The sequence below is a fragment of the Melanerpes formicivorus genome, unplaced genomic scaffold (genome assembly GCF_026170545.1).
Source record: "Melanerpes formicivorus ecotype bairdi unplaced genomic scaffold, bMelFor1.0.p_v2 SCAF_24, whole genome shotgun sequence".
Classification (NCBI taxonomy): domain Eukaryota; kingdom Metazoa; phylum Chordata; class Aves; order Piciformes; family Picidae; genus Melanerpes; species Melanerpes formicivorus.
Window position 1 is genome coordinate 8953041 of NW_027142376.1, and position 280748 is coordinate 9233788.

At 46.6% G+C, this 280748-nt stretch overlaps 11 protein-coding genes, 1 long non-coding RNA gene and 1 other non-coding gene across 24 annotated transcripts in view; 7 read left to right on the top strand and 6 right to left on the bottom strand.

Moving 5' to 3' along the window:
- Positions 1-10411: 10411 nt before the first annotated feature.
- On the top strand, positions 10412-96290 carry LARS2 (leucyl-tRNA synthetase 2, mitochondrial). Of its 5 annotated transcripts, none has more exons than XR_010989055.1 (23): positions 10418-10497; positions 13281-13371; positions 13595-13845; positions 15672-15800; positions 25467-25558; positions 27793-27853; positions 35778-35867; positions 37091-37234; positions 42563-42670; positions 44116-44275; positions 45112-45216; positions 47653-47768; positions 49048-49331; positions 53160-53258; positions 55516-55653; positions 60752-60855; positions 61996-62178; positions 64128-64297; positions 65301-65378; positions 66851-66962; positions 74025-74152; positions 78168-78503; positions 96273-96290. XR_010989055.1 is itself a non-coding variant. In XM_068152824.1 (22 exons), exons 3-22 carry the CDS (start codon positions 13612-13614, stop codon positions 78345-78347), a joined length of 2715 nt encoding a protein of 904 aa, XP_068008925.1. In that variant the 5' UTR covers positions 10418-10497; positions 13281-13371; positions 13595-13611; the 3' UTR covers positions 78348-78669. The 5 variants fall into 5 exon arrangements, 3 of the variants coding, with proteins under 3 accessions (XP_068008928.1, XP_068008925.1, XP_068008927.1); XR_010989054.1 differs by lacking the exon at positions 96273-96290 and adding an exon at positions 79830-80531; XM_068152824.1 differs by lacking the exon at positions 96273-96290 and having other exon boundaries at positions 78168-78669.
- Positions 86995-122312, top strand: LIMD1 (LIM domain containing 1). Its single transcript, XM_068152828.1, has 8 exons — positions 86995-88187; positions 99129-99230; positions 110124-110191; positions 111718-111780; positions 113979-114109; positions 115100-115151; positions 115784-115852; positions 116719-122312. The coding sequence occupies exons 1-8, from the start codon at positions 87089-87091 to the stop codon at positions 116854-116856; spliced, it is 1722 nt and encodes a 573-aa protein (XP_068008929.1). The 5' UTR covers positions 86995-87088; the 3' UTR covers positions 116857-122312.
- Positions 122313-123209: 897 nt separating this feature from the next.
- TRNAR-ACG (transfer RNA arginine (anticodon ACG)) lies at positions 123210-123282 on the bottom strand. The gene has a single exon. It is a non-coding gene; the product is annotated as a tRNA-Arg (tRNA).
- Positions 123283-123635: 353 nt separating this feature from the next.
- SACM1L (SAC1 like phosphatidylinositide phosphatase) lies at positions 123636-150961 on the top strand. Of its 2 annotated transcripts, none has more exons than XM_068152829.1 (20): positions 123636-123780; positions 130478-130575; positions 132132-132206; positions 133541-133668; positions 134630-134779; positions 135797-135856; positions 137964-137997; positions 141175-141276; positions 142007-142092; positions 142259-142345; positions 142787-142855; positions 142961-143040; positions 145202-145300; positions 145630-145768; positions 146737-146806; positions 146895-146967; positions 147530-147623; positions 147706-147798; positions 148478-148535; positions 148935-150961. In XM_068152829.1, the coding sequence occupies exons 1-20, from the start codon at positions 123719-123721 to the stop codon at positions 149072-149074; spliced, it is 1797 nt and encodes a 598-aa protein (XP_068008930.1). In that variant the 5' UTR covers positions 123636-123718; the 3' UTR covers positions 149075-150961. The 2 variants fall into 2 exon arrangements, with proteins under 2 accessions (XP_068008930.1, XP_068008931.1); XM_068152830.1 differs by having other exon boundaries at positions 148938-150961.
- A 782-nt stretch (positions 150962-151743) lies between these two features.
- Positions 151744-158306, top strand: SNRPD1 (small nuclear ribonucleoprotein D1 polypeptide). The gene is made up of 4 exons (XM_068152838.1): positions 151744-151937; positions 152535-152611; positions 156221-156412; positions 158126-158306. Exons 1-4 carry the CDS (start codon positions 151924-151926, stop codon positions 158200-158202), a joined length of 360 nt encoding a protein of 119 aa, XP_068008939.1. The 5' UTR covers positions 151744-151923; the 3' UTR covers positions 158203-158306.
- An 88-nt stretch (positions 158307-158394) lies between these two features.
- SLC6A20 (solute carrier family 6 member 20) lies at positions 158395-178279 on the bottom strand. Of its 4 annotated transcripts, none has more exons than XM_068152835.1 (11): positions 178061-178279; positions 169182-169322; positions 168115-168206; positions 167345-167572; positions 165841-165951; positions 165260-165501; positions 163032-163194; positions 162084-162288; positions 161113-161272; positions 160408-160573; positions 158395-159596 (listed from the first exon to the last, which is right to left on the bottom strand). In XM_068152835.1, the coding sequence occupies exons 2-11, from the start codon at positions 169294-169296 to the stop codon at positions 159447-159449; spliced, it is 1632 nt and encodes a 543-aa protein (XP_068008936.1). In that variant the 5' UTR covers positions 169297-169322; positions 178061-178279; the 3' UTR covers positions 158395-159446. The 4 variants fall into 4 exon arrangements, with proteins under 4 accessions (XP_068008936.1, XP_068008934.1, XP_068008932.1 ...); XM_068152833.1 differs by lacking the exon at positions 178061-178279 and adding an exon at positions 174849-174939; XM_068152831.1 differs by lacking the exon at positions 178061-178279 and adding an exon at positions 173731-174762.
- Positions 178280-179490: 1211 nt separating this feature from the next.
- On the bottom strand, positions 179491-191790 carry LZTFL1 (leucine zipper transcription factor like 1). Of its 2 annotated transcripts, XM_068152837.1 has the most exons (10): positions 191724-191790; positions 189795-189919; positions 188665-188859; positions 187190-187250; positions 186332-186400; positions 185042-185107; positions 184843-184920; positions 182004-182177; positions 181103-181206; positions 179491-180356 (listed from the first exon to the last, which is right to left on the bottom strand). In XM_068152837.1, exons 1-10 carry the CDS (start codon positions 191724-191726, stop codon positions 180338-180340), a joined length of 894 nt encoding a protein of 297 aa, XP_068008938.1. In that variant the 5' UTR covers positions 191727-191790; the 3' UTR covers positions 179491-180337. The 2 variants fall into 2 exon arrangements, with proteins under 2 accessions (XP_068008938.1, XP_068008937.1); XM_068152836.1 differs by lacking the exon at positions 191724-191790 and having other exon boundaries at positions 182004-182162.
- Positions 191791-193356: 1566 nt separating this feature from the next.
- On the bottom strand, positions 193357-224912 carry FYCO1 (FYVE and coiled-coil domain autophagy adaptor 1). 3 transcript variants are annotated; one of them, XM_068152839.1, is made up of 18 exons: positions 224806-224912; positions 216721-216905; positions 215182-215288; positions 213997-214122; positions 211523-211629; positions 210604-210747; positions 209768-209861; positions 206153-208783; positions 205046-205138; positions 203831-203949; positions 202091-202258; positions 201518-201667; positions 200288-200493; positions 199813-199957; positions 198613-198708; positions 198165-198375; positions 197175-197284; positions 193357-196820 (listed from the first exon to the last, which is right to left on the bottom strand). In XM_068152839.1, exons 2-18 carry the CDS (start codon positions 216773-216775, stop codon positions 196745-196747), a joined length of 4638 nt encoding a protein of 1545 aa, XP_068008940.1. In that variant the 5' UTR covers positions 216776-216905; positions 224806-224912; the 3' UTR covers positions 193357-196744. The 3 variants fall into 3 exon arrangements, with proteins under 3 accessions (XP_068008940.1, XP_068008941.1, XP_068008942.1); XM_068152840.1 differs by lacking the exon at positions 224806-224912 and adding an exon at positions 224074-224160; XM_068152841.1 differs by lacking the exon at positions 224806-224912 and adding an exon at positions 222291-222347.
- A 3885-nt stretch (positions 224913-228797) lies between these two features.
- XCR1 (X-C motif chemokine receptor 1) lies at positions 228798-231527 on the bottom strand. The gene has a single exon (XM_068152965.1). The coding sequence runs from the start codon at positions 231438-231440 to the stop codon at positions 230505-230507; it is 936 nt and encodes a 311-aa protein (XP_068009066.1). The 5' UTR covers positions 231441-231527; the 3' UTR covers positions 228798-230504.
- A 21373-nt stretch (positions 231528-252900) lies between these two features.
- On the top strand, positions 252901-255513 carry LOC137448431 (C-C chemokine receptor type 8-like). Its single transcript, XM_068152966.1, has 2 exons — positions 252901-253092; positions 254452-255513. The coding sequence occupies exon 2, from the start codon at positions 254461-254463 to the stop codon at positions 255511-255513; it is 1053 nt and encodes a 350-aa protein (XP_068009067.1). The 5' UTR covers positions 252901-253092; positions 254452-254460.
- Positions 255514-257104: 1591 nt separating this feature from the next.
- The window catches only part of LOC137448365 (uncharacterized), a 26022-nt gene continuing 2378 nt past the window's right edge, over positions 257105-280748 (bottom strand). Inside the window, exons 2-3 of the long non-coding RNA XR_010989056.1 lie at positions 260924-260997; positions 257105-257261 (exon numbers count right to left, since the gene is read on the bottom strand). This is a non-coding gene — a long non-coding RNA (uncharacterized lncRNA). The remainder of the gene's footprint in view (positions 257262-260923; positions 260998-280748) is intronic.
- On the top strand, positions 263416-270821 carry LOC137448362 (C-C chemokine receptor type 2-like). Its single transcript, XM_068152842.1, has 3 exons — positions 263416-263503; positions 267503-267661; positions 268142-270821. Exon 3 carries the CDS (start codon positions 268153-268155, stop codon positions 269212-269214), a length of 1062 nt encoding a protein of 353 aa, XP_068008943.1. The 5' UTR covers positions 263416-263503; positions 267503-267661; positions 268142-268152; the 3' UTR covers positions 269215-270821.
- On the top strand, positions 276438-280518 carry LOC137448363 (C-C chemokine receptor type 5-like). Its single transcript, XM_068152844.1, has 2 exons — positions 276438-276522; positions 278673-280518. The coding sequence occupies exon 2, from the start codon at positions 278684-278686 to the stop codon at positions 279743-279745; it is 1062 nt and encodes a 353-aa protein (XP_068008945.1). The 5' UTR covers positions 276438-276522; positions 278673-278683; the 3' UTR covers positions 279746-280518.

Genomic DNA, 280748 nt, shown 5'->3' on the forward strand with positions numbered 1-280748 from the left:
GCCATTTTTTTCTGGGTTGCTATTTTTAATCTGGATACTCCCACATGTGTGTTTGGTGGATTAGAGGCACATGAGAAATAGAAGGCAGCTGACACAGGCAGGTAATAGAGCCTGGAGGTGGTGGAGGTTGAACCAGCACTGGCCTAGAGCGGGTTTGGTGCCACCTTCCTACTGAGGACAGCAAAAAGCTGAGCACCCCTGAGTCCTGCTTACTTCTGTAGGAGCTGGAAGTGCTTGGCACTGCTTGCTTGCATTTACAGCCCTGTGCTGACAATCACAAAGAAAAGCACAAGTGCCAGCATGGTTACAGCTGGAGCTGGATGTTGGAGGCTTGAGGTCTGCTACTTATCTCCTCTGCATAAACCTGATAAATCCTCTCCCATGTGGTTCCATATTCATTGGTGGGAAAATGATTACTATTGCTTCCTTTGGTTTGCCTCACTCACCTAGTTATGAAGTCCAGGGAAGAAACCATTGTTGCTTGTTTATAGCTACAGAAGATAAAGAGGAGCCTCAGGGGAGATCTTATTACTCTCTACAACCACCTGAAAGGAGGTTGTAGACAGGTGGGGGTTGGTCACTTCTCCCAGGCAACTAGCAGCAGAACGAGAGGACACAGTCTCAAGCTGCACCAGGGGAAGTTTAGGCTTGAGGTGAGGAGAAAGTTCTTCACAGAAAGAGTTAATGGCCATTGGAATGTGCTGCCCAGGGAGGTGGTGAGTCACTATCCCTGGAGGTGTTCAAGAGGGGATTGGATGTGGCACTTGAAGCCATGATTTAGTTAGTCCTGAGGTGTTGGGTGATAGGTTGGACTTGATGATCTCTGAGGTCTTTTCCAACCTTATTGATTCTATGATTCTAAATCATGGGGGAGGCTCTTCTGCTGTAAGGTGGCATGTAGTGCACCTTTTTTAATCACCAACATCAGAAGGAGAGAAACGTTTGGTTTAGCTGCAGCAGCTCGGTGAGGAGCTGTAGGAAACAATGGGACAGAAAAGCTGCCAGTTTGGGAACAAGCAAAACTGTCATTATATGCCTGTCTGGTGAGAATCCAGAATTCCAGAAGAGACTGGCTGGTGTTTGCATTTGTGTGCTAGTTCCTACCGACTGTAATCCCAAAGATAAAGCATAAAGGAAAGCCTGTCATGTCTGAGAATCTTTTCTTTCCCCATTGCTGTATGTACAGTGCTTTCCAGTGAATTGCCTCGGATGAGATCTAACACTACTCCTAGTAACTGCTTTACAAAGTCCAGACTGCTTTTTGCAAACACCTCTCTGGTGAAGGCATTCTTCTGTTCCCCTGGACTCAAGGAAAGCTTTGAAGTTTAGAGTAGTTCACTTTCTTCTTATGTGGAGTCTCAACTCTTTAGCTGTAGGTCACTGGATATGAAGAACCTCTTAAAATGAGATAAAAGGCAATCAGGTATTTGAAACCCCAAAGTGAAAGAACTAAAGTGAGCCTGTAGGGCTCTGCCAGGATTGGAGCAAGCATCCATGTTTCTGAGGCATGGTACAGTGCTTCCCCTTCTCAGCATCTAAACAGAGGGCTTTATGCAAGAAACCCCCTTCACTTCTTTCTCCATATCTTTGTGATCAAGAAAATCCTGGACTCTTGCTTAATTGCTCCAGGTCAGGAAAATCTGATGCTGTTCCCAAGAAGGGAAATAGAAAAGGAAATCTGTAGTGATGAAGAAGTAACAGGAATTTCCTGACTAATGGTTCCCTAAGTCATTTTTAACTATGTAATATCCAGGAGGCCAGAACAAGTTACACTCTCATTTACACTCAGCTCAGCAAGCAGGTCATTAGCCAGGCAGCTAATTGTCTACTAACCTCTGACATCATGCACCTTTGGCCTCCTGACTTCTGGGAAAAGAACAAGCACGAAGAGCACACACTGCATGGGGGCTTCTCACGCCAGCATCTTACAAAAGCAGCTACAATTATAAACCCCAGAACAACATGCCAGGCAAAGGCTTCTCTTTATTTCCTACACAGGAATTTCATCTCTAAGAACCACACTTGCCTGCAGCCCCTAAACAGCAATCTACAGCACCCAAACAGAGGCTGGCTCCAATTGTGGAACCCTTGGAGGCATGAAGGCAGGAATGGATTGCTTTATTTCATTAGAAAACCAAGGCTTGTCTACTTTCCATGGGGATATAAAGCATTCAGCTTGCGGCTGGTACAAGATACTGAGCCATAGCTCTGCCCCAGAACCTGATCTAGTTGAGGATTTCAGAGGAGGTTGGACTAGATGGCCTTTGGAAGTCCCTTCCAACCCAGTCTATGATTCTATGAATGGGCTTCTGCACATGCACTGCAGACCATTTTAGAGTTTCTGTCAGCAATTTAATTACTTTTCTTCTCTCTCTAAAGGCATGAGGAAGGTTTCCTATACACCTTTTTACCCACCTAATACTCTCTTATTCCTTCCAGGTTTGAGGCAGGTTGTTGGTATGTAAATTTCTAAGCGGTCTTCTTCAGTTTTTGCTGAAGCTCAGCTCAGATGGATAGAGAGACAGCTACTAACCTTAGGCATAAAATGGGCACAGTGTCCTGGCACAAGAAAACAGACTGTTTATCCTTTGCAGCACAACTTGTTTTATCACCCCAACAGCAAGGAGTTGCCACAGCTCAGCTGTAACAAAATGCTGACAGGGAGCAGTGTTGAGCCACCATCTATGAGCACCATTCCCGGGTTGAGATCATTCCAGAGCGAACAAGTGATTCGCTTGTGTATATGAAGCATGAGTGGAGGTAAACCCTTGCTGGAATTGCACATCCTGTTCTGCTTTTTGAGGCAGGAAGGCAGAGAACATCCTCTCCTGCCCATCTCCAGCAAGTTGTCTCAATGGGAGTAAGGAGTGCTGAGTGAGCTTATCCGGTACAGCTGGGGTGCCTGCAAGCTGTGCAGGCAGTTTTGCTGGAACTGCGGAGGAGAACCTTCCCTCTGTCAAAACAGAAGCTTTTTGTTAAAGCATAGTGAGTTGGCAAGGGGGAGCAGAAAGGGACTTACCAGAAACTCCAGCTCTGTGTTACATCTCCGAGTCCTTCAGGCTTCCTGCCGTACTGAAGGCTGTGTCTACCTTACATTGTGATCCCAACAGAGCTGCCAGGGAGAAAGACTCTCATTTTAAATGTTGCTTCAGAAGGTAAGGTAGAGTCTTTGCAGGGAAATAGGGACATGGGTGATCAGCTGCAGTATTTCAAGAGGCCACTTGCATTCCCAAACCTACTCCAGACCCTGAACCCCCAGAGATCATGCTGCATCATCTTTTCTGTGAATGGGTTTGATTTTGTCCTGAAGGGGTTATTGGTGGGGGGAGCTGTTGGCACTCTTCTGAAAGGCTGATAGAGGACCACTCTGATGCAATAGTGAGAACCTGCTCTTGCTTTGCAATCTAAATGTAATACAGTTACATGTGGGGTTTATTTTTTTCCTTCTCTGTTCCTGATATTAGACTAGCCCATACATTCTTGGAAAGAAAGCCTTTTGGTTTCAGACTAAGCAGCACTTTCTGTCACCTCTCCTGTGGTGTGCTTTGTAATACCTCTGTGCTTTATGATACCCCTGCACTTGTTGCAGATTATCTCACCTATCTCAGAGCAATGTGGCAGCAGTTGTGTTGCAGGTGTGCATTCATCCCTGCCTTCTACAATGAAATACTGAAGTGGAAATGCCTTGTCTGGTGTGTGCTGTGAGCATGCACACCTCCTTCATGGCTTCATCCCATGGTTGATTCATAGTCACCCTGCCATCATTGATGACACCCAAAGTTCTCTCCACCTGAGTCATCCCTCATTGCCCTTGGAGAAGAAATTCCTCATTGATCCTGAAGTGCACAGCCTGAGACTCTCTTCTAATCAAATGCTTCTTCCCATTCATCTACCTGGCAGAGGCAGAATGATTTTAATATATGATATCTTTTCCCATGCTAGCAATGCCCCTTCAGCTTGAGATTTCAAGAGTTCTGGCTTCATATGCTGACAAACTCGATGAAGACACTGCCAGCACTGGTCCTTATATTGACCCTTGAGGAACTCACAGTAACTTGCTTCTCAACTCTTTCTTCTGCCCTTTCCCCTCAGTCAGTTGTCCCCCACCTTTCATGTCCTCTGTTAACCTCCACCTTATTGTGTTTCATAAATATTTTCCCATTTAGGAGTGCATCAAGTGCTTTGCTAAGGCCCAAGTGAGATTTACCACATTTTCTGGTTTGTAATCCATTATTTTTAGGAAGAAATTCTTCACCATGAGGGTGGTGAGACACTGGAACAGATTGCCCAGGGAGGTGGTAGAAGCCCCATGCATAGAAGTTTTAAGGCCAGGCTGGATGTGGCTCTGAGCAACCTGATCTAGTGTGAGGTGTCCCTGCCCATGGCATGGGGGTTGGAACTAGATGATCTTTGAGGTCCCTTCCAACCTTAACAATTCTATGATTCTATGATCTCATTCAAGGGAAGCTATCAGATTATTCTGGCACTGTGTTCCCTTGGTAAACCCAGGCTCCCTTCATCTTGCTTTCTGTTTAACTGGAAAGAATAATTTAATCATTGTTGCTCCTTTGGTAATTGCACTGTGAGTAGAAATATAGGAAAAAAAAGGAAACAGACGACATTTGTTTCCATCTGGGACATATCTGTATGTATATGCCATCACAAAGTTTAATTGTGCTCTAGTTGTTGAATAATTGCAATGATAAAGTTTGGCCATTGGTGTAAAAAGCTGTTTTAATTGTCACAGTGAACAGAAAGTGTCCATTCACCACCTGTTTTAACTATGAGGGCCTGGTTCTTCTTGAAAGGAACACCACTGCACAACAAGGGCTTTAATTAACAGCTGTCTGTCCTGTTAGGCTTTCTTGTCTGACATGGTAGCACACATTGCTTTAACACAAAAATTGTGCTGTGAGAGAAGGTGGAGGAAGAGGGGCACAGGACCGCTCAGAGGAGTGTCATTGCCCCTGGTCATCTTTGTGTTTGTCTTACAGCAGGTGAGACAGCCTGTAAGACTGAGACAGCCTGTAAGACTGACACAACCTGTAAGACTGACACAACTTGTAAGAATGTGAGAACCTGTAAGGCTGAGACAGCCTGAAAGACTAAGACAACCTGTAAGACTGTGACAGCCTGTAAGGCTGAGACAACCTCCAAGGCTGAGACAACCTCCCACACTACAAACATGGCCACAGGGCACAGCAGACAGGAAAACCTGACCTCCTGCTGCTGGGTGAGGAAAGCATCTCTGAGAGGTTAGCAGACTTGGGTGAGACCACAGGAAAAAAGAGTCAGTATCAGGTTTTGGAGGAAAGCTTTGGTGTGCTTTGGGCTGTCCTCTTCACACCACGGGACAGTTATTCATTGCCATTTTGAGGCCTTACTGCTAACAAGGCATCTCAGTTGCTTTAAAACGGTCATGCCAAAAAATTACCACTTAGTAGATAGGCAACTCACTGCTGCCCTTGCTGTAAGTGAGCCAGGGTACAAGCCAAACAACAGTGTACATCTGCACTGGTTTTGATCTTCATGGATTATCATGCTAAGGAAAATAACTTTGCTCTTCTTCTCCCCATGCTTCTGATTGGTCTCAGTTTTTCTCACCTAATTTTAATTTCTGTTCACAGATAATCTTGCACCTGGTTTAGCGTCATCTGGTATTAGCTGCCTTCTTTGCTATCAGAATCTAGATGGCACAATAAGCTGCAAGAAAATCAATGGGGAAGTGACACAAATGAAGAGTTCATTATATTCTCGGAGTAAGTTCCCAGTAGTATCTTTACAGAAGTCATCTTCTACATGGCCTGAAGTAAAATACAATTCAAACCTGTGTGAGATGTACTTGAGCTGGTTTTGTTAGCATCTAATCAAAATCATATCAGCAAGGCCCCTCAGAAGAAAATAAGGAGTAAAAGAAATCTATATTCCTTTGGGCTTAGTTTTTCTCCAGTTTAATTTTTTGCAAATGGGTTGGCAAGTGGCACCTACAGCCAAGACTTGGCACAATACTGAGCCTCCACCCATTCATAAACCCCTCCAGCAGGTCTGCAGTACCTCAAGCTACGTCTGACTTCAACCAAGCCCAGCATGGATCTTTGAACATGAACATATGGTGAACAGAAAAGTGCTGGAGGCTTCACACAAACCCAAACCTAAGTGCTGCTGAGGTATGGCAGGTCTGAATTTGTGCATAGCATCCATCTAACTTCCCTGGGAGTGTTTGTGATCAGTTTAGTATTAATCTAAACCGATTATCCTCAGCTTCAAGCAAATGAAATACATAAGTAGATTGTTAGGACGAGAAAGCAATATTTTAGTGAAATGAACAGATTAAAAAGCTAAGACAAAGGTCTGACTACTCAAATCAGCTGTAATCTTGATGGCAGGCCTTGGGAAATATAGGTCAATATGTTTCATGTTGGATGCTTCAACAGTACAGGGACTGAAAGGTATTTGTAAAAATCATAATTCTAAATCTGAGGTGGTGATTGGACTTTCAAAATGTTTTCAAGGCAATTCTTTCCTACTTTTGCTTTTTCCTCTCACTCTGTGCTCTACCATAATGTTCCCAGTTGAGCTTGAGTGCACTACATACATAAAGTAAAGAGGTTCTCTCTGTCCTGCAAGCTAGGACAGAGAGCTCTTTGCCCTCTTTGGAAAGTGGGCACCTCTCAGGTTCCTGAGCTGATTCCAACAGGGATCACAGATGAGCGCTGTGAGCTGCAAGGCTCACCATTCAAATGAAAATTAAATCCAGCAAGGGCTCATCTGGGCTGGATGCACAGCTTGCTCATCAGTCTCTCCCTGCAGTGCACAGAGAGTGAGCAGGGACACAAGCTTTCAGATGGCTCCATGAGAATCAGGAAACTGAAGGGGGTCAGGAGCAGTGTGAGGGAAATCATCCTTAGAGGTGAAAAAACCACCTCAGCTCATCGTGAGCTTTTGTCCTGGGGAAGAGTCTTAGCCGGGCCCTGTGTTGCCCTCTCCCAGCACTAGAAAATGCTCTGTCCTCCACCAGCTCAGGAGCTTGCATAGCAGCTCAGAGAGAGGGTTGCAATGAGGTCTGTCAGACTAAAGCCACCAGTGATTGCTGAAAGGGAGATCAATGGGAAAGCAAACGGAAATGATGTACACAGTCCTGATGAACCTGTGCTGGTTTATAAGCAGGGCAAGCATCAGAGCTGCTCTCAGTTTTTTTCTGTGGTGAAAAGGTTACAATTTAAGCATACTTGACAGGTACACACAACCAAGCAGACAGCTTATTCTCAGTAAATACTTTTCAGTCATATAAGAAGCCCCTAACTCTAGAGCAGAAAAAGCTTCACTTTACTGTAGGCATTACACTGCCTAAAGGAGATGTGTTAGTTTATATTCTGCTGGAAGCACAACACTGAAGAAAAAGGTTTAAAAATTAAAAGAATCAACAGTTGCCAGCAGCAAAAGGGCACAATACACAGGAAAAAAAATAAAGAGAAGTATTTCTTGTTCCTCGGAGGCTACTGCAAACCACTTGCAGTAATTAAAAACAACTCTGAGCTGCACAATGTTGACAAAAGGAGAAGATGCTGTTTTGCAGCCAGACACAGAACTAATTATGCTGCTATAGACAGTTTTTATTGACTTCTGCTGCTTTTTTTTTTCTCATTAGTCAAAAAGATATCACAAAACAACTATTGGCTTTCTTTCACAAACTGCCCCTTTAAAAAAAATTACAGGAGGAAAATAAAATTATTGACAACAAAATGCTACTGAAACCTAGCCCTAAAATATATGGTTTCTGGTATATGGTTTCTGGTATGAAGCATAACTATACAGTATATAGTATTGCCATCCAGAGGGATCTGGACAGGCTGGAGAGGTGGGCACAAGCCAACCTCATGAAGTTCAATAAGAGCAAGTGCAGGGTCCTGCATCTGGGTCGAGGCAATCCCAGGCACAAATACAGGCTGGGCAGTGACGGGCTGGAAAGCAGCCCTGAGGAGAGAGACTTGGGGGTGCTGGTGGACAAAAAGCTCAACATGAGCTCTCAGTGTGCACTTGCAGCCCGCAAAGCCAATCAGATCCTGGGCTGCATCAGGAGAAGTGTAGCCAGCAGGTCGAGGGAGGTGATCCTCCCCCTCTACTCAGCCCTGGTGAGACCCCACCTGGAGTACTGTGTCCAGTTCTGGAGCCCCAATTACAAGAGGGATGTGGAGGTGCTGGAACGTGTCCAGAGAAGGGCCACGAGGATGATCAGAGGGCTGGAACACCTCTCCTATGGGGACAGACTGAAGGAGTTGGGGCTGTTCAGTCTGCAGAAGAGAAGGCTCTGAGGTGACCTCATTGTGGCCTTCCAGTATCTGAAGGGGGCCTACAGGAAGGCTGGGGAAGGACTTCTCAGGATCTCAGGGAGTGATAGGACTTCTGTGTTGATAGGTTGGACTCGATGATCCTCGAGGTCCTTTCCAACCAAAGTGATACTGTGATACTGTGACTAGGGGGAATGGAATGAAGCTGGAGGTGGGGAGATTCAGGCTAGATATGAGGAGGAGGTTCTTCACACTGAGAGTGGTGAAACCCTGGAATGTGTTGTCCAGGGAGGTGGTCGAGGCCCCGTCCCTGGGGGTGTTTAAGAGCAGGCTGGATGAGGCTCTGTCCAGCCTGATCTAGTGTGGGGTGTCCCTGCCCATGGCAGGGGGGTTGGAACTGGATGATCCTTGTGGTCCCTTCCAACCCTGAATGAAACTATATCTGTATATGCTGTAGAGGCAAGCAAAATTAACCAAACATTATGCCACTTACACAGAGATTCAATCCCACTTCTTTTTATTTTCTGTTGATCTCCTAAATCTTCATCTTAAATACCTGAAATGCGAAGATAAAGTGACAAATCCAGCCTCACATTGCCCAGTACAAGATCCTTCTGACCCCTAGGACTACTCTTTGGTATTTGTCAGGTGACTACCTCACTTTTATCCTTTGTGCTCCTCCTCAAACATCTACTGAAATGTTTAGACTGAGAGGCTGAGGGCATCTTGGCTGCCATTCCCAAAGCACAGACTGCAAATGCGGTAAGCCCTTGTATCATGTAAATACAGCAGATGTACTCTGTCTGAGGTGGGGTGCTGCTTGGGCTTCTGAAGTGCCTGGCTGTCCCTAAAGCTGGAATGGATGGCTGACCTGAGAGTTGTGGTGAATGGAGTTAGATCCAAAAGTGGTGTTCCCCAGGAATCCTGAGGCCTGTGCTTTTTAGTATCTTTATCAATGATCTGGGTGAGGGAATTGAGTGCACCCTCAGCAAGTTTACAGTGGACACCGCGCTGGGTGAGGGTGTTGATCTGCTGGAGGCTAGAGAGGCTCTGTGGAGGCATCTGGGCAGGTTGGATTGATGGGCCAAGGCCAGCTGTATGAGGTTTAACAGGGCCAACAGCCGGCTCATGCACTTGTGCCACAACGATCCCATGCAACGCTACAGGCTTGGGCAGAGCGGCTGGAGAGCTGCCTGGCAGAAAGGCTGGAGAGCTGCCTGGGAGTGTTGGTTGACACCCAACTGAAGATGAGCCAGCAGAGTGTTCAGGTGGCCAAAAAGGCCAACAGCATCCTGGCCTTCTTGAATGATGTGGGCAGCAGGAGCAGGGGGGTGATCATGCCCCTGTACTGGGCCCCGGTGAGCCTGCGGCTTGAGCGCTGCTCAGTTTTGTACACCTCACCACAAGGACACCGTGGTGCTGGAGCGTGTCCAGAGAAGAGCAGTGGAGCTGGGTCTAGAGCACAAGGCTTCTGAGGAGCAGCTGAGGGAACGGGGGTTGGTTGGCCTGGAGAAAAGGAGGCTGAGTGGTGCCTTTATAGTGCTTTACAGCTCCCTGAAAGGAGGTTCCAGCAAAGCGGAGGTTGGTCTCTTCTCCCAAGTAACAAGAGATAGGAAAGAGGAAATAGGCTCTAGTTGTGCCAAGGGAGGTTTAAGTTGGCCAATGGGAAATATTTCTCCACCAAAAGGGTTGTGAAGCCCTGGAACAGGCTGCCCGGGGGTGTGGTGGAGACACTCTGGAGGGATTTCAAAGCTGTGTGGATGTGGTGCTGGCGGCCATGGGTTAGTGGGGATCTGGCAGTGCTGGGTTAACAGTTGGATTCGGTGACCTTAAAGGTCTTCTCCAACCGAAATTATTCTCTGATGCTCTCATTATCACGGTAAAACATCTACGAGGTTAGTAATTGCCTATCGCTGTTGAAATTAAGCTTTTGGCCTAGATGCTGCAGGTCAACTTTTCAAGGCATGACACGCCAGGACGCTTCCCGCAGGTTGCCGGGCTCGCAGACAGCCCGCTCGGGCACTGTCCGCGCCGCCTCGGCAGCCTCCGCGGGAACCCTGCCTCAAGTCCCCGCCCCGGGGGGCGGTTCAGGGCCGCCCCATGCGCGGTGCCCGCCGCCCGTACCCAAAACGAGAGCAAGATGGCGGCGCCCAGGGAGGCGAGCGGGAGCTGAGGGCTGTGGGGCGCAGCGGCCGCCTCCCGCGCGCAGGTAACGGCTCCCCAGCGGCGGGCTCGTGGCGGGGCTGCCCTCCTTCAGGCCTCCCCTCCTGTCAGGCCCGCGCTTCTAGCCGCCGCCTGGCTCTGTTCCTGTGCCCGCTCGCCCGGCCTTTGCCTCCGGTGCCCGCTGCCCTGCGCGCTCCGCTTGCTCCGCTGGTCTCGCTTCCTCCGCCCAGCCTGTCCCACCCCCGCAGTGGCTCCGTACCCTGCAGCGTCCCTTTCAGCAGGGGCCTGAGCCTCTCGCCCCGCCGTGGCTGCTGTCCGCTCTCACTTTCCTGTTTCCGCAACAGTCGGCCGCCCACACACAGCTTTAGCTCAAAAACTGAGGGGGGAAATGTGAGGAGATGGTTGGGTTTGTAATTCAGATTTGGGTCGCAGGGAAGAGAAAGGAGCTTGACTCTGCCTGCCTCACTTGCAGGATGGGTGAAACGTGCTGGCTCTTACCGAGGGATTTTCAGCACCTCAATTTAGTTAAGATCTCCTCTTCTGTATGCTTCTTGTTTATTATTATTAACCTTTCTTCTTATACTTCCAAAGCCTTTTCTGTTCCATCACTGCAGCCCTTTCCTCCCTTCTTGGGACTCTTTGCCTGAGTTGGAGAGTTTTGGCTTATAACCTGGTCCATCAAAGACCCACACAGCACTGGACCGGTCTGCCTTCACCTGGGATGGGGCATCCTGCTTGTCCTAGTCCCATGCACACAAGCCTGGGACGGCAAAACCACCTCGTGCTGTGTCTTTTGCATGTAGCTCTCCTCTGTGCTACATGTCCTTGCATGATCCAACACTTGATTTGCTGGTCTTCACATCTCTGGCTCACAAGTCTCTGCTGCAAGAAGGACGTTGAGGTGCTGGAGTGTGTCCAGTAAGAGCAGCGGAGCTGGTGAAGGGTCTAGAGCACAAGGCTTGAGGAGCGGCTGAGGGAACTGGGGTTGTTTAGCTTGGAGAAAAGGAAACTCAAGGTAGCCCTTGTCATTCTCTTCAAACACCTGAAAGAAGATTGTAGCAAAGTGGGGGTTGGTCTCTTCTCCCAAGTAACAAGCACTGGGACAAAAGGAAATAGCCTCAAGTTCTGCCAAGGGAGGTTTAGGTTGGACATTAGGAAAAATTTCTTCACAGAAAGGGTTGTCAAGGCCTGGAGGGATTTAAAAGCTGTGTAGTTGTGGTACTGAGGGACATGGTTTAGTGGTGCACCTGGCAGTGCTGGTTTAATGGTTGGAGTTGATTTTAAAGGTCTCTTTCAACCAGTGCAATTTCATGATTCTCTGTTGTGCATGAGAGGATCTGAGACCAGGAAAGAGACCACAGATCTCCTTCTCAACCTGGAAGCCCTGATGCTTTGCACCCCAGTCTGTAGCCCCTGTCCCACTCAGATCCATCCACTGCACTGACCCCTCCTCTGCTCTGACCCCTCCTCGTGTGAGCAGGCCTGAGGTCAGCCAAATATGCCCTGGCAGGTGTGACATCAAGAGGTGGGTTTCTCTTGACCTGCACACAGTTCTGGGGTCTTTCCTGTCTCCCTTCAGTGGAGGATTCACATGTGTGTAACTGTTGTGACTTAAAATGCATAGTTTGTAAATGCACAGTGCCAAAAGTGGCCTGCCATAAGGAGGGACTCTTTCTGTTGTAAAATAAAGTGAAGTAACACAAATAAAAAGTAATAAGGAAAGAATTAATAAAAACAAGCAAAGCGGTGAGGTACTGAAAGGTGCTTGCTAACTTGAGGAGGAGAAACTAGATGTCTCCCAAGTAATTCATGCACCTGCACTGGGAATCCTTAATTCTGTCCTGGGCTTGTTATTATTACAAATGAGAAAGATTTTAGGGATTGGCAACAAAAGGTTCAAAGCACCAGCATGGTGTATGTAATTGAAAAAGGGGTTCAAAGAGGCTGCTTGGTAGGGAAGAGAGGAAAAGGTACAATTTTATAGATATATGGGGCAGGCAGTGAGGGCTTGTGTACACAGAGGTGGGGAAGGTATTTTCCAGCCTTAATGATTCTCTGAATGTGGGGGAAGTATAACTCTCTCTAGTTTCCTGGGGACCTCATTTAGGTGGTATAGCAATGATTTCTGCTGACAATGCTGCTATCCCATGGGAAACATAAAGCAAGTCAGTTGTTATACAGAGTTTCTATACACGGACATTTTACTGATGCAGCTCTGCTGGACAAATGCTGATCTGCCTGAAACAGCTGGTATAGCACGATAGTCAAGGGCACAGGCCAGAGGTTGAACAAAACCCTACACAGAGGATGGGAAACAGTGATGTAAATTAGAAAAGGATTTAGTTGGAGGTGAAGATGAGGAAGGAATCTGAGACTAGGGTTAGTTTTGTTAATGTCCTGTTTCCTACTCTGGGAAGTAAATATCAGTAAATAACTTAGTGGGTCCAATCCCAAATGTGTGGGCTCTTTGCTTTTTCTCCAACCTGAGTTGTTCTATTTTAGCATTCTAAAGCACTTGAGGACACCTTTTACCTGGGTTATCAGTTGAGTAAGAACTCAACTACTTTACTTGCTTGCCTTGATAAATTACATCTTGTCTGAACAGTGTAAGTTTCTCTTGTAGTTCTTGCAGGAAACTATACAAAGGAGGAAGCCCTAAGCAAAATATTCAATTTAGAATGTCTAGTTGAAATCTCCTAATTATAGTCATCCTCCCCCATTTCTTCTCAGTGATGACAAATACAGTCATTTTACAGGGTACTTTCATCCAACTTCCTCCTCTCCATATTTCATTCTCAATTTTTCTAACACACTGTTATCCATCTTCAGGCAGCTGAGCATCTTCACTTGGCTGATCCTGCTCTCATGCAAGCCTGAATGCAAGAATTGTGTCTTAGAGGGAAGAAATCCAACACAACAGGTTTGTTCCATGCTGGGGTCACAGTTAGTCCTCTTAGCTAAAAATACAAATGCTTTTGTAATTCAGACACATGGGAATGAAATGCAAGTATCATGGAAATCAGCCAAATCATCAGGGTAAAATAGGCTTCACAGTTACCAGATTTTTGTCTAATTGTAATAACCACTGAATATAGACTGCAGTTCCTCTCATAAAGACTGAAATCCCTGTTTTGTCTTTTCAGACACCATAACTTGAAGAATGCAGTGGGTTTGGCAGAGAGCTGGCACTTGTGCCTCATGTTTGGAGCGACAGCTGAAGGGCTTGCTGGGCTTGATGAAATGGCAGAGAAGGCTGGATCCTGCTTGTGTCAGAACTATTTACAGTGAGACGGGGAAATGGGAGAAAAGCTATGGGTTGGAGACAAGAAAAAGAGTTGAAAGCTGGTGGCTGCCAAGAATCAAGGATCAGTTCTGCAGAATTTCAGAAAGTGATGTAAGCATTGCGAGAAATTTGGAAATTGCATGTTCAAGTTGTTGCTTTCTCAGAAGGAAATGAGTTGAAACTTAGTGCAGTTGTCTTATAATGATGAGACCTGAATTACATCTTGGGGAAAATGCTCTGTCTGGTAGAAGAACAGCTGATGAAAAGGGTGGTGTCTTGGTTTTGACTGGGATGGAGGTCATTTTCTTCCTAGTAGCTGGTGCAGTGCGCTGGGCAGCAAAAAACTACCAAGAAAAATAATCTCAACACTGTAAGAGCAAAGTACAAACCTGCAAATTTAAGAAGTGTTTAAGCAATCCTTTCTTTGTATATTAGACCACATTTAGCAATTAGTTATTTAAAATATTCAAAAACCATCTTCCCATCTCATAACTTTTGTAAACAGACTTCTCAAGATCTTGTTCCCAAGAAGCTATGACAAATCCGTTACGCTATGCACTGTGACTCCTTAAAGTATATGTTAAGGGAAGGTGGGGTTTAAGTGTCTTAGGAGTAATGAGTGACTTGCAGGACAAAAAAAATCCAGTTTCCCTATGCAATAAAAGCTCTTGCAAACAGCCATGATCTTAGTCTCTGACTCTTTTTCCCTTTGCAGTTATGCTCAGTCACATAGGTGTAAAAGCATTTTTACACCTCTTTGTTCTTTTTTTCTGAATGTAGCCCCTCCCCAACACAAAACTGATTCTGTCAGAGAGGAAAGGGGCTGGCTCTTGGAGGAAGAAAACAGATGAAAGTGGACTGCATGCATATGTGTAGCAGGGCAAGCATTCTGTTAGGCTTGTGTCTTTGAAGCCTCACAATGCATGTATTCCTGGGTGTCATAGATAGGTGTAACTCAGACATATGCTAAGTTCTAAATGGTGGTTGTAATGATATATTGTTTTTCTTTGTACAGTTGAAGTGGATTTAATAACATCTGGTCTTAAGAGGCAGATAGTGTATAGTGCTGCAATGAAGTATTCCTACTGTTTATAGCTTTGCTGTTATTGGACAAAAGTAACACAGAAGTAATATTTGATAAGTATGAATAGAGTTTTGTTCAGCATAGTAGAAGTTGCCCATATTGTTTTAATCTATTATTAACCAATGACTTATTAATCATGTGTCAGTGGCCAGTTCAACAGTACTGAAGATGTATTAGGAATAATTTATGTGACAGAATGTTTGATTTCTTTGTAACTTCTGTCAGTTTACTCAAACCTAACTAAATGAATTTTTGACTTTACATTGCTTGCAAGATGTCTTTGGATCTGAGCATACCTAGTGGAACTGCACGGTTTCCCTTTGGTGGATGTTCATACGACTGCAAACAACTGAGTTAGGCACTCAGTGAGTTACTGCAGTTCACCTGACAAAAAAGCAGCTGGTCAAGACTGAGTTCCATGTTTGCTGTAAATACAAAGTATTTAAAACATTTCTTTAAATTGCCAAGAGGGTAATTCAGTCTGCCTTGTTTTCATTTTTGGGAGGGACAGATTAGGAGTGCAGAGATAGTCAGTCACAGATGCTATGGCAGGGAATGGTGATTTGTTATGTTAATGTATATTTTTTTGAGTTAAAGTTGATTAAAAGCATAATTTTTCAAGCTCCATGTAAATATCAATTGATGAGATGGCAGCAAAGTCTGATAAAAAAAAATCTCCATTTACAGACCCCAAAAATTTGCTTCAGTGAACTTTGTTGGTGCTCATTTGGATCAGTTCCAGCAGAGCCTTGTTTCTCCTCTTGGTACCACATATTTTATAGTGTGCAGGTGTATTTATTTGAGTGGAATAATAACTCACATAGTGACATATCTCTAAACATTTTTTTTCTAGAAATCAAGACCAAAATTTTATGTGCTTTCTATGTTCCCCTATCCTTCTGGAAAGCTTCACATGGGCCATGTTCGTGTCTACACCATCAGTGATGCAGTAGCTCGGTTCCAGAAGATGAGAGGAATGCAGGTAAGAGCAGCAGTAGGATTGTGTAGGGGTTTTGTGTTTTAATACCATGTTTGGTCAGGAAATTAGTGTTTTCTACAATATTACCTTGGAATATATGCTACAGATCATAGAATCAACCAGGTTGGAAAAGACCTGAGATCATCAAGTCCAACCTGTTACCTAATACCTAACAGCTCATGGCAACTCATGGCTCCAAGTGCCACATCCAATCTTTTTTTGAGCACCTCCAGGGATGGTGACTCCATTACCTCCCTGGGCAGCACATTCCCCAGGCCAATTACTCTTTCTGTTGCTGGTTGCCTGGGAGAAGTGACCTACCCCCACCTGGCTACAACCTCCTTTCAGGTAGTTGTAGAGAGCAATAACGTCTCCCCTGAGCCTCTTCTCCATGCTAAACACCCTCAGCTCCTGCAGCCTCTCCTCACAGGGCTGTGCTCCAGACCCATCCCCAGCCTCATTGCCATTCTCTGGACACTTTCAAGTGTTTCAATGTCCTTAAATTGAGGAGCCCATGCATAGATAATGATCTGTGGAGGCTGGAACATCAAAATCTGAAACTTCTTTAAAACAGATGGTATTCAGAACTCACTTTTGGTAACAGATGGGTAGAAGCTATCTCAATTGATATAGCTGGTGCTGTTTCAGCTACCTGAATCCATTGATCATCCTGCTCCTGTGAGAGAAGACTGAAGACCCTACAGCAATCTGGGTGGGACCACAGAGGGGGAAGAGGTGCATCTGGCAAGAGAAAATTTGGACATCACATTCAGGAGAGGAAAAATGTTTAGAATCTGGGAAACAATAGGAAGAAGGAGAACAGAAAGGCAGTACCCATTTTTTTTGAGTAAGAAACAAGGAAATAAATAGCCATAGGCAAAAATCTACAGAAGACTCAGAAAGGAATTCTCTTCAATGTATGAGAGAGAAGGAGCAGCTCAAGAACTAGGAGTCAGAACCCCAAAAGAGCACAAAGGAAGTGGAGAGATAAATTTTCATTGCTGGATATGGTACCAAGTGCCATTTCCTTGCTACAAGTGCTGTAGAAGTGTAGTATTTCCTGGAGTTAGCACTATCCATCAGGCTCTTAGAGGTATTGCCACTGAATTATGCAGTGTGCTGCCTTTCCAAATACTGTATATTTTATGCCAGTGATGAACATTCTGTGCGCTGAATATGTGCTGCAGCTTCACAGGAATGCATTCTCACGCTTTTAAAATTAAAAAGACCTAACTGCCTTACACTTCAAATGAGACAATCCCCTGTAAGGTCTGTTGTAGCACTCATCTTCCCCAACTCCCCTGACTGACCAGAACTTAACCTCACTTTAAAATTTGAGTTAATGAGGGAATTTCACTTCTTGCTTGGCGTTAAGAACACTGGAGATGTCGTTTCAGGACTTAGCTCATGTCTCACCAGTAACAGGGAAGATACCCACTAAATTCCTGTTCAGCAAGATGAAAACTTGCTTCCTCTTGTGTCAGCTGAAATCAAGTGAAAATCGTTGTCTACATCCAGTTGGGTGCTGTAGGTGTTAACTTCTGAATACAAGGGAAGTAAACACCATCAAGAGCAACCTTGGCAGAAAACGAATCACAGAACGTTAGGGGCTGGAAGGGACCTCCAGAGATCATCCTGCCAGAGCAGGATCATCCAGGGCAGGCTGCACAGAAGGTGATGTTATTGCAGTGAAACACAAGAACCACTGGGGAGGCCAATTTTTATTTCCACAATGGCCTTTTTTCCCCCTTCTTCCCTGCCCCAAAATAGCTGTGAAAATCTTGTAAAGCTTTGAAATCTTGCATTTCAGAGTGTTTTTACATTTCATGAGCAAATCACTTTGAGGGATATTAGAATGCCTGTAGAACATGCTGAATTTCTATAAAGATGTATCTTCTGTTGTGTTAACCACTTTGAACATCTATTTATGACTCAAGATGGGCGGCCAAAGAATTTAAACTTCATGTATGATTAAGGGACGTTAAAGATCTCTCAGGTGGTTTTCTGAGGATGTCATTCTTAGAGCTGTTGTATTAGTGATACACATTAACCTGCTAGAACTTTCATTTACCTTAAAAAAACTTTGATTAGCCCTGCTAATTTATCCATCACTTAGAAGGAAAATCCTTACCATTGATTTTTCTCTTCACGATTCATTTCTCAGCCTCTGGATGTACAATCTGTTCAAAGATTTCTTTATTGGGATGGTTGTAGGCTGTTACATGGTTTGATATTCCCAAGAAAGATATTTCTTTTCCCCTGTATTGAGGGAATTTTCCAAATTCTTCAGTACATAAAGGATCCTTTAGAAACAACAGAAAAATGTTAGCAGGCATAATTTTTAACTTATTCAATTGATTTAGGCTTTATTTTTCTTTCTGGAAATTCAGCTCCAGTAGCTTGTGTTTGAAAGTTCAGGAACTGTTAATTTTTCCTGAGTCAAAAGGATAGGTGGAAATGAATTCATTGCAGGCAATTTCAGAGTAAAAGTTTTACTTAGTGATGTTGTTTAAACTTTGTTTATACAAAATAAAAGAAGAATCATTAAAAATCCTCATAGGAACTGTAGCTCTGCATATGGAGATAGAGCTGGCCCTGGTCAGCAGGTCAGAAAGCTGCTGGAAGCAGCATAGAGAAGTTGAAAGTGTTTCTAAGGCAGTGAGGAATGATGGGCTGTAATCATAGCAAAAACAATAGTACAGTTTTGGGCTCCCCAGTTCAGGAGAGACAGGGGTCTGCTGGAGAGAGTCCAAGAGAGAGCTATGAGGATGAATGGGAGACTTGAGCATCTCTGTTATAAAGAGAGACTGAGAGACCTGGGGCTATTTGGTCTGGAGAGGAGAAGGCTGCGAGGGTATCTGATCATTGTCTATAAATATCTGAGGGGAGGGTGTCAAGATGAAGAGGCCAGGCTCTTTTTGATGGTGCTGTGTAGGACAAGGGACAACAAGTACAAGCTGGAGCACAGGAGGTTCCACCTCAACACAAGGAGACACTTCTGTATGATGAGGGTACTGGAGCCCTGGAACAGGCTGCTCAGAGAGGTGGTGGAGTTGTCTTCTCTGGAGACTTTCAGAACGCTTCTGTGTGACTTGCCCTAGGTGATCCTGCTTTGGCAATGGGGGTTGGACTGGATGATCTCTGGAGGTCCCTTCCAGTGCCTGACATTCTGTGATATGTTTCTTAGAGAATGGCTTAATGAGAAAACAGTAAATGAGCTTCCTATTGATTTAATCCGAACAGGCAGGAATTGGTTTGTTTGTTACACTTCAGATAGGATAAGCTCGAATGCTTTTCCAAAGGGGTTAGAGCTCCTTTAGTGAATTGGAGCCCTTCTTTGGAATACATTTGTGTAATTTCTTCATTTTGGAAGTAGTTGGACATCTTAAGTGGGGAAGTGTAAAATCATCTAGATGCCGGCTTACTGCTTTTCTAAAATGGAATGTTAGGTGGGTTTTCTTCTGGCTGGGAAAGATCTGATTTGTTTTCAATTAAAATGTTCTTCACTAGCATTTGAAGTGGGGAAAGAAATATTTGTTGCTCTTTGGTTTCATTTTTTTTTGTTCTTTTTTTCTCTTACTTTGGAGAGCATAAAGCTGTGGATTATACTGCTCCCTAACAGCGCTGAAGCCACGCAAAGGATAGATTGCTTTGCTTGAATGCACTGGGCTAAGCTCTTCCCAAAATGTCTTGAGGATAACATTTGTCTTGAAGTGGAATTAAACCAATTTTGTGTGTGGAGAGTTCTAGTCACAGATCTTATTGCAACCACATTTCTTTAAAAATGCTGTGAAAAAGTAATTTCTGTGTTTTGAATTTCAAATCTCTGCCTGTTAACAAACCAATCCAGAACTATAATGTGCAGGTTCTGGTTGTGTTTCCTCTGTGCATGTTGTGAATTCAGATGCAGTAGTTTACAAACTTGAAAGGTTTCCTCTTCATTATTTGAGGTGATAGAGACATTCATGGTGACTTTCACCGTGGCAGGCTCCCTGTCTGCTGCTGCTGCTGCTTGGGGAACAAGTATTTCCCATTGCTTTATCATGCTATCATTATCATGGCTTTGATAAATTCCAAAGTGGGTAATTTGTGCCTCTCAGAGGACTGAGAATAATTCCCTTAGCAATCAGTAAATAGGGAGTGATGTGCTTCAATAGTTCCTGTGATACCTTTTTAATACAATTTTGAATTGAGAGTGATCCCCCCAGCAAGGCTGTCACCTGTGAGCTGGGCAGAAATGGGAGTGAGCATTGCACAGTTCAGGGTGAAATTGCTGGGCACTAGGGTTAGGTTTCTTAATTTATGCCCCGGTAGATGGGGTTGGAGTCTCTTCAGTGATACCTCCACAACAGCCCCAAATGACTTCACATTTTTTGTTTAGTCAGAACTCTTTTTTGTGTAATTGAATGTATTTTCATTCATTGTTTTCTCTTTTAGTAGTTAATAATCTTGAAGCTGCAAAAGTCAGTGGTATCAAAGAAAGGCAAGTTTAATGAAAGCTTTATCATTAATTCATCCATAGGATGAACTATTTCCATACAGTTCCATTTTCTAATCACTGGTAGCTGCTACTCTCCACCATTTTTTGGTGCGGGAGGCTGTTGTGACCTTTTGTCAGGTGATTTTCTGTATTGTAAACCAAGTGAAAGTGTTACAGATGCACTCTGAGGATTCAATCTTAACTAAATCCAGATTCCCAGCAGCAAGCACTGAAGGTGTTAATGAACTCACTGTTGCATTCTGGAAGAGAAGATGAGATAGTATTTTAAATGCAATTATGTTAGACAAGGATGTGTGTGACTGAGGAGATGAGAGACAACTGTATTTTCTGAATGTTTGTAGCAGTGTCTGTGGACATAGGAAAAAAAATGTTACATTTTATATCTTGTGAGAACCAGAATTAAATGAGAGCATTTTATAAGCAGAGTTCTGTTTTGATAGAAATCTGTGTGGGCTGATTAGTTTTTAATTTGGAACTGCTTTAGCAGAATGCTAATAAGCAGCATTCTGTTGCAGAGAGGCACTCAAATTGTTGCAAGAATCACAGAACCACAAAGGTTGGAAGAGACCTCAAAGATCATCAAGTCCAACCTGTCCACACTAGTCAAAGATTCATTATTTCAATCTCTTTCCAGATGTGCCTTGTCTGCCTGGGCTGCTTTTTGTTTGTTAGCTGCTGTGTAATGGTGTTTATTACTTAGGGACCTCAACAGGCTGAACAGATGGGCAGAATCCAACGGCATGAGATTTAACACATCCAAGTGCTGGGTTCTGCACATTGGCCACAACAGCCCCATGCAGTGCTACAGGCTGGGGTCAGAGTGGCTGGAGAGCAGCCAGGTAGAGAGGGACCTGGGGGTACTGGTCGATGGCAGGCTGAACATGAGCCTGCAGTGTGCCCAGGCAGCCAAGAGGGCCAATGGCATCCTGGCCTGCATGAGGAACAGTGTGGCCAGCAGGAGCAGGGAGGTCATTCTGCCCCTGTATACTGCACTGGTTAGGCCACACCTCGAGTACTGTGTCCAGTTCTGGGCCCCTCAGTTTAGGAAGGAGGTTGACTTGCTGGAACGAGTCCAGAGAAGGGCAATGGAGTTGGTGAGGGGTTTGGAACACAAGCCCTATGAGGAGAGACTGAGGGAGCTGGGGTTGCTTAGCCTGGAGAGGAGGAGGCTCAGGGGAGACCTTATTGCTGTGTACAGCTACCTGCAGGGAGGTTGTAGCCAGGTGGGGGTTGGTCTCTTCTCCCAGGCAGCCAGCACCAGAACAAGAGGACACAGTCTCAGGCTGCACCAGGGGAGGATTAGGTTGGATGTTAGGAAGAAGTTCTATACAGAGAGAGTGATTGCCCATTGGAATGGGCTGCCTGGGGAGGTGGTGGAGTCACCATCATTGGAGATGTTCAGGAGGAGACTTGATGGGGTGCTTGGTGCCATGGTTTAGTTGTTTAGGTGGGTTGGATTGGTTGATGGGTTGGACACGATGATCTTGAAGGTCTCTTCCAACCTGGTTTATTCTATGTATTCTATGTACTTAGTACACTGAGAAGACAATCTAGGAAGATGACAGAAAATTGCTGCTGAGGGCAGGGGTGTTTCCTGGTGGCTGGAACCTGTGGCCAGGGATCCCCTACTTTGTCATTCCTTTTTTTGTTGTTAGTTCACGTGCAGTATGTTGGGGGCTGTACTTAGAGGCAGGGATGTAGACTGTGCTGTAGTGATGTAAGTCAGTGAGCCCTCTTCATTGTAATTTTTTATTAGCTTCTCTATCATGCCTTCTCTGAACTAAATATGCTTATTTACTGGCATTTTGGAAGCTGATTCTCATGCCTCTCTTAAAATTTAGAATGCATCAATCTGGATGTAAGAAAGAAGTCAGCTCTCAGGTGGTAGTTTTGAGACCTACTGAGCACATCAGAAGATCAAACAAGTTCTTTGTTTCCTTACAAACATTAAGGAAAATTCACTGAGTTGTCTGTCCTAGTTATGTTGACAAAGGCACAGAACTGAGTGTTAGGAGATGGTTGTCAGTTCTGTGTGCTTGCTGATCTCACCTGCTAATGTTGGTGTTAGAGCAGTGAATGGATGAAGATCCTCTGAGAGGAAGAGCTGAGATCAGGAATGGCTAAATGGAGTTACTGTGTCTAACTGTACTTTGTCCCACAGTCACCTTGACGACAGGGTTGTGACCATGCTGTGAAGTGATTCTTAAAGAGATGCTTTGAGGTGGTGTGAAGTCAGTACCTGACAAGATATGTTCATGATTTGTTTTTCTTTCCCTTTGTGGTTTAGAGAAAATGCTGCCTGTACAGAGAAGTGATGCTGGAAACAGGTTCACGCTAGTGAGCAGAACTGATCCCTCACTTGTGTATAGTTTAGAGACTGCTGTCAGGAGCAATCAAGTCAGCATTCAAGAGAGAGGGTGACTTACTTTCTTCTTCTCATTTGTAATGCTGGAGTGAACAGCTGTGTTTTCTGCTAGTCAGAGCCTATGACCAAACCATCCAGGAGCTACAAGAAATACCCTGTGGTCCTTCAGAATTGCTTTCTGTCTATTTTTTCTTTATTTTGAGCAGTCTTAACTGTTTCTTTATTCTTTGTGACAGCTTCTGACATGTTACTTGCAGATTTTCTTCTTCACTTCCCTGTCTCTTGAGGTTCTTGGATGCTTTTCAGAACTCTGTTAATCTCAGCCTTGTATTTTCTGCTGGCTAGGTAGAGTTCAAATGTAATGCCAAGTGCTGCGTGGAGACTGTGACATTTTAACTGTAGATAGGTAACATAAATTTTAGCCAGGAGCAGCTGACCTCTTGTTTGGACAAATGCATTTCACAAACCTTTCAAATCCATTCACAGCAGGGAAGGAAAAGAGACAATAAACTTGGAACAATTTTCTAAACCCCTGTGTGTTACATGCATCTCTATAGCAACTACCTAAACAGATCTCTCCTGGAGATTCATTTGAGGATATTTTTAATGTCTCTCAAATTTCAGGTTTCTGTGTGAAGCTGGAATCAGTGCACTTTTGCAGCCCTTTAACTTTATGCTATTGGCTGTTAAAGGGAGCTGTTGTTGAAGGTGCTGAGTGAATGCACTGGTGGTGTTTGTAATAGACATATTGGAATTGGGAAGATCTTTGTGAGCAGATCACTGCTGCTGGCACAGAGATAAAATGTCTGCACTCCAGCTGGCTGGAGCATCAGTCAGCCCTTTTGGGGAGCCTCTAGCCAGTAGTGAAGCTGTGGTCCCTGCTTATGAGTGTAAGAAAGAACCTCATGCCGTGCCTTGCCAGCCAGGAGATCTTCAGAAGCCAAATCAAAGGTAGCTTTTCTCATGTCACTTAAAGTGCATCAGTTTTTAAGGAAAGAAAGCATTTGGGGGGATGCAAATGTAGGGAATTTGTCTAAGCAAAGAGTGGTTAAGTAAGAAAAGATTTCTATTATGCATCTGGTTAGTTTCCTCATTTCATCTAATCCTCAGAGACAGATCAGCAGCAATAGTAATGGTCAAAAAGAGCCCAGCTGCAGAAATGAACATTTTAGTGTGCCCTTAAACAATCCTGTTGATATTTGTGCTTTGTCAAATGTATCTTTAGTTTTTAATCTTTTATACCAATCGTTTGCATTGCTGGTGAGGAGAGGGAGAGGAGGGACAAGTGCTTTAGGTTCCAAGTAAGATTCTCTATGTAGCACTTAAAATGTGGAGAAGCAGAAAGCTGGGGCTCATATTTTCTGACACTGTGAGAGAAGGAGTAATAAATTGTCTGCTAATGGTCTGTGTGATAATTTGAAATACAGAGTAGCATTCCAGCTTCTACTGGCTTGGTACAGCAGGAATGTGCTGTGTGTGGACTGTGGCTTGAGTCCCATTTAATCACAGGTTCAGTATCTTTGGTTCCAGCAGGATACCGATGTACAGCAGGTATAGTTGTAGCTCCTGATTGGAAAGGAGAATGCTGAGGAGTGGGATTTATGAAATCCTGTTGCTCTCATACTGAGCTGGTGCTTAGGGCACTTTTGTAAACATGCCTAGAGAGTATTTCTTACGAAAGAATCCATTGAAATCAGAGGATTGGAAGGCTGTGGCAAAGAAGAATAGAGATAATTCAAAGGCATAACAAGAGTAGCTGTTAGGTTCTGAACCAAACAATTTTTTTCATGTGGCGATAGCTTGGGAGATTAGCATTGCTGTGCTTGCTTTCTAATGCTGCTTATTCATTTACATGCTACTTTGTGTTGGATATATTTTAAGGGATAAAAATGTCGATTTCTTACAATCTTTAAAATGTGACTCAGTCATGTTTTGCTCCTGTTAAACTGGTGTGATTTCAACAATCGAGTTTAGAGCACATTTGTAGGTGTAAGAAACAGGATTGGTTTTAGCAAGGTATCAAATACGTACATGGGTTTAATGACAGCATCTTAAGTGCTGGCCTCCCTCTCCCTGATTTAACAGGTTTTTGGAGTATTTACTGTGTCACTAGCTTATTTTTCTAAAGACTCTGCATGTTACTAGGAGAGGCAGATATCTATCTCAAGAGAAATAATCTATTATGTGTTGTGGCAAACATTTCTTTCCACCTTTATTTATTTGTGATCACGGAATACAATTTGTCAGTCTGTAATGGATATTTACCAAAAATCTTGTAGTAAAATCTGACAAAAGAATTTTCCTCATTCTCTTCATTTTACCTGTTGGGAGTGAAGTTTGATGTAGGGTATTCCTCTGTTTCTTACACCAAAAGAAAAAAAAACAAAAGTAGGCTAAGCATCAAGGCCAATGGTAAACCCACTGATTCAGTTAGTGTTGCTTGTTAGCTTCTTCTTTAGAATGACCATCTGAGTCTGATTAGCAGTGGCATCAACTACTCATGTTGACCACCACAGTAATTGACAAAGGATTGAATTTTTCCCGTATCAACATGGTACTGAAATAGTCATGAAGATTTAGAACATAATACTTTCAGCTCTCTCTGTCATAGCAAGTATTCTTCATCTTTCCAAACAAATCTGGCCATAGCTGGCACATTGTGAAGACAAAGCAAGTTCTGAAATGCAAAACACTGTTTATTGCTTGGATGCAGAACACTATTCATTATTTGGAGGCCCTCTGTGTGTTGCTGATGCCATGCCAGAAGCTGACATGAGACTGTGTTTTTCCTTTTGGCTGACAGGTGATAAATCCAATGGGATGGGATGCATTTGGTTTACCAGCAGAAAATGCTGCAATTGAACATGGGCTTCATCCTGCAAGCTGGACACAAAGGTAGCTTTAAATGAATGTAATATATTTTCACTGTGAATCCCTGTACTGTGGCCCCCATAAACCTATCAAACAGAGCAAAATTGGTGTAAAGATAGAAGAGAGATGGTACAGGAAGAAGCAGAGTTGGTCGCCAGTGTTTGATGGATTGTGAACTCAGTTTTGAAAAGTAAATGTAATAGGATGAGTTTCAAGGTTTTATTCTCAATGATTTGTACATTGTATAAAGGGAGAGTATTGAAAGATTGACATTTCCCAAATACCTAAATCAGTGAGTAAGAAATAAATCAGGATTTTACTATGATGAGTTAAATCTTAGTACAGAATACACAGTTGGAAATGATGAGCTCAGGGATAGATTTATGAGCACGTCTTGGTACCATGCACAAGAGGAAGAAGAGAATTTCTTCATCTGAGGCTGAGACTTGGAAAGTACAAAGCAGCCATTATTGCTGCTGATTTCTATGAAAAGGTTGGGCTTTAGGCCACAGAATTGGGTGTTATGTTCCCATTAATACTCTTGAAAATGAGTAGAAAGTTAAGTTAGTAAACACTATTTTCTGTAAATGACTCTGAAACCGATCTTCAGTGGAGCTGTTATTTGTGCTCTGGATGCAGTGAGCTGGCTGTGGTGTCTTTTTGGGCTTTGATCTATTTCCTTCTTTGATAATCCTGTTTCTTTTAAGTGTTTGTTCTGTTCTGTTTGAGTTGTTTTTTTAATGCTTTTGGCCCCATGTTAAGACACTTGATACTTTTCCAACTTCCATATGCTCACTGATTTCACATAGGGAGAATGCGTGAATGCACCGCACAAATTCTGTGCTACTTCTGCTCATTTTCTACATTTGCTTCACGTGTGGTCTAGGTAAGAAATACACATGAGAACCTGTTACCATCAAGAAGCAAAAACCTGCTTTTATTCTTTTGACAGACTCTGAAAAATCACTGTTCACGGAGTGTTGTGGGCAATCAATTTTCTTGTATCATGGTCAGCAAATGGATGGTTTCTGTCTTCCTTCAATAAGCCTGCTGAAGCTCAGCTGTAAACCAGATCTGGTTTAACATATCTGTAAGATCTGAGTGCTGCCTTTTTACCTCCATTATCTTGATGGAACCTTCACCAGCCATACAATTACCTTGATCCTTTCCTACATGGCAAATAAGGCAGAGAGGTATTAAAATAACAGTATTATAAAACCAGAGAAAAGTTAGCACAGTGTTATTAGAACTGATTATAATGACATCCAAATAGGAACACTGATTGCATGCTGGAGTTTTTTGATTATGCTAAGGACAGTTCATTGAGGGTTCATGATAGGGACAGTTTAAATTCTGATCCCTGAAGTAATTGCTGTCTGTCTGCTGTTTTCTGCACTACCCCTATCCTGAATGTTTCTCCTGGTTGCAGCAGCAGGGATAACTAAACTGGATGGTGTGATAGCAACCTGATGTATGTCAGTCATCCCTGGTGCAGAGCCAGCTGCCTCTGTAATATGGGGTACACCATAACACTTTCAGTTTCCAGTTCTTAAGGGCAAAGAACTACATGTTGGAACATCCTGGTTTTCTGAAGAGGTGCTTTAAAATGAACTCAAACTGACTGTTGCTTCTGCATATGGAGGCTGTTGTGTTGTGTTCCTTTGTGTGAGCTCAGGGGGTTTTGCAGCCACAGTACTGGTTTGATCAGCCTGCTGATCACAGGGAAGCAAGGAAACTGTTAGGGAATTTTTGGAGAACTCTTTGTAGGGCATGGCTTTAGTTGGACAAACTGATTCCACTCATCCTACAGCCACACCATCTTCAAAGCAAAATCCAGCCAGGACAACATTGCCAGGATAGAGCAGGATCAGGCCAATGCTGGAAGTGCATCCTCCTGCATCGTGAAGATTCCAGAGGGCACCTTTGGCTCTGCTGCAGTTAAGATAATAAAACTGATGAGAAGTGATGCTTCAGGAATGTTTCCCTCAAAGTGCAGTGCCGTATTTGCTTTGCAGTTATGATCAAATCAAGAGAAGAAAAATTGTTGTGGAGTGTACACAGCCATTGAAATTGAACCAGAATACGTGAGGGACTTGTGCAATTATTGTTTCAGATGAGTTTGAGTGTTGGTGAAATAATAGTGTTGAGAATTAATTGGTGCTTTGGATTTCTTAGAGCTTTATAACCACCTGATTTTAAATCCAGTCGCATGATAGAAATATTTGACATTAATGATTTCTTTGTTTCTCATTTTGCAGTAATATTCAACACATGAGGGAACAGTTTGATGCGCTGGGGCTGTCTTTTACGTGGGACAGGGTAAGATTTTCTTTTTTTAAGGGCTGCTGTTTTATTGTGTGATGGAATACTGAAAAACATGGAATGTCATTTTAGTTATGACAATAGAGAAGTCTTTGAAAGAGACCAGTTGAGGCTGTTAAATTGTAAAAGTGACCTGCTTTCAGATTTGTCTCTCTTTTGAGATGTTTAGAGGGTAGATGGGCCCTGCAGAGGGACCTAGACTGACTGGACAGATGGGCAGAATCCAATGGGATGGCATTTAACAAGTCCAAGTGCCAGGTGCTGCATTTTGGCTACGGCAATCCCATGCAGAGCTACAGCCTGGGGTCGAAGTGGCTGGAGAGCTCCCAAACAGAGAGGGACCTGGGGGTACTGATTGACAGCCGCCTAAACATAAGCCAGCAGTGTGCCCAGGTGGCCAAGAAGGCCAATGGCATCCTGGCCTGCATTAGGAATAGTGTGGCCAGCAGGAGCAGGGAAGTCATTGTGCCCCTGTACTCTGCATTGGTTAGGCTGCACCTTGAGTCCTGTGTCCAGTTCTGGGCCCCTCAGTTTATGAAGGACATTGAGACACTTGAACATGTCCAGAGAAGGGCAACAAGGCTGGGGAGAGGCCTTGAGCACAGCCCTATGAGGAGAGGCTGAGGGAGCTGGGATTGTTTAGCCTGGAGAGGAGGAGGCTCAGGGGTGACCTCATTGCCCTCTACAACTACCTGAAAGGTGGTTGTAGCCAGGAAGGGGTTGGTCTCTTCTCCCAGGCAACCAGCACCAGAACAAGGGGACACAGTCTCAAGCTGCGCCAGGGGAAGTTTAGACTCGAGGTGAGGAAAAGTTCTTCACCGAGCGAGTCATTCGTCATTGGAATGTGCTGCCCAGGGAGTTGGTGGAGTCACCATCCCTGGAGATGTTCAAGAGGGGATTGGACGTGGCACTTGGTGCCATGGTCTAGTCTTGAGGTCTGTGGCGACAGGTTGGAGTTGATGATCTTTGAGGTCTCTTCCAACCTTAGTGATACTGTGATACAGTGATCTGATCATCTCAGGGGTTAAGAGAATCTTTCTTTTCTTTAAAGTGATTCCAGTTTTGCATTTGGATTTTTCTCACTGATTTTTTTCATCTCTTTTGAAGTAGCAATTTACTGTGTTAGAAGTTAGACAGTAGTCTGAGTAGATATTTCTGAAACCTTCCTTCTGGGTAAGGTCTTGAGCAGTGCTTTCTTCAATGTATTTGGTTTTGGGGTATACTGATGTATTTAAAGCTATGTGGTAGTGAGAGAAATTTAGTTCTCCTCCCCCCCCCAACCCACAGCTAACTCAGTCGGAGAAGCCAAATGGAGAAGAGCTGTATTTCCAAGCAGAATGGGATGCAATGGATACACAATATACAGTATTTACAGTATATACAAAAATATACAGGAAAGAACGTAACAGAGAAAACTCCCCCCCCTCGGTAGAGGAGGGCTCCCCCCAAAACCCCCTTCTCCCCCTTCCTCCTTTTTTCCCCAAAAAGGTTAGAGAGAAAAGCAATTATTAAGGGGGAATTCTGTCAGTTCAAAGCATATGTTAAGGGAAGAAAATAATTAGTTTCTTATCTTGTTAGTTGAAGGTCAGCTCCAGCAAGAAAGACAGCAGCTGTCCAGACCGAGACTGAAACAGACTCGGACTGAAACTAAAACTCCTAAAGTTACATTCCCACTGATCTACCAATGAAATTCATTTAGAATTATCTTTGTTTTCCTTTTTGCACCAAAACATTCAGCTAGAGTGTTTCAGTAGCTGTCCTTTCTTAAAGGCACAGCCTAAAACTGTCACAAGCTAGTAGATTGCAAAGGTGCTTTGGCTATGTTCTGCTGCACTGAAGTGTAAGCCTGTATTTTCATAGGTGTTCATACCATGGAATCATAGACTCATAGGATGGTTTGGGTTAGAAGGGACCTCCAAAGGTCATCCACTGCAACCTCTTGCAGTCAGCTGGGACAACCTCCCCTAGATGAGGCTGCGCAGAGCCTTGTCCAGTCTGACCTCAAATATTTCCAGGGATGAGGTCTTAACCACTGCTGTGGGCAGCCTGTTTCAGTGCTGCACCACCCTCATGGTGCAGAAATTGTTCCTAATGTCCAATCTGAATCTCCTCTTCTCTCATTTCAAACCATGGCCCCTCGTCCTGTCACTGCAGGCCTTTGCAAACAGTCCCTCTGCAGCCCTCTTGTACCCCCTCCAGGTATTGGCCGCCTCTAATAGGTCTGCCTGGAGCCTTCTCACCTCCAGTTAGAACACCCCCAGCTCCCTCAGCCTGTGCTTGTAGCAGAGGTGCTTCTGCCCCTTGATCATTTGCATGGCCTCCTCTGGACCCCCTCCATCAGGTCCATGTCCTTCCTGTGTTGAGGGCTCCAGAGCTGGATGCAACACTGCAGGTGAGGCCTCACCAGAGCAGAGTAAAATGGCAGAATGCTTGAGAATCAGGTGTTCACATTAAAAACCTCACCAAACACAGCCAGACATAAGCTAATGGCATTTTCAAGATAAAAACTAAATTACTTTTTGAATTGTAAGGTTATTGCATTTACCAGTGAATCAAAGTCAGCCAGGACCTTTACCTTCTCAGCAATAACTGTTGCTTATCACCTTAATATGATTCTGAATAGTGTGTTGGGGATACTAATCTTCCATTTTTATAGATGTCTTGTAGATCAGAAAATAAAGGAGTAGTTTTCTGGCAGTCTGAGACCTGCCATATGTTTTCTTTAATCTTGAAGGTGAGGTTGTTTATTTGTGTGTCTCAGATCTAATGAAACATATTTTGTCTGCTCATACATAAGGCAATGTTTTTCGCCATGAGCTTTTGTTGTAAGATATTCCTTTTCTTGGTGGCCAAAAAGCTGTTCCAAAACTAAAAGTTCCGTTGTGCAAGGTTTCCTGTACCCCCAGGCTTGGCAATTATTTTTTAGCTTTAAATGTGTTGGCATCTTGGAGATTGTCTGCGTAGTGCAGCCATGCTCCAAGCAGTGAAATCATACCAGTGGGCTGTGTCCTGGAACACACAAGAGCTGAATGTTGCAGATTGCTTTTCAAGTAAATTGAGACAGCTTCCCTCTGTTTCTGCATTCTTGTTTAACCCTTCTGTTCTGAAGGAGAGGTGGGCAACTGGTAGTGGTGAAAACCATGGCAGGAAGTGTGAGTTCACAGGGAAGTCTTTTGTCATCTCTGTGCCTGTTCTCTGAGGCTTGCTTTCACTTGTCTCGTAGAAGGTTCAGAAGTCTCTGAATACTTGTGGAAAGGGCTCTGACACTCTGCATCTAAGTCCATGTTGAATAGTCATTCAATTGGAGTACTTCAGGATGCTCTTGGAGCATGTAGTTTGTAGTTTTGAAAGGTAACATTTTAAAAGAGCTGAAAAGTGGCCCTCAAGGCACAATTAATTTTGGAGTTTTCATTCCTTATGATTTAGCATTTATTTTGCCATATTAACTGGTCTAAGAGTGACCTGAATTAACCATTAGATTTCTGCATTAACATTGCAGAGAATGCAGGAGGCCTGAGATATATCTGTATTACATCATCTCCAAGGGCACAGGTACTTGAGCTAGCCGTGGAAGAACCACTTGTAGCAGCCATAGCAGAATGTGTATCCAGGCTGAAGAATCAGACTGCTTATAAAAATCATGTCTGGAATTCAAGAAAGCCCTGTCCAAGAACGCTAAGACTCAGTGTAGTTTTATTGCTTGGCACAATTAGTATGAGCAAATCACAGTGCACTGAGATACTATAAATGGCCTTTTACCCATCTGGGGGTTTCCATTGTTCTCTCTGTCTTACAAATCAAAATGTATAAGTGTTTTTATGTTGTAGCAGTCAGAGAAATTACTCAACCAATAAGGCACCCCAAATAAGGTGTTATTAAAAGCTAATTAGATGAATTCAGAAAGCCAGGTTACAAAGACACTTGGAAATTAATCTCCTAAATAGCAAATGTAAGCAAACTAAAAATGTAATTAAATGCATAAAATAGCTCTGTAAGTACCTTGCTTTAGAGTAGTTTTGAATGCTAATAGTGATCTGATGTTTTTTTCCCCTGAAAAAAACCCCAGTTATTTTAAGTGCCTTCAGTAATGACTGTTCTACTTTCAAATCACTTGGAATATGGTGTGATTCTGGGGAGAGGTTTTTATTTTTAAAAGAAGAGAACATTTCTATTCTGAACATTTACATTGCTCAGATCCAGAGTTAAAAAGCTGCAGTTTGAATGTGCAAGAAAGGTCTCCGAGATACGTTAAATACACCTGGTAAAATAAAACCCACCATTGTGGCTATGTTTGGGTTTTCAGATAGCAATGATTTGGTCATTGCTGGCAGTCAGATTTCTCCAGACTAAGTGCCTGCCACTTCTCTCACACATGATTTTCAGGGGAATTGGGCAGTATAATTTTCAAGGATCCCTCTCATAAGCACAAGGGATGAAGAGTGTGAATGATTTTTGCTTTCTGTTGCCCAGCAGTGCTTGTCAGTCTGAGTGTGTGTTCCCAGTAAGCCATCACTTCTCTGCTGTGCAATCAGTCTGTAACTGTCTTCTGGAAGGCAACTTGTTCTGCCAGCATCTTTCAAGCCTTTTCACTTCATCCTTTCCAAGTGACATCAGGTTTTTCTGCATAAGAGTGATGTTCCCTTCTGCTCTGTACATTAAAAAAGAGGAAATCTTCGGGAGATTTTCTTTGAGCAGACATTTTTCTGTCTGGTTCTGAAGTTGGCATTCTCGTGTACTGCCTGCACATGCATAAAACTGTCACAGTAGATAGAGCATTACCTGTTAAATTTTCTTTCTGTCCACATAGCACTGATAATCAGTTACCCTACTTGTAACTAACTATAAAAGGAAACCATTGATACCAGGCTGCTTTTTGCAGGAAAGATATTTATGCTGTAAACCACAGGCACTGCATGACATTTGTATTTGTAGCTCACAAAGCCTGACACAGAGGGCCTTTGAAATACAAATACTCCAGCAAGGTTAGAAATGTACCTTGGGCTAGCTCTAAACCTCTGAAAATCAAATAATTGTGCTTCCAGAAAGGGTTTTACCTGCACTTAGCACAGAAATAAGCAAACAGTAAAGACTGTTTAATTTTCCCAAAGAGATCTGGAAAAAGATCTGTTCAGACTTTAATCACTTTTTACTGTCAGGAGCAATGTGTCTGTCTTCAGGCTAGCATAAGACTGTGCTAAAAAGATGATCAGTAATAAACCAGGAAATGACTTCTCTCTAGTTTAGTTGTGTTATTACAAAAATTAAACACTCCTTAGCAGCCTCTAGCTATTACTTTTGTTTAAAAAGAAGTAGCCATGAAAGCAGCTTGAGGATGTAACCACCTTCTTAAAAACCAACCAAACCCCAGGTTTATGGCAGAGCTTCATCACGCTGGTTTGCAAACTCCTCTCTGTATTTCTGAGTCAAGTTAGTTCTGTTAATGCACTGCAAATCTTTGTTATGCTCAGAAAGTATAACTAGAAATGTTACTGTTCACCTTCATTTCAGCATGAGAGCAGCCTGATGGAAACCTTTCAGCAGATGTGACTTACTTGAGCAGTAACTACAGTGCATGGACAGTCATTTTCACTGTATGTCTCAATGTGCAAAATGATAGGAAAAACCCAAAAGCTCATCTGGAGATTGCCAAGAGGTTCCTGGCTTGTTGTCAGCAGCTCCTTTCCCTTGGAAGTGATGTCATTTCTCTTCTTCATTAACTTAAATGTTACTTCAGACCTCCATGGTGACAAAGTGAAGATCTTGAGTGCTCAGCTCAGTGACCACCCAGCAGTTTGTTTCAGTGATACAATCTACTGCATGTCCTCCTAAAAAAATGAATGTTGATTCACAGCTTGTGAGAGAGCAGATACCTGGGATTCCTTTCCCAGGAGCCAGCTCGTGTCTTGCTGCTCAAGCCTGTGCAGCTTGTGTTCCACCTTGTTAGTCAGTTTGGATTGAGAAATGGCATCTCTCTGTGTTTCAGTTAACAGACATCTGCCATTCAGCACCAGGAGGATGAATCTCCGTCCATTTCATAGAATCATAGAATTGTTTTGGTTGGAAGGGACCTCAAGGATCATCTAATTCCAACCTCCTTGCCGTGGGCAGTGACACCTCACACTAGATCAGGGTGCTCATGGCCACATCCAGGCTGGCCCTAAAAACCTCCAGGGATGAGGCTTTCACCATCTCCCTATGCAACCTGTTCCAGTGTCTCACCACCATCATGGTGAAGAACTTCTTCCTAACATCCAATCTGAATCTACCCATTTCTAGTTTTGTTCCATTCCCCTAGTCCTATCATTTCCTGACACCCTAAAAAGTCCCTCCCCAGCTTTCTTCTAGGCCCCCTTAAGATAGTGGAAGACTACAATAAGGTCTCCTCGAAGCCTTCTCTTCTTCAGACTGAATAGCCCCAACTTGGCTATTTTTGTTTGACAAATTCTCTTCTTTGCCTTCCCCATTTGTCTGTTGCTCACATTATCTTGTTTTCTGCCATAAAGAACTCTCTTCTTCTGTGTGTCTGGTACTCCAGCAATGAAACTTGGCTTCCTGTAGTGGTGTCATGTTGGCAGAAGAATGGATGACACTGTGGAGAAGCAGGGAGGCAGGGAAAAAAAGGATTAAATGGATAATGTTTAGTTGGAGAGATGGAAATTAGACTTTTATCAAGTGGTGTTTGAGTGCAAAGAGCAGGGATTTAATCAAGCAGCTGTTTTTCGTGACTGAGTCTTCACATGCTGTGCTGAAAACTTGCCATTAAATATCTCTTTCTGATCTTCAAAGCTTCGTACGCACACTTTTGAAGCACCTCCATTCAAAGGTCACATTAATTGCTCAAACAACTTCAGCACTGGGATCTAAAGTTCAAAGCAGTGTTTCAGCACTGGAATGTAAAGCTGTAGAAGAAAAAGTTTTACTGCTCAAGTGTTTCAGGTGGCATTGGAGTTGCAGGAGATCTTGCTGAAGTCACATGTGGTGGGAAGCTCAGAGGGGAGGAAAGCCTGTTTAGGAAAGACATTTTCCATTTGGAGCTGTTTCAGGTAGTTGATAACTGTTTGCAAATGAAATACATTTCACCTGAGGCTTTTTTTTCCAATGTCAGCCTTGTGACTCCAAAATCAGGAGACATTCTGTTGATTTGAAGTTGGGCCTAGGAGTCATCTTCACTAAGTACAAATGCAATCAGACTGCAAGTCTGGAGGAATGTTTCTTCTGTAAACAAGTGTAAATTAAACAGGAAACTCATGAGGAGGGAAATGTTACCTGTTTCTTGTTACATATCTATGATGTAATGACAACTTAAATACCCATCTACTTGTTTTCACTTAGGCCAAACTCTGAAATAGAGGAGTGCAAGTATTTCTGTCTCCATTGCACCTGTGAGACCATTGTGTTAGTGTAGAGGAAACTGGGAGGCCCTAATCTTGTAAGCCTTTGGTCCTCTTTCCATAAGAATATGCTTATCTGAAGTGCAGTTAGGGGTTTTTAAGAGCAAATATTTAAAATCTGGACCTCTGTAAGCAGTTGATAAGCAGACTGTGTTTTAATTCTTAGAGTTCACTAAAACCTTGGAAGATGCTTTAGAGTTCTTTAAAAGCTGCCAATTGTTACTTTCTGGTCTTTTAACTCCCATTCCTGCTCCTGATAGTCTTTAACTGGTTTTATCTGTCTTGATTTCCCTCTTAACAGTCTCCTTCCTCTGGGAGTTCTTTTATGACTACTTTTTATTGTCCTTGCACCCAGAGTGTTCCTAACTTGAGCTGCCTTGCCTTTGCAAATGGTTGCTTATTTGTTCTTTGATTGTGAGATCTCCATTGCAAGTCTTTCAGTTCGAAGTTGAGTCTTCCCCCATACTCTGTCCCATCTGCCCCACAGATCTGCAGCCTTGGCTCCTCAATATTTTCTTTTGTTTCTGCAGGAAATAACCACTTGCTTACCAGAATACTACAAATGGACACAATACCTCTTTCTTAAGCTGTTTGAAGCTGGGATAGTGTATCAAAAAGAGGTAGGTGTCAACATACCCCCTTTGGCCTTCAGTCCTTTGCAGGTGCACCAAGTCAAGTCAAGGCACATTTCTGGATCTGCCACTCATGGTCATTAAGTGGATTTTTCTCAACTGGTTTTAAATCACTTCAAAAAAAGAATAATTTTTTTTTTAATAGAATTCAACATGCAACTAAATTTTATATGTAACTAACATGAATGGGTATTGTAGGAAGTCAAATCACAGCTGTTCATTGTCAGGGCATGATTAGAATATAGCTACTCTTAGTTTGTTCCACAGCTTTAAGATGGAATTTTCTGGATATTAACTTCCCTTTCATGGAATCATGAGATAATGTGATCATTGTGAGGCTCTTCAGCAGTGAGGTTATTTGACAAGCATTCCTGTGATCCTGTCTCAGAACTAACAGGGTTGGTGGGTTTATATGCCCAGACATCCAGTTCCTGCACCCTGTTTGTGATCTCAGAAATCAAAGATGCTGTTTTTCAAGTTAAGGTCTAGCATTTAATACTGCATTTGGGATGACCTTTAGGGTCTTTTTCTGGTCTGAGTCCTTTATCATAAATAATCAGCTAAATTGTTCAGTTCTGGAGGGGGGTGTGAATTTGCTTTTTGCTCCCTCTCCAATATGTTATGAGTGGTATTTCAGTTAGCCCTCAAAAAACAAGGTTTGTTGAGTGGAACAGCAGCATTGCTTTTGCTTTAAATTTTCTTTGATGTATTTGTATTGCTAAGGAAAGATCCCAAAAGTAATCAAGACCACTGACAGAAGTCATGTGCAGAAAATACCAAGGCTTTCACTTGAAATATAGTTGACCATTATAATACTTCATTGTGATTCTGCTCTCTGAAGTTGAAGATCTGCAGTTACTAACCTCCTCAATCTGACTCCATGCTTTTGAGTTAGGGGTGGGTAGCTTTTAAGCACCTGAAGCTGTAGTTTGCAGTCCAGTCAGCTGGAACCTATACCTGTTTCATAGCCAAGTGTCAGCCTCCCCCAGCAGTGTGAGCAATCAGGGCAAATGCTGCCATCTGCATTTGTGGGGGTTTTGAGTTGTGAGAAGACGAAGGCTGAGACCACCTTGCAGATTCAGATGGGTGGTGTAACTGTAGAAGACTCAGAGGCCCAAGGAGTGTTTCTGGGTAGTTCCTTTGGCATCTGAAAAGAATCTGGTTTTGAAATAGCTGCTGACTATTTTTAATTCCTGTTACTCTTTTTTTAGGCCTTGGTTAACTGGGATCCAGTGGATCAGACTGTTCTAGCTAATGAGCAGGTGGATGATAATGGTTGCTCCTGGCGTTCAGGAGCAAAAGTGGAACAGAAATACCTCAAACAGTGGTTTATCAAAACTACTGCTTATGCAAAGGTATGAAAATGCAGGGTTGGGAAACAGAAAAGAGGTGACTTTCTAGCCAGAAATATTCATCAAGCTGAATGTGCCCTTTTGTGTTTGCATGGGTTTGTACTATATAATTATATTATAATCCTCATGATCGTTCCCTCCATGTGTATAGAAAAATTACTATCCCTGAAGTCTTCACGTCTTTTAGAATTCTAAGGGGCATGAGATTAAGATTTGAAGAAATCAAATTAGAGGTGAATGTATGAATTCTCCTTTCCCATGTTGTCATCACATATTTTCCATCAAGTGCTTTTTTTGTTTTAGTTTTTTATTTGGAGTGTACAACTGTGCAGTCTTTTGACCTGGAAACCTGTTCTCCTAGCCAAGCTGTTGGGCCTGGTGTAAGCAGTGGAGCACCTGGCATTCATTTCTACCTGTGCCTGATCCAAAGTTCTTTATGATTAAGTGCTCTTTATTGAAGTTTCTTCTGGATCTTCTCTTTTCCTTTACTTCCTACTCTGCTCTGTTTGATTATTTGTAATGTAAGCAATGTTTCAAGTTATTTAAACACCGTTTATTGCTGTGAGCTCAGATTTTGATTGTGGCGGGACAGCACAGCTTCCACACTCCAGAACTCTTCCACCAAATTCTTGTATTTGTGCTCTCTGAGATTAAAATATTGACTTCCTTTTGCAGCTGGGTGAAGTTTTCATTCCATCCAAGGCTTCTGTGTACTGAGACTTCAAATACAGATAGTGGAAGTTATGCCCAAGAAAATTAATCTCTGACCCTTTTCCTGACCCTCAAATTTAAGGGACCAAATTTCCACCATTACCCATGGAGGGGAAATCCAGGTCTCACTCAAGATCCATTCACAATAAAGAGAAAAACTGTAGACAAGCTGCTTTTGTTCCTTATTCAGAGATGCTTGTGTTCCGATTGTGCTGCCTGTTCCGGCAGTAAGGAGGCAGAATTTGCTGGAGTTGAAGGAAGAATGGAATATGTCTTCCCAGGCACAAAATGATCACAGCATCTTGAGCTCTTGTCACCAGATTAGTGATGACCTTTCTGGCATTTCAGGCTCTGCCCTCAACTTGCTGTTTCTGTCAGTTAGAGGCTGGAGCTTCACTGGAGTTTCCACCTTTGCCCTTACATCTTTGGTTTGTTGTCTTTAGCAAATAATAGCTGGAGTTTTTGGGCTGTATCTATGCTTGCAGCAAATCACTGCTTACTTACCTCCCTCTAAGAGGGAAAGGAGTCAGTGTTTCATTCCTACACGCATCATGCCTCAGATTTCTGTTGTTTCCAGAGGAATCATCTTCCGTGGAGTAGCTTTGATTTCTTTGTTGGTGGTGCTCTGGCTCACAGTCTTTTCTTGACACACAAAGTGCAGACAAGGCAGTGCTGGCTCACACAACAGTTTACCATCGGCAGTGACTTTTTTTTTTCCCCCAAAGGGCAAAACTCTTGCCTCTCTTTTAAAGGCTTTACAGAAAGCATTTTGGTTGTGTAAAGGGATGAAGTAACCATGACCCATTTTTTAACCTGTGAAGTGCACAGAAAATGGTCTAGCAGCTGGTATGGGCTTTTAAAGAGCATGGTAATTGTGATTTTTTCTTTGGTCAGGTTTCTGTGATAAAAATATAATGCCTTAACTGATGACATTATTATTCAAATTGTTGTCTGTGCATTTAAGATGTTTAAGCTAAAATACTTAGTTGCCATGGTTACCCAGCTGAATCTGTAGGCAGATGCATTGGAAAAATCTATCTGTAAATGTTAGCAGTTTCTGTGGGTACCTGGAAATTGCTATTATGGCTTTTTTATGCACACTTAACTCACTGCTCAAATCGGAGTCCATAAGGTTAGTCTTTGCGTAGTATCTGTCCCTAAGTTAATTCTATACACTATTTCAAAAACATTTTACTTCTGAAAATTCACACAAATAACTAGAAAGTAATCTCTCTCTCTTTTTTTTTTTTTTTTTTTGAACAAAATAAAGCAGAAGCAACTTTGAAACTTCAAGTTTGGTTTTAAATCCATCTCCCTCTCTTGTGGATCACTAAGATAGTATGTATTTTACTGAAATCCTGAGGGATACAAGATTCTGCCACTCCAGTTTACAGTTGCCATGCAGATCAGCACTACTCTTTATTATTATTTTTTTTATTACTACTATTCAGACATTTGGAGAGAAATCATTCTGATATTTGCTGGAGTGCAGGCACTTAGGTGTTCAGCGTGGCGCTTTGTGAAGGGTATACAACAAGGAACTATCCACCAGGGCATCTGATGGCCCCTTTGCTCTGAATAGCTTTGGAATTATTTCATGTAATTGTGTTTTGCTTGATGTTTTGGGTTTCCTATCATGAGGTAATGCCTTGTTGCTGAGGAGAACAGAAATAGAATCATAGAATCAGCCAGGTTGGAAAAGACCTCAGAGATCATCAAGTCCAACCTATGACCTAATATTGAATACCTTCTGACAACTAAACCATGGCTCCAAGTGCCACATCCAAGCCTTTTTTGAACACCTCCAGGAACAGGGACTCCACCACCACCAAAGTCTGATCCCATCCTCCTGACACCCATCACTGAAGTATTGATCAGCATTAATCATAGAATCAGTCAGGGTTGGAAGCAACCACAAGGATCATCTAGTTCCAACCCCCCTGCCATGGGCAAGGACACCTCACACTAGATCAGGCTGGCCAGAACCTCATCCAGCCTGGTCTTAAACACCTCCAGGGATGGGGGCTCAACCACCTCCCTGGGCTACCCATTCCAGGGTTTCACCACTCTCATGGTGAAGAACTTCCTCACATCCAGTCTGAATCTCCCCACCTCCAGCTTCATTCCTAACCTAGCTCTTCAGTTTTTCTGTGTCAGTTTTCTCACTTCCCACACTTGGGGTCTAGCTCTGTTGTCTTCTTCCAACAGAATGGGCCCAGTAAACCTCACCTTGAAACTTGAGCCAGGCTGAGAGATTTTTCCTGAGCAAGGGCCCAAGAGCAGAGTCTTCACACCTTACTTAGCACTTTATTGATAAATAACAACCCTAGTTTTGTCAGCTTGACAGGACAGAAAATTGCTTGTGGATATCCAGACCAGGCTGATCTTTTCACCTTAAACTTAGCATCTCATTTGATGCTACAGCAATACAAATTCAAGTTGCTGTTGGTTTAAGGTTAATTAAACCCATGAATCCTTAGTGCTTCTAAAAATGGTAACAAATGTTTTAAAGAGCTTTTGTCTTTATGGAATCAAATCCTTATTTATCCCAAAGATAGACTTCATTGTATTGGAAAGGGAAGCTCTTCTCTTTGGTAATTGCTGCAACAAGAGCAGCTCTGGAAAGCAAATCTGGGGAAGAACATTTTACTTTTTGCTTTTGAGGAATCATTTCTTTGCCTCAATTCTGCCAAATGAAACCAGAGGTGTTTGACCATAAATTACAGGGTAAAGAAAGGGGAAAGCTGCTGGCAGTTCAGACATTTCCGAGTAAGAGTTTGAAGTATACACAGCATCTATGTTATTGCTCCTTTTTAATGTAAGTTTTTCAGTACCCTTCACACATGGGAAATAAGTCAGGAGTGACCTATGATAGTGCTGGCAGCAACTACTGAAGGTAAAAAAAAACAGAGCAAAAGAGATGAAATCCCAGCAAGAGCTGTGCTGCATGATCACAGTTGGAACTGTGCAACGGAGTGCAAAATAAAACAGTGGGCCTCCTAACTTTAATTTCCTGCACTTTAATATATTAAGTGTTATGAAATGATTTCATGTGATCTTTAGTTTATATTTGATTACTCTTTGGGGGGCTTGATGAAATAAAGTGAAGAATTTAATTCTAATCCGAACAGATCTTGACTATTTCTTTGACTCTGCTGCTTTTGAAGTGCGTTTTAATTTCGTGGAAGGCAGTTTTATTTTGCTAAGGAATGATTGTGAAATGAAACCTTTTGTTCAAGTCTTGTCACATTGCAAATGTGTCAAACTTCATTAAAAAGAGTAAACATTTGGCTTTGTAGCTTAGAGTTAGGGTTTTCACTTTTCTCATTCACTGTCATGGGGGAACTGAGATACTCCAAATTTGAAATCAGTGGTGGCAGGTATTGATGATGCTAAAAATTTTCATTCCTGAAGCCAAAGATTGAAATTTTTAGGTGCTCAGCAGAATCTTTCCTCTTTGAACTACAAGCAGGGAGACTTTTGGTGTTGAGATGCTCTGGGGGAATTATAAAGTGCTTCTGTTCTTTGATTTTCTGGACCTTTCTTGTCTGAAGATTGCTAAACTGAAGTTGTGTTTCTCCGTGAATCTTCAACAGGCTACAACTGGTTATGGGAGCTGAGTTTTCCACTTTCAAATGTTTTATTTCTGGTTTCAGGCTTGGTCGTTGTTGTCTGTGATGAATTTTCAGCCAACTCATCTTGATTTTCGTGACTCTCGCTGTCTGAGCTGGTTACTTTCAGCTTCTACCTGTGCTAGAATTCTTTAGGTGTTCTGAAAGAGGAAATCAGCCCCGTGAAACTGTAGTCTAGCCTGAATCTTTAATGTCTCCAACACTTTGACTTAGGTCAAACTTTTCTAAAGGTGTAAGAGCCTTGAAGTATTTCTCATTCCTGAACACAGCTTTTGATCTCTTAGCTTTTTCCTTGGGCTGTTTCTCTTCAGAGAGGACTGCCAGGATGTATTTATGCTTTACCTTGACTTGAGCTTAATTAAGATGAGAGTAATGCCTCCTATAATTAGATGCTTGCATTTGAAATTTTCTTGCCATTTCCTGAGCCAAGAAAAATGGAAGTAGAAAGAGTCTGCTTCCTAATGTTTCCAAGTTTCTCACTATTAAGTCATCATCAGGAATTTGAAAATAGGATTTATTTAATCATCTTCTGCCTCTCTGCTAACTGCATTGGAATGCTGCTGCTGCTCTTTGTCCCTTCAGAATCCAAAACTGTTCTACTTCACACCAGCAACACTTCTCTTACATAGTTCTGCAGCTGTCTTCAGCTCATTAGCTCACTTGGACTTCTCACAAGTTACATCCATTGGGAATGTTTTCTGTATTTGTTTTCATCTAAGGGTTTTGTTCTGCGTTTAAGGTTTAGTCCACTCAAAAGGAAGAGCCTCTGTGAGCAATAACTGGGTCTCTGGTGGGGATAACATAGTTTTGGCTTGCACCATGCTAGTTCTGTTCTTGAAGAGATGCATTTAAGGGGGTAGCAGTATAAACAAACCTCTTCCTCATTTTTTTTCCAGCACCTTACTTACTTTTCTGTTAGTTATTAAACCTGTGGGCTTTGTATGCTTACAAAAGCTCAAGGTGCCAATTCTTTCTTCTGTTGCACCAGGCTATGTCTGATGCTTTGTCTGATCTCCCCGAGTGGTATGGTATAAAGGAAATGCAAGCAAATTGGATAGGTGACTGCACTGGCTGCTACCTTGACTTCTTGCTGAAGGTAAGTCAGAAATGTTAGTGCTGTGGTCTTGGCTGCCTAACCATAACCTCTGAAATGCTTGATGGCAATGGATTTTCTAATCTAAAAAGCTTGAAATCTACTAAAAGAGATTACAGCCACCTGTGGGCTGAGGAGATATTCCCTGCTGTCCTCTTTAGGAAAGGTTTTATCTGTTCAAGGGCAGCATCATGTGGAAATGGGCTCTGTGTGTTTATAGTAACATGCATGCCAGCTAAGAACCCTTCCTGAAAGCCAGGACATTAGGGGAGCAGTGCTGACAGCAGAGCAGCTGGCATCCAGCTGGGCTTTTGCTCCTTTGCACAGCAGCACCTTGTCAGATCCAGGCTGACCTCTGGCAAGTCATTTTACTTAGATTGTCCACTATTTAATTTACTAAATACAGTAACTAAGATAACAACAGATAGGTAGTGGTGGAGCTGCAGAGAAGTCTAGATAGAAAGAAGGGAGAGGAAGGAAAAAGAAACCTTAAGGAAATTGTAGCTGTCTATAGAAGGACCTCAGATTTTTCCTTGTTTCTGCAGATGCAAAAGGCTTCTTGAGTATGATAATGGCAGAGGAGATTCTCAGAGCCCCTGATGGAATTCCAGCCCTTGTGCTTCAAAGCTTTGTTCTACTTACTTGTTCTGTTCCAACATTTTACACGTCACATTCTAAATGCTAAGTTTTGGGGAATTTTGAATTAGGACTGTGCAACTTTCTTAATCTCTCTGAATTGCACCCTGCTAGAAGGGGCAGTTTAGTATTTGTTTCCATCATTTTTTTTCTGCAGATGTTGTAGAAAAATCTCCTTCTAATAGCCCCACATACTCCACAGTTAATTGACCTAAAATATGAAGCCTGTTGATAGTGCTGGGTTGTAATTCTTAAACAGTTTTCCATGCTCATATTTTATACCCATACTCATATGCTGTGCCTTTTGGTGTTCCTGCACATAAGCTGAAGGATTGGCTTTGTCAGACAAGTGTGGGGGGAGGCTTGGTGGCTGAAAAACTGGTTCTGAAATCTGAAGAGAGTTTAAGACTTTCTCATTGCTGATTCTTGGAAACTATGCATGCATTTAAAAAGTGAATAGAAGGATTCCAGGTTACTTCATGAAGGGTGGAATCTAGTTCACTGTAGTATGAGTCTATAGATGTAGTGCAATATGCTGTGTCATTTTAGAATTGCTTTTTTATAGATAGATTTGGGTAGACTGAGGCAAGACTGTAAAGCAACATTCTCAAGGTCTTAAAAGCAAATTTTGTCTAAAAGCAAATTTTGTCAAGATTTGATTGTGCAGACTCCCTATAATGGGAATGCATCTGGCTTTGATATTCAGAGCTGTGTATTTCTGTAGGGTGAGTGATGTGGATTTGCTGCATGGAAAGGAAGGGAAGTTTAAGCTCGCTGCACTTGCAAAGCCATTTTTTTCTGCTCTTTTCCAGGTTAATGGTAAAGTAGTAGGAGAGAAGCTTGCTGCTTACACCTCTACGCCTGAAGCCATTTATGGAGCTTCCCATTTATGTATCTCACAGACTCACAGACTGCTGCATGGCAGCAGCAGTCTGAAGGAAGTCTTCCAGAGGGATTTGATCCCTGGGAAAGGTAATATTTTTCTCTTACTGCATTTTGTTGTAGAAAAAGAAGATTATTCTAAAGAATGATCTTCAGAGAATGTGTGTCCAGCTGAGCAGGAGCTGTCCCTGTTGAGAGGAATGTTTGTTCATTCAGAACCAGTCTCCCAGTTTTGAGAGCATGAGATGAAGGCTGGACCCTTTTGGTGTTCATGATCCCACTAGAGCACGCTGCAAGCATTCTTTCACTTGGTCAGTATCATGTCATCTCTGTATAGCTCTCATCATAACAATGTGAGCAAAGGAGCACAAGAAAAGTGGCTTCATAAACTGCCACTTAATTTAGATTCCAGTATAAAATCTGCATTAATTGCTAGATGGAAGAGAGAAGTTATTTTTAAAAGCAGACTGTCCTACTCGCTCAGCTTCCTGTTCAGCAGGATCTTTAGTCCATTGCTTTTAAAGAGTGAAACAATGCCTTTTATACTGTTTTTAAGCAGGGGAGGAAAACTCTGCAGCGAGAGTGAGGAATTTTCTCTAGAATAAGGACATCTCAGCTGAACTATGAAAAGCAAATTGTAATCATAAATAAACAGTGACAGCATTTGTGTTGAGAAGAGTGACGAGGTATAGCAGCCTTACCCTAAGACAGTTTCCTTTATTTCTGACCTACTGAAGATTAGGATCTGTCTGAGCTCTTTAGAAATGTGATTAGGCTTTTAATTTTCATTTTCTTTTTTTCTTTTTAAACAAAACCAGGATTTCCATTTCCTGTATGTTTAAGGTAAAGTGAGCTGTAACAGTCAGTAGCATTAGCATATCTCCCATCATATTTAACTTCCTGGGGTCATTACCTTTGTTTTTCAGACTCACTCACATCTGTGACAGCTGTGAATTTGCTTACAGAGCAGGAGATTCCTGTAGTCATCTCACCAAACACCAGTTTTGAGAATTACCTTGATACTAAAATAGGTAGGTGACATTTAATGGCTAAGTGGAGTAGTTAAGTGTTCACTCACTGTGGTGGAGCGGGCGGTGCTGCTGTGGCTAGTCTCTAAACAACAGGGACCTCTTCTGAACTCTGTTCTTCATTCCTGTTTTTCTTAGTGAATAAGGATGGGAAAAGTAGCTGCATGGAACCTGTGTGGGGAAAGAGATTTCCAGAATTGAGAATTTTAATGGCAGTATTATAAAATCAGTACATTTACTGAGCTACATTTGAGGATCTTCAGATCTTAAAAGGATTGATTACCTACAGTGTGTGTCTGCTTGGCTCTCTCTCACCGTTACTAACACAGAACATTGTTGGATGTAAATATTTTGCAAGTTTTTTTGTGTGTTATGTTTACATGCCTTATGCAAATCCTCATAGAGCAATGTTTCAGGCAGTAAGTGTACAATAAATGTAAAATAATAATATAAAATAGATGTAAAAACCTAATGTGAGTTAGTTCTCTTTTCTTTCCCCTTCCCATGCCTTCCATACCCCTTAACTCCTTTTTGTTGCTTCCCTGTTGGTTATTCTTTCCTGCTCTGGAGCTGCTACTTCTTTCTACACCGCTGGCAGGATTGACTGCTCCTGTGTAACAACTGGACTGAATAGAACCAGTTTACCATGCAAAAACATCTCAAATAACCCTCACAAGGCTGATGGAAATAATCCACCTCCTTCAGAACGTGCCTATATCTTACACTTGAGAAATTACTCTGAGTTTGAGAACCAGAACCTTTCCTCGTGTAAGAGAAGCCAAATAATTGAGATCTAATCTTATTTTTCATGAAAAGCTTCCAGCTTGCTCTCTGGCACATACCTTGGCCTTCTGTCTGCTGGAAACAGCCCAGCTCTTCCAAGCAAGTGCTGGATGCCAGCTGTTAAGAGTTGTGAATTGATAGAATCATCTTTTCAAAAGGAGGAAGACCAAAAAGGGGGGCTGGTTTTTTCCCCCTCTGCAGAGCATATTATGAAGCCACCTGTTGCAGGCTGCAGGGCTTTGCCAAAGGAAGATACAGACATTATTCTATAGCAGGGCCTTGAAATGGCAAGAGCATCCATCTGCTGGAAAGATGAAATAGCCATTCTCTGTTCTGCTAACTAAGGAGTTCTTTGTCACAGGGAAATTCTGCTTGGTTTGCTTTTAGTTATCTGCTCCCAGACTTCTAGATATTGATGGAGTTCATGTAGAGCAGGCATTTCATTGCCTGAACACAGGCAATGTTGAACCAGTTTGGAGTGGAGTAGTTTGTGTGTGAGTAACTCTGATTTGTTCAGTAATATTGTGTAGTTTTCACAATCTTAATGTTGGCAGTGGCTTGTTGGGATAAGTTTCTATGCCTTTTAAAGATGACAGCAGTTGTACAAGATTGATCAAAATATTAAACAAATCCTCACTGAAAGGAAAAAAAATGCAGAAAGTCATGTTTCTGTGTGGAAATAGCAACAGGTGAGAAGAGTTAAGAAATGGCTTCACTCACCCTGAAAGGGAGAGGCCCAAGTAGAACTGAGGTGTGTGGCTGACCAAAATAATTGGGTGCAAAGGGAAAGAACTGTAACTGACTGGAACAGCAGTGGGAAGTGCTTTGGGAGTTGTGTTTGGAACAGAAAATTGCTGTTATTTGCGTTGTTTCCCTGAGTTCATAAATCATGTCTGCCATAATAAGTTAAAGACTTAGTAATGTTAGAGGCTGCTGTGTTGTGGTACATTTTAATAAACCTCTGAAATTAGGAGGAGATTAAATTTACCACTGAAACAAGAGGGCTTTGGGATTTGTTTCTCATGTTAGTAAATAGAATTAAAAGTGGTATTATTTAAAAATACTATATTGACTAGTTTATTATCTAAACTTTGTAGCTTTATTTTTGTGCTTAGTCAGAAGCCTCACATTTTCAGATGGATAGAATTAGAATAGGATAGGATTAGGATAGGATTAGGATAGGATAGGATTAGGATAAGATAGGATAGGATAGGATAGGATAGGATAGGATAGGATAGGATAGGATAGGATAGGATAGGATAGGATAGGATAGGATAGGATAGGATAGGATAGAATTAACCAGGCTGGAAAAGACCTTTGAGATCATCAAGTCCAACCTATCACCCAACACCATCTAATCAACTAACCCACAGCCCATTCCAATGACCAATCACTTTTCTGAGGTGGGACATTGCTGAACGCTTGGATTGCAGAGAAATTAAGGAAATGCATTTGCAATTACTGCTGCTTGCATTTCCCTGCTTAAGGAAGATAACATGAAAACATTTTTACTGTTCTTAGCTTTTTAAACTCCTTTGAGCAAACATAAGTCATTGTGAAGTGGGTGTCACAGAAATACAATCTTTATCCTCAAACTGCTGATTGATGTGCATGTTAGCCAATCCTAGGACTGACTGACTTGTTCTGCCTTTGCAGCAATTCCCAGTACTAGTGCAGCAGATGCTGCAGTAGCCAAGGATCTGGGCATTTCTTTCACTGAAGTTATTGAGACGCTGCCAGACGGTTTGGAGAAAGTAATTAATTCTGCAGAGGTGGGTAGAGAGGAATGGAGTTCTTCCCAACTGACAATGCAAACTAAATCTGTTTTCTCAGGAGTGCCAGATACTCTGCACAATTAAAGGGAGTTTCTTTGAGTTTTTAATTTTTAAGGATGGAGCCAGTGCTTATAGCACTGAATTTCTAGGAATAATTTAATGATTAAATATGTTGGCTCCTTCATAGCAATAAAATTTGTACAGTGTTGCTCTGAGTTTCATAATGGGAACTGAATAATTCAAACCCTGTTAAAGGTTTGTTATTATTTCACCATCTCAATAGGTTTTAAAGGGAAATATTAACATACCAGTCGTTTTTCCATGGATTCACTGAAATATGGTGTAAGCCTTTATGGTAACACATCTACCTGAAGTGACAAATCTGATCCTTAAATGATGTTCATAAGAAGGACATTGAGCTGTTGGAATGAGTCCAGAGGAGGGGAGTGCCACAAAAAATGATCCAAGGGCTGAAGCACCTCTGCTATGAGAATTGGCTGAGAGCTGCGGTTGTTCAGCCTGGAGAAGACGCCAGGGGGACCTTCTAGCTGCCTTCCATTACCTGAATAGATCCTACAGGAAAGCTGCAGAGGGACTTTTCCTAAGGGTGTCTAGAGACAGGACAAGGGGGAATGGTTTGAAGGCGAAGGAGAGCAGGCTTAGGATGGATCTGAGGAAGAAGTTCTTCAGTAGGAGGGTGGAATTGGCTGCCCAGGGAGGTTGTGGCTGCCTTCTCCCTGCAGGATGTTGAAGGCCAGGTTGGATGAAGCCTTGAGCAGCTGAGTGATGTCCCTGCCCATGGCAGGGGGGTTAGAGTAGATGATCTCTGAGGTCACTTCCAACCTTGGCTATTTTATGGTATATGTGCCTTTACACAGCTTGAAAAAGTGTGTTTGCTAGTGGACACAAAGCTTATACTCTGCTACATATCAGTTAAGGCCTAAGTGGTTAAGATCTATGTGAAAGCAAGAGGAGAAAAACCTGTAGTGAACAGGTGAGAGATAGCATCTTCACCATAAGCATTTCCTCAGTCTGTACCTCGTGTTGGTGATATTCAGTCTATAGCAGCTGAGTCTGCAAGACTCTGTCTCAGCCTTGTTTTATTGAGACGGTTGAGCAAGAGGGTTTAAATGTGAATAGTCTCTTGGCCAGGAGGAAGGGGCAAAGTAAATTAATACTTGAACTCTCAGAAATTGCATTTGTGATTGTTTTTTTGTCCTTGTATTTTCAGTGACAGCAAGTACAAATTTTTCTTCTTTTTCTGTTTTTTAATCAGATCACAGGCATGACTCGGCAGGAGGCTTTCAAGGCTGTTACTCAGCAGGCCAAAAATAAAAGCCTAGGTGGAGACCTAACAAGTGACAAATTAAGAGACTGGTTAATCTCTCGCCAGCGCTACTGGGGAACTCCTATCCCTGTCATTCACTGCCAGACCTGTGGCATTGTCCCTGTGCCTTATGAAGACTTACCTGTGGTGCTGCCCAGTGTAACCACCTTCACAGGCAAGGGAGCCTCACCTTTAGAAACAGCTCCAGAATGGGTGAACTGTTCCTGCCCCAGGTAAGTCAGGGCTGCATTTACTGCAAACTGGAAGGGATCCCTTTGTACCTGCACCTATGCCTGTGAGTGGTGACAACTGAACCTTCTCAGCAGGGTACTACTCCAGAGTGATGTTTACTCTGACCCAGCATAGATTTTGGTTTTTTTTACCCTTGTATATGTTGTAAAACTTTTTTGCAACACAGACCTCCACTGCTCTTTCTTCATAAATGAGCTGAAGCAAAGCTCACTGTTTTTAAGTTGGTGAAAATCAAAAGGGAAGGACAGAATGGTTTTGACCCTGCCCCATATTTGTTAGCAGTATTTCTCACCTAATTTGTGAGAGAAATTGGAATTATCTTTCCCCAGCAGAGTTTGTATGATCAGTGAATTATGTCCATTTGCTAAGAAACTAACATCATGTTCATTTTCTTAGCTGTAGTTCAACAGTAAAGTGTTTCCTCAGCTATATAAATGTTTATCATGAAGAATCACACTTGCTGTATTGTAGATGCCAGCATGTCTTTCAGAGGGAAGGAGACAGTCTTGGATGCTGCAGTCTTTATTCTTTGTAGTCCATCTGTTTAGGAAATTAAGCAGCCTAATGCAAGTAGTGAGAGGTGTTATGAAAATCAGTTGTGTAAATTTGAGGGCTGCTTAGGTCCTCTGTGCTCTGGAGTCTGTACACAGGTTCTGCAGAAGGATCTGGCAGCAGGTGAGCTAACCTGGGGAAGATGTTCATCAGCAGTGCAATGCAATAACATCTAAATCTATTTTAACATTTGAAGGGTAGAGTATCAGTGTGGATTTAATTTCTAGTTAAGTGGCTCACACACAGCAGTTCTGTGGTTCTCTGGGAATGTGTGTTTTGACCTTTATGGGTAATAGATATTTTATGTAAAAGACACTTTTAGCTCCGTGTTTCTGCACAGAAAATCTCAGATATGCCTCTTTAAATTACAGATGGGAGTGTTTTTCAAAGCCTGACTCTTGCAGTGAAGCCTCACTAAACAAGACCCCCTGAAATGCCTTGGTCTACAATTCCTAATTTCAGCTGAAAATTGTTCTTGATTTGACTCCAAGTCACTGTTTGCACTCTTGGATTCCTTCTGACCTTTATTAAAAATGATTTTGTTGTTTACCAGGCAACAATGTACTTTTGATGTATAGAAAATCCCTGCTGATTCTGGATAGTTAATTGTGGCTGCCCAACTTAGATGTTAATCAAGGGCATTATTTCAGTGAAAACTAAAGGTGTACAGGGTTAGTTTCTTAGCCTAAAGTGTGGTAGTTTGCTGAAATCAACCTTTTTTTAATTCTCACCTTTATTTGACTTCCAAATTCTCACCTATTTGACAGCTATCTTCAGTATTACTCATCCCCATGTCTGCTACCATGTTAAATCCTTTGAGACACTCCTTTTGAGTATGCACAGTTGTCCTTGGTTTGCCTTGTTCGGAGGATTTATCATCATCCCTTCCTTTATTCCTCTCCAGTAAGAGAATTTTTTTTTAGTTGCATTTAATACCTAGGATTAATGAAGAAAGCAAGATGGAAAGATAGCACAGTCTGCATTTGAGTGGAGATAATGTTAGTTAACAATCATAAATGGGAGGAGATGCCCAAGTTACTTACTGGTATACTTACTTACTTACTTACTAGTAAGTAAGTATACTTACTTACTTACTAGTGGGTCGAGGCAATCCCAGGCACAAATCCAGGCTGGGCAGTAACTGGCTGGAAAGCAGCCCTGAGGAGAGAGACTTGGGGGTGCTGGTGGACAAGAAGCTCAACATGAGCTCTCAGTGTGCACTTGCAGCCCGCAAAGCCAATCAGATCCTGGGCTGCATCAGGAGAAGTGTGGCCAGCAGGTCGAGGGAGGTGATCCTCCCCCTCTACTCAGCCCTGGTGAGACCCCACCTGGAGTACTGCCTCCAGTTCTGGAGCCCCTATTACAAGAGGGATGTGGAGGTGCTGGAACATGTCCAGAGAAGGTCCAGGAGGATGATCAGAGGGCTGGAGCCCCTCTCCTATGAGGACAGACTGAAGGAGTTGGGGCTGTTCAGTCTGGAGAAGAGAAGGCTCCGAGGTGACCTAATTGTGGCCTTCCAGTATCTGAAGGGGGCCTACAGGAAGGCTGGGGAAGGACTTCTCAGGATCTCAGGTAGTGATAGGACTAGGGGGAATGGAATGAAGCTGGAGGTGGGGAGATTCAGGCTAGATGTGAGGAGGAGGTTCTTCACCATGAGAGTGGTGAAACCCTGGAATGGGTTGTCCAGGGAGGTGGTTGAGGCCCCGTCCCTGGAGGTGTTTAAGAGCAGGCTGGATGAGGCTCTGGGCAGCCTGATGTAGTGTGGGGTGTCCCTGCCCATGGCAGGGGGGTTGGAACTAGATGATCCTTGTGGTCCCTTCCAACCCTGAATGATACTATACAAGTCCAGGTAATTGTTTGAGTTGTCGGAAGATCATCTAATGAGGTTACAGCATTGTGCCTGTGATCACAATATTGACAGAAATGGTACAGATGGTGAAAGATGCCTGTGAGCTGAGTCCCTCTGCAGTGCAGGCAACATCAGAGGCATGAAGCAGATATAACTGTGGTCCGATGGCTGTAAAGTAATCTTGCTTTGGCCAGAAAAGCAATTCTGTGTCAAAGCAATGCTGTATTGTTTTACATTGGCCATGTCTCTGCTTGTAGGTACAATTTACTGAAAGGTTTATTCCACATTAGAAAGCAGTTAGAAGTAATGTTTCTCTACTACATTACTTAAATTGAAAGGAAAACTTGGTGGTAGAGCAGGACCTGGAGCAGAGACAGTGAAGGGAAGTGTTAAGTGGGGATGCTCTGGGAGACTTGCCTCAGCAAGCCAAGCTGAAGTGGCAGGCAGGCAGGCAAGCAAGCAGGTACATGTCACAGCTCAGTCACTGAGCTTGATCAGACTGGAAAGATGCAGTTGGAAAATACTAACTAGCCAGTCCCCATTTATTATGTATATTTATTACACACATACTTACTCCTGCAGCTACATACAGTCACAGGTTGCACAGGTTTGGAATGTGTAGCCAGTGGTGGTCACATACATATATGTGGTACACTGCTTAGTGGCATTAGAATCATCCCATTGCTTCAACAGGAAGAGTTTAAAAGAGGAATCATTGGTAACAAATGGAACTTTATTAAATGGGATTATTGGCTCCTACAAACAATTTATCTCAGCAGCAAGCAACCTGAACTTCTAACATTTGTTTTAAAACTCTTGCGCTGGGCTGCCAGTGTAACTTCAAGCAAAAATTGATTTGCCATAGTCACCAGTGAAAATTGTGCTGCAAGGTCTACAGGAGATTTGCTGCATCTCAGTGAAAGCTGAAATTCAGTTACATGTTTTTAGAGATGACAAATGGGATCTGTGAAGACCTTTTTGTACAGACCATCAGTGAGAGGCACTCACCTTCTGCTGAATGCTTAGAAAACCATTTGTCTGCTGTACCTGATGAGTGTGCTTGGTTCAGAGCCATCAGCTTCATGGCAGAGTACCTTTGTCTGTGCTTTGTTTCTTTTGCAGTGGCAATCCTGAAATCATTCCAGCATTCCAAGGGCAGTCTGGTGTGGGGCTGTCTTCCACAATCACTGGGTGTCACAGCTCTTCAGGCTTCTTTTAGCTTTACATTTTGGTCAGTTGGGAAGGAGAGGGAAGGCGAGTCAGGCCTGTCAGTGCTGAACATGTCACTCTTTTTAGGCTAAGTTTTCAGTCTAAAATAGTCTTCCTGAGCACTCTGTTGTACATGGTTGGTTTTTTCCCAGGCTTTTCACTTACCTCAGAAGAGCTTTTCTCTTTCTGTCTCACACAGGTGTAAGGCAGCAGCACGGCGAGAAGTGGATACCATGGATACCTTCGTTGATTCTGCTTGGTACTACCTGAGGTACACAGACCCTAACAACACGGACAGGTGAGAGCTGTCAACTGGGCAGCCTACTCTAGGAGAAGCTGCTGTAGGAGGGTGTAGGACTAGATTATGTCCTGAGGTCCCTTCCAGCCCTCACCATTCTGTGATCAAGGAGAAGTATGCTTCACAAAGGGGAGAAGGGAAGGGTGAGGCTAGACACTCTGGTCCTACTAGCTTCTAAATGCTGTTGCAGAAGGTGTGCTGCTCTTATTTTGTCCCTGCCCTCCAGCCTGATCATAGTGCAGGGTAGACTAGGGACTCCTCTAAAAATACGGCATTTGGTTGATTCCATGCCAGGACCTCTACAAGAACAGATGTGTAGACACAGCTGTGTAGGCATAGGAGCTACAGGGAAAGGAGCAGAAGTTGGCATGAAAGGGCATTATGGGGCAGGGCACAATGGAAATGTTCAGCTGAGGAGCAGTTAAAGGTGGTCCTTGGTGGAGGGTGCCATCAGGAATTACAGCCATGACTCTTAAGTTTCATGGAGTGCACCCTCCCTGGCCACACACTGAGCTCCATATGTGGCAGGCAGTTCTGTTCCACTGCTAAGTCCAGTGAAACTTCCAGCTGCCAAGAACAGCTTCCTTTCTCTCCTTTGGAGTTCTGGTAACTCTTGGTACCTGCACATGCACAAGCCTGAAGTGGTGTGACAGCAAGCTCTTGCTGTCTGCACTTTGTAGCCATAGTTAGTGAATGGAGGTTTTCCATGTGCTGTGTGCTCATGGCTGCAGTGTGGAGAGTGTGGGAAGAAGACAGGTGTGGTTATTGAGTTGTTTTTCTACTTTGTAGGCTGCCTGTAGCAGTGCTGCTGCTAGCAGTGGCACAGCTCTGCTCTGTAGTCTGAGCAGGATGGAAGGAGTTGCATTTTGGAGATGGACATACCACATGCAGGGCTGTTTGGGGATTGATTTGTTTGTTGTCCAGAGCACTGTCTGGCTATGTAATACAGCCTGAGGGATTTGGGAGAACTGGGACAGTTTGGTTTGGTTTGGGTTTTTGTACATATTGGCAGCACTAATTCAGTTCACTAATTCAGTGAAACTGAATTAAAATCTTCTGTGAAAGCTTTCATTTTATGCTAATTTTAATTATTTTGTAGTGACAGTGTGAATTTATTACTCATATTAAGTCAGGCAGATTGCTTCCTCTTTAGTGGCTGTTTGACATGCATGGGCTTTTCCTGAAGTTGAAGAAACAGTCAGATGTAACAGCCAGCTGTTGAAGCAGCAGCTTAGTGTAGCTAAATCTGTTTTATATTGAGTTAAGAACATTTCTGTTTTTTCTGCACTAGCTTGTTACCTGCATTTTGTTTGTTTATTTGGGGTTTTAGCTAAGCTGTGGATACACAAACCCTTTGCTTTGATAAGCCATATTTCACAGGTCTGGGATTTGAAAGATTTATTGTGATTGTGGAGCCTTATGAACAAGGTAATTTTGATTTGTTCCACTAAAGATGTGAGTCCCAGATCCACAATTTGTTGGGCTCATCTGTGAGGAACTGAGAGCAGCTCTTACAGAAAGTACAGATGGAATGATCAGGCTGACAAACCAAGCAAATTTGTGGGGATGGGGCTGTAAAGCATCCATTAAAGAAGAACATCTGTGCAAGAGATGTTTGGCAGTCAGGAGCCCATTACAGGAGACATAACAATATTTAATGAAGCAGTCAGCAATGCTAGGAGACCACAGAGGTGACCTCCAGTGACACAGTAAATATGCTGTAAATGACAAATGTACTGTAAGTGCAGAGCATCCTTCAGCTGCAGTGCAGCGAGCCATCTGACTCTTCAGAATGTTTTGCAGCCTTAAACAGCTTCAGTGCAAACCTCCCATAAAACGAAATCAACTGATTTTGAGTGGAGGTGGCTTTTGTGTTTCACTCTAATGTATCTGTATGTAAAACTTGGTAAATACTAAAAAATTTAAAGGCTAGCCACAGGGTGTTTATAAAAAAATCATTTAAAGCCCAAGCAGGCGTTTTCATCACTTTCTGTGTGATATCCTAGTTGCTTGCCTAAAATAGAGAAAAATATTTGTGTGGATCTGCCTCTCAGTGGAAATTAAATTCCTGTCTCTAACAAGCATGTCACTTCTTACAGATGAACAAGATCTGATAGCAAAAAAAGAAAGAAAGAAGTTTTATTACACGTGCATTGCTCTTGCGAAACAGGGGCAGCCAGTTAGGTTTGATGAGCTGCTTTAGTAGAGCTGATCTTTCTTTTCCAGGTTGTATTTTCTCTGTAATTGTGTCTTTCAGGCCCTTCAGCAGTGATTTAGCAGACTACTGGCTGCCTGTGGATCTGTACATCGGGGGCAAGGAGCATGCTGTTATGCACCTGTTCTATGCCAGGTTCTTCAGCCATTTCTGCCACCATCTAAAGATGACAAAACACAAGTAAGCCTCTCACAGTTCTGTAAAAGGACTTCACAGTTCACCTGACCAGCAAGAGTGTTAGTGGACACTGGTATGATGATGGCCATTACACTGCCTAAGCCTGATTTTTCCACCCTTCTGCTTGTCAGTCTTGGCCCACGACTTGGTTTCTCAGGCAGCCAAATTTTCTCTGTGCATGGTGCTGTTATTAGAATAGAATAGAATAGAATAGACCAGGTTGGAAGAGACCTTCAAGATCATTGCGTCCAACCCATCAACCAATCCAACCCACCTAAACAACTAACCCATGGCACCAAGCACCCCATCAAGTCTCCTCCTGAAAACCTCCAATGATGGTGACTCCACCACCTCCCCAGGCAGCCCATTCCAATGGGCAATCACTCTCTCTGTATAGAACTTCTTCCTAACATCCAACCTAAACCTCTCCTGGTGCAGCCTGAGACTGTGTCCTCTTTTTCTGGTGCTGGCTGCCTGCGAGAAGAGACCAACCTCCGCCTGTCTACAGCCTCCCTTCAGGTAGTCGTAGAGAGTAATAAGGTCACCCCTGAGTCTCCTCTTCTCCAGGCTAAGCAATCCCAGCTCCCTCAGCCTTTCCTCATAAGGCTTGTGTTCCAAACCCCTCACCAACTTCATTGCCCTTCTCTGGCTTCAAATGCTCCTGTAGGCTTTGAGCCTGCAAAAGCCTGTGTACACTCCTAACTTCAGGTGTTCTGAGTAGTACTGTTATTTCAGACCAGGGAACTTCTTGCCAGCAACACCATTCACATCAGTCAACTATGCATATATAGAAAACTGAACACTGCTAGAATTCACTGCAGTGCTAACCAAGAGCAGTATATGTATCTGATGGCCATTTCTTTATCATTATTGTGGTATAAATACTCTTAGCTACTCTGCTGATACTGATATATATATATACACATACATATATATATCACACTATCACCAAGGTTGGAAGAGACCTCAAAGATCATCAAATCCAACCTGCCACCACAGACCTCATGACTAGACCATGGCACCAAGAGCCATGTCCAGTCCCCTCTTGAACCCCTCCAGGGACAGTGACTCCACCACCTCCCTGGGCAGCACATTCCAATGATGAATGATTCTTTCAGTGAAGAACTTTCTCCTCACCTCAAGCCTAAACCTCCCCTGGCACAGCTTGAGACTGTGTCCCCTTATTCTGGTGCTGGTTGCCTGGGAGAAGAGACCAACCCCTTCCTGACTACAACCACCTTTCAGGTAGTTGTAGAGGGCAATGAGGTCACCCCTGAGCCTCCTTTTCTCCAGGCTAAACAATCCCAGCTCCCTCAGCCTCTCCTCACAGGGCTTGTGCTCAAGGCCTCTCCCCAGCCTTGTTGCCCTTCTCTGGATATGTTCAAGGGTCTCAATGTCCTTCTTAAACTGAGGGGCCCAGAACTGGACACTGTACTCAAGGTGTGGCCTAACCAATGCAGAGCACAGGGGTGCAATGACTTCCCTGCTCCTGCTGGCCACACTATCCCCTGGTTTGGGTAGGGGAAGTTTGAGGCAAGAAGGTGAGTCAGGTGAGTCGTCTGATGTTTTATTCTTTGGTCTCTCAGTTAGGTTCTCAGCTCAACATTCCCATTTCCACTGAAATTCTGCCCTTCTGTATCCTAAAATGCCATCACAGCAATGCTGGGAGGATACAAGTGTCAGAGCAGTAAAATCATGTCCTGTGCTCTGTCCTCTTCTATCAGCAGCAATGTTTGAATAGCTGGAGTCACAATGAGTGATTCCGTGAGAAGAACTGGTCAGGAATTTGTCATGTGACAACCTGTACACATTCATTCTTTACTAGTGGCCTCTCTAAAAGCTTGGTGTAAAAGAGGAACCTACACATAGTTCACACTGAACTGCTTGCTCAGCCTTCTGTTAGGACTGCTCAAGGGCTGGTCTGAGAGGTCTAGAAAGAGTGATTAGAAATTACAAGCTTATTGTTAGGAAGCTTATGCTCATGTTGTTGAGGTGCTCAGTTCTGAGGGAAAACACCAAACTGGTAAACACTGCCCTCTCCTGCCTTTGCAGTCTTCCCCTAGCAGCTCAGGTCTTGCTCACTGATGGAATTAGGAAAATTCTCAGTTAAGGAGCTGCTGCCATTTAAAGGGTTATCTAATGTCCTGACAAATTTTTATGACTCCCCCATTAGTCTGTAGTAATTTTTCATTTGGATAGCTTTCTTCATGGAAATTTTATTGTTTGGCTTCTACCTTCTGATTTGCCAATCCACTGAAACATTTCCTGATAGTCTTTAATTGTGTACTAAGGTAATAATGAGGTTGGAAATAAAAATTCCATGGTTTAGATTTTCCAAACAGTCTCTTCAAATCTGATGGTCATGAACATCAGAGAAATATTACAGGAGTCACAGATAAAATAGGCAATGACAGACATCACATGTGTTTTCAATAGAAAATGTATGGAGGCATCTGGAAGGTGTCAATGTAGTTGAGATAGCCCCTGAAGATGAGGCATGACCTTCTTTTGAATGCATTGCACTGGAGGTGGTGGGAAACGTTGCTCATTTCCTCAGTGATGCCAAGACAGAATAGATGGCACCCTCTGGGCATTGGTACTTGTGGTGCTAACAGATGAAGCCCAAATTGATGTCACTTTGTTTTAGCAATCTGGGCTGTGAAGTGCATCCGTTCCAGAATTAATTCAGCAGCCAGTCAGCCCTCCAGCTGTGACCACTGCTGGCAGAGGGACCAGCAGCCTCCTCAGCTGCTGCAGCTCAACCTGGCACGGCGAGCGTGCGCTGATGGCCTGGCTTACACCTGCTCGGCGCTGTGACAGCAAGCGCCAGTGGCACAGGACCTGGCTGTACTCCGCTTTCAGGAAGCAGTTCTGTCTGATGAAGAATTGGAAGTGGAATCTAGCACAACCTCCCTGAGGAATTCCAAATCAGTAGAAAAGGTTCTTGTTGTCAGCAGGTTTGCTGTAATGGCAGGTGTGCTGAGTAAGAAGGCACTGTTTTCATGTGGCTGCTTTACGGAGTAAAAGCAGCTCTGCATGTGGCAGGTTGGCCTGCGAAGGAAGGCTGTTAGAGCTTTTCTGTGTTCACCAGAGACTTGGTCACTGCTGTTGATTTGAAGGAAAGGCACTCAGCTAGTGACTTTTATCTCTTGAATGTTCAGTATAATTTGATCTTTTTCTGCCCCAAATGATCAGTTTCTGCATCTTTAGTCTCTCCTACTCTGGTGTTGCTTCACTAGCACCTGAACTCAGCTGGCCATGACTGGACCAAGGTCTTCACTCTAGGGCACAGCATGGGGTGCTCTTAGCCTTTCTAAAGGTTCAGGATGGAAATACAGGCAGGCAGCTCCCTTGCTATGGCTGTCCCTTCTTTTGAGGGCACTATTTATCACTGTTGCAAGCTCCATAGAGTCCTTCCAGGCAGGCCATAAAGTCCTGCTTCTCACCTTGCACAGAGCAAAGCAAGGAGCATGAAGATGTGGCACCGGGAATGAGTTTCTGATCTGCCAGTCATGCTTACTCCCCTCCATTCATTGCGTGTTCCTCTCTAGAGAAAACGGGCACAAAGCGCAGGCAGGTGGAGGAGTATCACGTTCTAGAAGACTGCAACTTCGTGGTTTTGTTGATGGGAACTAAAGTGTAACTCTGCATGCTGGCCGTGAGATGGAGCCTCCGCCACGCTCAACGTGCACTCCAGCAGCCGTGCAGTGCTGGCCTCAAGCTTGCTCCTTTTGAGCACGTCTCCCGCCAAAGCCGCCTGGGCTTCTCCCCATACATGGCGATGTGTTTTGTACTGCAGCTTTGTGGCCTCTGTCAGCATAAACAACAACAGGAAATGCTCCTTCCTGCTTTCAGCTCTTCGTAACTTGGCAAATGATCTGAACTAACTCTTTGTCATTAAAAAGAAGTGTGCCTTGAAAAATCACTTTCCAGTCCAGAGCCCTCTGCTTCGGATCTTCTGGAGACCTCATCAATTTTATTTTAGGTAGCAGCAAGTGTAGCTGTGTCAATAACAGAGTGAAGTGCTGAATGAGAAGGTGGAGAATAATTTTGGTTTGTCCTTGGTATAATGCCTTCTGTTTGTACAAAGTACTTCTCCTGAACAGTTAGCTCCTGAAGCATCTTTCCACCAGTTGTTGATTACAGGATTAAAAGGAATTTTTTCCTGATTTCATCTTCTAATTTACTTGGGTAACTTGAGAGAATTCTTTGACATTTTAGCCAATACTGCCTCCTACTTTTAAAGCACTTTTTCTTGTTCATGCTGTCTAAATTTTACTTCAGTTCTCATCTTCTTAAGCTCCTTTATTTCTAAATGGGTTTTCAGGCTCCCTAGGCTGTGTGCACCTCCTCAGTCTGGCTCAGTACCTTCTCCCTAGCCCCTGTTGACTGCACTCCTGCCCTTAGCTTTGATGCTTCTAAGGCTTTTTTTCAACCTTGGCATACACAAGTTTGATGAGAGTTTACTTTTCCTGGTGCAAATTTTGATACAAACATAAAGTTGTAATGTTCAAGCTAAAAAAATGGATCCACTGCTGTGCAAACTTCCATTTTTCTAGTGTACCTCTGGCTTACAGCTAGGTCTTCATGGGTAGTTTTACAAAGGGCCAAGGCATCCAAGTGCTTCTGTTTGAGAAACTGTCTTCTCCCTTTATGGAAAGAACTGTGCAGTGAGAGTTTGTTCAGAATGCCCTCAGGGAGAAGCTACAGGTAAATATTTGTGAGACAGTGATGCCAGGTACTTGAATGCTTTAACACATGAGGATTCAGCTTGGAGTTAGTGAAATTGCAGTGCTGGCCAGGAAACTTTGGTGTATTGTGCATATGTTAATCTGAAAAGTGATGTTAGAATATCTCAGTACTGAATTAGGATGCAAGAATGTGTGCAGAATGCAAATAAAGCCTTGTTCTTGCCAGCCAGCCACCGTGAATAAGTGCAGAGTGCTCCTTCTAAGGTGACAGCCATTTTTGTGTAGTCAACTTGGAAATTCTTGTTGCATTACATAGTTGTTCCTGATTGGCTTAACACCTGAGGCTTATCAGAAACTGTGCTTTTGACAGCTCTTTTCAACACACAAATCCTTTTTCCTTCCATCCTTAGGGAGCCTTTCCACAAGCTCCTGGTTCAAGGTCTTATCAAGAACCAGACGTTCAGACTACCAACAACAGGCCAGTGTGTGAAGAGAGAAGAGGTTGATCTCACTGGTAAGAGAGCCTGCATGGTGCATCCAGAAAATCAGGGACTGCTTTGGTGGTCAAGTTTTAGTGCTGGGGAAATTTGGAATTAAAAGTGAATCCTTGTAATATTTCAACTGGAGAGCAACTCCTGTGAGGTTTGGATTCCTATGCGCTGCTAAGCTCACAGAGACCCTACTAACCCAGCAGCTTTTAATAGTAGCATCCAAACACAGAAACCATGCTGTGGTGTTATTTTAGCTCCAGGAGAGTCCAAAAGATCAGAAAGCAGTTTTGTTAAGACAGTGCTCAGCAGCTTGCTGACTGGAGTTTGTAGTCCCAGCAAACAGCCAACCTACAAAAACATTGTGGCAAAGCTAACACAGATGTTGGTGTACTTAGCAGGAACAAGTGCTGTTTCTCCATTTTTTTGCAGTGACTTCACTGCATAAACTGGAGCAGCAAGTCCTGAGTTGGGGACCTATAACAAGAGTGCTTTGGTAATGTTTGCCTCTCTTAAGCACTCCTCTCACAAAACCTTGTTTTCACTGTTCTTCTGGCATGCAAACTCCCTAAGTCAGTTACAAAAGAAACAAACAATAACCCCCCTTCTTATGCTTACCTGTGTCTGCTCTTCTATTTTCTTCCAGAAAATCTAGGGCTTTTCTGCAGCAGGTCGTTTTGCTGGGTTGCACCTTTATCAGTGTGAATGCCCCTTTCCAGCTCCACATTCATGCAACAGAAGGCACATTCCTGCCAGAAACCCTATAAATCTGGTGTTTGTAGAAGTCAAGTGCAGGTCAAAATTGTGCCAAATCAGTACACCCCTCTGGGAGGTTTTCAAGGCCACAGTTGTAACAGTGCTTCAATGTTTGGGGGTGTCAGGGTGGCACATGGGCCAAGCACCTGCTACAGAATGAGGCTTGCTGACAGGATACAGTGAAAGCATTGGGCTATTACCTGTGTTCAAACACTTAACTGGGTAAAACTAGGGAGGGAAGGGGATGTTTACAGTGGGTGATTTTACAATGGGTGATTTTTTGTTGTTGTTTGGAAACCAAATAAAACCACTGGAAATTGTTATTTCATATGCTTAGGCAGCAAAATGAATTGCTGCTACAAATGAGCCAAATCGGTTGTAATATTTTGTGTTACATCTTAATATTTTAGGAACTGAGCCAGTTCACCTGAAAACTGGTGAGAAGCTCCAAGTGGCTTGGGAAAAAATGAGCAAATCTAAGTACAATGGAATAGATCCTCAAGAGTTTGTGAAAGAGTGTGGCATCGACACCCTGCGTCTCTACGTGCTGTTTGCTGCTCCCCCAGAGCAAGATATTCTGTGGGATACTAAAAGTAAGGCAGATTTTTTTTTCCTGATGTTTGCTTGGGTTTTCTCCCTGTGTTTTATGTTTAAAACACAAAATACAGTTCTTGATGACCATGTTTTTGGCACAATTGAATCAAAAAAAGTATAATGAGCAAGTTTTGATTCTTCTGAAAGACAAAGCTGTCACTGAGAGGCAGGCTTGCAAGGTTGGCACAAGCAGCTTACCTCCTAGGAGCTAAAAGCATGCATGAAAAGTGGCTCTAAGTGCAAACTTGGACCTCATTCTCCTATGATGAGTGAAAAAGATTATTTTAGGATTATTTCAAGCTGCTTTTCGAATCCTATCAGATTACTATTCAGTGTGTTGTTACTGCCATTTATTTACATATGTATGCAGTGGCTTTTATAAGCAGGACTATCAAGTGCTCCTTGGCAGAATCTCATCAGAAGATAATCAGAGTTCCCAGAAGCTGATATTTGTATACACATGACATTTTTATGAGCTTGTTTCTTGAATAAATGAAGATTTGCCCTCCTCTGCACTTGTTTACTGCCATCATACAATTTGTCACATTGACAGGTCTTTATTTCTTTCATCTGCTGTGGTTCATCCATTTTAAACTAGCCTTATGCATACATTTAAATCTCACCCTCCTGTTGCATAAGGCTTTAATAAAACACCCCTTGCCTGGTTGAAAAGGACTACTTCATTATTTTTTAGCTTCTTGATACTTAGTTCAGCCTGCAGTAAGCATTATTTTAGCTGGTGTCTGTTGCCCTTTACACTCCTATGTGGCCATCTATGTATTATTGCACTATTCATAGTATCATAGTATCATTCAGAGTTGGAAGGGACCACAAGGATCATCTAGTTCCAACCCCCCTGCCATGGGCAGGGACACCCCACACTAGATCAGCCTGGCCAGAGTCTCATCCAGCCTGGTCTTAAACACCCCCAGGGACGGGGCCTCGACCACCTCCCTGGACAACCCATTCCAGGGTTTCACCACTCTCATGGGGAAGAACCTCCTCCTCACATCTAGCCTGAATCTCCCCACCTCCAGCTTCATTCCATTCCCCCTAGTCCTATCACTACCTGAGATCCTGAGAAGTCCTTCCCCAGCCTTCCTGTAGGCCCCCTTCAGATACTGGAAGGCCACAATTAGGTCACCTCGGAGCCTTCTCTTCTGCAGACTGAACAGCCCCAACTCCTTCAGTCTGTCCTCATAGGAGAGGTGCTCCAGCCCTCTGATCATCCTTGTGGCCCTTCTCTGGACACGTTCCAGCACCTCCACATTCCTCTTGTAATAGGGGCTCCAGAACTGGACACAGTACTCCAGGTGGGGTCTCACCAGGGCTGAGTAGAGGGGGAAGATCACCTCCCTCGACCTGCTGGCCACACTTCTCCTGATGCAGCCCAGGATCTGATTGGCTTTGCGGGCTGCAAGTGCACACTGAGAGCTCATGTTGAGCTTTGTGTCCACCAGCACCCCCAAGTCTCTCTCCTCAGGGCTGCTTTCCAGCCAGTCACTGCCCAGCCTGTATTTGTGCCTGGGATTGCCTTGACCCAGATGCAGGACCCTGCACTTGCTCTTCTTGAACTTCATGAGGTTGGCTTGTGCCCACCTCTCCGGCCTGTCAAGGTCCCTCTGGATGGCCTCCCTTCCCTCCAGCGTGTCTGCTGCACCACACAGCTTGGTATCATCAGCAAACTTGCTGACGGTACACTCAATGCCGCTGTACTGGGAGGAGTGGGTTCTAGGACTTTTCCTCAGTTGGCTTTCTGGCACCATCTCATGACAACAGCACAGATCTCTTAAAAAAACCCCAGCTACTTGAAATCAGCTTTTCTGCTGTATCTTTCTGTTTTGGAAAGGAAATAAATTAATGTGAGAATCTTGGGTCCAAAACCCTTCCTGCTTCTCTTCATTCATTGTAACTGAAATTTGTTTTTGCAATCTGTCATTCCTCTCAGCTGATGCTATGCCAGGTGTTCAGAGATGGCAGGTACGCATCTGGGCACTTGTAACCAAACTGATTGAAGCAAGGACTTCAGGAACCGTGCCCAATCCTGAGCTGCTGAAAAAGAAAGAGAAGGCTGAAGCCAGAAAGATCTGGGAGCAGAAGAATCTGGTGATTTCTGAGGTGAAAAGAAACACTTAGTTTCTAAATGACTGAATAAGTTGCTGCTGATGCTAAAACCATATGCCTGACTTACTGAAACAACAGTTTTTCCCCCTGATGAGTAGCTCATAATTTTGAAGTGACTTATTCTCTGTATAAGTAATTTTATTTACCTACAAATTCTGTGGTACAGAACTTCTCTGCAAAGTATTCAGGTTCAGATAGGCAGAATTTCTGTGCTCTGTGCCTCTTGTAAAGGAGGAAAAGCTACAGCATTGAAATGCTATCAATTTGTGGTTGGAGTAACTGCTTCCAGCAGCAACTCTAGAGGTGACTTATGCAGGTTAACCCTAACCAAGGCTTTGGATGTTTGTTTCACGCCTCATTATCATGCTTGCTGTTCCCTGTAGTTGCTGGTGAAAATTTATTAACTTATCCTAATCCCCAAATTACTGAAATGATTGTTCATCTGCTCCTGTGTGTTGTCACAATGGGATTGATGACAATTCAATTATCCAAGGCTCAGAAGGAGGCAGAAATACTTGCAAAATAAACTCATGCTATTTTTCCACAGGTACTAGCTTTTGCTGGTTTAGCCTCTGTGCTGAGGGAACTTCCAGGTCTTTTACCAGACTTCAGAATGATGATCCTGCAAGCTATGGATAAGCATTCAGCAGCACAACTGCATTTACAAGAGTGAAGGCCTCTTTTCAGGGCAAAGGGAAGATATTTTGTTAAAGGAAATGGGGAATAATTGCTAATAAGCAGTTCTCATTGGTACTGATAGAAGCTTTCAAAAGCCTGGAGCAGAGTGGAAGCCAGTCAGCTGAATTTCCACCTTTTATTTTTCCCTATGTTTATGTTTATATAATGTGTTTGCATGGCAAAGTCCTGTTCATGGAAGAGATAAGATGGGCATATTTCACAAATGGAAACTGGTTAGCAAGAGTTCTTTTGAATTCAAACATCCCAAATACCGCATGCTTGAGAGTTTGCAGTGACAGCCCTTCTCTTCTCACACAAGGTGACAGAGTACTTCACAAAGGATCATTTGTTCAATGCCGCCATTTCCCGCCTGATGAGCCTCACTAACATGCTCCAGGTAAGTATCCAGCAGCAATGAAGTCTTTTTCTCTCTGATCCCACTCCTGTAACTCTTTTTAATACTTCAGCTGTAGGCCCAACTTCTCATAAGTCATTTACTGTCATAAACATTGCTTCTAGGTTAAGCAATGGTTGAACTAATCAGGTCAGAAGCAGCACTTTCTAGTGTCTCCATAACCCTGAAAAATGTGAGTTCATGGAAGGAGCTGGATCCCATCAGAGCCACCAGATTCTGATGGCTGTGTCTGCATCCTGTCATTTCCAAAGGGTACATTTTGTTCAGCTCTGTTCTGTGTTCTCCTGTGGTTTACACCAAATTGCATAGGTAGGTAGGTGGAGTAGTACAGTACAGAATTACAAAATACTGGGACTTGGGTTATTCTGTGCAAGGAACAAACATAAACTCACATTCCTCAGAGCTTTCACCACTGGATTCTCTGCTAGCATTACAGTTTGCAAATTCCCCTTTGAAAACCAGATGTGAAAAAAGCCTTTTTTATTTAGATGCTGTTCAAATGTAATGAACTGTTGGCATTATTTTATTACTGCTCCTAGATCTGGTTCAGGCCTACAACGGTAACCTGGTGTAACCAGACAGTCAATAAACATTTGGATTTTTTTATTTCTTTACTGAAATGCCATTTAATACTTTATGGCTCCCAAGGAGTTTGTTGGCAAAGTCAAGGAACTTGACAAAAGGTGAAATAAGGCCTGCATCAGCACTGTACTGAGATAACTTAAGTCTGGGTTCTGTGTGGTGCTGGGAAGGCCAAAGACAGTTCTTTATCTCCACATCAGTGATTCACCTGCATTTGGGGCTGGTGGGTGGGGGTGAGCCAATGTTAAAAATGGACAAAAGTCAGTGTCCCAGAGCCAGCCAGGTGTTTGAGCACTGGCTTTCTCAAATAAACCCACCAAGGCAGTATCTGTCAAGAATCAAGTTTCCATATCGCATGCTGACACTTCCTCCTTTGCTCCTGTTGGAAAGGGGGAGGTGGGTGAAGATAAAATTTAGAAAAGGAGTAGTAGTTACTAAAACTTACTCAGATACAGTCTGGACTGACTTTGTTATATCTTAGGAAGAAGTTCTTCAGTAGGAGGCTGCCCAGGGAGGTGGTGGCTGCCTCCTCCTTGGGGGTGTTCAAGACGAGGCTGGATGCGGCCTTGAGCAGCTGAGTCTAGTTGGGAGGTGTCCCTGGCCATGGTGGGGAGGTTGGAGTAGGTGATCTCTGAGGTCCCTTCCAACCTGAGCCACTCTAGGACTCTCTGATTCTATTTCAGGGCTGCCAGCTGTCATTGTAATTCTCCAGACCTTTTCATAGGTTCTCAATTTATTGTGATTACAGTGTCCTAAGAATAGGTATTGATTTGGGGGTTATTACTGCATTTTCTTCTTAAATTAAGCTACTTCCCTTCCACCTCAGAATATTAACAATTTGTTTGCTTTCCCTTCTGTCTATTTTTGCTTAGCAAGCTCCACGGCCTCTTATTTTCCACAGCAGAGAATTTGAAGATAGTTTGGCTTCGCTCTGCATTATGGTTGCACCTATGGCTCCACATGTTGCATCAGAGATGTGGAAAGGTATTTACAGAAAAACCTTTTTATTGATATTCCAGGAATGAAGGCCAAAAGGCTGAGAAGCTCTCTTTAGCACACAGGGCATGTTATCCCCAAATTCTGCATCTATGTTGTCACCTTCTGGTGTGATTCCTGCACAAAGTTGGAGCTTGGGGTGTTCCCAGATCTCTCTGCTTTTAGTTTCTTTCCCCTTGCATGCAAAGATGGATTTCATGAGACTAGGCAGAGAAAGGGAGAAGGAGGAAAAATCCAAGACTAGACTTGCATGAGGAATTCCTCGGTCAGTTGCTATGGGCTGCGTGCTACATGGATGGCAGTATCAAGAGCTGAACATGAAGACAGAAGCTGCTGTTTTCCAAACTGCCATTGGGCTACAAATATAATTTTAAAGGAATTCAGGCAAAGGGAACCATCAACCAGGGTATACAGCGAGCCCTATGCTAAAGAAATGCTCCATAAAAATCCTCCTCTTAGAATTCTCCAGAGACCAAGGGTTGTTATGCTGCAAATTAACCTCTCGTGGGGAGTGGTAGATGGGAAATCTTTAAGGTCTGCTTCTGTTGTAAAACCTTGAGGTCTGAATTCCAAGTGGACTAAGTTGCATTAAAGCTTGTGAAATAAGGGCTGGATGTGCCAGAGTTCAGCAGTTGCTTTTAAGGTTTCCTGGGAGAAGTCCCAAGCCATCTGTGGGAAGATAGGAACATATTCTGCACTAAGAGCTGCCACAAATGGCTGTGTGGTTTGGACTTTACAGTAACTTTTGGATGTTGTTGTCATAATTTTCTATTCAACAGGCATCCTAAAACTTTGTGCATTCAAAGTGTTTCCAGAGCAGAGCTACTAACTTGCTTAGATTTCAGAGTTGTGTGTGGTCTTGCCAAGGAAAGGCTGCTCTTGGTCAAAGCAATAGCACAGTTCCAGAGGCTCTGGAAACAGCAGGATCTGTTGGGGAGGGCTGGGGTTTTCTGTGGCTTCATCCCCAGTGTTTTTAAGATGTCTCAATCCAAGCTTAGTTGTTTAGAACAAAGAGTGCCATCAGACATGATCCATCTGCAGAGAGCTGCTTCTGGTCAATGTTCCCTTACAGCACAAAGTACCATCTCATTCAAATGATGCTTATACAGAAGCAATTGCCATGACTTTGTTTTCCACACTGGGAGAGATGTGGAAAGAAGAGGTGCAGGCTGATTGCTTCAACATACAGTGCCTTGTGAACCTGGAATTTGAGTACCTGTTAGGGAATGTGGGATCAAGAAATATGTTTGATAAGATGACAAAGAGCACTAGAATGGCTTAGTTAACCTCACTTGTCAGATATAAAGCTTAATCCTGGAACGTTTTGAATGTCAGAGGAGGAAGTCTTTCCCTACTTGTGAAATCCCTAGGGAACGAAAATGATAAACATTTTCTGGATCCCTTTTTGATGGGAAAGGAACCCTATAAAAATCAGGAGTACACTGTCCCCAAGTTCATGTTCTAAACTGCACTCTGGCTCCACCAAGCCTTGTTGCAATTTCTTAAACCTTGCCTTGTATAGGTAATAGTGCTTGTTTACCTTACATCATTGCAGTATAAAACTGAGCTTGCTAAACACTCTGCTTAGTTTTATTTGTGCTTTAGTTACCTACACACACTCAGAGTCTCTCTTCTGTGCCTTGATTTTGCTCTAAATGTATGGATAGTTCTGCTTCCTCTTGTGAACTAGTTAGGAAAAGGACTTTGTATATTATGAACTCCTATAAATAGCACCTTTAGCAGTGGACCCCCCATCTGCTGTTGTGAGGCAAATAACAATTCATAACTGAAATACAGACATTTGGTTGTAAAATAACTTGTACACAGCTTTTACATTTTGTTTGCTTTAGTGATTCAATCAAGGAATATTTTCCTTCCTACAGAGGAAAATGAAAGGAAAACTTGGAAACCCTGTGGTTACCAGGGAGCAGATAATTTTGCAGTGAGTGGGAATGCTGGTGGGAGCAGTGACTTGAAGAAAAATCATTTTACTTTCTTACTGGTGTTTCTCATTAGGAAGTGTTTACTTCATCATGAGATACTCTTAATACTGCTTCTTCTACAGCCTTGATGTTGACCCTTGGCATTGCACTTCACAGGATGAGCTATACTTTTACTGTTGCGTTGCAATCTCTCCTTTTATGCTTTTCTGATCACTGATGATGGTCAGGAAAGAGAAACATTAGGAAGAAATTAGAGCAGGATTTAAATGTGAAATAATGGCAGGCTGCAATCGGACCCCGAGTTACTGTGGTCTGTGATACCAAGTTAATTCTGTCAAAGACAATGAATCCACAAAACTCTACAACTTTCTGACCTGGAATGGGGCTTAGTGGAGGTACTAAAATAACTTTTGAGAACTGGAAGCTCTTCTGCAGGTGCAAAGAGTATTTTTCTGTGTAAATGACAGATGGTTTGGAAATTGGAAAAAGCTAATAAAATCAACCAACCTTTTGGACTTTTCTAGTTTGGGAATAAGAAGCTGGGCAAAAGAGAGGATCTGATGTCCAAAAATACCTGAAACTGTTAGCTTTACTCAGTAATTACACAAAATATTCTCCTTTTCTACAAAGCAAACATTGAACTGCACATCATACATTTATAAGCACCTAACAAATTTTCTTCAGTACTTGCCTTCTGAATGCATTTGTATTTAAATAGCCCAAAAATGCCTTTTTTGGCATTGTAGTTGATTTCCATTTCCATCTAAAAGCTCTTTGACACAGATCACAGTGAAAGGTAAAAAACAAATTGCAGATCAATGTAGAAGAGCTTGTAAAGATTAAAACTTGGCTAAGTGTAGAAGTATCATTGTACATTAGAGATTGGAAGGGAATTCAATAGAATAGAATAGAATAGACCAGGTTGGAAGACACCTTCGAGATCATTGTGTCCAACCTCTCATCCAACACCACCTAATCAACTAAACCATGCAACCAAGCACCCTATCAAGTCTCCTCCTGAACACCTCCAGTGCTGGTGACTCCACCACCTCCCCAGGCAGCCCATTCCAATGGGCAATCACTCTCTCTGTGTAGAATTTCTTCCTAACCTCCAGCCTAAACCTCCCCTGGTGCAGCGTGAGACTGTGTCCTCTTGTTCTGGTACTGGCTGCCTGGGAGAAGAGACCAACCTCTGCCTGTCTACAACCTCCCTTCAGGTAGCTGTAGAGAGCAATAAGTTCTCCCCTGAGCCTCCTCTTCTCCAGGCTAAGCAATCCCAGCTCCCTCAGTCTCTCCTCATAGGGCTTGTGTTCCAAACCCCTCACCAACTCCATTGTCCTTCTCTGGACTCGTTCCAGCAAGTCAACCTCCTTCCTAAACTGAGGGGCCCAGAACTGGACACAGGACTCGAGGTGTGGCCTAACCAGTGCAGTGTACAGGGGCAGAATGACCTCCCTGCTCCTGCTGGCCACACTGTTCCTCATGCAGGCCAGGATGCCATTGGCCCTCTTTGCTGCCTGGGCACACTGCAGGCTCATGTTCAGCCTACCATCGACCAGTACCCCCAGGTCCCTCTCTGCTGGGCCACTCTCCAGCCACTCTGACCCCAGCCTGTAGCACTGCATGGGGTTGTTGTGGCCAATGTGCAGAACCCAGCACTTGGATGTGTTAAATCTCATGCCCTTGGACTCTGCCCATCTGTCCAGCCTGTCGAGGTCCCTCTGCAGAGCCTCTCTACCCTCCAGCAGATCAACTTCTGCCCCCAGCTTGGTGCTGACCACAGATTTACTGATGATGGATGCAATGCCCTCATCCAGATCATCAATAAAGAGATCATCAAGTCCAACCCCCCTGCCAAAGCAGGATCACTTAGGGTAGTCTGCACAGGAATGCATCCAGCTGGGTTTTGAAAGTCTCCAGAGAAGGAGACTGTAGATATCCTCCTGCTTGGCAAAAAAAAAAGTTCCTTCCAGCTGGATTTAAGTGCAAGTGAGGCCATATTGATTAGCACAGGAAAATGACAAAGCTTATTTTAGAGCAGTAATTAAAGATACTTTGACATTTTAAGTAATTAGGAGCAATTTAAGCGACTGATTGTACCAACACTCTCTTGCTTTGCAAGTCTGGGAACAGAGTTCATTTGCAATTTTTTAGCCTTTTAGTCCACTCTTGGCTTCTTTGTTGATGAACTTCACAAGCTCAGAACTGCAGTTTGATATCCCAAAGGTACTTCTGCTGTGCTGTGGAACTAAAATGTCGTACATTAAGTATAACTAATGAAAGTAAAATGCATTTAGATATAATTAGGCAGATTGAAGGTACATCAGGTTTTGGTTTTCTGCAGCTGAAGAGCTGTTCTGTCATGGGGTTTAGTTTCTATGTGACCATTTTGTTTTCATGCAGCAGCTAGGAGTGAAGGGTTTGGTCTCTCTGAGCCGACTTAAGAGCGAACATTGGCACTGGCAGTAAATATTTGCAGTCTTGAGTGGAGGAAAAGCTGTGTGAGAAGTGCCTCACCTTTCAGCAGCCAAACAACAGTAACCTGGTGCTGTGAGATCTTGTTTGTTAAGAGAAGGAAGAGTTTTCAGTCTTTTGGTGTGCCAGCCTAAGGGTCCTGATCGTGCAGGGAATGTGCTGGTTTGTCGCTTAATCCCACGAGAGGAGGCTGTAGCCCCTCAGTGTGGGAAGAGTTCATCCGGCTGCTGTCTTGGCAGTTTATGAACACTAACAGGATGAGGAAATCTGTTTCCTTCCTGAAACCTTGTATCTGAGGAATATACAGACACCACTTGAGACATTTGGGGGGTTTAGTTTGTTTGTAGTATTTCAGTATTTCACTGTCCAGACAAGGATGTGAAACTGCCTATTGTGAGTTCTTACATTTTCACTGGAGATGGCACATGAAAGATGCATACTGCTGACAAACACATCTTAAGATGCATTGAAATAAAAGAATAAATATTGGACTTTGTAGCATTGCAGTTCTCTCAGCAACATTTTACTTGATGGTGCAGTAGCTCTTCTGAAAGAATTTTTTTGTTGGACTTTGGTCCCTGCCCAAGAAGGCTTCTGTAAAGAATGGAGCTGGGCAGGAGTTAATTGATGTTGCAGAGTTTAGCTGCAAATGTGAATATAAAACCACACACTGTTTGTTATCACAATGAAAGCCTGACATGGCCAGTTTTTAACCCTCAAACTGCTTTTGTGAAGTGTCCCAGAATTGGCTGGGAAGGCTGAAGGAGGGTTCTGCCTGGGTCCTAACAAGTGGAGCATCACCACTCTGGATCATGGCAGTGAAGTTTCTGGTCTTGCATGTGTTGCATTCTGAAAACACAACCCAAATCATTATGTTTTCCATGTTCTACAGCTCACAAGATGTGAAAGAAGGCAGGAAGCCAAACAGGCAACATAATGAAAACCTTCATTTTGGTTTCCTGTCAAACTCTGCTTTCTGAAACTCATGCTGTTGACTTTTGCACTTCTTGTTTTAGTGTGGATGAGCTCACAGCTTATTTGGTAGCAAGAAAATGAACCAAAAGGTTGACATTTTGCTTCATCACACTTTATCTGCTTTAGAATATGTTCCTTTTATTAGAGATCTTGTTAAGACTGAGCGCTTCCATGGGCATTAAAAAGCACCCCTGGTTCTGCTTTTGTAGTAGAAGCTCTTGACCTGTATCAGAAAGTGGGGTTTGGATAGTTTCAGGAATCCTCTTCAGTGGGAAAATGAGTGGCCAATATGTGTGCTTCTGCCACAAGGCATCTAATCCCTTGGGAAGAAATGAGCTCATCTGGAGGTTCAGACGCCAAAAAGGGAAGAATCTAGCAGCTGTGGTCTTTGAAGCCAGTGTGATAATGAATCACCAGGGCAAAGATTTATTTTTTCCCCCTCCTTGAGTTCCTATCTTTTGCTCTTCTAGTTTCTGAGCTACTGTTGCACGAGACCAAAAATCCACCAACAGATCCATTAAAGTGGGTTTTTATTTCCCTGAGGAGATTTTTATTCATGGGAAATGTGCACACTCTTGCTTGCCCTTAGAGACTGGGCCACCCTGCTGCCCCTTGCCATTAGAGATTGGGCCACCCCGCTGCCCCTTTCTGAATCATTCAGCAAGGCTGGGGGCCATTTACCAACATGCTTTGTCTGCAGAAGTGCTGGCAAAGATGTGGTGACATTTTCTGGAGGAAGCTGCATTCCCTTCTATCCCTCTTGGCCATTAGTAAGTCAGTTCACATGTGCATTATGCATGGGCTGGGTTTGCTCCTGTGCTTGCCACCAGGCTGTGTTTTGAGCAGCTTCAGCTACCTCCATCTCAACGGTCCATGGCTTTTCTTTATGCTCTTGCTGGAGCTTCCCTAAACCAGCTGAGATGCCACATATATTTTGCAGTTCTTAATGAATCATGTGCTTGTAAAAAGTTTCATTCTATTCTTACTCATATACAGAGAATGGTTTTAATTTAAACACCCCCTGGATTGTTGAGAATCACAGGAGCAGTCACCAGTATTGATCATATTTGACAGCTGCTTCAGTGAAATCTTTATTTACTCTACAGTTAGAGTGAAGAGCAACATAAATCCCACTCATGCAACATCAGAATGAATTGCCTCCTATTTTCCTATTACTTAAATCAGGAATGCATTGTCTTGGGGAGAGCAATAAAAGGAGATAGCTGACAGCCATGGTAAGACTTTCGAAAGTAAAATCAAAGGGGAAAGCGGTTTGCTTAGTAAGAAGGGAAGGCAAGATGTACCACGTGTTCTTATGTGAGAAAAGAGAGACCTCACAAAATAGGAGAAAACCTTGCAAGTAGCTTGACTTGCAGATTTAGAAACTACCCAGCAAGTTACAAAGGGCAGAATAATAGCCCATAATTATGCAGCATTTTGGTTATTAGTAACATTTTAGCCAAAGTGGTGGCTTTAGTGAATCCCCCCCCCAGTGTTATGACTGACTTCCAGAAGCAGAGGTCAACTTGTGTTGCAGCATTCCAATTTAAGGTTTTTGTAAATCAACTTTATTCTGATGTTATTTATCAAACAAACTGCACAGCTCAAATGTTCTGGTTACAGCCCAATTGAATGTTTCACTGGTTTCATGTTCCAGGCTTGGCAGACATGCAGAATAAACTTTGTACTCATTATCAGTGGGATGCTGATGTGCTGCATCAGTCCTGGCCCAAAGTAGACCCAGAGTACCTTCAACCATCAGATGTTGTGGAGATGTCTGTTCTGGTAAGAGCCTTCTCATGGATTTATAGTGGTGGCCAGCTGATATGTTACGAGCTCAGGGGCTGACAACATTTCTGCTTTTGGGGGAGAGTCCATTCCCTTCTTAGGTGGCTTAGTGGAAAGTCAGAATTTGCAGTTATCCTTGTGCTGAGTAATTAACATGGTTTCCTAAAAGACAAAAAAATGCAGCAGGTCTGCAAGGGAGACAACCTAAATGAAAGCTCAGAAGGTTTCTACAGGCTCACTCCTCAAGTTTGTCCAGGTCCCTCTGGGTAGCAGCCTGCTCTTCCACTGGCTGACTCGTGGTCAGTATGCCTTCAAGGTGTTCATTCTCAGGTATTACGATGATCTGTCGTGCGCTGCTTGCATACTGGTCGGACTCCTGCCTTTCCCACTGGTCACCAAAGAATAACCTCCAGTACAATATGCAGTCATTCTAAACTGAAATGTTTTAAATTCAATTAAATGCTTCAACTTAATCACTTTTTGTGGTTTTGGCTGATGAACAAGATGGAACCTCCAGGAGAGGTGTCATTTGGTGGTGTAAAACTACTTAGTCCGTGTGTGTAAGAGAAGCAGAAACAATGCATTTTCTCTGTATTGTATTCTGTTGGCTCCTTCGGGTACAGGGAGCAAGACTATTTTTGTTCAGCTGGGCTTTCTGAAGATGGAAGAGATTGGCTGGGTTTAGAGGAAGTCATGTTGCTGTAGATTTCCTTAATCAAAGTATCTTTGCAAATGATTTCCTCTCTTGCCAGATCTTTCAGTCAGTCCTCTGGCCCAGAATGAGAAATGCTGCTAACCCACTGTTTTTTTTCTCCTGTTTAAGACACATCCTTAGCAGAGGCCCCAGAGGGTGTATTTTTAGAGGAAATTTTCAATTGGCTTTTTTCCCCAAACCAAAGAGAGGAACTCAAGTGCCAGCTGGGGTTAATAGCAGACTTGGCCTAATACTCACCGTGGGTTTGTTGCTTTTCTTTCTTTCTTGAAGTGATAAACATCTATTTATAGCAGTTAAAAGGCCCATAGAAATCTTCACTGAGGTATAATCACTTTGCTCAAGCTTAAAATAAACCTTCCCCTTCAAGCACAGCTAGCAAACATCTGAAATTTCAGCCTCCAGCTTATGAGGAAGCCATGAATAAGAAACTGTAATTTTAGAAACTCCTTTGGAACTGTGGTTGAAGCAAACCTGTTATTAAGGAGAACTTTACCATAAAAACTTCAGCCATGCAAGGGAAACTCAGAACTCAATTTCAAGACTATACAACTCCACGTGGAAACACCAAACCGTTTCATACATCCACAGAATGGTTTGGGTTGGAAGGGACCTTAGAGATCATCTTATTCCAACCCCCCTGCCAAGACCCGGGACACCTCCCACTAGACCAGGCTGCTCAAGGTCTCATCCAACCTGGCCTTGAACACCTCCAGGGAGGGTGGGGCATCCCTGACCTCCCTGGGCAACATGTTCCAATGTCTCACCATCCTCACTGTCAAGAATTTCTTCCTAATCTCCAGTCTAAATCTGCCCTCCTCAAGCTTTCAATTCATTGCCCCTCGTCCTATCACTATGAGCCCTTGTAAAAATTCCTTCCCAGCTTTCTTGTAGGCCCCTTCAGGTACTGGAAGGCCACTATGAGGTCTCCCTGTAGTCTTCTTTTCTCCAAGCTGAACAGCTCATTTCACTGATATTTTTCTGCTGATGTTAAAATTTCCTTCTGAGGAAAAAACCAACCAACCAACCAACAAACAAACAAGCCCAAACCACACCCACACAAATAATTGTGCTTTAAACAACCATTCTGCAAATTATGTTTGTTTCTTTTCCTGGTTCCTTTTGTCAAAGCCACAGCCTTGTGTCTTTAAGAAGAGAAAAAGCAAGCCCTGTGTTCTCAGCTCTATATTGATGGAAGAACATGATGTATGCAAACATCTTCCTTCCTTCTGAGAAAGCAAGTGACTGGGAGAGCAGAGACAAGTTCCTTCTTCAGACTGGGAATAGTTCTTAAAAGTAGTTCTGAGGAGTATGTCTGGCTTTCTGCTGCCAGAGTAGGGCAACATGGAAATATGGAGGAGCAGGGAGAAATCACCATGTGAATATTTTCAAGTCCTGTGGACACTGCAGGGTTTTGTCTATCTGTAAAAATCAATTGCCCTCATGAAACCCACTCAACACAGAGTGGAACTGGTTTGTTGCAAAGGGGCTGTGTCTGTTCACAAGGCTGCACAGTCCTGCAGAGTCCCCAGGCCACAGTCCTGTTCTTCTGTAGACATCCCATTGCCTCAGGCTGCCAGGGCTTTGCCTGCTGAGACATTATGAGTTTATTTCTCTTGACACAGAATGCTTCATTATTTCCTGTCTCTGTTGGAGTTGTGTCTGTCTATGCTTAACCCAAAGCAGCAGAGGCAACCAGCTCCCTGCATCCTGGGCTGGTAACAGTCCAGACTGCTTTACAGGGCAGGCGTTCTGCATACATGTGGTACCTGTTACTGTCAATGGTATTGCAAAGTTGAATCTTCTTCATCATAACAGAAATCTGCCCTGAATGTAGTGAGTATTTGATTCTCTGAACACCATTTGAAAGAGCATTCCTCACATTTTCTAGGTGGTGCAGAACTGTTGGCTGCTGTGCTCTCAGAAATGTTGGGTTTATAAAACGAATAACATTTCTTTTTCTTGCCTTGGCATATGAGGAAGGCCTGAAAGTGCACAGATACTTACTCTCCTCCTTAATTCTCAGAAGGATTATGCATCAGTGGTAAAAGCTGAACTAAAAATGCCTCTCTGCAGCAGCCAGGAGCTTATTTTTCATTCTTTTCTGATTTCAATTTAATCCTTCGTAACTTCTCTAGTTCCCTCTAGATCCAAAATAGTCCGAAATGTCAAATGTTAAGGAACAACAACAAAAAAAGGAACAGCTTCCTTCCTCATCAGGAGAAAGGACCCAAGCCTCATCCATTTCTCCTCTTGCAGTTTGCTGTGGTTTTTCAGAGAAACAGGGCTGCTGCACCCAAGGGTCTTGTGCTGGCACCTTTGCCTGGAGCTGCTGAGAATTCTGCTGGTCTAGTGAGATCCAGAGAGAAAGACTGAGGTGTGGCAGAAGCTCTGTAGTCTCTGCCCATGACCTGCTCTTACTGAATGGCAGAAAGGATTTACAGGAGCATTTTGTAAATTAAGGTGATTTCTTCTTAAGGCCTCACTGAGCTTTATTTTTGTGAGTTCTGTCCCTCTGATGAAAAACTAGTATGGAAGTGTGGTGAGTTGAATTTTCCCCCCCAGCATTAACTTGGCCAGACCAACTCAGTTACAAGCAAATGAATCTGTATTTACAAGCATTAGCTATACTCTACAAAGGAATGCAATGAATATGTACCAAATATAGAGTATTTACAATATTATATAGATATTTATAATTAGCAAACTACACGAACCACCACCCCCCCCGCTCTAGATATTTCTCCAGTGAATTTGTTTACAATAATCTTTTGTTTTCCTTTTTACACCCAAGAGTGATTTAGTTATATTTTTCTACTTTTCTGCTTGAAATCTGTAACTAAATTTTAAAGGCATAGCCTAAAACCACCACAGGAAGGTCCTCTGATTGTAGTAAATCTTGCATTTGAATCTCTGTCACGAGTCACTTAGCTGTAAAGAACCCAAACTGCAGCCTAGGAGAGTGCACAAGCCAGGATTCCCACCTGCCAGACCATGATGTTCACTCCATCACATTGCATACTCACATGCTGCTTGCTTCTTCAAAACTAATACTTCCTGTAGCCACTTCTTCAATTTTCCTTCAGTACCCTGAGGCAAGAGTTTCATGCTCCTGTTTTATGGTAGATGGGCAGGAGGTATGGAGAATGTTATCCTCTACTTAGGAAGTTTAGTGTTGGAGAAAAGAGAGCTAGCTTCACTTCCCCCCCCTCCTTGTGTAACAATGGTTTGGATTCAGGAAATTAAATTACATAAATCAGTCTGGTAACTGCTGTTTGTTCTTATTTTCATCTCTCTCAGATTAATAACAAAGCTTGTGGCAAGGTTCCTGTGCCTCAGCAAGCAGCTCGCAACTGTGACGAAGTCCACGAGCTTGTTCTGCAGAGTGAGCTTGGAGCCAAGCACCTCCAGGGCCGCATCATCAAAAAGGCCTTTCTGTCACCACGCACTGCCCTCATTAACTTCTTGGTGCAGGAATAGCAAAGCCTCTGCTGGGCTCTGGAAGGGAGTTGGAACCTTTCAAGATGAAACCAAGTCAAAAATGCCAGATATGGCTATTTAAATCTGATGTTATTAAATCAAGTTGCTGCTACATCATCGTTTTGACCCGGAGAAATGTACTGAATTAAAGTTTCGGTAAGGTGCTGTTTGTCCCTGGGAGAATGAGAAGGAAGAGCTAAATGATTGGAGCAGAATGTAAACGATGTAGTGGGGGATTCAGTGTCAGCTTTGGGAATATATCCTCTTGGAAAGCTGGCTTGGCTAAATGCAGAGGCATAAATATGCTTCCAGGAGTAAACAACTGTCCTGAGTCTGTGCTACACTAGATGTTAGGTGCCAGCTGTGTTCCCTGTGCCTTGTGTTTGGGTACCCTACCATTAACTAATATCTTCAGGTGTAAGAGAATGTTGCTGCAAAGTGTTGATGTAAAAAACTTCCTTAGCACTGGCCTTGGGCGGAGCAGGTAGCCAGAATGAGATGGTTTCACAGTATCACAGTATAACTAAGGTTAGAAGAGACCTCCAGGATCATCGAGTCCAACCTATAAACACAGACCCCATGACTAGACCATGGCACCAAGTGCCACGTCCAATCCCCTCTTGAACACCTCCAGGGATGGTGACTCAACCACTTCCCTGGGCAGCACATTCCAATTGGGAATGACTCGCTTGGTGAAGAATTTTCTCCTCACCTCAAGTCTAAACCTCCCCTGGAGCAGCTTGAGACTGTGTCCCCTTGTTCTGGTGCTGGTTGCCTGGGAGAAGAGACCAACCCCTTCCTGGCTACAACCACCTTTCAGGTAGTTGTAGAGGGCAATGAGGTCACCCCTGAGCCTCCTCTTCTCCAGGCTAAACAATCCCAGCTCCATTTCACAGATTTCAGAGCCCAGCTAAGGAAAAGATCAGATTATTCAGCCAAGCCCTGCCTTAGCCAGGATCCTCCTTCCTTGATGGCATATTTGTGTTGGCTCATACATGAAAGGCTCAACTTCAGCAGAACAGAGTTGGAAGTACTTCCTACAGGTGAGCTATCTTGGAGTCTTTCATGGGCCTCAAGGAAGGGGTGAGTTGGCTGCTAGAAACGCAGCAGTGGGGAAGGCAGGCAGTGTGATTTTAGTAGAACTTGAAATGTGTTTCTTTTTCAAATGAGTGGTTCACTGAGTGGAAATAGACATCATGTTTCTAGAAATCAGTCAGACTGATCAAACACAAAGCCATTCTAATTTCAACCAGTTTATTTGTACATCCACATGGAAATGTTTATTGTTTTTAGCAAATGCTTGAAACAAGGTTTCCAAAGGGACAGTTCCAGGGCTCGTTGTGTAAGGCTGTCTTGTCTATAACAGACAGTAAGCTAAGCAGCCCAATAAGGCAGCCTCTTAGGGACCATTTTGACAGTTGTGAAGTCAGCAATAACAACCAGCTTGGTGAACACAAAGGTAAGTCTCTGTTAATCCTCCAGCCCAGCAGCCATCCAGGCTATAAAACCACCTAAAATCTCCGACAGAAGACTAAATAAGTTCAGCAGATCCTAAGCAACTCAGCTCAAGACATTTCATGTTGCAGTGTGAGCACCAGCTAAGCAATCCTGGCATTCCTTTGAGAGGTTATGCATTTTTGGTACCAGAGATCCAGCTATCAACACAAATGCCAGGCTCAGCCAGCAGATTTGGTTCTGCACATCTCCACTTCTGCAACAAAACTCTTCTGATTTCTGCTTCCTCCTGGACCACACTTGTGCACATTTTCTCCCCAGCAGTCCTTTGACACAAGAATGACTAAGAAATGGAATATTTACAGTGAAGATACGCTCTGTGCAGTTTTAAGAGTCCAGAAATCTCAGCCACAAAGGAATGCATTGAGAGATTCAAACACAGGCCTTTAGTTGGAGTTAAAATAATTTGAATTCCAGTGTCTGCCTGACATATATGTTGTTATAAATTCATGAAACTCCCATTCAGCAGCCCCTAGCAGGACTGTGAAAGAGGTCCTTTAAAGTCACATCTGTAGCACAGCACAGTTCTGTGCTTCTATGTTTTTGGTCTGTATAAAAGCTCAACACACCCTGTGAAACCATTTCAGCAGAGTTGTTTTTCTGTGGGGGAAAGGTGATCTGTTTGGTGTAAATATAAAAGCTTTTAAAAATGACAGGAGAGAAGAAAGATGTTGGAGGCCTGGCTGCCCCATGCTGCCTTCCAACAGATGCTGCAGGCAGTGCAGAATTGGGAGCAGGCAGTGCAGAGCTGGGAGCAGGCAGTGCAGAGCTGGGAGCAGCCCAGGGTTTCTTGCTGTCAGTGCCACTAGGTGTTTGCTGGAGGAACCCAGCTGTAGGCATCACTTGGTGGTTCAGGCTGTACAGGGGAGAAATGCCTGAATTTTCTCTGCTTTAGCAATACTTAATGCAGCTTCCAGAGAGGGCAGTTGCTTTCTGTGTATTTACCAGGCAGGAAGTGCATAGGCTGGTTTTGCTGGATGCTTTTCCCTCTGCTTCGTTCCTTCGGTGCCCTCCTATTAGGATCTAAGCTGATTTTGTGCCAAAAGACTGTGCTGTAAGAGAAGTGTTGAACGTGAAGCAGATCTATTGCCAGAGCCCAAGTGGTGGGTACACTTCTTAGCCCACTGATTTCTATCAGTCCAGGTAATTTGTGCTTTTGACTCAAAAAAATGTTCCTGAGCTACAGCTGTTTGGGGTTTTGATGGCAGTGGGGTTTATGTCTTGAAGCAGAAGCACAAAGCTGATTGCAGTAGATCAGAGCAGTTTTTAGCATGTCCAAAGCATAGCAGGAGGAGAACAGGAGCATAATGTGTGTGCAGGAGGGGCCAGGATCAGCACTCTCATCTGCAGCCCAGATGACAGAAGAGATCTTGCCTGCCATGCAGAGGAAAGGTGGGATTTTTTTCCCTTTCCTGCTAAAGTGACTTTCCGGTACCACAAAGCATTTGCCGATCCCTGCCCCTGCCTGTTCCAGGAGCCTGGGTCACACACAACCTCCCTGTCTTGTGCTTATCTCGCTCAAGCAAAGCCTTGGATTGGGCAAGTTCAGGTCTGGATTTAGCCCTGGAGAGTTGCAAACTACCATCACCTTCCATACAATGTGAGCTGTAGTTTATGTGTGGTGAGAGCCTGAGCAAGCCTCCCATTGTTTCTGAGGTGTTGGTGTTTCTGGGTGGTGTTTTTTGATGCTGCAGGGAGGAGGCCTGATGGCTTTTGTTCTGCCTGCCAACCTTTAGCCATGAGAGACTGGAAACTCAGGCAAAGTCAAGTGGATGCTTGTGTTTGTTATCAGGTGAACATGGCCCCAACTTTTGACAGAGTGATGGGAACCACATCAAAATTACCCCAACTATAGAACACCCAGCACATCTGCTGGGGTGCTCACCTGCAGTTTGCGGTCTGCTTCAGGCTGCCAAAATGGGAAAAGCTCACATATGAGCTGGACACTCACATTCTGCTTGGGTTTGTGACACTCAGCATGGGGCATGTGGGCCATAAGAAATTATTTTGTTTGAAGATCCTGCTCCTCTCCAGTATCACTCTAAGCAGAGCACAGACACTAACAGGAACAGAAGATCAAACCTTTGTGCTTGCTAGACAGGAGCACACGTTCTGGGCTGGTTGCAAGGGGGAGGCTCATGCTCACATCTCAGACTTTCAGCTTCCTTATCTGCCACTAGTTTTTCACACATGCTAAACCTGAGCACAAACAGTCCAAGATTCATAGAATTGTCAGGGTTGGGAGGGACCTCAAGGATCATCTAGTTCTAATACACCTGCCAGCACCTCACACTGGATCAGGTTGCTCAAAGCCACATCCAACCTGGCCTTCAAAACCTCCAGGGATGAGGCTTCTACCACCTCCCTGGGCAACCTGTTCCAGTGTCTCACCACCCTCATGGGGAAGAACTTCTTCCTAACATCCAATCTGAATCTACCCATTTCTAGTTTAGCTCCATTCCCCCCAGTCCTATCACTACCTTACACCCTAAAAAGTCCCTCCCCAGCTTTCTTGTACCCCCCTTCTGATACTGAAAGGCCACAATAAGGTCTCCTTGGAACTTTCCAGACTGAACAACTCCAACTCTCTCAGTCTGTCCTCATAGGAGAGATGTTCCAGCCCTCTGATCATCCTCGTGTCCCTTCTTGGGACACACTCCAGCATGTCCCTATCTTTCTTGGAGCTCCAGAACTGGATGCAGTACTCCAGGTGGGGTCTCACCAGAGCGGAATAGAAGGGGAGAATCACTTCCCTTGTCCTGCTGGTTATGCTTCTCTTGATGCAACCCAGAATGTGATTGGCTTCCTGGACTGCAAGTGCACACTGGTGGCTCATGTTGAGCTTCTCCTCCACCAGCACCCCCCAAGTCCTTTTCTTCAGGTATGCTTTCAAGTCCAGTCACTGCTCTATATTGATGCTTGGGATTGCCCTGACCCAGATGCAGGATTCTCCCAGTCCACTCATCAGAGGAGATGCAACAGCTGCCAAGCAAGGGAAGCTGCTCTCCAGTAGCTGCTTGGTGCCAAGTGAAATACACCTCGTCCTAGGAGCTGTAGGTGATCCAATGCACTGACGAGGAACAGCAAACAGAACTAGCAGAGAAAAGAGAGTACCTTGATAAAGAAGCAGGGCCCATTGCTGGCAGTGGCAGCCTGGGTTTGTTTCTGATGAGCACAAAGAGAACTGGCATAGCAGGAAATTTTCTGCTACAAAAGGAAATTGATTGTCTTTAAATACACAGCAGTGTAATTAGCAAATCATGCTAATTGCAGCCAAGCAGAAACACAAGTGTGCAGTGCTGCACTGTGCTGGCTAGGCCAAGAAAGCACTATGAAAAAAAACCTGGAGAAGCTTTCAGAAGTGAATATTTTCCTTCAGTACGTCTCCATCCCTGGAGATCCATGTGGCTGGATGAAATAACCAGGGTGCAATAAAAATATATACTTCCCAATTTTCCCATGTGAAAGAGCACTTAAAAACATCTGCTAGTCAGAGAGCTTCTCCTAGGACAGCACGGAAGAGCAGGGTGGATGCACTGACTGCATCTGGCAAGCCCACTCCAGTCCCCCAAGCCACGTGAAGCCGATGATGGATGAAGGCAGGATGTCGGCTGACCTGCCGAGGGCTCCCAGCCCAGCATTGCTAAAGGCCAGGCGTGTTGCTTACACAGGTCATGGTGCTGTTTGTGTTAATGCACTGATAAAGAGGCAGGGAAGTGGAGCTGAAAAGTCTCCAGCTGAGTTCTTGTCCTCATAAAAGGCCCTTTTTAGTAAAAAATGGAGAAAACAGAAACTATTCCATGTTCTTCTGAGCCAGGACTAAGAAATCCACCAGAGCTGCCTGTGTTACTTTGGTGCAATCCTGCAGTCATCTAAAGAAAGAGTTTGGCCTTGTGCAGTGCCAGTGAAGGGAGATGGGATCTCCACCACTGCTGATGGCACCTGCAGAAACTGAAGTGGGAAAGGTGAAAGATGTTCACTGACCCACAGCAGCAGCCAAATGCCACCTGGCTCCAGCCTTCCTCTGGGAGGCCAAACTGCTGCAGCTTGGGCATCAGCAGCCTTTTCTCCTTTCCTGGGATCCTGCTTGGGATCTTGGTGATTCTGCTCACCTGTCTGCAGGACCCACAGCATAGAATCATAGTCTGCCACTCCAGAAAGGCAGCTTAAAGCTGAACCAGCACTGCCCTGGCTCTTCTGTGCCCTTGGTCTTAATGAAGTGACTGAGTTTAATTCCCTGTATTGTATTAGTCAGGACTCGCTTCTACCCTGCCTCTGGGAGCTGGGAATGCCCAAACCCAGGCTGCATGGAGGGCAGACAGCCTGCTTGTTGAAATGCACAGGCAGAGCAGACAGCAGGCAGGGTGAGCATGCATTTCCTGGATTAGGAATGACATCTCCCAACTCTGCCCTGCCACCTTCCCACAAACTTTCTGGAAGGCAGAGGCTGAAGTTTGAGCTCCCCACCACCACAGCATCCCACACAGCAACCTGTCCCCCAGCTTGAGAAGTTTTCCTAACCACAGCTGCCCTAGGGCTTACTTCATTCCTGCCTCTACTGTCCACCTTCCCTCCCTCTCCACCAAGTGGATGGTCCCTCTTGCTGACCCTCCAGCCCTGTGCATCCTCCTCCTGACTGCAGGCACCAGCTGGTGGAGAGAAATTGCACATTTGTTGAAAAAAAATCTATAAAAGTGTGCAGTTACCAGCTGAGAGTTCAGGGATGCTGTGCCACTACTGAGAGATGTGTTACTCCTGCAAGAGTAGGGAATCCTGTCTTATGCATTTGCTTTGTTGATATTCTAGCACTGAGCCTTTGTTACCTTCCTGCTGAAACATGCCAGAGTGCTGCAGAGCAGCATGCATAATCTGGGCTTCTGTGGAAAATGACAGTCACAGAATGGTGGGGGTTGGAAGGGACCTCTGAGGATCATTTAGTCCAAGCCCAGGATTGCATCAAGGTAGGTTTTGAATCTCTCCAGAGGGAGAATGACTTATCTGTCCCTTAGCTGGGGCCTTGGGCACCAGGAATTGGACCTAGCAATGCCCACAAAGAGTGATGTGCTGCTAGCTGCTGATTCCCCATGTTCATTTGGCTGCAAACAGGTAGCAGGAGTTTGTGGGAGCTGCTACTGGAGAAGGAACTAGCTGTAAATTGTCACCCAGGCACTTCTTAATCATCTTTTTTCCATAAAGTATACAGTCCCTTACTGCTGGGCTTGAAAACCTGAGGGTGTTTTCCCTCAGACAGAAAAAGGATTGAGGGGGATGCATGAGACCTGTGTGGTAGATTTCTATGTTATTTTCTCCACCTCTCTTCACTGTGAGCCTGGAGCTAAATGTGGCAGCCAGAAACAAAGGCAGATGGTGCCCTCCCTGCTCTCCCAGTCAGGCAGTGCTTTGCCCCAACTTGCCATCAGCCCTGGCACCTCACAGGCTCTGGAGAGCTGTGCCACTCTGGTGATGCGCCTGACACTCCCAGGCCAGAGCTGGGGAACCCTGTTTGGGGCTGCTTCTCTGCAAGTTGCTGCCTTCCTCCACTGCGACTGCCACGTGGAGCAGGGCTGGGTTACAAGCTGTCAGCATTATTTTGCATGAGTAACTCGGGGTGTAAGCTTGCCCACAGGAATAAAAACATTAAATGTGGGCCTTTATTATTCAAGGGATAGGGTTTAGAAAAGTTCATTAAAATTGCCACATAGATTTTGGTCCTCAGCTATAACAGCAATTGTGGACCTATTAATTTCTTAATAGGCATGGGCTGTAAAACTCACAGGAACTATAAAGATGTGGGACCATATCTAATCACAGCAGAAGGGTCTGCAAGTTAGTGTAGTGTTTACATCTGCAGTCTCATAGAAAGTTCAAGTTAATCATCTGCTGGCTTGGGAATACCCTCAGCCCAAGTCTCACAGGAAGAATAAATCCGAGCACCAACATCAAAGGTATTTCTCTGCTTAACACTTGCTGAAAGTGCCGTGAATTAAACACCCAAATGCCTCTGAGTTGCTTGGCTGCCACCCCCTCTGACGGTGCTTGCCATCAAAGGGGCTGCTCATGCATGTGGAGCTTGGAAGGAGGCCAAGCTGAGCACGACAGCTCCCTATCCAAAGGGCTTCAGCAGCCTTTTCTGTGTCGTCTGTGCAAGCATTGTTCTGCAGACAGCTGATGTCTTTGGCATAGGAAGGAAATGTTCTTTACAGAGCTGGTGAAAGCAGCATCCAGAGTGACTGTTTGGAAAGAAGGTTCCTTGTGACCCCCCAGCCCCAAGGTGGTGAGCTCCTGTGGGTCCCACGGTAGAACGACTTACAGACGTGAGATTAAAAAGTAATGGCTGAAAAGATGTGGGTGAGCCTTAAAAAAAGTCAGAATAGACCCTTGGCGAAGTTACAGACGCTTCCTTGGGCTGCTTGTTGGAGGCTGAAAACAGAGAGGTGTATTTCCACATGCTTCTTTTCCATCAATGGGTTTGCATTTCCTAGAGCTCTGAAGAGCCTCACCTCAAAAGAGTTGGAGCTGAAACCCAGCAGCCTCCTCCTGAGGCTGATACTCCGGATTGTAGTGTGCCTTCTCTTGATTAGCTTGCTTTACTAATGCTCTGCTAGCTCGGAATTAGGAATGAACTTCCAAAGGGTGCCAGTTTAGGAAAGAAACCCAAGTCGTTTTGGGATTCAGAAGAGGTCAGTGTGCGGAGCCTCCTAGAGCACGGCTTTTCCAAGTTTCCCAAATAATTGCTTCGTGAGAGTATTAGGAGCGTTATGCCAAGCTGGAATAACACAAAACCAGACAGATGTGACAGCAGTGACTGCTGCCGGCAGGGACGGGAACGGAGGGGGAAAGCTGAGGGACCGTTGCTCCTGCCTAGTGAAAGGGATTGAAGAGCCGCGTAGCTGTGGTGCTGCGGGACGTGTTTCAGCGGTGACCTGGCACTGTTGGGTTGGGCTCGACGACCTCAAAGGTCTTCTCCAACCCAAGTGACTCTACAATGACTCATCCGGTTCCCCTCGCCGGCCCGCGCGGGCTGTCCCGAGCGTGACGTCACTGGCCCGCGCGTGATGCTCCCCTCGGCCCCGCCCCCGCCCCGGGTACGCCCCCGCGGGCCGGGCGCGGCGCAGCCAGGCGGCGCGGCGGGACGGAGCGGGCACTGCCCGGCGGGAAGGAGCCGCGGCGGTGGGAGCAGCGGAGCGGGAGGAAGGCAGGGGCTCGCCCCACTGAAGCCAGGCGCCATGGATAAGTACGATGATCTGGGCTTGGAAGCCAGCAAGTTCATTGAAGACCTCAACATGTACGAGGCCTCCAAGGACGGACTCTTTCGGGTGGACAAAGGTGCCGGCAACAACCCCGAGTTTGAGGAGACCAGGAGGGTCTTCGCCACTAAGATGGCCAAGATCCACCTTCAGCAGCAGCAGCAACAGGAGGAGATGCTCATGGCCGCCCTGAATGGAGGGGCTGCCTTCAGTGCCCCCCGGCCCAGCCCTGCCAAGCCGCCCCCAGCCTCCCTAGCCTCCAGGCCGTACGAAGGGGAGCGTGGCTTTGGAGAGAGCGGGACGCGTGCTGAAGCCCCGGTGAGCCAAGCCAGGTGCCAGAGCTGGGATTCAGAGCCAGACAGGATCCGCAGGGCTGGGTCCTCACGCGGGGAACAGCAGGCTAGGAGCACCGGTGACCCCCAGGCCTGCCACGGTGGGCAGGAGAATGGCAGTGAAGGCAGGAGGAGTGGTCGTGACCCTGTACCGGCTGGACAGAGGTCCTCGTCCTTCTCGCACGCCCGGACCCCCCCGGCACCCTCAGCGGGATCAGAGAAGGGGACGCTGGGGACTCAGCAAAGGTCTTCCTCCTTCTCGGCTCCCTCGGTGCAGCCTGCCTGTGGCGTTTCAGGCCCCACTGAGCCCTGCAGGCCCAGGGCTGAAGGAGAGGGCAACCAGATGTGGTACCAGGGCGTCCCACCGTCCTTCAACACCGGCTCCAAGCCCACAGCCCCGAGCGTGGACTACCAGCACACCACTGCCTATCCCAGCCCTGCCAGCCACTTCGTGGCCCATGGTCAAAGCCACCGACCCAACGGCCCCGAGTCGGGCTCCTCACACCCGGCTTCGCGTGGGCTGACGGCCCCAGATCCTCCACAGCCGCTTTACCAGGAAGGTGTGAGCGGCCCGTGGTCGGATGCCAGACACCCCGAGAGCTCCAGCACAGCAAAGGTGAAGCTGCCCTGCCAGACCCTTCTTCCACAGCCTGAGCAGGGGCCATCAGCAGCCGAGCTGAAGCTGGAGGCGCTGACCCAGCGCCTGGAGCAGGAGATGGATGCTCGGCCAAAGGCCGATTACTTCGGTAAGGATACAGCCTGCCGGCGTGCAAAGGGTTTGTTGTGAAGTGTCACTGCAGTGTTGTCACCTGCAGGGTTGCATTCACCTCTCCGTATGCCTTCTTGGCTGTGCTTTTTCAGTAGCTTTGAAGTTTTTTCGGGTGTTATTTAACTTTTATTTATCACAAGGACTGGAGAGTCTTCCTTCAGTGACACTTTGTTCTTTAATCTTACCTCTTAAAGCAGTAGCAGCTTTGGGGAGGACAGTGCCCAGAAGAAGCTGGGGCAGCATCCTTTGAAGTGCCCCTTTCATTGTTGGCAGGGAGGCCCTTCACTGTTCCGGACAATGCTCCTGGTTCTCAGTATCTTAAAAGTGTGCTGCCCGACCACGTGCTGGGGGGAGGCGGCCGTCCAGCCTGCAGAAGAGTCAGGCCTGCGTGGGCTGCCTGCGCAGAGAAGGGCACAGAGCTTTTGGGAGGCTTTTTGGTAGCCTCCATGGAGGCAGCCACGGCCAGCTGGGCTTGCAGGATCTTTTGAAGAGGAGCTGTTCAGGAAAAAGGTGGTGGTTTCCCAGACTTGCCAGGGTTTTCCCATGCCCCCAGGTGCCATTGGTTGTACAGGCCCCATTGGTTGTGAAGATCCTGAAGATAGCAGAAGATCAGGTGGTAGGCAGATTGATCCCTAAAGCTCAGGTCTGCAGATAGTCCAGACCACCTCCAGAGGTTATCACTGGCACTTGGTGGCGAGAAGAGACCCCTTACATGCAAAGCTTTCCTAGTGAGAGTGTCAGCTGCCCTGCTGAATTAATCTGATTCACTGCCCTAGGATGGCAGAAAGTCAGGGACAACCCCTGCCCTTCTTTGCAGTGCTGCTCTGTGGTGTAAGAGTAGAGGTCGTTCACTGGTGGGAAGGCCTAGAACTCTGCAGTTGATGAACCACAGGGGCAAGGCTAGTGTGTGGATTTTCCTTGTGCTTTCAGACCTGTGGTCACTAAAGTAGAAGCAGGGACAAATTAAACTCTTCAGCCCTGTGCAGAGGAAGGGTTTGCTTCTCAGGATCCACAGGTGCCATTGTACAGGGGCCTGTCAGGTCAGTGAGTAGCTCAACAGCAGTCTGTGCACACAAGGAGCAGCCATGGGCTTCACTCCAGGCTTTGGGGATGTAGCTGGATGGACCACCAAATGCTCAGTTGGGAACTGCATAGCAAGATGTGTTTCTTGGTCTGAGACAGTGGCACTTGCCCACAGAGGACTGTGCTGAGGTTGTTTATCTGGGACTGGCTTCAGCCTTGTGGCAGGGCAGGCACTTTCTCATTCTGTTGCAGGGAAGTGATGTGTCGAGCTGCTGTGCTGGAAGTGTTCTGGCCTGGAAACATGTTTTGGCACTTTCCATCCTGTGGTTTGATAGAGCTCAGGGAGCCTCGTCTTGGAGGGGCTGAATGCCATGACCAAGTGTTGGTAACAGACAGGATTGGGATAACTATCTTGTGGGAGGGGGCACTCAAAAATGGGAGCATTGTGATGGAGGCAGCATTCAGCTCTGCTTGAGAGGTGTCAACACACCTCGCTGTGGCTGTCTTTTCCTCACAGTGCAAATAAACCAGCTGGATCATACCTCAGCCCAGGTGTCAGTGGGGATGGGGTGTGAAAGCCGGACTTGGTCAGTGGTTAGGTTATTATTACAGCTCTGTCACAGGCAGGAGTAGTGCCAAGGAGAGAGTTTTGTCCTGCAGGAAATTTGTAGCGGAGCAGGAATGATTCTGGCACCACAGAGTCCTGCTGCTCAGGCAGCTGAGGTACAGGTGAGCTCTGGTTAAGGAGGAGAGATGGAGGCTGCTATCTCCAAGTGCTACTTGGAGAGGATTTTGGTATCCATTTGGCAGGAAGTTTTCCACCACAGTGCAGTGTCTGAGACATCTGGGAAGGAGAAGAAGGAGAGGGAAAAACAGTGCAGTCATGGCAAGGATAGAAGGGAAGTTTTGTAGCATCTCAGATCTGCCTGGGGGAAGACCAAAGAGCAGGAAGGGGCAAGTACTGAGATGTTTTCATTTTGGGCCTCCTCCTCCTCCTTTCTTTCTCACTTTTATTTTCATTGTTTTCACAGTTACCTTACTTCCTTTGGAGGTAAAGGACCCAGCTGGTCTTCCAAATTTGCTACACCCCAGTGTCAAGACAGCAAACTTGAGGACACTTCAATGCAATAGCAATAAGCAGAACAGACAGTTGGTTTTGTGACAGACCTTCCCCCAGCAAAGGGAAGTCTAATGTGGCAGGTTTGCAGTACACCAGAGCCAGGAAATGAAAGCAGGGGTGAAGTGCAAATGCCCAGTGTACTTAGCTCTCCTCATTTTAAGTGCTGCTTTTGTAACAAGTGGACTTATTTTAAGTTGGGTCTGTCTGTCTGGTTAACAGACAGTCCATCTGTCTTGCTCTAGACCAGATACTTGAGAGCAATTAATTGTAATTGCAAGGAGTTGCTTTTTCCTTCCCCATGACAGTGTTTGTAAGTGAAAGCCAAGGGAAGCATAAGCTGGGCACGAAGTGTAACAGAGGTGGGATGCTTTGCTGAGGAGTAACAGACAGCCTGGCTCTCTGTCAGCACCAGCTTGCTGAACTAAATACTGCCTGCTCAGAGTGTGTGTAATGAGTAAAAGGAAAGAAGCAAGCAAAGCCAGACATTTTCTTTCTTTCTTTGTTTAAAGTAGTGGCCTGTATGTGTGCAGCATGGGCTGCACGTGTCTCTGGAGGAGTTTGGGTTCTCCAGGAGGGATTCTAAGGTGCTCACTTGATTTATGTGGCTGTTGAGGAGGATGGAGGGAGTCTCCTATCACCCAGGGCTTCAGCCTGGGGAAGGAAATCCTGACATTGCTCCCTGGAGGGGCAGGTTCTCATGCAGAAGAGAAGGGGCCCCAGGTCCCTGTGAGGTTATCTCCAGGTTTTTGGTGTGCTGTTTCCTGGGAACATCCAGGAGGAAGGGGCCTGAATCCCATTGATTTTCCACGGTGTTCCTTTGGGTGCATCAGCCTTCCTCTCCACTTGGGAAACGGGAGGTGAGTAGGAGAGTTGCAGCTGACTGCTGAGCAGGAGTGGCTGGGGCAGTTGCAGCTCCTCCACACCCGCAGAGCAGTGCAGACGTTTCGGGACAGGGGAGGTGGCGCTGTCCAGAGGACCGGTGCCAGAGGAGTTTCCAGGTGCACAACCAAACCAAGCACCTGCCTGGAAGTCACTTGGTAGGGGAGAGACCTCGCTGAGGGGTGGCAGGGTGTGCAGGGAACATTTTGCCATGTGTTTGTGTTACCACAGACTTGCTTGGTCTGCAGGCAGAGCTGGGTGCTTTTAGGGGTGTAGTGTGTGATTTTAGCAGGGCTTGTGCAGGGTAGCTAGATGGGAATCTCCATCTGATGAAGGAAGGCCATTTGCACCCTTACCTACAGCTTTTTTTTAAAGCTATGTTTAGAAATAGATTTCTTGTTACAAATATTTGCTAGGTGCCAAGGTCTGGCTCCCTTTGTGTTTAGAGCAGAGCTGATAATCTGCAGCTATTTTAGGAGGGCTCCAGGCATCCTTTTTTGCACCAAAACGCTGGGATGCTTCCCAGCAGTCAAGCAGAGGCCATCCCTCAGTAAAGTCTGCAGACTTCCCCTTGGCAGGAACAGAACAGTAGCTGAATGGCTGAGCGCTGTGCAGAGCTGGAACCCAGCACCTTGGAGTGGGTGCCCTCAGCTGAAAGGCCAGCACTGCTTTTTGAAAGCCTTTGCATAGTGCAGCATCCCACTGCTGAAACCACAGCTTGCTTGGCTTCAAGGCTGTACAGGCTTGTGGCCTTCACCAGACTACTGATGGTGGTGCACTGGGATGCTTTGGTGACAGGCTGAGGGAGCTGGGGTTGTTCAGCCTGGAGAAGAGAAGGCTCCAGGGAGACCTTAGAGCTGCCTTCCAATACCTAAAGGGATCCTACAGGAAGGCTGCAGAGGGACTTTTCATGAGGGTGTCTAGAGACAGGACAAGGGGGAATGGTTTGAAGCTGAGGGAGAGCAGGGTTAGACTGGATCTGAGGAAGAAATTCTTCAGTATGAGGATGGTGAGTCTCTGGAATAGGATGCCCAAAGCAGCTGTGTATGCCTCTTCCCTGGGGATTCTCAAAGCCAGGTTGAATGAGGCTTTGAGCAGCTGAGTCTAGTTGAGAGGTGTCCCTGCCCATGGTGGGGAGGTTGGAGTGGATGATCTCTGAGGTGCCTTCCAACCCAAGTCATTCTGTGGTTCTATTTTAGGGCTGCTAAGTGGAGAATTTGTGATTGAAGTGAAAGTTCTTCTGAGGTTTTTGTAGGTGGGTGCTGCTGATGGTGGTACTCACTGGGAATGAGCAGCGGCATCCCTTACTGCCTGCTCCCAGGAGAACACTGTGGCTGGAAGAGGGTGTCTGCCTGTAGCAGAGAGGAGGGAGGGGCAAGGTGAGGTGAGTCCTGGTGGAAAGCTGGAAGGATCACAACGCATGGACTGGTGGGTGTGTGCAGATTGCAAAGCTTATCTCACTGCAAGGAACCAAGCAAGTAAGTATTTGCCTGGGACATGGCTCTTCAAGATTACACCAACATTCACTACTCCTCCCTTCCTCTTGAGAGCCCAGCTGGGCTTGCAAGCTAAGGAAAAAGCTATGAAAAGGAGAGAAAAAGGAAGAAGCTGAGGCAGAGGAGCAGTTGTCTTTCAGCTAGGATACCATGGCAGTGGGGACTGAAAGGAAGAACGAACTTCATTCACATGACACCTAAGTTGAGATAATCTCTGACATCTCTACAAGGTGCTTAAAATGTCAGTGCTGTGGGTCTGATGGCATTCTTGTCCTTCTCTGTCAGTGTGGACACCACTCATTGCAGCAAAGGCAGCAGGGAAGAAAGTGGCATGCAAAAATGGTACAGAAAAATTGCCCTTCCTGGCTCTGTGGTTGTTTGGGCAGGCAGTACCTGTATGTCATTGCTGCCACTGAGTGACAGCCCAGTCACCCAGTGCTAGACAGGGTCAAACTGCCAGCTTTTATGGGCACTCAGTCACACACAGGCCCCTACGTCTCCTTGAAATGAGCTTCCCAGCAGGAGGCATTGCACAGCACAGCGAAGCACACAGCCTGTGTTGTGTGTAGGGTCCAGTGGAGAAATGACTTGGTGCAGCTGAGCCTTGGGAAAGTGGCTTCAGCTTCTGGAGAAGGTCTAAAGTGAAACCCAAAGAACTGAGCATCACATTGGTGAAATCTTTTGTGGGGCTCTGGGAGTTTCTTCTAAGTGCATCTGGGGACTCTTCAGCATGAATTCAGCCTCTTGTAAGGAGAGGGCAAAACCCAGTTACATGTGATGGAGAAGGGTCAAGCTGATCATGGAAGTGTGGCTTGCCTGGAGTAGGTGCCAGGAGTGGGACAGACTCTCTTCCAAATGCTGTTTCTGGGTTAGCTCCTTACCCACACTACCAGAATTGTGCTGCCACTGTGTTCCTCTTACCTAGCACCAGACTGACATGACAAGCAAATCTCACCACACTGCCACATTCAAGCCTCCAAAATTAAGCACTGGTCTTAAGCAAACCCAACTGGGAGCACAAGCAGGAAAGCTTGGCAGTCCTGGATGCTGCTGAGAAGAAGGATGAAGGATGCTGCTGGGAAGCTGTGTTCTTGGTTTGTAAATAGGTGAAGTCTGGCACATAGAAATAAGTCATATGCTGGCCAGTCCCAGAAAATGCTGCTGTTCAGTGTGTCTTTGTTGAATTTTTGGTGAGTGGACCACAGTAAGTAAGTGAGCTCCTTCTGGTGAGTGTGGGATAGCAACATGTAGAGGGAAGAATGTCTCCGAGGGCCTGGAGAATGATGGTCAGAGGGAGTGCACTTGTTGAACTCTGAGAGTGGGACTGGTATTTTAGCCTCCCCACCAGGTTTAATTCCATTTCTGATAGCCCTGCAGATCTGCATCAGACCTACTTGATCTCTCAGGGCTGCTCCTGGTCGGCATCCTTCTCCTGGTTTGCAGTGCTGAGACATAGTCCCACCTCCTCCTCCTGGTTTGCGGTGCTGAGCCGGCGCCCTGGGAGCCCTGGGCAGCGGCTGTCGGGGCACGTTCTCGGTCCCAGCTCTGCCCCAAAGGTCCCTTTGTTAGGCACTCAGCTGCAGTGCAGGCGGTTGCTTCCCACATGATGCGAAAGGGAACAGAGATTTCTTTGTTGTGCAGGGCCCGGCTGGGCAGCTGGGAGAAATTGAGCCGAAATCAGCAATTTCCCTTTCCCTTTCCAAACCTGGCTGCCCTGCTGCCAGTGCTCAGCACCGTGAGTTCCCCGGGGCTCTGGGCTTGTCATCGGGGTGGTGAAAGAGGAACTTGCCTTTTGCCTTAATAACATCATCTGAGTTCAAAGATGGAATTTCAGAAGGAATTGGTGCTGGCAGAAGCTGTGCTGCCTTCTGTCAGGCTGGCTGCACACAGCTGTTGCTGAGCTCAGTGACTGGCCACCAGCAGCACCAGGTATCGCTGTTGCCTTGCATAGCCTGAGCCAGGAACCAGATCCTTGTGGTGGCAGGGAGCAAACAGCAAAAGAAACAAAAAGAAAACCCCAGAAAAATCACTTCCCCCCTGCCCTTTCCAGCTATCTGTGCTGAGAGTCAGAGCTGAAGGCTCAAGTATGTTTCCTGAAATACTTAAGAACATTGTATCTGGAAGAAGCCAAGTCTTGTTTCTAGAGTAATTGCTACTGACCCAGCAGTGTGCCCAGGGGGCACGGAAGGCCAGTGGCATTCTGGCCTGTATCAAGAATAGTGTGGGCAGCAGGGGTGGAATTCTGTCCCTGTACTCAGCACTGGTGAGGCCTCACCTCGAGCACTGTGCAGATCTGGGCCGCTCACTTCAGGAAGGATATTGAGGTGCTGGAGTGGGTCCAGAGGAGAGTGACAAGACTGGTAAGGGGGCTGGAGGGAAAGTTGTATGAAGAAAGGCTGAGGGAGCTGGGGGTGTTTAGCCTGGAGAAGAGGAGACTTAGAGGGGACCTTATCACTCTCTACAACTACTTAAAAGGAAGTTGTAGTCAGGTGGTGGTCAGGCCCTTCTCCCAGGCAGCCGGTGACAGGACAAGAGGGCATGGCCTGAAACTGCACCAAGGGAGGTTCAGGTTAGATATTAGGAAGCACTTCCTCACAGAAAGGCTGATTAGGCACTGGGATGGACTGCCCAGGGAGGTGGTGGAGTCACCATCACTGGAGGTCTTTAAGAAAAGCCTGGATATGGCACTTGGTGTCATGGTTTAGCTGGTGTCATGGTGTTAGGTCATATTCTGGACTTGATGATCTCAGAGGTCTTTCCCAGCGTCAGTAATTCTGTGAGTCTGAGATGTAGTTGGCTTTCAAGGCAGATGCAGCAGACACAAGTGCATAAACTCTGCACAGGTTTGCCATAGTGCCATTTGCAGATCACCAGCCTTGCCACAGGACACCTCTAGATATTTATAGCTCTGACAGAGCTGGCTAAGGCAGCAGGGTGTAGTTTGCACAGATCACATTGTCACTTTATTTTATAAGTCCTTCCATTCAGTGGCTTTGTTTTGCAGAGGCTGCTCCTGCCCTCCCTGGCCTTTGCCCTGGGGTATTTCACAGTGGCTTTAGGTACCTGCCAGCACCTTTGCCATGTGCCACACCTGCACTTGGCTGCTGTGCCTCCTGCTTCTCCTTGCTGCTCATCCCCGTTCAGGGCCACTGTCTTCTCCTGGAGAAGAGGACACTGGAGCACACTGGGGATTTTTTTCTGTAGCAGTCACTCACTGGCATGGAGAAGGGGAAAATGCGATAAATACATAAGTTCTGTGGAAAGCCTGGAGGATGGCATGGAAAGAAATTTCTGAGCACCAAAACTGGCAGGTTTTCCTCTGTCAAAACTCTGCTCAGCGTTGCTGTAGTCAGGAGGGAATTTGGTGAGGAAGGGTTAGCTTGTGCCAGATGATTGCACAGCAGCTTGGGCTGCCGCGGGCCCTGCACAGTCTGGGAGGACACTTCCATTTGGAAAACCAAAGTTTGTTTCTTGTCTTGTCTTTTCTTTCTGTTGGTAATGCCTGCATGGTTCATCTTGTGCTTTCTTCACATGTTTCTTGCAGTAAATGAGACAAATCTGCTTGGTTCAAGATGCAGCAGCAAGCTGTGTTAACTTGGTGCCAGACTGCACGCCAGGGCGGGCCCACAGCCAAGCCAGCCTTTCAGTTCAGGTCAGATTTGGACAAAGCAGAGTAACTAATGACTCTCTGCAGCCTTCTGTCCAGGTTTGTGTCAGCTTGGGCTCTGGCTCTCCGTGCCGTGGGGCTGGGAGCAGCACTGGGATGGCTCTTAGTGTGCTGCTGGAATGCACGCAGGCAGCTGCAGCACAGAGAGCCAAGTCAGCTCTGGGCAAATGAAGTCTCTGCTTTTCTGCAGCCATGTGTGCACTGCTGCAAAGGGCTCTGGAGTGTGAAAGCTGCTGGCTGGAGATACCAGCTTCAGCAGAAAATTGTTAACCATCCTGGGAGTGCCAGAGTGGTGCTGCCAGAGCTGGGAGTTCCCCTCCAGCTGTCATAAGTATGTCGGCTTTCTTCTTAGTTTCCATTAAACTTTTCCAGTTACTCTGGAGCTTGGTGTCCCAAAAGAGGTGAGGTTTAGTTAACCACAGGATAACTGAGGATCTCCAGCAAGATGATGCTCTCCCTCTCTTTGGGTCAGGAAGAGCGAGATGTGACCGACAGGTCCTGCCCTGGGGAGTTCAAGAGCTGGGAGGAATGATAGTGAGCAATGCTGGGAGGACAGACTTGGAGGTGAAGTCATGTCCACAGAGTTGTCATGGACCAGAGACAGAAGCACATCCTCTGTTTGTCCTTTGCACTGCCCTTTTGGGGTAGGTCTTTGCTTATTGAGAGGTAGCTAAAGGGTGATGTTGCTTGAAAACCTGCCTGTTGCATTCACAAGGATGTTTAGCCTGGGGAAAAGGAGCCTCAGGGCAGACCTTCCCACTCTCTACAGCTACTTGAAAGGAGGTCATCAGAGACTGGAGTTGGTCTCCTCCTAAGTAACAGGCACCAGGAAATGGCTTCAAGTTGTGCCAAGGGAGCTTTAGGTTGGACATTAGGAAAAATGTCTTCACTGAAAGAGTTGTCAAACCCTGGAACAGGCTGCCCAGGGCAGTGGTGGAGTTGTCATCTCTGGAGCAATGTAAAAGCCTTGTAGATGTGGTGCTGAGGGATGTGGTTTAGTGGTAGACTTGGCAGTGCTGGGTTAATGTTTGGCCTTGATGATTTCAGAGGTCTCTTCCAAGCAAAATGTTTGTATGATTCTGACTCCTTTGCCCCATGGGCAGCCTGAGAGTCACCACCTTGGCTGCTGCCACTGACAGGTATCTTCTCCTTAAAACTGACTTCTTTCTTGTCTTGACGAGGTGGACAGGAACATCTGGTCGGGATACATGGTCTGTAGGTAGAGCCTACACTGGAGCTCTGTGCAGACCTGACTGACAGAGGGAAGAGAGGTGTGTGTTGGGTAGTCCAGCTGGTTTGGTGGGAGAACCTTAGTTTCACAGTATCATAGTATCACTAAGGTTGGAAGAGACCTCGAGGATCATCGAGTCCAACCTCTCACCACAGACCTCATGACTAGACCATGGCACCAAGTGCCACGTCCAATCTCCTCTTGAACAGCTCCAGGGATGGTGACTCCACCACTTCCCTGGGCAGCACATTCCAATGACGAATGACTCTCTCAGTGAAGAACTTTCTCCTCACCTCCAGCCTAAACCTCCCCTGGTGCAGCATGAGACTGTGTCCCCTTGTTCTGGTGCTGGTTGCCTGGGAGAAGAGACCAACCCCTTCCTGGCTACAACCACCTTTCAGGTAGTTGTAGAGGGCAATGAGGTCACCCCTGAGCCTCCTCTTCTCCAGGCTAAACAATCCCAGCTCCCTCAGCCTCTCCTCATAGGGCTTGTGCTCAAGGCCTCTCCCCAGCCTTGTTGCCCTTCTCTGGACACGTTCAAGTGTTTCGATGTCCTTCTTAAACTGAGGGGCCCAGAACTGGACACAGTACTCAAGGTGTGGCCTAACCAAAGCAGAGTACAGGGGCACAATGACCTCCCTGCTCCTGCTGGCCACACTATTCCTAATGCAGGCCAGGATGCCATTGGCCTTCTTGGCCACCTAGGCACACTGCTGGCTCATATTCAGGTGGCTGTCGATCAGTACCCCCAGGTCCCTCTCTGATTGGCAGCTCTCAGCCACTCCAACCCCAGCCTGTAGCTCTGCATGGGGTTGTTGTGGCCAAAGTGCAGCACTCGGCACTTGGACTTGTTGAATGCCATCCCATTGGACTCTGCCCACCTGTCCAGTCGGTTGAGGTCCCTCTGCAGAGCCTTTCTGCCCTCTAACTGACCAACATCTGCCCCTAACTTGGTGTCATCTGTGAACTTGCTGATGACTGACTCGACCCCCTCATCCAGATCATCAGTGCAGATGTTAAAGAGGATGGGGCCCAGCACTGATCCCTTAGGGCCTTCATCAGATGTGACCAGGGTCTGAAACTGATGATGGTATAAAGGGGCTAAGTAAAGAGGTGTGTTTCTCAGGGGGGTTGAAACCAGCATGCAGTTAGCACCTAGGCATTTGGGCGAGGCCTCAGGCGGTTTGAAATGCATGTAAAGGTTGTGGGGCAGAATGGAGAGGGAAGGAGACATTGCTGTATCCAAGGCAGGGCTGTTCTTGTGCAGTTGACCTTGCAGCAAAAGGCATTTGCTGTGGGTGCTCAGTGACTGTCACAGCCACTGCTAACATCTCTCAGGGCAAGTGACGCCGATGTCACCTACGCCTTGTGGCTTCAGTGGACTGCCTCTTCCTAAGCTTCTGAGCCACCATGCCAAGTTACAGATGTGGCCACCTTAGCCATGACCCCTGCCACCCTGCCAGGGCCTGCTTCTGACCTCTGTCTCCATCTCTCTCTTACAGGTACCTGTGTGAAGTGCAGCAAGGGAGTGTATGGAGCAAACCAGGCTTGCCAGGCCATGGGCAACCTCTACCATGACGGCTGCTTCACCTGTGGAGCCTGCAGTGAGTACCCCTGGGGCACACTCTTCAGGCATAACATTTTTCTGGTGGAAAGAGAGAAAAAAAGGAAGTGATCTGTGAGTTGTCTGGCAGAGCTGCATGCCTTGCTGGTGGTGGTTGCTGCTTGTTTTCAAGCAGATTCTTGCAAGGCTTGTAGAAAAGGTGTTTCGTGTTGTGCTGGCTGCCTGCCTCCTGGCCTGGGGGTGGCTGTTTTCAGGCCTCTGCCTCTCACTTACAGCCACATTTTCTTACTTGTAAGAGTGTTTTTTCAGAGTGAAGATGCCTTAGCCAGGACTTGCAGGGTTCTTCATTTGTCACATCAGAGTTTACAGCTGGGCTGGTCTTTCAGCCCTGCTGAGGGCACAGGCAGGGAGTGAGGATCTCTGCCTAGGGCAATGGTGGTGTCACCATCCCTGGAGGGATTTCAAAGCTGTGTAGATGAGGGACATATTTAGTGCTGAACTTAGCAGTGCTGGGTTGATGGTCTTAAAGGTCTTTTCCAGCCTGAGCAATTGTAAGGTTCTGTGATTTTGGGCAGCACGCTCTGTGAGTGCCAGAGACACCTTTTGAGCTGCAGCTGCTGCATGCAGCCATGGTGTTTTCCCTGCCTCCATTACCTTTATGCGCTAAAACCATGTTGCCTTTCTGAGGGACACCTGGCCAAACCTGCCCTGGTTGCATGTTTTGCTTGTTCTTTCTCTGTAGGAAAAGAGCCATGCCCCGAGACGAAGGGGCACGCCTCTGCCCCCTTCTTTCTGGTGGTTGTGCCGGAGGCAGCAAGCTAGGAAGCCTGTGAAATCTGCCCCAGAAGCAGGGTCGATTGCTCAGCAGGCCCTGCTGAGCTCCCTGCTGCTTGTCAGCCCCACATTTGAATCTTGCTGGAGTGTAAACCGTGCTGCAATGTATGGATCCTCCTAAGTGGCTTTTGGAGTAGATCCAGGACGGAGCTGGAGTAGGGAACAGGCCTCTTGGTTTCAAATGGTTGCTGTGTTTGTCAGGCAGCAGTTTGTCTGTTTTGTTATGTTGAACTCCAGGGCTAGCAGCATATTCTTAGCAATGTAGCTGTGTATGTGGTGGCAGAGAAAACAGCCATGACCAGCCTGGTGCTTCTGTAGGCTGGAGTTTGGCTTTCCCTCGTGCATCTCAGGGTTTTTCTGCTGCATGGTGTTTAGAGCTCCTCAGGGCTGCCTGTGTTTCATCTGGAACTGTAAAATGACAGCACAGACAGAAAGATGTGTGTGCTGTTTAGTAACAGCTGGGCCTTGCAGCCTGCTCTTTCTCCAGCTGGCACACACCAGCTGTGCCTGTCCTCACGTAGATTTTCAGCGGAACACTTCACCATCATCCCATCGAAGGTGGGCAAACTGGAAGTGGTCTTAGCACGTGGTGGCAGTTGTCCTAAAGGCTCACAAGTCAGCAGTTCACTCCTTTGGCCTCTCTTGTAGATTAATTTGAAATCTTCTCTTGCAAAGAGGATTTCTGGCTGCAGCCAGGTTTTTGCTGCAGTGACCTCTTGCCCTCCAAACTGCCCTTGCACACAAAGCTCCTGTTAATAATCCAGCAGCAGATCTGAACCATCTGAAATGTCTAAAGTGACTACTGTGCAACTGGTGCTTTAGAAAGAAACCCTTTTGGTCCTCCTTTTAGAAGGGGTTTGACCATCTTTATTTGGAGATCAATGCTGGAGAGGTTCCTTGTGGTTGCAGAAGCAGCAGTGTTTACCTCCATTTATGTTTGTATTTGGTTAAAAACACAGCTGAATCCTATTTCTAATGAGGTGAGTTGGAGAGGGCTGAAAGAAGAGCTGTTTGCTGCTCATTCTACCAGACAGCCCCTTGCAGTGCAAGCTGAAAAGGTGTGGGAGTCAGGTGAGACTCAAAAGATGAGCCAAGTGAAGGCCATTTTCTCTCTTAGCCAGGCTTTGAGAAATGTGCTGCCTGGGGTGGTACATGCCATCCCTCCCTGCATTTGAGGAGGAAATGTACCCATGGGCAATCCCCCCTTTCACAAGCCCAGTGGTTTCCCAGTGCCCTGGACCACTGGCTGCTATGGGATGTAGGGCCCACAGCCCTTTCATGGCCCCAGGAGAGCCCCAGCCGCTCTGCAGGCTTTCTGTCAGCTGTGTCACTGCAGTAAACACAGTGAGACCATTTGATCTGCCAGAGAAGTGAAAACTGGGCCTGCCCATGTTGACTCTCTAGCTGCAAAGCTCGTCTGGAGCAGCCTGTGTGGAACCTCTGGTTTCTAGCTGAAAAGTAAGTTGTGCTTTTAAGGTCAAGTGGAGTTCATCTTGGACACTGTCCAGTACAAACTCCTCTTGGAGAAGTCAAGGTTGCTCAGGATTTCAGTCCTGAAATTCCTGCTGTGGTGTAATGCTGAATAGCTCTTCTCCAATAAAGAAAATGTACCAAATTCCTATTAAGGTAAAGTATATTGTCCTCCAGATATTTATAGCCTCTGCCCTGCTCTTCTCACTTTAGTGAGAATTTCTGATTGTGTTCCTGGTTAGATTTGTGCCCAAATGTGCATTGGTTTCCCAGATCCAGAAAACTGAGAGGCTCATAGGAGGCAGGGGGTGATGCCTCCTAGTGCTACATTTCCTGCACCCTCTGCCTCCCAGCACACGTGCCAGGGCAGTGTGCTGAGCAGAGCTATGCACATGTTAGAGGGTTGAGCTGCCAGCAAAACAAGCTCAGGGCTCTATCTGAGCTGCTGGCCTGTAATGTAGAAAATTTGGTTTAGAGGTCAGAACAACAGCTTTAGAATGATTGCTTTGGCAGAAACCTCTCCTTTATCTTCTTGTTTGTTACAGGGCAGGCACACAAACACAGCAGCTTTTTGCAGAGGCAGAGGAAAAAGCTTGGAGCTCTTTCTGCAGGATTAGTAATAAATTATATTTGCTGTACAGGAGGGCCATGAAAGGAGGTTTAAAAACAACAGTCCCCAAAACCCCTGCAGCTATTTCCTGCAAGCTTAAGGTGTCTGTTTCCGTCTGGGGGGGAGGGTTTCAGCCCCTTGGACAAACAGTTGTAGTTACCAGATGGTTTGGTACACATTAACCATTTAAATTACTCACCTATACTTCCTCAGAATACAAAGGGTGCAGGTTTCCAGATGTTGGTTTATTAGTTAGGTAGTAAGGAGAGCTTGTAAATTCCATCACTTTAACCAGGTAGTGTCACTCTAATTGCTGTGGTGGTTTAGTGTTTTCCCTAGCAGTCAGTCAGACTTGCATCCCACTGCCTCAGGCTCCCTGGCAAACAGACCTTTGTAGCTCTGCTGGCAGCACAATTCAGAGCATAAAGGTCTTCTGCCTGAGCCACTTGGTCCTCAGGGGAGATCTGAAAGCTAAAGAAGTGCAAGGGAAGCGTCAGAGGTGCCTGTGAAGGAAATCAGTAGGTGAGGAAGGAAGTCAGAAAGAAAGAGCTGATTGCAAGGTGCTTTGAAGGAGGGTCCAGTGCTGAACTACAGCAGGAAGGCAAAAATGAGGTTTGGATTTTGGCCCCATGGCGCAGAGAGGTGAAACCCTTGCCTGTTTGCCAGGCTCCAGCACTTGACCTTTGATATGTCAACATCACTGCACCACTTTCTTTTCCTTTTGTTCTTTTGTAAACTCAGACGAATGCTGATGTCTGTGTGAGGGCAATAGTGTCGAGTTGCAAATCTCTTGCACCTGCTGGGCGTAGATCTAATTTAGTATTTCTCAGTGTATTTATGTCTAGAGGTCATTTAGTAGATGAGGTGGCTGAGCTGTGGAAGCAGTGTTACCTGGGAGGGTAGCCCCCTGCTCTATTTGCTCTTGCTGTGTGACCCCTGGAACAGCAAGGCCCTGGGTTTTATTTGCACCACTAAATAATTCTACCAGTGCAAAAGTCACCTTTTGCTGCCAGTGAGATTTGCTGCCAGGCAGCAGGTCAGCCAGCCTCCCCAAGGCAATTCCCCCATGGTGTGTGTGGGTGCAGGGGTCTCTGCACAAGCTGCCAGCTCTCCTAGGGCAGGCAGAATATGCTGATTGTGATTGGATATCAACCCAGAGTGCAAAGCACTGCAGGTGACCCTTCCTCAGCATCCCTTTACTCACACTGTCCTGCCAGAGTTCTGTTCACCAGCAGCATAGAGATTGCCTCCCCCTCCTTTCTCCTCTGAGCCTCTGCCCATTTCGGTGGTGGCTGGGGGGTGATGGGGTGGGAGGCCATCTCCTGTGGCCACTGGGGCTTGGGGTGTTTTAGGGGACAGGACAACTGTCCCCAGAGAGATGCAGAGTGGCTGGGCACTGGGTTAAAAACTGGTCCCTCAACAGGCACTGCCCAGATTGCAGCACTGCTTTGTCCCAGGGTAATGTTATCTTACCTCTGAATTTTGAATCTCCTAGGGGTTTTCCCTAAAAAGAACAACATTTCAGCAGCTTCTTGCAATGGTTTGCCGTCAGCAAAGGAGAGGTGGTGCTGAGTTTTGTGGCTTATTATGGTTTCTGAGGAGCCATTTCTGCCTTCACATCTGGTTGCTTTCCTGTCAGAGGTGGCTGACCTTTTTCTGACATGCAGGAGCATGATTTTGGCTTTCAAGCATCAGATCTTTTTCTCAGAGTTGTTTTTTTTTTAACCTCAAATGTGTGGTAAGAGTACAGAGGGCATTTGTTAGCAATTCTATAGTACAGCTGGTGTAGAACAACTTACACAGTCATGGCACTGTGTCCTGGCACAGTTTCTTCTAAGAGAGAGGAAAACTGGAGAGTTTGATTTCTAAGAGAAATGTAACCTGGAGGGAAGGCTGGATGGAGCTTGGGCCAGAGCCACCCAGGACTGAGCAGGAGCTTATTTTGATCCTTAACAGTAGGTGGATGTTGTTGGGCAGAGAGGAACCTCATGAAGTTCAACAAGGGCAAGTGTCGGGCCCTGCACCTTGGGAGGAACAGCGCCCTCAGGCAGTACAGGTGAGGGGACATGCTGGAGAGCAGCTCTGCAGGGAAGGACCTGGGAGTCCTGGTAGACAAGTTCCCCATGAGCCAGCAATGGGACCTTGGTTCTCCCCTTCTATTCTGCCCTACTGAGGCCACACCTAGAGTATTGTGTCCTGTTCTGGGGTTCCCAGCTCAAGAGAGACAAGGAACTACCGGAGAGAGTCCAGAAGAGGCTACAAAGATTCTGAGGGGCCTGGAGCATCTCTCTTATGAGGAAAGGCTGAAAAACCTGAGCTCATTTAGCTGCAAGAAAAGGCTAAGAGGGGATCTTATTAATGCCTGTCAATACCTAAAGGGATAGATACTGCTAAGCACCCTAAAGGGAGGGTGTCATAGAATTGTTAGGGTTGGAAGGCACCTCAAGGATCATCCAGTTCCAATCCCCCTCCCATGGGCAGGGTCACCTCACACTAGATCAGGTTGCTCAAAGCCACATCCAGCCTGGCCTTAAAAACCTCCAGGGATGGGGCCTCTACCACCTCCCTGGGCAACCTGTGCCAGTGTCTCACCACCCTCATGGGGAAGAACTTCTTCCTAACATCCAATCTAAATCTACCCATTTCTAGTTTTGTTCCATCTCCCCTAGTCCTGTCACTACCTGACACCCTAAAAAGTCCCTCCCCAGCTTTCTTGTAGCCCCCTTCTGATACTGTCATGAGGACAGAAGGACAGAGCCAGGCTCTTTTCAGTAGTGCCCAGCAACAGGACAAGGGGCAGCAGGCACAGACTGGAACCCAGGAGGTTTCATCTGAACATGAGGAAAAACTTCTTTCCTGTGAAGATGACAGAGCACTGGAACAGGCTGCCCAGTCTGCTGCTTTGGAGACTTTCAAAACTCACCTGGATGTGATCCCATACAGCCTGCTGTAGGTGAACCTGCTGTCACAGGAGGGTTGGACTAGATGATCTCCAGGGGTCTCTTCCAGCCCCCACTCTACTGGGAATCTGTGATTGTTTCCACCCTGCTGTGCCATCAGTGTGTCAGGAGGTGACTCCCAGTGACGCTGAGAGCTGAAATTCTGTTCTGTTTAAGCTGCCATTAGTGATCCTGTCCAAACTGATCTCACAGTTGTAAGAGGGACTGATTTCTGTAATGACAGAAGTCCAAGGCTGTCAGCAGGGAAGGGATCCAGAAGCAGCTGCCAGCCTGCATTGATTCTTGCCCATCTGCTGTGCAGATAGCACAGGGAGCTCCACAGAGCTTAGATGAGAGAGAGGTGAGGCCCACACTGCCTTGCTGGCCATGCAGAGTCCTGGTCATGCTTCCCCATAGAGCCCTGGGATCCAGATGTGGCCCTGTACTGTGGTATGCCCTGAGAACAATCTCTTGACTTTGAGCAGGGATTTGTGACAATAATGGAAAAGCAACTTCAGAGGACAAGGCTGGGTCCAGCCTCCCAGCAAGCAAATGTTGCATCTCCCAGCTCTTTCTTGGGCCCTTGCAAGTCCCTAGTAAACCCTTCTCTGTATGAACTTCATTTGGAGAGAGCTCCCTTGGGAAAGTGATGGGCCATAGCACCAGCATCCTGGGCATGCAGCCTCATGGTGTGCCCCTTAGCAGCTGCTAAGGATGTTTATTTCAGCACAGAGGCACTAGTGAGGAAGCTTGAAGTATTTTGAAATGGTTGCTGAGATAACCTCGAGGTCTTTCAGAAGCTCCCACAGCAAACCAGCTTAGCCAGATGTCAGTGATGAGCAGTTCAGAAAAGCCTGAGGATCAAACTTGCTGTCAGTGAGAGGAAAAAGAAATCCTGTAACAACCTGTGAAGATGCTGAGGTTGAAACGAAGAAGAATGTGAATTGTCTGAATTTTTTTCAGCTGAGAGATTAACTAAGTCCAGGATGAAGTGAAAATGAACCATGGACAGGAGCCAGCATCTTAAGACAATGGATCCTGTAAGCAGCAAGGCAAGCAGCAGTGTTGCTGGGTTGCTGTCACCTCTGTGGTCACCATGTTGCATGTTTAGAGCAGGTAGTGAGCAGTATGTGACTCCTTACATACCACTGGAGCCCTCAGTGGTGAAGCTACAGCAGCATCTCTGTGCCAGCCCCTGCAGACACACAGTCAGAAGCATCCCTTTTGGGAGAGACGTGTTTAAATGAAGGCACGTAGCAGGGAGCTGAGTGCAGGGACAGAAACAGCTGCCACGCAGCTCTGCTCTCTGGGGGCAGCCCCAGCACTTTGTTTTCCTGGTGTGGCTGCAGCCAGAACGTGCATTTCCCAGCTCCACTGGGACAGTCCCCAGCACAGCCTGGGGAAGTGAGCTTTTCCTGCATCTTCCTTTCCCATATGTGCAATGAGGAGATGCTTCCTCACCTCAAAGGGAGGCTGTGGGCAGGACAGGCAGGGAGCAGCAGAGGAAGAGCTGGGCTGTTGGCACACACTGCTCCTGCAGGCACCTCACTGCTCCTGGCTTTGGCAAATTGCCTTTTACACCCCCGCCAGAGGCTTAAAGAGAGTCATGGAGAGGAGCTAAAACCGGTCAGAATGACCATGTCTTCCCTACAGACAGTGATGAAATCATCCCTGCCTTCCCTCTAAGTGCTCTTAGTGCCAGTGCCTCTTCTTCATGGGCCCACATCATGCCCAAAGCCAAATTTAATCTGTTTGTAAAGGGACTTGCCCCTCTGCTGAGTGAGCTTGATGCAGAGGCACAGATGCAGCACACTGGCTGTGGCACCTTCTCTGAAGGTCTGTTGCCATCAGTCTTCACCTGCTCATGTCATGAGGTTAAAAATACACTGGGTGCAGAAGGACTGGTAAAGGCTTTCTTTTTTGTCACCCTGCAGGAATGATGTGATGGCAATGATCCAAACCTTGTCCCTTCTGTGGAACAGCTGCTGCTCATGAGCCAGCCAGGGCCCTTGCCCAGAGGATCTCTCCTCATTGCATGGCTCCATGTCTATGCTTTTCCTCACCACCCCCAGCTTGTCCTTAAGGACAGAGTAGAGGCATACAGGTGGAGAGTTGCTTTGGTGCCTGCCTGTTGCCCTGGGCTGGAGCCCACACTGCTGCAGGATTTCAAATGAAAGTTAAAGGGGTTCTGTGTGGGTTTCATCTTTGAAAGTGCCACATCCCAGTGCTGTATTTAAATCAGCAGGAGGTGCCTGGGAGCGCTTCTTGCTGCATTAGCCTTGTTTACTCACCTGGGACCAGCAAGGGGTGCTGCAAATCCCAGGTGTCCCTAGTCTCTCTTTCCCCTTCTCAGGAATTTGGACTCCTCAGCTGCCAGTGAGCTTGTGGGCAGGCAGGCACACAGGAGGGCTTGTCATACAGATATGCACCCTGGGTTATAAGCCACAAAGATAAGCCTTTTATTCTAGGCTCCTGGTCCTGTTTTGGTGTCAGCAGCCTTGGCAAAGCATGATGCTTTGGGTGAGAGAAATCAGAGTGGGGTGCTTTGGGATGTGTCAGGTTTTCTTCCATGTCCCATCCAATGTCTGCATTGGTACAAGGGTGAGTTGCTGTCCTGGGTCATCTCTGACCTCCAGCAGGGGTTCGAGGAGAATGGGAGACAGTGAGTGTGTGTGACCGTTTGAGGCTGTGCCTTTAAGAAAGGGACAGTGCTGGGACGCTCTGACACCCTTTTGCTTTTCCAACCGAGTTAGCTGTGGGTTTTTTAGCTCTTTGTGGGGGAGGGAGAGCTAGGCCTTCTCTCTCAACCCACTACAGTGTGCCAGGGAGGTGTGGGTCTGGCTGCTATGTGGCTGAGCAAACCCTGCAAGCTTAACCACAGAGCTGCTGCACATGCAAACGGGGGCTCAGGAAACGTGCTGCCACATCCTCCAGCTGCTCTGCTGGCTGAACCCTGCTCAGGTCTCTGAGGGCTACTGGTACCTTCTTGGTCCAGCTGAGTTCATTGGCAAAGCTTGAGAGCTTCACTGGAGCATCTCTTTGCTGAGGAGCAGCAGGAGTTGTTTGCAGCCTCAGAGTGCCCTCTGGAGTACGCAGGAGACGACAAAGATTGTCGCTGGTGGGAGTGGTTTTGCCTGGCTCCCTCCTTGTCTTAAAGCTCTGCAGCCTGCTTGGCTATTTGTCAGAGGCTGCAAGGTGGGTGCGTGCCATGAGGCCCCGAGATGTCACCTCCAGACCAGCCCCATGTGTCACCCCATCGTCTTTTCAATGATCCTTGCCACGTGCAGCATATCCAGCAGGAGGCTTCTGGGCCCTGGTTTCCCGGTTCCCATTTCCTTCCAGCAATACCTAGCAGGTCCCCAAAACCAGCCTGCAGCAGGTCCTGCCCCAGATGTTTTTGAGCACATCCTTGGGGCTCCTTGGCCAAGCAGTGTAAGCCAAGCTGCTCCAGTGCCAGGCTTCATTTCAAAGCCTTGGCTGAATAGGGGAAAGAGGCTGGGGAGAAGCAGGGGCAGCTTTTTGTAAGCAATCCGAACTGGCCCTTCCCTCTGGGGAAAGGCAGAGCCTTTGGAAGCAGCAGGGGCAGTGGGAGCATGCCTTACCATAGGTACATAACTGAGCACAGATGCTGAGTGTGAGGCATAAACACAGAAGCTGAAGCAAATCTGAACCTTCCCCATGGCTAGAGTCCTTTCTTGGCAACATTTTATCATCCAACAACCCCATGCAGAGCTATAGGCTGGGGTCAGAGTGGCTGGAGAGCAGCCAGGCAGAGAGGGACCTGGGGGTGCTGGTTGATGGTAGGATGAACATGAGCCTGCAGTGTGCCCAGGTGGCCAGGAGGGCCAATGGCATCCTGGCCTGCATCAGGAACAGTGTGGCCAGCAGGAGCAGGGAGGTCATTGTGCCCCTGTACACTGCACTGGTTAGGCCACACCTCGAGTCCTGTGTCCAGTTCTGGGCCCCTCAGTTTAGGAAGGAGGTTGACTTGCTGGAACGAGTCCAGAGAAGGGCAATGGAGTTGGTGAGGGGCTTGGAACACAGCCCTATGAGGAGAGACTGAGGGAGCTGGGGCTGCTTAGCCTGGAGAAGAGGAGACTCAGGGGTGACCTTATTGCTCTCTACAACTACCTGAAGGGGGGTTGTAAACAGGCAGAGGTTGGTCTCTTCTCCCAGGCAGCCAGCACCAGAACAAGAGGACACAGTCTCAGGCTGCGCCAGGGGAAGTTCAGGCTGGAGGTCAGGAGGAAGTTTTACACAGAAAGAGTGATTGCCCATTGGAATGGGCTGCCCGGGGAGGTGGTGGAGTCGCCGTCACTGGAGGTGTTCAGGAGGAGACTTGATGGGGTGCTTGGTGCCATGGGTTAGTTGATTAGGTGGTGTTGGATGATAGGTTGGACGCGATGATCTTGAAGGTCTCTTCCAACCTGGTCTGGTCTATTCTATTCTATTCTATTCCATCTTGTCTCTGAAATGACCTCTGTGTTTGAAAACAAACAATTCTTTTTTGAAATGCTTTCAGACTTTGGTGGGCAGCTGCAGTAGCAAATATCCTGGTAGCTTGTGGAGCACTCTGGTGTTGCTCTCTGCTGGGGGCAGACCAGGTGGTCAGGTGTTGCAGTGGCCTACCTTGCAGCTGCTGGGTGCAGGAACCTCCTAGCTGGACAGAATGGATGTGATATTTTGATTAATAATGTCCAGTGTGGAGCACTCTCTGCATGCCCTCTCTTCTTTCCTCATTCCTCCTCTCCTGGGGTGTTTTGCAGCATCAGTCAGAGTACCCTCACTTGCTCTTGCCAGGTTATTTTGTGTTGCCATCTGCCAGAGGGTGGCAGCTTGCAGAGCTACCTCCTCCTGCAGGGAGGTGGGACTGCTGTCTAGACCCAGTGATTGGCATTTATCAGTGGAAGATGAGCTGGGATTAGTGGGGCTGGGGAGTGGGAAGCTCTGTGCTGGGTGCTGTCCTCCAGCTGTGCAGCAACCATATTCAGACATCTCCATGGTTCTCTTCTCAGCAGCCAGTTTTTGATCACATTTTCGCCCCACTGACCTTTGTCTTCTCTCTCTGTTTTTTCCTCAGGTAGAAAGCTGAGAGGAAAAGCCTTTTATTTTGTCAATGGCAAGGTGTTCTGTGAAGAAGACTTCCTGGTAAGTGCAGAGCTGACCCTGTGCTGGCATATCTTGGCTTCTCCAGGAGACACACAGCCTGCCAGCTTTGCCTACATTTCACACAGCCTAAGGCATGCATGCTGCCCAGGCCTTCTGCTCCACCATGCCATGGTGGCTGCCCATGTGTGCTACTGGAAGCAGCTAAGTGAGAGCCCACAGTTTTCCAGTGCAGAGCCCCTAATCAAAGCCATAATCTCCTGCAAGGGCTCCTTCAAAGCCTGTTTCTATGGCTGTGCTCTGCAGGCCACAGCTACAAGAATAAATGAGTACATTTCCCTTTTCCATGAACTGGGTTTGCTTGGGCATCTTAAGAGGACATTTTTCTGTTGCCCTCAATGGCTTTTGTGTGAATGTACCTGAGCATGAAGCAACCACAGAGTCTTCTCCCTGCCTATTGGAGGTAAAAAGCCATTTAGAATCATAGAATGGTTTGGGTTGGAAGAGACCTTTAAAATCATCAAGTCCAACCATTAACCCAGCACTGCCAGGTCACCACTAAACCATGTCCCACAGCACCAGGTCTACACAGCTTTGAAATCCCTTCAGAGATGGTGACTTCACCACTGCCCTGGGCAGCCTGCTCCAGGCCTTGACAACTCTTTTGGTGAAGAAATTTTTCCTAATGCCCAACCTAAACCTCCCTTGGCACAACTTGAGGCCATTTCCTCTTGTCCTTGTGCCTGTCACATGGAAGAAGAGGCCAACCCCCACCTTGCCACAACCTGCTTTCAGCTGTAGCCTTCTGCCCTGAGTCCTGATAGAGTGAGCCTTCACTGAGCTGGAAAATTGCTGTATGTCTGCTTACTCTGGTGGTTTCCTCCAGAGAGGAGTTAATCTTATTTGCTCTCATCAGCATATTCTGCATAGGCTGAAAATACAAAGATTAGTTAAATGCATCTCAAAGATTTCACTTTTCTGCTTTGTGTTTCCACCATGCAGACAGAACTGAAACCTCAGCAGATGCTGTGTGATGCCTGAGGTGCATGTTGTGGATGTGGCAGGCAGCTCCTTAGCAGTAGATCTTAGCAATAGCAGCAGTTGCTCTAGGCCAGACTTGGTTGTTACACTCACAGAGAAGCTTCAGCAGACGTGCAATGATGTAATTAAAGAAAGAATTTGTTTTTCCAAGCCATACAGATACTGTGATGTGAATATGTGGTAAACACAAGTGGGTTCCTGACCTGTAGATCCACGTGGTCAAATAAGCATGGAAGGCTTATCAGTAAATGCCTTATTTGCATAGGCATTTCTGATATTTGCTTACATGCTTAATGGGAAGTTCCAGGAACTCCTACTCCTTCTGAACTCTGGGAGTCTGGTGTCTTCATGGAACATCCTCTGGGGACCCATCCACAGCTTGATCTGCTGACAAAAAAAGCACTGGAAAGTTTGGCTTGTGTAAGGAGTACAGACAAAGGCCACAGCACCAGCACCCCACAATGCACTGTTGTTTATGCTCCACTGGCCTTGTGAAATTTTAAGCCACTTCTTTTTTGTCCTTGCAGTACTCTGGTTTCCAGCAGTCAGCTGACAGGTGTTTCATTTGTGGTCATTTGATAATGGACATGGTAAGTGATAATTGCTTTAGGAGCTAAAAATCCCACAGCTTTTTAGCAGAATGCATCAAAAGCAAAATATTTTCATACCCAGCACTGTCTGTTACCAGCTGGTAGTCTGCCTGCTGTGAGACTGGTAGCAGAAAGAAAAAACACTCAGCCTTTTGTTGATTTTTGCAGGGAAGTGAAGCTGCCATCCTGCTGTGTGTGCTGCAGAGACTTTGCTCTGCCTGTCCCTAGTGCAGGTGGGAAGGCAGTGCCTTTAGCTCTTCCAGCCTAGCTGGCATTCCTGCAGTCAGGCTGTGGTTTCCCACATACCTTCAGGATGGAGCTGGGTTTTGTGGGTGCTGATACTCTGGAGAACAGGTCTGATCCAGAGTATGTGATGCAGATCTGCCCAAGGCCTTGCAGGTGTGTGAACATCCTGCTGAAGCAAGCAGTGCTGAACAATGTACACAGGTGCTGTCTGTTCAAGATGTGCACCAATGGGACAGCTGGCCTATAGCCAGCCCCTGGCAGCGTGCAGGGGTGGGCAGTTTAGAGGAAGACAAACCATGGTGGTGTAGCTGGCGGTGCCATACCACAGCTGAAGCAGAGGGAGGAGGAGTTTCTAGGTAGCCACCTGACAGCACACCTCTCAAGACTTTTTAATGCTCGTCATTAATTCTCACAGAATTCATAGTTTCATAGTTTCATTCAGGGTTGGAAGGGACCACAAGGATCATCTAGTTCCAACCCCCCTGCCATGGGCAGGGACACCCCACACTAGATCAGGCTGGACAGAGCCTCATCCAGCCTGCTCTTAAACACCCCCAGGGACGGGGCCCCGACCACCTCCCTGGACAACCCATTCCAGGGCTTCACCACTCTCATGGTGAAGAACCTCCTCCTCACATCCAGCCTGAATCTCCCCACCTCCAGCTTCATTCCATTCCCCCTAGTCCTATCACTACCTGAGATCCTGAGAAGTCCTTCCCCAGCCTTCCTGTAGGCCCCCTTCAGATACTGGAAGGCGACAATTAGGTCACCTCGGAGCCTTCTCTTCTGCAGACTGAACAGCCCCAGCTCCTTCAGTCTGTCCTCATGGGAGAGGTGCTCCAGCCCTCTGATCATCCTCGTGGCCCTTCTCTGGACACGTTCCAGCACCTCCACATCCCTCTTGTAATAGGGGCTCCAGAACTGGACACAGTACTCCAGGTGGGGTCTCACCAGGGCTGAGTAGAGGGGGAGGATCACCTCCCTCGACCTGCTGGCCACACTTCTCCTGATGCAGCCCAGGATCTGATTGGCTTTGCGGGCTGCAAGTGCACACTGAGAGCTCATGTTGAGCTTTTTGTCCACCAGCACCCCCAAGTCTCTCTCCTCAGGGCTATCCTCCAGCCAGTCACTGCCTAGCCTGTATTTGTGCCTGGGATTGCCTCAACCCAGATGCAGGACCCTGCACTTGCTCTTATTGAACTTCATGAGGTTGGCCTGTGCCCACCTCTCCAGCCTGTCAAGGTCCCTCTGGATGGCCTCCCTTCCCTCCAGCGTGTCTGCTGCACCACACAGCTTGGTGTCATCTTTTGGTTGTCTTTGCTTGCCTGCTTGCACTGGAAAACATGAAAACAGCAAAAGCAGGTTTAGACCCAAAAGTCAGATCACTGGGCTCATGGTCTGTAGTATTCCAGGTGGTACCTGCTGCCCCAGAGCCAGCAGCTGAACTGGCTGGGGGCACCACAGCACAGTCCATGGTAACCAGAGAGCCAGGCTGGTGATTACAAAGCTCTTGGCTATCTAAGGAGTTAAGAACACATAGCAGTAGTATTTATTTCAGCCTCTCACAGAGACTATCAAGATGAGTTCCCTTTTGTTGGCCTGCTACTTCTTGCCTTGGTATCTTGCTAAACAGTCTTTATCTGAGGGCTGCAGAAAGTATTTTCTTTCCTTTAAATTCTGTAAACTTCTATGCTTTGTAACACTAAATACCTTGAGTGAGACTCTGCATTGTTCTCTTACCCATGCTAATAATTCATTTCTCTGGAACCAGGTGACACAAATTGATCCCTGCTGCCCTTTCCACCCCTGTTAACTCCTTTTCCAGATGAGGTGCCTGGGAAAGGACACAGCCCCACTGATGAGTGTGCAGAGGAGTTTGGTGTAAAGCTGGGTGTTTAGTATTGTCACCTTGGTTGCTGTTCACATCTTCCCTGTCTCTTGGTCTGTTGCAGATCCTGCAGGCTCTGGGGAAATCCTATCACCCCGGCTGCTTCCGCTGCGTGGTCTGCAATGAGTGTCTGGACGGAGTGCCCTTCACTGTGGACTCTGAGAACAAGATCTACTGTGTCAGGGATTACCACAAGTGAGGGCAAAGGAAACAGCATCCACAAGCCTCTAATTCAGCTTTTCAGCTAGTTGGGAAGTGCAGATTGGTAAATTAGGGTCAGGGATGGAAGCTAGAAAGTTGAGAGAGAAGCTAGATCCTGGAAATTCTCTCCTCTTTTCCTGCCACTGACTCCTGTGTAACCCTGAGGAAGGGTTTCTCCTTCTGCACAGTGGAGATAATGAGGATAGTGCTTGTGTTCAGCCTGCTCTAAAGAAAGGCTGTGAGCCCCTGTGGAAATCCATGTGAGTTACTTTTTGAATAGTTGAAGAGCCGAGGTTGGCTTCTAAACAGTCACTACCAGACCTGCAAAGCAAAACATTTATCTAGCTCTGAATTAAACACCTGATAAATCCAGTTAAAAAATCACTTGTCATGTAGCCAGCACAATAAAATGGCTGTGTCCTGAGCTAGTGATCTTGGACCTGCCTACACTGCAAGTGTCCTCCTGGCAGGCCGTGTTAAGTGCTGCTCAGGCAGCCCCTGGAGCTGTCTTGTGCTGTGCCAGATCAGAGCTGACTCCACATGCCACTGTTTCCTAGCAATTGAATTTCATCTATTTCTTGCTGCAAGCCTGCAAGCAACCATACAGTCCTATAGTATCTTCTCAGGAGCTTTCCTACCCCAGGGCTGATGTTTGTTTGGTTTTGATCTGGGGATGTCTTTCTGGGGCCAGTTCTGTTCAATTTCTCCTCATTGTCTCTTCCAAATCTCTCAGTAGGTTTTGGGTTGCTCCTATCCTTTATGCACCAAGCATAGAAGATAAGATCTCTTTTTGCCTGATTGAACAGCATGTGCCAAGCATTTCTTGCAGTCAGTGCTAAAATGAATTAATGATCTTGGGGTGCAGAGCTTTCCTGTGGATAAGTTATTTGCAGCTGCAGCCTTTCATCTTGTTGCTGAGAGCATCCAGGCACCTCCTTTTGTGTCAGTCTGTAACTTGCCTTCAATTTCTTATTGCTCTTCCAGAGTCTTAGCTCCAAAGTGTGCAGCCTGTGGACTTCCCATTCTGCCCTCTGAGGTGAGAGCCTTTTATCTTGTGTCCCTCAGGGGAGGGAGTGTCATGGCTCAAGTCTTGCTCTCTTTTACGCTTCACCCTGTGTGGAGGCAAATGTGCTCATGGATGGGGAGAGATGATCACTTCCTTCAGAGTGCAGCCTTTGAACCTGAGCTGGTCTTGAGACGGAATCCTTCTTTTACTTGATAATGAAGCTTATCCCTGCAGGGTCAGGGTGGTTTCTCACCTGCTGCAGGATCATACTGCTGCTGGTTGTGTGTTCAGGATGCCTCTCCTTCATGTCAGTAAATGCTGGTGGCACTCATGAAGGACCTCTGTATGACCCCTCTTGTTTCAATGCTTAGAGGAGATGAACCTTGGGCAAAATCCATTTAAAATGCTGAGAAATGTGATATGTTGAAATTACCAAGTCACAAATGTGTGATTTGAGATAGATGTGACAAACAGAGAGGGGTTTACATTGCTCTTGTTGCATTTTAGAAGGTATCTGGTGAAGCCTTGCTGTAACAGTTAGTGCAGGTGCTAGGTTTCCTCGTGGTGTCCCACAGCAGCAGGAGCATGTTGGTGCAGAAGCAATCTGCAGAGTGCATGTGCTGCCATCTTTTCTCATTTCTCTTTTGCCTGAATGCTTACAGGGCTCTGATGAGACCATTCGGGTTGTGTCCATGGACAAGGACTACCACGTGGAATGTTATCACTGTGAGGTAGGTCAGCAGCTTTCTCAGGGAGCAGGCACTTAATAGTGATAACTGTTAATGGGTTTAGGATGGAAAGAGCTCTCCTCCCTTCCACTGACAGTAGGTGAGCAATGCAAACCTTTCTTTGTGTGACTGTTGTTATCAGTGGCTGAGGAATTTCCAGTTTGAGGATAAAAGTTTGTGCAGTAATGTCCCAGCTGTGATTTCTGTTGTTACCTATAAAGCTATGGGCAAAGATTTAATGATCACTTCTAAACTTGGCAGTTGATTTGCTAATGAAAGCTGGGTGGTGACTTGCTGTGGTGCTGTTGCTGCTTTCAGAAGCCTCTAGCTCCAGATTGCATTAGTGTATCTGATTTCAGGTTAGAAATGCTAAGGTGCTGCCTGATCCTGTGTGGTGTAAGTTACCTTCACTCTCACGGGAAATTAATGTGCCCTTGGAGCCAGAGAAAGGGTATGGCTGCCCAAACCAACCCCAAGAGATGCCAGCTCTTAACTGCTGTTTGGTGTCCGTGCAGGGCTTCCCACGGAGCCCTCATTTCTGCACTGTGAATTCAAATAAATAGATGTCCTCTCTCACTGTGCTCATAACAGTGAAGAGAGGCCCTGGCTCAGCAGGCTGGTTTCACATCAGCACAACTGCAGTGAATGAAAAGAGCTGAATCCTGCCTAAGAGTGTGAGGAGACAGGAGCATGTTTACAATGCACAGGGCTGCACCTCAGCACAAGGCAAAGCTTATTCACTATGACTGCACCTCAAAATCTGCTTTCCTTCTGCTAGGAAGGAGCTGTTGGCTGGCTGCCTTCTGTCCTTGTCACAAAGGATGAAGGATAGAGGATGAGGACTCCCCCTAATAGAGCTGTCTTTGCAGGACTGCGGGATGGAGCTGAACGACGAGGACGGGCACCGCTGCTACCCGCTCGATGAGCATTTGCTCTGTCACTCCTGCCACCTGAAACACATCGAGAACGGCACAGCCCCAGCAGCTGCCTACCAGCACCACTACTAGCCAGGGTGGCTGACCGACAGCTGGGACAGGAGACTTGTTACATGACCTCCCCCTCCCCACCCTCAGCTGATTTCCTGTGCATGCTTTTCTCCACTCAGCAATGTTCTTGTCAAAGGATATGAGAGATTTTTGCTGGATTCCCAGAGTTTGTGTGCTTGTGAGTTCCAGCTGTAGCCAGCCTTGTCTACTTGACCAAGAATGTGGCATGCTGTCTGAACCCATCAGTTTACTTTTATGTGCCTTTTTCTGATGCCTGGAGATTTCTCTTGGCTCACCCTGGAGGATTCTTCAGTGAAAGCACAAATTGCTGTCGTGCCTATGAACTTGGACTGTGCCGTGCACAATCAGAAAGCCAGAGACTGCCTTGCCTGCCTGCTGGGGACATCCTGTCAGTCTGCTAAGCACATTTCATCAGATTCCCTGAAGGATATCAACCTATTGATACCAGTTTTTTAGACACTCTCTTTTTATTAATTCTTTAGGGGGAAAAAAAAGACAGAGGCCTGTGCAAAATGGCACAATCAGACCTTCCAGCCAAGTGCCTGAACTTGGGTATCAAGTCTGGCTTTAAAAGCCCCAACTCTCCAAGCACAAAGCAGGCAGGCTGGCTGGCAGCTGGACTCCAACACCCCATTTCAAACAGAACAGACAACTGGAAGAAGCTGGGCAAAGAAGCCAACATGACTTGGGGCCCAAGCTTGTGTAGTGCTGTGTCAGAGTGTGAGCAGCAGCTCGTGGCTGGGAAGGAAAGGTTGAGACGCTGAAAGCGTGGACACAGGGGAAATCCATCCTCAGTCTTGCCTGCAGAGCTCACTTTGGAGAAAAGCTCTCCCCACACGCACACAGAGAAAGCCTGAGCTTTCCTGTTTGTCCCCACAGCTCAGCTGCCCATCCTGGCCACTCCTTCCCCTGGTGTGTACCCAGCACAAAGCCATTCCATAATGGTGCTTGTTTAGAGCTCTGGGAACAAACTCAAGGTCCTTGTGAAGACTTTGTTGCATGGGTCTTTAGAGCCCAGCTCCACAACCTGTGCTCAGATGGCTGTGTTGGTGTGAACAGTTTTTCTCCCATGAGTAACAACAGCTTAGCTGAGCAAGGGGTTAGGGAGTTGGGCCCTCACATTCTGTTCTTCTGAGAAAGCAGAAAGGCAAACCATTGATCTCTTTGACCCACCTGCTTTATAGTCAAACCTGCTCCCCCAGCATGTTACACGTGAGGGGTGTGCCTGCAGTGCCTGTTCTGTAGCTACCAGAGCTGTGCAGCCCGTGGTGTGCAGGTACAAAGCTTTTGTTTAGGGAAAAGCTCTTAATTTGAAGCCTCAGGTGCAGCTGGGGACCTTAGCCATCCTTCCTAGCAAGCGGTGTGGAAGCTAGGTAATCTTCACGTCCCTGTGCTAGAGGTGGACGTGTGGTGGTAGAGGATGGGAGTGTCTTGAAGATAGTGAGGAAACAACAATAATTTCACTGAGAAAACCTGCAGAGAACCTCTGTGGTTCAACCAAACCTTTTCTTCAGTAACATGGATGTAGCTAGATAGGGGCTTGAGCTTCACACCATGGAGCCAGACTGCCTTGTGGTACAGGAGGCTGGGCAGCAGGAAGCTGCCTGTCGCTGCCCGTGCCAGTGAACACCGTGGCCATTGCATTTTGAATGGTGCAGGCTGCTGCACTAAGTACTGAAGGGGCACAAGCAGCTGCTGTGACACAAGGGAAGACTGACTGCTAGCACCCTGCAGACTATCTGGCTGAAATGTGAAGGGCTGAAACTGCTCCATCCAGCCTCCTGCCCCAGCCTCCGGCCATGTGCATCTTTGCCTGTTGCTGCTGCTCTTTGGGGTGGAGGTTGATCTGGAGGTTGGTCCTGGTTGGAAACCAGCCACAGCTCCAGCTGTGATGTAGCTTGGCTTTGCAACACTGTTTCCTTGTGAACATACAGCCACTGAGGGAGTGACTGAAAGCTCAAGGTGGGAGCCTTCCCCACTACAGTCTACGTGGTTCTGGGGCATTTATATCTTCAGGGAGTTCTACCTGTGATTTACAGGAGGTAAAATTGATCCCAAAGATCAATTCTCCAGAGCCCTAAATTTCTCCTCCAAGTGCTGGAGGGTGAAGGGATGGGAGGCAATCCCAAATACAACTGAGATCCAGGCAGCATGGCTCAGGGACAGTGAAACAGCCAAGGCAGATGCTGGAGTGCCTCACATCACCTTGTGTCCTGCAGCACAGTCAGTACAGGCAGTGGAGCTCAAGGTGTGACTGGGTTCTTAGGGCTGTCTGAAAGGACTGAGGGGGCAAATAACAGTAGCTAATGGCCTTGGTACATACTTGGATAGTCCTGGGCAGGTGGTTCCCTTCCCTGAGCTTCCTGTGATGGTGAAGGCAGTGAGTTATCCCAGTGGCTTCTGGGAGCGAGCTGGAAACACCATCCTGTCACTCTGTTCCTGAGGGACAGTAAGAAGTGCCTCATGCTTTTGCTAGCTTTGGATTCTCAGAGCCACTCATCACTCACCTTTCCTGGCCTTCCTTTTGAAAAATTAAGTCAGTCAGATAGTTTCTTTTTAAGCTGCAGTTCAAGCTACTGCCTCACTCTTGCAGCCTTCCCCATAGCCCCAAACTATGCAGGGCAGAAGGGGAGGGGGAGAAGAACAATTTTTTTCATGGAAAGCCTTGAGCAGAGCAGAGCAGAGCTGCCTTGCAGGAGCCCTCTGACATCAGCAGCAGGTTTGACCTCTGCTCCCACGCAGTGTCTGGTTACTCCTATCAGCCATCCCATATCCCTCAGTGCAGGAACTGCAGGCTGCCCTACTTTCATGTGGAGGTCCTGTATAAATTATGAAGTGCCAGTGCTCTTTTTTCCCCTGAGTACCAGGAGCTGGGAGCAGCAGCCTGCCGCGGCTGGCAGTGGAGCGCGGGAGCTGGTGGCTGTGAAGCTGGAGCATCTCCTGTGCTGCCCTGCTCCCCTGTCTGCTGCCTCCCACCGTTGTTGTCTCTGGCAGCCTGAGTCCCTTTGAGCTCATTATTATTGCTCCTAAGCTGTGAGTTTGGGTTCCTGCTGAGCCTCCCCCTAAGGCTAACGGGGCAGGCAGGTTGTTCTGCAGCTGGAGGTGCTAGGCTTCGCATCCTCCACAGAGGAATTGCAGACAGCCTCTTGGGCCCTGCCTGTCTCCTGCGTGACACTCGTTAGGTTTGGCTGTTCACCTCAACCTTCTTGTCTTTTTATTTATTAAGATGCTGAGAAATGTAGTCTTCATTCCTCTCCCAGCCTGCTTTTCTGACTGGCTTGAGGGTAAGGGGACCCTTGGCAGTCCCATTCTGCTGGTAATGAGTAATTCTCATGCAAATAGTTCTTCAAGTGAATTCCCTGAAGCTTGCTTTCAGGACCCAGAGCTTAAATTCAGCTCATGCTGTTAAATTTATATTGTTTAGAATACAGAAACTCATTGAAACAGGGATTTTTGCATAAAAGCTGGGGGAAAGCCCCAGCTATGGGAGCAGCAGACATTTTTGTGTAAGAACCTCTCATGATCAAAGTGATTTGGGAAACTGCCCATATTTAATCCCAAGGAGCAGCATTTTCAAACAGCCTCGTGAGGAATGTTTGATGAGGTGTGTGCCTCTTCAGTTTCTGAGTTTCATTTGGGGGGCTTTTAAAGTATTTTCCCAGGCTTACTGGGGTTTAATGATTTAGGGTCGTTTTTGATCTTTCTTGCTACAAAGCAAAGAGCTCCTTGGTCTGGAAATGGAGGTGTTTCAGCAGCACCAGTGTGCTATGGCAGCAGCCTTCAAAGCAGGGGACTGGGCTCAGGAAAGCCAGCGTGGCTCTGACTTGCCTTTCAAAGGAAGAGTTGTCTTTGGTTTCCTTTGCCTGTGCTTTTCCCTTGTGCTGATTTTCACACTGGCCAAATACTTGGCATCCCTGAATTTCAGTGTTAGGGTCTGCAGTGACCTGCACCTCTCTCTCCCATGAGTATGCAGCTCTGGGGAGAGTGGCAGGTGCAAGCTTCCTGATGTATTTAGTCCCTATTTTGAACTTCCCTGAAAGTTCCACCACTCCAGCAGCAGCAAACCCAAGTGCTTGCTTAAAGGAAAGTTGCCACACGCTCTCCATCCATGTTGATGCTCCAGTGTCAGCCTGCTGCTGGGTGCTGCCACGGCAGCTCTGTGCTCCACTGCTGTTGCTAAGAAAATGCCATGAAGGACTCCACTGGCATTGAGCTGGAGGTGCAGTGGCAGTCCCACTGGAACCAGTCACTGTGTGTGTGCCTCTGGGCTGGATCCTGAGGTGGACTGCTGGCTGCTTTGTTCAGTGAACAAAAATGCATGCTGGAATGGTGAGGGTGCGTGGAGAGAGAAGGATGGGACTTTAAAAGTACAGCAACTGCAGGGAGAGGAGGACAGTGACAGGGAGAAGGTGGAACAGAGGAGGTCAGCTTCTTTATGGGATTCCTGGACATTTCTCAGACCTGCACACGCTGGTCTGGACCCTGTGTCTTCCACATCAGCCTCTGCTGCATGCTCTGTGTTGGCTTTTTGGGTGTCAGGTTGGTGCTGCCACGAGTCACCTGCCTTTCACACACTCTGTGCCTACACCAAGTGTTTGAAGGTGCATTCTGAACACGTTTCTGTGAAGGAAGGCTTCATTGCTAGGGAAAGCTCTCTGGAGCTCTCAGCATGTGCAAGTAGGGAAGGGCTATGGCCAGACACATGTCCCTTTTCTCCCATCCTCTGAGGCCAAGTGCCTGTGTTGCTGGGAGAAGGTTTCTCTCTCATGGCATGGTGGTTGTGCATTCTTTTTTCTCTTCCATTTCTGCATCCTGCTGCTGGCTGGCTGCAGCAGTACTGGGTGTGCTTGGGCAGACATCTTCTTGCTGTGAGCCCAGCCAGAGCCCAGTGCTGTTCACCCACTCTTTAACTAAGGAGAAGCAAAATGAAGTATTTCTGAGCAATAAAAGTCCTCACTGCTTTTTTCCAGGGCAGCCAGCTACATCAATAGGCCACTAAGATAAGATGAGAGATGGGAAGAAACTGTCCCCATGTGAAAATATGTGGCATAGAGTCCTCCAAAGCAGTTGATGGCTGTGGCCCTGGTGGAAAGCTGACTGTGATGCCCAGCTCTGTGGGCACTGACCCTTGTCCCCACACAGCAGGTCTGTGGTGCACAGCTGGATGGGTCCTGGCTGCACACACACAGGCACAGGCTGGGCCTTTCTGTGTCTGGAAAGCAAAGTCAGATCCTGACCAGCAATACTGAACGGTACTAATTCTATTGTTTGTGTTTCCTCAGCTCCAGGAAACAGTCTATTAGGATTTGTGCTGGTGTACCTAACCTTAGACACCTGTGAACACAGCCCTCTTTTATTCTGTGCTGTTAAATACTTGTGGAGAAGGATGGCCAGCAGTGGGGGTGAAGCTGCTGGCTCCTGTGATTTCAGTGATTAAAGACAATATCATGAAGCCATGCTCAGTGTCGAGTCTCTCATAACATTATGGTGATTGTCGTTGCTCAGAGCCCACAGGGAAGGAGTCATGCTGTGAAATCCCAGAATCCTTTAGGTGGGAAACAACCCTGTTAGGTTATGAAGTCCCGACTGTTAGCCCAGCACTGCTAAGTGTCCCAACCTCTGCCTTCCTGCTGCCCCACACCACCAGTGGCTGAAGCAGGGACTGGCAGAATTCCCCATTCTCAGTGAGTTATTTCCAGCCTGCCAGAGGTGGCTGGTCTTTGCTGCAGCCCCATTGGGGGCCTTCCTGTTCCAGAATCCCTCTGGGCTGAGAAGCTGAGAAAGGACCTACAATAGGTGGGAGCAGGCTCCAATCCCAGTGTGAAGGTTCTCTTTTGCAGCATGGAGGGGGATGGGTTCCTTAGAAGGTTTTGGGGAGAGTCCCAGTGGCACTGGGAGGTCAGCAGCTATGTGGTGCTCCTTTAGGCTTCGCAGCTATGGGTGACCATGATTCTTGGGTACTGCTGGCCAAGCAGCAGCACAGAGCAAATAATGAGGAATAACTGTATAAAAATTTCCCCTTCCGGAATGCAAGAAGCTGATGAAAGCCAGGGGATGACACCTAGAGATCTGGAACCAGTGGGAAGTCGTCCAGGAAGTGCACCAGTAGTGCTCTGTGGCGAACCCCCCAGGCCCACAGCCCAGACAAGGTGTCCAGGAGGTGGGCAGTGGCTGTTCCTAGAGTTGGTGCCCGTGAAGGGTGGGGGCTGCCAAGAGCCCCTGTAATCCTGCTGGGGACATGAGGGTGACCAGGGTGGGTCTCTGCAGGAGCTGGGGGCGCTACGCAGGAACGGAGGTGATGCAGGTAGCACTGTCAGGCTGGAGTTCAGGCGAGGGAGGGAAAAAAGAGCAGCCGAGCCAGCCAGGAGTCGAACCTAGAATCTTCTGATCCGTAGTCAGACGCGTTATCCATTGCGCCACTGGCCCTGCTCGAGAAAATCTACTTACCCACACTCCCTTCACCCCGCACCGTACGCGGGGGCGGGGCGACAGGCTCCAGGCCAGCCAATCTAATGCGACCTCCCTCTTGGCGCCACTCCCACTGCACTCCTGGGGCGTGGCTTAGTGCGGGCCCCTTCCACCCGCCCCTCCCCGCGCGTCACAGTCTCGCCGCGCGCTGCTGGCCTCTGGCACGCTGTGGGCGGGCTCTGAGTGAGGCGGCTCAGCCAATGGCAGCGCTGCCGAGTCAGCTCAGGCCTGCCCCGCGCCTCCGTAGGCCGTGCCCCGCCCTGTGGTGCTCGCTAACGCGCCCGAGTCGGTTTGTCCCGTGTGGGGTCCCGTCCCTCAGGCCGGGGGACGCGGAGGTCTGGAAGAGGACAGCGGAGAAGCTGAGAGCGACGCGGCGCCAGCTGAAGAGGGACGAATGGCGGCCACAGCGGCAGCAGGAGCGGCGGCAGCGGCGGCGGCCTACGCCAGCCTGAAGCTGTGAGTGACCCTCTGGGAGCAGGCGGGGGGGGATGCGGCGCTGTCACCTGCAGCCACCAGAGGGTAGGGCCTGGCCCGTAGAGTAGCGGCCGCCTGTCCCCTCCCCTCACAGGCCTGCGGGCCCCTGTGTCCCACAGGGTCCCGTGTTCCGCTCCCTTTCCCGGCCCGGGTGTGCCGGGCTCGCCGCCTCCCTTCCTGGGCGAGCGTGAAGGGCTTGGCCCGAGGCAGCGGCTGTGGGCGGCAGCCCGGGGCGGGAGGGAGGAGGACTTTGGTAAAGGGACTGGATCCTGTCGCTGTTGGCCATTCATCTGGTTACTCGCGGTTCGGGTGACCGTCTCCTTTCCCTCTCTCATACGCGAGAGGGCTGAGGCGGGCAGGTCAGCGCTGGTGTGACAGGCGAGCAGCTTCTCTGTCTTGAGAGTGTTGGAGCAGCTGCTGGTCTGTGCAGAGGAGGTGGGCACCGAGCGACGCACACAGCCTGCTTTCTGCCTGATAGGTGACTTAGAGAAACTCCAGTGCTGGTAAAAATACCAGGCTTTGCACATGCGACGTTACTTGCCAGCAGAAGGTTCCTTTACGCATACTTAGCTGCCCTTCTGTCACAGCACGGGGTTCTGTGTGGTATGGGTTTGGTGCCAGTGTTGAGCTTTTGAGACTCCGCTGTGTGGTGCCTGCTGCCACTTCTCAGATTCTTCGAACCTCCCGTTTCCCCTTAAAGGTTTAGGGGAGAACATAACCCTTCGGACTTGTAAATGCCAGAGGTTTGCTTGCTGACTTTTATACCCAAAAAGAAATTGCGTAACCGAAGTTAAAAGTGAAGAGACACTTCCATTGCAAACCCTCACAGTAGCTGGTTGAAACTCCTGAACAAACTACTCTGAGCATAAGACGCTTGGTGGCTGACTGAAGCCAGCCGTGAAACGTCCTTGTGTGTCCTGAAGGCGTTCCCAGGCTTTTGGCCTCTAAGCGGTAGCTGGCAACTCTAGAATTTAGTTAGTGATGCCATTTGCAGGAAGCAGGATCTGACAGTGGTTTGGTGGTGGGTTTTTTTTTGAGCCTGATTTAAGTGTACTTAATGCTCTGTTAAATTTCATTTGGCAAACATCTTTTGGATTCAGTGCAGGCAGGCTTCTTTCTTGAAGACCTGCATGAAGAGTTGTCATAACGCTGCTGCTTGTTTCAAAATCACTGTGCTGCTTTCTTTGTCGTGATATAAAGTAGCTGCATGAGGGTGCACCAACCCTGGAGGTGTTTGAGTGTTAATGAAGAGTAAGATCACCAGCCTTGCTGGTCTGGCAGACAGCTGCTTTTTCTGGTTGCCACCTAAACAATATTTGTCTTTCTTTAAGCTGAACTTGTGATCTTTTTGCCTGCAAAGGAGAAAAAGGTGAGTTGTACGAGTCGCAGTAACTCACAGTCCTTCATGAAATTAAGTAAAGCAATTTGCTGGATACAGGCTAGTAGAGAAATCTCTCATTTGAAGTTCAAGATTAACTAAAAGTAAGCTTTGCTCATTTTAGAGCAAGGCTATCTCAAATGTAGGTTAATGTGAGGTTTGGGGTTTTTTTTTCTCCCTGTAATTTTAAACCACAATTGTTTTGTGTTCTGAGCAAATGTGACCTTTTTTTCTGCTCTTACACCAAACTGTGGTAGTGCCAGCAGAATCTCTACCATGATATAGGGCCAGAACTTGGGTGTTGAGTCAAACCTGGGTTTGTTTACAAGGGCAAAGGGGAAAGTTGTCCTGAGAAATTCAAGCTAGACTTCAGTTTGGGGATTTTGTGGTAGCAGTGTTTTGTTGGGGAGGGTTTAACTGACTTCTCAGTCTCACTGTGAAAAGGTCAGATTCTGGAACTGCTCCTCTTCTGGGTAGTCTGGTGGCCCTGTGTGGAGCTTCATTGCTCTGTGGAGTCCAGTTCTGCCCATCTACTCACAGGTTCTAGCTGTGAATGCAGACCTCTTGTTTCTTAAAGTAGTGCCTCAGAGGCTTTGTGCCTTGACCACTGTCAGCCAGGTTTAGGCGGTATGGAGAAAAGTGCTGATGCCTGTGCTGCCATTGGAGCTAGCTGAATGACACCGTTAATTAGCGGGTAAAACTAGTACCCTGAGAACTGCTGCCCCTAGTTGTCTTTGTCACTGCTGTAATTTTCTCTCTTGGCCTCAGGAACAACTGGTAGAATTCAAACAGCTGTCACAGGTAGCAAGCTCTAGTGGCTGCTGGGAAAGTCCAATTAATCAGTGAAAACTGATTGGTAAAGCTGTCTGCTGAACAGAGTGGGTCTTGGCTGTTCTGGCTTGTTTATAGACATTTTTTTTTTCCATTGTGCTTGGGTGAAGTCTTACCCTTCTGACAGCCTTCTCAGGGCCCTGTGAGTCTCTGGTCCTAGCTGTTTCACATTTAACTCCTCCTGACCGCACTCGTGCCTGCATGCCTTGTGGAAGTACTCGTCAGCCACGAGATGCTGCCGCGCTTGAGTGCGGTGCCCTTCGTCTCTGTTTGGGGAGAGGTCCAAACAGACAGCTTGTCTCTGGAGATTTTACTTGTTTTCTAAAGAGAGTTGCCAAAGTTTGGGTAATTCTTCTAGAAAAGGCAGCTACACCTCCTTTTTCTTCCTGCTTAATCTCAGTGGCTGTCAGGGTGAAGCTCAGGTGTGTTGGCTGAGGAGGGCATTACCTTCTATAGTGAAGTATTTGTCACCTTAAGGACTGTTTCCAGCTAAGTTCCACTTCTGAAGCTATGCCTTTAATACCTACATGCCTCTTTTTGTTTTTCAAATAGCATTTCGACTAGTGTTTTTTCAATCCTGAGGTTACACTCCCTATCTTCTCCCTGCAACAGCTGCTGCTCTGTGGGAGATGCTCCAGTTCCTTGAGCTGCTCCTACTTGAGGAGTAATATTTATTGTGGCTGTATAATTAGCACACTCGCTCACCTAGAAAAGCTGGAATCTCTGGAGTGTTGAAATCATCAGCATGGCAGCACTGTTACTTAACACCACCTTTGAGGCTCTGCTGACATCTTCCCTGCATCTCTGCAGGCCACTTTAGTTCCCTAAGTACAGCGAATGCATTGCAGTGCAGGACAGGATGTGCTCCTGGCTTCCTTTCTTATGGTATTTCGAGGCTGACATCAAAGATTCCCCTGCATTAGAGCAATGTTAAGTATTTATGGTGAAATAATCAATTACTGAAGTAAGGGTTTGGCTGTTGAGGCCTTGCAGTGATATTGGGTGAAGCACTATCTTTAGCTGCCATTAGAGCTCTTCCATTCTCAAGCCAAACACGGGCATAGTCTTATCTATAAAATCAGCCTCATTAAAATGTGGGATGCCACCCTGAATCATCCTCATGATAGACAGCACAGATTTTTTAGTGTGAATTAATGAAGTGAAACTTCATAACAAATATACAAGTGGGGGAAAAAAAAGGGGGGGAGGAAAAAAAAAAGAGAGAAAAATCCTGTCTCGCTTAAACTGTAAATTAGGCTGGCTTGGTGTAAGCAAGCAAAGGTTTGTTTTTTGTTGTGATGTTGGGAATCAACACTTGTTTTTTCCCCTCAAATTTGTATTGCAGGAATGAAATCTACTGAATAAGTTGCTTTCTGTCTTGGCAGTGATCCACAAAGCTTCAGCTGGAGGAGACTTTTCAAAAATGAAATCTGAGACACCTTCAATAATATTTAAAACATCAATTTGTTGGTTTCTGTCCTTCAGTATCTATCTTTTTCTTGAGTATCATGAGTTATATCATCTCAGGTATTTCCATTTATCACTCCCTTTGCTCTTTGACAACACTGAGAAATAGTCCATGATAATAGTGGTCAGGGTTTTCTTTGTATTGAAAAGAGTGAGAGGAGCTCTGATACTGTGAAGATTTTGTGCTGTAAAGCTGCAGTGGAGGCTTGGGGTTGCTGTTAGGGGGTTTGGGGTTGCTGCTAAGGGGTTTGGATGGTTGTAGACAGCAGTGGCAAGGTAGCTGAAGCAAAGGCAGGCTCCAGTAGCAAAAATGAAGATTGTACAAAAGCAGAACATGGCTTGCTGTGTGAAAACTGGGTTCAGGAGTATCTCCAGACATTATGGACTTGTAGACAATAACAAGACTTGTAGACTAAAGGCAGCAGTATTTTTATGTAATCCTGGTGCTTGGACTTTGATCCTGATTTCGTTAAAAGCCTAGGAGTAATCTGTCTGCAGATTCCTTGCCCTGTGAACAGTTCTGCTTTCAGCACTGAGTGTCTCCCTCTCAGATCAGTAAACAAGCTTGTCTATTATCTTTCTAAGCTTGTGATAGACACACAGGCCTGGCTCTGAGCAGAGGCTATGGAAGAGCACCACACTTGTATACAATGCCCATCAGCTTCCTTCCTGAGAGAGGAGAGGCACTAATCTTAGTCATAGCAGTGTTATATTTGGAAGAGTCCAGTTAATGAGGAGACTACTTGCCCACCTCTGGGGGTTGGTAAACTTGTAAATCAGCTTTTGCACCAAAACCTGCTTCAGTCTTGGCCTCCTTCTCAACTCTACTGGAGAACACATCCAGTTACTTACAAAAATGGAGCAAGGACTAAGTGACTCATCCTTCTGTTAAAAACATGGAAGAGCTCTCATTCTCCCCCTTCTGAGGCAGGGATTTACCATTTTGCAGGGCATTAAGCTTTGCAGTTTGTGCAGCTGCATTTTAAGCAGTTGTTAAGAGTGATCCCAACAGAAGTTCTTTCAGCTTCACAGACTGGCAATTTTATTTTCTCCAGTCCCCTCCAAAAGAGCTCCAAGCCAAACCCACCCAAAGCTCCAGAGCAGCCAGTGATGAGATTGCTGCAGTGTGCCACAAGAACCAGTCTGGCCTATTGCAATGAGAGGAGAGATCACTTGTCTTGTTCCCTGTGACACTTTTGTCACTAAATGTAGTCTTGGAGAGGAGAGGAGGATTTTGATAGCAGAGTTCTCTTTCCTCTGTGTTGAGGGTACAACATAGTTGAAACCAAGCTAGACGCGTACAGGCATTGTGTAAGAGGAGATAAAGATGAGAAGTGGCTGTTCAAAGGGCAGGAGGCAATATGGGTGGTGATTTGAGAGGGGGAGAAGTGCTGGGGGCTGGTCTAGCAGAGCAGGGCATGTGCAGATGGAGAGAGCAGGCATCACTTGCACCGGCAGCCCTGGGTCTCCCCTTTTTCTGGACTTGGGGATGATGAGGGCAAACAAGCTCTGGAGGGGGAAATTCTTGTTCCTGAGTGTAGTAAAGGGAAAATGTTGATGTGATGATGTTCTGCACCCTTCAGCTTTTACTCTCTGTTTGAAAACAGGCTGTAACTAATATGCAAGTGAGTCTCAGTGCTGAGGCTACAGTACAGTCATGGCCATGTTGTAGCCTCTGCAGATGAGCAGAGCAGCTTTCAAGAGTACTGATCATGATGGGAGTGCCCAGATGTCCTCTGGGTGCTCAGTGCAGTGGTCTTGTTTGTTGTGTGTACAAAGGGTTCCAAAACTGAAACTCTTCTCCCCGCTGCTCTGGACACTATTTTACAGCCTGCTAAGTTAAAACACTTCTTTTAGCTGCTTTTGCTGAAGATCATCAGATGCATGAGAAGTGAAATTTCCTGAGTTATGATTGATTGGTTATGTTATGGTTTGCTGGCTTGGGGTTTTTCAGTTCAGTCAAGCATTTGGTCTCCACTTGTCCAGAGAGGTGGTAGAATCACCATCCTTGGAGAGAATCAAAACACACCCTAAGAAACACCATTCAGCTTGGAAGATGGAGAAACTCAGAAGCTGGCCTTGCTTTTAGTGGGTGGAAGCGAGGTGCTAGACATCTGCAAAGAGGTCTAGAAGACTCTTCTGATCTAAATTAGGATCCTAATTGAGCATTCTGAAGGACTAAAAAAAAGGCAAACAAAAGATGTGAAGAAATGAAAGATCTATTTAGGGAGAAGGGGGCTAAAAATATCTGTCCTGTAGAGTAAGTTTCCAGAGCAAAATGTTGAAAACTCTGAACCCAGCTCTTGTCAGGCCTCACTGAGAAAATTCACACAGTTACAAACACAGCTTGGGTTTTCTTGTTTGTGTTTATAATTTCCACTGTATGGCTCCAAGTCGCTCTGCTTGAGTCCTGTGTTGTACAGCCTGGTGTCTGGCTTCTTTCAAGTGTCTCAAGTGTGTGTTAGAGCAATGCTTCTAAAACCTGTTCAATTTCGTGGCTAGTGGTGGTCTGCATTCAGGTGTTCTGTGCAGTCTGTTTCCAGTGGGTTCTTGCCATCCTTACAAGACTCTGCTGTGAAAAGGGTGCTTTGTCACTTTGGACATGAGTTTTGTTTACTAGACTCACACCAGGGATGGGGCTCTGCAGGTTTTTTGATACATTGGGAAGTGTTTGGTTACAAACTTGGGATTTTGAAGTTTGGTTTTGGTTTCTTAGAGTTCAAAGTGATGCAGTTCAAGCTTAAATGAACTAGGGAGGTACAATGTGCATGAAGTCACTTGATCTGTAACTTCCAGCAGTAAATAAGAGTTGAGATGGTCAAACAAGCCATGGATTTTGCAATCATTGTTTAGCCTGACTAGATGGGTTTTGCACTCTCCAACACCAGTGGCTATTGGGAAGTAATCCAGTGAGAATTTTGGGGGTTGCAGCTGAAATAAGGTTTTAATGAAGAATAAACCAAAGTGTTGCTGAAATTCCTTTTTCCTGTCCATTCCCTTAAGGCATATAACACCAGAGAAGTTCTATGTGGAAGCTTGTGATGATGGAGCTGATGATGTGCTTGCTATTGACAGAGTCTCCACAGAGGTCACCCTCACAGGTACTCTCATCACCTCTATTGCTCAGTATGGGCCTCTATCCTTTTGGCTGCCTTGCCCTGGACCCTCCCCCAGAGATCCTCAGAACCTTACACCGAGGCTGGGAGAAAGTTTCTCTTGGGTTGCTGTTTGAATATAGTGCTGTGTGCTCTGTCCTGCAAAGAGCTTTCTTGGAAATGGCTTCTCACTGTGGGATTGCTGCTGGGGGTAGGCAGGGGCACAGTGCTGGTTTTGGTGAGAACATCCATCACAGCAGACACTGACTTAGCCAAGCCAGCTGGGATTGGTGCCACAAGTACAAGATGAAGCGTGGGGAGGATTGAATACTTGGGCTTCTGCAGCTTTCACTGATTGCCCCAGTGCTCTCTTCTTCCATAGTCAATCCTGAGTTTTCATACAGCCTCTAGGAGCACCAAGGTAACCCCCCCCTCAATGTAAACACAGCTGTGTGTTGCAGGTCTGGATTCAGATGTCAGTGTGAGCAGTTTGAAGCATGCTGATGTCTTCATAATTTGTTTCAAAGAATGGCACATGCATTAAAATACTCAAAGAACATGTATTGAATGACAACAGGAAATGAAAGCAGTGGGTGACTTCCCTTTCAATACTTCAGGGGGTTGTACCTCAGTATTACTAACACCTAAAGAGAAATGTTGCAGTAGCAGTGCTATAAAGCAGCCACTCTTTGGGTCTCTTGTATACTTCAGGAGTGGTGTGCCCATTCCACTGACATTTTTGGTGTTGTACTACAATATTTCAATTTCTCCTTCAAAGTTGTCCCTCTGAAACTCTAAAGATAGGTGCCTGAAGTCTTTTATTAGTCTCCAGCTGTTCTCTTTACTGGTGTTTTGTCAGATGAGTCTACAAAGTGTTCAAAGCAAAGGAAAATTCAAGCACTATTTTTCCTCTTCTCCAAGGTCTAGGAAAATGCCCAGTTCTGGTGTGGGTGTCTTAGTTGTTTGGTTTTTCTTTTTCCCTTCTCTAATCTCCCTTCTGTTATTCTAGAAGCTTGGATAGATGAAAGTTTAACAAGCTAACACTTCTAATTGATATTAGGATGCTTTCTGGATCTCTCGTGATACTGTTTGGGATGCTCTGTTCCTTGCCACATCTATGCTGTTGTTGGCAGCTTTGCAGAGAGACACCACAAGTAAACTGGTCCTCAGCAGTGAAATCATCTGAGTCTCACAAGAAGCAGCTGGAGGCAGAAGGCACAAGCATTGTTTGCTCTTGATGTCTTCCAGCCTTTATGGCTTCAACGCAGAGTTTCTGGAAGCTGGCAGGACATACATTATTGAGGAGTCTCCTATCAAGGGAATGAGTCTAAATGTATTCAGTGGAATGACTATTTTGATGAAACATGAGCAATGGGGGTAGAAAGCTTCCACAGCCTTCCTCTGCCTTGCATCAGGCTTTGAAATTGGGATGCATTGCTGCTTAAACCTAAGATCGTAGCAAAACTTCTTTTGAGCAAGAAACTTTGACAAACCTGGTTTAACATGAAAGCAGCAGCCTGAAATTCTAATGTTTTGTTCTGGTTTTCTCTTATGCTTTCCAGTTAAGAAAGATGTTCCCCCTTCAGCTGTTACAAGGCCTATATATGGCATTTTGGGAACAATTAGGTTGGTGGCAGGTAAGGCAAACACTTCTGTTCTCTTCAAAAAACACAATGGGGCAAAATACCTTGCTGAAGAAGCTTTCAGGACAGAAATAGTATTTTGCCAGCATCTGAGGCTACCCTTTGATCAGTGTGATGGGCCTGTCTTGTGGCTGCTAGAGAATGGAGCTAGCCAAATAGGATTTATCATGGCTGTCTATGCACCTCTGAAACCTGTGGCTGCTCCAGAGGCAGGGTTAACTGGCAGCTTGCTGAGTTTTAAGCAATGCATTTCACACGTGTGTAAAGGACTTCATCTGCTTACTCTTCACCACTGTTTGAATTTGATGCAACAGCCAAGCATTGGGTCATGGAGTTTGACTTTAAATCATTAGTCTTGGTACACAAATAACTGAGGGTAGTAGGTGCAGCTGTTGGGTCACATTTGTGTTGCAGCTATCTTACAAATACAAAGCAAATGCAGCATTAAAAGAGAAAAGGCAAACTGGAACAGGTCTACTTTGTTTGAAATTGTAGGATAAGGTTAGAATAAACTGCTTTAAGTCTAAGCTTTCAGAAAGTGTTGCTGTGGAAAAGACCTTTTGTGGGAACACTTTCAGAGATAGAGACTGAAGTGTGAAAAGTGATGAGGAGGATGCAGACTGGGTAAAAGTGTCCATATGTAGAAAGGATTTGAGTTTACTTATTGCAGTTGTGTTAAATGCAGTAACTTCTGCTGGGATCCTAAACTGCTGAGCTTTGTGTGCTCATACTCTGGCTGTGAGTCTTGCAGAGCAAGAGCAGCGTGGTGAACACCTGTCATAGGTACTTGACAAGCCCTGATTGTTTTAAAACTGAACTTCCCCAAGGGGGATTTGCACAGCTTACAGAGTTGGTGATGCTTCCACTCATCTGAATGTTGGGGGGTAGGAAAACAAACAAAAACAAAACCACAAGTCTAGAAGTTCCAGTTCTAGTGCCCCCAGCATAAGGAGGACACAGAGCTGTTGGTCTGAGTCCAGGGGAGGGTCACAGAGATGATCCAGGGCTGGAACACCTCTGCTATGAGGACAGGCTGAGGGAGCTGGGGTTCAGCTCAGACTCCAGGGGGACCTTAGTGCTGCCTTCTAATGCCTGAAGGGATCCTACAGGAAGGCTGAAGAGGGACTTTTCATATGAGTGTCTAGCTACCAGAAAAGGGGGAATGGTTTGAAGCTCAGGGAGAGCAGAGTTAGTCTGGATCTTTGGAAGAAGCTCTTCAGTAAGAGGGTGGTGAGACTCTGGAATAGGCTGCCCAGGGAGGTTGTGGCTGCCTTCTCCCTGGGGGTGTGCACCTTTCTTTTGTAACCTTTGCTGTTTGTGATCTACAGGCACATACCTGATAGTAATAACAAAAAAGAAAAAAGTAGGTGAGATTTTCAGTCATGTCATCTGGAAAGCAACAGATTTTGACATCCTCTCCTACAAAAAGACCATGCTGCACTTAACTGATATTCAGGTAGGTGCACTGATTAGGGGCTGGGGGGTGTATTGTGGTGATGTCCACTACCACAGCTCCTGATTTGAGCATTTTTTTAAGAAGCTCTCTGGACTGTATTTGTTTTCTCTCTGCTATAATTGATGTGATATTTGGGTATGGGTGTGTACAAAAGTTCTGTCATTCAAGATAGCACAGTCATGTTGTGCAGCTTAGACTATCATCCCCAGAGTCCTGATCTGCATACTGTGTGTTGTCCCCCCCTTCTAGGATGCTATACAGGCTGCTAATTCCTCCTCACAGCTTTACTCTTCTGATAGCCCCTGCAGTAAGCTGCCTTGCTGTCACCTAATTATCTGTTTTGCTTAATGTATGAATGGTTCAAATACATAATTAGGGAAGAGGTGATTCTTTTTTTGAGGGGGGGGGGGGGATAGGATGAAGATTGTTTAGAACAGGTGTCTTGTGGATAGATGGAGTAGACAAGTGTCTCACTGATGGAGCTGAAAGGGGAATCTGAAGCTTTTAGAGGAAAGGAATGAGGTTAAAACTGGAACCAGAACACATTAGCTAATGGAGTAATCTTGTCAGTAAGTTAAATCCTTTCTCTGCATTGCCATTTTGTTCTCTTTTTGCCTTTTTACTGAGTGGTTTTAAGGGAAACAAAGTTTCCTTTTTTGCTTGGAAGTAGCTAAAATTAGTTTACTAACAGTAGTATGTGAGGTCAATAGCTGTTCTCTGCTCTCCACTGTTCTTGCAGAATTTGGTTGCAGTGTGCTAGCTGTAAGCTATCAGTGAACTGCTATCAAAACTGCAGTCTCATGGTTTCCTCCTGCTGTGGTAACCTTTGGATGATGTCATGTGTTGCTAGAGCACTAGCAAAGTTCATTTCATCACTTCAAAAAGTAGTGGTAGCTTTAGGAGAACCAAGATTCTTTGGTGGTAATAAATGGGAGCTCTCCTGTCCTCTTTCTGCCAACAGTTGCAGGACAATAAAGTATTTCTGTCAATGCTCAACCATGTCTTGAGCGTGGATGGCTTTTACTTCTCCACCACCTACGACCTGACGCACACCCTGCAGCGGTTAGCCAACACCAGCCCTGAGTTCCAGGAGATGAGCCTCCTGGAGAGGGTAAGGCTGCCAGTTGTGCTTGCTGTCTGCCTCAGGCATTGCCAATCACCTCTGCATGGCTTAAGTTTAATTTGTGTTTAAAAAAATGTCAAAACAAACTGAAGGAAACTTTACCTAAAGTTTAGGATGGTGCTGCTGAAACCTGGGGTCTCATTAGCTTTGTGTAAGCCTTTTTTCACAATCATAGTGGGTTTGGGTTGGAAGGGACCTCCAGAGGACATCTAGTCCAAACCCCTCTGCAGTCAGCAGGGACATCCTGCGCTAGATCAGATTGCCCAGAGACTGACCTTGAATATCTCCAGGGATGAAGCCTCAACTATGTCTCTGGACAACCTGTGGTAGTGTTCCAGCACCCTCATGGTGCAGAACTTGTTCCTCACATCCAATCTAAATCTGCTCTTCTCTAATTTCAAACCATTGCCCCTCATCCTGTCACTGCAGGCCTTTGCAAACAGTCCCTCTGCAGCCTTCTTGTAGCCCCCTTCAAGTACTGGAAGGCTGCTATTAGATCTACCTGGAGCCTTCTTCAGGTTGAACACCCCCAGTTCCCTCAGCCTGTGCTTGTAGCAGAGGTGCTCCAACCCCCCAGTGATTTGGTATGCTCTATGTAGCAGATACTGTTTAAAGCATTTATTATCCTCAAACTGAAAATGCCTTTGTATTTTCATGACTTAATCTCCTGCAATAGATTGACATGTTTCTTAGACATTCAGCCTCCCCTGTCTGAACATGCAAAGACATCACAATGTTACTGGCAGTAACCAGGCTGTGTCTGTGGCCTTGCTAACTGAGTGGGACTGGAGCAGCTCCCTGGAACAAACAGCTGATAACAAAAGGGAAGAGATGAGTTGTTTCTTAGATTTGTAGTTGAGGATCTAAAGAATGCTGATTGAAAAAGGGTGTGCCAGCTCCACAGACATCTGTTCATCCAAAACCTGTGTGATGGATGGCTGCTGGGATATGCCACTTTCAGAAGTGGTGGTGTCTGAAAGCCTCTCTGCTCTTGCCTTGCTGCAGGCAGATCCCCGGTTTGTGTGGAATGGACACCTCCTCAGAGAATTTGCTGCTCAACCAGAGGTAAGCACTTTGCAATGACCATATTCATAGGGGATGAATGTACTTTTACTAGAAGTATACAAGTTTCCTTTTAAGTGTCTGTTCCTTCAGCCAGCCAGGATCCAGTATAACATGGCTGTTCATTTTGGCTCTTCTTGTTAGCACAGTGACAGTCTGCTCCTTTGAAGCTTCCAACTTCCTGCCAGTGTCCTCAGTAGGACATGTAACACAGCTGGCTTCTGGACAGGTCTGTTGGAAGATGCTGTGCTGAGCCCATGCTCATGTGAACCAAAGGGGACCTTACCCTGTACAGCACATGCCTCTGGAGCTTGTTAAGCTCAGCTGCTGAGTTATCTCTAGCTAGAGGCAAAGTTCAGCTCAGCACTTCTATTTTTTTTCTAAACCTGGCTAACATCTTTTTCCATGAGTGTAGTTTAAATTCCATAGTGAATGCACTAAAGAGCCAATAATGAAGAGTAAGCCTGACAGCTTAGATCGTTGCAGTTTTTCAGATGGAGACCAGCACAGTGCAACCTTTGAATTCACTTAGCCCAGCAAATACAAGTGCATGGCTGTGAGCCACAGCTGGAGTCCTCAATGGCCAGACTGATCTAAACTCCTTCCTGCCACAGACTTCAGATGTGTTGAATGTCTGAGCTACAGCAACCTCTTCTCTCTGACTGAAGGGGATGCTGCACTGCTGCTCTTTCTGTCTCAGTAAGCTGTGGAGATGTGCTCTTAGCTTAGACAGCACTGTTCCAAAAGACTGGGCAGTGCTGCTGCAATGTGAAGACAGGAATTAGCAAAGGGCTGTTTTGCATATTATGGGGGCATTTGCCTGGGTGTATGGTTTGGATAACACTGTGCAAACAAAGCTTGGGAACTGAGAGAGAAGCTGTGGTGGGAACAGCAGAGAAAGCCAAGTGTGCCTAGGTAGTGAAAACAGACACAGGAGGTAAAACAAAGAAATAATCCAACTGGTGTGTGAGGAGAAGCATGACCTCCTCTTGGCTACATCTGCCTTCCTCTAGTGCCAGGGTTAGGACATCAGGTATGAGAGAGTTTTAATTGTACATGTTCATGGCAGATCAAGTTATTCAGGAGTGGCAGGGTGAGGAAAACCCCTGGAACAAACATTGTGGGTATTAAGCACATAGAAGCATTCCCTACTGAACTCCCATGCTGTTAACTCTCTCTCTGCTTGCATCCTCCTGGGGAGCTACAGCAGATACCAAAGGGTTTCAGTCTGGACTGGTTTATATGCGGCATGTTAGTAGAAGAGTAAATGCCATGTGCAGGAGAACAAAGCAGCTGCTTTTTGTCAAGGTCACTCAGTTAGGATTAGATTTTGACTTCCCCTGCTGCTAACAAGGGTCACAGATATTGCTGTTGCCCTTGGGCTTTTTTAGAAAGAATAGAATAGAATAAACCAGGTTGGAAGAGACCTTCAAGATCATCGTGTCCAACCTATCACCCAACACCACCTAATCAACTAACCCATGCAACCAAGCACCCTGTCAAGTCTCCTCCTGAACACCTCCAGTGATGGCAACTCCACCACCTCCCCGGGCAGTCCATTCCAATGGGCAATCACTCTCTCTGTGTAAAACTTCCTCCTGACCTCCAGCCTGAACTTCCCCTGGCGCAGCCTGAGACTGTGTCCTCTTGTTCTGGTGCTGGCTGCCTGGGAGAAGAGACCAACCTCTGCCTGTTTACAACCCCCCTTCAGGTAGTTGTAGAGAGCAATAAGGTCACCCCTGAGTCTCCTCCTCTCCAGGCTAAGCAACCCCAACTCCCTCAGTCTCTCCTCATAGGGCTTGTGTTCCAAACCCCTCACCAACTTTGTTGCCCTTCTCTGGACTTGTTCCAGCAAGTCAACCTCCTTCCTAAACTGAGGGGCCCAGAACTGGACACAGAACTCAAGGTGTGGCCTAACCAGTGCAGTGTACAGGGGCAGAATGACCTCCCTGCTCCTGCTGGCCACACTGTTCTTAAATTATTGTACCCTCCACAAATCTTGAAGTGTAAAAAACCAAACCCATCAGACTCTTAGATAAAGCATGGTCACTCCCTTAGCTTTTTCATCTGCTAGTGATTGAGTGTTTTTAATGTCTGTTGTGTGTTTCAGATCCATAGGTTTGCTACACCAGTGATGCACGGATGTATCCTTTTGTGTTGTAAGGCTCAGTGCTGAACGTGGTGACAGACTAACAGCAAAGTGAGTGCTGGTGAGGCTGCTCTGTTGGCCACAGTGTCAGAACTAAGTTGTTTGCTCAGATGAGCATTGCATATGGTTTGCTAGCCCACTCACAGTATCACAGTATAACTTAGGTTGGAAAGGACCTCGAGGATCATCGAGTCCAACCTATCAACACAGACCTCATGACTAGACCGTGGCACCAAGTGCCACGTCCAATCCCCTCTTGAACACCTCCAGGGATGGTGACTCCACCACCTCCCTGGGCAGCACATTCCAATGACGAATGACTCGCTCGGTGAAGAACTTCCTCCTCACCTCGAGTCTAAACCTCCCCTGGCGCAGCTTGAGACTGTGTCCCCTTGTTCTGGTGCTGGTTGCTAGAGAGGAGACCAACCCCTTCCCGGCCACAACCACCTTTCAGGTAGTTGTAGAGGGCAATGAGGTCTCCCCTGAGCCTCCTCTTCTCCAGGCTAAACAATCCCAGCTCCCTCAGCCTCTCCTCATGGGGCTTGTGTTCAAGGCCTCTCCCCAGCCCTGTTGCCCTTCTCTGGATATGTTCAAGTGTCTCGATGTCCTTCTTAAACTGAGGGGCCCAGAACTGGACACAGGACTCATGTGAGTACTTGAATAATCTGCTTGTAAGGCTTAATGTATTTAATTTCACAGCTATTATTTGGATAACTGTCTCAATGAGACTGAAGGTTAGAATGACTATGGTCAGTGCTCTTATCACCCTCAGTACTTTTACCTTGCTGTAAGGATCCTTTCACTTAGCAATTACCTGGGATATAAAATAAGGGAGAACAGGTTTGAGTTGAAGTGCTTATGGATGTTCCCACTGAATAAAAGGAGCTCTGCTGGAGGCTCTTGGAATGTTTTTTTTCTAGCCAGCTGCTTTTTCTCCACCAGTGTTTGGGTCCCAGCCCTTCTAGCAGTCAGGAGTGGTTTTGAGAAGGGGTGTGTGCTCTGAGTAAGCCCAGTGCTTTCTGGAGGCAGTGTTCCTTGTGTGACCAGCAAGTCCCAGATGCTCCTGCCCTAGCAGCATGAGAAGGACTGGCAAGATTGGACAGAACAATTCCTTTTTCCCTCTGTCACCGAGGCCCCTCAGGTGTGTGCAGGGAACAGCTGCCAGGCTGGATCAATTGTGCTGCAAGGACTGTTAGCAGCTGGCAGATCTCCAGTCCTTCTTTCCTGTCACTTCATTTAATGGAAAATGTGATGGGAGTAGACAGAGAAGCAAGGAAGGATAGCAAAAGGGAGCTGCCAAAGCAACCCAATCCTTACCCTGCAGGTCCTGAGTGGAAGAGTCTCAGTAGATTGCAATTAGCAGTTGGCAGACTGTAATTAACACCTTACCCTGTCCTATTTTCACTATATAAATAGTTAGCATAAGTAATGTATGTGCTGCAATTCAGTGCTAACCAAACACCTTGGAGAACATAGGGATTCAAAGAAACTGGCTTTTCAGTGACAAAAATGCTATGAAAAGCCCTCAGCAGAGCTGGTACAGCACCACCAGCAGTTACTGCCATAAACCCAAAGATTCTTCTCCCCCTCATAAATGTAAAGACATTTTGTCCAACTAGTGATGGGGAAAAAAAAAATGGACTTACTTGAGTCATTGAGGCTTTGATCACCTAAAGTCTAAGTTGATTCATATTTCCCTTGTTGCTTAAAAATAACCCCACCCTCTTCTAAAATAAACCCAATTAAAATGTTTTTCCTTTGTGTGTGGAAGTAGCCAACAGCAAGTTGCCATGGAAGTTAGGACAGGGATTACCAACAGACAATGGTCTGAATATTGCTAAGAGGCTAACTTCAGAGGTAGCCTTCTTTGCAGGAACCTGCTGGCTGTGCAGGTGTTGAGTCAAGGGCTGTAGAACCTGGCAGCAGTCCTCCAGGGAAGCACTAGACTCTTTTTACCCAGTACTTTATGGATTTAGGCCATTATGGATTGTGCCTATTATTTTCTTTTCTTGATTCTTCACTGTAGTCTGTATTAGCACAAAATGAAGATGTTCCATGTAAGCAGTGTGTCCCTTCAGATAGCTCAGGTGCTCATGCAGGAGACAGCTGCTTTATGTCCTGTTTGACTCATGCATGCAGAATCCAGCTTTTACCATTAAAAAGGCATCTCCTTTACCAGCCTTAAGACAAAGTACCTGGATTGCTCAAAGAGCATAAGACTGCAGTGTGCTAGTGCTGCAGCTTGCAAAAATGGAGTGGTTTGAGCCTTTGCTTCCCTTTAAAGCTGTAGGTTTCAGATTCTAGGAGCAAAGGATGAAAGCCTGTGAGTCTCCTTGGAGAAGCTCCTGGTGATGAATGCTGGTCTCTGTTAGACTGGATAGCTTGCTGTGGCCCAAATCAAGGCAATGGCAAGCAGTACAGAACAAGACTCTGCTACTGGAGCTAGTGGTCAGTGGCCCCTCTTCATGGCTTCGTCCCAGATCAGGGTGTATCTGGCACTTCCATGCTCAGGCTAGACAGCCATTCATCTGGACAGCCTGCACTGGAGACTTGGTAGATGCTCATTCCTTTTCTTGGCATGGATCTGCAATCCAGTCTGCATTACTGCTTGTTCTGACACCTGCAAATGTGATGCATCTTGCACTTAGAGGTGCATGGTGAGACAGCCCAAGGTACTGGCTCTTCTAAAAATCCTAGGGAAAAGTATTGGAGTGGTTTTGTCTGGTTTGGGTTTTTTGTTTGCTTGTCTTGTGTTCTGTTTTCTGGGTTGTTTTTTGTTTGCTTTCTGTTAAAAGCAATAGGGGCAAGAAAACTCTAAAATATCCTGTGGCTGAAATGGGGATCAGCACTGAACAGAACTCAAGAAGCCAGCCCACTTCATGATCTACATAGGGCTCTAAAACCACATTAGTCTTCTTTAGAATGCTGCTTTATCAATTGCAGCTGCTTTCCTGTGTGTTCAGCCCTGACATCACCTCTGCCCTCTCTTGTGGAGTGCATACTGATCCTGATAGGAAGTTACTCTCCAGTTTCATGTCCAGCTGTTGCTGGTGTGAGAAATGTTTACAGATTTCTTTGCATGTGGTCACTTGGTTCCTTGACACCTCCTGCCTCTTGATCTCTGAAAAGAGCCTGCTGACAGTGTGGAGTTTTCCTTAGCATGATCTGTTAGTTATCACTATGCACTCCTGTTCTATTAATGGCAAGTGTTTTGACTGGCTGCTTGTCTCCAGGAGAAGCTGTTTCAGGGCTGGTGTTCGCTACTACGTGAGAGGTAAGAAGGCAGCTGGGTCGATTTCACAAAGAATGCCAATTCAGTCTCCAGACATAACCTGACTTTAGAGTCATTGCTGGGTAATGACTTGCACACAAAAATGCTTACAGAGGTTTGTCTCAAGAGGTTCTTGCTTCAGAGAAAATGTTAGGAACCTGTATGATGAACTGAGGCATTTTCTGATATTTATTAAAACTGATGGCTCCTTGTTTCTCCTGAGAACTGCAGATGCAGAGGAGGCTAACACTTCAATGTTACTGGAGTTAAATGCAAGCCCTTTGGGCTTAGCAGTCAATTCAAGCAAGAGCAGCACTGGTGCTGGGGGGGTAGCTCTGGATAGTGCTGTTCTCTACTTTTTTCAGGTTAAGAAGTGAACAAGGAAATGCATTTAAATTCCTTTCTGTTGTGAGATGCTTTCAGAGAGGTTGGCCAGTTTTTGGTTGCTTTTGAATTACGAATATTTCAGTCAAAAGCACTCTTCTTATATCAAACTACTCCATTTCTAGGGCTGCAATTACCAAAATATGTGAGCACAACTGTGCTGCTTCAGGTGAAATTCAGTACAGAGCACACTCAACCTCTACCAGCTGTGTTTAATTTTGCTGTCTTCTGGCAGCTCTGCTGTTTTCAGGCTTTCTGTGAGCACTCAGGTGGAAAGCCTTTTGCTGATCCACTGTCACTGTTCTGCAGCCAGTCTGAGCTGGCTAACCAGGTCTTCTTCCTTACGCAGGTATTGATTCGGAAGGACATGCTGCCAATTTTGTTGAAACAGAACAAATTGTGCATTACAAGGGGAGCAAGGCATCATTTGTTCAGGTAAAACCAGCATAAGGAACTGCTTACTGGCCTAAGGTGTATAGATAATGTGTGAATACAAATACAAGACTCTCAGGCACACAGACTGAGCCAGTCAGCTTTTGTTTTCACATGGCAAGTGAGTTTGGAAGTTTGGGTATGTAAAACTATTTCCATTCTTTTGCAGACCCGTGGATCAATTCCTTTTTTCTGGTCCCAGAGACCAAACCTCAAGTATAAACCAAAGCCACAGATCAGCAAGTCAGTAAATCATGTATGTGAGTGTTTGGTGTGTCTTGGGTTTTAATGTATTTCTGGGCTTGTGTTTGTGTGATAAACTGTCATCAGAAGAATAAAATGAGCAATATGGCATCCAGCTTTATTTCAACAAGTGGTAGCAAGAAGCCTTGCACTCCTTGAGAAGAGTTCAGAGCCTGAAAGAAATGCAGACATCAATTCTTCTTGGTTCTTGTTTGCAGCAGTTCTAGTAGCTGCATAATGCTATATATTCTCTGTGCTGTATTTAGTGATGAGAGCTGAACTGACTGAGGGGATGAAAATAGAAGTGTATAAGCACAGCAGAGAGCATCAAACACTTTTATTAGCTGTAAAGCTACCTACTTGGTATCAGCAAAAAGATGATGCTGGAGATTTCTGTCAGTTGCAGATCTTAATAGCAGTGTGCATCTGTCAACACATTGCCTTTCTCTTCCAGATGGATGGCTTCCAAAGACACTTTGACTCACAGATAATTAGCTATGGGAAGCAAGTGGTTGTCAACTTGGTAGGTTTTCACTTGTTCTCCCTGCAAAGAAGGGGTTGCTCTATTAAGCAGACTTAAGTAAATACATCATTTTTTCTTTCTTCATTTTTATTTCCTTTCTCCCAGGTTAACCAAAAAGGTTCAGAGAAGCCTCTGGAGCAAACATTTGCCAAAATGGTGAACAGCATGGCAAATGGAATGGTCAGGTATGTGTGAAGTGTTGAAATGGGGCCTGGCCTCTGAGCCTGACACAGGCATCAGCTCTTTGGGAGCCTTTGCCAGCTCTCTGATTTGTTGGTGTTTTCTCTTTATGATGTAACTTGCACATGGCCAATGCTTCTACCTTGGTGTAAGCAGAAGTGAGGCTGAAGTGAATATGGAACAAAGGGGAGACAGGCAGAATGAAGGGAGCTCAGAAGCAACAGTCATGCCAGTATTGGAATAACAGCACGCTGAGAGCTGTGGAGATCATCTGCTTTTTAAGAGAAAGAAATCATGCCCTGTAGAGCTTTCTTCTGGCAAAGGGGCTTGATTACATCACCAGCTTAGAGTGCTGAGTGTGAGTAAGATAGCATTGAGATGAAGGAGAAAACAGAACAGAATTAACCAGGTTGGAAAAGACCTTCAAGATCATCAAGCCCAACCTATCACCCAGCACCATCCAATCAGCTAAACCATGGCACCAAGTGCCTCATCCAATCTCTTCCTAAATACCTCCAGTGATGGTGACTCTACCACCTCCCTGGGCAGCACATTCCAATGGCCAATCTCTCTTTCTGGAAAGAATTTCTTCCTAAGATCCAGCCTAAACCTCCCCTGGCACAGCTTGAGACTGTGTCCTCTTGTTCTAGCGCTGGGTGCCTGGGAGAAGAGACCACCCCCCACCTGGCTACAACCTCCTTTCAGGTAGTTGTAGACAGCAATAAAGGGAACAGGTAATTTAAATGTCAGTGTGACATTGGATCAGAAGAGAGGAGCATGTGCTTCTGCTACCCTCAAGGGCATGTTTGTGTTTTAAAAGAAAGCCTCTTCCAAGGTGAGTTCTTGCCTCACTCTCACACCTAGGCTGCTGCTTAGACCTTTCCTGCACAGACCTCCGCAGGTTTTATATATCTTTGCTGTAAAAGTCATCTGGTGGAAACCCAAACCGTAACCTGCTGTCAGCATGTTTTGGGGATGTTCTGTGTGTGGTAAAAAGCAGTGTTGGGTGGCCTCATTTTCTTAATGCTGCCCAAATCCTTTTTCTGGAATCAATTTTGATGGTGTCTACCTGCCAGACTAAGACTTGAGCCTTCAGCGTATATAATACCAGCTTTTATGCACGCAGAATAACTTGGGTTATGAATGCTTGAGGGGAGGCATGTCATGCCCTGCAAGGAGATATCTGTATGTAATTGGGATGTATTTAATTTTTATTGTGTTTAATTTATAAAAATGTAAGTTTTAAATAGATGTCAAGATGAATATGTATTTATCTATAAGGTTGAATCAACCCCCAGTCACCTAGAGTTCCTCTTGCCAGAAATGAAACAGCTGTTAAAATCTCGTTCCAAGTCAGTGGCCACCTTCTTATGGCAGAAGGTTAGCTGCTGAAACAGAACCTGTCACAGGTTTCTAGAGAGCTGTGGAGAGAATTATGCTGCATGCCAGCAAAGAGTGTTGTATTTCAATACTGATGTCTAGTTCAGAGTGATCTATATACCAGAAGTCTCTGTTTGCTTGGAAGAGAGGAGGGCAAAGGAATCCTAGTGGAAAAAGTGCAATCAAGTGCATATATCTTCTGTGCTCTCTGGAGGAAAAATACCAACTAGGGTACAGAATGAGTAACTTGAAGCTGAGTGCTTCTCCTGCCTTCTCCAGCCAATCAGCATCTCAAAAGATGGAAATGCTGTCCCCACATACACGAAGAGTGCAGCTCCAGGAATCACAGAATTGTTAGGGTTGGAAGGGACTTCAAGGATCATCTAGCTCTGACCCCCCCTACCATGGGCAGGGACCCCTCATACTAGATCAGGTTGCTCAGAGCCACATCCAGCCTGGCCTTAAATCTGAGGAGACCTTATTGTGGCCTTCCAGTATCTTTAGGGGCCTACAAGAAAGCTGGTGAGAGACTTTTTAGGGTGTCAGGTGATGATGGGACTAGGAGGAATGGAACAAAACTAGAAATGGGTAGATTCAGATTGGATGTTAGGGAGAAATTCTTCACCATGAGGGTGGTGAGACTCCGGAACAGGTTGCCCAGCCAATTGCCAGCATCAGTAGATGTTTGCTGGAGACCTTGTCTGAAGAAGTGCCTGGGGAGTTGGGGATTGAGGCCCTTCCTTCAGTAGCTGTATAACCTGGGAGGATGCTTTTCTCTCTGGACAGGTATGTAGCATTTGACTTCCACAAAGAGTGCAGTCGGATGAGGTGGGATCGACTGCAGATTTTGATGGATCAGCTAGCAGAGCAGCAGGACGAGTTCAGGTAAGGCTCTGCACTTCTGCCATGGGCTTCTGTGGAGCTAGATCCCTAGAACTGAGAACAATTAAATATAAGTCACTGATTTTGCTTCAGGGCTGCTCTTCCCAGGGACACTTAAACGAGCTTGAACTCTGCCCTGAGATTGAGTGTTCCTCTGTTGGTACCCTTCTTCAGTGTGGGAGAGGAAGAATTCAGGGAGCCATCCAAGTTCAGAGACATGGTTAAGAGCTCTTTGTATGCTCAGGAGAACCCTTTTGGCTGCTAGAGTATTTACCTCTGAGAAGATGTGGTTTGTACAGACTGTCAGTACTGAGGGGGATGGTGTGTGTCAGTTACTTCCTAGTGGACTGTGATGGTAAAATCGTGACCCAGCAGGAGGGGATATTCCGCAGCAACTGCATGGACTGCCTGGACCGCACCAACGTCATCCAGAGCTTGCTGGCGCGGCGCTCCCTGCAGGCACAGCTGCAGGTGAGTGTCATCTTGGTTAACAAGCTGGAAGTCGGAGCAAGCTCCTGCAGCTGGACTGGGCCAATCCCAGGCACAAATCCAGGCTGGGTGCAGAGCGGGTCGAGAGTAGCTCTGATGAAAGAGCCTTGGGAGTGTTGATTGCTGAGAAGCTCCCCCTGAGCCAGCAGTGCCCTCATGCAGCTCAGAAAGCAGATATGGGCTGGGTTGCATCCAAAGGAGTGTGCCCAGCAGGGCAAGAGATGGGAATTCTGCTCCTTGACTCTGCTCTGCTGAGACCCCACCTCCAATACTGCCTCCAGTTCTGGTGTCCCCAGCATAAGAAGGACAGAGAGCTGTTGAAGTGAGTCCAGAGGAGGCCACAAAGATGATGCAGGGGCTGGAGCACCTCTGCTATGATGTTAGGCTGAGGCTGTTCAGTCTGGAGAAGACTCAAGAGCGACCTCAGAGCTGCCTTCCAATACCTGAAGGGGATGCTACAAGAAGGCTGCAGAGGGACTTTTCGTGAGGGTGTCTAGAGACTGGACAAGGGGGAATGGTTTGAAGCTGAGGGAGGGCAGGGTTAGACTGGATCTGAGGAAGAAGCTCTTCAGTCTGAGGGTGGTGAGACTCTGGAATAGGCTGCCCAGGGAGATTGTGGGTGCCTTCTCTCTGGGGGTGTTGAGGGCCAAGTTGAGGCCTTGAGCAGCTGAGTCTAGTTGAGAGGTGTCCCTGCCCACGGTGGGAGGTTGGAGGCGATGTCTCTGAGGTCACAGAATGGCTCAGGTTGGAAGGGAAGTTGAGAGAGGTTTTGTTTGGAACAGAAATGCAGTTTTAACACTACAACTGCATACAGCTCACACACTTGAGTTACTCTGCTGCTTGAAATGTGTTGGCCAGACTCTAACATGCACACAGCTTTTTTTTTTCTGAAAGCAAATCTGATTTTCCTGGTGAACTAATAGTGAGCCTCAATCTGCTTTGTGTTTCAGAGGTTAGGTGTTCTGCATGTGGGACAGAGGATTGAAGAGCAAGCAGATTTTGAGAAAATCTACAAAAATGGTAGGCTGTTGTTAGGGTTCACACAGTCCCTTTCTCCAAACAGAGTACATCACTGCCTTCATCTCTCTCAATGTTTTCCTTTTCACAGCCTGGGCTGATAATGCTAATGCTTGTGCCAAACAATATGCTGGAACTGGTGCCTTAAAGACAGATTACACAAGGCAAGTCAGCCTTTCTGCTAAGACCTCCTGGGGTTTGGGGGCATGGTTGAGATTTTTCTTAAGTTTTCATATCAGGAGGTTATTAATTTGGGGCTTAGGCCACTAATGAATTTTGCAATGGTTGAGCTGTTAACATATCAGACTAAAAACTGCAGAACACCATTCGTCACTCCTTCTGTGGAAAGGCAAAAGGCTGTCTGGAAATGGACCCAAAAGAAGCTGCCTCCTTCAGGGCACCTCTCTGTGGTGGCATGGAGAGAAGGGTATCACAGTATCAGTCAGGGTTGGAAGGGACCACAAGGATCATCTAGTTCCCACCCCCCTGCCATGGGCAGGGACACCCCACACTAGATCAGGCTGGCCAGAGCCTCATCCAGCCTGCTCTTAAACACTAGGTCATTTTAGCTTCCAAACAGCTACAAGTGTGGTGGTAATGCAGAAGCAGCACTTGTGCTTACCTGAAGGTATTTGTTAACCAATGAACAATGCAGTAACTCTAAGCCTGACATCATCTTCCTGAGTTCATCAATCTGTTTTAAACATTTTTCACCACTTGCTGCAGAACTGGGAAGAGAACTCAGTGGGGCTTAATAATGGATGGCTGGAACTCGTTGATACGTTACTACAAAAACAACTTTTCTGATGGATTTAGACAAGTAAGTCTGGCTTTGAGCTGCTGGGAGATGCTTGGTGGCCGTGGCTGTGCCTTTGAGCTCTCGCTCTCCATTTCTCTTCCAGGATGCAATTGATCTTTTTCTTGGAAATTACTCAGTGGATGAAGTAGAACCTGCTAGTCCTCTACATGTCAAGAAAGACTGGAAGTTCTTAGCTGTGAGTATGGAGGCTTTGTTCATGACTGGAGAAACTCACACAACCTTTTGGTCACTTGCTTCATGTTCAGTAATGAGGCATCCCTGCCATCTGGCTGGGTTTCTAGACTGCCTGCTTGTAGGACTAAACCCAGACTGTTTTCTTGACAGAAAATGGAGTGTCCTTGAGGTATTGAAAAAACTGCTGCTTGCTTTTGTTTAAAATCTGCTTCATGTGGAGAGGGAGAAATTCTTCTAGTCACCATGCTTTCTGCTGCAGAAGCAGCATGTGAAGACCTCTTCTCACACTTCATGCAGAAGCATAGATTGTAACACAAAACCCCCACCTCTTTTTCCTGCTCTTCTGTTGTGTGAAATGGGATTTGGGGATGCTATGGGTTTGGTAGCTGGTGGTGGTGTGTTTTGGGAGTTCTGGTGGTGTGGTTTGGTTTTTAAACACAGACCTCAACCTCCCTTTTAATAGCAAGGAGGTGTACTATAATTCTTAACCTAGTTATGGAACACTTTTTGGAATGTTGGGGCTGTGCAAAACTTTATTTGTAGCTGGCAGCAGGTGAATTGGGAATTAAAGCAACTTCAGTACAAAGCAAGTCAATAACTTGGCAGTGCAGCCCATCCTAAAGGACACTAAGCAATATGTTCTGCTATGTCAAGTGATAATTCTTTCTCTCTTTCCCCAGTTGCCTATTATTATGGTGGTTGCTTTCTCCATGTGCATTATTTGCTTGCTAATGGCTGGTAAGTCACTACTGAGGGTAATTTCACAGTCGGCTTGCTCGTGTTTGGACTCTGTATAAGTAGTTACCAGAAACTATTCAGTATAAAATTGCTGCTCAGTTGTACTAAAAGGTGTTTGAGCATGGCTCTGGAGACTGAGGGTGGAAAAACCTGAGGCACTACAGAAAATAATGTTAAAACCTTTGTAAATATAACTTAAGGGTCTGCTAATTGCCCCTGTTAAATTCAGTTGCACCTGAGGAGACCACAGAACATGCTGGGTAAGGAAATGGAAAGCTGTGGAGAGCCTCAAGCTTCATTGGATGTGTGCTTTCTGAGGGAGGGCTTGAAGTACTTTGATTATCAGAGAGGTTTTTCAGTACAGAGATAATGAACTGAAATCTCTTGTCTGCCTCTGAGCAGGTGATACGTGGACTGAGACACTGGCCTACGTGCTCTTCTGGGGAAGTGCAAGCTTTGGAACTTTGGCCATCATCCTTTACAACGGCAAGGATTTTGTAGATGCGCCCAAGCTGGTCCAGAAGGAGAAGATGGACTGAATTTGTGTGTGTGGAAAGCGGCTTGGTACCGAGGATTCCTCAAGCCACACGTGGAGTCTCTACTGACCTGCTTTCCACACCAGATAGTGCTCTTTTTAACATTCTTCCCTGGCAGTGTGAGGGCTGGAGAGGAAATCGTCCTTTGGTGGTGGTAGCTTTCAACTGAGACCTGACTTGACAGTCTGAGCTGCAATGGTCTTTGGAATATTGCATTAGTGGAGGGGGCTCTGCTCTTACTGAGGTAATGCAGAGACAGAAGACAACTTTTTGGTGTCTGGCATGTTTTGGGGCATAAGTGGACTGTTTAAGCTCATAGTCCACCTGGGCTGTTTCAGCTGAATCTTTGGTCTCTGGCTTGACAAGAGGGAGCCCTGATCATGTTCCAGTGTCAAAGAAAAACCTCAAACAGATGCTTCAGCATCTAATAATAGAGCTTCTAATCACAGCTTCTGAATAAATATGGCTCTATAGCAATGAAGCCTCATTCCCAGGCTTGCAGCTGGATTGTTTGTGCTAAGTCCACGTTAAGGAGTCCTTTGTGCATATTTGTCTGGATTCTTTTTGCTCATTGAATCCTAAAGCTCTTCTAAAACTCTGGCTTGTCTTGAACTGATGCAGTATTTTATGGACCATTGTTAGGGTGAAAGGACAGTCTAACTGGATGTTCCTGAAGTTGCAGATGTCTTGCACTGTTGCAGTAGTACAGTCTCCAGATGGTGATTCATTAGTTAGCAAATCAAAAGACAACATTTTTCTTTCTAAACATGTAAAATGAAATCAAAGAATGTAAAAATCCTTTGCAGTGTTTATTGAACCTTCCTTATGCTAAGATCCAAAGTACTACATGACTTTAAGAATGGGTCACAACATAAGGTGAACTTCATGTTTTGCTAGTCAGCTGCTTCTGTTCTTGGTTATGTTGAAGTAACTTGTTAAAGAAGGAGAAACAACCTGAGGAGAAAGCATTTAGCCTAAACTCCATACTTGCACTTGGGAGCAGCAGCTTGCTTTTCATGCATGATACTGTAACACTCTTGAAACAAAAAGCTACAGAAAAAATTTGTGCTGGCTAATAATAAATGTGTGTCTTTTCAATTTAGTGCTTCCAAGCTGTATAAAGAAAAAAAGTAATCCTAATCATGGACCAATTGAGACCTATTTTGTCACTTATTTTCTATGGTTTGTTCCAGCCATGGGACTGGCTTAAGGCGCTGTACATTGTTTCATATTTCCTGTAAAGTACAGCTGTATATTCAGGTTGCAGGGATAAAATTTAAACGGGGGGGTGGGGAGGGGGCAGACCTGTAGAATACTAGGACTAGCACAGTTGTCACTGTTGAAGCTAGAACACGAAGCACTGATGCTCCAGTGTTTCCTTGTGTTATGACTGAAAATATGTACAGATTTTTGCAACTGTTAACTGTTCATTTTAACTATGAATGTTTCTGGAGAGGCCTCTCTGGGTTTTGTGTAAACATGACCTGTCCATAAGCACTAGTATTGGCAAAGTGTCTGTTTGCTTCTAGATGCTGTAGCAGAAATACCAGCTGATGGTTAAGTGGAAGCTTCAAAACGTTCTGAGGTGAACTCCATCATGGGCATAAAGTAGAAGAGCATCACAGACTCAATATTTGAAAGCTCCCTGGCAGCGGTGTGTGAAACTCAGTTCAGTTGTCCTGCAGTCTGGAGCTAAATCTTTGCTTCTTTGAAGAACTTGTTGCAACAAAGAACCAAACATGAATTACTAATATAAAACCATTGTAAGACATAGAGTAAGGTAGGTTGTAGGAGTTGGAAGGCACCTGTATTCCAGTGCTTTAAAAGTCTGTTTCTAAACTCACAAATGGTGTATTCAAATGACAATAAAATGTCCAACTTTTCTAGATACACTGTTGGTGCATTTTGCACTTCAGAGTGGACTGTTTCTGGATTGTTCCTTCAGAACTGTTCCTCACCAGAAGGATGCTCTGGTTTTGTCTCTGCTTGTAGCTCATCCTGCTAGTCTGTGTTTAAATATTGATGGTCTTGCACTGCCCCCTGTCTCAGTTTGCATTAGTGTCACTTTCCAGCCCTCACTGCCACAGCTGCATCTGTCCGAGAACTACTCTGGCTGGATTCCTCGGATGCTTAATCTCAAGTGTCACCCCTGCTCAGTGCTGGGTTTTGATCTCTTTCTTCAAGCACGTCAGGGAGCGGTTTGCCTGCAGCAATAGGCGAAAATTCAAGTTCTCTTCTCCCTTTCCCTCCCTTATGGGTAAGTTTCTGTGTTAAAAATTGGTATACCACGCTCGGCCACAAATTGTGCTTTCTCCTGAGCGCAGGCTTTGAGCTGAAATATCTGATGAAAGAAGAGCAAAGTGATGGGGCTTTGCTGGGTGAGTGGGTTCCCCCCTTCAGACAAAACTTTTGGATCGTGTAATTTCTTTAAAAAGAAACTAATTTTTTTTGGTTGTTGTTTTGGGGGTTTTTTCCGCGTGTTTTGGGGTGGGTTTTCTGAGCTTCAGAGCAGGTTTAAAACGAAGATACCAATCGAAGCGGCTGTGCCGGGCCGCGGCGGCAGCCGTTAGGATCCCGCCTTGCCCCCGGGCTCAGCTTCCTCCCGGGCGGGGCCCGCGCATGCGCCGCTGTCCTGCCCCGGCGCTCTCCCGGGCCGCAGGGGTGCGCTGGCTCCGCCCCTTCCGCCCATTCATCGCTGCGGACGGCGGCCGGTCTCTAGCGGTAGTGGTGGTGGCGGCGCGGCCTGCCGGAGGAGGCCTTCCACCGCCCGCGCCGAGGGGCCTGCCCGTTGAGGGGCGGCCGCTGCCACCTCTCGAGGGCCGCCCGCCCCTGGCGCTGGGCCTCCCGCCGCTATGAAGCTCGTCAGGTGAGCGGATGGAGGCGGATTGCTGGCGGCAGGGGACCCGCGCCTTCAGCGGGCCTAGGCCCAGCCCATGGCGCGAAGGCGGCAACGGCTCCCTATGGCTCTCTGGACTGCCCCCAAGAGGACGGCGGGGCGGGGGCGGCGGGGGTAGGGGTCCCTGCTCCCTTCTACCGCCGCCTCAGCCGCAGCTGGGCGGCCTAGCACAGCTTGGGGCGGGGGAGGGGGCTCCCTGCGCGGGGCCTGTGCAGGTCGCTCAGCGAAACCACCCCGGGTTTGATTAGAGCTGTCTTGCAGATACTAAGAAACTTCAAGCGTTCCCTTATCTGTCCAATGCTGTCCGTTTCGCCTGAAAAGAAGGTGCTGAAGTCAGCAGTGTGCTAGGGAAGGGTCTCGGGTCCCGGTGTTCGGGTGGGACCGGGGCCTGTCCGGGTTTTTGTCTTGCTCTTGTCTGATGCTTTGTTGCCCACTGGGCTCTGGGAACGCAGCTCGTCTGTGAGAGCTCATCCTGTGGCCATACACGATGCATACTGCTTTCCATACAGGGAAGTTGTGTGTGGCAGTGAACTCTTTAGAATTTGCTTCCTTTTCTTTAATTCTCAGGTTTCTAATGAAGCTGAGCCATGAGACTGTGACCATCGAACTGAAGAATGGGACACAGGTGCATGGAACTATCACAGGTAGGGCAGGACGCTAGACTACAGCAAAGTTGTCATCTCCCACCTTTATGCTAACGGCTGAGCTGAACTTCTTTGTTTGGTGCTCCCTCTTGTGGGGACCTTCTCTGTGATGTGCAGGAGATGTTCTTCATAATTCACCTCTTGAAGTGCAAGTGTGAGATGTGTTTGTTACAGAAGAGCTTGGACGTCAGCAGGAGTTGCTGGGAACAGTGCAGAGCTGTGACCAGCCTGCTTTCTGCAGGCAGCCACAAAAACACTTGGAAGTTTCAGTTGTCTTTGATGTATTTGTGAGCAAATTCACCCATGGTCAGACTTACTCTTGTGTCATATTTTTTATTTCTGATGCAGGCATCCTGGCCTACATCAGGAACAGTGTGGCCAGCGGGAGCAGGGAGGTCATTCTGCCCCTGTACTCGGCACTCGTCAGGCCACACCTTGAGTACTGCATCCAGTTCTGCGCCCCTCAGTTTAAGAAGGACATTGAGACACTTGAACGTGTCCAGAGAAGGGCAATGAGGCTGGGGAGAGGTCTTGAGCACAAGCCCTATGAGGAGAGGCTGAGGGAGCTGGGATTGTTTAGCCTGGAGAAGAAGAGGCTCAGGGGAGACCTCATTGCTCTCTACAACTACCTGAAGGGAGGTTGTAGGCAGGTGGGGCTTGGTCTCTTCTCCCAGGCAACCAGCACCAGAACAAGGGGACACAGTCTCAAGCTGCACCAGGGGAAGTTTAGGCTTGAGAAAGTTCTTCACAGAAAGAGTTATTGGCCATTGGAATGGGCTGCCCAGGGAGGTGGTGGCCGTCACTGTCTCTGGAGGTGTTCAAAAAGGGATTGCATGTGGCACTTGAAGTTTAGCTAGTCATGAGGTGTTGGGTGATAGGTTGGACTTGATCTCTGAGGTCTTTTCCAACCTTACTGATTCTATGAACAGGCTTTTAGGAGATGGTGCTGGGAGGCAATGAATTTTCTGCTGTCTTGAGCCAAATTGGGGGCTTTGCTTACAGGCTCAGGAATGAAGGATGTAAACTCTCCCAGACTATTGGTAAAGGCAGCGTAAGCATGGTGTTGTCTTAGACTTTTAGCAGTGTGGACACATTGGTGAGGTAGTTTTGCTACTGGTAGTGGATATTCAGCTATGTTTCTGTAAGATGTCTCATGTAGTACCTCTGACCTTGATTGTGAAATAGCAGTGAAGATGTTGAAGCCAAATCAGGTGAGACTTCTTTTTGTAATGCTAGCACAGATGAATGGCAAGTATTAAGTGCTGATATGGTTTTAAACCAGTTAAATCATGCAAATTTGGAGGTTGGAAGAGATCTATAAGGGTCATCACCTGCTCTACAGGGAGCAGGGACATCTTGGACTAGATGAGGTTTGGTTTTGTGTGTGTGCAGTTTGGATGTAAAATGAACTCTGAGTTTGGGTTTGCTCTGGTGAAGCTGTGCCAGGGGAAGTTTAGGTTTGATGTGAGGAGAAAGTTCTTCACAAAGAGAGTTGTTAGCCATTGGAATGGGCTGCCTAGGGAGGTGGTGGAGTCACTGTCCCTGGAGGTATTCAATAGGGCATTGGACGTGGTGGCACTTGGTGCCATGGTTTAGTAGTCATGAGGTGTTGGGTGACAGGTTGGACTTGATGATCCTTGAGGTCTTTTCCAACCTTACTGATTCTATGAGCTTATGTGGAAAGGCATCTTTGCACGGTTGCAGTGATGTTAATGAAATGAGTTTGAAAACATAGGATACAGGGCAGAAGGCATCCTGACTTGGGAATCTGGTCCCCTGCTGCTAACAGAGGTCAGTGGTAGAAGTCTGGAGTTGTTGCCATCCAGCAGATGCTTCTTTGGGGTACTGAACTGGAAGTTGTAGGGAAAGCCTATGTGGTTCATGGTATGGTTCTCACGTACTAGAAGCTGTGCAGGCCTTTGTTTGCTTTAGTATCAGTGAGGGCTCTTGTTCTGGGAAGGTTGGTGTTACTGCAGAGATGTCAGGTGAGGCACCTTGTCTTTAGTGAAGCAAGCCCTTACTGTTCAGCTAATGAACCTTGTTACTCTCCCATCCTTTGCTTGCCCCAAGCTACTTCAAGAAGCTTTTCTGCCCAGGCACTTAAAAAAATACTGAAACTAGGTAGTCATTTTCGGGGGGACTGCTTAGGTACTTTTTTGGCCAGCAGCACTTTGCAGAGATTTGGCTAAGCCCAGACCTGGCATGGTTTTGCAGCCAGATTCATCCAAGCTGTGATTAGAACTGAAAGCACCACTCTGGGCCTGATTGCAGCACACTCTGTTGAACCCGGCGAGGTAGGAAGCAAACAGCTTGTCTCCTGACCTCTGTGCTCCTGCAGGCGTAATTGCAGAACAAAGGCTCTCATTTTCTGCTAAGAATCTGTACCAGCTCTGAACAAAATCCATGTCTCTGAAACGGCAGTCTTCCCTTGATGCTGGTGCATGAGCTCTGTTCATAATTGCTGTGCTAACTGTACAGTCCTGTAATCTCCCCTCTGGTTTGGTGTGTTGGAGGAGGCTTGCTGCAGGGACAGGTTCACCCTACAGAGACCAGGGTCAGGTGGAGTGAGAGGACAGAAAAATAGATGGAATGAATGCAGCAGAGGAATTCTGCTGGTTCTGGCCTGCTGCTTCTGTTACTTACTGTGGTGAGACATCCTGCAGTTTGTCTTTGCAAGTCGATGAAATGAGACAGTAATTATTGTTACCACAAGGGGTTGTTTGTGAAGTTCAAAGACGCTCAAGAGTTGTGTTTGTGTGGGTGCCCTGTCACTGGATCAGCAGCTGCTGGGAGAATGTAGACAAAATATGAGAAGTGCAGGTTTGATCTGGAGAAATTGCTGTGAATTTGGTCTTCATAGTTTGAGACCAAACCCTATGCAAGGTTTGTAATGTGCAAAGTGAAAAGTAAGATGGTGGGGGTTGGTTAGTTGGTTGGGGGTTTTCTGCTTCTCAGGGATGTCATTTGATACCTGTCCCCAACCACTACACACACTGTCCTTTCAGTGTGTGTAGCACAGCAGAATGGGCACAGTGCATGTTCCATGCAGTTCTTACCTGCAGGCTGTTCACAGGGTTTGTAAGCAGTGATTGTTCCCTGCAGCAGTGTGGTTTACATCCTTTGCTAGGATGCAGCACACCAGCATTCAATGGCTTTTATCAGGAAACAAAGGCTGCTTTGCCAGTTGGTTTTTTTCTGAGGCTTACAGAAGGAGGAAATTGCGATGTTGGTTTTATGTTTTCTTTATATTATGTTAGTTTTATCTAAGTTTATTTCTTTTCTCCAAGGTTTGGTTTGCTTTTTTTAAAGCAGTAGAAGGACAGAGCAGTACTGGATTTGTGTAATAAGCAGCAGTTTATTTCTTTGTTCAAACAAATTATTGTAACCATTTATACAAGGGCTGTTGCAAGAGCTAGACAAAAGTCTCTAGCAATGAGATGTTGCAGCAATGGATAAATGAGTGAGCATAATTTAGAGAACAAAGACAGAGTCCTTGCCTTTGGTAGAGGCTGAATTGACAGGCAGAAGCAGGCATTGATGAAGGAGGTAAATCTGGCAGCATGGGCAGCAAGGACCTTCCTCCCTGAACTTAGATGTGTGTTGTTTCAGGAGTGGATGTCAGTATGAACACACATCTCAAGGCAGTGAAGATGACCCTGAAGAACAGAGAACCTGTGCAGCTGGAGACACTCAGCATTCGAGGGAATAACATCCGCTACTTCATCCTGCCAGACAGTTTGCCTCTGGATACTTTGCTGGTAGATGTTGAACCGAAAGTCAAGTCCAAGAAAAGAGAAGCAGGTCAGTTTGTGCTTGCCCAGGCTGTGTTCTGCTGTTGTGTGCGTTTTAATGCTCCCAATCCCATTTCAGTGTGGCAGTAGCTGTGTTTTGATTTCTGAAGGTTTGATACTGAACTGGCCAAGTCTGTCTTGCACACCTTCTTAGTCTCTGTAGAGCCTACTCTCATGTGGAGTTACATTTGGCTCTTGATATGTCTGGTTTTGAAAATGGAAGTGTTTTTAAGCTTGAAGTAACTTTTAACCTCTGGCAGTCTCAAGAGTTGACACCAATGGGTGTACATGTCCTCTTCTCTGAGCAGCTCCTGTGTTTCCCCAGGTTGTGTGGAGAGACACTGCACTGTGAAATATCCACTAAACATCAGAAAAGGTGTAGGTAGCCTTCAGGCAGTCTTTATGTTTTGCCCAGCAGTTAATCTGTGTGGGTTTAAAATAACGAGGTGCAAGTGCAAGCTAATTGTGCTCTGAGTCCATGCTGTACCGTTTGTCCTGTAATTTAGAGCTGAAGCAGTTGAGCTCTGTGAGCATATGCTAGAAGTTGCTGTGTTTACCTCATTGGTCTAAGGAAGCCTGAGGTGTATGCATCACAGTGAGAGGTGTGGCTGCTGTCTTCATAGAGAGTAAGGATAAAGTGGACCTCTCTGGGCTCTTAAAAATAATCACCTGACAACAGGGAGAACTGAGCATGGTCAGTGCTTTTGGTTTTGTTCCAAGCCTCACACTGCCATGAACAGCAGCATCACTGTTTATTTCCTTTTGGGGGGAAGCCAAGGTGCAGGGGCAGGGCTGTTTGCCTCAGTGTAATAGCCCTTGTGTCTGCAGTGCACGGAAGCACTCTCAGACTGCAGCTGTGTTTTCTGCAGTGCTTTGTCTGCTGCGAAAACATGGCTAGTGCTGTGTGGCTCTTGCACTTCCACACAACAGGGAGGATTTATTGGTGGTTTTTTTAGCTCAATGCTGACAAACCTGTCAAATGGTGGTTAATTTCTAACAAGCTTGTAGGCTGACCTTGCAGCCTGGTGTGGCAGGGGATGTTTCTGTAGGAAAAATGGGTGAGGTGACATGTCAGACCCACAGGACCTCCAGGAGATGCTTTCAGCCTGAACTAGTCTGTGATTCTGTCTCCTTTTACCATTTAATAGCAGTATTTAAAAGTAAGAGCATGCAGCCAAGTGTGTAGCTGGCAGAGGCATCCTTGAGCTGGTTGGTGGTGGGGTCCTTTCAGCATGCTGCCCTTCCAGATGGTGCTGGAGAAGCTTGGGAAGCTCACAGGGTGATAGAACTCCTATTGCCCCTCAGCAGAGTGTTCTGGGACTCACAGTGTGAGCTGTGGAAAATGCTTTTGCTGCTGTGAGGAATGGCAACAGACTGCTCTTGTCTTGCATCTGCTTTTTCTGATGCCTGGAAAACTAGGGGTTTATAACCAGAAAGAGGACTAGCTCTGTCAGGCTTACCCCTGGCAGGGGGGAGCAGCCAGCTATTGTACCCCCCTGCTTTGTGCAGGGAAGCCAAGGACTGACCTAGTCTGTGGCAGCTGGGTACTAAAACAACCTGACCCAAACGATGGAAATGTCAGACCGCTTCTGAGCATTAGCAGACTTCATACCTGCCTGCATGAGCGCAGGGATTACAGTTATGCTTGATACAAGAATGTTTTAATGACAGTGGAAGCATGCCTGGGTCTCATTTGATTTCTCTTCTTGTTTCTTCTGCGAAGTTGCTGGAAGAGGCCGTGGCAGGGGCCGTGGCAGAGGCCGAGGTCGTGGCAGAGGAAGAGGGGGCCCCAGACGGTAACTGCTTGCTGCACAACTGCTCCCAGCTCTGGGCAATTCCAGCTCTATTTTTTTTGTACAGGTCTTGTCTATGGTATCCATTTTTAATAAACAAAAGTGTGAGAACGTTGTCTTTCCGTTGTTAGTCCAGCCTGGGGAAGGAGGCAGGGCCTGTTTCAGAGGGAGCTGCAGGTTGTCCCTGGTGCTGTTGGTTGGCACTGTCAGACTTCAGCTAGCCTGAAGGCTGTGCAGCTGCCTCTTGCTTAACTGTCCCAGAGGGGGAGAGCCGTGTTGGTGTGGTTTGACCGTGTTTGGTTGACACGAACCCCTCTGCACAGTACACTTGGCATATACTAATGGTTACATAGCTAAGGCATGGCTGTATGTCTGTCTTTAAAGTCCACACCTACAATTTTTCCTGTTTTCTATCACTTGAGGCTTACAATGGAACCATGTTGCTTTCTTTATCAAATACTCACATAAGGTATTATTAAAGTGTTCTTGAATCTGAACTTTGTCAAAGCTAGTTACATGGCATGCTTCTGGGTTGGATGGGCTTCTAAAGTAGCTTTACCACATTTCCAAATGACTTAAAGTGCATCCCCAGAAAAACAAAGTACAGCACTGTGCAATTACATCTGGAACTGGAACTTCACTGCTTGTGGAGGTAAGAGCACTTCCTATACATGTGTGTAGGGGTAGAGAGTGCTCTGCTGGACAGAGGGCAGTGGTGCTGGCCCTCCTTCTCTTGGATGCCATCCTAGTGACTTTGACCCTGTAGGAAGGGGATGGTCATGTTTGCTTGGCAAGACTTAAATCCTTTCACTCTGCTGGCTGCCAGCTGTCATTTCCAATAGTGCATGTGCTGCAGGAAGGCTTTCTTGAACCAGTAAGGGTATCTGCCAGAACTTTGGTGCAGGAAAAGCCTCAGCTGGTGGCTCCTGTCTCCACAGAGGAAAAGAATTACCTGGCATTGTGTGATGGGTCAAGGTACTGGTAAACTGTGCTAGCATTTGGGTGCTCTTCTCCTTTCCCCCTCTCTTACAGAGCCCATTTTAAAGCTTCATCTTGTTACAGAAGAGCTGGGTTTGTTTTTTTCCTCCAAACCATTGGAACATGCTAAGAGCACTTTTTTTAGTCAGTGTAGCACCCATGATTCTCATCTCTAAGTAGCTGCTACAAATAAGGGTTGCTGCTGTCTTCCAGAGGTGCCCAGATAGGTACTGATGAGGTGGGTGAGGTCTTCCCCAATCCAGCTGTTGGCATTCAAGCAACAGTAGAAACTCTTTCCCTCTTTGGTCTCTTCCTGATAAAAGTTATTAGTGCCCCCAGGGGTATGCACATGGTAGATGCTGCCACCAGCAGCCCAATCACTGCCAGGGCATAACCAGGGTAGTCCTTCGTCACCAGCTGCCCCTGCAAGGGAGAGAAGTCACACTGGGTCTGAGGGATCTGAGATGTCACAGTTCTGGAGCAAAGCTATGCACCTGGATCTCAACAGGACCTTTGAGAAGCTTTTGTTGTTGTTGTTTCCATATAGTTGGTCAAGCTTAATTGTGCCCAGACCAGAGCTGACAACTAGGCTACTGGGGAAAGTGTCTGCAGGCTGTGATAAAGAGTAGATTTTTGGCTTGATTGCTGTTTCTTAATGAGGTGGCAGAGCCTTGATCTCTGACAGGACTCTCCTGGAGCCTGTGGGCTCATGCTGACAGTCAGCAGGCCAGGGTCCCAAATCAGCCATGACATGAAAACAACATGCATAATCTGTTCTTGCATGCTGGGAACATTTCCATGATGAAAGCAGTGATTACTGCTCAGAGCACAGCAGCTCTGCAGAAGTGTTTTGGCCAGGAATTAAAATGGGAATTATGAAAACTTACTGCAGCCCAACTCAGTTCTGTTTAAATTTCACTGCTTTTAGTCAAAGTTTAGAGTTTGGGCTGGGAAGGACTCTCAAAGATCATCTAGTCTAACACCCAAAGCAATTTCTCTGTTTCTATTTACAATGATATTTGGGTCTTAAACTGGACTCCATCAGAAAGGACAACACAGTTCAATTAAGAACTGTAGAAGGGAAGTAGTACAGCACTAGCTCTAGGCCACACTTTCTTTCTTTGACCTGCAGGATGGCCCCAACCTGCAAGCTTCTCAGGTGCAGTTGTGTGGAGCACAGTTGTCCTCATAAGAAGTGAGTTAAAATGAGCCAGCTGCCTCACAACTGTTTTACCTGTGTGGCATCCCATGCTTGGTACTGCAGTGTTCCAGTGAGGATGTAGTCGGTGAGGTAGAAGAGGAAGAGGCTGATGATCAGCAGGGGGCTAGCAAATGCCCACATGATTTTCCAGTACCAGTGTGGTTTGTGTCCAATCATGGTGTGAAGATCTTTCTCAAACCTGTTTGAAAACATCACCAGTTTTTGACAACAGCTCTGTATCTTCAGCTGTTCCCTGGGGCTGAGGTTCTTCAAAAAATCACCTACAGAGCTACTTGGTTGAGATGGCAAAGGGGAGTGCAGCTGACCAGAAGAGTAATAAGCAGAGGTATGGGCTGGAGCACTGGCACAGAGTGAGGGTGAAAGCAAACTAGAACACACAGCAGGGCTTTCAAGGGGCTCCCACACTGCAGAAGAGGAGCTAGGAACATGCACAGCAGGAAGGGTCCCCATGAATTTCCACCTGGAGCAGGAGCTCAGCCCCTCCCTGCTGTAAGCTGATGGAGGAATGCAATGGGGTGGTCAGTACTGAAGAGAAGCCACTGCTCCTTTCTATGGAGTTTTCATCACCCACCCTGGTGTGAAGGGCAGGGCACTGCCCCTTTGCCTTGCTGACAGAAGTTTATCCCAAGGGGGTATTATTGTCAGCCCTGTGTGTCTTGACCAGTGGTCACTGCCCCAGCTGTCCTGCTCTGAAGAAAGGAGGGTTCAGAAGGGTACCTTCTTATCCCATAGATGTAGCACACAGCAATGGTTTCTACCAGCACGATGAGCAGCAGTGAGAGTGTGGCTGCATAGTCATTGAAGATGTCAAACCAGTAATTCCCAGCCTCCAGGGTGAAGATGAGGCCAATCACACAGTTAATGAGACACACAGCCCCTGCATGGAGAAAACAAGGCCCTGACATTGCACCTGGAAAACTCCCTTCTGGGGGAAAGGTCACACTGCTTGTGACTCAAATGCTGCTGGGGTTTCTGCTGCTTTGCAGGAAGCAGCTCAGAAGAGATGATAGAGCTTTTCCTACGGGAAAAAATAATTGGTTGGAAGAGACCTTTAAGATCATGAAGTCCAATCATTAACCCAGCACTGCTGACTCACTACTAAACCATGTCCCTCAGCACCCCACTACACTGGTGCTGGCAGCCTGTTTCAGGACTTGACAACCTCAGCCTCCCCTGGCACAACTTGGGCCATTTCTGCTTATTCTATCACTCAGCAGGGTTGAGACAACTGCTGCTTGGCTGCAGCCTTGTCACATTGCATGCAGCATCGGCTGGCACTGCCAGGCAGCCAGCTGAAACAGGTTGAGGTAGGACAACTGCTTTCCATGCACAAAATGGGAGCATGTGGCACTTCTGGCCAAAGATTGAGGTGGTTTGTAGTTGGGATAGCAGCAGCGTGACTGAAGAGTCACTGTGGGCATCTGGACACTAGTCCTGGCCCCTTGCCTTTCGCTGGTCTAAAGGAGCTCTGTGTGCAAATACACAGCCACGACTGCCCCAGTGCTTGGAGAGCTCCCAAGGGAAAGGTAAGTGCTGTACAGGCTGGGCAGAAAATCCCTAAGGGCACACACCCTCTCTGGCAACCTATTGGCTATTCCCTGCTCTCCCTGAGGTTGAAGGGGAACTCTCAACAGCTGTGGGTCCTTTGCTGACTGCCTGGCCTGTGCTGCACTGCAGCAGTTGCTTACCTGAGATGACCTCCTTGGGGAAGCGGCTGGAGATGAATTTGCTGTCTGTCAGCGGTGTCAGGATGGCTGCAGTGTTCCCCAGCATGCTGCCAATGCCCAGCATCAGCAGCATGAAGAAATAGAGCACGGAGTAGAGCTGGGGCACCTCCATGTTTTTGATGGCTTCAGAATAGACTATGAAGGCCAGGCCCGTGCCCTGCACAGCCTGTGGGCAACATGACATAGAGTTACAGGCAGGCCCTCAGCTTAGTGAGGACATGAAGAGACCAACCCTGCAGCACAAGAACCCACACCTGTGGTGGTGCTTTGCACAGCAAAGGCAGGTGAGCTCTTTGCTGGTTTAGTCAAGCTGCACCAAAACTGGCATGGTGACACCTGGAACAAAAACATTCACCTCAAACCTCTGCAACCTGTCCTGCCACACAGCCAGAGGCAGGGGTCTGGCTCCATCCCACCCAGCTCAGTTGCTAGTCATGGAATCATTGGTTGGAAAAGGCCTTAAGACCCTCGAGTACAACTGTACGACTTTTAACCAAGTCAGCACGGAACCACAGCCCTCAGTACCACAGCTACAGGTTTCCTATAGCCCTCCAGGTGTGGTGACTCCACCACTTCCCTGCACAACCTGTTCCAGGCTTTGACAACCCTTTCCTGTGGCCAATGTAAACCTCTGCAGTGCAACCTGAGGCTGTTTCCTTTTGTCCTATAGTTTCTTTCTTGGGAGAACAGTCCAAGCCCCACCCCACTACAATCTTCTTTCAGGTAGTTGTAAACCAAATGACCTAAGGAAGCACCTTCCCAGGGTGAGTCAGATGCCCTCCCCCCCCACCCCACCCCCATCTCCAGGACTAGAACCAAGCCTCTCTGCAGCCCCTCCTGGACACAGTGAGGAGCAGCTGCCTGTGCTCTGGGAGCAAAGGAGAGGCTGAAGGGCAGGTATCCACTCACAGTATCCAGCTCAGCTTCTAGGCTGCAGTTTTTGAGCTGCGGTGCCAGCTGGGCGTACTGCTGCGGGTGGGTGGCCATGAGGAAGGCCTTCATCTGGCTGAGGTTGTCTGCTGTTACAGAGCCTTCTTCCAGGTCAAAGGCATTCATCAGCAGCAGGATCACCCTGGGAAAGATGACAGCAATTCAGCGACTTCCAGGCCCAGGCATAAAACAAGCTGGTTTTAAATCTTGTTTCCTTCTTCACCAGCTCTGCTGATCCCAGGCCTTTGGTCTCCCCAGGGGGGAACCCTGGCCCCCTCCAGCAGTCTTGGCACACAGGTGACCTTGCCCGCTGACTCAGAGGGGGCAGAGCCTGTGCCCACACTGCTGCTCCCAGACAGGCAATTTGGGTGCTGGCCAATGCTGGCTGGCATCTCTGTCCTTTTGCCCTCCGGTATCATGTCCACACCCCACCACCTCACCCAAGGTGCAGACACTGGCAGCTTGGTTTCCTCCCTGACCTGCAGATTCATTGAAAGCTGTAAAAGTACAAGTGTAACTGACACAGGCCCTGTGCCAGGGACTGCATGGGAGCTGCTGCTGCTGCTGGGCACCTCCAAAGCACCTAGTATCAACACTGGCTAGGAAATGAGGGCATAGAGAGCAGTCCTGCAGTGGAAGACTTGGGGTGCTAGTGGGTCAACAGCTGGATGGGACCTGGCAATGTCTGCTCAAAGACTAGAAAGTAAACTGAATCCCAGGCTGTATCAAAAGCAGCCAGGCCAGCAGGCTGAGGGAGGGGATTGTCTGCCCTGGTGAGACCCAGCCTGCAGTGCTCTGTCCAGCTCTGTAGTCTTCAGCACAGGACAAACATGGACCTGCTGGAGCGAGTCCCGAGGAGGCCACAAAAATGATGAGGGCTGGAACACCTCTGCTATGAGGCCAGGCTGAGAGAGTTGGGGTTGTTCAGCCTTCAGAAGAGAAGGCTCCAGGAAGACTTTTCTGCAGCCTTTCAGTATTCAAGGGGCTGATAGGAAATCTGGGGACATACTTTTTGCAGGGCCTGTAGCAACAGGACAAGGGGTAATGGTTTAAAACCAAGAGAGGCAAGATTCACACTAGATAGAAGGAAGACAGTTTTTACACTGAGGGTGGTGAGACACTGGCCCAGGTTGCCCAGAGAGGTGGTAGATGCCCCATCCCTGGAAACACTCCAGGTCAGATTGGATGGGAGCTAGTTGAAGATGTCCCTGTTTAATGCTTGGGGGGGTGGGAGGGTGTCCTTCCAATGCCCTTAAAGGTCCCTTCCAACCCAAACCATGGTTTTATGATCACTGTGAAGAGGCTGAGCTCTTGGCACAGGGCTTAGCCTTAAAGCAGGGGAATCTGAGCATCACTGCATTCAGCCCCCATGTCCCTCCTTGAAGCATGTGCCAGGCCCCAGGCATGGGGTAAGTGCAGCTGTGACTTGCCTAGGTAAAACACACGCTCTGTCTCTAGCCTGTGGCCAGAAGGGGCACCCAGCTGTCAAACGGCAAGACCGTGCTGACCTTCCCTCTCAGCCTCCAGCACTCTAAGTAGTGCCATTAGCTTTATTAGAGTACCAGCACATTTGCTCTGGGCAGCACTATCCCCTGTTATTTATTTACCTCCCCTCTTGCCTTCCTTGGCAAAGTTACCCTACCAACTTCCTCACTTCTGGGAACTTCTCCTCCCCTTTTACTCTGCCCTGAAGAGGCACAGCTGGAGTACTCTGCTCAGCTGTGGGCTCCCCAGAGACAACTGGAGAGTCTCCAACAGAGGCTATAAAGATAAGGAGATTGGACTTAAGAGGCTGGGAGACCTGGGGCTGTATAGCCTGGTGAGGACAAGACAGAGGGAATGTTTTCAATACTTACCAGCATCTACAGGGCAGGTGGTAAGAAAATGAGGCCATGCTCTTTTCAGTGGTGTTGGGGGGAAATATTTCAACCCACCACAAGCGGTGCTCAGTGACAGGACCAGGGGCAATGGGCATAAAGTGGAACCCAGGAGGTTCAATATGAACAAGAGGGGGCTGCCCAGAGAGGATGTGGAATCTCCTCTGGAGAGATTCAAAACCCCTCTGGATGCAATCCTGTGCAGTCTGCTCCATGTGAGCCTGCCTTAGCTGGGGAGTCAGCCTTGATCTTCAGAGGTTGCTTGCAATGCCCAGCAGCCTGTGGCTCCCCAAGAGTGCCTGCAGCAGGCAGGAGAGGAGCAGCACTTACTTGCTGAGGCAGCTCTCATAGTTGAAGGTGGCCTTGAAGCCGTAGATGGAGAAGGTGACGATGCTGGCGAAGATGGAGGTGGTGCTGTTGATGAGCGAGACGATGACCGCGTGCCGCTCGCAGTTGGTGCTGGGCTCGTTGTAGCTGGCGAAGGCGATCAGGCTGCCAAAGCCCAGCCCCAGCGAGAAGAAGATCTGCGTGGCGGCGCTGATCCATGCCTTGGGGTTCAAGAGCTGCTCCAGCTGCCAGACAGGCAGAGTGTTGCTGTGCAGCTGCACACAGATGCCTGGCACTGCCCTGTCCACTCTGCAGGACGGGCACAGGCCCCTTGATGCATCTGTTGCAGCTCAGGATGTTTCTGGGCAGGGCTTCTGCCCATTCTGAAAGCTACGTGCTGCAAGCTCCACCAATAGGCAGGTCCTGCCCTGCACAACTGTGGCACAAGAGCCTCCAGCTGACCCCAGCCAGGGACTCCAGCTGCCAGAGGTAAGTTACTGCTGCAAGCACTTCAGCAGGCTTTAAAAGCCTGCGTGCTTGGTAATTGCCAGCAGGTCAGGAGGAACCCAGCGCGGCTGCTGTACCTTTGGGGTGAACATGTAGATGAGGCCATTCACAGCTCCGTGCAGTGTCAGTCCCCTGATGAGGTAAATGATGAGAACACAGTAGGGCAAAGAGGCTGTGATGTAGACAACCTGCGGGGAGGAAGGGCAAACACCTTGGTCTAAGGAGTGCACAAGACAGGGCTAAGCCACTCTCACACCACTAAATTGTCTTTGCCATCCTGCATTACCCTTTAAAGACACATTTTCAAATCAATCTCGTGTTTGGGTTGGGTTTTAGGGAACAGGGATTTACTGGCAGTAAGGACCTGTGCCACTCTTCCCAGAGGCTTTTCTTCGACTGGGAAACAACCCAAACTATTCGCAGCATTTAGTGGAGGAACACCACTCTGCAACTGCCTCTGAAGGACTCCCTAGGCAAAGGGCATCTGTCATCTGCTCTAGGAGACAGGTGAGCAGACCTCATAAAAGGTCAACATCAAACTACTTGAATTCAGGTGTAAATAAGACTAACTCAGTGTAACCCAGAAGGGGGCCAGCAGGAACTAAATCTTCCCGTGAGTTTTTGAGCAGACTCCTGGATTTGAGTCTCAGTGTTCAGTCTCCATGTTGGGAAAAGCTGCTTGTATTACAAACAAGGCAGACCCCAAATCACCTTCTCCTGGCTGGGATGGAGCCCAATGGCTAAGACAGAAAATTCTATTAAAACTAACTGACAGGAAACCTCCTTCCTCAAGCTCTTGGGCAGAGAAGAGCCTGGGTGATAACCAAATACTGCTCTGATGGGCCCCTGCCAGCACTGCCTGGCCCCATCACAAACCTGGCTTTGCAGCAGCATCTCCCCAGGGACAACCCTGTACCTGCTGCCCAAAGCTGCTGCTGTCCCTGCAGAGGGGATGCCAGGGAATCCCTTGCACCCCCTCAGTAAGGCTCTACCATCATGACACTGTTCCAGTGCTCTTGGGCTATTTCCTTCTGTTTTGCCCCCAAAGCCAGCTGCAGAAAGGTGAAGAGGTTCTTTAGTTTACAGGCTCTTGGTTTTCTGCATCCAGCTAAGATGATTGGGGGATTAGAGCCCTCAGCTTGCTGCTTACTGCAGGCTCAGCTGGGACATTGCTGTTTGTTCTCCCCACTCCTCACAACTTCTGCTGGGAATGAAAGCTGAGCAAACCTGTCTGGCAAACCTCTGGTTTTCCTTGCAAAGAGAAAGGAACAGATGTCTCCCAACACGGCTTTGCTGTGGCCAGTGACCTTCTGCAGGGCCAGCAGCCTCGTGGCTGCTTCTGCAGCAGATGTGGCTGCACATAAAGGACTTCTCTGAGCCATTGTTTCACTATCTCTCAGTGTTTCAGCTGAACCTTCTTCAGTGGCAGCTTCACAGGACAGCAAAGAGAGCAGGGGTGAGCTGCCTGGGGTCAGTGGTTGGACTTCATGATTTTCAAGGACCTTTCCAACCAAAATGATTCTCTGATCCCAACAGCAGCCACGGCTGCTGCTTTTCCACACAGGCTGGGCAGGCTCTCACCTTGCCCGTGGACTCGGTGCCACGGAGGATGCAGAGGTAGACCATGAGCCAGGCCAGCGTCAGGCAGAGCACCTGCTCCCACTGTACGCTGCCGCTGGCCTCCAGCGCCGGGGAGATGTTCAGGGTCTGGCGGTACCAGAAGTACTGCGTGGAGGAGGTCTTCTCACATTCCTCCTCATAGCCTGTGCGGTTGCTGTTCAGGGGGCAGGTGGCCCATGGCAGGGGGTCCTGTCAGGGAGGGAGGTGGGGAGAGCTGTCAGCAGGTGGGATGAAGGCAAGGGCAGCTTTTTGCCCAGGGCTTACTTGCCTGTACATTGTGCCTGGGGCTAGAGGTGACACTCTCCCCTGGGGATGTCTTCTGACCTCCTCCCCAGGAACTGATGCTTTCTGATCCACCCCTCTAGGGATGACTCTTTCCCTAAGGGCAGAACTGTTCTGACACTCTTCTCTGGGGATGACCCTCTGATCCTTTCCCCCCAGTGCCAACCTCTTTCCTGCCTTCAGCCAGACCCATACCAGAGTATAGGACACCATGGCCACCAAGGCACATGTGAGCAAGGCATCATGGTGCTGCCATGATCTGCTTTGCATGGTGAGAAGACATCAAACACACCCAGGGACCCCACAGAGGGGAAAACCAATGCCTCATTCTTCCCCCCACCCCCAAAAAGCCTTAGGAGGGTTTCCACAGCTTTCCCCACCCCCAGCTGATGACAGTACCATGAAACATCCAGCGCAGAGCCACCGTAAGTGGCCACATGCCCACACACCTGGAAGGAGTGGAAGAGGTACCAGAATGCCCAGGCATTTATCACGTTGTAGTACATGGAGAGGAAAAAGGAGACGACGACACTGGCAACACCTGCGGGCATGGAGGGAGGTGCAGGGTCAGTGGCAAAGCCCCCATATACCCAGGCCCCTGTAACACTGGGGCTGGCATGGGGGGAGGGGGGTTTTGGCCATGCCCAAAGCATGCCCTGCTGCTGCAGCCATCTCTTCCTGGTGTCTGGGCCATCCTGCACTGGGTTTTATACTTTAGCTCCTAGGAGGGGGTGAATACGCAATACATTGTTAAAATGAACGTGAAACTGAGGCTAGTTTCTGTCACCAGGGTACTTCAACATCCTGAAGTCATGAGCAGACATTGGTAGGCAGTGACAGCAGGAACTTAAGGCACCATTTTGTCACACCATGTGGAGTTTATTGAGAAGCTGCTCATGGAAGCACCAGAGGATGCTCAGAGTCCAATGCAGGCAGCCCAGGGGCTGGGTTTAGTGCTGGCCTTCACACCATGATTTGGGCAGCATTGAGGTCCTGGTGGACTTACACCTCCAAGTCCAGGGACCCAACACAGTGAACTGGGGTCTGACCCCAGTGTCCCATAAGGTGCCTGGATAACCACTTTGCTCAGCTGGGTATGGCCCAGGAAAAACCCAGCTCTCACATGGTTTCTTCTCTGGCAGCCAAAGCTATCTGAGGGCTAGGTGTCAAGAGGGAGGGCACAGGCTCTTCTCACTTGCACCCTGTGATAGGACAAGGGGTAATGGATATAAACTACATCACAGGAGGTTCCACCTCAACATGAGGGGGAAATTCTTCGTTGTGAGGGTCACAGAGCACTGGAACAGGCTGCCCAGGAAGGTTGTGGAATCTCCTCTGGAGACTTTCAAAACCCATCTGGATGCATTCCTGCGTGCCCTGTGCTAGATTTTGTGGTCCTGCTCTGGCACAGAGGTTCGACTCAATGACCTTCTGAGGTCCCTTCCAACCTCTAACATCCTGTGACCCTGTGTGCTCCCCAGGCACTCAGGAAGGCAGAGGACAGCTGAGCACATACCAACTCCACAGAGGTAGGGGCTTATGATCTTCCAGGCACCGATGCTGCCCTGCCGCATGCGCTGCCCCACGGCCAGCTCCAGGTAGAGCAGCGGCATCCCCTCGGCGATCAGCATGATCAGGTACGGGACCAAAAAGCCACCTGCGAGAGCAACCCAGAGCAGCATCACAAACACCACTGTGCACAAACTGCCCCATGCCTGTGCCAGGAGCTGGCTGGGGCATCCAGCAAGCTGAGGGCACGGCACCAGGCTGAAGGGCATTCACAGGGTTTGAGGCCTGTCCCAAGTGCTGGGGGCGCAGGGAATTTTCCACAGGGACTTGGCAGAGCTGAGATTTCTGCTGTTAAACTGTGCCAACCGGCACCCTGCTACGGCTGGGCTGCCCAGGTGCCTGGCAGGGGTTTGGGCAATGTTCGGGGCTGGGGCTGTTAAAGGGTAACTCACAGCCAGCCAAAGCCTGTGAAAGATCACGACAGAGGCTGAGGGAAAGTTTTACTCTTCAATGAAAGGTGAGAGCAACATCCATGTTGAAGGCATGGAGGAGCTGGAGCGTGTCCAAAGCAAGACAGTGAAGCTGGTGAGGGGTCTAGAGCGTGACTCCTGCCAGGAACAGCTGAAGGAGCTGGGACTGTTTGGCCTGGAGAAAAAGTGGCTCAGGGAAGGCCTTCTCACTTTCTATAGCTACCTGAAAGAAGGTTGTAGCAAGGTGGGGTCAGTCTCTTCTCCCAGGTAGCCAGTGACAGGAGGAAAGGAAACAGCCTCAGGTTGTGCCAGGGGAAATTAGGAAACATTTCATCAACCCTTCAGGTGCAGAAGACTGGAACTAGCTGCCCAGACTAAGTGGTGGAGTCTTCACCCCCTGAAGGGATTTCAAAGTTTTGTAGATGTGGTGCTGAAGGGCATAGTTTAGAGGTGACTTGACAGTGCTGGGTCAGTTGGATTTTATGATCTTAAAGGGTTTTTCCACCCTAAATGATTCCATGGATAGAGTTTTCAGTAAGTACTAAGTCTGGTCTGGCTTAAAAAAACCCAAACACCACAAAACCCAACCAAAAAGCTCCCTCCAGCCCTGCCATGCTGGGCCTGCATGAAGGCTTTTGCCACAGAGCACAGCCCCTGGGACACAGGTACACAGCCTCCCCTCAGCCCACATCTACTCATCCCTGCTATCCCCACACAGACTGACACAGGGATGGTCTTGAGGAAGAGGAGCAGCAGGAATGGCCAGGTTGGGACTGAGGGAGAGAAAAGGACCTTTGTGTCCAGCGGCAAGGATGCACTGCTGCTGAAATTTCTGCTGGGCAACAAAAACTAATCCTTGCCCTCGACTTGAGGCTCACTTCAGAAGGCTGCTGACCAAGTCAAACCCTGGATTTTTGGGAAGGCTTTCCTGCTTCCCCTTTTACAGCAGGCCAAAATATTTACGTAAACATCTCCTGTTTGGGATTTAATCAGCAGCATTAACATTCCTTGCAGCGGGCTCTGTGCAGCGCCTCAGAGCAATCAACCCCGGGCAGCGCCCGAGGCACACAGCTGCAAACACACACTGAGCAATAATCAGGTTTATGCTGGGAATTAATTTCCCACCTCCTGGCCCTCTACTTATTAACAACTCCTTTGTTAGTCTGTTAGATAACTTCCTATGCCCCAAGGGAGCTGCCAGACGTCTGAGAGCTCCCGCAGCTGCTCCATCCCAGCGGGGTGCTGCCACCAAGGGGAGTTCTGCCTCGTACCACGAGAGGGGAGGGGAGGGGAGGGGAAAATCAGCCTTATTCCCCTTGCAAAGGGTTTCCGGCCCTCCCAGCAGCGTTATCACATGCTCAGCACTGGTTCTGCCACCTTGCCATGAGAAGGAACTCCTTCAGACTTGTTCTGTCACCCAAATGTCTGATAACCCAGGGGACAAGGACTGATCCCTGCCTCCATACAGATCCTCCTCCTGATAGAATAGAATAGACCAGGTTGGAAGAGACCTTCAAGATCGTCATGTCCAACCTATCATCCAACACCACCTAATCAACTAAACCATGCAACCAAGCACCCTGTCAAGTCTCCTCCTGAACACCTCCAGTGATGGTGACTCCACCACCTCCTCAGTGGTGCTACTGTTCATACACTCACAGAATTCTTGGGGCTGGAAAGGCCCTTTAAAGGCCATCTAGTCCAACCTCCCCTGCAGTGATCATTGACTAAAGCAGTATGCTCCAAGTCCCATCCAACCTGTCCATGAACGCTGGAAGGGATGGGGCACCTCCCACCTCTCCAGATAACCTGTGCCGAGGTTTCACCAGCTGTCCCAGTATTTCACTACCCACCTTTACCCAAAGGTTAGAACCAAAAGGCCTCATACAAGTGCCCCAAAGCAGCCACATGAACCAACGCCTCACCTGCTGTGAATCAGCACAGCTCCACTGACTCCCTGCTCTATACCTGCCCTTGTTTCCTATGGTGCCAACTACCCACAAAAACAACCCCCCAGGCCAGACCCCAGTAGCTGGCACAACTTGTGGCATGTGCCCCAGGTCTGGTGGAGACACTGGGCTTGGCCAGCAGCATCACCTCTGCTCAGCATCCTGTCTGGTCACCAGAGGCTCCCCACTGAAGGCTCAGCACCCATCCTGCTGTAAAACCACCCCAGCATTTCAACCTGGCCCAGCCTCCTTACAGTGCTAACTGCACCTGTGAAGTTTGAACCCCTCTGCTCAGGAGGCAATCTGCTGATGAAGAGGGCAGGAAATCATAAAGTCTGCCAACCCTCACTTTATGAGTGTTATCAGTGTAAGGGCCCAGCTGCTCTGCTGGGCAGGACAGGCTCTGTGCTCTTCTGCAGGCAAGATGCCAAACATGCTGCTGCTGGCATCCCTCCTGAGCCCCAGTGCCTGCCACATCCAGCTGTCAAGTTCCTGACAATGCTTTGCCTGCATGATTTTTTCAGACCTGGAAAGCCACTGAATCCTCTAAGTGGGCAGTGAGAAACAATACAGGAAAGGCAAGCCTGCTGTCAGGAGGTTTAGTTTCACAGCAGGGAGAGCTGCTTTTCCCCAGGGAAAATACAAGCAGTGGAGAAGCTTCTTTCAAAAACTTGCTTTTCTGAAAATAAATAAAGCCAAGAATTTTCAGGTTAATCAAGTGTTCTGATTTTTTTAGTTACACTTCAGAGAACATTCACTATCTGCTGTGTTACTGATGGCCAGCAAGCAGCTAAACCACACAAAGTCCCCAGTGTCAGTGTTTTGCTGTCCCTCAGGCCATCTGCCAAGACTGACTGCTAGTGAGCTAATCCTGTGCACTTTAACTGCATGCAGGAACACTTGCATGCTATGCTCAGTGTCAGACATGAAGTCTTTGCCCTCAAAAGCATCTGGGTAGAGCAATACAGCCACAACTGCAGCATGTCTGTCACTAGTGCTACCTGAACCACCTAAGAAAGCTTCAGCAACTGCAGCATCTAGCTTCTGCCCTCACTTCTACCACTATATTACCTAGATTTTTTCCAGCCCTGATCCCACAGGGCAGCTCTGATCCATTCCCAGTGCTCAACTGGCTTCTCAAAAACTAGCATGAACCAACCACCACACACAGTCAGAAGCAAGCAGTGAGCCAAAGCACAGAAGCAGCAAAAAGCACTCAAACTCCCCTTCCTGAGAGGGAGGCAGACAGACCAGAAGCAAACAAGGCAGATGCTCATCATGTCACTTCAAGTAACTGAGCTGGGCCCAAAACTGTGGCAACAAAGGCAGAGCAAGCAGCAGCATAACCCTGGCATGTTTTATAAAGAGAGGCTACTCATAAGGGTTCTTCATGGTCATTAACCAGTGGCAGCTGTATACCACCAGAGATCATTAGTTATCTAATTAGCTGACACAATTTCTAAGGAAGAATGGTTGCAATACAGACCTCATCCTTCTTCAATTTGGACCTGGGAGAAAGATAAACTTTCAAAGAGCTCTTGTTTGGGAACCCAAAACAATTTGTTCCCCATCTTCAAAGTTTCTGGGGAGGGTTTAGCTGTGGAACTGATGATTAAGGAGCTTCAGCCAACTTGAAGGCAGATTTGTAGCTAAGCTATAAGCAAGCAAGGCTTTGTAAAAAAGACACATTAATGACTAACTTGAAATGGCACAGCCAATCCTTACAGCAAATCAGCAGGAGTGTCTTCTCTTCTCAATGTACTCCAAGTCCCCATACAGGAACCCCCAAGAACTGAACTAGTTTGAGGCCTTCAGTAGTTCAGCAGGGGGAAAAAAAGTAGTAAATGAATGTCGCATAGACCTACATCTCTGACCCTACTTCCATCCCTTCAGAGAACCTGAGCCTTCCCACAGCTTCACTGTGCTGGCAGGAAATGAGTGCTTCTCTAATGAGGCAGCTGTCAGGCACCAGCCTTGTGCTACAGAACATGAAAAGTAAAGCAGCAATAGAAGAGATTGGAGAGCAAGAACCTGCCCTGGACCCTGCCAGGTGGGCAGGACATCAACGTGGACAATGTGCATTTAAAGCTCGCTGCACCCCTCGGCAAGGGAAGCAAGAGGTACAACCCACACTCACCTCCTCCATACATCTGACACAGGTATGGGAACCTCCACACATTGCCCAGGCCCACAGCATAGGAAATGCAGGCAAAGACAAACTGCAGGGGATTGTCCCACAGCGGCCGGGACTTCTCCATCGCCCGCTCGCAGGCAGAGCTTCCAGCAGAGCCTTGCTGCCTTCAGAGCTTCAGGTACTCTGCCAGCCCTGCCTCAGACTCCACACCAGCCCAGCCTGCAGGGGAGGGCAAGGCGGAGGAGCCAGGCTTGCCAATTCCTATTGAGCTTTTTAATTACTAATCTTATTAACTGCAGTAGGAATGCTGGTAAATAGATTATAGACACGCAGGGAACGATAAAAGCGGTGCTGTGGGTGCAGAGCTGCTTGGGTTTGGGCTGGCATTTCTGGGAAGGATGCAAGCCCAGGGATTTTTATCAACTCACATGCCAGCCTGACATCAAGAGGAACTAACACTGGAGCTACAGCCTGGGTTGGAAATGGGACACTTCTTCCTCGGGGCACTCTTCCCCACCAGTGGTGTTCCTGTGCCTGAGGCACTGGCTGGGATTCGACAGCACAGGGAAGGGGTTCCCACACCATTAGCACTGGGCTCAGTGGCTGTCAGAGCTGCTACTCTTAACACTGTTTCTTGCCCTAAGCACGTGCATGGCCACCCCGATACCCTGGTGGTAACCCCAACTAGTCCAACAGACTCTGCTGTTCCAAAAGATGGCCTCAAAACAGTCTCCATCAGCCACACATGTCCCTAGCCTGACCCTCCAGGAATACTTAACCCCGCCCATGCTCTGCTTGCAGACACCTTACTGCAGCCTTCTAATAGCTAAAGGGAACCTAAAAGAAAGATGGGGACAGACTTTTTTAGCAGGGCCTAATCTGAAACCATAGGAGAGTGGTGAAATACTGTCCCAGGCTGCCCAGCAAGGTGGTAGATGCCCCATCCCTGGAAACATTCCAGGTCAGGTTGGACAGAGCTCTGAGCAACCTGGTCTAGTTGAAGATGTCCCTGCTTATTGTAGGGATGCTGGACTAGATGACCCTTAAAGGTCCCTCCTGACCCAAACCATTCTGAGATTCTATGTGGGAGGATGAAACAGCCCCAGACTCTTTTCACTTACCTTCATACCCAAATCCCACTGCTGCAGATGAACTCTTCTGAGGGGCTGCTGTTTTAAAATACACAGAGGCCACTGAGACAAGGTGCCTGTGACCTGCTGCAGAGGTAGAAGGACACAGAATCGTCTAGATTGGAAAGGACGTCAAGGATCATCTAGTTCCAACTCCCCTGCCATGGGCAGAGACACCTTCCACTAGATGAGGTTGCCCAGATTCACATCCAGCCTGGCCTTGAAAACATCCAAGGATGGGGCTTCCAGAGGCCTTTGGGTTGTCTGAAAGCACACTGAGTTACCAGATCTGAAGGTGAACCCTGTGCACTTGGGCCTCTGCCAGGGTACACATTGAGCTCAATCCCTTCAGACAGGTCTCTCACTGAAAGAGGCTGCCGACCCTCTCTCCAGCAGTGAAAAGGGTCTGCACAAGTCCAAGCCTCCTTCCCCTCTCTGTACTTTTTTTTTCAGGCCAGGACTGGGCACCTTTCAGGTCCATTTTACAAATAAGGCTCACTCAGCTGCTGCCACTCCTCCAGCACCAAGAACTTGCTCCCTGCCAGGGCTGTGTGCTGCTCCAGCCTCCCATCAGGCATTGGCAGAGCTGAGGTTCCAGCTGTGGGTACAGGTGAGAATCCCTACCATGGGCCTTTGGGCACAAGCCCAAGCTGCACAGTATGGCACACAGCACTGAGACCAGCAGAACCACATGGGGGACTTGCTGCCCAGCAGGATGAAACTTTTCCATGCTAGAAAAGGGGACTGCAAGAGGCTTGTGCATCTCCCATAAGGGAATGAACTTGAGCAGTGCTGCAAATGGAGGCTGTACCTGGGAAACAGCAGGGTTTGCTTCACCTTTCCAGAGTTCAGCTCTGAAGGAGCTTGTGGCTATTCTGCAGCATCCTTGCAGTTGTTCTCTTGCCCACAGAAGGGCAACGTGGCAGCCAGCCCTGCAAACACATCTCCTGGGTAACACTCCTTCTGCTAGGAGGAACAGTCCCAGGTAATTTTAGATCCACAACTTACTAAATTCAAGGGCAGACACCGAGATGTGTTAGCTGTTCCACACGTGACAGCTCTTGGAGATTATTAGAAGTGAAACATCTGCCCAACTATTACAAGTTTTGCACTGAACAGCTCACAGATCTTCCACAACAGCTCATTAGCAGCACTTGGGATGCAGCCGCAGGAACAGATGACTGCTGCTGCTGAGCATCATCAGGTTAAACATTCCCTGGCTTCTGCACCTCCCTCCCATTACATTTCAAACTGGTGTACTAATGGCCTGGGGAGGCTGTGGAGGCAGAGGGGAGTGGTGTCCTCAGCCCAGGTCAGGCCAGATCAGGAAGTCCATGTGCAGTGAAACGAATCCTTGTCTCCCTCAAACCTCAGCCTCACGAGCAGCTGGGATCACAAACGGCTGGAGGTTTTTTATAGAGGCAGTCATGCACATGAGCACCCAGCAAAGAACCCATCACCCTGTGGCTCCCTTAGAGACAGGCTTTGGGGATCTTTGAAGGCAGCTAAACAGCTAACATGCAGGATTTCTTGCTGTGAGCCTAACCATACACACGTCAGAGGAAATTATCTTCTTTGAACTTCATTTTGGTTGGGGAATGACCTGGCTTTTATCTTCAGGGACAAAGACAAGACTCCAATAGACACATGCAAGAACTTCTGATCATTTCACTGCTCATGTTAAAGATCAACTAGAAAGATGTTTTTCACCAAGTACCTGACAAAATTTGAGAGTGTGGGGTTTGGAGGAACAGGTAAGGATAGTGAGGAGTTCATCCCCATAGCATGCCAGAGCCTGATGGGACAGTATGAGAATTGCCCTGTGTAAACCTAACCAGAAGCAGAGAATCTCTCTTAAGTGAAACTGGAAATGCTTAGGTGAAGGTTCCAACTGAAAATCCTGGGTTTACATCTCTCGTAGAAGCCAAGCACCTCCCCCAGCTACTTCAAATGCAGACAAAACCAGCATCTCTGGTCCCAGCAACAGGCTGGGAACCATGAATCGAGGGTGTGAGAGAAGTTTAACAATTCCATAGGTGGAAACAAGGGAGGAAGGAATAACAAGCAGCAGTGGAAAAGGTCTGCTACAGACTCAATGATTGCACTGTGCAGCCTAGACATTAACAGTGGTACACCAAACATGTGGCACTGTAACCCCTCAATTTAGAGATGACCCCTCTGGGCTTCCCTTGGTGAGCCAGACCTGTGGGAGGGGGACAAAGTGTCAGCAGGGCCTACTAGCTCCAGTGCTTAGATCCTGCCATTCCTAGAGACACTCACTTCCACCTGGAAACACGCCGGCTCTTAGTGGAGGAGAAAATGAAAAGGGAAGCAACAGAAGGGCCTCTACAGCCTCTGCAAAGATTCAGTGATGCTATGAAGGGAAGCAGATGCACAGCTAAGACAGCAGCAGCTCCCACACAGTATTTTTGTTTGCAGTCACAGTCACTACTCTGAGCTCCACTTTTCCTTTAGGAGGAGGAAAGAATCCAGCTGGCTTTCCAGACCTTTGACAACTCCCAGGCTATGCCAGCTGTTGGGTGACCATTATATGTGTAACTGGAGATGATGGTTACTTCTCCAAGTAGTCACTGGGATTGCAATTACTCCTTCCAACTCACCACTACTACTTGCTGCTTAGTTCCAAACTCTAGCTTAACCTGTATCCCAAAGTCATAGCCAGCCCCTTAACCACTCTCAAAACTGTTTTGCACTACCTCAGCCTACAAAAGCATGCCTGAGCATTCCTTGCTTTTCTTTAGCATCACAGCTCTATCCATCTCCTGACTGGGTGGGTTTGCAGGGTGTGCCCTCCAGGAGGCTGCACTCAACAGTTCTGATTCACAGACTTGCACCCCGCTCACGCAGACCTCAGAAGCAGCCTGCATAAAACAAAAGCCAACACCTGGCACCTCCCTAAAATCAAACAAATCAGCTGGCCTAGTCCATCAGTCCTTCTGCTTGTCTGCTCACAATTCCTGCTTCCTCTCTGTCAAAGCTTGCCTGCAGCTTGGGGAGGACTCTAGGTAGCCTTCCTGTCCACCACCAGCTGTCACTCGTGAGCTGTCCTGGCAGGGTGGCGCACCAATCACCCAGCACCACTGTCACTTACACTGCACACTCCAGTGACAGCTTCCTATAAATAATCATTACAACATAATTTTCAGAAGTCTGCTGAAACAGAATACCAAGTATCTACTCACTTTATTTCGAGAAGAGCTGACCCCAAACAGGCTGCTGAATATGTCCAGGCAAAGTCTCTGATAAGGAAGGCAGATGTTGCATTGAGGGAGTGTGCAGGCAGCCAGGGCAGGAATCCTGATGCTTTCAGTGGGACAGTGTCAGAATTAAGGGCCACAGGGTAACTCTGTGGCACCTTCTCTGCTCAAAGCCAGTTAGAAACATTGACAACAACAGTAACGCCTCTTACCTGCTCACACACAAACTTACCTCAAAGTCAGATTCAAAACCAATTTAATGTGTTTTAAAAGGCACATCCTCCTAGAACAGATCAAACTGTTGAAGCTCAATCCATTCAGCCACTTGACACCTCAAAACAATTCACCTCTGTTTCCTGAGCAAGAATATTTTACAGTGGTGTGACAGTAGTTGGTACCACACAGAAGCCAAGAGCCATCCAGACAGTGCCAAGAGAGGGGAATCAAACTTCAGTACTGGAATCTAAGTGCCTGGCAGGTAACTCTGGATATATTAGGAGTGTCCCAACTGAGCTGTCCTTGCAGCAGTTTATCATACACAGAGGAGACTATTAATGTGTACTGGCATTTATCTTACAACATTTGAAAAGGGCTATTAAGCACGAGGCAGACTGAGGAATACTCTATGTGCAGTTAAGGCACAGGGGGTAATCCCCTCCCTCATTAGGGTGGCTCCCCTGTTAACCACTAGCTGCTGAACTCAAGCCATGCTTAGGGCACAGGGCTCTTTGTTAGCTTAACAAGTCAATACTTAAAGAAGCTGAGGTGCCCAGATTTAATTTAATTTCTTCAGTCTGTGAGCTAAAACAACCCCACCCAACTTGAAAGTGTGATTCCTCCAGATCAGCCAGTCAGAGACATTTCCTTCAGGCATTACTAGGGAATTAACAGCTGGAGTGGAAGGAATGGATGATGTCTGTCTGAGCAGTGTAATGAACTCCTGAGGAACAAAGGTTGGTAAAAGCAGTATTAAAATTTATACTTCAGGAAAAGAAGTGAAGTTTTAGAAGTACCAGATGCTGTCAGGAGTGGTTCAGATGTCATCCCCATCCTCACAACGCTATACCAATCTCAGCAGAAAGAGCTGCTACTGTATAATGCTCCAAGGCTTCTTTGGCAGGTACATCATCTCTGAGAGGTGATGCACTCTTCAGCAAGAGCTTCACACACAGCCTTTACTTGTGTAACACAAACCAGTGAAAGCAGCACACTGCTCTCAGTCACTGAACCAGACATCTGCAAGACAGCTCAGAGTCAGGAGTCCCATTTCCCACCTCAACAAGATTTGCCTTACTTGTTTGAGGGGACAGACAGGTCCTGTAAAATTCCTTCCTGATTGGCCACTCCATTCCAAAGACACCAAAAAAATTAGTTCTACAAAACACTCCTACAAAAAACCCAGTTCCTTATGGATGAAATGTTTGAAAACATAATGGCTTTATTTGGAGTAAAATACCACATACACACGAACAGGGACAAACCAACAAGTGGGATGCACTGCTAGAAGCTGCCAGAGAAGTGCACAGCAGGGGATTACAAGAGACTTGAGTGAAGTAAACTGTTTTCTACTAAGGTTACATGAAGAAAGGAGATGAACACATGAAATAACTTATTGCTCAGGAAAGTTGCTTCAGCAGCAACCTTTCCAATAAGCAATAAGGAACACTGGCAAAATCTGATGTTCAGATTTGTTTCAAACAGACTCCAGTGAAGAAGCAGAGCTTCAAGGAGTGTCCCTCTCTGACAGGGCCCAGCACTGCTGCTGGAACACATTTACCTTGCTGGCTAATGAGCACACATTAGCAAAACCTCCTGAGCACCTGTCACACATCTCCAATGTGAAACAACATTAAGGGTTTCTTGTTTCCCCCTTTTTACTTCCACTTCATGGCTACATTAACAAAAGTAACTGAAATTTCTACCTCAGAGGTATTAATAAGGGGGCAGCAGTAGAGTTTGGGTTTTTTTTTAAACCAAAAATTCCCCTCTTGCTTTGTAGGGAATGGTCTCAGCTCCTCAGTGAGCTTCTCTGATTTCTCAAGGAAAGAACTAAAAGCAACTACAGAAACTGATCCCCATAAAATGCAGGTTAACAAGGAGACAAGGTGGAAGTTTCCATGTGCTATTAGTGTTAATAAAAAGTAATTCTAAGTACTAGCAGCAAAAAGCTCTACCATTCAAACCAAAAGCCAATAAAAAAATAATACCAGTTTACATTTTCTTTCTATGGCAGCTTCCAACAGATCAGCTGGTTTTGGTATTTTAGTCCTCTGGCTCATATCTGAGGATTATAAATAAATACATACATCAATCAATCAGTACAATGGAGCAGCAAATACTCAGACATTTTGTATCTGAAGAAATTCTGAACTTCCAGCACTAAATTACTTCCACTAGAGAGACACTCCTGTGTGGCTCAGGGCACAGACCAGTGCATCTATGCATCAGTCTGGTGGCTCCTTTTAAGACTGGCCAGATACCAAAAAGCAAAAAGAGAATGGCCAGGAACCTACCTACATGGGCTGGGCTTGAAGATCTCAAAGGTCTTTTCCAGCCTGGTTAATTCTGTGTTCTCTGTGTGTGTGTATTATAAGTAAAATGATTCAGGGGGATGGAGCACCTCTGCCCCTGCTTACTGCAGAGGGGGGTGGGACTAGATGGCCTTCTGAGGTCCCTTCCAACCCAGACCATTCTGTGATACAGTTACAAACTGTGGGCAGAAATTGCAACAAGAGTTTTAAGTTCCACTTCTGTCCCCCTACAACACAGGTTTAAGGCATCCATGTTGCCAAGTGCATAACTCTTCTGTGCTCTCTCCATGTTACATTCCCTTGCCACGTGGTGGCTAGGTGCTGCACACACCAGCCCAGCCCATTGATCTAGGCCTGGCTGATCAAACATCAAGGCACAGCCCACTAGAAAGCCTCTTGAAGGACTAATTTCTAGTCTGGTTTAGAGACAACTTCCCAGAGCAGGACACAGACCAGAGGAAGGATGATGTTTGGGCAGACAAAGAGCAGCACTTACTTGGCCAGCTTCTTACGCAGCTCCTTTATCTGCTCATTCTTCTTGCTGAGGATCTCTTTCATGTTGCGGTAGGCAGCTGTTTGCTGAAATTTCTTCTCCAGCTCCTACATAGTATCACCAACATATTATTTCTACATTCTGAAAACCAAATGAATATGATTTCTCAAAAATAAAGATTACTTCTTTTCCCCTCAAGTTCCAGAACAGTCTTTTCTCTTACTTACTCCGATTTCGATGCAGTCAGTGAGTAAATTCATAGAAGACTATGGGGAGAAATAAACATTTCCTAATGAAGTCATACTAGGAGTCCGCTGAAGAACACTTGCCCTCTACAGCTCCCTGAAAGGAGGCTGTAATGAGGCTGGTGTTGGCCTCTTCTGCCAAGTAACCAGTGACAGCACAAGAGGAAATAGGTTTAAGTTGTGCCAGAGGAGGTTTAGATTGGACATTAGGAAAAGCTTCTTTATGGAGGAGTGGTCAGGCATAGGAACAGGCTGACCAGGGAGGTAGTGGAGTCACCATCCCTGGAGGTGTTCAAGAAGCTGTAGATGTGGTGCTTCAGGATATAGTTTAGTGGTCATGGTTGGACTCAGTGATCTTAAAGGTCTTTTCCAGCCTTATGATTCCATGAGTCAAAGACAGGGAATGCATTTTTCACTCTAAAGTTTCTATGCCAACAAATGGGCAATCTTTAAGTATTCACACAGTTAAAACCACACAGTTACTTCTGAATTTGCTCTTTTATACACAATGTGTTTTTCCCCTGGAATAAAAGAAAGAAAAATACACAAACACAAGTGTGGCCCAGTAAACTCTGCAGCCTGCAGTTTATGCTTGTTACATTGGTGATCAGCTAAAAAAACCAAGGGCTCTCACTGTTCCATCACAAAGACATGCTAACCTTTTGAGCTGCAGAAAGCTGATCCTGAACCTTAAGCAGGTCATGTTTTGTTGTCACCAAGTTGTCTTCCAAGAATTTTTGGTTTTCAGTAGCATCATTCAAAGTCTTCTCAAACTGGCTCTTCAAAGTTGCCACTTTATTTTCCAGCTCAGTAATATCCTGGTTTGCATCAGTCTTTAAAATATGTCAAATGCAAGAGAAGAAAATGTTTCAAATGTTAAATGCATAACTCCACCAAGTGGGTACATCTGAAATGTTTAACAATTATGTCTACATTATGTCCTGTAAAGCCTAAATTAGAAATGCTTTAACCAAAGAACAAACAAACAACACAACCAAAAAACCTAAAGCACTAATTTACAGCTCTAAAAAACGTGCTAATAATGCATTTTGGAGATGGCTGCATTTCCATTTGCAAACCACACTGTCCCCAGTTTAGCTCAAACTCTCCAAAGTATGATACATGATGAGGCTGAAACAGCAGCACCTTAAAAAGAACAAAAATATAAAACTAAGGAAGCTCTGCTCTTTGTGTTTCTGGAAGGTGAGACTTGAGCAGAGGAGATGTTGAGACTGAGTGGCAGGGTGCAGTGGCTGCAGAGCCCTGCGTTGTGTATCATATTTCGCATCAGAACAGACCATTCCTCTAACCTGTGGCTTAGGTCAGTTATGTCCAAATTCAATATCCTCAAGCTGAACCAACTCAGAGCAGCTCCTCCCAAACCATGCTTCATACTCAGGATGACAAACCATACTAACCAGCAAAACAGAAGCAGAAATCAGCAGAACTAAGAGTTGGTCCTTCAGAACGACTGTGGTTTGGCAGTCATTTGTCTGTCCAGAGAGTTTGTACGCTGCTGCTCTGAAAAGCAGCTGGGTTCCTAAGATTTTATTGACACCCATCCTATCTAAATATGGAGGGAAACTAGAGGAAATTCAGCATCTTCTCCACTCAATTAATACTTTGTCTAAATTTGTGCATTCCAGCACTGTATCTGCTAGCTAGTTTGCACAAAAGATCTGTCTGCCTGTAAATAGAGAATGTCACAGCCGGAGAAGAAAGGGACAGACTAGAGTGAGCAAATCAACACATGGAAGCTGAAGATAATCAGCAGCTCTGACATTGGGGCCAATTCCTGTTTAATCAGGATGAGATTTGGTTCCAGTCTTTTAAAACTACAAACATTATTATGCAGGATTTAATAAACCCATTGAATATTTTAAACCTTTAATAATTCAAGGTTTAACACAACAGATAAAGAATATATTTGCCAGGACTGATAAATAAATAAATACTATATATAATTCAAATACAGACTATAAAAGTTACTAGATAAAATGGTAACATATTAAGAAAGCCAAGTACATACCATAAACCAGTTAGAAAGCAAAATAAAAAGAAATTGGGATTAAAATATGAAAATTAAGGTGGAAAACATTTTAGGATATTGAACTTCACTTCCAAATCTATAAAGATCTCTTGCTGCAAGCACATGGTGGGGCCTGTTCCATGTGCTCCAGACTCTTAAGGACTGCATCTAAAGAGAATCCACATTGGATTCAGAGAATTCTTTGCCAGCTGTGCCTGGTTTTGTATATAATTTTATTTACTCCTTTTCCTTATACCTTTAAAACTTTCCTTTTACTCAAATGTCTTTTATATTTTGTTAAACTTCTCTTTTTACTTCCAGATTGTTTCTTTCATGACTTTACCTCTCTTTACCAATGGCATCCTGGCCTGCATTAGGAACAGGGTGGCTAGCAGGAGCAGGGAGGTCATTCTGCCCCTGTACACTGCACTGGTTAGGCCACACCTCGAGTACTGTGTCCAGTTCTGGGCCCCTCAGTTTAGGAAGGAGGTTGACTTGCTGGAACGAGTCCAGAGAAGAGCAACAAAGTTGGTGAGGGGTTTGGAACACAAGCCCTATGAGGAAAGACTGAGGGAGCTGGGGTTGCTCAGCCTGAAGGAGACTCAGGGGTGACCTTATCACTCTCTACAACTACCTGAAGGGAGGTTGTAGACAGGCGGATGATGGTCTCTTCTCCCAGGCAGCCAGTACCAGAACAAGAGGACACAGTCTCAGGCTGCACCAGGGGAGGTTCAGGTTGGATATTAGGAAGAAGTTCTATACAGAAAGAGTGATTGCCCATTGGAATGGGCTGCCCAGGGAGGTGGTGGAGTCGCCGTCATTGGAGGTGTTCAGGAGGAGACTTGATGGGGTGCTTGGTGACATGGGTTAGCTGTTTGGGTGGGTTGGATTGGTTGATGGGTTGGATGTGATGATCTTGAAGGTCTCTTCCAACCTGGTTTGGTTTATTCTATTCTAAATAAAGGTTTATTCTATTTGTCTCCTGCCTAATTTGCTTTCCTCTACTGGGAAAAAAGGGAAAGGGAAGGCAAATTAAATCTATTCTGTTTGGGCTTTTGGACTACAGGAAAGCTTACACCACAACACGGTGTTATAAAGCTCAGGTTAGATATCAGTCTTTCATTAGTAAACTGGAAGAAACAAACTAATTTGTATCTGCTTGCATGGACATCACCCCTCAGAAGAAAAAGCCTGGAACACTACTCCCTGAAAGCACCTGAGATACTCCTTTCTGATCATGGCTTCTCATGGTCTCTGTGATGTGAAATACATGTTATATTAACTAACATTCTGGATGAGCTGCTGACAGACAGAGCAGCAACAGCAGACAATGTCTGCAGGAACAAGAGAATGCCAGCCTGAACTTCTGCATGTGCCAGCAAAGAAACACCACAGGCACCAACCTCTCAGATGTACAGGCAACTGCTATGTAAAATGGAGGTGGTGGTGGAAATCTTGATGATATTTACCTTTTGATCTCCTTGGATCACCTGTAAATCCTTCAGTGACTTCTCTAGTTTGACCTTCTCATCTAGTGCAGCTGTAGCCTGCAATACATTGACAGTGTAAAACCTCAGAAGCATTTTAGCCAAAACCAAAAGAATGACAATCATGGAATTGTTACAATAAGCAACCAGCACTAAGCATCCAAGTCTAGAAGGATTTTACCTGTGTTTCTATGGTCCTGAGCCTGGCCTTCAATTTCTCGTTTTCTTCTTGGAGACAAGCAACTGTCTGAGTTAACAAACAGGAAAAGTCTGTGAACTCTCTTGTGCTATTTTCAATTTCCTAAATATTTCAGGTAAGGAAACATGCTTCATAGGTTAGGAAAGCAAACAAGCTTCTAAAGGTTTACAAAGATAAGAAATGAGCAGACCATTTATTTATTGTCCTTGGCCTCAGCAAGAAATCCAAGTCTCCAATTCTGCTGTAACATACAGGACTGGTGACTTAGTAACTATCAAGATGCAGGACAGACAGAACTGTAAATCTCTTGTACTTTCAAACAACAGCCAAGCAAGAATTTATTCATAGCTCCTGTTTAAAGAGACAAGTGCCAGGTTACCCTGCATTATCTTCTGCTTCACAGGAAGTAGCCAAGTTTCAGTGAGCAGAGTAAATTCACCATGCAAATGAATTATTTTTGAGAGAAAAGTCCTCATATGTAGATATTCAACCCAAACTGCTATGAAATTATTGTTGTAAGACAGTCACCTTGACCTGTAATAAAATATAAGTCTGAATTCTGGAATACTTTGATTCAGACACTGTACTTGACAGATCACTGTAGGAATGCAGGCTAGAGGACAGAAAATGCAACTCCTTGCTAAATATCTCCACACCCTTAACACTTAGAAGTGTACTGGAAGAAGTGTGGCATTTCAAAAGAGTTCAATGTAAACAAGTGCAATAAAAACTACTGATACACAAGTGTTTTGATTCTGAAAGCCTTTAGCAAGTGGAAAATGAAACGTTTTCAAAACTATTAAATTCCCAATTCCTGTTTCTTTAGGAGGAACTTAACCAACCAGCAAAAGAAAAAAGTCTGATTGTAGTAAGACAGACTTCAAGTGAGACAGAAAATGTTCTAACACCTAAGCACTTCAGCCAGCTAATATTTTAATTTCCTTTCTTCTTGGAAAGCCAGCTGCATGGAACAAACTGAATATTGGTTTCTAGTAATTCACCTCATTGAATTGAAAGATAAATATTTACAAAGGCCTAAGTGCTTTTGCAAAAGGCAAGTCAGTAATTAAATAGATATTGGAGACCATAACCACACAAGAAATGTAAAAGGCTTTACAATATTTATTGATTTCTCAGCATTATTTCACATTCTGGAGGATGTTACCTTGATGTCTACATAGAGACAGGCACACCATAGAAACAGCAGTGTAGAGCTACTCAGATGAGTAAGCAGCACAGTCACTGACCACAACTGAACAGACAAGTTCTCACCTTGTTCAGCAGCTCCGACCCACCTTCATTTAATGGGGCCAGTTTGGGCTTAATGAGATCTGCATTGGGCTAAAGAAATAAAGGTTAAAAAAGAAAATAAGTGAATTCTGCAGACTTCTAGGAAGAAGATTATACATTTAGCCTGTAGAATAACTACTGGCAGCCAATTCAGCTTCCTCTTATAAAGCAAATGAATGACCCTTATCTCAAGTTCATTTCTAAAAGATACATGGGCTTCTAAGTTATACACTTCACTTTCAGCTAAGGTTAAATAACAGCACTGCATAGTGGCAGGAAAGGATTGCTAACATGAATTTACAAAAGACTACTTATGCTGCAGCCACCAAAAGACAAAGCAGCAAGGAATTAAAAAATGAGCCATTGTAAGAGTAAAAAAGTATTAACACAGCTTCAAATATGTATAAATATTTAAGCAAACTATGACCTTTATGCTACAAAGCATAATCATGCAAGATAAGCTAGAGTCATATCTGCATTGTGGAATCGTCCCAGCTCTTGACTCCATGCTGAAATGTTCCAGTCTACCCCAGTTTCCAGGGGGAAGGGAACCCAAGAGCAGACCCTCCAGCACAGCCCTGACCTGGCTGACTTTGGGATGAGGATTAGGAGACAGAAGCTGCCATATGGAAACAGCTAAGAAAGTTCAGTGTAAGCCTGGTGCTGAACCGTAAAATGCTGCTTTCTGGAGTGATACAAAGATTGCTTTGAAAAAGGGGGGCAGGGGGGGAAGTGTTTTCTGAACTTTCTCTCTTAAGCACAAAGAGCATGATGTATTTTAAACATCTCTCTCAACTCCACATGACACTTGACTACGATTTGATTAAAACAAAATTCTACCTTCTTGTTTGAAGATGTAAATTCTGACTTTTCAAATTCAGCAACCTGCTCCAACAGCTCTCTTGAAAAGAAAAAGAAAAGGAAGCATTCATTTACCCCAAAAGCTAACCTATGAAACACATTTTACCAGGCTTTATGTAGCTAAAAAGCTAACCTATGAAACACATTTTACCAGGCTGATGCTACACTCTGTATTGCATGTAAGATTCTCAGTAGAAGTCAAGAATTAAGCCCTACACAAATACAATAAATGCCATGCTATAGTATGGTGTATGCATTAAATCTGTAAGGTGTAGCATCACTGATTAATAGAATAGAATAAACCAGGTTGGAAGAGACCTTCAAGATCATCGCGTCCAACCTATCATCCAACACCACCTAATCAACTAACCCATGTAACCAAGCACCCTGTCAAGTCTCCTCCTGAACACCTCCAGTGACGGCGACTCCACCACCTCCCCGGGCAGTCCATTCCAATGGGCAATCACTCTCTCTGTGTAAAACTTCCTCCTGACCTCCAGCCTGAACTTCCCCTGGCGCAGCCTGAGACTGTGTCCTCTTGTTCTGGTGCTGACTGCCTGGGAGAAGAGACCAACCTCTGTCTGTTTACAACCCCCCTTCAGGTAGTTGTAGAGAGCAATGAGGTCACCCCTGAGTCTCCTCTTCTCCAGGCTAAGCAGCCCCAGCTCCCTCAGTCTCTCCTCATAGGGCTTGTGTTCCAAGCCCCTCACTAACTTTGTTGCTCTTCTCTGGACTCGTTCCAGCAAGTCAACCTCCTTCCTAAACTGAGGGGCCCAGAACTGGACATAGTACTCGAAGTGTGGCCTAACCAGTGCAGTGTACAGGGGCAGAATGACCTCCCTGCTCCTGCTGGCCACACTGTTCCTGATGCAGGCCAGGATGCCATTGGCCCTCCTGGCCACCTGGGCACACTGCAGGCTCATGTTCATCCTACCATCGACCAGCACCCCCAGGTCCCTCTCTGCCTGGCTGCTCTCCAGCCACTCTGACCCCAGCCTGTAGCACTGCATGGGGTTGTTGTGGCCAATGTGCAGAACCTGGCACTTGGATGTGTTAAATCTCATGCCCTTGGACTCTGCCCATCTGTCTAGCCTGTCGAGGTCTCTCTGCAAAGCCTCTCTACCCTCCAGCAGATCAACTCCTGTCCCCAGCTTGGTGTCATCAGCAAATTTACTGATGATAGACTCAATGCCCTCATCCAGATCATCAATAATAAAAATACCTAATTGGACAAGGCTTTTTAAGCAAATCCTATTGCCTGCTCTCAACTGATTCATTCAAGTAAGGACACTGCAAATAACTTCTGACAAACCTGATGGAAGCCTTGAAACCAAGCTATCATTGACATAAACCAAAAGAAGAGGATTCTATGGTTACAAAACCAAACTGCAAACAGTCACTAGTTGGAAGGTTTCTCATGGCTGCAGGGCATTCTGTGCAGCCCAGGGTGTTACCGGTTCTCCAAGTCCGAGACGTCTGTCTGCAGCCTGAGGTACCACTTCTCAGCCTGCGAGAAGAGCTGCCGCAGAAGCAACACGTTGGTGTAGGTTGTGTTTATGAGCTCTGATTCCACTTCACTGTGCACAACAGTCTGCAGTCCATCCAGCATGTCTGTCACCTCATCAACTGTGAAGGTCTCCTCAACCAGTCTAAAAAGAGCATTGGAGATGAGTCAGGTGTGATAATGACGACAATCACAGAATGGCTCAGGTTGGAAGGGACCTCAGAGCTCATCTACTCCAACCTCCCCACTATGGGCGGGGACACCTCTCAACAAGACTCAGCTGCTCAAGGCCTCACTCAGCCTGGCCTTTAACACACTCAGGCAGGAGACATCCACAGCCTCCCCGGGCAGCCTACTCCAGAGCCTCACCACCTTCATACTGAAAAACATCTTCCTAAGCTCGAGTCTAACCCTGCTCTCCCTCAGCTTCAAACCATTCCCCCTTGTCCTGTCTCTAGACACTCTGATGAAAGTCCCCCTGCATCCTTCCTGTAAGCTATTGGAAGGCAGCTACATCTCCCTAGAGCCTTCTCTTCTCCAGGCTGAAAACCACCAACTCCCTCAGCCTATCCTCATAGCAGAGGTATTCAAATCCTTGGATCATTTTTGTCACCTCCTCTGGGCTCACTACAACAGCTCTGTGTCCTTCTTATGATGACAATTTTGCACTGTTATGAGACCTCACCACAGATACCATTCTTCTGTAATGCAACATCCCTCTGAAAACATCTACTGCCAGTAGTTGCTAGAGGACTATGGCACTACTAATTGCTCACTGTATTCAAACTCTCTCTTGGAAACATTACATTTACAGATATTACTCAGTCTTGCACCAGATTTAGACCTCAAAAGCAATATAGAAAGCAAAGCCATGCTGTTGACACCTATGTGTCAATTTAACAACATTAAAGAGCCTCCTAACCTTTGCAGAACTGGTGGCTCTCTCTTCCTAGCTAAGCACATAAAAATGTCCATGGAAAAAAGCCATCCCACACAGCATCTAAGCCTGCAATTGTTGCTAGAATATTTTGCTTTATTCTTGCTCAGAGCCCCACCCCTCCTCCCCCCCCCCCCCGGTACCTGCTGTCCTTGAGGTCCTGGAAACAAGAATCCACTGTTTTGATGCACAGGCCACGCTTGAAACGAGCAAAACGCATGTAGCTGATCACTTCATTCTGGTGGTGCTCATTGAGGCCCAGCTCTGCCTGCAGACAAGGGCATAAACACAAAGATGCCCAGGAACAAGCCAAAATGGAGCACAAGCACTGTGCAGACTTGCCTTTTACTCCTTTCTGTGCTTGCTTTCATAGGCTTAGCATGTTAACCAGCCATGTTTTCATGTCTGTTACCCCTACATACCTCACAGAAATGTTCTTCCTTTAACAGGAAGGAAAGCAAGGCCCCAAGTGACTGACTTTGATGAGAAATGACACAAAATTGGAGCCAATCAGAGGGCCAGAACCAGAAAGCCTGTAGGAGAAATGAAGCTCATAGAATGGTCTAGGCTGGAAGAGACCTCCAAAGGTCATCCAGTCTAACCTGTCAGCAGGGACATCCCCAACTAGATCAGGCTGCCCAGAGCCTCGTTGAGCCTCACCTTGAATTCGTCCAGGGAAGAGGCCTCAACCACCTCCCTGGGCAACCTGTTCCAGTGTTCCACCACCTTCATAGTGAAGAACAACTTCTTGATATCCAATCTAAATCTGTCCTTCTCTAGTTTGAAGCTGTTGCCCCTCGTCCTGTCACTGCAGGCCTTTGTAAACAATCTCTCCCCATCCTTCCTGTAGGCCCACTTCAGGTACTGGAAGGCTGCTATTAGGTCTCCCTCCAGCCTCTTCCTCTCCAGGCTGAACAATTCTAGATCCCTCAGCTTGTCCACATAGCAGGGGTGCTCCAACTCCATGCTCATTTTCATGGATAAATCTGTCTCTGCATCCTCTGCACATGTGCATAACATAGCTGAATGGTGCATCTGTTACAGATGCACTAACAAAAAAGTACACAGGAAAGCATGCTATATTTCTGTGCTGGTTTGCAAAAACCTGAGAAACAATTTCAGATTATCACTGATGATCATGCAAGAAGTCTCAACAGCCTGCAGACCAGAAACAAGTATTCCAAGGTAAATTAAGAAGTGCTTTCAGATCTGGCTAATTAGCCCTTCTACATATGCCTCTATTTCAAGAGAGGGAATCCTGGCACAGCCAATTACACCAGAATAAATCCTGCTTGTGCAGCAGAACAACTCACAAGGAGGCACAACAAGGCACAAATGGGAGTTTATCAGCACAGCTCTGGAGAGCTGATGAGCCACAGATGAAATCAGGTTTCATTTACACTCCCCTGCAGTGAGTTAGTATTGCTGGTATTGGAGGCAGGTGTGCAGCTACTCAGACAAAACAGTGAAACCAATCACCCTGTCCTTATAAACACAACTGCAAAGGGTAGCTCGAGTGAAAAGGCAACACCTGGAACCCTGAGCACAGATCTCAGCTGCATAAAAATTAGAGGCAGAAAACAGCAAGAGCAGTAAATAAAACAAACTCGCACGATGGATTGCAAGCATGATGCTTCCTACAAAGTGCCACATCCTGCAAATGAGAAAACATATGAAAAGCTCAACGGATGCTCTCTTTGCAGGGTTTTCTTTAGGTGAAAAGTTTCTATTCATTATAGACAGGAAACATGCACTGAAACCTCACAATCAAGAGAGAAGCCTCAGAAGGGCATTAAACTAACACATAACGACAGAAACGCAGGCTGAAGCTGTTGTGCTGCAAGCGCAGTTAAGCATCGCGGGGCACTGAAGCCTGCAGGAACTCCAGGCCCCACCACCCTCCGCAGGGTCGCACGGCGTGACGCGGGTGCCCAGACGGTGGGTAGCGGCAGCAGCCCTTTCTGCCCAGAGAGCCTTGACCGAACCGCCTCCCTGCCCCTCCTCAGAGCCGGCCTCCCGCCCGTCTCCGTCGCTGCTGCGCCGGGAGGTGGGGAGCTAGGCCCTCTACTCACCATGGCGGCCGCGGCGCCCGGCGGCTAACGGCAGGCTCGGCGTTGCCATGGAGAAGGCAGCCTCGCGAGCGCCCTTGCCGCGCTCCTATTGGTGGCCATTCGCTTACGTCACTCATCCCGCCCGCCGCCCCGCCCTCCCAGCGGCCGTTTCCCGGGTAACCTCCGCGGCCTCGCTGCCTCTGCGCACAGCCCCGGCCGTCCGGCAGCAGCCTGTCGCCGACAAGCAGCAGGGAATGCTGCAAGGGACGGGCGAGGATCATCCAGGTCAGCTGTCTGACCACCTCAGGGCTGACCACTGTATTGTTAAGGGCATTGTCCATATACCTCTTAAAAAGTGACAGGGGCTAGAGGCATCAACCACCCCTCCCGGAAGCCTATTCCAGGGTCTGACTACCCTCTGGGTGAAGAGATGTCCAGTCCGACCGACCTCTGGTGCAGCTCTGAACCCTTCTCACAGGTCCTGGCACTGGACATCAGAGAGAAGAGATCGCCATGTCCTTCTCCACATCCCCTCCCTCCTCGGAGAGCTGTAGAGAGCAATGAGGGTGACCCTCAGCCTCCTTCTCTCCAAACCAGACAAACCCAAGGTCCACCACTCCCCACAGGACATTCCTCCCAGTCCTCTCACCAGCTTTGCACTCTCTGGCTGCATTCAAGTAACTTCATCCTTTTTCAAATGTGGGGAACTGCACACAGCACTTGTGATGAGGCCACACAAACGTTTAACAGGACATTCCCTCTCCTGACCAGCTGGTGATGCTGGGTTTGATGTACCCCAGGATGTGGGGATGCAGGGCTGCCAGGGCACACTGCTAACTTACATAGAGCCTGCTGTCCACCAGCACAGCCAGATTCCTTTCTGCAGGACTGCTTGCCATCCACTTCTCTCCCAGTTTCACAGAGCAGAATCACAAAATCACAAGCTGATTTGGGTTGGAAGGGACCTTTAAAGATCATCTTGTCCACTCTGCAGGGAGCAGGGCCATCTTGGACTAGATCAGAACACCGTCTAACCTGACCTGAATGGTGCCAGGGATGGGGCACCTACCACCTCTCTGGGTGACATAGGCCATTGTTTCACCATCCCTGGTGTAAACACTTAAGACTCTAGCACCAAGGGCAGGAGGAGGTATTGCTTAGTAAGGCTAAAAACAGAGCACTGGAGGTGCAGGCAAAGGCTTCCAAGAGTTGCAGCCTACCCTGCATCCATTCACAGCCAGGTATGGTCACTCACAGCACACTGCAGATCTCTTCCACTGTGGATAAGGCTTTGCTGGAGGCTGTCTTAGAGTGAATATGGAGCAGGGGGAGCCGCTGAAGCATGGGGATCTGAAGGGTCACAGCCTCCACTCCATCAGGAAACTCCCTTGAGGAAAAGGAGATAACAAGTAACAGTGATGGCTGTGGTGACAGGGCCTGCTGCGCTCCTGGCCCCAACAGCTCAGAGGAGCCTGTGCCTTACCGCATGCCCTGGGGCTGCTGTTCTGGCACAAAGACGAGGCCTTCCTCCACCAGCCTCCAAAGATGTTTTCTGTTTTCCTTATTCTATAAAGCTTTTTCTGCTTAGACGATTGTGTGATCTGCTTTTATCTCCCAGACAAAGCTATCTTTACAGGGCAGAAAGGGACACACATTCTCAGTGACACAGAATTTTATTGAATTCCTGAGGTTAAAAAAGGGGGGAAAGGAAAAAAGCATGAAGAAACATTCCAATATACAACTGTCTGTATCTCTGTAACTGTACAGATATTGGGACACAGAAAACCTCCTCTTCCTCATCTGGAGCATGAAGTTTGATGTGAAGGGGGTTTGTAATTCTTTGGCAGTCAGGACCAAAAGATGCTTTGAACAAGTGGTTGAGCATAGTTAAAACAATAGTGCAATTGCCATTTTGTAAGAAGGAGCAGAGTCAGGCTTTTGCAGCTGTTTTGTAATGTGGTACACCCTTGTGCAATACATCTCAAGAGATCTTTCATAAAGCAACACTTGAGTAGAGGAACACTGCCATTTTCTTAAAGCAGCTGCATTCACTCCTTCACGTGAATAGAATAGAACAGAACAGAACAGAATAAACCAGGTTGGAAGAGACCTTCAAGATCATCGCATCCAACCTATCATCCAACACCACCTAATCAACTAACCCATGCAACCAAGCACCCTGTCAAGTCTCCTCCTGAACACCTCCAGTGATGGTGACTCCACCACCTCCTCAGGCAGCCCATTCCAAAGGGCAATCACTCTCTCTGTATAGAACTTCCTCCTAACCTCCAGCCTTCCCTCTTTCCCATGGGATTCCTGTTCTGAAACACTTGGAACAGTTGCACTCCTGTCCAATTGTTGTACTTTAGCACTTGAGTATTTCTTCATTTGCTATTTTTCCTTTGTCAATACTCATCTTTCTTTTCTACAGGTTTATGGCAAAACAGCCATCAAACCACTCTTATGGGACAGGAAAATCTGAAGAAAAGGTACCATAAAGACTCAAATGCTACATAAAAACAACCCAGTGCTTTTACTGCCCTCCTCCCAAACATCTGCTTCAGCCATGAAAGGCTGGCAGGGAAACATCGAGCCAAGTACTTCAGGAGTTACACCAACAGTGGCTTCAAAGCATTTGCCACAGGATGAAAAAATGCTAGGACTTGGAATGCATAGAGGAAAACCAGAGGCAAGTCTGTCAAATAATGGAGAGATTTCAAATACTTCTGTGTAGAGTTGTCATATTTTGGCCTAAGACAGTTGACAGTGCTCCTTTACCTCACATGTGGCATTTTAAGAAAGATATCCTGTCAAGATTAGTATTCTAACTCAAACAGCAGCACACCACTTTGAGAAACCACACCTAAAAGCTTAAGGAAAACTGCAGCAGCCTTCAGTAAGAGTTCAGTGAAACTGCACAGCACAAGGTCCCCAGGACTCCACCTGAAGCAATAAATAGTATCTCCATGCCTACCGCAGTACAAACCAGCTTCAGTGCCGACACATGCCATAACCCATGAACCATTTAGTGCCTGCACCTTCAGCCTCTTGTCCATTGCACTTCTCTGCACACAGCCAGGTAAGGCTTTAGCTGTTCCCTCAGAAGAGGTGATACCCAGCTTGCACCTTCTGCTGACCCCTCTGCCTGGCAGAGATGGGGGAGTGCACCACCAAGAGTGGGAAGAGGCATCCAAAGGCAAGGGAAGCTGTTGATGAGCCAGTTACCCAAGTTTGAGGTCCTCCATGGAAAGCAGTCCTTCTTCTACAGTCTTTTCCAGCATCACTGCATTTATACATTGCTAGGAAATGGAATGAATGATCAGCAATCTCTAGCTTTACCTGCAGCATGCTTTACTTTCCTGTGATCACAAATTTCTACCTCAGCTGCTACTGTGGAAATGTCCATCACTTGCCTGTGATCTCCACCTTTTAAATAAGCAGCCTTTTGCTGAAGGAGATCCCTAATGGATAAAGGATCAAACTGGTGACACAAATGCAGCCTGGACTCTCCTGACTTCCTTCCCTAGGCCAGCAGATCCCTCCAAATCCCTGCTCTTGTTTACACATTTCCAAGTTTGCCCCTTTCCCCTCCTCCAAATAATCCTCTTCAGCTTGTGCCTGGCCTTTTTTCTTCCTATCACTCATGTTTTATTTTCTGTCTCCCACCAAGACCCCTGTATACCAGCTACAGCTGCCACCAAGAATCAATGGTTCCTGTAGGCAGTCTGCTACCAATTGCTGCACTAAAACCTTCCAGTTCTGAGGTTTCTTTTGGAGTGCAATGACATCAGAACTCAGACATGGCTACAATGATGATGAGAGCTGCTAGGAGAAACAGCCTTTTTGTTCTGCCACAATGTATTGCCTTTCCATCAGAAGATAGGAATTGCTAAGAGAAAAATTAGCTTTCAGGTATTTTGGCAAGAAGTTGAAATTCTATATAGAAAGCACTGAAATTTAGTACAAACAAATCTTCCTTAAAAGGCAGCACTCATGGCCAGCTCTATCACCAAATCTGAGATGGAAGCTTAGCAGTTGGCTACAAGGGTTAAGAAGAGCACAGAATACACAAACTCATTTCAGATATTGTTGCTACCTTTCATGTGAGAGAGTGTGCTGACCTCCTTGGAAGCTGTGCTTCCCTGTGAATGCTGATGAGCGAGGTGCTGGAGCGGGAAAAGGAGTGCTCTTCTTCCTGATGTCACCCACAGTGAGCAGTACTTGCACTATAAGAGCTGCTTTCTCTGGGCCACCTTACAGAGGACAGCAAGTAACAGTGAAAGGAGCTGCTGATTCCTGTTGTTCACAGAATCACAGAATGTCAGGGTGTTGGAAGGTCTAACCCCTCTGCCAAAGCAGGATCACCTAGGGCAGGGCAGGTCACACAGGAACACATCCATGTTGGCTTTGAAAGTCTCCAGAGAAGGACTGTTTGTAACTGGTATTCAGTAGTAAAGCATTTGTAAAAGCCAGGTAAGACTCACCAAACCTTAACCCAAAGTGTAAAAACCCTATGCTGGCTGTTTTTGAAGCTTGGAAAAGGTACAAAATTCTGGCTGGGTTACAACAGATGTCTGTGAAGGCTGAAGTATTGCATAGTTTGTTCTGACCAAGAGTACTGGTGCAGAACAGAAACACCTAAGTTTATTCCTCAGAGAAGAGGCCAACAAAACACACATTTTTCTTTACATTTCCTTTTGAAGGATATTTTTGGAAGAAAAGTAATTTAATTTTCAGTAAAGAACTTCAGTTTGCATTTAGATGCCCCCTCGCTTTTCTCCCCGCTGGAAAGAAAAGTGGCTGGAACACGACTTGACCTGTTCAGTCACACACCGTGGCTTCAGAGCAGTCTGTACACGGTACAGAGCCATTAGTGTTCCTAAAAAGGCTTCTGGCTTTTAGTGTCTACATCTTCTCTAAGTGCATTACAGCTATTGCATAGTTTCAAAGTCTTCCAACACAGTCGTAATCATAATGCTTACAGGTACATAAATAACAGCATTTCTTAAAATAGTATTTAAAATAACCCTGTGTGCCCAAGGCTAAGGGCAATCACTTCCATCATAGATGACAGGTCGCTCGATGGCCAAGTGATAGAACACTCGTTTGGAGATAAACCTGTCAAGAAACAGAAGATCAGAAGGTGTCCACGTTAGCAGAAGTCAGCTAGACAGGAAGCCTTAGAAGTCTGCTCAGTCTTTAAGTTCATAGACCAAAATAATACCACCCCAAAAAGTAGTATGGCCGGACAAGGGCTGCCAGGTATGGGGTTAATACCATAACGGTCCTCACTGAACTGTATTGGAAAGAGTCACAAATTGCTTGCTTCTGTGTTTACTTCCTGAGGTTGAGACAGAAAAGTGGAACACAAAACCTAGGACCAATTTGCCATACCTGCTTCTGAGTGGCAAAATAACAGCACATCAGTTCCACCACCTGTGAAACCAGACTTACTTCATCTTGCACACCCACCTGGAGAATGTGTTGTCAAATATCAGTGTGTAGATTCCAGAGTTTCTGACCTTCACCTGTCCTCTTATAGTTTCCTTATGAGAGTTGCAGCGGGTCATAGGAATAAGAACCTGGAATGCAACAAAAAAAATATCAAAATAGAACTTGCTATTTGCCCTACAAATTCACATTTTCCTTCAGAAATATTCTTAGACTTCACACTCCCAGAGTGTGCCAGCAAAGCTATTTCTTTTCACTGATTAGCATCAAAATTAACCCAAAGTCTCACAGTGAGACATCTCTTTCCTTTGGCAACCTCTATAAGCTAAGACTATAAAACTCTGCTTTAAAGAGACAAACAAGTCCTAACCTTTTTAATGTTAATCTAAGCAAGTTTATTAATATCAGCAGTCCTGTATGAAATATAGACAAATATAACCAAGAGCAGGATCTAGGCAAATGTCTTCTAATATATGGGTTATATTCTTTGTAAGTAAGATATAAAGTAAGATTTCTCAGCAAATCTTAATTAGTTATCTAATGAAACTCCAACAACAATAAAAGTTTTATCAAATAGGCAAGATGGAAGGAACACTCTTCATTCAGCCTGCAGCTGAAAAACAAGAAGACTTTACACAGAGATAGTTACCCTGGAGCTAACAAATGCATGTTAAATAAATGTCATATTCCCCCAGATCAGCCCAAAGGAGCTAACAAATGAAGTACTATTGAGGAGGGAAAAAAGAAGGCTTTTGTAGCCCTGGGCTTTATTTTTGCTAATACCAGTGGTTAAATTGCAGATGTGATCAATGAAGTGACAGAGTTTTTCAACTCAGCGTTTGCAGGCAACATTACATAACTTAGGGTGTAGCTCTGCCTTCAGCAGAGCTGTAGTTTCATTGAGTACAAGTCCTTAACACAGCAGCAACTGGCACTCCTGCAGAGACCTTCTAGCTACAGCCGCTGGTTCTCCAGACAGTTGTTGAAGCAGAAAGGAAACCAAGGCCTTACTTTGCACTGATCCAGTGGCGTGTCCTCCGCCTCTTGGTAGATGACGCTGAAGGATATGCTCTTAGGGTCTGATGAAAAGATCCAGCTGATTGTCAGCCCCATCTCTAAAACAGTGATGGGAATGATGCTGTAGGTGCTGGATTTAATGAACAGCTCTCTGTTACTTTCCCCAAAATTTAAGATCTCTTCCACTGTAAGGGGTAGTTTGGTCCTGTGAGGGACAAAAGTACAATTACCTGGAGAGATCCAAGCCTGTACTTACTCTCAGAGAGAAAACCTGGCTCATTGCTGCTGCTGCTGCTTAGTTGAGCTCTAGTCTCTGCTTTTCCTCAGAGCAAATTCCACTGTGGAACACGAGCAATCAGCTCTTACAGGAGTCTCACACAGCTGGTACCTGAGCTCAGCCTTTACTCTTTCAGCCTGGTGGTAACATATCTGTACTGCTTACATGATTTCTCCCGACTTCAACAAGCAGACCTCAGCATCTTGAGCAACTTGCCACTCTTCTGCTTCGTCAACGGTTGAAGAATTGCACGTGCTGTTTCTAGGATGAGGGGAAAAAGGAAAGCCATAATTCTGTGACCAGTAAGTAGCCAAATGCTAGCTGCATGCTGATGCTTTCCTACATCAGGAACGTTTCCATAGTCATAATGCCAAATTCTGGAATCCTTCTTTTGCACATTCTAGAGACAAACCTGTCCAGGGAAAACCACAGCCCTGTTCTGCTAACAGGCTAAACTGAAGTTTGATGATTTCACTGGAGCTCCTGTACCCTGACAGGAGATTCTGTTCTTGTGTGACCTGTTCACACCAGGTGGCAGCAGTAAGGACGTTCCTGCAGCTTGCCAAGGCCCCTGCTCACCCATGGTGTGTCTCCTGAAACAGTCTGGACTGCTTCTCTTTCAAAAGTGCAATGAATTGGGGTTGGAAGGCAGGAAGAACCAAAGCATGGAAAGTACACTACAGCAAGAAGAGAACAGCTCTGGTTCAGCAAATCCTTCAGACAGATGGTCAGAGGCTGGGGGAGCACTTAGAAGTATTACTTCATGTTTATCCTGGTCTGATGCTCTTCCTTGGGCATCTGCTGTCCCTCAGCTGCACAGTGTCCTCCACTGTGCCTGTTCTTATATACAGAAACTACTTTTCACAAAGCATTCTAAAAATACTGTGACCAACCTCATGTAAGGCTTTAGGAGTTAGAAGTAAGAAGTCCTTTCATAGTGAAAACCTGAAGGGAGCTGTTTCAGCCCTGCCCTCAAAAGTTTTCTGTTTTCATGAACACCTGAGCTCTGGCAGCTGTAGCTACACATCTGGGATGCTGGCTTCATGTGGCAACCAGTCTGCAGCAGTGCAATGAATTCTGGAGTGGACTTCAGTCACCCAGCATGAGAACCTTCCTGAACTACCTGAAATGTCAGAAACCTGAACTGGAGAGTGGAGGATGTACAGAGCCCCTTACAGCTGCTTTGTCCTGCAAATGCTTCTGCGAATACCTCTAATGCCAAGAAGCAACTGAAGGCATTATGCTGAGGCACACTGCAATGGTTCGCTGCTCCTTCAGAGGCTGGCTTTTATGCCATTGAATAAAGCCTCCAGCACTCTATCCAACCTCCAAGAGAGCCCTCTCCATGAAGCTGTGTTTACTCACAGATCTGTCACGCTCTGCTCCAGAGAGTCTCTCTCCATCTGACTTTCACTGTGGAGTGAGTCTGATTCCTGTACTTGGCACAGCTCCTCATCAGTGATTATATCAAATGCTGCATCATCTAGTAGTTTGGAGGCTTCACTTGCAACTGTGTCATAAAGGAGATGAAAAGAAAACAGCATTAGCTGGCTGGGTGAAAATAAACATGTGAAACCCTCAAGGGGGAAGACTAGGCCACTGCTCTGCCTTTACAGAACATTAGCTAATAACTAGGAACCAAGTGAAAACCTTAGCCTGGCTGGCATTTAACATACATGCAATTTTCTGTCAATACCAATCACATTAAAAGATGGGACCAGTCCCATCCTGAAAACACTCCATGAACCTGCAGGTCCCTGGAGCAGAAGGCGACCAGGTGATTTCCTGAAGAATAGCTAAATTCTACTCATTTCTCACAGCAAACGGAGAGCGCACTAACCAAGAGCCCTCTCAGATGGTGACACAGGGGATTCCAGTGAAGCTGGGGATCCTTCCTGGTTGGCACTGGATCCAGAGTCATCTGCACTGTCCACAATGACTCTTGGCTTACTAAAGCAAGCTCTGCAGCAACGCTCCTTTTTCCCACCAGGCTTTGTCACCATGTAGTTGTTGCAGCAGTAGTAACAGAAAATGCGACCACACATTCTAGAAACGAGTGGAAACCAAAGGTGTTAGAGGAGGGCCACAGAGATGGGACACATCTGCAGGACAGATTTTGGGGCTCTGCTACAACTGCCTTGCTCTCTGCAAAGTTCCAATGTTACATCCATGCCAGAGCTCACAATACTGACCGGGGTGAAGTGAGTTTTCTTAACAAACAGGACAAATTCACACTCACGCTTTGTTGCCTAAATAAGGAGGGCAAATGGGGGAAAAAACCCCATACATTAAAATAAACACTAAAAATACATTAAATATAATGACACAGAACTACTAAATATCCACAAATATGCAATGCAAATAAATAATATATACCAAATATATACCCAGGCCAAATCTCATACTGAGAGCAAAACCTTTTGACTGTGAGGATTGTAAGAACACATCTGTGTGTCTCTACAGGGAAGCAAACCAGTATTAGATACACACATCCACACTTACCCCTCCTGCCCTCTCAGTATTCAACCTGGAAACTACTTTTTAATGGCCATGTCAAGATTTTCATGAACAAAAGCATCCTGCAGGGATGACTGTTATCCATGAAGCCTTACTGGGCTTGTTTCTCATAATAATGTAAGTCATTAGTAGGTGCAAACATGCAGTTTTCCCAGAGTTTAGCAGAAATGAGTAATCTGAAAGTTGTCACCAGAAATTACTTCACTCCTTAATAATCCCTCCACTCATTTTGCAACTGAAACAGTCCCAGTCCTACATACCTTACATGACTCATGAGGTCATGAGGAGAAAGAACAGCGAAGAGCCAAAACAAACACATCACTAAGACCTTGAAAAATGTTTGAATGAATCTAGATGCGGTAACTGCAAGCAAGCTGGCTGTGTAGGAAATAATTTCATCTTCCCCTTTTAAAAAAAAGACTGCTCTGCAATCAGTAATTACCTCTGATCTGGGAACACAAAGAGGTAGTTCATCTCTATGTATGATCACAAGAGGTATTTCACCCACATAAATGATCACACTGAATTCAGCACACAGAGTTGCACAGCTGACCTGCAGTGGTGCCGCCGCACCATCCATGAGAACTCCCTCTGGCAGTCCAGGCAGTGATTGACCTCTGTGTCCCCCTGCCACCTCTGCTCTGCACTCAGCTTCTGCTGGAACTCCAGAGCATCTGATTTTTGCCACAAAGCATCCTTATCTCTACAGAGACAGTTAAAAGAAAGGAGCACACAGAGAAATGATCAGTGTTGGTTTACTTTTAACCAACCTCAATCTGAGTATGAGTGAAAGCCTCACAATAAAAACTCTTTTGTTGTAACTTCTGAGGAGCTTCCAGACATAAAAAACAGATCAAAGAACCTACTCAAGCTCTTGAAGGGGGGGAGAAAAATACATGCCATACAAAGCACTAACTATTTCTGTAAGACAGCAAATCAAGGAGCAGACAATATTGGGTGTTGTATTTTTGACTGCTTTATGGAAATGCAAAATTCCAGCTGCTGCTGAACATGACCATTACCTGCACCTGCAATTTGGCAATACAAGTTTGAACCACCCAGACTGCATCCCTTAACACTCTGAGCCAGGGTTTCAGTTTCTCTTGCTGCTTATTTTGATGCCAACCTGATAAGTTCTATCAAACGTTCTTCAAGGAACTGCTTTGTTCTTGTCAGGTCATCCAGCTCAGCAAATAGCTTCTGATCACTGCTGTCTTTATCTGCTGCCACCTTGCTGAGCTTCTCACTGTAATCCAGGACCTTCTCTTTTGCTTCATCAGCTTCTTTCTGGATCCTGAACAAAGGCAATTAAGAATCCTTTTTAGTTCATGTGTATTCCAACCTTACCCATGGAGGAAAGGGGAGCTCCACCCTGACAAACAGGCAGTTTCAGTGAAATAGTTCTCAGTCTGCACATTTTTTAGACCTAGACAAAATCAATCCATGCTTGTGCATGTTGAAAGTGCAGACAGATCTGTTATCTGGTGAACATAGCATCATAGTGTCATTCAGGGTTGGAAGGGACCACAAGGATCATCTACTTCCAACCCCCCTGCCATGGGCAGGGACACCCCACACTAGATCAGGCTGGACAGAGCCTCATCCAGCCTGGGCTTAAACACCTCCAGGGACGGGGCCTCGACCACCTCCCTGGACAACCCATTCCAGGGTTTCACCACTCTCACAGTGAAGAACCTCCTCCTCACATCTAGCCTGAATCTCCCTACCTCCAGCTTCATTCCATTCCCCCTAGTCCTATCACTACCTGAGATCCTGAGAAGTCCTTCCCCAGCCTTCCTGTAGGCCCCCTTCAGATACTGGAAGGCCACAATGAGGTCACCTCAGAGCCTTCTCTTCTGCAGACTGAACAGCCCCAACTCCTTCAGTCTGTCCTCATAGGAGAGGTGCTCCAGCCCTCTGATCATCCTTGTGGCCCTTCTCTGGACACGTTTCAGCACCTCCAGATCCCTCTTTTAATAGGGGCTCCAGAACTGGAGGCAGTACTCCAGGTGGGGTCTCACCAGGGCTGAGTAGAGGGGGAGGATCACCTCCCTCGACCTGCTGGCCACACTTCTCCTGATGCAGTTCCTTGGATGCCCTGCTTCTAGCGAAGCTTATGATGGTACCATACCACAGTAGGGATAAAACTAACATCCTTGCAGCTAAGCTCAGGTTAAGACAACTCAGCTCATTGCACAGCCAGTGGAAAGAAGTGCCCCCAGGACACCTCCAAGAATACATACAGTAGTTTCTTGAAGAGATGGTGAAGTCAGCACCATGAGTCCTAGCAATGGATCAAAACCACTACAGCAACACAACATGAAGAGGTGAGCTGGTCTGGACTCAGCCAGTTCAGCCAAATTCAAATATTCTGATGAGGTAGACTTTGTATTGACAACCTTAATCACAGATTGAGTCATCAGTCTTCCCACAAAGACAGATGATATCAGCAAAGAAATGTGAAAAACCATAGGTCTTGGTTAACCCATCAGACTCCATGTGAGCCTGTGCCTCATGAAGACCTACTCTGGACTGCCAGATACTTCACAACACAGATGCCCACATGCAGACCTTAAAAACAGAGCCTGCTAAGAAAATTGTCAAAGATGCAGTCTGGTCCCATTCAAACAGTTCTTCCTGATTCCCTGAATCTTCATGAAAAGGAGAGGGAAAAAAAACAACTGTCAAAAAGCACAAATTTTCCATTCCTTACAAAAAAACCACCAGTCAACATTGGTGTTTTCATTTTGTGACTAACCTAGAAGGTGAAAGGAGGTTATAAAATGGTTTTCAGTTTCCTAAAAGAAGACATGCAATAAACAGTAAAACCTAAACCTTGCTTTCATGTGTGCTGTTTCACACCCACCTTTCCAAGAGGTCTCTCAGAGCTGTCACCTCCTCTTCCTTCTGCAGCCGAGCAGATTCTGATTCAGAGAGCTGCTCTCTTGCTTCATCCAGCTTTCTAGACAAACTTGTGTTTGCAGCCTAGTGAAACAAATGACTGTGCTTCCTTATGCATGAAAACAACACTTGGACAATTACTGAGACACCTAAACAATGCTTTAAAAGAACCAGTTAAAGCCAAACCACTGATTAAGATATTACAGTGTAAGCAGACACTAATTAGTTGTGTACTAGTGATTGATTACTTCTGTCACACTGAATAAAGGATAGGCTCTAAGCCTATCCTTTCTTAGTCCATGATTCTTAGTCCATGGCAACTGAGCTTTTGCCTCCTTATCAAAGAAAATCTCCCAAAGATAATGACAAAAGAATACACCCTCAAAGTTTTTCACCACCTGAAAATTTCAAATGGGGGAGAAAAAAAAAAAAGTAAATTAAAATTAGGCAAATGCTGTTTGTCAAAGCTATATGGAACATGATGGGCAATGGAAACAAAAGCTTCTTCCAGAGCTAGCCTCTCCAGAAGGTCTGCCAGCCCAGGGAACATATCTAATTGCATCTGAATCATAGAGTCAAAAAATGTTAGCGACCTCCAGAGATCACTGGGTCCAACCCCTCAGCCAAAGCAGGACCACCTAGGGCAAGCCATCTGAAGCTGCACTTATCTCTGCTGGCAGGCAAGGCCAGGTTCAATCACCTGAACTTCCCCCTGTCTGGATTCCTTATACCTCAGCTCTCCTCCCTCAACTGTTTGACAAATGTATTGTGAAAATCCTGGGGTTTTCCACATGGGTTGTCAGCCAAATCAATTTTCTGATTCAGTGCCCCTTGCATCCTGCTGGATCCACACATGTGGCTGTGTGTAGCAGGCAGGCAGGGCCTAATTAAGACCCCTTTTAAACCTGCATCTCCATTTATGAAACACACACAGAACCAGGTCTTACCCAAAACCTGAGTGGCTTTCAAAGCAGGGCAATCCAAAGTGCTATTGTGCCTTTCACACCGTTTCAGTGGGTAATCTCCAGTTGCTGAGCACTTTGTCTGCAGCACCTGTACCTGCCCAAGGGCCTTCTCAGACCTGCAGGCAGGGCTCAGAAATGCTGCCCGCCCTCTGGACTGTAATGCTAATGCCTGCTGACACAAACACCCCTACCTGCTAATCAGATCAAGCACCTACCTGTAACTCTGCAATCTCTTCCTCTGCAGCACGCTGCTGTCGCTTCTGCTCCTCAAGCTGCTCCCTTACGCTCCCACACTCCTCGCTGACAGCCTGCCAGAGATTGAGCCAGGAGTTAGCATTCCCCTGGAGACCAGCCCCTCAGCCACAGGATTCCCCACTGTGAACCAGGAGGGCTCTTACTGGCTACGTGCAGCACGACTGTCAGACTAATGAAAGACAGCTAAGGAGATAGCCAGCTCATGGGCTGACCCTTCTGTGGTGGAAGACCAGCTGTGTTTTACTGCGGCTTGCAAAGGGCGAGTTCTCAACAAACACCTGAGGCCCAGCTTGTGAAATGCTTTGGCCCAAAACAGTGAGGGAGCCCCAATCACACTGAGGTTTATGAAGCCTTCATGAAAATAAAAACAAATGACCGGATGCTGTTTTCTCCACCTGGGCTTTCTGGATGCCACCAGTGGCACAGCCTCTGCTCCACTGCCAGCCTGAGCTGTTACCTCAGAACGGCAGAACAAACAGTGTAAAACCCTCAGCCTTGAGCTGCGGTGTCGCACATCTACAGCCCTGACTCACATTTTTCTAGAAGCAAAACTTTGATCTTCTCAGCTGCCACCTTCAGCAGTCAAAAGCAAAAATACATGAGGGAATTAACCACAAAAGGTCACAGCCTAAGCTTGCTTTTATCAAAAGCAGTGTTAAGGAGAAGCAGTGTTACAGGTGTGGGGAACAGGTCTTGCAGAGTTCCCACCACAAGAGAAAAAGCCCCAGCTGTGGGAACAGTTCCAGAAGATGCCACCTCCATTGCCAACATAAAGAATCCTCTCACTTCTCATCATTGGCTGACCTTTCCATATTGCATGGACTCTCCTCTGTGCTCAGGTGGCCACACTACACACCTCCAGTAACTGCAGAGTTATTTCACCTCAAACAGGTCTAGGTTGTGAATGTAGAGACATTCCAGATTCCCAGGCTAAGGCCAGCTGCACGGCCATCTCAGAGCTTGAGCCACACCAAACCTCAGGTTGTCAAGCAGTTATTGTTGCAGCTGACAGTACAGCAGGGGAAATCCTGCACAGATCCCTCAGCTATAGCAGCCCATTAATTTACCTTGAATTTTGTCTGATAACTTAGAATCTCTGTGCTCATTTGAAATTTTATTGCAGACAGCTCCTCTTGGCTGGTCTCTTGGAAATTCTGTGCCTCCTTCTTTACTGTCTCCAGCTGCAATTGCAGATTTGGCACAGCTGAGGCACTTTTTTGAGCTTCCTCTAATTTCTCTTGCAGGCTCTTGCTCTCCTCTCTGAGATTAGAGATGTCAAGCTTCAGCTTCTCCTGTTCTTCTGCTGCCTGCTCTTGCAGTTCTTTTAGCCTTTCTGTGGCCTGGGCTAACTGCTCTTCTGCATTCACCTTTTCAGAAGTCAAGGCACAAATCTGAATACCAAGTTCAGCCATATCTGTGTTGGTCCTGTGGAGGAGATCTTCGTTTTCCTCGTTTTCCATTCTAGCAACCTGCAAGTACTGCTTAACCTTGGACAGCTCTTCCTTCAGCTTCAGGAAATTGCCTTCCAGCTCGGCTTTTTGATGGGCTGCTGCCTCCTGCTCTTTCCTCAGCACTTCTTCTCTTTCTTTGCATTGCACCAGCTCTTGTACATGGTTTCTGTTGAGTGACTCGTTCTGCTCTTTCAGCTGCTGGACAAGTGCCTTCTGCTGGCCCAGGACAGTCTCTGTGACCACGAGCTCACCTCCGATCCGCTCCCGCTCATCAGTGGCCTGCTGAAGCTTGACTCGCAGGTCGAGGACCTCTGCTTGCAGCCTGGACACTTCCCCACGGCTGACCTCCAGCTGCTCTTGGCTGATGGTCAGCCTGCAGGTCAGCTCTTTTGCCTCTGTCTCCAGAGAAGCCACCTGCTGCAGCTGCTGTTTTCCCAGGGATTCCTTCTCTGCTGTGAGGGCCTGGATGAGCTCTGCCTGCTGAAGGCATGTCTTTTCCACACTGAGCTTTTCTTCCTCAAGAGTTTCTGCTCTCTTCCTATGTCTTTCAGCTTCTGCTCTTAGCTGCTCACACTGGCTCTCCAGGCCTTGCAGCTCTACTTCCTTCTCTGTGAGCTGTGACTGGAGACACTCTTGGCTTTCCTTCAAGGTGCCCAAGCTTTTCTCCATCTGGAAGTTATGCTGTTTGGTGCTCTTCAGCTGCCCTTCAAGTGCAGTGTAAGACTCCTTGGTGGTCTCTTCTCTTTGCTTTAGCTCTTCATAGTCTGAATTCAGAGCCTCTAGTCGCTCCTCCAGAACTTGGCTTTGCCTCCTGGCATTCTGCAAGTCTTCATCCAGTTGTCTGTTCTCATCCCGTAGCTTCTTCTCTTTTTCATCAACTGACATCAGGGCATCATCTATCTCATTCTGAAGCTGTTTCTCAGAAGCCCTCAGCCTGGCTACCTCAGCTTCCAGGGAAGCTTTAGAAGCTTCCAAATTTTTCAGCTTCCCTTCTATCTTCTCCTTGGACTGCTGCAAATTCATCTTCTCCACTTTCAGCTGCCTGCTCTCCTCATCCATTTGGCTCACTGCAGAGTTTTGCTGCTCCACCTGCTCCTCCAGCTCCTTGACCTTCTGGCTGAGTTGTTCTTTCTCAGACAAGAGCTTGCGGCTCTGCTCCTCCAGGCTGCGTACAGCCTGACTCACCTTTGCTAAGCGATCCTCCTGGGCTTCAAGTTGCTTTGCTTGTGACTGGGCTTCCTGCTTCAGCGCTCCTTCCCTCCTACCATACTCCTCCTCAAGTTTCTCTTTTTCCTTCCTTGCTTCCTCAAGACTTTTTTCCAGTGACCCCACCTGAGCCAGTGACCCCATTACCTGGGTCTGAAGCTCAGCCATCTCCTTCCCTTTCAGGGTTAGAGCCTTCTGAAGCGCATCCATTTCCTTTGCTCTTGTTTCCAGGCTCCCAAGCAGCTTTTCACTTTCCTCTTTGGACTCAGCAGTGAGACGATGGAATCTGCATTCCAGCTCCTTCTGTGCCTGTTCTTTCAGCTGTAGCTCCTCCCTGGCTGCTCTCAGCTGAGCTGCATGTTTGTCACTCAGTCTCTGCATGTCTGCCTTTTCCTTTTCTGCCTCCTGAAGCTTCTCTACCAGTGCTGGTATTTGCAGGGCAGAGTCACAGTGGGCTGTGGCTTGTTGTCCCTTTTCCTCCAAGACAGCATCAACTTTACCAAGGAGGTTGAGATTCTTCTGTTCTGTGGAACTCAGTTTGGCTTTGAGCTCATCGATGCAAAGATCCTTCACAGCAATCAAAGCCCTGGAGGCCTCCAGTTCCTGATTCAACATCTGCAGTTTTGAAGCAGAGTCTTCCTTGCTGGTCACCAGTTGCTCCAACTTTGTTGAATATTCCTTCTGCTGCTCCACTGCATTCAGCTCCAGTGACTGCAGGCACTTCTGCAGGTCATGAACAGTGCTCTGAGTTGAGTGTGAGACCTCACACTGCTTCTGTAAGTCTGTGATCATCTTTGTCAGACGGGAGTTCTCCTCACTGTAGTTATTGCTCTTCTCCTTTTCCACCTGTACTTGTTCTTTCTGAAGGCTGACAGCTGCCTGCAGCTCCTGGTTTTCCATTTCTAGCTGGTGAATACGATCTTGAAGTTCCCTCTGCCTCAGCTCAGCCTGGTCCAGCTCTACACGCATCTCTTCAAAGCCCTCAAGGTGTTCAACATTTAGCGTGTTGTTTGCGTCGGGGCTGGAGGGAAACTCTTGGGCCTAAACAAACAGAAGGGGAGAAACAGAAAGTTGAAGCAGTATAAAACATGCACTTAAATGGTGAAAGCAAGCCCAGATTCTTACTGCACAGTGATGCTGGATCCACCTCACAGGAAATGGAGTTTGTCTTCAACAAAGGCAACTGGAAGCACACCTTCCTGCAGGCAGCTCTGTCAATATACCTTTTTCTTTCCCCTCTACAGGACTTGCATGTTCAGCTCATAGTATCATAGTATCAGTCAGGGTTGGAAGGGACCACAAGGATCATCTACTTCCAACCCCCCTGCCATGGGCAGGGACCACCCCACACCAGATCAGGCTGGACAGAGCCTCATCCAGCCTGGGCTTAAACACCTCCAGGGCTGGGGCCTCGACCACCTCCCTGGACAACCCACTCCAGGGTTTCACCACTCTCATGGTGAAGAACCTCCTCCTCACATCCAGCCTGAATCTCCCCACCTCCAGCTTCATTCCATTCCCCCTAGTCCTATCACTACCTGAGATCCTGAGAAGTCCTTCCCCAGCCTTCCTGTAGGCCCCCTTCAGATACTGGAAGGCCACAATGAGGTCACCTCGGAGCCTTCTCTTCTGCAGACTGAACAGCCCCAACTCCTTCAGTCTGTCCTCATAGGAGAGGTGCTCCAGCCCTCTGATCATCCTTGTGGCCCTTCTCTGGACACGTTCCAGCACCTCCACATCCCTCTTGTAATAGGGGCTCCAGAACTGGAGGCAGTACTCCAGGTGGGGTCTCACCAGGGCTGAGTAGAGGGGGAGGATCACCTCCCTCGACCTGCTGGCCACACTTCTGATGCAGCCCTGATGCAGCTGAATCAACTGCTGGGGAATCCCCTTTACTTTTAATGAAGAATTCATTTTGTACTTCACCACTGTAAGAATCATATTCCCCATGCGGCTACCACTGCAACTAAGCCATTAATTAAAGCTCTACCATGTCACACAGACATTTATTTGTAATTGGCTTACCTGCAGATAACTGCTGACTAAACTGCTCATGCTGGAACTGCGACTGGGGGGCTTCCATAAATATGCTGAAGATCCAAATGAGGACAGTGTCCTCCTGTTGATCACACAGAGAAACAACACAGAAGTTTAAGCACATACATAGGTGTCTTTCTACCCCTACACGTAGTAAGATGTTTGTAGCTGTAACTACCACATGCAAAAAAAAACCATAACAGCACCTCCTGTCTGGGCCAATAAACACTGAAGTTGCTGGAAAACCAAACAGGAATATCAAAGGCACTCTAGAAGCTTTATGGTAGCTTTTACTTCCCACATCCACAAGAACCAATGCAGCTTTGCTCTAAAAAGTTGTACTGCTGTGTGGTGGAAGCTCAACCAGATGGCAGCAGCAAGCCCTACGAAACTCCCACTGACCAAACGTCTCTGATCACAGCTGGCAGTTTTCATTATCCTCTCTTCAAGGTGGCATCAAGCTGCAATTACTGCATATTGTCATCTAGAGCATTGCTGCAAGTGCAGCACAGTGCCTCGGTGTTGTCACCACGTCTCAGCTCTTACAGCAGAAGGAGCTAAGAACACTTCTTGTGTCTGTGAAGACGAGAAGAGCTCAGGATTTGCACACACACCACAGTGACTGAAGTACTCCATCATAGAGCATCAGCTCTGAGCTCTGCTACACAGAGTATTGAAGGGAAAAAATGACCAATTTGGTCAATTACACAGAACAGGGGTATAGCTGCTTCAACACAAGGATTCCTAGCTTCTACAGGCTCTGTAGCAGGCAGGTACTTCAGCAGGCCCAATTAATACAGAAGGACAAAACAGTTCTGTCTTACCTGGCAAATGCTGGCCAAGCAGCATCTAAATCATAGCCTCTTGCTGCCAAGTCAAACTGAACATCGGTGAGCTCATAGAGCTGACCCACAATGTCAGAACTCATTTTGGAATTCAGAAATGGACTTCTTGCATAGTACCAGTCACTTGAAAACAACCAGAAAACAGTAAGTCATGCTCAGAAGTAAAAAAGCAGCAGCAGTTTCACAACCAGACCCACCAACCAGCATCCCACCCCTTTGATCTGAACAAAATAAACCAGGTTCAATGAATTCCACAAAAAAGATCTTTAGAGGAGTCCCTGCACAAAATACTTTTTGCTCTAGTGCTTGGGCAAAACACTGGCAAAACAAACTATTTGCTATTTACTGAATAATCACCCAGTAAATACCTAAAGCAGATGCTAACTACATCAAAATTGAGGGACAGAAAGCAGCAAACCAGAGTTAACTACACTGAGCAAATAACCAGCTCTTTCTGAAAGCCCTACTAGTGCCCCTTCAACCCTACAGTGTTCCTTGGGCAAGCTGTTGCCCTGTGTGACAACCCAGAGATGTATGCAAATGCTTTCTGGGGCTTTATGCAACACATCCTCACTAATCCTCCCTTATGATAGACAGCCCAAAAGATCAAACCCAGGATCCTCAATGCTTGTAATCATGTCACTTTTTTCACCAACACACAGAAGCATCAGCATCACCCACTCCACAGACATTTAGCTGTACCAACTTTCAGTCTTTGCCAGCCTGAGATGGCTATGAACCAGTGACCCAGGCCAAAAGGTCTGTTATTCCTATCCTATTACCAGCTCTCTAAGCCAACCGCTTGGAAGAGTTTCAGCTTCTTTCAATAGCTACTAGGTGATGCTGCTCGGTACACTAAGCAAACACCTGTTAGTTCCCAAGGTACTTTGCCATTCACCTGGTCACTTTGGTGTTCATAAAACACTGCTGCAAGGTGTCTGCCAGCCTTTGATGAACCAGAGAGTAACGAAGAAATGCTCTGCCTTTTCCAAGAGATGTTCGTAGCTGCAGGGAGAAAGCACAAGGACAGAAAGTTCTAAATATCATTCCAAATCATGTGGAGACATGGCCTGAAGTCTCCACACCCACAAAAGCTCACATTGGTTGTAAAGGAAGCAGTAAGAACTGCCACAGAGAGACACCTTCTCCCAGAACTGGCAAGGAGTGGATTTTTTTCCCCTGATGAATTTGTTCCTACAGCTGGCTACTGTCTATTTCAAATTCACATAAAAAAGCAGCAGAGGCCAAATGAATCAACTGATTTACAGACTATGCCAAGGCAAATGCCCACCATAAGGCAAAACCTCCATGTGCCCATCCAAGCCAGCAGTGACTGATGAGATTACTGAAGAGGTACATGGCCATGGCTGGCAGAGCTTTAGGGCAGAGCTGGTGACAGAACACACAAACACCCAACACAGGCACAGGAATCCCAGATGGTGCAAGAAGCCTTTCTTAATACTTAGCTGTTAAGTTGATAAAAATCTGATTCTTAATTCAGACCAAGAGCAGCTTCATGACCCAAATAAGTGGATTTTTCCCTCCAGACAGCTGTTAAATCATCTTAAAGGGGATGACAAAACTCAGCACTATACTCTGTTATAGTTATGGATGTGAGGAATTGATGTTTTCTTTTGTCTTTTACACCTGAACCATTTGCTGTCCTGCAAAGCACTAAAGCATTAAACAGCAGTGGTTTTGTTTCTCCCTTCAAATCAGCAATCAATTTAGGAATGGAAGATAAAAGTGATTTAAAGACTTCTCACCAGTCAGCCATGCAACCAACAACCCAAATACATTTATGATTGAAAATGGAGACCAACAGAAAGATTAGAGGGGCTGAGGCTCAAGTTAGTGGGTTACTGTAAATTGTGCTTGAAAAGCCAGTGTGAAAGAAGGCCCAGAAGCCATGCTAGACTTCTCTCCTTCTGATCAGTGTCCTGCTGCAGTGAAATGAGAGCAACAGCTTAACTCTCCATTTCCTTGGGTTAGCTGTTACTGGGCTACTGTGCTCAAGTAAGACACAGGCTCCTTGTTTATCTCAGCAATTCACTACATACCAAACTGTTCCTTACAAACGGAGTGCAGAAGCGCGGATAAAAGCACACGTGCTGATTTCTATAGATACACATAGCCTGACATAGAAAATATCCTTCTTCTAAACAGTAATTTCTGATACCATGCTAACCATCAAACAGCCAGAGGGACTGAAGAAGGAGGAAAAAGCAGAGCAACCTTCTCATGTGGAAATATGAAGGTGATGCCATAAGGAACAGACTGCTGAAGGCCACAGCAGACACCTCTGCAGGGAAATAAAGCCTGGCTTCTGCTACTGAGGATACAGGAGCCAGTATCTTCCAGGCCAGACCAGTCAAGAGGAATTTTCCTGCAGCAACAGTCACCATCCTTACTTCTCCAGTCTTCCTGGAAATAGTGGGAAAGCAAAACCAAACTGCCCCTGTTTTCCTTCCCAGTGATAAAACAAACTGGAGATCTTCCTTGGCTTGCTTGCCATGGAAGAGCAAAATTCCAATTGCTGAGAGAAATAAGGCAGGTAACAGAGCCTGCCTCTGCTACAGTATCATGGCTCTCTTTCAGATGACTCAAGACATCATTTACAGCTTCTGTGGAGGCATTCTAAGAGAATAAGTAAATCTGCTCTAAATAGTAACTTGCTAATACAATCTAGCTCTGCTCACAGCTAGTTGGACTGAGCACCAGGACAGCATCACCACACCACCACAAGGGAAGTTCTTCTTGAGATTATTCTGAAGACTCAGACAGGATCAGCACAGAAAGCTTCTCACAGCACTTATTTCACCCACTCATTGAGCTGAACACATGATGTGGCTGTTGTAAGTTTAAGCTTTTATTAATATGTCAAAAAAAAAAAAAAAGCTTTTTGTCCTGTCCAAGAGCATAACAACAACCATCCTGAGCTATGACATCATGCTGTTGATATGGAGGAACAGAGCTGAGACAGAAAAATCAAGCTCTGCTCTCAATCAGTCCTCCTCAATTCTACTAATGTAAGAGTTTTCTCTCTAAGAAATGACAAGTCTGGGGAACCTTTCCTCCTAAACTTAGAGCCAAATACTGCCATAAACTGCACTAAAGCCAGCAGGCTCTACCCTTGACTTCATTCTGTACCTCTTCTAGAGAAAGTGGCAGCAAGTTCATGGAAAGGCAGGGTACAGGCAGATATGAACAGGACAATTCACTAGTGCAAGTACCTTCCAAACAAGTGCTGGTCTTTTGGGTTTTTTCACCTGTCTGCTAAAAGCAGACTATTTTCTGTGGGTTCCTACTACTCTCTGAAGAGACATACCAAAACATAAGCTGCATATGATGAAGCTCAGCAGATGCACTTACTTCTGTAATGGACTTGACAAAGCGGATTCCATCATTGGCTCCTTTGACTTTTGCCAGGCAGTCACAGAAATAATCCCAGTAGTCTTTTCTGTTCCCCAGCAATGTGCTTTTTTCCTTCTGGTCAAACTTAAACAAGGAAAGCAAAATGCAATGAGCTAAAAGTCCCATGGAAATACACTTAGACATAGCTCTTTGGAATTCTGTTCCTCTCCCAGCAGCAGGTGTCGTCATGACTCCTCTTCGTTTCAGCCCAGTGTATTCACAAAGAAAAGAGACATTCTACTGCAGTTATAAAGCCACTTTACAGACAGTAACAGATAATAATGTTCTGGGTCTAGTTAGGATACAGGCATCCATTCAAAAATGCTGAAACAAAGATTTGCAGCAGATTCAGCAGCTGTTCAAGAGCCACAAACTAACAACCAGTTGCTGAGAGACCTGCAGCCAAGTGTGGCAGTAGCACACAGGCACGTACCAGAAAAACCTGCAGAGCAGCAGTGAAGAGGGCATGGACTGCAGTTTGGACCATTCAAACCCCAAAGGATTCTTCAGCTTCTGCTGAACCCCCTGCAGCCCAACTAAGACTGGCATATCTTTGCCACCAGCAGGGACAGCATTACAGCATGCAAACTGAATTTCAGTTTGCCCAGCAGTGTCCTTTTTTAATTTGAATGTTGAGGATGGCTAAAAAGCAGCACTCCAGATTAAAAATCAGCCCTTTGTGCAAAGCCTTCCATACAATAAAAGTTAAAGTGAAAATCCTCTAATTTCTCTCAGTTGTCCACACCACTATAGCTGCAGCATTAACAGCTTGCCAGGACTTATTTTGCATTCAAATATTGTCAGGAAATCATGATGGTGGCTTTTCCAAGACAGCTGAGCAGAATCTGTCTTTAAAATCAAGATAGAATCTTTCAGATCAATAGAAAACTGTCTTACATTCTTCAATCAAGTTGCCAGCACTGCTTTTTGAGTACATTTATTTTCTTTTGCTTGAACTGACTACAATAAAGCAGCACACATTGCAGTCCATTTATTTTTAAAAAGAGATCAAAAGATCCAACTGGATATTTATCACTATTTGAATTAAACTTGATTTTGATTATTCAAGCTAAAGAGGCAGTCAGAGAACACAAGGCCTAGCTCTGTTGGTGGATTACAACTGACACCCCCCCCATTTTTTACCTGTAGAAGGTACTCAAGCTTGTAGGAAAACTTTTGCAAGTTGACACTGTCATCTGTGATTGGCTCCCCTCCTTCTTTGAATTCTTTACTTAATTCAGTCACAGCATCTTTAAAACAAGACACCAAAACAGTTAACTAGTGCAAGAGAATCCATAAGCAACTCATGAAATGGGCTTTCTGCCTACACGTTATGCACATGCATATAGCTCCTTTCAGAGCCTTAGTGATATACTTGCAATTTAGTATCACCTGCAAAACACAAGAGCTCAGGCTATGTCAATCTGTTACCTACACTACTTCAAACCAGCAAAGCCTCCTCCTCACACTTGGCTAAACTGGTGACAGACAACTGCTAATGCGTTCTGCAGCAGAGAAAAGTCACTTTTTGCTGTCTCATGTGCACGTTAAGGGATTGCCACAGGACAGAACTCTGATGAGAAGGGACACAGCACATCATCTGCTGCAGGGGATCAGTAACGCCAGTGCGACCGTGCAGTCAGCACTTTTGTCTTCTCCATGCCCTGTTCAGGAAGGTTCAGCTTGTGCTGGTTACAAAACAAACGGCAAAAAGAATTCACAGAAACATAAGCATACAGCAACTCCTCCTCCCTAAAAGCTACACTCATTCCTTACTGGGTAAGGAAATCTCAGGTCCAACCAGACTCTGCTGTCTCTGGATACTCTGGCCCCAAAAGGTCTGCTCCTCGGCATCACAAACTGCTGATTCTGGTCCTGATTCCACTCAGTTTTGCACTTCATTCAGGTGCCTGAGGGAGCCTTGGCTCCCAGTCCCACTCAATCCCCTTTGCTAACTAAAATCCCTTCTTTTTAGCAGGCACAAAGATCTTTTTACATGCCAGTGAAACCTAGATTCCCAGCTCTGGTGCATAGCATACCTTACACTTAACAAATATTTAAGGGAGAACTATCTGGGTCTTGGTATCTGCTTAGGCAAGAGACAGCAGGAAACAATCATGGTCCTGCTGCCAGTTTTGCCTGCAACAGTGCTGTGAAAAGTGAGGTTGGCTACTGCTACTGAAGGACAAGTCAGGGGCAGAGAAGGCATGTTCAAATGTAGCAAGAACAGCAGCTGCAGCTCTCCGGTACTTTTCCTCTGAGTCGCCATTCCCAGTCAGGTTTGGCCTCCTGTGTTTTTCCATTCCCACATTAGCAGCAACTCCATGTCAGATTCCCATCAAGGGAAGGTCTGAAAACCAGGCCTTCTCCTTCTCTCTCATGAAGTCTTGCAACAGCAGAGTTCTACTCATGCCAACAATGTCCTAGCTCACACCACACAGGCAACTTCTTTATAAACTGTATGTTTAAAGTTGTAGGAGTTAAGAATTGAGGATGCTGTAAAATGCAGGAGCAAAGCAATCACATCACTGCTGAGCACGTGGAACATCTTGAACTGTCACTACAACTGCTGCACAAAAATGTTACACAACTAATAAAACCAAATCCTCCTCTCCCTTCTCCAGAGCAGGGAGAATAAACCAGTCCAGCACACAGAATGAACCTGCCAGCATGCCACTGTACCTTGCAAGTCCCTGATAATCCGTTGCAGCTGGTTTTCGCCACTGGCTGCTGCCATCTTGAAAACCAAAGGAGATGTCCTTCTGGGTTGTCAACCTTTTCATCCATCTAGATAAAAACAGCAGATTTCATATCCTGGATGACCACTGGGCTGATGAAGATCACTCTTCTCTATGACACCTGCAGTTCTGGAGAAGCCAAAAATAAAATCAAAGCTTTTAGCATCACCAAGGAGCAGCAGTGAGATGTTTTGTCACTTTAGATCCTGTAAGGAATTCCTATAAGGCCAACTCTTTTCCAGGAATTCCTTTATATTTCCTTCTAGATGTCACTTTCCATTTCAGTTATTTCTTCAGTTTTTTCTTTCAAAACTTCTGAGGAAACCTCAGAGAGCAATTTTTTGTTGCTGGAGTCACACACAGTCAGTCTTACAGCCTGGCTCAGGCTGCTATTTGATGCAACTCATCTTGTGACCCGAGGGAGGTTCTGATGACAGAGGACTTGCCTTCCCCAAACACTGCCAGACCTTCCCTGCAGGCTGCAGAGTCAGAATACACAACAGCTTTTCCATTCCAGAGACACAGGCCAGCCACGGGCCAAGGAGCCAGAAATGATGCAGGTTTGATCCCCTGGCATGAAGCATAATTCTGACTCTAAATGATTGTTAGCAGAAGTGTCTCTCATAGCCTCCTCCCAAAACACAGCTCTCAAGGCATGTAAAAGGACACCATTTTATTTTAAGCTCTGTTACAGCATCCCTGGCTGGCTGAACAGACCTTGCTTAGGACAATGACCAGTGAGTTACAAACAGCCCTTGCAGAAAACCTTCCTCTAATTCAAAGTAATGAATTAAAATCAACTGAAGGCCCCAAACACTTTACTAAAACAACCACGCCTGGGGCCCCAACCTCTCAAACAGAATCCTGGGCACAAACATTCACAAAAAGCCAGGCAGGAACTGCACAGGGGACCAGCACTCAGAGGTTGTTCAGAATTCTGTCTGCAATGGCACAGCCAAATTTTTAAGCAAGAATGACACCCAAAGTGGAGAATCTTTAGAAAATCCATCATTACAGTTCTGTGCTCAACTGAACTACTATCAAATTAAGGTGCAATTAAAATCTTACTAACTGTGAAAACACAAATGTGCTTGGGTCAAATGAATTATTTCCCTCCTCTGTTTTTTTTTTTCTTGTTTTCCTTTTCAGGCCCAAGAGAACTCAGTTAACTTGGCTAAGTAGGGGTCTGAATGAAGGAAATAGCCCAGCATCCTTCTGCCCTAGGGAATGGTCCTGATGGGATCTTGTATTCTTTTCCTTCTGAAACAAAGCAAACCTTGACAAAGCCAGAGGCACAGAAAAGTGGTCAAGAACTGTGTGTTTTTTTTTCTATGAAGAAAAGGCTGAAAGATGTGTATTGGTAGGTTTCCTTTAACACCTGTTGTTTTTTACCTGACAGCTTCTTCCATTTCCAGGGTTCCACAGCAGTCATTAGGTTATGACACAGCTGTCATGTGAACCACGGGTGGCCAGGGAAGAGCCTTGGCCTAAAAATTCCTACTACAGCTAGGTGGCCTCAGGAAAAGGAAGCCAGCATGGCACAGACCAATCTCTTGTAGTGCCAAACATAAATTTTCACCCTAAATCAACAATATTACAATCCAAGGCTCTTATCTTGATTCTACTGAGTGACCAAAGTACCATAGTGCCTGGCAAATGACTGCTCTGTGCACAACAGTTCGGTAGCACAGAGCAAGGGAAGGCAGCGTGTTCCCAATGGGCTGATCCTGCTGTGCTCAAGACATTGCATGTTTATTCCTGTTGGGATCTCCTAGGCAGAACACAGGAACCCTGAGCAGAGACCACAGCTCAGAGGGAGGCATCTCCATCTCCTCCCAGTCAGCCCTTTCCTCAGTACAGAGAACAAAGTCTCACAGTTCCTGCCCGGCTCACATCATCTTGCACTCACAAGACAAGCACTTACCCTTCCCAGAGGGGAAGGAGATCTTCTGACCTGAGCTACTGTAAAAGGAGAATGTGCTGGAACTTTCTTTACTTGCCTTCTGCTCTGCAAAATGGGGAGAAAAGTACCAGTCCCACCCATGGTCCTTCCAGAGGGGCTCTAAAGGTGCAGAGCCCTCACCTTCCATGGCAAAGAAAGCTGGCAATGTACTGTAACTGCTTTCCCAAGGTTCCCAAACAGGAAAAGCTTCTGTAAACACCTGATCTACTCCTTCCTGACTACAGAACATTCTGCCCAGGATCCTTCAGAGCACAGCCCCGTTCCTCCTGCATTGCCTATGCTGTTATGCACATCTGTAAGTATTTGCAGTCTGAAAGCAGCACAATAAGTGTGTCAGGTAGAAGTCAGCTGCTGGAGGCCGAAAGCTTTTTAGTTGCTGTCGCTGCATGGTTACCTCTTGGGTAACAGCATGTGGCTAAGGCCAGTGGCATTAACTTGCCCAAAACTGCAATGACATCACTGCAGCCACGCCAAGGACCTGGCTCAGAGCACAGCAGAGGAGGCAAGGCAGGGCATGTCATCGGTCCCTCCTTGCATGCTTGGGCAGTGCCAGCTGCTGTAGGAAGGTGGCTGCTCCCTCTCCCGCTGGCATAAGGACAGTGTGGGGGTGACAATCTTCTTTACAGAGAAGGATATCCTGGAGATTAAAGAAAGCAGCAGAAAGCAAACAGCCCACTTCCAGGAAAAGAAAAGATTTACCTGAGGAGTAAGACACATACAAAACAGTAAACAAAATGTAATTGCTGTAATTAAATGGCTGTTGGGGCAGCTACTGTGACCTGCTTTTAATCTGATTTAGTAACATTTCCCCGTGTTCCCGCAGGCATGTTGTCACCTCCAGCAGCTGCTTTCTGTTTTAAATCATTGGTCAGTTTTGGCCCACTTTTGACATTGAGTTTATCAAAATGCTACACTCCTCCACCTGCAGTCAGAACAGGAAGCTGGGAGAAAGTCCCTGAGTAGAGGTTCTCTTCACTGATAAAAATGCCAGAGCCCAGAGAATCCATTTCCCACCAAGTGCATTTTCAGCATACACTAAGCTCACATTGAAGGTTTAGAGTAATTCACTTAAAAGTAAATTGGATTTTAAAGACAAATTCACTGGAAGACAAGCTCCAGTAATCCCTGCTGCTTACCATAGCCCACTCTGGTCTCACCATTCCAAACAAGGGCACTTCATCACATGGTCACCACCAGTATCCCTTTCATGCCTCAGTGCCTGCAGCTCTGTACATGCTCTAACACTCCATGTGAAACAAAACAGACAAGCGAGAACACTGAGCCAGATCCTACATTCCTGAGTCACAGCAGCCTTAGCTGTATTACTCCCTTGTGTAACACCAACACCTTCTGTCCTGTAAAAGCACACACTGCTTGCTAACTGCAAGGCATGCTTTGGGGAAAAACAACCTGCCTGCTCAAATGGATGGCTACAGGGCACAGACCTGCTCAAACAGCTGGCTACAGAGCACAAACCTCACAGCAAAGGAGGAGGAAGAGCTGGGAAAAGGAAGTCTCTGCTCTTCAGAACTGCCACACCACAGATTGAGTTAAATAATTTCATTCCAGTAACTGCCTGGCAAAGTCCTTCATACTTGGGTGCTGCAGGAAACAGAGTCCCAGTAGGGTTTACTGGAGCTGTGCTGCAAGCATTTTGCATTCTATACCGTGCAGGGCCTGAAGCTGCACACACACACACAGAGCTAAAGAACTGTTTGCTGGAAAGAGGAGTCTGAGGTGACTGCCAGTAAAGCCAACTCTTCTGTCATGCACACACAAGGGCAACCCAACCCTTTGTGCTTGACCCCTGCAGACAAAGATATGTGACTGATAAAGACACACTGAACTACATTAAAAACAAAAGGCTGGCACAGTGTGAAAGTCAGCTAAGGCTTACATTAGGGTTGTGAAGCTTGGTTCCATTCTGAGAAGTGAAATTTTCTTGCTGAATTGATCCCTTTCATTTTCTACATCAGTAAACTTTCACATTTCAACTACAAAAAACACTTTTTGGAGAAGAATTTTCCTTTCCTTTGGTACTTCGAATGGGAGACCATGCTCTAAACCTAAGCTGGATTTCCCACGTGCTCATGCACATAAGCAAGGAGAGACTGACACAAAAGAGTAAAGTTTTGTGTAATCTTTGTGTGAACTTCCCTATTTTATGGGCAACCAGCCTCCAGTCCTCTCCTACTCCTTGTATTTGCTAACTGTTCTTGGAAACAGAGCAAAAGTAAGCAACAGACAGAAGTGGGAGGATAAGAGCCCCATGAGACAGAGTTAATCTTTAACCCAGAGTGGGGAAATTTGGCAACCCTAACAGCTTTTTCTAATGCTTCCCCTCCTGAACTGGACTTCCAGTTTAAGGCCTGACTTAAACCCCTGTAAAACCTTACACTGAGCTTTGCTGAACATGGAAGGTGGGCTAGACCTGGGACACAGCTTCCAGATTTGGAGAACACAGAGCTCTGACATTCCTTACATCAATAGCTGTTGAAGACCATGAACTCAAACAAGCACTTCAGTACAACACCACCCCAGGGATGAGCTTGTCCACGTCACAGGGACAGCCCCGTCTCCTGGCAGAGGAGCTGCCTGTTTGAGGAAGATGTCAGTTTCCAAGGAGAACATTCTGCTGCTAACAGGAATCACACCAGTATCACTTTCAACAAGCTCATCTGCTCCTTCTCCTCAGGGCACACCACACAGTGCCCCACATCAGGAATGCTGCACTGTGTTTGCTCACATCTGCAAATCAACCTAACCATTCCCTGCTTCTCCTCAACTGCCCCCAGTTGGTTTCACTCCCATGGGGCAAGGGACCCCTCCTGCCTCAATGCCTGCAGGGTTTGTTGAACAGACAGGTTTTGTTCAAACAGAAGTGGAAAGGGTTTTTTCCCCTTTTACACTTTCATTCTTCTAAGCCACTCTCCATCTCCCTGTGTGCACTCCCTGCCACAAAACCTGCTCTTCCTCTTCATAACTCACCCAGCTATTTAAATCTCTAACACATTCTTCAAGCCAGGCACCTGATGCTCAGAAGCTAATTCTGAAGAGCACTACACCTACAGAAACAGAATCACAGGATGGCTTGGGTTGGAAGGGACCTTAAAGATCACCCAATTCCACCCTCCCCTGCCATGGGCAGGGACACCTTCTCTTGACCAGCTTGCTCAAAGCCCTGTCAGCCTGGCCTTAAACACTTCCAGGAAGGGAGCATCCACACCTTCTCTGGACAACTTGTTCCAGTGCTTCACCACCTTCACAGCAAAGAATTTTTTCCTAATACTTAATCTCCACAGAAACTCCAGAGGCGTTCCAGCTGCAGAGGAGTGCTGGTGATTCACAACACTCAACTCACTCAGTGTACAGCCTTGGAGCCTTAAAAGAACCTTGTTTTTCAGGTGTCCAAAGTTGGTCTTGGAGCCTTGTTAACTTCCTCAGCAAGCCTGGCCTGATTTAAGGCAGCTCAGCCACCTCTGACACTCTGAGATAGCTAAAAGCAACAACCACCACACCGTAACTCTGCTTTTCTGAGCAGGATGCTTTACCTCTGTATCTACCATTCCACAGGGTCCCTCTACATCGAGGTTTCACAAGCACTTGAGAAGGTTGCTTCCAGCCAATGTTTTTGGGAAGTTTGGTGGGAGTGTGTTGAGCTGGGCCCTCTGCAGCACGACTTCTGTCCTCCAGTCAGCTACCAGCAGCTGTCACTCCTGGGGGCAGCTCCTGGCCTATATGCAGTAGTGAGCCAGCAACATGCCACGCTAACAATGACAGGGCTTGGCCACACAGGCAGAGATCAAACAGGAAGCAAGGCAGGCAACTTCACCACAATGAGACAAGCCACACTGACAGGCCATTGCAGAACCAGCAGCACAAACTGCTATCTTCTGTCCTCTGCCACAAGAAGCACAGGGCATTTCCTCTCTCTTTTCTCATAGGCTTTCCAGTTTAGAAGGAAGGGGAAATGCCAAAACTCCAAACACTTGGCAAAATGCTTCAAATTACTATTATGATGTCATTTTTGGACACAGCCAACCACCACTCCCTTGACAAAAATGTAATCACCACGGGAAATTACAAATAAGAAACAAACTAGACACAAGCTGCTAAAAGAAGTTTCCTTGCATTGGCAAAACTCAACAGAAAATAAACCACGGTGATAGCAATTTAAAAAAATAAAATCAACGTGTTAACAATGAAAATACTTAGGGCTCTTATAGTTCCCTTCAGTTTAGTAATCTCAACAACATATAAAACATACTAGAAGTGTTCAGTGTTCCTTTGACAAGTGGGCAACTGTTCGTTTTCAAATGTGACCAAGAAAAACAAATAAACTGAGTTAAACTCCATTTTCATCACTGTTTCTCCTTGAGCCCGGTAGATCATTTCTGAAAGCTTACAAAACTTTTCTTTACATTCTGAATAGTTCTCTCTCCCTAATCATCCCATCAGGTCTCAATCCCCCACCCAGCCGATGCTAGCAGAGCCTGGCTTCCAGGATGTCAGCACTTTTACATAACCAGCAGTGCAGAGGGACTGCACACACAATGCACTCTTTCACTGTTACCAAATGGTGCACAGAAAAGGCTCCTTTAGAGAGGAAAACCAGGCTCCATAACTAACTAACTGGCTCTTCATCAGAAGCAGTCAAACCATGTTCATTACCAGTTACATATACTACAAGAAAGGTAAAATTGACTAGCACTTGTTTTCCATCACTGCTTTAGGTGCAACTTTTTAACTGCAGTGTAAGTTCCCATGTGTGACTACAGGGAAACACTGTTTGGAATATCTGGAGCATTTTTAAAATTCAAGCTGATTAGAAGACTTCAGGAAATTGCCTTGTGCACAATAATGTCTGGAAAACATAGAATGCACTGCCGCAGGACAGCTACCTGCTCTGCTGCATGGCCTGCAACGTCCTATCAGAAGACAAGAAAAACACCACCAAATGACATGCTGCTGTGCTGCTGACAAAACAGTGCCCGTGTTTTACCCTGAAAGTTTAATCCCTGCCTGCTTCCACGGGCAGGTGAACTCAGCTGGATAAAGCAACACTCCCACTCTTCAGCAGCAGCGGCGGCACAGGCCTGGTACTCCTCCCTCTTTTTTCACGGCTGCAAAGTAACTCAGTTCCCTGTGCGAGGCTGGGCCAGGAGTGCGACGCCTGCAGCTGACCAGCTCCCTGTGACAAGCAAACTTCTGCACAAGCGAAAGCCCGCCGGAGGCTGGGTGTGAGACCCGGGGGACAGAAAGCAGCGGGGTGCTGAGCTCCTGAAATTCACCCGCCTCCAAAACGCGGCACAGCCCCTCCGCAGCCCGACTCACCAGCGCAGGACCTCTGCCCGAGGAGAATCCCGACCCCAAAGGCAGCCGACACTAAATCCTTGGGTTTTGTTAAATTTCCCCCACCCCCCTTGCTGGCTCTGGATTACCAGGATCAGCCTAAGCCGGAGGAGAGCCGGCTGCAAGCCCAGCATCTGCTCTGGAGACAGCCCCGGCCGCTCCGTGTGACAGCGAAACTCCCCGGGTCCAGTCACTGCAGATTTGCAGACACAAGGGCCAGCAGGATTAGGGCCAATATTTGCTCGTCAGCGCTTTCTAACGGGTGAGGGCACGGACCCGGCGTGTATCTGGTTTCTAGCAGAGGCCTGGGTGACTGCTCCGCCAGCAGCCGCCGTGACACCTAAGGTGACCGGGCCCGGGGGGTGGCTCATGCCCGCCTAGGCGCCAGCCCGGAGGGACGGGGGGCTGAGGGCACCCGTGTGTGCAGAGCCAGCCACCGCGCCGGGGCGGAGGTACCGCAGCCGTCCCTGCGCGCAGCCCGCCACAACTCCCAGACGGGCTCCCCTCGAGGCTGCCTCTGCGCTACGGGGCAGCGACGGAACTCTCTCCACCCTCCGTCCCCTCCGCAGCCCCAACAGGCAACAAGTGAAAGCCGCTGAAGTTACTTCCCCTCGCCTCGGCTTCCCTCCCTCCCGAGCAGCAGCCGCCGCCGCCTTTTCCTCGCCGCCCTTCCGCGCTCCCTCAGCGGGGTGAGGAGGGGCAGCCGCTCGTTACCTTTGCGGACGCCGCCATGTCGCGGAGAGACGGCCCCGGGGTGAGGCTCCGGCGTCGCTCAGCCGCTCCCCGGCCGACTACAACTCCCGTGAGGCCGCTGGACGCCCTCCCCACCCCCCGAGGCAGTGGCTGTGTCAGCCGCCCTGAGCTGCCCGCCCGGCCTGGCCGGACCCAGCGGTGCCGTCCGGGGCGGGGAAGTGTGGCGGTGAAAACAGACTGAAAAAAACACAGAAGGAGTAAATAAATAAATCACTACAGAGCGTTTGAAATGTCCATGACAGAAAAGTCCCTCTGGGACGGAAGAAAGCCTTAGGGCTGCGGGGCTGGGCGCCTTTCTCTCAAAGGTGTGAGCGCCTGGTACCCTTAAGCAGGGTCGCCTGTCACAAGTGTAACAAGTTGCTTTCAGGACAGTTCTGTGTGGTGTTTTTTTGGTTGGTTGGTTCGGTTGGTTTTAGTTTTTTGGTTTTGGGTGTTTTGGGTTTTTTTTTTACCTGAGTTCATCCAAGTGTTTCCACAGACAGCTAAAGTGAATCTTAGAAGTCATGCTTGCCTTGCCTGGACGTACAGCACATTGCCCCTTTCTGTCTGTGTCAGCTGGCAAAAGGAAAATCCCACAGAAGACACCGGTAAGAAGTAATAAAGGATACATGGTAAGCGACTGGGAGAAAGCAGCTGTCAAACTGGAACCCCCTTAGTACATGTAAACCACCCACCTTTGGGAGCTGTTTCCTAAAGCAGGGTGAGAGTGGGAACAGGGGGGTCAGGGTTTCTAATCTTCCACACCATCTCCCAGCACCAGGCTTCTACCAGCAAGCTGTGTCCACTCTTTAAAGCTGAACCCTTCCACAACATGTACGATCCTCTGAAAGGACATTTCTTTCATGGCATCTGAAAGAGGTTACAGTAGGTTTGGACTTTGAAGTGTACTGGAAAACTAAGCTCCTTTGCTTTTATACCACATTGCTTTGGTAAAGAAATTATTTGAAATGCAGCTCGTGGCCAAATGGTTTGTCATCAACTCTTGCCACAACGCTTGTGACTGTATTACTGTCATAAACTTCAGCTCAGGCAGTCATAAGATCAAAGCAACCTATTTTCAAGACTCTTGAGGAAATGTACGTAGTACATGGTCACTGACACAGCTCCATCACCCTCCTTTTTTCAACCTCAGTTTAAGAATGACTAAGTAGCCTTGAGTTTTGATGATTAACCTTCAACTAATGTATAGGTTTGAATAACTCAGAAACACTGTCATGTCCTCAGAGCAGCTGGTTGTGGGGCTAAGCATGTTGTGGGCACATGACTTATGAAGCACAATGGGATGTTTTACATAGTTCAGAAGCAACCTTCAGGCTGACTTTGCTTGGCACACTTTGCTGCATCGTGCAGCACAGAGCCAGGAGCATCTGCTGAAAACAAAAGTTTGCCTTCCATTGGTCTGTAGACACCTGGCTGTCTTCCAAAAGCAACCTCAGGCTCATCAGCTGTAAATAATGATAAAGCAAATCCCAGGTAATTTCACTGCAATATTTTCAACATATATCTTTTTCAACAATATATTTTCAACAAATCTTTGTGTGATTTTACTTCTCATTCCAAAATAATCAAGTGGAGAGGATTGTTCCTCCTTTTAATTACGTAGTGACAAGCTACTTTCAGACCTATTTAATTATTGATAGTACTTACAGAATTATTGCCAGCTTATAAAGACATCCATTTCTCCAGAGAAAAATATGCTGGCTCCAACTAGGTTCATAGGTGACCAATGCTTCCTTAGAATTTATTGTATTTCTTATCAACAAAAGAGGTTCAAGAGTTTTGCTTTTTGGAAGCTGCCCGGGGTGGGGGAAGGCATTATCTGTGGATGTGTTCCTGTGTGGCCTGTCCTAGGTGGTCTTGTTCTGGCAGGAGGGGTGGACTCAATGATCTCTGGAGGTCCCTTCCAACCCCTAACATTCTATGACTCTCTGATTTTATGATAGGCAATGTCAGTCATCCCAGAGCAAGAAAAGTCTTTGTTGGGAAAAATCTTTTCCCTAGTTGATGGAGTGTTACCCTGACATTTTTTTGCATGCAGGTAAAACTTAGGATTCATGCAGTAGGCTTGAGCAATAATTTTTGGATCCCATACTTAAAGTGCAGTAAATAGTAGAGGGCATTGCCCACCAGTCCACCTGTACTTGATCAATAGATGACACACCTGGTGGTACTGATCAGAACTCAACAAAAACTAGCTCAGATCTGCGTGACCTCTGACTTCTGCCACAGTTGCAAAGTAAAATTGCACACTGCCAGCAGTCATCTCATGCTGACAGCATTTTGGTCCCTCATTGACTGGGGCAGATCTTTACTAAACCCTCTTAAATAACTAAGACCTATAAAACCAAAACCAACGAAACAAGCAAAAAAAACAACCTCAAACCAACCAACCAATCAACCAACCAAACAAAAAAACCCAAACAAAAGCCCCACAACAACAACAAGAAAAAAGCACACACACCCCTGCCTCCCTGGAAAAAGTCTCCTGTGGCTGTTGGGCACCGTGACTGTTTCATAGCCACCTCTGAGTACATATCCATGAGATGTGTTTGTTCCCTCTGGCTCCCGCTGCTACATGCACTACATAATTTCTTTTACTTTTTGAAAGAGTTAATTGATGTTATTTAGGAAGTGGGGAGGGGGTTGCTTGCACCAGGCACTTGAGAGCAGCAAATGGCAGTTTCCCTGTCATCCTGCCTGGATGAACATGTCAGTGTAGCCAGGATGAGCAGCAGCCTGCTGCTAGCACCGGAGATCTTCTGTGCCTGTGGGGAGAAAGCTTTGGAAGCACTTTCTGCATTTGTTTGCATTCTGTTTTGGATAGGTGGACAAATAATTGTCCATAGATATAAAGCTGGAAGTGGGCATGTAGAAAGAACCAGCAAAGCTCTGGAAAAACCTGAGAAGCAATTCTGGCATTTTAAACAAGTGGTTTTGAGGGGCCCGGGAGAATATTCTGCTCCTATCAGGTCAGTTTCTGAGGCTGCCTTCTACCTGAGTATGTCAGGCTTAGGAGCTATTGCTGGTTAGAGCTGGCTGCATTTCAAAGGAGACACCAAGACTTTGAGCTGGTTTGGTGCCAGTTCAACTGATCCAGCAATGATAAGGAAGAGCCAGGTTAACTTGGTGCTCACCAGGACTTGCAGGTCCTTTGCAGAAGAGTTGTAGTACTGTGACCACTCAACGTGACACTGCTCTTGTCCCCAAACAGACTGTGTTCCAGAAGCAATTAATTTCTCCTTTTTCACTTCACTAATTTCTGCCTCTCAGTTCTGCATTCGCTCAGATCACACAATAGTTGATTAACTGATTGAAAGTGAAGATGCAAGGTCCCTTGAGTATTATGCTCTGCCCAGAGCAGTCTGTATTTTCCAAGCATCTGGAGTTCCCAGAAGGACAGAGAAGCACAGACAATCCCTAGACCTGAACTGGACACATCCTGTGGCTTTAGTGATATTTAATAACATATTTGTACAAAGATGGAAGCCACACCAGCATACTTCCTTGTGGCAATCAAGGTAGCTTCAACACATATGGAACTGCATGGCCAGCAGGTTGAGGGAACACTTTATTCCCTCCTTCCTGACATTCACGTGGTCACATCAACAGTAGCACATTCAGTTTTGGGGCCCCAATACAACACCACCAAGGAGAACCACCAAGGTGGTTAGGGAGTTGGAGCAGCACGTAGCATATGAGGAGACTAGATTGGCAGGAAGCCCCAGGGAAAAACAAGGCTATGAAGGGATCTGATAGCTCTTGTCAAGTTATATAATGAGAAGACAGAGAGAGGGCAAGGAAGAGCTAACATCAACAGGCTGCAGTGAAAATATTCTTCATGTAGAAGAGAAAAAAAAAACCATTAGAGTTGTTAAGCATTGGAACAGGGACCTGGAGGAGTTATGAGGTTCCTGTTCATGGTGGTTATGAAAGACAGAGAACAACAGCCATAATGTAGCATGCCACTGAATTTCTGAATGTTTATTAGTGCACTGCATTGGATCAGGAGGGGACATTTCCACATGCTGTTTGTTACTTTGGTTACAGAAGGCGGCAGCATTACAGCTGGGTCATGTTAAGCATTCTCTTTACATACTCAGGCTGTAACCAAAGATGCTCAAGCTGCAAACAAATAACTCCTTATAAACTGAGCAGAGCAGGATCATTGAAGTCTTTCATGCTTCTGTTATACTTCTGGACATTTTTAGATAAATCTAAAATGCAGTAAAAGTAAAGAGTTTGGGGTAATGTAGCCCCAGGACAGTGAGGTGGATGACTGTTGAAATGGTGTAGGTGCAGGAGACTTTTTACTCATGTCACAGCATTTTCCTCTTGTAAAGCCTCACTGGTGCCCATGGAGTGGTCCTGGCTTACCAGAAGAGCACAAGAAGAATTGGGACTCCTTTGTCTTCCAGTAGCTTGTCTCTTCATAACTGGTGGCATTGAGTCCTCAGTCCAAAGTCTCTTGAAGCACACGGAAACAGCCACATTCATTTCAAATGACCCGAAAACTGATCTCCACCAGAACTAGACAAAGATAACTTCTACCTTTCCATGGTTTGTCTGAACAGAAGTGGGATTAACAAGCAACCTTTTACCTTTGTTAAATTTCAGGCAGTAACTGTAGCAATGGGATATTAGGGCTGAAGGTGCATCTGATGACAGGGGACAAGATATGGTCACTTTGTTCTGTCAGCTACACTGAAGCACGAACTAGGAGGACTATTTGGACAGAAGCCATAGATGTTTGCCCCATTCTCATGCTATTCCTTTGGTATTCTTGTCTCTGGATACCATCAGAAATAAGATGTTGTACTACGTGCAGAGTTTCTGTCTTTTATTAGCTATACAGCAGCTGAGAAGATTCTGTTGTCTGCTTGAGGTGATCTTTAGAGAAGTAGAGTAGAAACAGTACAGTGACACTTCAAGATGGCTGCCCCAAAAGCTAAACTGTTGCTTGGAACCATTGCCAAACCACTGTTTGGTGCCACTTCAGAGTGACCTTGGCTTTCCACACAGTGCTAGGACATGAAATATTCTGGTTCCCAGAGGCTTTGTCATTCAGCTACACTGGAGTGCACACTGTGTGTTGCACTGCCTGAGGAAAAAACCCACCAAACTCTGGTGAAGAAGATCAATTTCCACAAGAAAAAAAGGCAGCAAGCTGGACTGGTGTAATCAGAAGGTAGCTACTGTCAGGCCAGTAAATCCTGAAAGCCCCAAGAAGAGAGAACCAATGAGTTCAGCACTGATAAACATTTAAAAAGCATTAAAAGCTATGGAAACACCTTCTTGCAAACTAAGTATTTAAAATCAGCCAAGAAAGCTACATGCAGCAGTGTGTATATTCTATAAACACTGCTGGTTCAGCTCCCAAAGAATAACACTTGGTCTCTTTTTTAGAATTCTGTAAAGAAACTACCAATGGGACAGACCCCATCTCACTGGACAGAACTCATACAGACTGACAGGCCAAGGAAGTCACCTCTCAGAATTCTCAGCTCTCCATCCCACTGCAAATACTTTTTTAACCACTTTCTCACACCCAGCATGTTTGCAAGGGGTGACTTTGGGTGCCTTTCTCTAGAAGTCAGAGATTCTCCAGGGCTTTTAAAATCTGAAAGTTCATCCAGGTTTTATACTAGTGGTGAGGTGTGGCTTCAGTAGATGGATGCACCTTCATAGTGGAATTTACCTTCAGAGTGGATCCTGGGGCTGGAGACTTGGCCATAGCCACAGGGCAAACACTGACTGTATAAGCGCAGCAAATGCCTCTTGAACTTGACTCCCATGAACACGTAGAGCACAGGGTTGAGGCAGCAGTGGGAGAAAGCAATCTTACGGCTGATGTAAAAGGCGAGGCTGGAGTCTTTCTGATACTGACAGTTAGGTGCTGGGAAAGTAATCAGAAAGCTGAGGATGTTGTAAGGTGCCCAGCTCAGGAAAAAAGCCACCACAATAATGAGGATGAGTTTCACAGTTCTGTGCTTTCTCTGAGATCTGGCTTTGAGCAGGATTATCAGGATCTTGACATAACAGAAGACAATGATCCCAAAGGAAAGCAGGAAGAGAACATTCCTCTGATAAATGTCCACCTTCTTCCATTTCCAGCTGGCATAATCACAGGTGTTATCCCCTTCCAAGGTCTCTTGCACTGTGGTTTGAATCACCTCGGGCACCACAATTAAGATGCTACCAGTCCAGACAGCCAAGCTCACCAGAAGACCACAGCACTGCGTCTGGGATCTCAAAGTGGAGAGGGGGTTCACCACTGACACGTACCGCAGGATGGTCATGAGAGTCAGAAAGAAAACACCGCTGTAGTAGCCGATGGAGAAAACAGCATTCACTGCCTTGCACAGGAACTCACCAAACACCCACCCAAAGGACTGGTCCACTGCCAAGAAGGGCAGCATGCAGGAGAAGACCAGATCAGAGACACAGAGATTCAGGAGGAAGACGTTGGTTAAAGATGCAAGGTTCTCGTATTTGAGCAGGATCCATAACACCAGAGTGTTCCCCAGCAGGCTGATGAGAAAGGCCAGCGTGTAGAGCACGGTGGTGAGATGGGTGTAGAAGTCTAAGTAGCCCCCCATCTCGCAGACGTCGCTGCTCTCATTCGCAGAGTACTCATAGGAGTAGTTCTCATCCAAATCGAGGAGATCACCAAATTGGTCACCGTCCATTTGTTTGTGCCAGCTTGGCTCCAGCAGCTACTTAGAAAAACTGCAACAACCAGACCTAAATTTTAGTGAAAATCAGCCCAATAATTAGACTCCTGCTGGGGAGAGTTCTGTTTTAAGAGACAAAAAGAAGCAGTGAAACTACCTTATTTGTCCTGTTTTGAAACAAATCATTTCCTCTTATGACGAGAGCACAAACAGGTAGATTCTGAAAACTTACCCTCAAAGCAGTGTCCAGGTCTTCAGTTCTTAAGAAATAAGAAATGAAGCCATTTCTAAGCCAGAATGGTTGGTGACAGCTGCTAATGACTAAGTCCCTACTACGTGAAAGTTGAGGCTGTCTTGGTTTTTAAGGCAAGCAGCCCAGAGGGCAAGGCTTCCAAATCTACTACTAGCATCAACACACTGGACTGTGCATTCATCTCTGCGGGTCTGTGACCCTCAAGGACAGGAAGTGAACAGAGCTCACAATCACACCTATTCAGAGGGGCTGCTGCCTTCTGCCTGTCTGCAGGCAGGAGTTCAGTCCCAGCTGGATAGCTGCCTGAAACTGGCCAACAGTGTCACAAATTAGTGGGACCTGAAAGACTAGGCACACCCAGGTGAACATGCAAGGGGAGCAAGGTCACAGAGCCTCATTTCTTTAAGAAATTAAGATAGATAATTCAGAAAAATCAGCAGTGGCTCCAAAGAACGGCTCAAAGTCTCAATTAATATGAAGGCTTACCTGCAGCACCAGTTCTGGATCCTGGGTCAGTGGAAGCCATTGAAGACCCGCTGCAGATTCCTGTGGAAGTCCAGCTGCAAGAAAGAAAGTCCATGGCTTAGGCCAGAATTGTGCTGGTAACATTGTCCCCTTTGGATTAATGAAGGTGCAACCTGCCTGCCTTTGAAGGACAGAAGGGTCATGCCATCCATAGGGGCAAATGGCTCAAATCAGGCAGAGCTGATGGCAGCACAGGTCAGGGACCACCTATCCATTGGGATGTAGCCACCCACTTTTGGAGGTGAGGGATGTGTGGGATTCAGTACTGTGATAGCAGGGGGCCCTGGCAGGTTTACCCCCAGAGGCACAGACCCAACTGGAAATGGTGGCTGTTGTCCTCAGTCTGTAGCATGCTGCCATCTTCAGGCACACAGGACAAGGCCCTGCTGAGGTTGTCATCTCTGGTTTTACTTGACAGTTCAGATGACACTGAAGCAATACACTGATTAGATGGAGGTCTTGACCGTCATTGTGTCCTGTTTCAGCTTGGGTTGGAGGTATGACTCTTCCCTAGCAGCTATCCTAAGGGTGAAGAGGAGCCTCTTTGCAAAGAGGAAAGGGTGACTGCTGGGCTGCTCCTTGCTTCTGTTGCCATTGCTGCTGGCCCCTGACACAGGATCTTTCTCAAAAAGATCTCAGCCCCAGTCCCTGACATTGCCCCAGTTCACAAAGCAAGTTCATTTGTCTGTCTTGGATTTCCCCCCCAAATGTCACAGCCAAAGCCATAAACATGGACAGTGGACATTTGAGCACTCGAAAAGAGACACTGTCCACAAACAGACAACACTGAGAGGCACTGAAGTGCCTCTGCAAAGCTACAGAGTGCCATCTCAGGAGCTCATCACATTGCTCTCAAAGGAGCCCAGAAGTGCACTGCAGCACCCAGCACCACATGCAGCTCCTCAGTCTCCAAGTGCCCACTGACTGCCAGTAGCTTTGTCCTTGTCAGGTCACATCATCTCCCCATCTTGCTCTCTGAGAGATGGTAGCAGCTCTGCTTGCCTCAGCTGTTGCTCTTCCTCCCTCAGCCACTGCACCTTTCCCAAGATGGTATCCTCAGCTTTCCTTTTCATTGCTGGTTTGCTGAGGAATGGGGAATTCTGTGCTCTGGGCCCTGCTTTGCACAGGGAGACCCTGATGGAGGACAGACACTCCACTCTACCAAGCATCAGACCTCCTGAGTGGCTGACCAGGACCAAGTGTGTGCTTTGTTATGATGTTTGTACCAGCTCAGTGATGACAAGGAGGATCTTTTGGGAACCCCTCTTGCTTCAGAGTCAGTAAAAAACTCCTGGCATCAAAAGCTGTAATTTTGCTCTCTTGTGTTTTACTCTTTCTACTCTGTATCTAAGAAATGCTGTGTCTGGACTTTTAGATAAGATACATGCAAAGGAGACTAAAAAGTCTGTGTGATTGCATCAACAGGCTAAGGGCATGTTAGCATCACACATGAAACACAAACCATGAAGCTGTTCTCAGTTTACCTACAATGTATAAGTGAGAGCAGAAGTTGGCTGAAAGATGGAAATTACCTTAATTTCTGCTAGCAGGACAAATAGGGACAGAGATAAAACAAATCCTGCACTTTGAAGTCATCCCTGCCTTTCTGGAGAGCACTCAGCAAGGCATTCAGCATTCGTTGCACTCTTGGCCAGACACAACTGTGCTTTATTTTTTGGCAGTGCTGTTCTTTGCCTTGAAGCATCATGGAGAAAAGATTTGCAGACCGGACTGGGGAAGTGTGATTATCAGCAGCCTTTACTTCAGTTCTGTCTGCTTTGAACATGCAGCTGGACTTCCTCTGTCCTCTGGAGATATATTGCTCAGCAGGTTATTTCTTTTTTAAGCTGAGCATTTGAAAGAGTGGCTGGCAGGAGGTGTCTGCTCTCTTTGCAGTCAGTGGAGGGACATATGGAGGCACTGACAGGAGCCTTGGCACCCCTCACTGGTTGTTATCCACCTCAGGCAGAGGCAGTGAGACCCTTTAAGAAGATTCCTGGCATTAACACAGAGAAACTGGGGTTAAGCTCATCTTAACTGCAAAGGATCAAGCAAATATAGTAGAGAGAAGCCCCCTGCCATAAGGCTTGGCTGATGGCAGCTACCCTGAGAGTATTTCAAACTCATTTTATTCAGTTTCCTGCTTTACAGGCTGGTTTGCACTTCAGCTACCTAGGCTGAGTAAGAAAATACATATCTGTTCCGTTCAACTGCAGTTTGTCTGCTGCTTCCTTAACCAATCTCTTGTACCAGTCTGGGACACAAAGAAACATCTGAAATGTGAAAGGTTTTTTCAAGCAGGTTTACAGATCAACTCTTTTTATTTAAAGGAAGGTAAAGCATTAAATAATGTTTCTCCTACCCCAGTTATGAATGGTACCAGCCTTGGAGCACACCCTTCAAGTCATAGATAGGTGATGGACAGCAAAGTACAGGAAGTAGTGATCAAGATGCAGCCTTGGCCCAAAGAACAATTGGACTCTAGTAGCTGCAACAACATTTTGTCTGCCCGAGAGTTCTGCATTGTGGCAACAAGATCTCTGGGACAGGGGGTAAAACGAAAGGTCAGTCAGACCTCCCTCCCTCAGTTCAGTTTAGCAGGGCTCCAAGAAGCCCAGCTCCTCCAGAAGACTGTTACCCTATTTTTAAAGCAAAACCTGCTCTTGAATTGGGGCCATTTTCTGAGACCAGTGCTTCCAGCAGTGCCCCACAGGTCTCACGAGCAGGCACAACACAGATCCTTTACAATCTCCTGCTCACCCTCAAGCTCTGCCCCTCAGTCCTGGCCATCTGTGGTTTTCATCACTGCTGAAGCAGCAGACTTTGACCTCATTCAGACTCACCATGGGGGTAAAATGAGCAGAAAGTCTGTTTTTACAATGAGGAAGAGGTTATCAGGTCCTTTTCTTTCCCTCTCCAGCTTCTCATTTCCCAAGAGCTGCAAACACACAGCCCAAGCCCTTTAGCACAGTGTAGCTCTTGCTGTTCAGAAGGGTTTGGGGGAAGACAATCTGCCATTCACACTCTGCTTTTGAACTGGCTGCTCCTTTCCCTTCCATCTCAAGCCACAGCTCTGGGCAGAAACTGGGAACAGGTTGCCCACTGTCAACATGATGTGTTGGGGTGTGGTGTGTGCAGCCCCCCTTCCTGTCACCCTGCTGAGGCACTGGAACAAGGGCTTATGGTCTGCAGGACCATGGTGGGTGACAATGCAACCATGATCTCAGGCCTACTTGATCAGTAAGGCTGCTCTGAAAGAATGTGGTGTCCATGGCTGGGCAGCAGATGTCCAATGGAGTGCTCAGGAGCAGCTTTGGCCCAAAAGGCTTTCCTAGAAGCAAAGGTGGTTGGCATCCAGTCTGCGGTTGCCCACAACAGGCTTCCAGGTAGTGTGGTTGCAGCTTGGGGTATTCCCCATGGTCCCCAAGGACAAGGGGAGGGAGCAGTCCAGCCCCTTAATTTGGGTGGCTGGTACAAAGGAAGGCATCACTCCCTGCTTTCAGCCAGGCAGACTTTGGCCATGTTTCTCCTGGTAGGTCATGCAAGGACAGGATGAGCAAGAGAGTGATGAGCAAGCAGGATGAGCCCAGTGGGTCAGAAGAAATAGTCCTGGTAGTAACTGGCTGGGAGGAAAGAGCAGACTGTGGTTTTCTGGGGGTTTCTGAGTGGGAAAATTGTTGGTTTGTTTCACACTGTAGACAAGCAAGACTTTCAGCAAGCAAAAGATCATATCCATCTCTATACCCAACCTAATTCTGATTTGTCTTAACAGAACCAAACACTGGTGCCTCTCTCACAGGCCAGGTGGCAGTGATAGGTTCTATCTCTGTCCCACCTGCTCCACAGAATTCATATTCTGTGTGATTTGGTGGTGAAAAGGTGACCACTTTGGTTCTTAGGAGCTGGGTGTGCTGGCAGTTAAACCCAAGCATATCCACTTCTTGTTTTTGTTCCTAAAGCAGATCATATCTGCAGGCTTCTGCTACTGCCAGAATGTTGCCACACACATACACCCTCCTCACCTTTTGACTCTCTCTGTGGAGATACACACATATCCCCTGCCCTCTCTGCTGCCACCCCTCACTGAGCTACTGGGCTCCCAAAATCCCCACTGTACACTGCAGCCAGTGAAGAGAAAGAGGCTGGAGAACCAGATGGAACAATGAAAGAGGAGAAAAGAAACCACCCTGTCCACCACTGCCCAGTCATTTCCTTTGAGTCCTGCAGGAGACTGTGTACAGCAAAAAAATATTGCTGCTGCTGGCAGCCCTCTGCTTCTGGAGAGTACCAAGGGCCAGGACTGTTCTTCAGGTTAAATCTGGAGCTGGAAAGAGAAATGCAGGGAACTCAGGTGCAGAACAGCTTTTAACAACCAGATTGCAAGGGAGAATGGGAGACAGGAATGGCCTGAGGCTGCTTGGGTTGATAGTCTGAAGGCACCTCAAATGGTGGTGGAGAAGAGAGCAAGGCTCAGTCAGACTTTGGGAAAACAGAAGGAATGAGGTTCATGGTTGAAATGAACTTTTCTAGGGAAGACAGAGGTGGGGGAATTTCCTTTTACAAGGCCATCTCCAGAGCACAGACACTGGCTCCCAGATCTCTGTTGCAGATGAGGCAAAGCAAAATAAATCATATTTAATGCAACCCCCCCCTCATAGTTACATCCCAAGCACTGTTTATGTTAACAATGAGGCAATTAATAACTTGCACCAGAAAAAACTGACCGCAACCAAAGCCATTCCTGTGCTGGTTTAACCACTACTTCCCCAAACCCTGGCACTTCCTCCTGGTGTGGCACATCTGCTTGCAGTCCAGAGCCCAGCCCAGCAGAAGCTGCATCTGAAGAGGAGAACCTCTCTCCTCAAGTGTTTTCCCCCATTTCTTAAAAACAACTGTTGCAGCCATGGCTTCTTGAGTTGACCCTGAGGTGCCTGCAGCTTAGATGGCACTGGGCCATGTGGGGCCCATGCTGCCAGGTGAGACCCACCTCCTGGCAGACAGACTCAGGGCACGCTTTCCTCTCAATAGGCTTCTCATAGAAGAAATCCTTTCCCTTGGCTGCCCCTCTGAGCACAGCTGTTCCTTTCAAAGTTGTGGACTTAGTACAGCTGAATACTGAGTACAGTGTGAGCCCAGCGGTTCTCAATATTCTGCCAGACCTGGCATCCTTTTGAGTTCCCAGACCTTTTCCACCAGCATTGTGCTCGTTTCCTGATACTGCACATTTGCTGTGGCTGTAAGGGGTCGCCCCCAGCACTTCGCTCCGTGCAGCTGTGGCACTCTGCACAAGATATCTGCACATTTCTGTCTGCTGTGCCATGTCCTTTGTGTGCACGTATCTCAGTGCCAAAGCGTGAGCAAGCAGGTGGTCAGCAAGTCCACCCAGATAAGCTGTTCTTCAGCAAAAAGTCAGCTGCAGCCCACATTCCACAGCAGGGGACAACATCAGGGGCTCTGTGCATACAGCACGGGCGAACCGAGACCAAATCTTAATATCCCAGTTCCTGAGATGTTTCACAACTCTCCAGCCATCTGTCCTCTGACAGGATCCTCAGTCAGCGAGTGAGGGCAGACAGCACGCAGTAGGGGTTGGTACACTCTCCCCAGCTCCTAGACTGCACTAGGGCAGCTCCAGTCAGGCTGCCTGTGCTGTTCAATTCACCTGGCGGCAGCCAAACACGAAGGATGTGCCTAACCCAAAGGACTTGGGCCTGGGGCTCTGCAATGGCCTCTCTCTATTGGAAGGTGCAGCCAAACCACAGTGCTGTCACAGCCATGGGAAATGAGGCAAGCAATTTGGGAACTGCTCTTGACATTCATTTTTGTGCTTGTGCAACTGCCCTAACGGGGCTCAGGACCCTGCCTTACCAAGCCTCCCTGTTCAGCTCCAGATAGCAGAGCTGGCTGAAAGCGCACACCACATCTCTAGGTGTGGGCTCCACCTCAGTCAGAACTCAACGTGCATTATTTTGGAGCAATTTCTAAGTTTCCTTCCTCTATGTCACAAGCTACTGCCTCTTTTCCCAAAACACATGTGATTCTCCCTTAGTTTGGAATGTTCCACAGCACCAAACATCCTGGCCTGCCAAGCCCTACTGCAAGCTGCTGCTGCCCATGGAGTATGAACCTGGCAGCAGCACCAGTAGCTGATGTGAGCAGTGAGCTTTGCAGAAGGTGGTTTTAAAAACCAGCAGACATGGAATGAAAACCAAAATGGTTAGAGAGCTTTTCTGCCTGCAGGTGATTCTCAGCAAGCCCACAAATGCAGAAGGCTGTGGGCAGGGTGCAGTGGTGCTGGTTAGCAATGGGTAGCATGCCTGAACAGGGCTAACCCCTGCTGCTCTCTGACACACATTCCTTGGCTTTCTCCTAGAGGGAGGCTTAGCTGAGCAGGCAGGTACCTCCACATCTATGCCAGCTGCAGATAAACAGACCTGCTGGGACATCAGACTTGTGTGGGTCTTTCATGGGCTCTAGATATCTAGAATCTGAGCCCCTTGTGCTGTTTGTTGGGTGCTGATGATGTGCTGTTCACCAATGCTGTCAGGACCAGATCTTTCTTTTGTATCCCTCTCCACCATCCTCAGTTGCTCTCAATGCACCCCTGCAGGTCTTGACCTCCCATCCAGCCCAAAGCTCTACCACACCAGCCTGAGACTGCTGACCTGCTGCATCACCTCCTCCTCCCTCCTGCCGTCAGACCACCTGGCTGGGATGTTGCTCTGTCCCATGATCTGCCCAGGCAGAGTAGCTCCTGGAATGAGAGGTTTGCTGCAGGAGCTGTATCTGCATGGCTAATGCAGCACTGGCTGCATCCGCATGTCTAATCTGTGGTTCAGGTTGTGAAGCAAGACTAAAACCTCAACAGGGTGCATTTTCAGGTGGATTTGAAATAGAAACATTTGGGGTTTGTTCTTAGTTAAAAAGCACCAAACCTAGCTGTCTGCTTAGGCCCAAACTGTTTGATGAGGGAAGGCAGAAGGGCACTCTAATTGCCTAGTGGTTTTCTCATTTTTTGAGGTGATATATCATCATAAAGCAAAGCTGCAAGGGCAAGACATGACAAAAGGCAAGCCATGTTTTCAGAAGTTGAAACCTCCAGTGGAGTTTTTATAACACTTCCTCTTTTTAAATATTTTTTTTCCAGCTAAAGCTCTTTGCTAAATGTGCCCCTGCCCAGCTTCCCAAAGGTTATTGGCAATGACTCAGCCATGTGTGAGGCAGACCAGGGCAGGGCTGCAGCTGGGTGGTGGCAGATGCTTCTGACTCCAGCCCTGTCACTTCCTTCAGCTCTGGCTGGACACTAGCACCCCTGTGGAGCAGAGCTCCCTTCTTTGAGAATGCAAAGACCACCCTGGTCCCATGGGAGATCCATCACCCAGGCTTGGCCCCTTCCTGCCTGAATGCCTTAGTCCCCAGCTTGCCTCTGGGTGGGAGGAACACTGGGTTGTCCACCTGCATCTCCTCCCAAAGCAACTCACTCAGAGTGTTTCTAAAGAGAAAGAGCCTGAAGAGAGAGACACATTCTGCCAAGTCTGGCAGAAGTGGTGTGTTTTGGGTTGAATTCTAGATAAGAAGATAGCATGTTTTGTCATCACAGCTCTCACACCAACAGACACTTTCACAATTTAGCTGATAAAACCCACCTAATGTGATAACAGGATCCTGTGTTCAATGTTCTCTTTCTCAAAGGTCTGTCCCATGCTACATTGCCCTATTTTGGCTTCCACCTGGGTGCATCCCTGATGTTCAGTAACACTAATTACAGTTGTTCTTAAATGTCTCTGAAGCAGATGATGGCAGCATGCAGAAACCAATAAAAATCTAGTGGAAGGGCCCATGGCAGGGGGGTTGGACTTAAGGTCCTTCTTTAAGGTCCCTTCCAGCCCAAACCCTTCTGTGAGTCTAGCAAAAAGGGATGAAAGGATTTTGCCAGAGCTGTAGCTGTTATGGCTTTAGCTACCACGTAAGGACAGTCCCTCAGTTGCAGCAGTATCTAAGACAATGAGTAAATAACTCTCCTATAGTCAGCAGGAGTTCGAGGAGATGAACTGGTGAATTCGATTCTGTGAGCCTCTGGTTACAGCCCTGAGCCTCATCTCTCAATTTGCAATGCAGGAAAATGACAATTTGGAACTTAGGTGCTTTTGTTCCAGATCTTCAGCCAGCACTTTACAAGTCTATCCCTACAGGAATCAGAGCAACAGGGGCTGGTTTTGCTCTGTTATGCTGACAGAGCAATGTTTATTGCTCTTTAACCACGGCAGAGGACAATGATGAGGTTTTTATTCTGGCTTCTCTGTACAGCCTTATGATGTGTGAAGAGAATTCAGGGATGTACATAGAGGCAAAGAGGACCAGCACATGGCAGGGCTGACTCTTCTGCTCCGATGAAGTGCTCTGCAGCCGGGTACAGAGATCTGCTGATACCTGGCAAACGAAATACCAGGATGGGAAGTGGTTTTCCTGTGAGTGGGCTGATTGTGTTAATGTCTTTCTGCCTCTAATCGCAAAGGAACACTTTAGAAAACGTGTTTGCTCAAGTTTTGAGTATGTCTTCACTTGGGCCAAGCAAGTTCTGAGCCTGCAGAAGCAGGGACCTCTCCTAATAACACCACACTTCCCAATCCCAATGGCACTGTGGGAGAGAGCAAAGAAGCTCAAAACCCTCCTACACTCCTATGAATAAAATGGCAGCATGTTTACTTCTACTGTAGAGAGGCAGCCATAAACAAAGCCACACCTTGAAGAAAGCACCACCAGAAGCCTCTGCAGCTCTCATTCAAAGTTCTTCAGCAGGGTTTCAGCTCATTGGGGTCTTGGGGGCAATCACATCCCATCAGAGGAGAATAAATAGCACATTTCATATGCCACACTTGTCCTGGCTGACCCTCAAGCTGCTTTTACTCCCCTGGTGGGATGAGAGGTGTGCTCATGCCTCCAAGGTGGCTGTGCAAAGGTCAGGCGGCACAGCTCAGACTGATGAGGAAGGTGGGTTTAAACTGAGTGCCTCACTTTGCCAGCCATCACTGGGCATCTGCCTTGGTCTCATCAGCACTGGAGATCGGAGACTGGAGCTTTAGCTGCTGCCGAAGCTCCATCTGACAATACACAAATAGGGGGTTAGAAGCTGGTCTAGTTCAAGCACCACAAACCCATATAAGTGAAATCTTGTTTTGACCTAAGCCTAGTTACATCTGTTCAGCCTTTGATGTGTCAGCTTCAGGCCTGCCTCCCATGGAGAACAGGCAAATGAACATAAGCCCCACGCAGAACAGGTTCAGCAGCCCCATTTATATCCAGGTTTCTCTAGAAGCTGCTTCTAAGCTAGCCTGCAGATAAAGCACCCTACTCATCTTTCCCAGAAACTGAGTCAAAGTGTCATCATGGCTCCTGGAGGGGACTGGCACGTCTGTATTTGCTTCCTGCACTTTTGCAGAAGTCATCACAAAGCCAAGCAGCAGCCTCTGCTTAAACATTGCCATTTCCCCATGTGTGTCCCCCCACCATTTTCCCCTGATGGCAGAGTGGGCTTGGGCCCTGTTTAGGCCCACAAGGAGCTGACAGTGTGACTGTAATTGTAGCAATGGGTTGTTGTCAAACCATATTTTACTTCTCCCTTTCTGCTCTCCTTTTGTGCCTGGACAGTTAAATAAAGTGAGGATGTAATCAAATTTGGGAGCAGTGTTCTTGTCCTTCTTCCCAAGCTCATGGACCCTACAGCAATGGGAACCTACAAAGGGTCTCAGTCCAGTCCAAAACTGTGGGGCTGGGGAGCACAAGGGACACCTCAACCTCTGCTAGCAGGAGTTGAGGGTTGGAAAATAAAGGCTGTCCTCAGCAAATCACTGTTTCTCAATGAGAACCTCAAAACTGAAACCTCAGGTCTGAACCATCTGCCCTGTAAAATCTCTTGGGGTTACAACCACTTCTGCATGTGGCTTAAGGACAAGGATTAAATTAGTGAGGCTGCCAGCCCCTCTGCTTTGGGGTAAATAAAGCACAGCCACAGACAGGCTCCTAGATTCACTGCTTCCACATGGTAGCTTTGTCTCAGCGATACAGTCATCCAAAGAGCCCTCTGCTCACATCAGAGTGAGCTGCAGCAGCGAGGGCAAGATGAAACAAGGCCAGAAAGTTCATTCACTGGAGCATTTCACCCAGTACTTTGTGCAGCAATCCCACTCTGCTCAGAGGAGCTGCTCCCATGCAGCCAGATTTGCCTCCCTGGGTCTGTGTCCTGCTGAGCTGCAAGAGGGAAAATGAAAAGGGAAGAGAAATACCCAGGAGCCAGCAGCAGTGCTGCTGTGGAGCTGGAGCCATAGTGATCAAACATCTATACTCTTAATTTTTCAGAACTGAAGCCAGGCAGGGACAATGTGGTTGAGGACCATGTAAGCTTTAACACATCTTCCTCTTCCCAGTGCTTCCCTTCCAGGCTTACCTCTGTCCCTGTCCTTCCCACAAGCTCTTTTGTAACCTCTGCTGCTTGTTGCGCTGTGCAGCACAGGCAGCCCCGTGGGGACAGCTGGGGTCTGACGTGTGGTGGTGAGCACTCGGAGCACTTCAGTCAGGTGGCTTTTGGAGTCAGGACCTGAGGACAGATGCCCAAGCTGCAATGCCAAAAGTGGAAGCTGGGGCATGCGGTCAAACAGGCTTTGCACAAAGGGGAACTGGCTACCTTGGAGTCAGATCCTGCTCTGGGCCTACAGCAGGTGAAGTTCAGCATTAGCTAAATGCAGAAAACAGGCTCCATACCCAGCTGGCAACACTGGCAGTAGAGCTTGGTTCCTGGGGTTGGTGTGGTGCAGCAGATGAGGAAGCACCTCAGGGAAAAAAAAATAATCAGCTCAAGTGTGACCAAAGCTAAGGACTGGGCAAGATGTTCATCCTCATGATCTGTTTTCTGTTTCCCTCTTGATGCCATGCTGCTCATCCTGGCCTGTCCTGGCTGCCCATTGCCTCCTTCAATCTCCTCTTACTGCTCCCTGAGCTCCTGCTGCTTCACTTTCTTTGCTCAAGTCACTGCTCATCTCAGCTGCCTGCCTGTTGTGTGCAGCGTGTGGCTGACATGCTGCCCAGGAGAGAGGAGCTACGATTCCTTTGGCTCTGCTGATGAACCTGTGTGAACAAAGGCAGCCAATAGCTGTGTGCCTGCAAAGCCTCCTCTCCCTACTGGTTATGGCATGGCAGGAAGATGACTGTGTTCACTGTCCCATTGCCTATGGTGTGCAGGCATCCTTTGCTGGAGGGCTGTGGGCAGCAGAGGCACCCCAGGATGGATGTCATCAGCATTCACTGTCTGTATCTTTCCTCCTTCTGCTCTTCCTGGGACACCTGGACAGCCTTTTCCATGCTCCACTCCTGGCTGCCACAGATGTCCTGTGGAGGTCCCTGCCATTACATGGCAGCCCCTGGTGTCCTCTGGTGGCCCCTGTGTCCAGGCATTTTGGCAAGCTCAGTGCTTGTGCTGGCTTTCAGGAAGAGGTTTGAGACCTGTGTCAGCCCAAGACTTAGACTGGCAGCTCTCACAGCTTGGAGGGCGTGACTTTGTGGGGCACACCTCCAGTGGAGATGGAAAAGGTCCCCAAGATGGGGGCAAGGGGGGTAGATGCAACAAGGAAGAGGCTGTGCAAGGGGAACAGATACCTAACAGGTAATTGTCTGGAATGTGGAACCCACACTGTGCTTCCTACTGCAATAATGCTCCAACATGGAGCACTGGACCCATTTTAATAGTGTCACATGAAATTTGTGGGCAGTGTAGGAGCACATCTCAGGATTAGAGGCACAGAAGATGGCTGACAGCTGCAGCAGTCAGGGAAACAAAGAATGCTCATTGAAACATTTAGAGGCACTCTGTCCAGAGAACTGGCCTGTATCTGGCTAAGCACCGAGAAGGAAGCCAAAGGCAAAGGCACCCAGTGCTGTCCCCATGCCAGCCTCCAGTTCCCACCACCTGTGCCTCCCTGCAGCATCCAGAGCCAACAGCTGCTGCCCCACAGCACTGAAAGCTACTCCCTCTCTGGCTCCTGCACGGCTCCAGCCAAAGCTCACAGTCGGCCGAGGAGGAGGAGGACGCTGAAGCAAAGCCGAGCTGGGCGGTAGGTAGTGCTTGAGGGCACAGCAATCTGTTACCTGCCAAACCTTGGGGAAAGCTTGCCCTGATCCTCGCTCTGCACCTCATGGGACTGATGGGTGGCAGTGTCTTAGCTTTAGGACAGCCTGTTCCTTTGTTTTCCTGCTTGTGCTTCCTTGTTGCTCGCTGGGCTTGCTGCTGCCTGTCTCCTTCTCCCACAGCTGCGTTCACAGGGGCTTGGAAGTGTCCTGTGATGAATGCTGGTCGCTGCTTCCCCCTTGGCTGTTCCCTGCAGCTTTGCACCAGTGCCTCTGGGTGACAGCAGCTTGGTGTCTGCCAGCTCTGTGGTGCTTCTCCCTCTATTAACCCTGTCCCTAGTGCCAGAAGGATCTGAAACACAGGCATGCCAGGAGGGAACAGCACAGAGGATGCTTTCAGCTCAGATGCTGCATGTTCACACGTTGGGAATGGCCAAGGGGCTGATCCTTTCTCACCTGCTTAGCTGTCTGCAAACACTGGAGATTTCTGTGGAGCCCCTGGTGTCCCTGGCTGGCAGCAGCTGGCTGCACGACTTTCCACATGTGGCAGTTCTCTCCTTTGTGCTCCCTCCTATGCACTGCAGCCACAGAGCAGGAGCAGGGTGTCAGCCGCTCCACTGACACTGCTGAAAACGTTTTGTTTCCCGGAATATTTGATCTGTTTGGCAGGTTTGGGGGTTGTTTTTCGTGGGGTTTTATGTGTTTTTTGTTCCCCATAATGTTGATTCTCAGGCAGAGCTCTCTTCTGTGTCCCCTGCAGTGCATGCTTCAGGACAGCTCTGTAGTCATGGCTGTGTTTTGTTACGCCCACCTCCCTGAATCCTCTCCAGGTTCCCCATTTCATTTCTCACTGGTTGCTGCATACCCAGAGGTCTACATGAGGTTGTTTCCCCAGAAGCCTCTTGGAGGACCCCTGAGCACTGCTGAGATCAGCATGTCCATGGAGGCTGGTGAATGCTGTTTCTGACATGGTTCTGTAACACCTGAAGCCTGTGTACATGATCTGGCCACCAGCACCCTCAGACCATAATGTAGGATCCTAGATCTAAGATGGAGTAAAACCCAACTTTGTATTACAAGTGTGTCTGGATGCCAAGCTTGTACATGAGTCCCAGGGCTGAATTTTTAATCCAAGTGCTTTGTGGCAGCTTTCTTGAGAGCCTGGAGACAAACCTGTCATTTCTTTATGCAATCACTTCCACCTCTTGTGCACCAAGGGACTAAAGCAGTGTTTTACACCAAGCTTACTGCTGCCTTGGGAGCACACTCACAGCTGTTGAGTGCCTCAGTGGGGAGTACATGGAACATCAACCTCCTGCGGTAGCTGTGGTCAGCTGCTGTTTGATGTCTTATCACCGTACCTACTCGCATTTCAAAAGGCAGAGAAAACCCCAAAACCTTGTGTATACTTTGCTGTTCTCTGATAGGATCTTGCTCTGCTGCCTTGGGCTGAGGATCTGCTTCACTGCACTACACTGGAGAACTGTCTGGGTTTAATTTTCAGAACCTGAAATGGGCTCCAGTAAGAAAAAATTGAGGCTGTTCTATTCCATCTTCAGTCCACATTACTGTTCCAAGCCCTGTGCAATCACACAGACAAGCCTTCTGTGTCCCACCTGGTGACAATCTTCTCTGGCCAGCCAGGTGTGAAGGTTTTTCAGCCCTGACTGCTCCCACCTGCACTCTGGGCTCTTCCTTAAGGAAAGCTTATAGCAGGAAAGGGTTTCCAGAGTTCAGAATCAGGCTTTGCACATATTGGATACAATAAAGATGAAGGATTTGGTGTAAAAGAAGCACCAACAGCCAGACCATTTCTTTCTGTTATTGGCTATTCAGCACTATTTGAGACTAATTCAGGAGCTTGCTTTTTCTGCACAGGTTGCCTGAAGCATCATGGCTCCATTTTTGACTTCAGGGTTTCCCAGATGTCCTTTGATGTCCATGTTACTGTGACAGCTGATCATGTGCTTGGTTCTGGCCAGAAAGATATACTCACACCTAATGATTCCAAAAAGGACAATGAAACTTTTGACTCTGTTAGTCTTCTACCTACAAACTTCTATGAGGGGAAATACAGTCTTGATGGTTCTTAGAAATATTGGAGCATATCAGAAGAATCAGCAAAAGAAATTCTGCAGGATGTAAAAGGAAATGTAGATTTTACCTATGCAATGGCAAAAGTTAATCAGTTTTGTTCCACTCCTTTGAAACCCAGAGGAGCCCCTCTTGTGCTTCCAGAGCACCAGAAACAGATGAAAGTGCAGTTTGCTGATAAGCAGAAAACCTGCTCCATCCTCTGCCTACTGGGAAGACCTTCCTGCTCTTCAGCCCAAATTCTTGCTGGATCTAGTATTTTTCAGAACACTTTGGGCTGCATGTCTTCTCTTCATTGAGCTGTGCATGTCCATCCCCTCCATCTTGCCTATAGCCTAGGGCAAGCCCAGGGTATCTGCCAAGTCTGTGCTGCTTACTCCTGATGTGTCCAAATGACATACTGGGTCTGTGCTGATGCGCTTAGCATGGGTGGCCTTTGGGTGGCCTTTGTCCCCCCAGCAAGCTCTGACATGTGGGCTCAGTGTGGCTGCACTTGTTTGCAGTGGTGTGGGTGCTGGAGGCACCTTGGGTGGGCAGTAGGCTCCCTGGGGGATCTATGATGTTGAAAAGGAATTCCCAAGAGCCTAGTACTGCAGCTCTGGAAAGAGAGCTCTGCCCCTGGCTCTCTGGACCACAAAGCTCTTTCTAACCCTGGTGAAAAACCCCAGGCTGCACCTCCTAATCACAGCATAGAAGTGTGTGTCTGTATTCTGCACAATCAAAGCTTTACTTTTGCCACTCTGAGCTTGACCTGTGGGCTTCCAGCTTATGCCAGTGCAGCTGCCATGCCCTCCTTGTCAGGCCCTTTGGCTCACCACCTCTCATACAGCAGGTTGAGCTAAGTGTGAGGTTTTCAACACTTTTTGCATCTTGCACATTTCCTGCAAGAGGTGGCAGAAAAATGTGTTTCCTGAGGTGAATAAGCGAAAAGAACAGCTACCAAAGACAGATCAGAAGCAGCTGAAGAAGCAAGAAAACGAATCAAGCTGTTCAGCAGCTTCCTGTTTACCAGTGGCTCAGATATAGATTTAGCAGCAGCACCGCTGAGCTCTCTTCACACCTTGACTTGGACCACAGCAGTGTGGGAGATGTGTGTCACACCAGTAAAGCCTCTCTCTGCACCTCTGGTAAGGGCAGAGGCCTGAGGGAAGATGTGACAGGCCAACATCATGCAGACACCTGCTTTGAGATCATAGCCACAGTGACTACAAGGGAAGCACCAGCAGGATGGGACCACTGCCCAGAATTCACTGTGTGATGCTCTCATGCTGAGAGAAGCCTGTCCCAGGAAGGTGTCACTAAAGGCACGCAACCCCTCCAAGGGGACCTGCTGCCAGGGGCAGGGTGAAGGGTCTGTACCATATGTCATGGCTTCTGGAGATAAGAGGGCAAACAGGGCAAGGCCCAAATCCTGCCAGGTACCAGTCTGGTCACTGATTCAAGCAACTAATGAAGTGCCCTCATCCACAGCCAGCCCCAGCTGATGTATCTACATTCACAGAGACAAGAAGTGCTGCACAGGTCAGGCAGCATTCAGTGGGAGGAATCCTGCCTGGTTTCTGAGCTCATGGACTCACACCTGAGAGGGGTCAGCCAGCCCTGAGAAGAACACCCTGCATGTCAGCAGAGAGCTGTCAGGGTTTGCAGTGGTGCCTGGCCAGGCGCTGGGAGCAGAGCTGTGCTCTGGCTAGGCAGGGAGCTGTCAGAGTTTGCAGTGGTGCCTGGCTAGGCGCTGGGAGCAGAGCTGTGCTCTGGCTAGGCAGGGAGCTGTCAGGGTTTACAGTGGTGCCTGGCCAGGCGCTGGGAGCAGAGCTGTGCTCTGGCTAGGCAGGGAGCTGTCAGGGTTTGCAGTGGTGCCTGGCCAGATGCTGGGAGCAGAGCTGTGCTCTGGCTAGGCAGGGAGCTGTCAGAGTTTGCAGTGGTGCCTGGCCAGGCGCTGGGAGCAGAGCTGTGCTCTGGCTAGGCAGGGAGCTGTCAGAGTTTGCAGTGGTGCCTGGCCAGGCGCTGGGAGCAGAGCTGTGTTCTGGCTAGGCAGGGAGCTGTCAGGGTTTGCAGTGGTGCCTGGCCAGGCGCTGGGAGCAGAGCTGTGCTCTGGCTAGGCAGGGAGCTGTCAGGGTTTGCAGTGGTGCCTGGCCAGGCGCTGGGAGCAGAGCTGTGCTCTGGCTAGGCAGGGAGCTGTCAGGGTTTGCAGTGGTGCCTGGCCAGGCGCTGGGAGCAGAGCTGTGCTCTGGCTAGGCAGGGAGCTGTCAGGGTTTGCAGTGGTGCCTGGCCAGGCGCTGGGAGCAGAGTTGTGCTCTGGCTAGGCAGGGAGCTGTCAGAGTTTGCAGTGGTGCCTGGCCAGGCGCTGGGAGCAGAGCTGTGCTCTGGCTAGGCAGGGAGCTGTCAGAGTTTGCAGTGGTGCCTGGCCAGGCGCTGGGAGCAGAGCTGTGTTCTGGCTAGGCAGGGAGCTGTCAGAGTTTGCAGTGGTGCCTGGCCAGGCGCTGGGAGCAGAGCTGTGCTCTGGCTAGGCAGGGAGCTGTCAGAGTTTGCAGTGGTGCCTGGCTAGGCGCTGGGAGCAGAGCTGTGCTCTGGCTAGGCAGGGAGCTGTCAGGGTTTACAGTGGTGCCTGGCCAGGCGCTGGGAGCAGAGCTGTGCTCTGGCTAGGCAGGAAGCTGTCAGGGTTTGCAGTGGTGCCTGGCCAGGCGCTGGGAGCAGAGCTGTGCTCTGGCCAGGTAGGGAGGTCACTCTGTCTGCAGACTGGGAGCTGCTGCAGCTTCAAGCCAGTATGGCCAGTGCCAAGCTTTGGTGGCAGGCACTGGGCAGCCAGCCAGTACAGGTAGTAAATTTGTCTTAATCTAAAATTGTCTCCAAGTCTGTCACATCCATGGAGCAATAACTGCTACTTTCTTTTAGCTGCTTAAAAATGAGATCTAAGGTCACATTTCCCTTCAATCTTAGCAGCTCATATTCCATCAGCTTTTTCCTTCCAGCTGATGCTTTCTAAGCTGTTAACAGTAGCCACTGCTCTCCTCTGGCAGCTGTCCTGTTTTCTCTGAATCTTTTTTGCATTGCAGTGACCAAAACTAGCTGTAGAGCCCCACTGTGGCCTTTACCCTGGCACTATAGATGGGAAGCCACCTGCCTGAGGTAGCTGTGCTCTCATGCAGTCACATAGCAGTGCTGGTTCCCACCCCACTCCTGCTGGGTGCCTGCCTCCAGAGCCTTTTCTCTAGAAGTGTTGCCCTCCCCATCTGGGGTTTGTGGTCTTGGCTGAAGCCCTGTGCAGAAATGTGTATTTGTCCTTAATGAACTGCAGCCCATTGATCCTAGGCTTTTTCATCTGTCAGGGTCAATCTGAGCAGCTCTTCTGTCCAGCATCCCATGCGAAGTTTATTGGGAATGTTCAGAAAGCTTTCTAGCTGCGACGTAGGGCATGCTGCTGCTTTGCCTGGCTGGCACGAGGCTGTAACTGAGGCTACTTTGACATAGCTGCTTCTTGACAAACATGCTTCTACTCCTGTTGCAGGCTGCTTGTTCCTTCTAGTGCTTCCCAGCAACTGGATCACACTGATTGGCACAGCATGCCTGCTCTGGCCTAAGCTGGGATTTCCCCGCTCTGAGCAGTGAGTCTGCAGAAGCACGGGGATGGTTTGTAAGGAAACTCTGCGAGGTGAGTGGGGGCTGTAGGAGCAGGTTGAACACCCAACTGTCTGGCAAAAATCACAGTGAGACACTACCCCTGCCTTTGAGACAGGGGATGGACTATGTGATCTCCCTATGCCCCACCCAGCCCTCTTCTCAGTGGTTCTCTGTTCTGTTCTAACTCCTTCTTGAGGATACTTCCATCCTTCTCTGGTCTCCACCCTTAGGCAAAGAAGAGTTAGATGCCAAGAGGAGCCTGTGCACAGCAAAGACTTAAAAACCTGAATGCTCTAGGGTGAGAGAAAAAGTGTCAGATATGGGAAGATGGAGAAGAGTCTCATTCTCAGAGACTTCATAAACAAGAGATGTATTTGTTTACTTGCTTCTGACCCACAATTATCCTGTCATGAAACACAAGTAAGAAAGTCCCACTCACTGCTGACAGTTATGAATGAGTTACTGTGTGGGGAATTTTGCAATACACTGATTTCTGCTCTGGCAAACCCAAGGGATTGTGCAAGGCTGCAGCTGTCAAAGCCATAATCCGTGCAGCTTTGGTGTTGGCAGTGAAGAGCAGAGCACAGAGCAGGGAGAGCTGACCCAGGCCTCACCAAATACCTCCAGATGCTTCTGCTCTACAAACTCTGCAGCAGGTTTTGGAGGACTCCATGGCTCACAGCCCTTTTTTTTCCTGCACTGAGCTTCTGGTGCAGGAGTGAGAGCCAGAGCCATGCCAAACACATCTGCATACAGCTGCACACACAGCACTTTGTGACAGTAACACAAGTCCACTTCGCTGGAGGGTGTCAATATTTTTGCTGACCAAGCTAAAAAGAAAAATAAGCATTTCTGTCTGCCATCAGAAAAACAGATACATCTTAGTTCTACTGCAAGAAGTCTGGTTTTGAGGAAGAAGGGTTAGTAGAAGGGGTTATTTACAAGAAAACCCTTGCTATATATGAAAATGACACATGTAAAAATAAAAAGTGGCAGTGTTTTGTCTGGAACTCGTCAGAACAAAGTATTGTGACTCTTCTTCATTTCTGAAATCTAATTGGAGAAGGGGAATTCCCCCAGCAAACAACTCCGCGCTGTCAGAGATATTTTAGTCAACCCACATACACTTTTTTTGATGTCAAAACCCCCCAGTCACTCAAAATCCCACCTGGTCACAAACCCTCACCCACCTATTCATACACAGGTGTGCAAATAGATTACCCCCCCCTGAAGAAAGGGAAATGAACCATTCTGCCTCATGCTGTGTTTGCAGCTCAGCTCTTGAAATGGTCTGACCAGACAATCTGTGTGAAGATGATGTGGTCCTGTCAAGATGGTGTGTTGATATCTGATGCTGATAGATTCAAACGTGGCAGTGATAACTGAAACAGGCAAGGATTCCTCAAAAGACAGCTCTTGGCATGGGGTTTCCTCCTGTACCTCTCAGGTGACTGCCAACCCTGGGCAACCAGGGCTCAGTGTCCCTCTCACCTGCCCCCACTGCCCCACAGGAGAGGGGTGCAAGGGATTCATTGATGGTGCCATGGCCAGGGAAGGGCTGGCCACTTGCAGGGCTGTGCTGGCAGTGGAGACTCTTGAGAGATGAAAATCAGGAAAATGGTGCTTGTTGAGTCTAACAGAAAAGCTCACATCTTAGCTGACTTGTAAAGCACCACAGTTTACAGTATTACACACACACACACAAACATTTTAAAGTTATTGAATGAAATTTAAAAAATTCAAGCCTGTCCTGGGTTTGCTCTTTTGTCCTTGACCATGTGTCCTATGTGCACTAACACATACCTAAAAAAAACTCCAAGGTAGCAAAGATCTTCTGAAACATCTCCACTTGAATAAAAGGTGCTTACAAACTAGAATAGAGTAGAGTAGAGTAGAGTAGAGTAGAATAGAATAGACCAGACCAGACCAGACCAGGTTGGAAAAGACCTTTGAGATCATTGAGTCCAACCTATCACCCAACACCATCTAATCAACTAAACCATGGCACCAAGCACCCCATCCAGTCTCTTATTAAATACCTCCGGTGATGGTGACTCCACAACCTCCCTGGGCAGTCCATTCCAATGGCCAATCTCTCTTGCTGGGAAGAATTTCTTCCTCACCTCCAGCCTAAACCTCCCCTGGCACAGCTTGAGACTGTGTCCTCTTGTTGCTGGTTGCCTGGGAGAAGAGACCAACCGCCACCTGGCTACAACCTCCCTTCAGGCAGTTGTAGACAGCAGTAAGGTCTCCTTTGAGCCTCCTCTTCTCCAGGCTAAGCAACCCCAGCTCCCTCAGCCTCTCCTCACAGGGCTTGTGCTCCAGACCTCTCACCAGCTTTGTTGCCCTTCTCTGGACACATTCCAGCAACTCAACATCTTTCCTAAACTAAATGATTGCCAAGAGGTCCCAGTAGCTGTGAGTTCTTATTTTGCCCAGAAAGTGAATCCATTATTAATGGGGAAGGACATTCCCACCCTGCAGCATACCAGTTGATGTTAGCTGGAGGAAACAAAACCCTAAAATAATTCAGCTTGGAAAGGATACCTCAGCTCCTGTAACAAGGTGTGTGTTTATCAGAACACATTCTGTGATGGAGACAGCTGAGCATTAACACTTTTGTTTAAACCAGGGGTGGCTATGAAGAAGGGAGGCTCAGCAAGCACTCTGAAAGGAGAACACCTGTTCAGGAGCTACCTTAGGAGCGGTATTTTTGGTTTCACTGAACGTGTTTGTAAGCCTTCTCACCTCTTTTCCTGTTTATCACAGCTACAAACTCTTCGATTTGCCCTAAACCCTTCTATAACTGGCAGCTGCCCATCTGACATCTGCACATTGCTCGGTCTCAGCAAGCTCCTCAAGTGACAGACTAAACTCTTGGAAGCTCCCACACCTGAGAGGACAAGGACACGGCAGAAGGAGAGGGGGACCAGGGACAGCTGACAGAGTGGGAGCTCCTTGCTGTGAAAGGTAAAGACTATCTGCATTTCATGAGCTGCTCTTAAGAGCAATGGGCTAACACTGGCAGCCAGGGGAAAGGGACCTGCAGCAGTTTCCTCCAGAAATCTGCTTTTTCAGTTTGACTGTTTCTGCAACAGGAGAGAAAATGACAAATCCTGTGCCCTGGTTGGAAGCTGCCAAAGGTATTAATTCATGGTGTAAAGGAGGTCTGAAGGTCTGAAGTGGAGCATTGCCAGTCTGTTCAAAATTCACTTCTGATTATTGCCAAAAGCAGATGCAGCACAGCTATAATCTCTGTGACTCTGCATCTATCTGTGCAGATATCTGCAGGGATCTATAGCACAGTATTCATTATCTCTTGATTGGTTTTACTCCTAGTTGTTCAATCTATGGGCTGCTTTTAAGGGATCCCTGGCAGGCAGTTAAGACAAGCAAGCAGTGCTGCAGTGCTTACAGTCCCAGCATGTTGGGGTCACACATCAAAAGCATTAACAGGAAATATTTTCTGCCCACATATGTTGCTGCATGCAGAGTAAGGCATGAGTAGCATCCATCCCTGGAGCAGAGCATGGCCACTGCCTGCAGCATCTGCTGTGCTATGCATACAGGTCCTCCTGCTTCCCTGCATGGGCTGCTACAGGTGGGCAAGAAGGGGCAAATCCTTATTCCCTCCTTTGCAATACAACAACTTTCACTGTTTTATCTTTTCATAGATATTTTTAACTCAGGAGAGCACTTCCTCTACTTCCAGATAATTAATTGCTGTCATTCATATTATTGCTGCATCTTAACAGCCATAATTATTACAAACAATTCTTCCCACCTGGGAACTCGGTGTCTTTGAGAATTCATAGATTCATAGAGTGGTTTAGGATCTTTCAAGATGTAATCAACCTGTATGCAAGCATGACATAGGTGCAGTGCACAAGAAACACTCAAATGTCTTAGCAGAGTTAAGGCAAACTCCTTTGAATGTCATTTGAAAGAACCATTTCTTTCTTACCTCTGGAAACCAGATCTCCTTTTAGATAGGTCAGGAGCTGACATCTGAAAAAAACTCAACTAACCGAACAAAAAGGTGGTTCAAGCCCTGACTCACTTTGGGAGAGCAGATCAGACTATTTAAAAGCTGTCTTCATGGCAATTCTTCAGAACCTACAGAGGACACCCCTCCCTCCCCCCACTCCAGACTGTCTTGTTTTCTCTGAACTGGAAATCCAAAGTGGGGCAGAAGGGGCAGGAGCAATAAACTGCTGCGTTTGGCACTAGGCACAACCTTGCTGCAGCAGCCCAGAGCTGGGCATTGTGAGTAGCCTTGTGAGCTCCCTGCTGCTGTCAGACATTTATCCCCTGCTCTTTCCTGCACAGGTCTCAGAGATGCATCCCACAAGTCAGTTCCTTGGCACCACAGAATACGACTACAGCTATGATGCAAACACTGCCCCATGCCATGAAGGAAACAGCTTCCGCAAGTTCAGATCCTTCTTTCTGCCCATCCTTTACTGCCTTGTGTTTGTCTTCTGCCTTCTGGGAAACTCCTTGGTTCTCTGGGTTCTCCTGACCAGGAAAAGGCTGATGACAATGACTGACATCTGCCTGCTGAACCTCACAGCCTCTGATCTCCTCTTTGTGGTGCCACTCCCTTTCCAGGCCCACTATGCTTCAGACCAGTGGGTTTTTGGCAATGCCATGTGCAAGGTCATGGCTGGCATTTATTACACAGGCTTTTATAGCAGCATTTTTTTTATCACCCTCATGAGCATAGACAGGTACATAGCAATTGTCCACGCAGTCTATGCCATGAGGATTCGGACAGCCTCCTGTGGCATCATTATCAGTTTGATCCTGTGGCTGGTGGCTGCCTTGGCTTCTGTACCTAACATCATGTTCAACCAGCAGCTTGAAATTGAGCAGTCTGTGCAGTGTGTCTCCACATATCCCCCAGGTGGCAACACCTGGAAGGTTGCTTCTCAGTTTGCAGCCAATATCTTAGGCCTCTTGATTCCCCTTAGCATCCTCATTTACTGCTATGCCCAGATACTGAAAAACCTGCAAAAATGCAAAAATCGGAACAAGATCAAGGCCATCAAGATGATTTTCATCATTGTCATTGTCTTCTTCCTCTTCTGGACCCCCTTCAACCTTGTGCTGTTTCTAGACTCCCTGCAGAGCCTCCACATCATCAATGACTGCAAGGTGAGCTACCAGATAGCCCTGGCCCTGCAGCTGACAGAAACCATCTCCTTCATGCACAGCTGCCTGAACCCTGTGATCTACGCCTTTGCTGGAGTCACCTTCAAGACCCATCTTAAGGAACTGCTTCAGTCCTGTGTCCGTGTCCTCCCCAGCTCAGTCAGAGGGCTGGGGGCTGCCCAGTCCTTTTCCCCACCCAGCCAGCTCTCGGGCTGCTCTGACAGTGAGTTCCTGTGAGCCCACCTGAGCTGCCCTCTTTGGGTGTGAGTGGCTGGCCTAAGCTCCAACACAGCCCTGGAGGTGTGCATCATCTTCCTGAGAGGAGCAGCAAATCTGTGCCTCCTTTTGGCACAGTAAGTGGCAGTGTTAGTGCCTTCAGAGCACCAGTGCCTTCCTAAGATGATGACCCTACAAGCTTGCCACACAATGACTTTTAATTAAGCTTTAGAGCTCTTTTGGTGTATTTCAGCAAGCAAGGTCCTTCTCTAGTACCTATTTTACCCCCTGATGAATGCATTGCTTCTGCCTCTTCCCCAGATATGCTCTGCCTCGTGAAAGCTGTTCCATACCTGCATCCCTGCATCTCTGGGACACTCCTGCAGGACATAGGGAAGGGGACAGGCATGGGATTACCTCACTTTGCAAAGAGGGAATCACCTCAGCCACCAACACTGCTCCCACTTTGCTTCAGGTCCCAGATAAAGAGGCCACTCAGCTCAGGGTCCTGTTGGTTTGACCCGGGATGCTCCCAGGGACACAGCCAGAGAAGGGGGTCCCTGGAGCTGCTGCTACTGCCCAAAGAAACCTCTAGTTGCCCCCTCTGCCAGTCACTTGTAGAGGGCTATACACTTGAGTATGTCACCACCAAAGCAGCCTGCAGCACGGCTGGAAGGTGTGGACCCTCCAGGTCTGTGCCCCAGCAGTTGCTGTCAGTATAAACGCCAGGCAGTAGCATGCAGAGCACAGGCTCTATCTGCTTTGTCAGACATCATTCTTTTCTGCTATTCTGGAAGGGTTTTCTTTGAATAAACATATTAAGTGCACCTCTTTGTCTTGGCTCCTGATTAGGGAAAGGAAAGAATACTTTTACTGATTTTTGAGCTGGTGTCATGGACAGTACCTTTGATGGAACTGAGAGGCACTCTGGTGCTCTCCAGCAGGATTTTGCAAAGATCAGGCCCCTTCTCAGGTTGCTGCATCGCTCAAAGTGATAGGCACCAGCTATGTTCAAGGCCATTATTTTCAATGCCATCATGAAATTCTGTGAGTGGGAACCTAAGATGTCCCAAAGACACTGAACTTGTCCCAGAGATGTCCCAATGATGCTACACAATTGCAATGCATCACTAATGCAGCAAAGTTTTTGGCAGTAGGCTAGGATTGCCTCTGAGTTACAGGGGCCAAAGTCTTTGGTTTCTATTATTTTTGTCTAGCTCCCACTGAAATCATGCTCTGTGTGTGAAAGAGCAGAATTTATCCTAAATCACATGTGAAGACTTAAAGCAGTCAGAAGCAAAGACTTAAGCTGAGTCAGAATTTGGACTATAAAAAGTGGGTAGGATCAGCTGGGGGGATCTGAGTGGTTAATAAAATCTAATAAAACCCAGGTAACAGACAAAATGAATCATTGCTGTTCTAAGTAAGGTAGTGCTTACTCTTTAAATATGAGGAGCTCAGTGATGGGAAGGAGTCTGCTTCAGAAGTGAGATTTGAGTCTCCTGACTTGGGCTTTCTGGATTTTGGTGAAGGTTGGACTTGATGATCTTTGAGGTCTCTTCCAACCTTGGTGATACTGTGATACAAAGAAGTAAAAGAAGTAGGTTTTGTTTGACTCACTACAGAGCTGCTGGTTCCTCATTTTCCACTGCTGCATGTGAAAGATTGGTGCTTAAGAATCCAGAAGGGTAGCTCCAAACCCCTCCATCCTCTGGTCAAGCACAGATCAAGACTGTGGATTCTTCCTTGAACCTCTCCACTGAACATGGCTGCAAAAAGGAATGCCAGAAGGAGCTGCTTAGTCTCTTTCTTTGTATGAACTGCCAGAACAAAACACAAATATATCCAGCATCACCCCAATGCTCATACACAGCAGAGCTCTCTGAAGCATTGTGCCTCTTCTCTAAACATTTTGAATGTAGGAAATCCACCAGATTTTATGCTACTCATTTATGTGATGGAAAAGAGTCTATGGAGGCACTAAGCAACGCTGAAACGTTTTGCACTTCTCTGCACTGAAACATTTCTGGATAGCAGCACCACACTAGCAGGCTCCTGTTAAGGAGCTGACACTGCCATTTGTTGATGTTATATACATATTTTTTAGGTAGAAACTTGTCAGTGAGAATCTGCTTTCCTCTGCAGATGGAACAAAGCCAGCAGCAGATGTATTGTTCCCTGAGGAGCAAGGGTTCTGACACAAAGTAAAACTGGTCAAAGAGCTGAGATTTCACAGGTCTATCTATGATGATACATTTAAAGCCAGAGTCTGTCATATGTTTGAGACTTAACATGTGGTATGGCTGCTGGTCCTGGACCTATCTCAGATGTACCTGTAACTGTGCAACATCAACATGTTTCTCCACTTACTACAGCCACAAATGGCCCCAGACTTGGCTTTTGGAGTGTTTCTCAGGTTCTCTAGATGTTCATAGGCATGGACATCAGTAGCGGCAGTAGGGACACGGGAGACACCAAGAAGCCCCAGAGTCCGTGGCTGGGATGGGAGGTTTGTGATAAAACCACAAGTACCACCAACCACTGGGAACTCAGCATGGGGTGTTTAAAAACACAGTCAAAAATGTCACCAGGAGTTGTTACATAGTTGAAGATCAGATTGTAAGGTGGAAGATGATCTTATCTCACAGAGGAAGGACAAAACATGAAGTTATGACTTGGCGCAGCTCTTAGTTCCAGGAACTGGTTTGGTCACTCTCCTACACAGAATCTCAACCACTGAGATACACTCTGCAGCTTTCTGCTTCTTTGCCCCTTTTTCTTTCTCCCCGGGCACTTCTCTTAGCACCCACTTTGAGGTGTGGAGGGACCCTTCCCTGAGGGACCGACAGGCTGAAGTGATGCAAGAGTAACAACAGTGTGCTTAGAACCTTAGAAAAGGTTGTGTATGCAACAAATCCAACTGCTCTTCTTGTTGTTATATAATAGCTTTGCCCAGGACTATTAATGGCTTTTGGAATTTTTTTGCCATTGGTTTCTTTTGCTGAGATCTAAACTAGTTACCATTGTTGGGCCAGAATGATAAATGTTCATTACACCAACAATAACTGCTGGGTTTCCCTATAAGGTGTTTCCTTTTTGCCCATAACAGTATAGTGTTACCTCTGACCCTCCCAGAAGACATCTAGGCTCCATCAAGTGCCCTGGTAGACAGGCTGAGTTGTGGCACTGCAGATTTATGAGGTACGGCACCACTGTGGGGAAACCCCAAAGGGGTATGAGAGAGTGGATGTGCCTCACCCTGAAAGCCTGAGATTTCACAAGTGTGTATACTAGAATCAATTTAAAGCCAGGTTCTGTCCAATGTTTGAGAGCCACCACTGAATTCAGTGAGGCTGGACGCATGTCATCAGGATTCTGTAAGGTGCCCAGGCTTGACATCAGCGTTAGACAGACCTAGGTAAGAGCTGCTTATTACCTTCTCCTCTTAGTTAAGATAAAGATAGAAAGAAGAAGAGGTGAATCAGCCAAAACCAATGCTGTCGATCATTTGTGACCACACTAACCACCTGCAGTCCTTACACTCATATCTTGGCTGCAGAGATACACCTCCATGGTCTTCTTTCCAACAGCTTCTGTGAGGTTTGCTCTTCTGAATTAGAAATACATGGCAACCCAATACATCGTACAGTGCAAGCATCAAATGCATTAATTCATCAACCCAGCCCAGGAGTGAGATACAGGCTTTTTGTGGTTTGCAGTTTTCACAGTGCCACTAAGTTCTGAAGCTTGCCTGGCTTCAACTTTCTTTAAGAACCTATATATCTTCAAGGTCTGCTGCAGCTCTTGTGGCTCTTGGATGACTTCCATGCCCAGCTTTGCCCTCTCTCTCTGTCAGCAGTTCTTTGCTTTCTCTTGAGTTCAAGAAGATAATCAGCTGTCCTCTCACCCATCTCAGTGCACTCCAGTGTCAGCTGGTCAGTCTGCTTCCCCTTCTAACAAGTTGTCCTGCTTTTCTCCTCCTTTGTACTGATTCTCAAGCTAGCTGATAAATTGTGTTTTCCCTTGTCACAGCTTTCTGATACAGCTTTCCCCTAGCTGTGGCTGGTGTCCAGACCCTTTGCACCTAATTTTCTCCCAGGCTATATCTGAGAAGAGATTCCCTGATTTCAGAGAGAAAACACAGGCTTGAGAGGCTTACTCTTATCTGACAGTCTTTGCAATTGAGTGAGTGGAGAGAGGGAAGCTGGAAGATCCAGTGATAAGCACTGTGTAAGTGTTTAATGTTTAATGCATTTAACAGATGAACTAGAAGATAAGAAATGGTGCTTTGTCAGTGTGAAAACCAGTAATAGACAGTAAATTGCTCCAGTGTCCAAGGACAAGTGCTATTGAGAGGCATTGTAACTTGCAGAGTACTGGGAAATGGAGGGTCAGGGTACTGGGTTAACTCCCTGAAGAAATGCTTCAGCAGTAGTTGGTGTTTGAGCTTTCAGGAGAACCAAGTGCACTTTAGGCAATGCAAATACAGTTTTGTGCTAAGATTTACTTAAAGCTTTTGTAGGACTTCATCCCAGCACAGCTGAGCAGAATGTAGGCAGAAATAGCAGCTTTCTTTGGGATCCTCTTGCTCAGGTGGCTTTTTACTTGAAGTTTTTATCACTTGTGGCTTGCTTTCATCTTAACACTTGAACAATCCCTTCCAAGAAGAACAGAAAACTACTTTACATGTGCTGAAGATACTGGCACAAAACAAGCATTGCAGTGTGGTCTGAGAGCTTCTCAGTAATGGATGGACTTGGTTTCATATCACACCTGCTAACACACTGTTTTGCACAGTGGCACAAAGAGTCTACCCACACTGTTCAGCTAACAGAGCAGGTGTGCAGTGTCTCACTGTGGCCTAGCTCTTTCCTTCCCACTATGAGACAGCAGTTAGTGCTGCCTTTGAAAAGAGAGAGAATGCAGCAAGAGTTACTGCACAGCAGTACAGAAGATCCCACAGGGATCCTCCTTTGCTGGGGATGGACAACAGCACAGTCTCTCTGGGGTGTGGTCAGTTTGCTGTGGGAAAGGAGGTTTGAGGCCTAGTGTTTTCCTACATTTTCTCTGCAGAAGTTGCTAAGGAAATGGTGTCTCCACTTCATAAATTAAACCTGTCAGAAGATGATCAGGGTCACTTTCAGTATGGTTCTAAACTGGTGTAGCGTGGCCACAATGCTGGCTTCAGGCTGGGGAACTTTCTCAGAAGTGAAGGAGACTCCACCAGATGGGTGCATGAGGCCAGGCCCCACGTGAGGCCACTGAAGACTGTCTGCTGCTGGTTGCACCTTTCAGATTCAGTTTCATTGAGTTGTCCTGCAGCCCCAAAGAGCAGCACATTAACAATATTTGGCCTCATCTTCCTCCAAAATAACAAATGGTTTCTCATCACCGAAAGCACCCCAGATTTCACTCAGGTTATGCCACTTACCTCACAGATATGGAAACTAGCACACAGGTCTTTGAAGGACAACCTCTTCTGTGATCTTTTCCTCCCAGACTTGTCTGTGTAAGAGAGAAAATGAAGACAAAAATTTATCCATTCCTGAAAGCCTTCCAATGTTAGCAATTCCATCAATATATGGATGCTGCAGGTTTTATCCATTTTGTTTAGAAAGCTGTCTGCACAAGCTGCTTGCTGTACCACCAGCTCTTTTTCCTCTCCTGCACAAAGTGCTGCGTTTTCCAAAGCTTTTGCTACCACTGACAGCTTGGCTCTACGCGTTTCAGCTGTAACTGCATTTTGCTTCAGCAAACTGACAGAACAAGCACAAAGAAGGAGCTTGGTGACTCCAGAAAGTTCCTCAGAAAGGCAGAAGGAAGCCCTAGTGTCACAAGACAGGGAGAGAAGAGGGCAAGGATTATTTTTGGTACCCCCAGACATAGCCCCTGGGCAATGAACTCCAAAGGAGCCTCACTCTCCAGAGCTGACACAAGTCCCTTCTCCAGGTGGCCATCCCTTTTTCATGGGGCAGCAAAAATGAAGTGCCTTAGGCAGGGCTTTTGATCCTGCAAGCCAAGCATTTGTGTACCAGGCCCAGCAGTTCTCAAAATACTGAACCTGCAAAGAAAGCTGCAGAACCAGCAGCCTGTACCCTGAGTGGAAAAAAATGGCCATAGCAGTAAAGTCCTAACCTTCCAAATTCAGACAGCAACACAGAGGTAGGTGGTACAAAAAGAAAATGTGAGTTGTGTCTATTATTCATTGTGTCCCTGTAAGGAAGCCCCTTTCTGCTCAGACTTGAAGTTTGTCAGCTATTTGTACTCTGCATTTACAGCAAAATCTACACAGCCCCTTCCAGAACAACAGGAAATGTTTATTTTCTTCCAGCCCTCAGAGAGACCCCTCTTCCTTCAGGCACTCCTGAGGCAGTTCTGAGGGTCCCTAAAGCCCTGCTCAGGCACTGCTGAGGCAGCTCTGGGAGTGTTTCCTGCTGTCTGGAACACATGGCCAGGCTGTGTACTGCTGGTTCTACTGAAACCACACACAGGTTTTCTAGGAAATATCAGAATGCAGCTGTAATGCAGAAGGCAGCCATTGGAATGGGCTGCCCAGGGAGGCGGTGGAGTCACCATCACTGGAAGTGTTTAGGAAGAGACTGGATGAGGCACTTAGTGCCATGGTTTAGTTGATTAGATGGTATTGGGTGATAGGTTGGACTCAATGATCTTGAAAGTCTTTTCCAACCTGGTTAATTCTGTATTCTGTAATTGAGTGCACAAATGCAGCAATAATTGTAGCACAAATCAGCCTTACACCTTCTCAGGAGTACTGCAGGAAACAACCCAGCAGGCTTAGAGAAAATGGTTAGCAGCTGCTGCCCAAAAGCTGCACATTTGAAAAATGCAGCCTTGGTCTAAAGTTGTAAAAAGTCTCCTGCTGGGGCAGTTACAGGCCCAGATTATTCCTCAGTCCTGGTTTCTAATGATCACTACACAGGCATCAATTATCACCCCAACAGCTGGAGCCTGCTGCAGCTGCAGTGCCAACAGCATTGGCAAAATGAATGTTTTAAAACAATAAATGCATGACACCAGCCTGTGCACTCAACTGTACTTCCTGCCTTTCAAGAAAATACAGATTTTTACCACTTTCTGTTATTTCAGTCTCTCTTTTTCTATTGCTTTCAATCCTGCAATGTCACCACATCAAAAGGGGAATTGCCTCACAGACAGCCTCTTAGAAGTGCAGATGGCTTTGCTGAAGTTACAAGAGCTGTTCCTGGAGGAGGTCACACAGAGCAGTGTGGTGTAGGCTGCACGCGCTGGTCACTTAAGTGGAAGGAAGACAGCTCTACTAGCACAGAGTTCTGAGCTAATTAGCTTTGCAACCTCTGGACCGTGGCTTGCCTCTCTTCACAATGCTCACCTAAGACAGGTGCGATGCCAAGGTGACACTGCTCTGCACGGGATTAACATGGCCTAATTTGCTTACAAGTTCTTTGTCATTAGTGATGATGAAAGGAAGAGGAAGAACCCTGCAGAAATGGTGTAGAAGTCAGTCAGTGCTAATGAAGACTAGTAACAACTTGATGGGGCCGTTTCAGCAAGCATTTTGGAGACCTGACTTTAATTTTAAATCCACACGTTCTCCACACCAGGCATTTCACAGCACTTTCTGCCGAGCTGCAGGAGTGTCTGGAGCAGCTGGAAATACTGAATTTAACCACCCAGCCTCAACCCTGTAGAGACACAGTAGTTCAGGTACTGACTGCTCCATTTCCAACAGGAGTAGAACAAGCATGAAGTCTTCATACCTGACCGCTCCACTTCCAGTAGGAGCAGAACAAGCAGACACCTATGAAGTCTCCATCCCTCAGTTCTGGACCCAGGCTGGAAAGTGAGCATTTTTCAGAAAAGAAGAAGCATAGCCTTGATTCCTGTAATAATGTTTTGCAACAGCTGCCACAGGAAGTGCTGTTTCCTAGTTTCAGACTAGGGTTTAACTATGTGTGTGTGTGTTCACAGAGACAAAGACGACACGGGCAGATAAACCAAGCCTGATAAAGCAGTGAGTAGCTCATTTTTTTTCCTTTTCTTTCCATGTTAATGTGTGTATATAGGTATAGATTCACTTAGGGGGGAAGGATATTGGCCTCATAGCAGTGGCAGGAGAGCTACCATTCAAACAGGGACATGAAGAACAACTCGGTCTTGTAACTATAGCTTACAACTCAGGCTAAGCTAAGTGTGAGAGCAGAAAGTGGAACTGGTCAAATGGTGTAGCAAATTACAATCTCTGTTTTGTACTATAAACTTACAGGGTCTTGTTTTTGAAGCTGTTCCAAAAGGCCAGTAGTTAGAAAAGGTGTTCTGCTAAGGATACAAACTGATGAGAGTTGAAATCCTTCACACTTGACCTAACCTCTCCAAATCTGACCCACATCTTGCTCTGTTAGATGCAGATGTTCTCCATCACTACCCCATCACATGGTTCTTTTGTATTAGTCAAGTATTTATCAGTTCAAGGTGGTGTTTCATTACCATGTTATGAAGAGATATCTTGTTTGGGATTGGTTCCTCTTTTTAATGGGATGTCTCTGAGCCACCATATAAAAATGTCTGCACTCCATCTCTCAACTAGGGATAGTAGGTTTATGGGCAGCCACAACCTGCCTTGCAATTTTTCTTACTGAGGTTTTCATCAGTCCTACACTGGAATGGTATTGTTCTCATACACTAGGAGAGGAGAGCTCCTCTGCCTGGAGAAACGAGACTTGCCACTTGGGTATTGGCAAAAAAAGCTAAAATAGCCTAAGAATCTAATGGACATACATTGAACATGCAGCTGTAGAAACATTTGCTTTCCTAGGAGAATTGCACTGTCACTTGTCAGAACTTGCTGACAGTGCCAGAGCATTGGGTTTGAGTTCTCCGTATGAGAACACAACAGGAGCATGATCCTGTGACATATGATGGCAATCTCTACTCCGGGCTAGTATCCTTCTCCTTTATACTTGAGTCTGTCCCCCAATGGTTGTGCCTACAACTGTTGTTTCAACTGCTCTGACTTCAGTGTCTTATCTGAAGCACTTTAAGCAGAGAAAAATCTCAAGAGATACTAGCACAGAACTTAGCACACCGAAGGGAAGAGTCCTCTTACACACATAGTCGTGATTTGGAGGAAGACATTTAGTGGCTGTCTCAAGTTTCTCTTTCTCTGGGGCTTGTGTTCAGTGCAGATGCTACTCCTTTGCTGCACATCTGTTTAGGTAAGAACACCTGCTTCTTCTGTCTTGTGACCCTACTGACTCTAACTGCAGAAAAGCTCAGCATTTTTGTGGGAGTGTCTCTCTGGGTTTGTTGGGGAACAGAAATTATTAGATCCTGAGGCTCTGCTGAGAATTAAGCCTGTTTATCAAAGCCCAGAATGTATTTTAAATTGAGAGTTCTACAGGGATGAAAAAAACCCTCATCAGTTAGGAAGCAAGCAGTTCTGAAGAGAGGTTTCTGATGCTCAGCTGTTATAGACGAGGAAGAGGTTTCCAAAGTGAGGTTTAATGTCAGACAGGACTGTCTTTCCCCAGTCATATCCTGGAAAGAAATCCTGTAGTCACTACCACATCAAAAGGTGTGTTAGAGGGAAGCTGTCAGCTCAGAGCCTCACATAAAGTGTTTAGTTTGCATTTCTGCATCTCCATCAGCTTTCTTGGGAGCTCAGAAAAAAAGTGCTGCTTCTTATGCTTGCTGCCCTGGATGCCTTTGGTGTCTGTGCACAGTCTTCTCTGTGGTTTTGCCTGTCCACAGAGTCCTTCTGGAAAACCAAAGGCAAAGTTAAAGAGAGAGACCTGTCAGCAGAAGTAGTGGGCACATCTCTCTCAACACCTGCTATCAGGATATGGGGTATTATTTTCCTTCATCTAGGTTTCAGTTTTGCTCTGTGTTACACTTCTCCCTCTTCACAAAGTGCCCTGGATGCTCCTGACACACTTTTAAGCTGACTTCAAGTTCATAAGCATTTCTTTTTGTGTATGACAAACACTGCCTATTGTGAAAAGGAGGACAGTGAGGGCAGGGGCAGTCGTGTTGTGGTACTCCTTCACACATTTTGAAAGGGAAACCTTATCTTAGGGAGCTTTCAGGATAATTCACTTTTTAAGATAGGAGGTTCTTTCAATGTGTAGTTATCAATTGTCCTGATTTCCATGAGGAAACTTTGTCCAAATCCCCTTTATGGCATAACAGATCATTGAACTGTGACAGCTGCCATCCCTGGTTAAGCCAGTGTAGGAGTCAGGAGCATCTTTGCTTCTACCACAGAAATGTCTGATAGTCATACCACCACCTAGCCACTTCTGCAGCTGAAGGAGATACACTACAGATAACAGCTAACACTCAGAAGTTAGCAAGGCTTCTCCCAAAGCAGCCAAACCCCAGAAACCTGGTAAGACATGATTCAGACATGATCACAAGGATCTCTGCTGCTGCTCACCATCATGATTGTGAAGAAAACAACATTTTCGCCTGTGCAAGCTGTAACCACATTTTCTCTGCAAGAATTCTTGCCCAGAGTGCAGGTGTTTGGCCTAGTGCTCGGTCACACTTCTCTGTACCCAGCTTCCTGTGGCTCAGAATGTACCCAGACCTCTGAAGGGAAAGGAGAGTAGCACCTTCTTGGACTGCTCATATACTGAGATCCTTTTGTGTGGCACAGGATGAGTTAGGAGGGAAGGAGGGCATGAAAAATAAAGTTTTCCTTCTCTTATATCTCTGCCTTAGGCTTGACTCAGTTGCCTGCTTTTGCATAAATGTTTTCAACACTCTTTAACCACTACAATTTGTTCAAGAAGATTACTTGCATTACATCTATATCTATATTATATGTATCCCCACTGAGATAAAGATCTAGATTAAAATTAGATCCTCTGGATCCTAAAGAGTCTACAATTATGTATCAGGAAAGAATCCTTTCCTCAAACAGCTGGGTATGCTTCCAGGAGCTTCAGAAATGTCAGATGCTACCACTCTGAATGGTCCAGTATGGCATTAAGTTGAGTTTCTAATCAAAAGCAGACCTGCCTCTGCATCACTCCAGCCACAGGCTGAGTTTCTTTAGTCTTGCAGAGTTCAAGTGCAGAGAGAACAAAGTGGTGGTTCTGAGGGTATGGTCTCTGCAGAAGATGTCTGCAATCACATAGGGTAGACCTCAGTGTTCAGAATCTTGGTGAGGGTGTGAAAAGGAAAGCAGCAAACCTGGCACTGCTATGGGAGTTATCAAGGCTCACAGAGCCACTTGGCCCAGATGGTTACTTTCTGTTTGAGGAGCAGGCTGTCACCTTTGTCAAAAGAGCATCAAACTGCCTTTGGCAAGGAATCTAATTGCCCGGAAAATGAAGATGTCAAAGCCATCAACCTGCTGTGAAGAGCCACCCATCTGCAGTGAAGGGCCTGAGCAAGGCAGTGCCAGTGACACAGGGAGAAACCAGCCCTTTCACCAGACAGCAGATCTCTCTGTTTGAGTGCCTTTCATGGTGCTTTGCAATGCTAACATGGAAGTCACAACTCTTTACCTGCTCCCACTGTAACAGAACCTGCCTGAGGGCTTTCACATCTCTGCTACATCTGCCAGGCTCTGACTCCTACTTGCAAGGCAAGTTCAGTCCCTCCAACAGTACCCAAACCAAAGATGGAGTTTGGGCAGCCCTTGTGCTTCCTCAGTTACTCTGTCACCTCACTGGAAACACCAATGAGGAAGGGATGAAGGACAACACCAAACAACCACAACACATGAAGAACTGTTAGTGTCCAGTCATAGTGATGGCTGTATCTGCCCCTTGCTTTTGTGCCCCCTCCAAGATGCTTAGCCAGTCTAAACTTTGACAGTCCTGAATCATGGCTGCTAAACAGCTACCAAAATGAGGAATAAAAACTTTCAGCACCAAACACTGAGGAGGTGTCACAATTGACAGGAAGATGCCACAAGAGATATATCTGCTATAGATCATGCTGATCTCAACAGCCATCTTTCAGCCCATGTGACAAGGTGTTTGCTGCTCTGTTCTCTCCACAGCACTGCACTCCGTTGCCATCCCTGAGCTACCCAAGACCAGCACTCTCCATGGCCTGTGCCTGACCCAGACCCTGTAAAGGGGACAGTGTGTGCCATTTTCAGACCACTGCTCCCAACTTGCTGCACTGCAATACCCAGGAGAGCAGGTCCACTAGGAAGGTATGTTCAGCACTGTGCAAAGGCCATTCTGACCTGATTCCTACAGGAATTAAGGCTTCCAGGAAGTCACAACCAACTCAACAAACAGCAGTCAGCTGTGTTCCACGCATGTCACAAGGCCTTTGCAGGCACCAGTTTACACTTTTTCAGTGTGTGGTCCTCACAGAGAGAGGGCTAAATGTGGGCTTGCACAATGAGAGGTGGCCAGGACCCAAAGAAAAGCATGGCTATGTTCTGCATGCCAGCCCTCCGGGCTTTCCTGGCACACCAGACAGCACACATGGGAAATGACAGGCACCACGCTTCCAACACCAGCAAAACAACTTCACAGGTAACAGAGGAGGGTCCTGGCAGCTCTGCAATTTTATTCCCTTCCATACCTTATATTCTAGCAGCAAGAAGCATTCCAGATAGGACATCAACATGTTTCATTGCCTTCACTGCCCTCTTCTAGTCTAACATCCTTTGCTTCCTTTCCAGAACAACACACCATGGAAAACCAGACCATGGACTGGACAGAGACAACAGAATTTGACTATGGTGATTCAGCACCATGCTCAGGAGCTGAGGAAAAGCACTTTGCAGCAAATCTGTTGCCTCCACTTTATTCTTTGGTGGTGATATTTGGCCTCACAGGCAACCTGCTTGTTGTCCTTATCCTGGTAAAATACAAGAGATTGAAGAGCATGACTGACATCTACCTGCTCAACTTGGCAGTTTCTGATTTGCTCTTTGTGTTTTCTCTCCCTTTCTGGGCTTACTATGCTGCTCATGACTGGATTTTTGGGGATGTGCTGTGTAAAATGCTCTCAGGTGTCTACCTCCTTGGCTTCTACAGCGGGATCTTTTTCATCATCCTGTTGACCCTAGACAGGTACCTGGCCATCGTGCACGCCGTGTTTGCTTTGAAAGCCAGGACAGTTACCTATGGCATCCTCACCAGTGCTGTCACCTGGGCTGTTGCTATTTTTGCTTCTGTTCCTGGGATAGTGTTTCACAAAGCTCAGAAGGAACATACACGTTACACTTGCAGCGCTCATTATCCAAGTGAAGCCACAATAAATTGGAAGTACTCTTACATTTTAAAGATGAACATTCTGGGACTTATTGTTCCAATGCTCATTATGATTTTTAGTTACTCACAAATTCTAAGAACATTATTGAGATGCAGGAATGAGAAAAAGCAGAAGGCAGTCAGACTGATTTTCATGATCATGATTTTTTACTTCATCTTCTGGACACCCTTCCATATCTCTTCTTTTTTGCATACATTTCAAAGTTCGCTTTTCCTCACAAATTGTGAAATCAAAGGTCAGCTGGAGAAAGCAATCCAAGTGACAGAGACCATCTCAATGGTCCACTGCTGCATCAACCCTGTGATCTATGCCTTTGTGGGAGAGAAGTTCAGGAAATACCTTTATGCCTTTTTCCGAAGGCACGTTGCAGCCCACCTCTGCAAAAAATGTCCAGGACTGTACCGTGAAAAGCTAGAAAGAGCTAGTTCCACCTTCACACCCTCCACTGCTGAGCATGACATCTCCACTGGACTGTAGTCCACAACATTGGCTAGCAAGTGCTGTACCACTCACTTTGCCTTAAGGACTGTCTGGCTGACTCCACAATGAGACAACAATGCACCCCAAAACCCCCTAAGTTTGCTTCTGACAAATCACACCCTCCAAGGAAAACAGCACTTAACCCATAAAAGCACATCAGCAAAGAGCTAGAAAGAGCTGGAAGCCAGGGTGAAAATTACCTTGGCATTTGTATGCGAGATGCTGCATGAAAGAAGTATCAGGTCCCTGTGAGGGAATTTGGAGCCCACAAGCACAGTGCTGTGCAGATGCTGCCCTAGGACAGGTAAATCGTGTGTGTAGTGGGAGGCTTTACATGGCAGATGCAGCACCTGTGTAATGCTAGGCTCCTCCATGAGAAACACATGTTCTTTACACACAGTAGGTCTGATTTTGGGGTGCATTTCTAAGCAGACAGCAGCAAGCAAAGCAGGCAGCACAGAGGAGGCATAGCTCTGCAGAATGCCCACAGCCAGCTGGCACCTCAATCAGAATTGCACTTTATGTGAGTATGGTGGTGTCCTGCAGCCAAATGGCCATACACTTATGTTTCCCTTTAAAGCAAGCAGTAATCTGGAGTCATGATATTTGCAGAGGAGGAAGGGGCACTGTAAGGCAGTGCAGGTGAGCACTCCTTCTGCAACTGTCCTTCTGCTTGGTTTCCCTTTTACTTGGAAGGACACAGCTCATGCATGTATGGCCTTGCTCATGGGTGTCTAGAAGGGCAGGTTCAACCATCCTCAGGGCAACGTAAGGACACAAGAGGGCATTCTGCGCTCTTTAACATGAGGCATCAACAGCAGATCTCCTCAAGGCCCCTCAGAGTCAACAGAGGAAAAGAGATTCCTGAGTCAGAAGTAGATGTATGATCTAAGTGGCCTCTTGGGAAGATGACCTGTCTGACTACAGAGGGAACCTGGAAAAGCCAGCCTCTTAATTCATGTATCAGATGCCTTAACCTGGGTGGTGCAGAAACTCTTTCTCCTCTAGCCTTATAACACCAAGGCACTGCTTCTATTAGTTGTTAGCTTTTACCCTATCAGCTATTATAATCTAGCCACTGCCTTGTGAGGTTAATAGCCACAGATAGACTGGGGTGGGGGGGAAAAACACAACCACCACCAAAAACTATCCCCACAATAAACTTTCTTGCTTGGCAATAATGTTTTTACTTTCTTTTGTACTTCTTTTCTGCACTAAAGTGAAAGCACCTTGTTAATATTAAAGCATAAATCAGTGACACAAAGTCTGAGGTAACTGTGATATTTTTCTGCTGTTTTGTATGTTAAATTCTTATCCTGCTGGAAACATGTTTGTTCCTGGTTTTGTGTCAAGGCAGTGAAACTAATAAAATCTGGTTTTGAAGACCAGTGTCTAGCCTGTAGCCTATGTAAGCAGAAGGCCATCAGCTGTGCTCTCAGAGCGGAGATGGCTCACACACGCAGATGTGGATTTAAACACTTGCAATATCCCACTCCAGTAAAGGAAACCACCCTGACCAAGCAGAGAACTGCCTGTCCAGTTTAGAAGCTACTGTAGCTGACACAGATTTTGTCCGTCTGCAAGCTTGAAAAGAGTGCATTAGAGTAGCTTAGGGAAAAATCTGGGGCCACAGATTTTAGGTGGGTGGAGTCTGGAGAAACAGGACCGTACTACAAACGGGAGGAGGAGGAACAAAGCAAGGCAATAAAAGATGATGCTCTGTTAGTATTGGGTTAAAGACTGGATTTTCTACAGACTGTCTTCAGCTAATTTCAGATTTCCTTGCACTGTACAGAGTGATCCAGCCAGGTGGTGTGCCTGATCTCCCAAGTTTTATGTGCAAGGAACTTCAAGTATTCACAGTTCAACAGTGAAACATGCTTCTGCTTCTCCATGTCATTCTCCCTGTTCCACTGACCCAGTTCCTTTTTTCTGCCTCCTCCTCCCTGCACAGATCTTTCCTCTGCCCACCATGGGATAAGCTACATTCTATACTCATTGGCTTTGATTTCAGATTTTCATTTTCCACTTTGTTCTGAGAGGAGTACAAACAAGCTAAAGCTAAAGTTTAGCTTATTGTTATGTTCTGAGCTCAGGCAGGATAATCCTTGGTTCTTCATTGCTGCTTTGCACTGAGACAAGCAAGGCTCTAGATAATTTCATGGCAGATTTTAAGTCTGAATTGACCAGATGTGACTGCAGCATGGTGTAGCCACAGGCCAGTTAGCTCCACGTTAGGCTAGAAGGACTTCAGGCAGTCAAAGTCACAGTGAGGGGAAGCTGGAACTTAATGTTTAAGCTTCCCTTTCATGGGAAGGTTTAACAAAATCCTTAGTCCCCATAAAGAACACAGGGCACATCAACAGAGAAGTGGGAGAGAAATACTCCCTAACTTGAGCCCTGCAGGCAAGAGCGCTGAGGTGAACACCCAGCATGTATGTAAGTCAGAGAGGAAGGCAGATATGCACAAACTTTGCAATGAACTAGAGGTGTGTTAAGACAACAGTGAGGGACACTGGGATTGCAACTACAGCAGAGAGGAAACTAACACAAAGAACCACTGCAGTGCTTGGAAGGCATCTAACACCTTTGGTGACACATGGAGGAAACAAAAATGAGATTCAAGACAGAACCTCAATGAGCACTACAAGCACACTGTTACTTTACAACAAATGTTGAATAGCTAAGGAAAAATGGTTACAAGTTCAAAACTTTTGGCACTGAATTACTGTAGAAGTAAGAAATGTGCTGACTGGGCTTTCAGCATGCTTAGGAGAATGGACAGGGACAAACACCTGTGCACAGTCCTCAAACCAACCAAACAGCTGAGGTTATGCACACAGCAGGATGGAGTCTGACCTTCCTGTTAGGAGATGCTGCTGCCACACATTCAGAAGCATGTGGGGAGGAATGCCCCATGCAGCAGAAGCTACCTGTTGATGGTCAGGCACACGTCCTAGAGGGCAAAGCGAAATGTGGCATATTTGGCATTGGTGAGTACTGAGCAGCACTCACAGCCAGCTGCTACATCTATAATCACTGCTACTGGTTTGTCTGTGGTAAGACAAGACAGAAATAGTGACACTTCTGGTAAGCAGTGCATAGGGATGTTCTTATCGTAAGACTTTCTTGTTTGTTAACTCAGCTGTGACCTTATGTGTACGTGTTTTAGATGAGATAAAGGTAAATGGAGTATGAAGGAAGAGGACTAGATGAAAATGGATAAGCAGAAAAAAGTTGAGGCAAAACCCAAGAGAATGAGTTTATTATCTTGAACAGAGGCTAGTAAAGTAACAGCCAGAGCAATAGGAAGATCAGCCATAAATAAGCAGAATATTAAAAGATATAGGTGAGTAAGAGAAACTTTCAGCTATGAAGCTCCAAAATAAGTATCACTCCTTCCAGCAAGAAGTACAAAATGGGTCAGTACACAGGGCATAAAAATAAACTTACATGGCATCTTGCTGCAGTTAAGAAGAACCCAAAGAACCAAGTGACCTAATTGTGGCCTTCCAGTATCTGAAGGGGGCCTACAGGAAGGCTGGGGAAGGACTTCTCAGGATCTCAGGTAGTGATAGGACTAGGGGGAATGGAATGAAGCTGGAGGTGGGGAGATTCAGGCTAGATGTGAGGAGGAAGTTCTTCACCATGAGAGTGGTGAAACCCTGGAATGGGTTGTCCAGGGAGGTGGTCGAGGCCCCGTCCCTGGAGGTGTTTAAGACCAGGCTGGATGAGGCTCTGGCCAGCCTGATCTAGTGTGGGGTGTCCCTGCCCATGGCAGGGGGGTTGGAACTAGATGATCCTTGTGGTCCCTTCCAACCCTGAATGATACTATGATACTATAAGTGCCAGGAGAATGACATGATTCTGACCAGGTTAAATGGCAAAACAGGCAGATGCTGCTCATTCTGAAGTTGAATTTTGCTGCTGCTTTCAACCATGGATGGCTAATGACTTTAAAAGTATTATCTCCTGGTATAGTAGTAAAAAAAAAATTAAAAAACTAAGCTAGCACAGGAAACAAATCCAGACCAGTAAACTCTGGTGCATCTTGAATATTACTGATAGTCAGGTCGAAACAAAAAAGGATGCTTGATTAGAAAGAAAGGGTGGTCATTGCTTTCTACCTGCATACTAGAGACACTTGGTTCTTAGGAGCTCTACTTCATTCAGAAAATGGAAAGGTAGGAAAAGAAAGTACATTTGTCCAACTGCAAGCAGCTTTGTAATTTCTGCAACAGTGAGAGCAATCTCATTTTGAGAGTTTTAAGCCTGAAATGACTGGGGCCACAGCACTGACCTGGAGGAGGGCAATGTCATCAGATACACAGGCCAGTGTGCAAAACTGCACAAACCAGCAAGTGCCAAGCAGCTTTGCCGGTTGTGCCAGCAGAATGGTAATCATACAACACCAAGCACACAACCTATCCTGACACCAGGCTCCTGGAATGTAAAGGGAAAAAACAGCTGGAAGCAAAGGACTCACATGGACATAACTGGCAGGCATGAGGTACGGGCAGTTACAGACCACAGCCAACCTTTGGTACCCAAAAGTGCGTTCTGCTTCCTGGGTCCTGGCATGTACCTTGCTATTGCACAGACTCTGTTCAGCCCTTCTGTGACCTAGTTTTCGCTGGAAAGTGATTTTCCAAGCCTGTCTGATCAAAGGCCTGGAACTGACAGGTACACTAAAGAGTATTTCTGATTTCCAATTGAGACAGGCACAAAGAGTACCTCTGGATGCAGAATTTGCGTACTATAAATGTACCTGAAAACAGCCAAGTGTGAGAATAAAAGGTCTATGTGCTAAAGAGATTCTGGGAGATAACCATCTGTGAAATGTACAGCTATGTCCCCAAAGTAAAATCTGTTGTGCTATAATCATTTTTCACATTTGACAGAACGATATAATTGTTTATGTTGGAAAGGAGCTGTAAGATCATTGAGCCCAGAAAAAAAAAGCATCAGAAGGGAGCAACGCTCTCTTCTTTCTCACTGTGTGAGAAGCACAGCTAGGTCAGTAAGAGCAGCCTGGAGAAAAACCAAAAAATAACACAAAGACAGTGGAATTAATGTGTGCTGCAGTGTATAATTATGTACATGTAAGACTTACAAGAAAGAAACAATGATAAAACAGAATAACAGGGGGAAAATCCCCCCTGATTTTACTGCGGGCAAACAACCGTGTGAGGAAGTGGCACCAATACAGATTAGAAAGGTTTGTGTTTTACAGTTTGGGGTTCCTTGAACCTGTGAAACATAGAAAAAGTTTTGTTTGTTTTTCTTTTAACTAGTCTCCATGACAAAAAATCTTTCCTCCCTCATTTTCATCAAAAGAATTTACCTCACAGATGTAAGACAAGAGTCTGATTGTACAGTGGCAGCAAAAGCTTAAGCAGAAGAACTTGAGAGTCTGAAAGGAGGGCTGGTGAGAGAAGAAACCCTTAGCAACAAAGCTGTTGCACCTGCTGGATGTCTTTATTCATCCTCTTCTAAACAAAGACATTTCACTATTAGTGGTTAAAGAAAGTATATGCTAATACTAACCTGATTTACTAACAAGTAACAAAAGGAGATGTAGTTAGGGGAATCAATGCAACAAGAAATGCATCCGGTTTTTGTTCACCTCTTCTTCAGCTGACACGGACGCTCTGCTTTGCTGTGCTTGCAGACTCTGATAATAACATTGTGTGTTATCATGTTGTGCATCTCTAAGAAAGGTATCTGTCCTGGGCCTCTCCTTCCCCAGCCTTTCCTCTTCAGGTGGTGTGGGTTTGTAATAAATGGAATGGAAACTGCTAGCTGCATTTTCAGATGTCCATGCCCACAGCCCTGCTTGATGACATTTGTATGTCACGCTGGTACATGAGCATCTGGTATGTGTCCCAGGAGACATTACAGTACAGGAGACATACATCCAAGTGCCGGGTTCTGCACATTGGCCACAACAACCCCATGCAGTGCTACAGGCTGGGGTCAGAGTGGCTGGAGAGCAGCCAGGCAGAGAGGGACTTGGGGGTGCTGGTTGATGGTAGGCTGAACATGAGCCTGCAGTGTGCCCAGGCAGCCAAGAGGGCCAATGGCATCCTGGCCTGCATCAAGAACAGTGTGGCCAGCAGGAGCAGGGAGGTCATTCTGTCCCTGTACACTGCACTGGTTAGGCCACACTTCGAGTACTGTGTCCAGTTCTGGGCCCCTCAGTTTAGGAAGGATGTTGACTTGCTGGAACGAGTCCAGAGAAGATCAACAAAGTTGGTGAGGGGTTTGGAACACAAGCCCTATGAGGAGAGGCTGAGGGAGCTGGGGTTGCTCAGCCTGGAGAAGAGGAGACTCAGGGGTGACCTTATCACTCTCTACAACTACCTGAAGGGAGGTTGTAGACAGGCGAATGATGGTCTCTTCTCCCAGGCAGCCAGTACCAGAACAAGAGGACACAGTCTCAGGCTGCACCAGGGGAGGTTCAGGTTGGATGTTAGGAAGAAGTTCTATACAGAAAGAGTGATTGCGCTATGGAATGGGTTGCCCGGGGAGGTGGTGGAGTCGCCGTCATTGAAGGTGCTCAGAAGGAGACTTGATGGGGTGCTTGGTGCCATGGGTTAGCTGTTTGGGTGGGTTGGATTGGTTGATGGGTTGGACGCGATGATCTTGAAGGTCTCTTCCAACCTGGTTTGGTTTATTCTAATAAAGGTTTATTCTAATACAGTACTGATGGTGACATCTCCTTGTGGCAGTGCCATAGCACTTAGATACTACAGTGTGATGGCTTGATGGCTATGGAAATGAATCATCTCTTCAGTGACTAGATGGAAGAGATTGATGAATACAGGTTGAGTTGACAGCATGCAAGGTTCCACTTTTTTTTTTTGTTGTATAGGGACAAAAAAATCAAAAGGAATGTAATGAGCAATGGAAAGGGATGAATCTCATGTAAACTGTTCTTGATTCAAAGAGGTTAGTTAAACAAAAAAAGAGAAAACAATGATACAAAAACCTTTTTCTAGAACTACAGCTGCGGGTTGTGAAACCTTGAGTTTGGCTCCTAGGAGGATCCTCCACAATTTCAACATCTCTGCACGTCTCACAGAGATAGAAAAGTAACATCTGATGACCATTTTTAGAAAAAAAGAGAACTGCTTCTTGAGTGTTTTTTTTTTAAATGAAAACACATTTGTTTGCTAGAAGTCTTCAGACATCCTTCTTCATGCAGGAAGAGGTGGGTTTACCACCTTCTGGTGACTGACAAATCAGTTTAGCGTTACTCTTGAAGTAGTAACCAAAGCCACGACTTGCACCATCAGATACATGGTAAGTCATCTTTCCTTCTTTAAACACTTAATAGTTGCTTAGGTACTCTAATGCCTGAGGTGAAAAGTGCTTGAGGAACCTTGCCAGTCTAGCCAACTTTAAAAATGGCCTTGGGGAAATAGATCAGGTATGTTAAATGGAATACAGCACCTGAAGGGCAGAGCCACTGCAGGACTGAGCAGAGGAGCCAAGTAAGAAAGGAAATACATCTCCAGAGAATGAGCTAAGTAACAAACGTAATGCAGTATGCCTCTGAGGGTGATACATAATGATGGCAATCTGGATTTAAAAACAGTTACTACAGGACAAAAGAGCTTATTTGAGTGAGGATTACCTGCTCCTCTCCCAAGGTGATCAAAGAAAATCTGACATGTTTTAAACAGTCTCATGCGACTGGTGTGTATGCAGCAGAGCTTAACATTTTACCTCTGTTTACTTCACTTCTTAATTGTTCCCACTTTATAGCACTGTGCAAAAGAACTGAAACTCACTTTGGTAACATCTTTGGCTTTTTAAAAACTGAGAGCTCTGACCTGAAACGTAGCTTGAAGCACTGACTGGAGTTGGCTCAGCTTTTCCGTGAAGGGCTTTTCTCCTGGAAACTACCTTGCTGCTACTCTCAACCACAGCAACAACATTTATAAAGCACACTGCAGATATCTAAAAATATTGTATTTATCTGAATATCATTTTTCACAGATCTTCCAGGGTTATCTTTGGTTGCCTTTCTTTGTTTTTTTTTTCCCCATGATCAGGGGACATAAGCCCAGTCAGGTATCTCTAATAAGTTAAACAGCCCAGGTCAGTTAAGCAACTTCAGCATTCTAGCCGATGGCTGACCCTGTGTGCTGCAACAGTGAGATTACAGGATAGAGGACAAAAGCACTTACAATTCCTTTTTCTGGTTTCCAAATGAGTGTCTGTAGTTCCATTATTAGCATGTGCTGGATACCACACACAACTGAGGCTGGTAAGTACTTTTGCAGAGAGAGGCTTGTGAAGCAGCAGCAAGGCTGGAGGAATGGGTCTTGGTGGAAGGAACTGCTTTGAGAGGAGATCACAATTTAAGTATGCAAAAAGAGTTGAGAGGAAGAAGATAACGTGCAGGGAAGATGTGGCTATTGCTTTTAAAAAGGCAGAGGAAAAGGAGGGAAGGCACTGTGTTAGCAGTTAGCAGGAAGAGGAGGCTGTGGTGAAAAGAATGAGGGCAAGAGTAGCAAGGCAGCATTTTGCATGAATCCTGTAAATCACACACAAAATCCTGGGCTTATGACCCAGGGGTTTTCACACCCATGTTTATGCATGAGCATCACTCCTGTGCAAAACAGTCAAGACAAGATGTGTTGGGTCTGGCACTTCATTGCTGCCAGACCCTCATCCCATAATCCCAGTACACACGTGGCTGACTGATGTGCTGGAAAGGGGGATACCTAGTATCCCCAGGACTTGTACTGTCCAGGGCATGCAACACAGAGCTGGCTGAAAAGAATATTAAGCACTTGTGCAGTGCCCAAACCTTGTCATGCTTTAAATTAAAGAGGCAAATGTTTTGGACCAAGGAGAGTTTTATAAAGGTGCCTTTTGGAACTTTTTTCTTTCCTAAAGGAGTTGCTCAAAGTACTTAAGAAAAAGAAACCCTTATGATACTTTCAAATCGACTTACTTATTGCAATACACCTGAGCCACAGCCACTTCCTTCACCAACAAAACTAACACCTCTCTATCATCATAACTATGCAGTTAGAAGGGATGTGGAAAAAAACCTGTTTCACAGAGCTTGTCAGAGCTTCTTGAAAGCCGGTCTTTGAGGAGGCTGACAGCACTTATTTTCTCCACAAGAAACTAAATCTAGGCTGAGCTGAGGCACAAACTTTTAACAGTTACCAATTTTCTCTTATCCTTGCTCTTCAGAAGAAAACTTCATACTATATTCAACAGTCCAACATAGTGTGTGAACATGGATGTCCTCAGTCTTGATAATGCAAGGAACAGAGCTGACAGTCAGACTTGGGAAAAAGTTGGGGAATGTTTGCAAAAGCAGCATCAAGGTCACAAGAGAGTAGTTGAGATGAGGACATCAGCATGTTTCATTGCCCTTACTGCCAGGTTTGGAGTTTCCTCTAGTCTAACATCCTTTGCTCCCTTTCCAGAACAACACACCATGGAAAACCACACCATGGACTGGACAGAGACAACAGAATTTGACTATGGTGATTCAACCCCATGCCCAGGAATTGAGGAAAAGCACTTTGCAGCAAATCTGTTGCCTCCACTTTATTCTTTGGTGGTGATATTTGGCCTCACAGGCAACCTGCTTGTTGTCCTTATCCTGGTAAAATACAAGAGATTGAAGAGCATGACTGACATCTACCTGCTCAACTTGGCAGTTTCTGATTTGCTCTTTATATTTTCTCTCCCTTTCTGGGCTTACTATGCTGCTCATGACTGGATTTTTGGGGATGTGCTGTGTAAAATGCTCTCAGGTGTCTACCTCCTTGGCTTCTACAGCGGGATCTTTTTCATCATCCTGTTGACCCTAGACAGGTACCTGGCCATCGTGCACGCCGTGTTTGCTTTGAAAGCCAGGACAGTTACCTATGGCATCCTCACCAGTGCTGTCACCTGGGCTGTTGCTATTTTTGCTTCTGTTCCTGGGATAGTGTTTCACAAAGCTCAGAAGGAACATGCACATTACACTTGCAGTGCTCATTATCCATCAGAGCAGAGAAATGTTTGGAAGCAATTCCTGACATTAAAAATGAACATTGTGGGGCTTGTTATTCCAATGCTAATTATGATCTGCAGCTACACACAAATTATAAAGACACTACTGCAATGTAGGAACGAGAAGAAACATAAAGCAGTCAGACTTATTTTCATCATCATGATTGTCTACTTTTTTTTCTGGACACCATACAACATTTGCATTCTCCTGCGTGATTTTCAAGGTACATTTTCCTTTGCTACTTGCAAAGGCAGTGGTCAGCTACACAAAGCAACCCAAGTGACAGAGACCATCTCAATGGTCCACTGTTGTATCAACCCTGTGATCTATGCCTTTGTTGGAGAAAAGTTCAGGAAGTATCTTCAGAGGTTTTTCCGGAAGCAGATTGCAGTCCACTTTTCCAAGTACTGCCCTGTGTTCTACACGGACACAGTCGAGCGAGCCAGCTCCACCTACACACAATCTACTGGAGAGCAAGAAGTTTCTGTTGCATTGTAGGCTGTGGAATTGACTTCTGTGAAATCAAGTCTGTGATGAAAGCCTGCAGAACCTGTCCTGGATATTGGCTGTGAAGCAGCTGCCAAAGATGACAGCGTACACCTTTACCACAGCTCGTGTTTGCTCCTACCTTGGGGTTCGTGCAGAAATGAAAAGGATGTGGCAAATCAGCTACCTAAATGTGCCAGCACGGGATTCTCCAGGGGGGGGAAAAAAAAAGCCCTCTATTTTTTTTTTTTTTGCAAATGCCAAAGAGTAGCTTTGTACTGTAGGGCCCAAACCCACAGGAAGGCAGAGGGCCAAAGCTAGCAGGCTTACAAACTGATTTTTAAGTGGTTAGAGACTTTCTTTGGAAATCTCTCTTGCCTGCAGCTTATAGAAGCTATCTCGGTCATTTCAGCTCAGTCTCTGTCACATCTTTTACTAGCCTGGGTGTGCATTTCTGTCAATCATACTAAATTACTGAGGGCTGTGATGCAGGATCTTTACAAGTGAAAATTGTATCCATTTAGAAGAGACTGATATTTTCAGGTAGATATTTTCCTTTGCATGTTGTTGAGCACCGGGTTTGTGGATCTTTCTCATCATAGTTTTAACTACTAAGGATTGATAACTAAGTTACTTGATTGTCTGATATTTCAGTGCTGTCTTTTCATTAACTGCTCATTTATATGCTATTGATACTCCAAAACTAATATATTGACCTGTCCTTGCTCAGCAAATCAATATGTTTGCAATATTTTAAAAATAAAGCATTGCACGTGGAGCTTTAACCAGCTGAGATGAAACGTGGATGAGTCAAGGGGGATTTAGCTTTGGAGTGCAGTGATTTTGCTTGTCCCTTTTCCAGCCTATGTAAGAGGAAAAACTTTAAAATAAGAAACGAATGCAGTTGTAAAGTCCACAAAACCACAGCAGCACTAGAGGTGTGAAAATGAGTTATGAACAGGGTTGACCCAGATGTTTTCAGAGATAAGCATATGCTTGGATTTTCAAAACATAC

Coding starts and splice junctions, on each gene's coding strand:
- SACM1L (XM_068152829.1), top strand. CDS start 123,719: ATGGCGGCCACAGCGGCAGCAGGAGCGGCGGCAGCGGCGGCGGCCTAC. Junction 134,780..135,796: donor AGATGAGCCTCCTGGAGAGG/GTAAGGCTGCCA, acceptor GCCTTGCTGCAG/GCAGATCCCCGGTTTGTGTG. Junction 146,968..147,529: donor TTAAAGACAGATTACACAAG/GCAAGTCAGCCT, acceptor CACTTGCTGCAG/AACTGGGAAGAGAACTCAGT.
- LOC137448363 (XM_068152844.1), top strand. CDS start 278,684: ATGGAAAACCACACCATGGACTGGACAGAGACAACAGAATTTGACTAT.
- XCR1 (XM_068152965.1), bottom strand. CDS start 231,440: ATGGGGGGCTACTTAGACTTCTACACCCATCTCACCACCGTGCTCTAC.
- LZTFL1 (XM_068152837.1), bottom strand. Junction 187,251..188,664: donor GTCTCGGACTTGGAGAACCG/GTAACACCCTGG, acceptor TTTCTTTTCAAG/AGAGCTGTTGGAGCAGGTTG. Junction 182,178..184,842: donor TGATCCAAGGAGATCAAAAG/GTAAATATCATC, acceptor CATATTTTAAAG/ACTGATGCAAACCAGGATAT.
- LOC137448431 (XM_068152966.1), top strand. CDS start 254,461: ATGCATCCCACAAGTCAGTTCCTTGGCACCACAGAATACGACTACAGC.
- FYCO1 (XM_068152839.1), bottom strand. CDS start 216,775: ATGGCAGCAGCCAGTGGCGAAAACCAGCTGCAACGGATTATCAGGGAC. Junction 211,630..213,996: donor TTGTCAAGTCCATTACAGAA/GTAAGTGCATCT, acceptor TTCTCCCTGCAG/CTACGAACATCTCTTGGAAA. Junction 203,950..205,045: donor AAGAGATTGCAGAGTTACAG/GTAGGTGCTTGA, acceptor TTGTTTCACTAG/GCTGCAAACACAAGTTTGTC.
- LIMD1 (XM_068152828.1), top strand. CDS start 87,089: ATGGATAAGTACGATGATCTGGGCTTGGAAGCCAGCAAGTTCATTGAA. Junction 99,231..110,123: donor CTTCACCTGTGGAGCCTGCA/GTGAGTACCCCT, acceptor TTTTTTCCTCAG/GTAGAAAGCTGAGAGGAAAA. Junction 115,152..115,783: donor TTCCCATTCTGCCCTCTGAG/GTGAGAGCCTTT, acceptor GAATGCTTACAG/GGCTCTGATGAGACCATTCG.
- SNRPD1 (XM_068152838.1), top strand. Junction 152,612..156,220: donor GGTGCATGGAACTATCACAG/GTAGGGCAGGAC, acceptor GTGTTGTTTCAG/GAGTGGATGTCAGTATGAAC. Junction 156,413..158,125: donor GTCCAAGAAAAGAGAAGCAG/GTCAGTTTGTGC, acceptor TCTTCTGCGAAG/TTGCTGGAAGAGGCCGTGGC.
- LARS2 (XM_068152827.1), top strand. CDS start 13,612: ATGCAGTGGGTTTGGCAGAGAGCTGGCACTTGTGCCTCATGTTTGGAG. Junction 35,868..37,090: donor GGATAGTGTATCAAAAAGAG/GTAGGTGTCAAC, acceptor CTCTTTTTTTAG/GCCTTGGTTAACTGGGATCC. Junction 53,259..55,515: donor GACCCTAACAACACGGACAG/GTGAGAGCTGTC, acceptor TGTGTCTTTCAG/GCCCTTCAGCAGTGATTTAG.
- SLC6A20 (XM_068152831.1), bottom strand. CDS start 173,851: ATGGAGAAGTCCCGGCCGCTGTGGGACAATCCCCTGCAGTTTGTCTTT. Junction 167,573..168,114: donor ACCTCTTCCACTCCTTCCAG/GTGTGTGGGCAT, acceptor CCTCCCTGACAG/GACCCCCTGCCATGGGCCAC. Junction 165,952..167,344: donor GCACCGAGTCCACGGGCAAG/GTGAGAGCCTGC, acceptor TCCTCCCCGCAG/GTTGTCTACATCACAGCCTC.
- LOC137448362 (XM_068152842.1), top strand. CDS start 268,153: ATGGAAAACCAGACCATGGACTGGACAGAGACAACAGAATTTGACTAT.